Consider the following 243,793-nt stretch of genomic DNA (forward strand, 5'->3'; position numbering starts at 1 on the left):
AATATTCACAAACCGAAATTAGGAATTATTGAATTATTGAAATGGTAAATTATTTTTCACTTCACTTCAAAAATAGGATATTTTTAAGAAATATGTTACAAACCAGTTGTAGTCGTTTGAAAAGTTTTGAGTTCTTTTATAAATTGATACAGATTTTTAATCAGCTTGATGAAGTATTGTCATTTGAGCATTTTGGTTATAAATTGAACATAATTGGAGAACAAAACGTGTCGTAAGCCCGCTACAATCAACCTCTGAAAATATTTCATATTTCTATGCGTCGGTTTTGCACGATACGCTTTGTGCGATAATTCGTTCAATTCATTCGGTTGAAATTTTACACGCCGTACTTTGACACTGAATTTCACCTTAATGCTTGTTCATACCAAACATTGAAGAATGCTTAAATTTTGAGTTATTTGAAGTTATCTCATACTACTGAAAATTGTATCCGTAATTGTTGAACATATTTCCGATGGTATGAAGAAGAAATTATGTTGCTACCGTAAACACAACAAGAGATATTTACGATTAAGTTCTACCCATTCTTGTACAGGATAAATTATAAAAATATCACCAACTGCCTCGAAAGGGTTATCTTTGGTATCTGGAGTGCGATGTTCCCGTCGCTCACATGTCACTGGTTATACCGCAGTCCGCAGTGAGTAGCCACCAGATGACCAATCGCACCCATCCTTATCCGCCCTTCGTTTGCCGAGTAGCCGCAGTGACTTATGTGGAGAGATAAAGAGCGAATGAGGAAGATAGACCGAACTTCACTGCCAATCTCCACCAACCATTCAAACAGCACTACCGATAAATAATGCCATTCCAAGTCGAATCTTAACGCAAAAGCAGGCGGCGAGCCCCTCGCTTGTATGCGCATGCATGCATGCATGCTTACTCCGCACTCGGCACACAGCCAACCCAGCCAGAGGTCATGTTCCCATGCGGACGTTGAGTGTGGCATAAAGCGAGACAGACAACGCTGAGAGGCGCAAACAAAAAAGAGTCACCGCCAACTATGTGTATGCGAGCTCAAATGAAAACAAACAAACATTATATAGAATCGGTAGAATCCCATAAAGTCACTATCGCTGGACTCGGCTGTTGCTGTTGTTGTTGTTGTTGTTATTAGTGTTGCTGGCAGTGGCTGGAACTGACGGCATTTGTTGTCAGAGGCAGAGCAGATCGCAAGTCCCGCGCAAGCTAACCCAAAACCAGTCGCGCACCAGTAGTATCGCGTTACCGCTCGAACGATAAACAGATCTCTCCGAAAGCACCGCGAACCGGGCGTACACACATTTTTTTCAGTTTTGTCGAAGTTGTTTATTTTTCGTTTCAGTTTTCACTATTGTGTAACAAATCGATAAAAACAAATTACTTCATTTGATAGCTAAGTTTTGTTTGTTAGTTTTTTCCCTCTTCCCGTCCATTCCAACCTCCGGTGGTTGGTTGCATCTGGAAACTGATAACATAACCAGCAACCGAGAGAGTGTCCAGTTCTTATCAGTGAACGCTTTCCCAGGCTTTGACAGTACTCTAGTGGTTGCATTAGAGACGCTTATCAGTTACCGTCGCTGCTGTTCCAGAAATTATCAGCATTCCACAAAAACGGTTTTTTTTCTGGTTGTCTTCAATCTCATCAAAAGTGCACACATTTCGATGTGATTTCAAGAGGACGCCACCTCACCTCAACCGGTTGTATGTTTTAAATACCCAATTCATAGTCCATAGTTACCGGACGAAAAACGTGTGGAATAAATTTAAATAAAATCAGTGCGCGCTTTTGTTTATCTAACCCCAATATAACCATAATACTATCCGAGCATGCTTCGAGTGGCAGTTTGACAGTTTGAAAAATTTTGTTTTCGTCTCTGTGAAAATCGTCGTCAATCAAGTTCAATTACGAAAAAAGATCAATATCACTCATTAGAAGGCATAATTCTGGATGATCTACTATTGTGCACCCATTCGACGACGACGACGACTACGAGAACAGCGAAGGCCGAATGCTGCCGTACGGCTCTACGAAGTCTGTAATTAATCGCCAGTAAGATCGTAATCAGTTTGCCACAGCCAGTGCCAACTAGATCCATACAGAGAAGGACGGTTTGTTGTGAGGGAGTGAGCACTGTTTGAAAATTCATGTGACGTCATTGAGTTGCATTAGTGGTTCTCGCGAGTGTAGTACAAGCGGGACAGCTGATTGGTGACAGCCTGAGAACCTGGGAAAAGTGAGTGATTTGTTGTTGTGTGCAAGCACGTGTGTGCGGTGATGTCATTTTGCACCGTTTGAACTCCACAGCGATTTAACAGCGGGTCGACAAACGAAGGAAAGCTTGTGACAACACCGCTAATAATTAGCGAGTTTTTTTTTTGTGATTTACTCTGTGCTTCAGTAATAGTGGAGGTGGTGTTGACTAGAGATAGGATTTCTTACCGTCGTTTCTTGTGTGGCTGGCTGCAAACTCGAACCGAACCGACCGATCAATCGAGAAACCGGTAGAGATCGAGCTTACCGCAACGCAATCACACAATCTCGGCTGGAGTTGATTACGGGGCCTCCCCCCCTCCTTCTGCCTGTGAAGGATTTCGTCCAGCCGGGCGGTTCGTGCAAGTTCGTTCCGCCGAGGGAAAATCGTTCCGTCGCCTGAAGTGAGTAAATTATTTGTAATGATAGGGGGCGTACAAATTATGCACCCTCTTTCGAAGGTTTTACCGGTGGAGTGAAGTTTGACGACGGACGAATTGGAAAATTTATTTGTGGGAAATAAGCTGAGGTGTTGGTATTCAACACGTTGCACATAGGTAGTTGTGACAGTGTTAAACCATTCTATAAAATATATCCGTCCGTGCGCATGGAAATTAGAATTAAGATTTTTGATTGCGTGAAAAAGCCAGACAAATGGTTGATTCCAAATCAGACAGTGATATTGACAAAATAGTACAAATTCTTTTAAAATACAAGACAAATTCATCTAATCAAAACACATTAACTAAGTCATTCGTTTTGAAAGTCATTATTATATCAACAATACATGCGGCATACAAACTCCTTCATCCTCTACGCATTAACACTCCTAATACCAAGCCTACAAAAGTAACTTTGAGCTATCATAGCTCAGTTGTTACTTGACCAATTTCAATAAATTTTACACCCTCGAATTTTGTGAAGTTTGTAGATTATTTTAAGTATATCATTATTGACGATCGTTTAGGAAAGACCAATGAAAATCTGATTTTTCCCGTTCCAAGTTTTTTTTCAAGCTCAAAATGTGCCCTATCTGCATTCATGCGGCACCTGCATCGCGAATCGGATATTGAGAACCTCAACTTTGCCGAGTCATAACTTTGTTGTCAGCCAACCGATCTTCAAAATTTGTTCACCATTGGAAAGGTACTACTTTCAGAAATAAAATGCACTGAAAAAAAACTAAAACTAAGGTTGTCTACTCAAAGTTATAACGAAAACTGTAGATAGATGACCTAAGAAAAGATGAGACTTTTTACAATGATCGTAAATATCTCGAAATTCAAAGCGATGACCTATATATTTTTACACATCATTCGATTGCTAGTGATACCAGCTTCAATTTTCGCTCAACTACCATTCCTGCACAATCAAAAGAAAACATTAAACAATCGATGAATTTATAAATATATATGAATTTTTCATTTTTTTTCACATGTTTGTATATAACTCAAAAATTCAAGCGATGACATGTACAGTTTTTAGACTCAAAATATTGAAATCATTACCAGAAACAATATATTGATGACCAAAATTATATATCCGTTCAAAGAAGCTCAAGAAATTTGGTACAAATACAGAGAATTTCTATTATTGGGAAAATTTTGACAAACAAAATCGAATCAAAACTTTTAAATTTTATGACATATATTTTTTTATTATTTTAGTTGGAAATTTATTATAAACAAAATTTACAAAAAAAAAACTGAAACTTAGATTTCACTGAAAATTTTAAAAATTTTAGTAAATAACCTAAAACTCTAAAAATAGTTATATTTTTGTATTGGGCAAAAGATGTAAACAATTTTTATGCACAACCCAAACGCAATTGATAACTACTAAAATTAGTTTTTTTTTGTTTTAGGCTTTCCGTAAAATCTAAAAAAATCGGTAGAAGATCGGAAATCTGATATATATTGTGTTCCAACGTTTTTGCAAATCAAAGTGAAAACATTGGAATCCGTGTTGGTTTCATCTGTTTGAAATAGACGTAGAATTTGTTTTTTATTGATAAAATAGATTTTATGACAACACAAAAATTTTAAATTATTTCAATGGCTTTGTACAAAAAGAAATAGAACGTGAATTTATATGAATTCCATGGCCAAAGAAACCAACTACAATTTAAAAAAAATTATTGCTTGATTTTTGTTTTACAAGCAATTAAGAACAAAAACATATATCTTAAATTTTCCGCTATCCTAAACGACATCAATTATAATCGATAGAATATTAAAATTTAAATATCACAAACTTAGAATTATTTCGGAATGTATAGAATTCGAAAATTTTTTGAATTTTCTATAAGAAAACAATTCAGAAAAAGTAGAATTCCAAATTTAGCACAAAAAATCACACGAAATTAAGTAAAACCTGTTTTACAGTTTTTGTTTTAGACAGTGCTGGTGGACTCGGTTGTGTTTCCAAACCCAAGCTTAGGTATTGGTTTTGGTTTTGTTTATAGCGTGAATGAAATTTAACAAAGCACACTGAGTGCATCGTTCGAAGCCATGTTGTGTTTTCTTCTTCCGTACCAGCATGTACAGGTTTTGTGTCGTCATTTTAGATCTTAAAGTTTTGACACTCGTCGCCCTGTAATTGCGGAATTCGGAATCAATTATACAGTAATCTTGGAGGCAACGTGAACTCTAATTTAAATAAAAATTTGTGAAAATCGGTTCAAGCATTGCTGAGAAATCAAAGTGAGCTCTCCTTTCGGAATGTTTCTTCACTACTTTCGGTGCTTCCGAATCAGGAGACGGGAGATCAGTAGTACCGAATTAGGTTTATATACCTACAAACTAAAAATTTTGGCAAATTAGAAGAATCTATCAGTCATTTTTAACAATCGGCTGAAAAGTTCGTATAGTTTCTATGAGAGGGCGCCACTAGAATTAAATCCATACCATTTTCAGTTAGTACCAACCTTCAAAAGATACGTGTATAAATTTGACAGCTGTCTGATTATTAGTTTGTGAGATATTGCATTTTGAGTGAAGCTACTTTTGTTATTGTGAAAAAAATGGAAAAAAAGGAATTTCGTGTGTTGATGAAACACTACTTTTTGATGAAAAAAAAGGCCGCCGATACCAAAAAATGGCTTGATGAGTGTTATCCAGACTCTGCACCGGGCGAAGCAACAATTCGTAAGTGGTTTGCAAAATTTCGTACTGGTCATATGAGCACCGAAGACGATGAACGCAGTGGACGTCCAAAAGAGCCTGTTACCGATGAAAACGTGAAAAAAATCCACAAAATGATTTTCAATGACCGTAAAGTGAAGTTGATCGAGATAGCTGACACCCTAAAGATATCTAAGGAACGTGTTGGACATATTATTCACGAATATTTGGATATGAGAAAGCTTTGTGCAAAATGGGTGCCGTGTGAGCTCACAATCGATCAAAAACAACAACGAATTGATGATTCTGAGCAGTGTTTGGAGCTGTTATATCAAAATAAAACCGATTTTTTTCGTCGATATATAACAATGGACGAAACATGGCTCCATCACTTCACTCCGGAGTCCAATCGACAGTCAGCTGAGAGGACTGCACGCGATGAACCGAACCCAAAGCGTGGAAAGACTCAACAGTCGGCCGGTAAGGTTGTGGCGTCTGTATTTTGGGATTCGCATGGTATAATTTTCATCGACTACCTTGAAAAGGGAAAAACCATCAACAGTGACTATTATATAGCGTTATTAGAGCGTTTGAAGGACGAAATTTAAAAAAAAACGGCCTCATTTGAAGAAGAAAAAAGTTTTGTTTCATCAAGACAATGCACCGTGTCACAAGTCGATGAAAACCATGCTGAAATTGAACGAATTGGGCTTTGAATTGCTCCCTCATCCACCGTATTCTCCAGATTTGGCCCCCAGTGACTTTTTCCTGTTCTCAGACCTCAAGAGAATGCTCGCTGGTAAAAAAATTTAAAAGCAATGAAGAGGTAATCGCTGAAACTGAGGCCTATTTTGAGGCAAAGGACGAATCGTACTACAAAAATGGTATCGAAAAGTTGGAAGATCGCTATAATCGCTGTATCGCCTCTGATGGCAATTATGTTGAATAATAAAAACGAATTTTTGCAAAAAAATGTGTGTTTCTATTAAACGATACGAACTTTTCAGCCGAACTGTTATGAGATTTGTACCAGTTTTTGACAATTGTTTGTTAGGAGGCCGGATCCGGATAAAATGTTCTAGAAATTTTCGAAGCACTATAAGACCTTTCATTTGAATCTTAGTTTGCAAAAATCGGTTAAATCGCTTTCGAGAAAATTGAGTAAACATATTTTCTTCAAAATTCGCATATTACCCTGTAACTACGGAACCGAAAATCGGGTCGGAATGAAATTCAATAGCAGACCATAAGACCTTTCATTTGGGTACTATTTTGTGAAAATCGGATCAACCATCTTTGAGAAAAGTGAGTGACTGTTTTTCCCATTGGTTGGTGCATATCACCCTGTAATTTCGGAATCGGAATTCGGATCGGGATAAAATTTAATAGCAGCTTATGGACCTTTATGCCATCTCTGAGAAAATTGAGTGACATTATTTGCTACATACACACATACATAATACTAGTTAGCAGTGTGCGCAGATGAAAGTATTGTGGCCATCATAAATACAGTTCAAGAAAATTTATTGCCGCTGATACAGAATCCGTTTCATTGTTTTGAAAAAAAATAGACAACAATAACATTCTTACCGTTTGCAACAAACGAGATCGACAAAGACGACAAGGCTAATTCTCCCTTGAAAAAGGCTATCTAAAATGGCCGAAACGTCGGGCAAATTTAAAAACAAATCGTCTGCCTCACTTTTTAGACTGAAAAAAAGACATTCATTACAATACAACAATCCAAAACCAGTCGTTAAAGGACTTATACATACACACACAGCCATTTGCTCAGTTCGTCGAGCTGAATCGAGTGGTAAATGACATTCGGCCCTCCGTGCTTCAGTTGGAATGTCGGCAAAAATATCACTATATTATGGTTCCCCAATTAATCAGGTTGGCCTAGCATATTCTTCTAATCGGTTTTGTAAAGGGAAAATAAACGAAAATATTAGCAAACTGGAAACTTTACTTAAAGTTGCTATGGTTATATTAAATTTGTTAATTTCGTTTGTTTACAGCATCATTATGTTAACTGACTGAATCGTCTGTAACATTTATGCGATACGATTTTGTTGGAAAATTTTTAGTAGTTCTTAGTGATACAGATAAAACAAGTTAAGGTCCCAACACACATCCAGTTTCACGAAAAGTTTTTCGAAAAGTATATGTATGGGAGTCTCTAGATGAAAACCGACTTTACAACTGAGGCCCGGAGGACCGAATGTCATATGCCATTCAACTCAGCTCGACGAACTGAGCAAATGTCTGTATGTGTGTATGTATGTAACGAAAATATGCACTCATTTTTCTCGGAGATGGCTAAACCGATTTTCACAAACTAAGATTCGAATGAAAGGTCTCATAGGCCCATAGCCTGCTATTGAATTTCATTCCGATCCGACTTCCGGTTCCGGAGATATATGGTAATATATGAAAATTTGAAAAAAGGTTTGCACTCAATTATCTCTGGAACAGCTCAACCGATTTTCGCAAACAAAGATTCAAAAGAAATTTTAAAGTTTCTTAAAAACATTTTATCTGGATCCAGCTTCCGGTTCCGGAGCTAAAACGTGATAAGTGGAAAATTACCAATATTCATTAGTATTTTTTCATAAACGAAAACAAGTACAAATCCCATAAAACTGTCTGATAAATTTTTCTGCTTTGCAGAGCATTTTGGTTTGTGGGCATAAAAGCTTAATTCGGTCCTACTGGTCCCCCCTTACCCTGTTCCGGAAGCACCGAAAGTGGTGTAGCAAAACATAAAAACCTGTTTTAATCCAGCTAGTGGTGTATTGATGCCTTTCTCATATCAATCATACGATCATATATAATACTGTGGTATTCTTCAAAATAATATTCTTCGATTCTTAAAAGAATAACCGAAATCAGTTTATTTGATCGTCTACTGATAAAAACTATCAACTGGAAAAAATTTGAGGTCGATTTAGAATTTTTTTCAAGGTTTTTCTCCATTTTCATTGATGGAATACAATTTTTAACCCACTTTACTCCCGAACCGGAAGTCGGATCCAAATAATATTCAGGAATTTTTTATGGGACCACAAGACCTTTCATTTGAATCTAAGTTTGTGACACACACACACACACACACACACACACACACACACACACACACACACACACACACACACACACACACACACACACACACAGGTATTTTGCGTACTCGACGAACTGAGTCGAATGGTATATGACACTCGGCCCTCCGTGCCTCGGTTCAAAAGTTGGTTTTCACATTGATTGCATAACCTTTCTATATGAGAAAGGCAAAAAAAGAACTTACTTCGATTTCTCTGCGATGCTTGAGCCGATTTCCACATGTCTTGATTTGACTTAAAGCTCATATTATGTTTAAAGCTACTGTGAAATTTCGTTCGGATCCGACTTCCGGTTCCGCAGTTACAGGGCGATGATTGTCAAAGTTTTCAGATCGCCATATAGAATGACAATATGTACCACACCGAAAGAAAAAGAAAACACAAAACAAACAATGCGTGCTTTGTTCTATTTCGTACACGCTATGAAGAAATCGAAACACAGTGGCGTACCGAGGAAATTTGGCGCCCGGGAAAAATAGCAAAATAAGAGATTTTGCCGCTCTCATCGCTGGTTTTGGGACAGCTGAACTTTATCTTCGAAAAGAAGCTTGGGCGAGCAAAAAAAAAAGGTCCCACGGGTTGATTTTGCTGCTTACGGATGTCTGCTACTAGTGTGTATTATTGGTAAAAGACGGTGCTGCGGTTGAAGGAAAAGTCCTACAGTTTCATACGGAATTCCTAAATTTGTTGTGGATACTACTTCCGGCTCCGGAGCTACAGGGTAAACAGGATTTGTAGAGTTTGTTAGATTAGGTCCAAAGAAACTTTCCTATTTCTATTCAATGAACAGTTGTTTTTTGCCAATTCCACAGTAATATTTTCGATGTTATGAGTAATATGAGAAAGGCATCATTACACCACTAGGTGGATTAAAACAGGTTTTATATATTTTTAGAAAGTATCCAATTAAAACTTGTTATAATTGGCATTTATTATTAGACAAATGATTCAACACGTTTTTGTAAGGGATGTAGAATTCATTCATATTACTGCTTGTGAAACCAACTCAAAAACCTGAATGGATTAAGTACCACATCCGGTGCTTCAACTGACTGTACGACAAGATCATTTGAGCAGTTTCAATTCCGGTTTCCACTTAGCAAATATTACTGTTGTCAAATATTACTATATGCCCAACATGTCCTTCTCAAAGTAAACGCTATATAAAACACAAATGTTCCTCAGTACTTGCGAACAAATTCTTAATTATCTGAAGGATATGAAAAACATGCACAAATTAGTTATATTCGATTTTTCCTGTTGGGTTCAGTCGCAATGACGATGTTCATCTAAGATAAACACTACCTTTTTACTTAGTATTGTTCACTTTCTCTAGGTTTTACGAGCTATTGTTCGAATATTTAACCGTTCATGGTCAATATCTGAAAAAACTATTCTTCGAATTGCAACCAAATTAATTTGATTTATTAATAAACACCGGTTGCTACGGTGAAGGAAACTGTTACTAGAAGCATAGTTGTTTATTTTTGGTTGCCAGTTTTTAATATTTTTCGACAGATTCAATTTTGATACTACGATTTACTGAGAAGTAGTTAAATTTGTGATACAGTTTTGACAGACGAGTGGCAGGTCGTTCTCGTCGATGAAACAGCTCACAAAACTAGCATAGTTGATGTAACGCGATTTTGTTAGAGCGATATTTTTGTGAGGAGATTTCAAATTCAGTAGGAATATAAATCGAAGATTTTACATTCATTCGAGCTATGTGTATAACAGTTCGGCTGAAAAGTTCGTATCGTTTAATAGAAACACACATTTTTTTGCCAAAATTCGTTTTTATTATTCAACATAATTGCCATCCAGAGGCGATACAGCGATTATAGCGATCTTCCAACTTTTCGATGCCATTTTTGTAGTACGATTTGTCCTTTGCCTCAAAATAGGCCTCAGTTTCAGCGATTACCTCTTCATTGCTTCTAAATTTTTTACCAGCGAGCATTCTCTTGAGGTCTGAGAACAGGAACAAGTCACTGGGGGCCAAATCTGGAGAATACGGTGGATGAGGGAGCAATTCGAAGCCCAATTCGTTCAATTTCAGCATGGTTTTCATCGACTTGTGACACGGTGCATTGTCTTGATGAAACAAAACTTTTTTCTTCTTCAAATTTGGCCGTTTTTTGAAATTTCGTCCTTCAAACTCTCTAATAACGCTATATAATAGTCACTGTTGATGGTTTTTCCCTTTTCAAGATAGTCGATGAAAACTATACCATGCGAATCCCAAAATACAGACGCCATAACCTTACCGGCCGATTGTTGAGTCTTTCCACGCTTTGGGTTCGGATCATCGCGTGCAGTCCACTCAGCTGACTGTCGATTGGACTCCAGAGTGAAGTAATGGAGCCATGTTTCGTCCATTGTTATATATCGACGAAAAAAATCGAGTTTATTACGATATAACAGCTCCAAGCACTGCTCAGAATCATCAATTCGTTGTTGTTTTTGATCGATTGTGAGCTCACGCGGCACCCATTTTGCACAAAGCTTTCTCATATCCAAATATTCGTGAATAATATGTCCAACACGTTCCTTTGATATCTTTAGGGTGTCAGCTATCTCGATCAACTTCACTTTACGGTTATTGAAAATCATTTTGTGGATTTTTTTCACGTTTTCATCGGTAACAGCCTCTTTTGGACGTCCACTGCGTTCATCGTCTTCGGTGCTCATATGACCAGTACGAAATTTAGCAAACCACTTACGAATTGTTGCTTCGCCCGGTGCAGAGTCTGGATAACACTCATCAAGCCATTTTTTGGTATCGGGGGCACTTTTTTTCATCAAAAAGTATCAACACACGAAATTCCTTTTTTTTCCATTTTTTTCACAATAACAAAAGTAGCTTCACTCAAAATGCAATATCTCACAAACTAATAATCAGACAGCTGTAAAATTTATACACGTATCTTTTGAAGGTTGGTACTAACTGAAAATGGTATGGATTTAATTCTAGTGGCGCCCTCTCATAGAAACGATACGAACTTTTCAGCCGAACTGTTACACTCGAAATACAAAGAGATCGAAGTATACCGTAATATAATTTGTATTTGATACAACTATGTCGTACGAGACACGAAATCGAACTAAACACTCTACAGTGTTCTAAGTCTTCTAAATAAAAGCACGTATATCGTATATCTGATTGTTAGATATTTACTCAAAAAAATGAGGCACCAAAAGAATCAAAATAGGAAAAATTCAAAACTTGCGGTGGAATCTATTCACGCCATACTTTGTCATTAAAACTAAATCAAAGTAGTCAGGGATTTTTTCAACGGATTACCCAGACCTGACATTTGAAATTGCGCTCGTAGTTGCCATCACAACGATTAGTAAATAACGCCGGGCGGAACTTTCACCCGATTGTTGCTACCAGTAAAGACGTAGAACCGGAGGAAACACAGCATAATCATCGAGAATGAACGAAACAAACCTCGAGTGGCCACCGCTTGCGCTTGTCCGCTTGCACGACAGAACGGTTGATAAGGCAGATATGTATTGTTAATAATTCAAATTTATGGCGAATTAACTGCAACCGGTCGAGAACAGATCCCATGAACTCGCCACAGCGAACGGTCGTCCGGCAGCCGAATGAGCAAGACGGAAGACTTGGTTGGTCGAGTGCAGAAGAAAATCGCTGTCAGGTTTGTTTTTGCTGTTGCATGCAGACGAGACGATTATCGTCGCTCGTAGATTCTCGCGTCATTAAATAATGTATGTGACATCATATCTGACACATTGAGCAGCAAAGCACACACACACACCCACCCGGCTAGTCCACATCAGTGGCGGAGGTGCCACTGAGAATCAGTCGATGAACCGGAGGAAGGCGATCAATTTGCATAAACCGACAATTTGATGTTATATGGAAGTAGAATTTTATGCACGTTCCCTCAACCAATTGCCCCGGTCTTTCGCACGCTCCCTCACTCACTGAGACTGGTTGACTGTACGATGCCGCATGCCGCCGTTTGAGGGCAGACTCGATGATCGGTAATAATGTCTCAGTTCGGCGTTCCGACTGGGACCATCCGAAAGAACCGTTTGCTATGAGACAACACATTTTTTTTGTTGTTGCTACTCTTCTCCCGTCCCATAGTCATTTTCGTTTTCATATCAAATCATCGCGAAATATCTGCTCTGCATGTACTTCACGCATCATGAAACAAATTACCGGGGCTCGGTAAAAGTTTATTTTTTGTTGTTGCGCCGGGTGTTCGTCGCCATGGTAACAATGGACAATAATCAAGGCGAAATTTGGTCATTGGTGTCATACAGCGTACGAAGGTCGAGCGAAACGTGCTCTTGAACGTTCAAAAATTGGTTGATTCTGGGATTAACTTCAACGAGGAACCGCCGTAATAACGATATTATAAACAACGGGTGGCAGAGCATCCGTCATATGGAAATAGTTTATCGCATGATTAAGGCAGAACACTGCGATCTCGTAAGACCTCCGGTTGACCCAATTCCATATCCACTCCTTCCTACGGGCCGGGCGAACATCTCATAATAAAACTGACACAAATAGTTGCAGATGCAGAGTGAGTAGCTTCTTCCTCGGAATTCCAGAGCGAAACAAGTCAACTGCAACTGAAACGAATCAGCGAGGCACTTATGAATGCAAACATTGTCTTCGCGGAAGACGTCGCGCGATGGATAGAGCGGAGTTGTCTGACTGACGAGTAGAGACAGATCGGCTTCGGGGCATTCCGTCTATTGCTGGATTAGTGTTCCTTTTCCTAGCTTTATGCATATTTATATGCGGAACTGATTCTTGCGAAATACACAACAAATGCAGGAATTTGACACGTTTACGTGCTTTGGCAGACTGAACAGCTTACCTTGCCAAATTTCCATTTAATTTCTTGTTTTGGCAATGCTGAAATGGAATTTATTTTAAATGTTGTGCAAATGAACGTTTCGCCTGACATTCTCGTTTCGTATGCACAACAATGCTCTGAACCGATGAATTTCATTAGTTAGTTTTTTTTTTGTGACAGTTGTCAAACACTTTTCCATATTCCATCTCCCATACATGTTCGAGCCAAAACTTGTGATATTTCTCAGTATCATAGTAGGCCACTAGCCATGCCATTTCAAAATGAAGTAATTTTCATCGGAAAAGGTGTGACCATCAACCTGTGTTTGTTTACATTTGTACCTATCATTTCGCTTAGTTAGTTCCATATACTCATCAAACAAATAACGAACGACCAGCAAACACTAGATCCAATCAACCGAGATCACGCTAGTGCACTCCTATTAGCATAAATAGCGTGGAAGAGTTGAAGCACTGGTTGTTTGCTCGGAACACTCACCTCACCGCCGTTAGAGGCCGAGCATGCCACTAATAACGGCTTGTCGCACGCATAAACGGAACGAAAACAATTACCGTGTGGTGGTGGAATTGTGTAGCCCGTTGCATATAGTTAGGCGTTTGATTGATACTAACGGCGACCTCGGGTACCAAAGCATGCCATGAGTGACCTACCCGAGTGAAATCAAACATCAAACTGAGAACTAATTGAAGTCTGATCATGATTATCAATATATTAATTAATTATAAGCAACAATTTATAAATGAATATTACATTTACGCAATGCTTTTTTTTAATATTTCAAAACTCAACAATTGAAAATATTAAAATCAACAATTTTATGTATGCATTGAAATTGAATCCAGTTGTAGAAACCCCAATCAAAATATGGCAATACGTTGTTTCACGCCCGGGTTGTTTCAACTAAAATAATATAAATTTTACTAATATATCTATTGATTTTTTCATTAAACTCAAGGCCAGTGATTCCCAAAGGCCAGTGAGTCACGAATTGTGGGCTATCTATCTGAGAATGGCTCTGAGCAATTTTATTCATGAGAAGTTTATATACGTAGACATGTGAGAAACTATTTAACTAATCAAAGTTATCCAATCAAATAGAAATAATTTTTGAATAAATCATTGCTAAATCCAATCCAGAATCAAACCAAATCTATTAGTTGCAAATATGATGTGAGTAGGGGATCATTCAATTGTTGTGAAATTCAGACGAAAGAAAATAAAAGTGAGTAGATGAAAACTTAAAGGTTGTTACGATCAAAAAAATGCTCAAACATAAATGTGTGAAAATATCAGGTGTACAACTTTGCTTCCGCCGTTTTTTTTTCTTCCAAAATTAAAAGCTTTATTGCGAAAAAATGCTTACAGATGTATTATTCAAAGTATTGTCCGACGCTAGCGACAACTTTCTCCCATCTTTCCGGCAATTTTCGGATCCCGGCTCAAAAAAAGGAGTCCTCTTTTGACGCTATCCATGAAGCAATCCATTTTTCCAACTCTTCGAAGGATTGAAAATGTTGATCTGCCAGGCCGTGTGTCATCGAACGGAATAGGTGGAAGTCAGAAGGGGCGACATCTGGGGAATACGGCGGTTGGGGTAAGACTTCCCATTTCAGCGTTTCCAGGTACTTTCTGACCACTTTTGCGACTTGAGGCCGAGTATTGTCGTGTTGGAGGATGACTTTGTCATGTCGCTCTTGATATTGTGGCCGCGTTTCTTTTGGCGCGCGACTAAGGCGCATCAGTTGCGTTCGGTAGCGATCTCCTGTGATGGTTTCACCCGGTTTTAAGAGCTCGTAGTTAATCACACCGAGTTGATCCCACCTACTACAAATCATAACCTTGGCGCCGTTAATATTCGGTTTTGCCTTCCAAGAAGTAGCATGCCCGGGCTTTCCCCATGATTTTCTGCGTTTAGGATTATCGCATCGAACCCATTTTTCATCACCAGTTACGATACGATGTAAAAACCCCTTTACGATTTTGTCTTTGAAGCAGTTGCTCACATACAAATAGACGGCGCTCGATGTCCCTCGGTTTCAACTCGTGCGGCACCCAGATTCCTTCTTTCTGAATCATGCCCAGGGCCTTGAGACGTTTTGAAATGGCTTGCTGGCTCACTCCCAACGATTCTGCAAGCTCTTCTTGGGTTTGGCACGAATCTTCATCAAGCAATGCTTCTAGTTGTTCATCTTTGAAAGTTTTTTCTCTTCCACCACTATGTTTGTCTTCGACATCGAAATCACCATTTTTAAAACGTTGAAACCACTTGCTTCTTCTTGAGTTTGTGTTTGACAATGTATTTCTATTTGGCGGAGCAATAGCGTTTTGGAAGGGCTCATATCCTAGAATACTTGTACTGGTTAAGAAAAGTAATAGAAATTTTTGGTTGATGATTCCGGTTGCGATTCAAATGTCGCTCTTTAAGTCGCTGTTAAGAAATGGGTCGCCACACAAAATATTTCTGTTTGCGTGAACTTTGACAGCTAAATATGTTTGGAAATTTCTCTTACAGTGCGCGCAGAATATTCCGGTTCAGGAAGTGTGGATGTAGATTTTATCAGGCTGTACCTTGAAATAAAATTTTATTAACTGTTTGCGTGAACGACCGACTTGATTTCTTTATCACATTATTGAGAGGCAACACACTCTCGTAAGTCGTCAGTCTTGTTGGATTTTTAGTTCGATGATAGACGACATTGTAAAACTTTCCAACGTTTTCGCGATATCCGGCTTTTGATTTCCTCCCAATATAGACTTACTGTCTGCCGACGAACGATCTCCGAATACTTTAATTACGTTAGTAACAGTAAGTTTGGTACCATTTATAAATTTCGACATCTTTGCGAGCTAGTAGAATAGATTTTCGCAATGCACAAGCAAAATTACTACATAACGTAATTAACAAATTCGTACTCTAATTTCAATAAAGCCAACTTACAATTGCAAAGCGATCAATTTAGTTAAGGCAAAAACTTTTGAGTTTCGCTTGCAAAATTGTAGAAGCTTCAATGCAATATGCCGATGCCGGAAGTTTGCACATTCGGACATTCTTACCCAACGACAGTCTAAAGATGGTAATGTTTAGGAACACATAAAAAATTGAATTTTACAGGTGACGTAATCCCGATGCAATTTATAAACTTGACAAATAGCTAACGCTCGTATCCGTACTGTATTTTACAGTATTGTACTGTATTTTTACCCAAATACTGCGTAATGTTTTTTACCCTCAAATGTACTGTATTTTTCACATTAAAAACTAATACAGAATTTTAAATCTTTAACTAATCGAATTTCGATTTGTGGTAGTACAAACGTCAGAGAAAAAAAAACAGTGAAAACACGTAGCGAATATGAATGTGAATGTAAGTACATGCAAACAACAATTATTGTGTCAACCAAAAAATACACTGAATCAAAAACATCATCAAAAATATCCGTTTCTCAAAAAATGTTTGATGAATAACTCGTGCATTTTTTTAGTTTTTGTCGAACTTAAAAATTGCCTTTAAAAGGAAATAAAAATATTGAGATTAGAAATTAATCAATTGATTATTTTTTTGTTTTTAACGATTTGTTTAGTCTTAGATCCGCATTAAGCTAGTTTTACATTTGATCAGTCACCCTTATTCTGAATAACGACGTATTGATTTTTCGATCGAATGTGGTTCGATCGAATCCAAGCTACCTTTGATTTTGCTAGCGTTATTGGGAATACAAATGAAATACGATCGAAAAATCATTACGTCGTTATTCAGAATAAGGGTGAGTATCTAACGAGGAAAACAGATTAGAAATGTGATATGCGAATACAACTGTGTGATGAAAACTGCGAAAAAGCTACCCCAGAGACAGGATTCGAACTCGTACCTAGCTCCTAACAGGAAAAAAACGTTCTGCCAATTAAGCTACTCTGCATGTGAAAAACACGAAAACACACTGAAAGAACGGGCGAAGGTGTTTGATATGGCAAAACGATTTACCCGAATAGGAGCTAGCTGTGGGCTCAAGTCCCGTCTCTGCGATGGCTTTTTCGCGGTTTTCATTACATAGTTGTATTCACAAGTCATTTTTCCAATCTGCTTTTCTCGTGAGATGCTGATCAAATTTATTTGCTTTTGTTTTTCATTCACTATTTTAAGAAAAACGCGTACTGTAAAATTTATTGTTTTTTTCAAAGTCGATGTACTGTTTTTCCTTTATTTTTACGTCAAATGTACTGTTTTTGTCAAAAAAAAAGTAAACGAGCGTTACAAATGACAAATTCCATTTGTAATAACTTAGCGATATTCTAAATTTTGATTTTTGTGTTAAGCAGTTCATTGAAAAAAATGTTACAGCGATTCTTTCCTCATAACCTGTCGAGCTAAGATTCAATGTAGTCTTGGTTACAAAACTGATTATTTCTGAGTTTTGGAATCACTGATCTAGGCAAACAAAATTCCTTTTTTTTAATGCTGTCAGTTGATAACTGAAAGTCAGTAACGTATTTGCAATTTCATTTTAGTGAATGTATACAACATCGCGTGAAACAAGCTTTCATTGTGCTGAACAGATATTTTGACGTGAATACGCCTTTTCAAAATTTGCCCTGTGGAAGAATGGGTAGAACTTAATCGAGAATATCTCGAGTTGTACTAAACGCAAACACATAATTCTTTCTCCATGCTATCAGAAATATGATCAGCAATTTAACACATGGATCAATAATTCCCGAGACTAACAATGGAAACAACATTTGTTTTGCAAAAGTTTTTTTATTCATCAACATAATCACCTTTCAGAGTGATACAATGGTTTCAACGTTTTTCCAATTTTTCAATACCATGTTTATAAAAAAATTTATCTTTCGCTTCAAAATAAGCTTCAGTTTCAGCGATGACCTCCTCATTCGAGCCAAATCTTTTTCCCTGGAGCATTTTTTTAAGATCAGCAAAGAGCCAGTAGTCACTGGGGGCTAAATCTGGCGAGTATGGGGGGTGGGGAAGCAGATCAAAGCCCAATTCGTTCAATTTCGCCATTGTTTTCATCGACTTGTGGCAGGGTGCATTTTGTTCCATCGAAAGCAATCGCGGCACCCACTTGGAAAAAACCTTTTTCATTCTCAATTTTTCATGAAGGATAGTAAATACACTTCCATATGATATCTGTGTCATCTCAGCAATCTCACGAAGCTTCACTTTACGATCTTTCATTATAATTTTTGTCACTTCACTTACATTTTCCGGTGTAACGGCTTCCACAGGTCTACCCGAGCCTTCCGCGTCATTTGTGTCGGTACTACCACGTTTAAACTCGGCGAACCACCGACAAATCGTTGCTTTTGATGGACAAGAGTCCGGATAACATTTTTCAATCCATTGTTTCGCTTGCACGGTTTTTTACCCATTAAAAACAATGTTTTATCAAAACACGAAACTCGGTTTTTTTCCATTTTTTAAACAAACTACAAAACGACTTTACTCCAACCTCCATAACTCAGCTGTTTCTGGTCGGATCGACTTAAAATTTAGACCCGTTTCAAGCAAAGGTTAGTACTCTAGAAAGACGTGGTTACTGGTTTACTACGAGCGCCATCTCTGCTTTAGTCTCGGGGCTTATTGATCCATGTGTTATACAACATTGCGTGAAACAAGCTTCAATTGTGCTGAACAGATATTTTGACGTGAATACGCCTTTTCAAAATTTGCCCAGTGGAAGAATGGGTAGAACTTAATCGGGAATATCTCGAGTTGTACTAAACGCAAACACATAATTTTTTCTCCATGCTATCAGAAATATGACCAGCAATTTATGATCAAATTTTCAACAGTGTGAGATAATCATAAATTTAGTTTTTTCAAACAATTAGAAACAACGAGGAAAACTCATGACGCTTGTATGCCTTTTTCGCGTTCGGCGACGATTTTAAGGTAGTCTCAGTTCTCATGCTCATTTGGACGAGTATAAATGGTAAACCATGGTCGAAAATCTATCATTTCTTCTAATGGATTAGACAGGACTGGACTGCAAAAACAGACTTTCTGTGAGGTGTAAAGCCTCATTTGGATTGGATTCTGGAAACTGAAACTGAATTCAGAACCTCGATTCTTAACTTAATTTAAGATCTAGAATTCAACTTTTGATTTCAGTTTTAGAATTTAGTTCTAGAAAACAGGTTCAAAAGTTACTATGAATCTGGAACTAAATCCTAATTGTAGATTAAGGACTTAGATTTTTGAACTGAATTTAGTGTCTCAATTTAAGTTCGGAATTTGCATCTAGCACTCAGATTCAGAAATTCAACTGCAGAATTCTGGAACAAAATTCAAGATATAAATTCTTTATGTGGATTCTAAAACAAAACTTTAGATCTGACCTTTGAAACCAAAATTTTGTACCTGCTTCTGAACCAAAATTTGATTCCTAAATTCAGTTTCAGAATTCAAAACCTTGGATACTTGCTGGTATTGAATTTGGAACTTGGGTTTTGAAACTAGATTTTGGAACTGAATTCAGATTTGTAATTCAGTTTGAATAGATTTTGGCATCGGGGAAATGGGACATAAACGATTTGAAAACTATTTATGTGGTAGATCTCAAAAGACTGTTTTAACGATTTAGTGTTCAGTTCCCTCGGTAATTAACTTGGTGTGCCCCAAGGAAGTGTGATAGGTCCTATACTATTTGTTATGTATATTAATGATATGAAGCGAGTCTTACGTTTCTGTGATATAAATTTGTTTACTGATTACAGTTCATTACAGCTAAAAATTTCAATAAAGCTGGTTAAAATTTAAGCAACTGAAACTAATTATCGCGAAAACTAAATATATGGTTATTTCTTCTGCTAGCACCGGTCATGACACCAATGTTGAAATTGATGGTGAAAGTATTGATCGTGTTAGAGAAATTAAGTGTCTTGGAGTCATAATTGATGAAAAGAGGAACATTCAAATCTCATATTAATAACGTCATCAAGAAGATTGCCAAAAAGTACGATGGATTGTGTCGTTTGAGAAATGACCTATCGATCCATAGTAAGATTCTTCTGTATAAAATAGTCATTTCACCGCACATTGATATTTGTGTGATAGAATTGAAAGAGAAACTGATTTGCATCGGTTTAATACTAGAAACGCATCTGATACTAGAATACCAGGCTTTTTGTTAGCCAGATCGCAAACAAATTCATATCGTGCAAAACCCCCACACATAGAAAAACGAAATATTTTTAGTTATTGAGTGTAGTGGACCTTAGACACGTTTTGTTCGCTAGTAAAACAGACAACACTGTGGATGGTTATAAATCATAAGTATTTTAAATTGACTAATATGAGGGAGACATATCATGACAGTATCATGAAAGATGTAATTATTCCAAATTTGTGCATTTGTGCAATGTTTGTGCATCTTTTGTTATAATAAGAAAGTATAGAGTTCGCTAAACACTAGAGAAAAAGTGTGGAAAACATGTCAGTTTTATTCGTATTCACATCATCCAGTTATATTTCGGACATAACCCACCTGTATTTTTATAGCGTTAAGTTTCGCTTAGGAATGCGTTTTGTAGCGAGTCGAGTTTACGCTATGGCTGTATCAGACTGCGATTTTGATGAAAGCTATAAAATTATTTTCCTAACGTGTTCCGGCAAATAAAAATCGGCAACTAATCTTGAGCATTCAAGAGCTATTTTTAATTCTTCACGGATACAAATCCATTTCCGGTACCAGGATAAAGAAATCATGAAAATCATGAAACATTACTTCTCATGAGACCATGCCTATTACCTATGATTTTATGAGCAAATCCCATAAAAATTTTCATAATTAAAATTATTTTACACATAATATGATTAATAATAGGTATGATATCATGAGAAGACACGTTTCATGATGTTTATAACTTCTAAATTATGGTACCGGCAATGGATTTTTATCCATGTTCTAATTTCTAATTACAGTCAACAAACGAATGTGTGAAAATTACATTTGATCAAAGCAAGCCTGTTTTGTATCGCTTCTCGTGACGTCTGTGGCCTGGTAGCAACCTTCCCCTGGCATGTCGACCGCCAGTAAATCCAGATCGGAAGGGAAATGAGAGCTGTATGTCGCAAACCCAAATTTTCTAGCCAAAAAGTGTCGTCCAAACCCGTGCATCGAAATAAAATTCGGGCAGTTCAGTCGACTTACAGAAATGTGTTGACTCTAAATCGTGCGATAATCAAATCAAGTCGATCGTTCTCACAATAAGCTGATAAAGTTTGAGTACCGGGTGATTAAATCTACATCAAGACTTTCATATTTTAAACTGTTTTTGAAAAGGAACATTCTACGGTTAATGAAGGAGAGATTTGAGCTGTCGGAGTTCGCAATAAGAATATCTCGTGTGGCGAGCTATCTCTTACAATCTACTTGAAGAGTGACTTTGAAATCGAGACTGAAATCTCCTTCTACAAAGCTTTTCACTCTTTATGTTTATATCTGCTGATTCGCAATTCACATCATATTTTTAACTAATAGATTGGCTTGATCCTGGATTATATTTGGCAATGATTTATTGAAAAAATTCTCACATATCTGTATAACCATTTGCTTTGAATTATTCTCAGATAAATTGTTTAAGTGGTGAAGCCCACTATTTGTGACACCGCTTTAAAGACTAATAAGTTTTGTCAAGATTCGAGTTCCTACTCACCAACCTCTGGGCAAAATTTCAATAAATTAAACGCAAAGCCTGCTGTGCAATTTAATCTGGATGCGACTTCCAGTCCCGGATAGACTGGGTAAAGTATGCAAAAGAGTGAGAAAAAGTACACTCAATTTTCTCGATCCGGTTACATTCTCGAACAGAGCAATAATGAATCTTATATTACCAAATTGAATCCTTGTTCGGCACAGCAAATTTCCAAGCGAAGATTTTCAACTCATACGGATGGGAAATGGGTCAGCCCATATGATAAAAAAGCGGGTGGGTAGTGTTAGAAACATAACCGGATGAAGTGAATGCGAATAAAATGGATAATTAAGTTTCGTTGGTGTTAAAAAATCTGAACCTTGGATCTGGAATTCTGGAGCTGATTTTTTGAGCCGAATACTTTAACCGAATTCTGAAACTCAATTTTGATGCTAAGTTCTGGAACTGAATTATGAATCTGAACTCTGGAACTGAGTACTGAAACAGAATTCTAGAACTGAATTCTAGATATGGATTGTAGAACTGATCACTGAATCTGTGTTGTGAAACTAAATTCGAGACAAGGATTTTGGTTCAAGACTGAACTCCAAACCTGAAGCAGAAATTCTGCTGCAAAGCAGGTTGCCGGTTTGCAGCAGAATTTCGGCTCAGGATATAGTTTTCAAATTCGGATCCAGAGTTTAGCTCCGAAACTCAGTTCTACAATCTTGATCCAGAATTTAGTTAAAAAATCTTCAGAATCCTAAATTCAGTTAAGTTTCTAGAATTGTGGAACTGAATTTTGGAACCAAACTCTGGATCAGCATTCTGAAACTGAATTATAAATCTGGATTCTCTCCAGCGAATGACAGCAACTAGGTTAAAGCCGGGTATAAATAAACGATAAAAAAATCTGGATTCTGGAATGCACTTAAATCTGGAATGACTGGAATTTTGGTCTGAGGTTTCTCAACTTCAGGTTCAGAACTCAGTTTTAGAATTCTAGTTCTAAATCTGAATTCCGGTTAGGAATTTTGGAACCAAACTCTGATTAGAACCTCAATTTCGGCTTCAGAATTCTGTTTCATAATTCAAATCCAAGTCTAGAATGTATTTCCGAAACTTCCGGGTCCAGATCTAGAATCAAGATCCTGGCTTAGAATCAGCTCTGAAATTCGGTTCCTGTTCCAGAGCTCTGGAATTCGATTCTGGCCCTAGAATCTGGACGAGATAATGAATTTTAGAGCTGGATCTTGGATTGCAGAACTACATTTTAGAACTGAACACGCAATGAATGTGGCATCCCATTTTTTCTTCTTTAATTATCAAATATATTAGAGAACTTCAATTTCAAGTCAAGTTGTAGTTATGTCGTACTACTGAAAATTATATTCCAAATATAGCGATATTCACGGTCAAAGACTCATCACTCAACCATATGTTGAATTATGAATAGACGCTGAATAGTAAAACGTATTCACGTCAAAACTAGCCGAGAAAAAAATGCGATAATTTTCTAATTAGAATCCATCAGACTAAACACCTTCACTAAACTGATTATATATTAACTTACGATTTGCATATTTCAACAGATAAGTATTTCTAATAGTTCTTTGGATAACATTTTGAGTCATTAAAAGGGCTGACTTTGTATAATGTTCACCATCGTTGTCCACTGTTCGTTATATTTTACTGCAATGCAAACGACTAGCAGCTGGATGACGCAATCGATCTTCTTTGAAGAGGAACTGGCTCTACGAACGTCCCGCAATCGATTCAATACTGAACTGAATTCTTGATACTGGAACTGTAACTGAGCTCTAGAGCTGAACCAACCGGAATGATGCACTTGCTGTACTTCCTGCTCAGTCAATTGCGCAGGCTAGAATGAACAAAATATATCAAGTGTTAACCTTTTACACCCAGCCAGGTACGAGAAAAACGTCACGAGTCTGCTTCTTTGATACTCGTTGATACAAAACATTTCCGAAAACTTTAATTTTGAATTATTTGTGATTATTTCTTACCAATGAAAATGTTATCATAAATTTATGATCATATTTTCGATGGCATGTAGCAAAAATTATTTTGATACGTTAGATACAACAAGAAATATTCACGATCAAAAACTTATCACTCCTCCTTTGAAAAGGCGCCCCATAGTAAAGTAAGTCGTATTCACGACAAAACCAAAATCCGCTATTTACTCCTTAAAAATCGGATTTCATCAACATCGCATCAGTTCTTGCTATCGTGATTTGTGTCAATGCCTTTACAAACATCCTGAAATCCGCCACGCACGCATAAACTGAAACCATACTCGTCATCACATTCCGCATTCGAAGCAAAACATCGAATTCTGCCATTGTCATCTTTTACGAGAATTCCTTCCCCAGCGTCAATCATCCATCCTACCGTTTATCATTGAATTCTTTAGATTTGTAAATTTTTACGACTGTAATACCATTCAGTAGCAGCCCCAACATGTACTCAAAACGGATAACAAGACCCGAAATTGTCGTCGTCGTCGTCGTCAACATCAACATCATCATCAGTCGCAAATGACATTATCGCAATATACTGAAACTGAAGTGTGGCCGCACAGTCGTCGTCGTCGTAGTCATCATTCCGTCCGTCCGTCACCACGGGAAGTAGCGGAAGATTGCCGAAGATTCGTTTCGCCCCTCCCTCAGCCGGCCGGGAACTTTTCAATGCGGATTGTTTGCTGAAAATTTACTTCATTTCCTCCTGGCGGAACCCGTATCTTGGGTTCGGTTTCCGATGGTACTGCAAAACTTTGGTTTTCTCGAAATGAGGATTCCTGTTGCTTTCGCGGAAGATGATTATCGGGGAAATAATCATGCTCGTTGAATTTAATTTGGTTGTCCCGATCGGTAGTGCTGTGGGGAATGGGCGAATGGGGGCTTTACTAGTACTGATGAGTTCACTTGAGTACAGCGTAATTCGCATGTTGCATCGTATTGTTTTTTACTTTACTTTCTACCGTTCTGCTGGTGTACAGAAAACTTTTCCAGATTAGTGTTGATAGTTTGTTCCATCAAACTCGATAAGCCAACATCATAAAAATATTCATTATTACATCAGGATTGAACTGAGTGACTTCGGATTTTCCTCTGCTTTGTTGAGCTAGTAGACAACAGCAGATTCGTTCTTATATTTTTTTGATTTTTGTTATAGAATAAGTGCTAGTTATGAAATGCATAATAACGTTTGCAAAAAAAAACCTGTTTCAATCCACCTAGTGGTGCTATAATGCTTTTCTCATACAACTCTTTGAATATTGAATAAAAAACAAAAAAGTTTATTTGGGCATCTTTTAGGACAACCTTTTCAATTTTGCATTTCCGCTCTAAATGACGATTTGAAAAAAAGGTCCTGCTAACCATCAGTTGGATAAACGTATACTGAAGGCGTTCGAGCAAAAGAAGGAGGTTTCAGTTCGGGATGTGGCCAAAAAAGTGGGCACTTCGAAGTCAAATGTTCGTCGTGCTAAAAAACGTTTGAATCTTCGAACCTATAAGAAGTAGAAACAACCAAAACGTAGTCCGAAACAAGAAGCATCGATCAGACCGAGGGTTCGAAAGCTGTACAATACGATTCTTGCTGCAAATTTGAACTGCATAATCATGGACGACGAAACCTACGTAAAACTCGATTACAAATCCTTGCCGGGACCACAATATTATACAGTGCGAAAAGGGCAAGTGTTAAACCAGTCCGAGACATCGATTGAAGTCGAAAAATTTGGTAAGAAAGCTATGGTCTGGCAAGCAATTTGTAGCTGCGGTAAGATTTCGAAACCCTTCATCACCACTGCTTCAATGAACAGCGAAATATACATCAAGCAATGTTTACAAAAACGAATTCTACCCATGATTCGAAGCCACAATGATCCTGTTGTATTCTGGCCAGATCTTGATTCTTGCCACTACTCGAAATCAACGGTAGAATGGTATACTACCAAAAATGTCACTTTCGTCCCAAAAGACATGAATCCTCCAAATTGCTCACAATTTCGACCAATTGAGGAATTTTGGGCATTAACGCAGGCACATCTTAGGAAACATGTCTCGGTAGCCGAAACCATTCAACAGTTCGAAAAAGATTGGAAAAAAGTGTCAAAACTTGTCGCCAAAATTCTGTACGGAATTCAATGAGGAACGTTCGCAAGAAGGTGCGCCAGCTAGTCTACAATGGCTAAGTAGCGAATGTTTAGAAGAATATTCTGTTGTTGTAGTCTAATATTATCAGTATATCGAAAAAAATTGAATATCTAACACTTTTGGATTGATTACAGCGAAATCAAAGTGCGTCCATAATTTCTGGGACAGTCTTAATAAAAAACCAGACCCCAACGTTTTCCTTTTCGTTGTTTGTTACTTTGGGAAGATTTTACAACTACAAAATGGTGGATTGTTCGTGAAAAATCGTAGTTTTCGCTTTGAATAATTACCAGAAATTAAAAAAAATCAAGCAGAAACGTTGAGGTCTTGAAAAACTTCTACTTTAACTATGCAGATTTGATTTGTTCACTTCCGATTAGTCTGCGCTGAGATACAGTGGGCACCTCAAATTATGATTTTTAAGAAGCGTCTTCAAAAATATCTCTTCACCGACTTATTTCTCAATATTTCTTCACGAAAAAATTACAAAATGTTTTAATTCTGGAAAAATTCTAAAAAAAGGACCATACCCCTTCTTAAAACAGAAATTGCCTTCGATTAATTTTTAATGGAAGATAATTATTTGAGCTAACTTGGCGTTGAGTGGGCTCATCTTGAATACCACATCGATATTCAACCGCTCCTTCTCCTTCAACGATCACTACGAGTAGTGGGACGAAGCCAAATCCGGCCAGAACACCGCACCACCACCCTTGTGGTTTTTCTTGATGAACGACGCAACTTCCCGGCCAGTCCGATGCGAAAGAAGCTTTGACACCCTCTTCTCGCTGAATGTCAGCCACAGCAGCACCTTCTTGGGAAACTTGGTGTGTGAAATGAACTTCACCTCAGAGCTCACACACAAAATGCCCTGCCAGTCGTTGCCATCCAGGGTGAGTTCGCGATTCGCCGGGACAATCGAGTTGGCCATCTTATTCAGCCGCTGCAACATTGCCTGCAACTCCGAAACCAGTGGACGCAACTTCCGCTTCCTGACATGTATGTTCATGTTTGCCTGGCACTTTTCCACTATTTGACCAGTTGCACCGACCTCCTGGCCAAGCGCACTCATCGATGTAGCCAAATTCTCCTCGGTCTTCCTTTTCAACTTCTTTTGAAGGTCAAGGTCGTCGCTAATAGTGCGCCCACAAAATGTCGCACCACGGCGTTTTTTGGATGCACACACTTCTGAACAGAGTTGCTTCACTGCTTTTGCCATCACGGTTAGAGTTCAACTGATAGAGCTGTCAAATTTTGTCTACTGAATCATGGGTGACTATGATTGATGCTACATAGGTAGTTTCGTCAGTTCGGAAGTGTACCCATGAAAAATCGGCAACTTTTGTCCACTTTTTTAATACAAACGTTAAGATCATTTTTGTTAACTGATATGATTCCTGTCGCTTCCATCTTTCATATTATTTCCACTAACACGATTAAAATAACTAATATTTTCCACCCCTGTAAAATCGTAATACTGAACTCCTTATTCTCCAATCAGTTTTAGTTTTGATGTGAACAGTGAAAAAAATTTTGAATGATATTCTATCGCTCTATGAAAACTGAACCCAGCGGACAGGAAACTGAAGCTACGCAAATTGTGTTCGTGTTCCTAATTATTTATTTTACGTGACCAAAAATCATAATTTCGAACCGGTCACTAATCCACTTGGCCGGACCTTTCCCCGATGGGTGGACACAGCGGTAGTGAGGCAGCATGTGCTATGTTCGCGTATAATTCGAAGTTGAAATACCGCAATCAGTTTGCCTAATGTATTCGTAAAATTAAAGTAAATATTCGTAAATACGAGATATCGAGTTCGGGGTGTTGATTTCATGTTCGGAGTTTATTATGGGCAGCTCATTAAAAACATCGGCGTTTATTTGGCCACTTGCGTGATTTTTGGTGAGGATTCGAATTATTACAGCTAAACGGATGCCACACGAACTGAAATGATGTGATTAGAAGTCAATATATTTGCTTATTATATTTTAGTCAAAACTGAATCTAAATGGATATCTAGTTAGCCATGATTTTCACAATGGAGAGAATTTTTTGGATATTGACAATAATCGAAGGATCGAACATGAAATAACAGAATGAGTGTCGTTTAAGGGGCATTTTACAAACACAGAAATGAATTTTTCGTTTATTATGTTATGTATACGTTTTAAGTGATCTTCGATATGTAATGTAATGTAATGTAATCAGTATATTATCAACTGTAACAGAGAACATTGTGGATGTCGGCAGAATTTCTCTATCGTAATTTAATGCCACTATTTCTTTTTTTTTTTTTTTTTTTTTTTTGTAAAATATTTGTGTTTATTGTCAAATCTTAAATTAGGTCAGCATTCATTTTTACAAATTAAGGTGAAACATTGTTTCAGCTACATCTATTCTACCGTTTTTTCCATTTACGAAGCAGATATACTTTATAAATATATTCAAAATTTGCACTCTTTTTCTTTTGTCCAAACCTCTAAGAGTAGGTCTGACAAGATCTTCGAACGATAGGCGTCTCCATCCGTTTGTTATACCTGTTAACCTCTGCTGTAGGGCCGTCCAAGCCGGCGCGACACGAGTACAGGTACTGAATTTGTGGCAGAGGGTCTCTTCCGTTTGATTTCCACAGTGTGTGCAGAATTCATCTGGAGTACGGTGCATAACGAACAATAGTTTGCGGTGTTCGGTCTTCTCGTTTACGAGGAGATACAACTCCGATCGTTGCGATGAGGAGAGCTGTTTCAGTGCTATGTTTCGCCACGTGCGTGGCCAGTCGTTTGTTGGATTTTGCCGTTCCACCCTTGGCAGATCGGTTTGCTTCACAAAATGTCGTTGTATTAGATCGGCGGACGGGTTTTGTTGAAGTTGGTGGGGAATTTGGGATATATTTGAAAGGATTTGTTTGAGGTCAGGAAGATCTGCTGGAATTATTGGGCGAGGATTTTCGTGACGAATTAAGGATTTGTAGTAGGGTATGGAGTCGATCTCACGAAGATGCCGGTTAACTGCTAGCGATTTGCACTTCAGCGCTGGTAGTTGCAGTTTCAGTCCACCTTCCTCTCTGTTGCGGGTCAACTGCATCATTGGGACGCGGGCTATCATTCCTCTCCATAGAAAGGTTCCCATCGTTGATGTAATTTTGGCCGTGTGTACTGCAAGTGGTGGTAGTATCGATGACATGTACCATATCCTTGAGGTTCCGAACGTATTCAGCAGGATAACTTTTTGAAGAAGTGTCAGCTGCCGCGGAGAGTGCAGCCACATAAGTTGAGCGAATTTTCCTGTTATAGCATCCCAGTTTATTTTCGTCATCATCCGTATAGAATTAACAAACACAACACCCAGGATTTTCACGGCATCCGTTGTTTGTATCCACGTAGTTCTGATTTCTTGTCCTTCCCAGTCTCCAACGTTAACAGCAGTTGATTTCCGCTGGTTGAGGTGGGCACCGGCAGCTATCTCGAAACGCGCGAACAACGCTCTCATCGCTTCGATCTGCTCGTTTGATGTTATGATCACGCTGATATCGTCTGCGTAAGCCACCAACAGATCGTTACCGCATACTCGTTCGAGCTCCTTTATCAATGGATGCAACTGCAAAACGAATAGATGCATGGAAATTGGATCTCCTTGACGTACTGAGCGCTGTATTTCAAACGACCGTGAAAGATGCCCATTGATAAGCAAACGCGATGTAGATCGGCTTGCGATTGCAGAAAGTAGATTTATGAGATCTTCATTAATACCGAGTGAGCGCATGGTTCGGAAGAGAAATGAGTGCCGTACTCGATCGAACGCGTGATCCAGATCGAAGCTGATGAGTTTACCGGCGCGACGACGGTGGCGCAAATCAGCTATTCGGTCTTTCAGAGCAAGAGTGGCTTGGAAGATGTTTCGATCAGAATTCGAACATTTCTGTCCGTCACTCAGAATGCGGTGAGCCTTCATCACCTGATCTAGACGGGCTTTCAGAATGCGAGAGAATAATTTGTAATCGCTGTTAAGGAGCGAGATCGGGCGATACGATCGGACTGTGTTGTCTCCTCCTCTCTTTTTGACCAAAACGATGATGCCCTCTACGAAGGTAGCGGGTAGATTTCCAGTGAGCGCTTCGTTCAGCAACAGATTTAACTCTCGGTGGATGACGTCGAACATGCGTTGGTAGAACTCTATCGGGATGCCATCGCTGCCGGGAGATTTTCTGCGTGCACTGGTACGTATTCCGAATAGAATTTCTGCTGTGGTAATCTCGTTCGTACATGCCTCGTTCAGTGGATCGTTCGGTGGAATGACTCTCTCTGAGATAAAGTCATTTAAGCTCTCGTCATTTGTTTCTTCACCGTAGAGACTCGAGAAATAGTCTGTTATGTGCGACTCGATGGCACGTGGATCCTCGACGATCTCTCCCCCCTCTGTCTGTAGTTGCGTGATGATAGTTTTTTTCCTTCGCCTCTCTCCCAATTGGAAAACCGATATCGGTTCCCCCGCGACGTACGTTTCATTGATTCTAATGAACGTGTGTGAGAAATTTCTTTGAAGCTCCAACATTTTGCCTTTCAAACGGTTGATGGAGGGTAGCATTCCAGGGTTTCGAAAGTATCCGTCGTACGCTAACCGTAGCTCAGCATATAGTCGCTGATGTTGACTGTGAAAATCTTCGTAAACTTCACGAGATTTCCATTTAAAGAAACATTTTGTCTTGGGCTTAGCGTATGTCAGCCACCATTCCATCCATGAATGGTAGTTTCTGCGTTGTCGAGTCCAGTACTGCCACTTGTACTGAAACTCCGTGACATTTTCATCGGTTAGTAGATGGGGTCGCAGTGACCAAAAGCCACGACCGTGCTCGCGTCCTAGAGAAGGAAGGCAAAGTCTAAGTGTTAGAGCTTTATGGTCAGTGAATGAACAGACGTGCGTGTGTGCTGTTCGCAGGTTGTCGAGAAGTCCACTGCTGACATACATGCGATCGAGGCGAGAACGGGCATTCCTGTTGACGTAAGTGAAACCATCATCCCGCTGGCATAGCTTCTCCCAAACATCGTGTAGTTGCAGTTGCTGCACGGTGGTCTTCAGAGCAGAACTGAGATTCGGACTGCTCGAGTCGCAGTTTCGAAGCACGCAATTGAAGTCGCCCGCTAAAAAAATGTGTTCTGTGCGATGCCGGAGGTAATACGCCAACGTTCCATTGAAAAATTCCTCCCGTGCCGTGCGTTGTGATGAACCGGAGGGAGCGTAAACATTGCAGATCGTCGTGTCTTGTACTCTCAGTGCGATGAGCCGCCCGTCTAAACTTCTCTCGACGTGAGAGACCTGGATGTGTTCTTTGAGAGCGATAGCGGTGCCTCTTCTCATGTGATCGACATTGCAAAAAACGACGAAACCCGGCAAGGAGAGTTGTTCGTTCTCTACTTCTTGTAAGCACACGATATCGAGGCAGTGGCTGCTGATGAAGGTACGAAGCGCATTTATTTTCGTGGGGTTCGTGATGGTACCGATGTTGATGGAAGCGACGTTATATGACGTTAGAGCCATTTGTTTATTGCTTCTGCTCCATGTCGTCGTCGTCTTCGCTGTCCCGACGTGGTTTTTTACCAGCCGGTCGGCCACGAAGTTTTCGGCTGCCTGTGGATGTAGTCGATTCGTCAGTTTCGTTACCATTGCTACTTTTGTTTTGTGCTCGTGTCTTAATGCAGGGTTTTTTGAACATTTCGGCTGTAGCCCCGCTGGTATTGGGCAATTCGTCGTTTTGCGACAGTTCTTGTTGTACCACCGATCTTTGCGGAAGTACGCATGGCGAAATCACACTTGCTGTAGGTTGGCTGCTGGTAGGCGTTGTTGTACCAGCCGGTTTAGCCAGTTCGGGAAACGATTCAGACGTTAGTGGAGGTGGGGTCGAGTTTCCAGCTACGGCCAGTCGCTTATTGACCGATTTCGTAACATTTTGTTTTTTCGGCTGCTGTCGTGTCACATTTTGGCTTGCAACGTTTGCGTAGCTCTTTTGAACAAGCAGTTTTTTGTTTTGGACACAAGATATGCCTGTGTGTGACTGTTCCTTACAGTGTCGACAGGATTGCAGCTGTCCTTTGTACACAATGTACGCTTGTTCACCATCAATCGTAACCCACGAGTCTATGTTTCGTGTCACGATCATCCGAACAGACCAGATTCCGAGTGGAATTCCCCCGAAATCAAATCCTTCGCCCCATCTCAGTTCACGAATCGTTAATACTTCACCGAACGCGCTCAAAAATTTTACGATGTTCTCCTCGCTTACATCTTCGGGGAGGTCATGTACCTTCACTTCGACACTTCCATCCTCCAATGTTATTCGGAGTTTGTACTTCTTCCCCTCTAACTCTACTTCATGCTTTTCGTCGTGTTCGTCGACCACTTTTTGTGCTAACTCTAGGTCACTGACCTTCACGAAAGCACACGCTCCACCTCGGTGGCACTGCAGTCTCATGACATCTTCCTTCTTCAAGCCAAGCACTGTACGGCAAAACCCATGCACTTTTTCGAAAGATGGCTTGATGGGGAAAGCCGAATAGTCTATTTTGAAGGTATTTTCACGCCTCATCACGGAAACCGCTCACGCGACGCGGCACAATCAAATCGAGTTTGGAAAAAACACACGAGTATAATTTTGGTTTGACTATCGGATAGCGCAATCAGATAAAACGTCCGTTCGGTATCAAGAACAACCGATGTATGTCATAATTAAATTGAACTCATTTTTATTTGCTTTCATCAACAATTCGGCAGCTTAATCGAATCAGCAGTTGAATTACAAAGCGTTAAAATGAAAGTTTAACAAACCGAATAAACAATCCATCTGGTTGCCACCGGTAACAGAGGTCTCAATCGATCAGAACAGCAACCGGACGAATGCAGAGCACTAGACGAAAATGTCATCACGGAAGTGGTATGTATTTTTCCAGCTGACAGCGGACGTGACGGCCTTCCGATTGGCGAATGAATAAACGAATGAACGAATAAATAAACAAGCCAACTGCGAGACTGCGTGGCAGAATAGAAATCAATGAACGAGTACGTAAATCAAATTTTTGCAATGCCCGTTCGGACAGTGATTATATTAATTAAATTTATAATTACGATTTATGCAGTCGTGCTTGTGTTCGTCGCTGCTGGCGAATGTGATTGTGTCGTCTTTTCGGAGGAAGAGGCAAAGTTTCCGACTCATGTCGAGAACGGAAAACGGTAATAAATTACAAATTAAACTGCCATAACTTTGATCGGTAGAATTTTTGTGGGCCGAACTCGAGTGTTTGATTGTCGTTCGATTGGAGAAATTTATGATTGAATTTATGAATGTTGCCCCCCCAGTTGAAAGCTGCGCTTAATCTATGCAAATCAGTAAATAATTTAATAAGTATAGTTTTCAATTTGAAAACACAAATTTCCTCGTTTATGATGAAGAATGTTAAAAATGTACCACTGCTTCCTACAACGACTGTAAAGCGTATTAATTGATGTTATGCTTTCTCCATCCTTCCATTGCAGAACTCACCCCAGTGGAAAACATCTCTCAACGGGAAAGTGTTTACGACGACAGTGGTAAGTAAATCCGGGTTGCTTGGATCGAATATTTGACGTTTTCCTATTCTAACATTTTTCAATACTTGAAAGCTAAACCTTGAAATCTAACAGTTGTACATGAAATTGTCATTATTAAAACAAACCCCAATGTTTTCGGCACTTCAGTAGGATGGTTTATATACTCGTAAGCTACCCCGGTTCAACATTCGACAAAACCAGTTTTAACTCCAATTGAACTGTTATGGTCGATTGTTCTTCGTAATTGACTTTATCTTTCAATATATAATCTGACTAGAAATTAAATCGAAAAAGTACGGGTGTGTAATGTCAGAGACATAACTGGATGTCGTGAATACGAATAAAACTGACACGATTTCTTTACACTTACGAATTCGAATTGATAGTTGATCGATTGTGTGAGTTGCGAAACTTTCCCCCTTTTCATCACTAAAATTTTCAACGATTTTTGACGTCGATTATCTCATTTCGGATTTGCATATTTCATTGAAAGAAACTGTCGAGATGCTGTACAGGATTCATTTCCGCCTTTTAGAAGGACCAAATTGTGGAATTCTCTACGATATATAGCACAGTTCGGAACATTTATCTCGAACGATTTTCGCACAGCGAAAAGTGCACGAAGCAAATGAAATTATTTTGGATTTACACTAAACTGATGATTTTACCTTCGATTTGCAAAGAAGTAATCTTAATAGCTCTTTAGATAACATTTAGAGTCATTAGAACGGCTGATTTTTTTATAATGTTGTCCACTTTTTGTTTTCTTTCTCTCCAATGCAAACGACCAGCAGCTCTGTTGTATGATGCAAACGTTCTGGCTTGAATTGAAACTAGCTTTGCGTACAAACCGCAACACATCCGCTCGCATTGCCCAATGATGCGAAACTGGTTTAATGCGTGTTCTCGCCTTGACGACCGGAAGGCAAATGAGAACTACGACCTGAGCGTTTGAGGTTTTAACCATGCAGAAGGTGCGCTCTCCGATGCCGCTGTTTGAATGCGTCTTCTCGCCCCGACGGCTGCTTCCATCCAACACACAAGAAGAAATGATCGATTTTCGACCACGGTTCCCCTTTTATAACGTTCAGTTGAAGATATGTGCCTGACTACCTCAAAATCGTCGTTCTTGCGCGAAAAACCCAAGCGAAAGTAAAGAGTTCCGCGAGTTGTTTGTGGTTATCTCACACTGTTCAAAATATTATCCTAAATTCCAAATCATATTTTTGATGAAATAGTGAAAGAATTATGTTGCTGCCATTAATACTAGTCGAGCTAGTACTATTGAAACTCTCAAAGTTGCTGTGAATTACTTCAAAAATTAAATATTTTTGGGATGGAATATGCGGGTTATAGGGAAAAATATCTGTAATAAATATTGAAAATTTGTTACAGATACAAACAAATTTTCAATATTTATTACAGTTGCCGAAATATTGGGAGGGCATGGCCCATCAATTTAAATTTTAGGGAGTTTTTTACCCTCCCACGGTAGCCGCACCTGCATATTTATCATAACCAATTCTAGTACAGAACTGTCAGTTGCGAATGTATGGATAAAAAAATACTGATTTTAGTAAAAATATGCAAGTGTGTGGATGTTTATTTTATCGTTATTTTGTAGAATAGTATGAATTGCGACGTAACTCGAAGACTGATTTTGCCAAAAATTAAATACTTCATATTAAAATTGTAATTGTTTATTTTTCAATACATTTAAATTGAGAAATAATAAACCATGCATTTCAAGTAAAATCTCATTAGTTCTTTGTAAAATTCTTTGGATTCTGAAAAGAACCGAAGAATACCATTCCTCAAACTTTCAACACAGTTGGTAATTATTTCCACGAGTAAAATTCCGAACAAATCGGTTACATTTGGCGAACGGCGCACAAAGTGAATCTGCCACCTGCTTGTGTGCCCTTCCCTACAGCGCCAACGTACCGCACCGAGTGCAAATCGCGGCATACATAGTAAAAGTTGGACACTGTATGTATTAGGAACGACACTTATTATGATTGAAAATCGATTTGATAAATATGAAATTAATGAATATGAAATAATCCAACTAACTCTTTGCTTGATTCTATGTGCAGGCACTGAAAATGTTTAAGAACTTGATGGTTTGACCGTAATTGCGGATAAGTTATATAAACTGTTATTTATGGCCCCTAGCACTGTTGATTTGTCTATATAACAGATCGGCTGAAAAGTTCGTATCGTTTCTATGAGAGGGCGCCACTAGAATTAAATCCATACCATTTTCAGTTAGTACCAACCTTCAAAAGATACGTGTATAAATTTGACAGCTTTCTGATTATTAGTTTGTGAGATATTGCATTTTGAGTGAAGCTACTTTTGTTATTGTGAAAAAAATGGAAAAAAAGGAATTTCGTGTGTTGATGAAACACTACTTTTTGATGAAAAAAAGTGCCGCCGATACCAAAAAATGGCTTGATGAGTGTTATCCAGACTCTGCACCGTGCGAAGCAACAATTCTTAAGTGGTTTGCAAAATTTCGTACTGGTCATATGAGCACCGAAGACGATGAACGCAGTGGACGTCCAAAAGAGGCTGTTACCGATGAAAACGTGAAAAAAATCCACAAAATGATTTTCAATGACCGTAAAGTGAAGTTGATCGAGATAGCTGACACCCTAAAGATATCAAAGGATCGTGTTGGACATATTATTCACGAATATTTGGATATGAGAAAGCTTTGTGCAAAATGGGTGCCGCGTGAGCTCACAATCGATCAAAAACAACAACGAATTGATGATTCTGAGCAGTGTTTGGAGCTGTTATATCGAAATAAAATCGATTTTTTCAAAGATATATAACAATGGACGAAACATGGCTCCATCACTTCACTCCGGAGTCCAATCGACAGTCAGCTGAGTGGACTGCACGCGATGAACCGAATCCAAAGCGTGGAAAGACTCAACAAGGTTATGGCGTCTGTATTTTGGGATTCGCATGGTATAATTTTCATCGACTACCTTGAAAAGGGAAAAACCATCAACAGTGACTATTATATAGCGTTATTAGAGCGTTTGAAGGACGAAATTTAAAAAAACGGCCTCATTTGAAAAAGAAAAAAGTTTTGTTTCATCAAGACAATGCACTGTGTCACAAGTCGATGAAAACCATGCTGAAATTGAACGAATTGGGCTTCGAATTGCTCCCTCATCCACCGTATTCTCCAGATTTGGCCCCCAGTGACTTTTTCCTGTTTTCAGACCTCAAGAGAATGCTCGCTGGTAAAAAATTTAGAAGCAATGAAGAGGTAATCGCTGAAACTGAGGCCTATTTTGAGGCACAGGACAAATCGTACTACAAAAATGGTATCGAAAAGTTGGAAGATCGCTATAATCGCTGTATCGTCTCTGATGGCAATTATGTTGAATAATAAAAACGAATTTTGGCAAAAAATGTGTGTTTCTATTAAACGATACGAACTTTTCAGCCGAACTGTTATTCTCTCCGTTGTGTTCATACTTTGATGAATTTTCTGTTCTTGTTTGAAGCGAAAGCCGCATTGCAAACCGAGCGAACGATGAACGTACTAAATCAAAAGATCGAAATCGTTCGCCTTTCCTAGCGCAGAAGGCTTCACTTTTTCCCGTCCGTCCTGCAGCAGAACTGCACACAGTGCGGATCAATTCAATAATGAAGTAATTTTTAATGAAAGTTTTTTGTTACGTGATTTCGTGATTTCGTTGAAAAATGTCGCGGAAATAATTTCAGGCTTTCAGAAGGGGGTATTTTCTACGATATTGAACACTGTTCAGAACATTTTTATCGAACGCGATGCATCCAAATGCTAGCTTTATGTGTGCTCGTTTGATGCGAATTTTACACTGCGAAAATTATTCTACACGGAACGACCGAAATTAGCTCTGCGCCTAATTCGTATTACTGTTTTTGAATTAGTTGATTTTAACAACAAAATTTCCAAAATAACTATGAAATTAGTTAAAACTGAGAATTTACTTTGCTGGAAAAAAACTCTTATTTTTAGAGAATGGGTTTAGTTGGCGAATATCCTGGACACAACCCAGCAATATTTCAATCCAACACGAAATTCTAATTGACAACTAATTTTGTTATTAAAATCAGAAAATTTGTTTCTATTTATCTATCACCATCATTACTGAAGGACAGTACAAAGAAAACAAAATTGAAATGGGTATTATTAACAAGTTTATTAGCCAAAAACTCATGAGAAGTGTCAAAGCAAAACAATCCATTAAAAAGCTAAAAAGGACAGTCTTATTGTAAATGCTTGAAAATTGTTTTGATGTTTTCAGCATGTGTTCGATATATCTTTATTTAAATTTCTAAACCGATATGTAAAAATGTCGTAAACTGTTAGTGGAAATCGTATTTATTCAGAATCTGTGCGCACTTGAAGCGATTGTGCGTAATAATGTTTTTTACGCGGAACAGTGAAGTGAATTTCGAATGTTTCACTCTAATTGTGATGAAGTTTTTTTGTATCTTCAAACCTTCCGAGCTGCGCCGTCCGGTGTACTACTTGTATTCGGTTTTTGTTTTCCGAGTGCTCAAAGTTTTCAGTGAGAATGAAGAAAACAGTGATTTAGAAGAAAAAAATTCAAAAAGATGTTTATGTTTCGTTTATGTCTTTTTCTCCAATACAACATCGTATTTATACCTGCCAATATAGAAAAGACAACCGCGTCTGAAATTTTTTCGGCAGTAGTGTGCCATCTAGTGGCTAGTAGTCATTACGGTGTTACCGTTTCGGTGACAGGGCGCCACATAGCTGCAGATTGCAGAAGCCAATTCAACCATTCATATTGGTTGAAAACAACATTTTATTTCTTTTCTTTACGTTTCGTCTTAGACTCGTCAGTGCAGAGCAGTTCAAATTGAACTGCTTATTGCAAACTTAAACAGTTCAACTTGAACCGCTAAGCAGACGTAAAGTTAATGCTATTTGCAAAACACTTATATATTTGGTACCGAAGTACCACGTCTTTGAACTGCTCTGCACTGACGAGTTTAAGACGAAACGTAAAGAAAAGTAAAAACGGTTATGTGCCCTAAGCACAAACATAGGCTAACCCCTAAATGACCATACCTGCATCGGCCAGAATAAGCCGAAAACAACGTTTTCGTTCGGCACGTCAGGAAAGACGTGGTACTTCGGTACCAAATATATAAGTGTTTTGCAAATAGCATTAACTTTACGTCTGCTTAGCGGTTCAAGTTGAACTGTTTAAGTTTGCAATAAGCAGTTCAATTTGAACTGCTCTGCACTGACGAGTCTAAGACGAAACGTAAAGAGAAGTAAAAACGGTTATGTGCCCTAAGCACAAACATAGGCTAACCCCTAAATGACCATACCTGCATCGGCCAGAATAAGCCGAAAACAACGTTTTCGTTCGGCACGTCAGGAAAGACGTGGTACTTCGGTACCAAATATATAAGTGTTTTGCAAATAGCATTAACTTTACGTCTGCTTAGCGGTTCAAGTTGAACTGTTTAAGTTTGCAATAAGCAGTTCAATTTGAACTGCTCTGCACTGACGAGTTTAAGACGAAACGTAAAGAAAAGTAAAAACGGTTATGTGCCCTAAGCACAAACATAGGCTAACCCCTAAATGACCATACCTGCATCGGCCAGAATAAGCCGAAAACAACGTTTTCGTTCGGCACGTCAGGAAAGACGTGGTACTTCGGTACCAAATATATAAGTGTTTTGCAAATAGCATTAACTTTACGTCTGCTTAGCGGTTCAAGTTGAACTGTTTAAGTTTGCAATAAGCAGTTCAATTTGAACTGCTCTGCACTGACGAGTCTAAGACGAAACGTAAAGAAAAGTAAAAACGGTTATGTGCCCTAAGCACAAACATAGGCTAACCCCTAAATGAACATTTTATTTCTTTAATTCAACTAAAAAATTAGTTGAATGGAAATGAAATGTGCCTTAGCTAAGAAATGTTCCAGAATTCCTGTTCAAAATACATTTCCAGAATCCAAGTACTGGTGCAGAATCTAAGATTTGTGTCCAAAGTTCAGCTCCTGAGTTCATGTCCAGAATCCAGTCCTAAAATACCTTTCCAGAACTCAGGTCTCAATTACAGGTCCAGAAATCAAATGCAGAATCCAGGTCCTGAAGTAAAGCTCTGAATCCAGGTCCAGAATTCATTCCCAGGCACTAGAACCAGAATCAAGGTCTAAAATTCAGTTCCCGATGCAGAATTCATTTACAGAATCCTACTCCAGAATACAGAACTAAAATGCATGTCCTGAATTCAGATACAGAATACAGTCCTAGAATTCAGGCCCAGAACCCAGACGCCCAATTCAGGTCCATAATTCAAGTCCAGAAATAGAATGTGGAATCCAGGTCCTGAATACAAGCTCAGAATTAAGGTCCAGAACTCATTCCCAGAACCAAAATACAGCTTCGGCATACAAATTTATAATTCAGATATAGATTCAAATTGTATAATTCTAGTGCAGAATCTAAAATTCAGATCCAGAATCCAAGTCCAGAATGCAGGAGTAAGTCGGGAGTTCAATATTAGTTTCATAATTCATTTTCAGAATTCAGCTTTCCGTTCGGGATTTCTGATGAAACACTCGAAAGAGTAGCAAGTATTTACTAAAATTGAAAAATGAAATAATGTGTGTTCGTCTTTATGGTGTTTGTTAAAAAATTTTAGGGGGCGATTATTTTTGAGTTCGCCTCGGGCGCCAGAAATGTTCACTACGGCTCTGCACAGTTTGAAAAATTCTTGTGATTTTATATCTTTTAAGATGCACATAAATGAAGCGTCATATTTCACATAAATTTATGTTCAAGAACATGTAAAATTGTGTGATTTGAAAATTACATGGCTTTAAAAGGAATGAAATAAAAATCAAAAGATCGACAGCAACAACGCAACTTGAACCGAAAAACATTAGATCACAAAGCACACCAATTAGTCGACAGAGCCACAGAAGCACATATCTGCTGCTAGGCTGGTAAATCGTGCATATAAATTCATACAGTCTCACTTGCTAGACGAGTGCAAATTACACTCGGAGCCAGTAAATTTCTGTTCGAATGGAATATTGCGTTATTTGAGAAGTTAAGTAGTTATGAATTGTATCGTTTGAAGAATTATGTCACCTATAAAATTCATAATTTCTTTCTGTGTGGTTATAATAATGTGATTTTTTTTAAGATGGGAGCGGAAAATCTAATGTAACGAGATCAAATGGAGAGCTAGGAAAGTGGGTTCTTGAGCAAAATTGTTTAGAATGAAATGACCTACAACACAGAAAGAAAAAATGAAACTTACACGACATGTAAACCGATAGTACGATGAAATAGACATCAGTTGAAACGAAAATCTGATTTAAAACCATGATTGATGTAAAATTACATTTAAAATTCATTTAGTTTTTCATTGGACAAGACTGTATATTTACAAACCGCTTCGTTTTGTAATGTAAATTTCCATTCAATTGCCTGCTCCAAATATGTGCATGAAAATAAATGTAAAATCACAAAATATTTTTATCTGTGAACTTTTATGAAAAATGCAATAATAATGGTCTCATGAAGATGATGCTTCATGCTTTTCATTATTTCTTAGTCGTGATACCGGCTATGGATTTGTATCCGTGTAGGGTGTAGGTTTGAAAAAATGTTCAGTGTAGCACTGCGAAATGAATATGTTTATATTCGTAGTCAAGGGTTACTGTGTGTAGTAGTGTGATAAAACGGCATCTGAAAGCGACCCGTACACTTATATAAAAACTGTCATGTTTTTGTTTTCATTATGTTTAAAACTAAATCAAGTTTTCTGTAAATAACGTAAGGTCATGATGTGAACGAAGTATTATGTTGGGTTTGTTTTTGTGACGTTAAAAGCTGTCACAAACCAGTATACTACGTGAAACCGAAAGACCGAAAAGGAAAGACATATGATTGAAACAGCGAAAGAATGAAAATTTGCGAACACTTCCTATCCAATTTCGATTTAATGATAATAATTACTTCCACATTCTGCCAAATCACACAACCGTTTTAATAACGTTGTCAACGCGTTGCTTAAAAGAAACATTGGTTAACCTCAAAACCAGTCGTGACAAATTTGAAAAAATAGGGAAGCCCTAATTTCGTCGATTGATTTAATGGGGGAAACATACTTCGCCAGAAAAGACAACACGGGAGGACGCAACAAACTTGGTCTTAGTGGTGCCGATTCCCGGCGAAAACCATCCGCCTCCTTCTGGCCCTTGTTCTATCGTGTCAGGCCGCACCGTGACAGAGACGGCAATAATGTGGTGTGTTCGCCATGTACTTTTTGATCACACACGCAAACCGATCGGCTCTTGAACTTGGGACATTGACATTTTTTTTTCGTTTTCTGGCAACGGTGCCACCGTGCGGTCGGGGAAAGAAATTGATACTTTGTTTTTTTTTTGCGACATAGAAAGAACAACAAAGCATGAATGAAACTTGAATGTCACACATATTTCACCGCCAACTGAGTCGGAAAGTGTAAGCTGATAGTGGCGTTTTGCTGGTTCCGTTACGACGCCCAAAATGAGGGAGGATTAGTTTTGAGGGTACGCCTATGTTTAGACTTACAGCCATGACCGAGGGGTGGTTTACTTTATTTTATTGTTGTTCGATTTCTCGATTGGACACGTGGTCTTCGTGGTGGACAGGACCGGCATTAGAATTAGTTAACTGATTGACAGTGTTTTCGGTTGGTTATCTGGGTCGTCGTGTTCGTGTTGGTGTCGAGTGTGAAGGCGCTTTTACGATAGCGGAGTTTAAACAACGGCAAAATCTTATCTGTAAGATAGCGACAACGGTGGCCTACGAAGCGCAAGAAATTGAATCCCTCAGAAGGAAAGGTGTGGCAGCAAGTGCTTCTTTTCTTTACTTTTCCCGTCCAACTTATTAGCAAGAGGGGGTGAAAAAACGAATTAATTCGAAGCCGCACACAGTATTTACGAAGCCGGTAAGAGCTTCGGAGTTGAAGTACGGGCGTCTGTTCTTTTCCAAGTGTTACTCTCGCGACCAGCAGATCTGGACCACATATTTTCAAGTGGCAAATCGTGTGCCGCTCTAATCAAAACGCGACGACGATACTCGTAAAGTGCGCGGAGTGAAATCTGGTTTGCTTGCAGCACGACCGCGACCGAGAGGAAATATTTTTACCGTTGATGTGAGGGCCCCAAAAAATCTGCGAAATTTTACCAGATAACTGCAGTTGCGTCGTGATTCTGGCCGCCGAAGGGTCGTCGGAAAGTGAAAGCGTGTTTCGGGTTTTGCAAAGTTGTGTATCTTGTTTGTCATTGTTTGTGCAAAGTAGCTGTCAGTCGAAGCAAGCGACGTCGAATAAATACCGTGGCGTTGCAATGGCAACTGCGTTTTTTGCGACGGTGCGCAAAGTGACCGGATAGGAACTCGGAATAATAGGCAAATTGCGCATACACTGATGTGTATGAGTGTGTCAAGCAGCCGCCACTGCTAGAGAATATTGTTTTGTTTTATTTGCGCGCCCGTCCGGTGAAGCACAATTTATATTGCATACATATGTTTTCGTAATTTAGCCGCACGTCAAACTCTCTCTATCCCTCTCTCCCTCTCACTCACTCACTCACTCTAACTAACACGCGCGACGCGACGCTATTCTAAGTCGCTACTTTCAATTAGTGTTCGCGTATCAATTGCGAATGGAGGTGCCCCGTTTTACAATCCGGCGACGAGTGGACGACAGTTGCCCAAGACGATTTGCACATTGATTAGGACGGAAATCTTCGAATCGGGAGCGGCGACAACCATGAAATGCTCTTCGTGTGTCAGCAGCAGTCGACCAAAAAGTGACGACGAAGAAGCCAGTCCCAGCGAAGCGATGGACAGGGATAGTGAAGAGTACCGTGTTGAATCCCCACCGGCCATCCCGAAACGTCCCTCCACCACAAATATCACCGCCAAAGTCCAGCCAATGGTAACGATTGTCGAAGTAACATCCGATGAAAATCACAGCCCAAGTCCGAGCAGTAGCGGCCACCATCTACGCCCGTTGGACATAATTACCGAGGAGACCAGTGACGTAAGTGACACGGAAAACCGTCCACCTTCTCCCAAGCCCGACTTGTGCTTCCCGCGGCCCAAACCCCGTTTCAAGAAAAACAACATACCCCGAAAAACGAAACTAGATAACAACTACCTTCAAGGCAAACAGGAACCGACGGTATGTGTGCTGGTCGATGCCAAAATACAGGAAACCTCGCCGATTGATGAGTACCGTAGCATCTGCACCACCGAAACCGTTCCGGAAGAAATTCTCGAAGTTGAAATCATCGATCTTGGTTCGAACTCAAGCAGCCTAGCGGATTTGACAGATGACGGTGCCTTTGATGAACCCGCCTGCTTAGTTTCCAGCAGCAACGACACTCACGATTCTGACACGGACGCGATAAACAACAATGACCAGCAGTTGGGCAGCAGTGACGCCATCCACGACACTCGTGAGCAGCCGCAATCGATTCCGCAGCTTGATAATGGCAATGATAATGAACCGATTGAATCGGCACCGGTGCTTTTTTCCCCTAAACAACAAATACCAGAAGAAGAAGAAGAAGAAGAAGTGCACGATGAAGACGTCTTGAGTGAAGAGGATAACAACGGGTACGGTGAGAGCGACGTCGTCGTGAGTGGAAACAGCAAAACTTTCACGCAGTCGCCGTTGAGCACGAACGCAGCTACGCAAAATCTGAATGATTTTGTTGTTGTTGATGATGATGATGATGATGGCGATGATGATGATGAGCATCCCATCAGCGAACGCACGGAATCGGATCGGGACGACGATGGCCGGAGTAGTCTTCTCGCGGATGTTGATCGTGCTAGCATCGTGACGCAGTGTGACCAACGAAATGTCAGTGAGGTGAAAGGTTGTACCGACAACGAAGAAAACGACGACGACGACGACGTTGACACGAGTACGAGTTCAATTGAGTGTTGTGTGGTGACTCATCAATCGATGATCGGGGATTCCGGGGGCCAATCCGACGAGATGGTAGAACAAAACGTTGAGCAAGTGGTGCGACCTATGGTTCCGATTCCGCTACCACCGCCACCTGCTGCCGAAACGACGACGACGACGACGGCGGCGTCGGTGTCTGTGCGCAGTGAGTTGCATTCAACGCCACCACCACCACCGCCAGTGACTAATCTGGGTCAGGAAGTACACGAAGGCCTACGGTACGAAAATGCTCAAATTTATAGTGGCAGTGATACTGGTCAAATTGATCCTTCAGATGCTGATCAGAATAGTGCGGAAGCTGGTGTCGATGCAGTAGAAAACGTGGATGAGTCAAGTGTTCTGTTGAAAATTTTGAAACCGTCGCCACCACCACCGTCATCAGCGCTTGCGGAGGCCAGTGTGGAAAATCGTCCCACTTTCGCCGGCCAGAGCTGCCCAGCAGTCGAACCAAACGGTCACAGTGCGGTGGGGACAAAAATAGAACGCACGGTAAAAAGTGAACAGTTGAGTTATGAAATCGTTCAAGATCAGCGTGTTTTGAGGAAGGAAACTGTTTTTAGCACTAGCGGCGGCGGCGGCGGCGTTGGAGGTGGGGAGGTGATTTTGCGGCGCAGTGGAAACAACCGGACGGACGAATCCACGGCTGGCAAAGAACCATCACCGGAACAGAAAGCGGCACTGGTGCTTGACCTGCGTAACGAATTGAGTCGCATTAAGGACGCCGAACTGCAGGAAGAATTTCGCAAGCTCGAACTCGAGGCGGCTCGTTTCGGGGAGGAACTTGATAAAATGGCCGTGGTGCAACCGCCGCAAACCGACAACCTAACATATTACGTGTCCAAACAGAATGACTTTGCTGTGGAACGGCCAACTCCTCCCCGACAGAAACCACCTGCCATGGCCAAATCCTCCAACGATCAACTGTACAATGAATGGCAGCAGCGGATGGAAGAACGAGAGGCTCGTCGGTTGCACAAAGTCATCAAAATATCATCCTCAAACGAATATTCTAACGGAACGGACTCCATTGCCCTTCCGGCTGCACCGACGGGGACTGCCACTTGTTCCGATGATCCCGACCTAGGCGATGAATTCCTTCGGAAAGTGAAGGAACGTCGTCGAAAGTTTACGATTCCCGGTGGGGGGGACAGTGACTATGACAGCAGTGCTCCGAACAGTGTTCCCGGAACTCCCGTCGCTAGCCGGAAACCAATTCCGAAACATATCGAAGCAGAATTTGCCGAGTTTGCGGAAATACGAAAACGTCAACAGGCGGCAGGACGCGATGAGGACAACCACCGAGCGCCGATGAAAACGACGACGACGACGCCGACGACGCCACCGGAAGAACCAGAAGCGAAGGGCGGTGAGTTATCTACCGGGTCGAAGGCTGAGCCCGAGAAAAGCGAAATCCGTCACCGATTACCATCCGTATTGGTGCTGGCTAGCGCGATTGGAATCGTTGCTTGGAGTGTTTTTCGTTTGCTGTTCGGACGGAAGTGATACTAGTCTTTGATTTGTGTTTTGTTTGATTGTTTGTTTGTTCATATGTTTTCCCATCCTACAGAAAAAAAAAGATATTATTGTGTAGACTAGACAACGGAAAGGTTGTAGAAAGATAATTCTTAGATTCATAGGACGATTTTCTGTTGATTGTTCTGTTGAGACCGCCCAGTGGAGGCGCATGGTGAATAACAATTAAAGTTTAACCGGTAAAACTAATCCTCTTTTGTTCAATTCTCCGAACAACTTCTAACAATAGGAATTTGTGGGATTTTGTGAAAAATACGACTTAGTTTGATCCATGGAATGCTTTTACGAAATATTTCCATCTTCATCAGACTTTCTGAACTTGATTTCATAACCTTTAGCTAGTTTTGCATGAATCTCAACAAGTGAATATTTGCTCTAGAAGTAAGTTTTTAGAATGAATCCTCTAAAATTCAAGTCTTTGTCGTAGAAAATGGTAACCTATTTGCAAAACAAACCACAATTTTGAATACAAGAGCGCGAGTCAGGCCAGCTTCTTTTTTCTGATCAATAAAAGGACTTCATTCGGGCTATTCTGAACAATAAAATGCTTTCGACTCTTATATACATAATTTTTTTTTCAGACCCCCTATTCAGTGACCGAACGTTGTCTTGATGAAAATTTACAAACTCGTGCCTTGTTTGATATTCCAGTCATTTTTCACTGCGCTATTATCACAACTTTTCGATATATTGGAGAACTTAACGAAAATGCAATTTTAACAATAAAATGCTTAAGTTTAAATTCGAAGTTCATAATTCAAGATTCAACGTTCGAGGTTAAAAATTCTACATTCAGGTGTGTTACGGCCAAAAATTGGGCAAATAAGAATGAGTGAAAAAAGTTTAAATGTATGATTGGAAATTCAAATCATGTCTTTTTTCCAAAATCAATTCATACAAAATACAGAAGGAAAATTCATGTCCAGGTTCAGAATTCAGAATTAGAATCCAGGTTCACATTCGAGATTCAGAGCTATGCCTCGGCTCTCTGTTGAATTTTCAGAATTCGAGTCCAAATTGTTCTGTTCAAATACAGAACTAAGATCCAGATTCAACATTTCTCCAGGAATTCAGATCCAGCATCTAGGTTTGGGATAAGAATTCACGTCCAAAACAGAAGTCCATGTTCAGAATTCAGGTCACGGAAATCTATGAATCCCTGTCGGGAGTTCAAGTCTAGAACCCAGGTACAAAATTCAAGCCCAGAATTGGGATCCCGATTTCAGCTCAGGAATCCAGCTCCATGTTCTGAAACTAGGTCCAGAATTCAGGTGACGAGTCAAGGTTTAGGCTCCAAAACTCTGTCAGGAGTTCCGGACCTGAATCCAGATCCGGGATCAGGATTCTGGTCAAGAACCTAAGTCCAAGTCCAGGATGAGAATTGATTACCACAATCCAGGTTCAGGCAAAACCTTTGTCAAGAATTTCGATCCAGAATCGAGGTCCAAGTTCAGAATTCATACACGGACAACAATCTATTGCCGGAACCATGATTAAAAATCATGAAATCATGAATAATGTCTATCATGAATAATAAGTCATGATTTCATGAGTAAAATGATTGATATCATGAAAAAAAAATACATCTTCCATAAAATTTTTCATGATTTCAATCATTTTGTTCATGAAATCTCATAAGAAGACATGATTAATGATTTCATGAATAAAAACTCATGGTACTGGCGATAGATTTTTATCCGTGTAACCATAGGTCAAGAGTTGAGGTCCAGTATCTCGTTCCAGAATCCAGGGTCAGACTAAGAATTCTGGTAAAGAATCGAAGTCCCGAATTTAGGTTCAGAATTCAGATTCTGCACTCAGATCTCAAATTCATATTCAGAGGCAGTGGCGTACGAGCGCAAAAAAAAATCCCAAGGATAAGTTTGCCGCCCCAACCCCTCTTAAAAAACGTGCGCCCGGGGCGAATGCCCCCTTCGCCACCCCTAGATACGCCACTGTTCAAAGGTTAGGTCAAGTTACTCCATTCAGTTCCAGATTCAAGGTCAGATCCAAGGTCAGAATCTTTATCCAGAATGCAGGTACAGAACTCAGATACAGAATCAAAATCTTTAATCAGGCTACACAATTTGAACTTAGAACCCAGGCCCAGAGTTCTGTTTCTGAATCCAGGTTCAGTTTCGGATTCCAAAATCAGGATCAAGTTCCAGGTACACGATTCCAGATTTAGAATCAAAATCTACGTCAGTAGTTTCAGTCAAAAAACTTGGTTGAGGCCTAGAATCCGAATCCATGCTCAGAATCCAAGGGCAGATTTCTGCTTCAGGCTCAGAATTCTGGTTCAAAATCCTTTTGTCAGTATTAAGAATCCTGTTATAAGTTTGGAATTTCTGTCAATAAATCAGGTTCAAGCTTAGGATTGAGGAATCCTAGAGAACTCATGTCAAGAATCCAGTTCAAATTCACAGCCCAAGAGGAATACACTGGTCAAGAATCACGTCCACAGTCTAGGTTCAAGGTTTAGGTTTAGAAATTCAGGCAAAAGTTTGGAAACAGAATTCTGGCCCAGGATCCAAGTACAAGCCTATGTTTCGAATTCAGGTTCAGAATCTCGGTCCAGGTCTAGAATCCAGATCCATGTTTCGAATCCAAGTACTGAATTCTGCTTCAAGTTCATCCATATCCGGATAAAGAATTTCAATCCAGAATCCAGGTTCAGATACAGTATTCTGATCCATAAACCTTGTTCGATAACCAGAACCAGTGTTCAGGAGCAGAATACAGATCTAGATATCGCTTAATTATTAATTGAGTAAGAGGACTTGCGAGTTTTCCTAACAATCATAGAACCAAATACTAACAAAAGTAATACACACAATCATTCACACCTTTATATCCCAAAAACCGTATTTTTATCTTTATTTTCTCCATGGAACCTTGATTTTAAGTGTTTTCGTTTTTGTCTCTTACCAAAACTAAAAATGACTCGAAAAATTATTTTTGGGCGAGCACCTGAAAAAAAAATTCACAGTGTTGAACGCCACAAGATAATACATCTAAGGCAGATCTGTTCTCCATTGGCCAATGAAATTATGACTGATAAAATCAAAAAAAGAAAAGAAAACGAAATCCATAAACTGATGTCACAAACTTTCAGAGACAGTTACAAATCGAATCGTTCTGCCAACTGAACTACTGTGGATGTGATGAAACACAACTCAGAAGACTACCCGGTAGAAAAGAAAAGGTATTTGATCTGACTGTTCACTGCCGGTTTGGTTCGCATTTTAGTCGATCCCCTGTGGTAGAATTTCGCACACAAAATGTATTGCAAATTTCCTTTTCCAGGTAATCCAGGTAATCTCTTCAATTCGCCGATTGAGAAATTCTACCGCATTAACAGTAAAATGATGTGTTAGATTTTGTTGTGTCTCTATTGACTTTTATTGTTTGCTCGATATGATCTTGAACTAACAATTAATTTCTACCGCGTTAACTGAAAAATGATGATTCGATTGACGGGAAATTTTAATAATTTGTTACTACTTGGTGGGCAGTAGACCGAATGTTATAATCAAAATGGACATTCGACCAGAATAGTTTGTGATCTAGAGTCTAGAGTCAAACTTTTGGAAACAATTAAGAAAACTCATTACGTTTGCTTTACCTTTTTTCGCACTCGACGGTTTTGAGATAGTCTCAAAGCCTGGATGATTATAAAAGGCAAACCATGGCCGATAATCGATCATATCTTCTTGTGCGTTAGACGAGGCTGGTAGTCGTGATTAGAAAGGCTACTGCGATTGGATTCTGGAACTAAATTAATGAATTGAATCTGGATTCTGGTCCACGTGAATTCTGGACTCAATTGAAAATTTACAATCAAGTTTCAGAATTCAGTTTCGTTATTAAGTTCTAGAATACAGATTCAAAAAGTAAAACTACGACTCTGGAACTGAATCCTAATTTTAGATTCTGGAACTAGATTTTTGGAACTGATCTCTTGACTAGATTTCGGAACGAAATTCAGTGCCCTAATTTAAGTTCATAATTTGTATCCAGAATTTTAATTCAGGATTTTAACTTAAGAATTCTGAAACGAAATTCTAGACATGAGTTCAAGATCTAGATTCTGGAACAAGATTTTCGATCTAAAGTCCGATTGACTTCTGAGTCATAATTTAAGCTGAAATGTTGTCCCAAAAAATGCGCGCGAAATTTTAACCGCTTGAGTTGAATGAATCATCGCATAAAGCAGAACTGGCAAAACCGACACATAGAAACCAGGAGTATTTTCAATGGTTAAGCACAGTGGGCTTACCACACGTTTTGTTAGTTTGTAAAAAGATACTCTTATTAATTCGTAACTCAGTTTTCAATGTTATTGATTACTATTACACTAGTATATGCCTGAGCTTAGCAGCAAGTTTAGATTCTGCTTCTAAAAAACGATTGTAAAAAAGAAGAATTATTTTTGGTATCTTTTCCAGTACCAAAAAGTAATTCACCACATGAGAGATCGCGGTCGAATTTCATTATCGATTAAAAAACTGTTGAAACAAGAAATTACTGGACATTCACTAGCAACGAAAATGTACATAATAAGTACATTTTCTATAAACATAAATATTTTTGAATTCTGATTCTGGTAGCAGGTTATATGAATGTTATAAGTTGTCAATGCTTCAAAAGAACGATAATACTTGAGTTGAATTGATTTCATTCAGTAGCCTGTCTTGGTTAAGTTTTTAGTTTTGCTTAAATCTAAAGTAATAGGTATTATATGATAATACACAACAAAGTAACATCAATGCATTGAACTAAACAGAGTTCGACTTTACTAGTATTATAATATTATTATTATTAGCTTAGCAAATGAACAATTTTTTATAATACTCATTTTATTGTAATCAACTCTTTTTTATTCCAAAACAAAATCCAATTCATAAATTCATGTCATTTATTACGTGTAATTTTTACTCACGATATAACGCCACCAAACCCACTGTGAATTTTCCATTCCACTAGCAATACGAAAAAGTTTATGAAATTCTCTTGAAATTTTTCCAAATTTCGGTGGTTTCGGCTAAAGTTTTATAATTTTGAAGTCCTTTTTCAGATTCTTTGTGAAATTTTGCTTCGAACACCAGTTTATACATTTACAAACCAATTACGGCTCGGTAAAGCAAAATTTCAAAATTCTACGAATACTTAGTTTTTTAATTTAACTGGTTTTATTTTTTCGAAATTCTGTATAATTTTTGAATAATTGATCAAAAACGATTGATCAAAAATCAATACATTTCACCTCAATTTCTGAATTCAGTTTCAGATTTTTTTTCCTGAATTTTGTTTAGGAACAACATAATTTATTCAAATTCATAATTCAGTTATAGAATTAAATTCGATACCTTGATCCTGGAAATGAGTTCAGTTTTATAAATATCGAACAAAATTCAAGAACTGAATTCTTGATGTGGATTCCGAACTTAGTTCGGAGCCAATCCCAGACTCCGAATTCGGGAACTGGTGTAAAATCCGACAAATTTCACAAATTGATTCTTTTTAGAAACATTAAAAAATTTCAAAAGAACTGCGGGTAATTTTCCTTCACTGATTATGTAAGTCTACAAAAATAATTATAATATTGTTTCTTGTATTGCTTTACTCTCATTTCTGTAGTTTTTTTTGTGTGGTTGAATGTTTGTCGTCAATAAGTCTAACTTAAGCATCGATGCACCATCAAAATTCCGGAAGTGAAGCATATTAGTATTATTATCGTATTCATGTCCTCCAGTTATGTCTCTGATATTACCCATCTTCTATTTTTACGTAAATCTTGCCTCCAATCACTCTACTAGTACAACTTTTCTGCATATTGGAGAGCTTCTCGTAAATGTTATTTATTTGGCTCTCAATTTGTCAATTTATTTGGCTCTCAATTTGTCAATTTATTTGGCTCTCAATGATGTCTTGAGTCTTGAGTCTTGAGTCTTGAGTCTTGAGTCTTGAGTCTTGAGTCTTGAGTCTTGAGTCTTGAGTCTTGAGTCTTGAGTCTTGAGTCTTGAGTCTTGAGTCTTGAGTCTTGAGTCTTGAGTCTTGAGTCTTGAGTCTTGAGTCTTGAGTCTTGAGTCTTGAGTCTTGAGCCTTGAGTCTTGAGTCTTGAGTCTTGAGTCTTGAGTCTTGAGTCTTGAGTCTTGAGTCTTGAGTCCTGTGTCTTGATTCTTGAGTCTTGAGTCTTGAGTCTTTATTCTAGAGTCTAGAGTCTACCAAAGAAAAAACAAAAACATTAAATAAAACAGGCTTTCTAGACAAAATAAACTACTTGTTTTTTTTTTCGATTATAGAGGTTTTAACATTGTTGTCATTCACCTCTTCGGGCCAGAAAAATTTTCTGACCCTATGTGCGGGGTTGGGAATCGAACCCAGGTGGGTAGCGTGAAACTACTTGTCGTGTTGGTATCAGAATTCGGAAAAGTCAAGTAAACAATGTACTAAAAAATTTATCGCAAATTCGAAACCGTAGAGTTCTAAAAAATACATTCATCAACAGAAAATCACCATGGAGCTGTTAAGGGTTCAAAATCTAGTCATCAGTTAGAGTAACAAATCGAACCCACATAATTAAAATACTCAGCATACTAACTTTATATAAGAAATATTTTGTTTTTGACTGTATTGTTCAGTAATATATAGCAATTAAATTCTTTATAGCCTCCAAAAATAACCGTTTTTTCCTTTGTTTGTTGTATGTTTTATCCATCTAATACATTAAATGATGACATTACTAATTGAGCTCTTCCATCCTACCCTTATTTCTCCCCCTTTGCTATTTTCTCTATATATTTTCGTATTGTCTCGAAATTTATTCACACTATTGCTGAAGTATGCCTAGACTTTTCTTGAATTCAAACATGATCGATTCCTCTCAAGCAGGACCGCCGAGAGCAAATTCGGACCCGAGGGGCAAAATCCTGCCAAATACCAATTTATTCGAATGAAACCTCGAAGTTTTGTTGGAAATTTTAAATATTTAAATACATTCACTTAACAAATAAAAATCACTCGACAAATGGGTTTTTATTTTCCCAAATTGTTTTTCAAGAAGAATAAAAAACAATTTTGAATCTTCGAGTTTCCGGGCCCCCTGAGAGTTCGGTGCCCGGCGGAATTCCCCCATTTTTCTCTTTACTTTTCAGCAGCCATGCACTCAAACACTAAAGAACTGCTAAACTCTTGGCAGTTCTCATTTTCAGTTTGCTTTAAAAGTGTTATGTGAAAAAAAACTTTGTCTCCTTACTCAATTTTCGTAATCAGCTAGAAGCTTTCATGCAAGTTTCTTTGCTGCAGAATATTACAAAATAACGCAGTAGGCCTGTCCGCTCCTGTGTCTAACCGCGCTATAAATTTGCTGGCATACTTCGATTCAACTTTCGGAGATTATTTCCAGCAACGGCCGTATTTCTAAACAAACAGAGCTGTCTAATTGCAATGAAATATGTCCGATTGTAGATTTTTTTTGTTAGAATCCCCAACATGGCAACAGATGGCAGACGCACAGGAAAATCTATTCCTAGACCATTTGTGCAATCTTTTCATGCGTGGGTAACTCCGACATAGAGGCATGATTATTCTACGAACGGAATACCGGACCGGTAATTATGACCAAGCGGTATTGTTCATACGCAATAAATTGTGTTGATTTAATGACCAATAAACAGTTTCCATTATAAGCACAATTAATTGTCATTATTTGCCGCAAATGTGCTATGTTTGGGTTTGAAAATATGGACTGCATATGTACTATTTGTACCTTAATCTTAGTTTGAATGGAACAGCATGCTGCCTTTTGGTTTGGGTTAACTGAGGAGCCGCTCGGAATGTTTTATTAAAGTGTTTATCGAATCGATCGGGTATTTTTGGTAGCTGTTTATGGTTCACGAGAGTTCTTAGTATCCAAGTAGGAAACGATGAAGTCGTGCAATTTTATTGACTTTGCATGTTCTAATCTACGGTATATATTTTTTTTTGCAAGACTTTGTCGCTGATTTCTACCAACAACTTTTTCTAGTCATATGTCTTGTCATGTGGAAGGAGCTAAAGAAGCTTTTTGAGAAAATTTAACAAGTGACTCTGGGCAGAGTTAGGCAGATTTTTTAACAAGTTGTATTTGATTCTATCCTCGTAGTTGTATTGTTACATGACAAGAGTGCAAGTGGTAACTCCACCATAAAAAACGATATATCGTTTATATGCATTTTCGCGACCCGAAGGATCTTCTGTTTCGGAACGCAGTCTGGGTTAACCTTTTTAACGTGTTTGAATATCCAGCAGGTAGAATAGGAGTATTCTTCACTCTCGTTTGTTGTTAGCCATGATCCAAAGAGTTTAGTTATCTACGAACCGACGCCAGTAATTGCTTATGTTATCATCTAATGCCGCTTAGTTTCTCTAACTAACAAAGTTCCGAGGTTTTCATGCAGAAACTCTTTCGGCGTTCAATTCTGAACACTGTTTGTCCAATCACGGTGTCGAGAATCAGGCAAGCCCGAATCGAGTACTGTTTCTCTGGAGGAAGTTCGATATTTCGTGTGACGTCATACAAAATATTGATCCTAATTATATTCCACTTACAATCAACCCCTTAAAAAAGTTGGACAGAGAGATAACTCCAAGTGCGCTACGGTCTTGCTAGCTGCCGATATGGAACTCTTGTCATTGAAAGGGCAATTTACCTTCTCAGGAAAACTGCTATTTTTGCAAAATCAGTTCTCTTCGCTGTCTTTGAGTGGAAATTCAAAAGAGAAATAGCAGTTTGTTTTGGCAGATTATTTCTAAATAAACTGATGTTTTTTCTTGACGATTCATCAACCAATAGTGGAGAAAATTGCTTTTGCGTTTTTGTTTTTTTTTGTTATGCAGAAATTCATAAAATTTTATGCGAATCGATAAGACCATAGATAAATTTTTCAATTCGATTGAAATCGAATGTGTGCATACACTGACGATTATTGTACTGCAGTAAACTTCACATTCTAACACACAACCTTCGCTGTCTAACCGAATGGGTATCATACCGTCCTTCTTTCGTTTCTCTTTCAACGGAAGCTCAGTTTAACCACCGTCAGTTTATCTCTTGAAGTAACAAAATATCTTACAATTTAGAGAGAGAACGACCTTGAAGTGAAGTTCATGTAAACATTCGAATTGGTTAGAGATAATAACTGAAATATAAATTACAAAATAAACATAATTTAATTGTTCCCAGTTTCGGTCTTTATTTTTAATGTTTCGTAACACATCTCGATACACCTCGAACAGTCGAAATTATCGATTTTAACTTGCCACCGCCACCCTCTATTTATCATTAAGGTCGGTGAAAGTTTTGGTTATCGAGTTGATGTTTATGCCTATTTATTCGCACTTGCTCACTACCCACAGTGAAGATAATGAAGCAGGTAGACTACTTCGCACTACAAACTGAGCAAGCAAAACTTCAAGTGACTAGGTACGGTTATTCAAATGACGATGAATTCTGGGAGCTTCGATAACAAAAGTAAAATGAATAAGAAAGGATATGCTGACAGTCAACGGCCATAAATTTCATTTTCATATAATAATATTCGATTGAAATGAAGTTTTACCGCACTGGTAGTGAGTGCCTTTCAGTAAGTGCCTATTAAGCACACAGGTAATTCTCTCTCTTCAGACATGGTTATAAAACATTTTTGGGAGAAGAGTGTGTATCAAGTGTCCTGTAAAACAAAGAACCAATCCTTTACCTCGATCGACAAACAGTAGCCATCGAAGATTATGATCGCTGAAAGGAGGGGTCCATTCGCAGTCAACTGCTTCTAATGCGTTTTTACTATAGTCATGAAATCTGACAAAAAAACTTAGATGTCCTAGTCCAGAAGGTTTTCGTTTCGGTGTTTTGACACCACATTTCGAACTGTAATGGCCCTGGAGATCCATGACAACACTAGAGAGCTAATGAGAGGATTACGTTTTTCCTCACCCTACAATTATGGGCGTCTCCGAAACAAATAATCTTGTTATATCCCTGGAGATCGATACTGAACATCGCTTGTATTTCAGTATATTGGCATTCTTAATGTGAGAGGTCTTTAAAACAGCCTTCCCTGTACGGGAGAGTCGGCAGCCCTGAGCCACTGATGTTTTATCGAAAAGTATTGAAGGAATTTATTTGAACTTTTTATTGTAAGTAAAGTGACTAATTTATGTGACCCCCATCACAATTGCATAAAAAATAATTGTTAACTTGAAAAGAAAAAAAAATGAACTCATTTTTGAGCTGAGCAAAGTAAATTTTTGATTTCAAGATTTTTTGTCATTCAATTGACAAAATGTAATTTTTTTCCTTAGTTTGGCAGACAGGAAAGAAATTGAGTATCAGAGCATATGATTTTATAGATTTCATTACTATTCGAATGATCGCTCAAAATTTTTCGTGAAAAAAATATCTCAGAATGCACATCCGGTGGGAAGTTCTCAACACACAGATAATCAGTAAAAAGAAACGATAGCTAAATGTATTGCGTCAAGTATAATAACCACAATTTTTTGACTGAGTGGAAACCTATATAAAAAAGAAGGCAAACGAATAAGAAACTCAAAGAAAAGATGATTTTTGAGATTCAGAGGCAGGACTCGAACCTGCGGTCTTATGCAATCCGTGCAAAGGCGTTTTACCATTTCCGCCACCCTGAGCTGTCAGTAGCCAAATGCTTCAATATATGTTTTCACTCAGTCATTACTATTGACACCAATTTCGCTTCAAATAAATATATTTTCATTTTCATTTACATCATAATTTACTATATTTCTAGTAAAAATATTAATTCGTTAGCAAATACCTACAAGAAACAGTAGATTAAAACCGGGGGTAAATAAACGATATAAAAAAAAGAAACAGTAGGGGAGAGTGTTCGGTTACCGGCACCCTTTTCTTTTAAGCTTATAACTTCTGTCTAAGTGCACATTATGCGGACATACATACATCAATGGAAAGCTGAAGTACCTAGCTAACAACTGAATAAGAAACTAAGTTGATTCAATCGATTGAAAAAAACTTCATTATCAATTTAGTAGAGTGATAAATTTTGGCCATTTCAAAAAAGGTGTTCGGTTACCGGCACCCCAAGAAATTTCGCTAAAAATGAAAAAAATATAAGTAAAAACTGCAATTATTCAAAGAAAAAACGGAATTTAATCTCTTCGGAGGCTTTTTGAACAAAAGTCTTCATTGTCTGATGGTGACTTCGCCTTCGCTCTCTTGACCAATGATTTGGATGGTGACGCCTTTGATGTTGATTAGGCCGGTTCTCCACCGGCTTCGCGGGATTGAATACGTTGCTGCAGTCGAATTTATTGGCTTCTTATTCACTAAGAAACGTTTAACAGCATTAATCAGTGCATTAAAGTTCATTTTTCTTGACTTGGACGATATGTTTAAAGTCGCCATGGCTAAGAGAACCAGAGAACCAAAGTTTTTACTTTTATGACGGATGTATTGAAGCCGTCAAGTTATCCACGTGTTGCATATCACTCGAGATGCCAGGTAAACAATAAGTTTAACTACACAGAAAGAAAAGATGAGACTTACACGACATGTAAACCGATAGTACTATGAAATAGACATAAGTTGAAACGGAAATCTGATTGAAAACCATGATTGATGTAAAATTACATAAGGATTAATTTAGTTTTTCATTGAACAAGACTATATATTTACAAACCGCTTAGTTTTGTAATGTATCTTTCCATTCAATTGCCTGCTCCAAATATGTGCATAAAAATAAATGTAAATTCACAAAATATTTTTATCTGTGTAGCAAAAATAAAAAGATCGCTAATATTCAAAAGTCTGTAAATCGAAATAATCAAAGTTTCAAAAGTCTGTAAAAAGTTGCAAGGGAATTACGAAATTTGATAATTTACAGATAAATTTGCAGATTTTTCATCTCTGCATGTCACTGACAATTTTCACGATTGTCGAAAAAAATGAGGTGCCGGTCACCGAAATCGTTTGACATTTTGAAAATTACTACAAAAAACTTTGGTTGCGAAAATTTTAATAGCATCCGGTATTAAATCACGAAATAGATCGATTCCACCTCATAAATATTCAATCCACTCACCCTTTCGATTGATGCTTTTCAATTTATGATACTATATAAAAAGTCATAAAAACTTTTGCGTTGATTTTCACGCAATTAAAACAGTTTTAAGCGCTGCAAAAAGTACAAGCGTCTGTTTGCTTTGGTATTCGGCACAAAAAGAACGTGCTGCTATCACACACACACATGACATTTGTCGGAATGACGCTATCTGCTTTCTGTCAAAAGTTACGGTTGGATGTCGGCAACCGAACATCTTTCCCTATTATTCAAAATTTTATCAATCGAAACAATTAAATATTCAATCATGATAGTTGTGACCCAAGGCACACTCCATGAAGCCAAATGTCAAGAAATTTTCGAGTTAAATTTTTATGTATGAATAATAAAAAAATCTATTTACAAAAAAAATCACAACGAAGGTTAGGAGGTATACTAAAATGCCTGATTGCGAAATTTTCAAATGTCCTCCATTTACAATTAAAAAACAATGTCAAGCGAAAAATAGCCCAAGGCTGCCAACTCCCCCCTACTTAAGAATGTCTTCGCAATTCAGGCTCGGAAAACACACATAGTCCATAAAAAAAACCTTGTGATTTTACATCTTTTTAGATGGAACACATGTAAAATTATGTGATTTGAACCTAGAATCACAAATAATATTCGTTAATCAACTGAGTTACAGAGGCAGAGGCGGCAAGTTCCATGAAATATTGGGGAGGCACAAAAATTATTAGTTCAGATCATTGAACTTTGCAATATATAAAGCATTTTTATAATAGAAGCCAAGTAAAAATCACAAACATTATCCCTACTATTCCAGTATTCGAAAGTGGTAAAGTATAGCACATTTCACATTGTTGTAAATTAATTTAAGCATTTTAGTAACATAGTTAAGAAATATGACGAATTACGGAGACGAACTACGAAGATAACAGAAAAAAGTGTCATATCTTCATTAATCATAAGATATTTCCAACAAATTTTCTAATATTTATTCTAGTTGCCAAAATATTGGAGGGGCATGATCACTCCAATGAATCTTTTTGAGGGGTGGGGGGCACATATCATCTGTACGATAACCAATTAGTAGGGGAGACCGGGGTTGGTTAACCGAGTTTTACTTTCAGAGTTTCCGTATTCTTTCTGGTTAGATTTTTCACAACTGATTTTTTGCCATGTGCAATCAGTTTCAGTAAGAACCGCGTATGCAAAAAATCGGTACTGAACTTTTCTGCGGTGAATTTTCTGATCGATGATATTTTTTTCTGAAAATCACATGTGAAAATTTTCGAGGCTCTCTTGCTACGAACTCCACTCTTTTGTTCATCTCTGCAATGAATATCTAGGCTCGTCAAGAATCATTAAAAAAACCATAACAACCAACTCTGAGTAACAAAAAGTACCTGTTGTAAGTTTGCTAATAATTTACTGAGTTTTTATCAAACTATGCCTGTAGATAAATGTCGATTTTTGCAAAATTCGAAACATTTTGCTTCAAATACTACCTTGTACAGACTCAGAATACCGTTTAAAAAAACAGGTTTCGAATCAGTCCATGTTCGTTCCTTTTCGTCACATCAAATACAAAAAGCACAAATTGGCACAACACTCGATAAAACTGCTCAGAATTCTCGCGGTAGCCAGCTACCCAGAGATTCTATATTCTCCAAATCGATTTGTACTGTTATTGATTGTAATTGATAAGATTCAGGAACTGAATTTAAAAAGTAAATTCGGAAACTTGTACAGACTCAGAATACCGTTTAAAAAAACAGGTTTCGAATCAGGATCAAGAAGTCAGTTCATAAAGTTAGTTCTGAAAATCTAGAACTGAACTCATTTTCAGGATCCTGATTCCAAATTTAGTTCTAGAACTGAATTTTGAACTTGAATTATGGAACTAAACTCAGTTCCAAAATCGAGTTTTAGAATCCAAGTTTCGAATTTAGTTTGCAGGCTCTGAATTTTGAAACCGAATTTAGGTTTAAAATTTTTGTTCAGACGTCAGTTCTCAAAATTCAAGTTCGGAGTTCCAGAATCCAGATCCAAAATATAAATCCTGAATTTTATTCCAGAACTTGAGATAGAACATCTGGATCAGAGTTCTGAATTCGATTTCCAAACATAAACATGAAACATAAAACTAAATTCAGTTCCAAAATCTAGTCAAAAATGCAGTTCCACAAATCAAATGCAGTTCCACAAACGGTTCGAAACTATTCACGCATTTTCAGTGAGAGGCCCGTAACTTTTCATTCCATGTAGGAATGTTATTTTTTTCATTAAGAAACAGGAATGTAATTTCTGATTTTTTACTATTACAATTTGAGATAGTTTTAGTTTTCTATTCATGTAGATAAATAGTTACAATGATTACATTATGTTGAGATCAACTATATTCAATCTTTTCTTGTGAATAAAAAAGGCGGGTGGGTAATGTCAGAGACATAACTGGATGTCGTGAATACGAAAACAACTGACATGTTCCTGAACACTTCCGAATATCAATTAGTTGATCAATTGTATGAATTATGCAAGCATTCCCCTTTTTCACATTTTTTCGCAAAAACAAAAAGCCGATCTCGATCACTGTGAATTTCACACAGCGAAAAGTGCACAAATCTAATCAAATAGTTCTAGATTTGCACAAAACTGAGGATATTTACCTTCGACTTGCGAGCAAGAAATCCTAATAGTTCTTTAGAAAACTTTCAGGCCCATTAGATAGGCTGATTTTGTGTGATGCTCTCCACCGTTGTCCACTTTTCGTTGTTTTTTCATCAATGCAAATGACTGGCAGCTGTGACGTAATCGCTCTTGTCGGAAGCGAAACTAGCTTTGCAAACGACACACAATACATCTGCTTGCTGTGGCGATAGAATCCATGATTTCTTTTGTAGCCTTTTCACTAATGGGCGGTCCTAACGGCTATAAAAATAGCCGCATACAGAATTCTAATGTCGATTATTTTATTTCGGATTTGCATAATTTATTGAAAGAAACTATAAATATGCTGTAGGGACTCGTTTCTAGCATTCAGATGGACCGAATTGAGGAACTCACTACGATATTCATCACTTTTCGGAACATTTTTCTTGAACGATTTGTTGTACAGCAGCAGATATTTTGTTCTCTTCCTCAGAACGCGTTCTGATTGGCTGGTGTTGACATGGGTCAAATGAGACAGATTTTTCAATAGTGTACTATTGAAATACTTAAATGTTTTTGCTATACACGTTTATATTTGAAAAATTTCGATTCTATTGGTAGTTAGATTATATAAATCCTTTCACATATCACTGAGCTATGAGCTTTGAAAATACGAGAAAGGCAAACGCACCTTATGAATTATCCTCTTTGACACTCGTTTATACCAAACATTTCAGAAAAGTTTAATTTTGAATTATTTGAGATTATGTCATAAAACTGAAAATTTTATCATTAAATTGTGATCATACTTCCGATGGCATGTAGCAAAAATTATGTTGATTCGTTAGATACAACAACGATCGAAAACTTATCACTCTCTCAGGTGGTAAATTTTGAAAAGGCGCCCCATAATAAAGTAAGTCGTATTCACGACAAAAAACCTATTTTCGCTTTGTGTTCAAAGTAAGAACGTATAATTCACAAACTAAATGTGTTTTTATTTTTAATATATTTTTATGATAACGAATGAAACAGTAATTTAAATTTTTAAACTTACGGGTCCTGAAAAAGTACGGGCCCAAGGGTATTCCTCCTTTTCTGTGTTATTTCTGGGCATAAATCTCTAATGTTATGGTTTTATTACTGGGTTTTTGTTCCTTTTCGCCACATTAAAAACAAAAAAGCACAATTTGGCACAACACTCGATAAAACTGCATAGCATTCTCTCGGTAGCCAGCTACCCAGAGATCCGAAATACTTCAAGTCGATTTGTACTGTTATTGATTTTTATTATTGTGTTTATGTTTTGTTTCTTCGCATTTTGAATGAAACAACAAAAACCCGTGCAAAACAATTGAAAGCTCAACAAAAGCCACTCTGCGGAACAAGGAATTTTATTTACTGCTACTAATTTGAAACAACGACAGTTTAACCGAGCAAAGCAACTAACTTCGTGTAACGCCCCTTCCATTTACGCCCGAATGAACCCACAAAAGTTTATCGAAATGGCAACAAACAACCTTTTAACAGCCCAAAAGGGGCAAACTATTCTGTCTCTTGTAGAGTTTGGCCATCGTGTCGTTCCGGTTATTTGCCCCATTGCTTTCGGCAGAGTGGTACTGCATTATTGGCCAGGAGTTTCCCACATTTTCCCTGATATATTTTCCCATTTATTTTTCCATCCCATCAAAAGCGTCTTCCTAAGCAACATTTCTGTACCTCCCCCCTCCCGAAGATACACGTCCGGCTACAAGTTTCTCATCACCCCCACGATATTATTGAGTCCGGAAGAGTCAGACAAGATTCCGACAGCTGTCCGATTTCTGTTATGCTAATGCCAATTCACCGGTCCGCCGGCTCGCTCATGATTCATATTTTGATATTATATTTCACAGTACAGGGTAAACCAAAAATATATAAGCATGTTGTTTGATAATGTCTTAGATGTAAGAATGAGCATCGTCAAAATATCCGCACACATTCGGACGGCAGTGTCCGTGTAAGTTGCAATTGACACCGAAACTAGAACGGAAAAGAAAAGTGTGGCGTTCCTGTCCGTTGATGATTTCCGCTTGCTTGTCTGCTTCTGCATCTGCTTGCTTTCGTGTACTAGTTTACTCGGTTGCCGACGCCACTGGCCAACTGTTTACTTAAATAACTTTTCCATTTTTTCTTTCGTTTTCTTTTTTATTTGTCGTTCACGTTTTGCCACTATCAGTTGAGAGTCATCAGCTTCGTTCGCGTCAGAACATAAATCATGCGGAAAACTTCCGCCGGCAGCATCAGCAGACGCCGGTAGCAGAGCAGACCCCACCAACCAGTGCTCCCAGTGATAACGGGGAAAGTGTCAAAGTGAGTGCTCTGATTGAAGTTCATCAGCAGAAACAGCGTGAACTATTGCGTCAAGACAGCTATAAAGCGGCTATCCGCAGTGGTCCCAGTTCGGTGGAAAATTTAGGTGTTGATAGCGGAACCGAACCGGATGCCGCCCCGGTCAGTGTCAGTGCCAAGTGTCAAGAGTTCGAACGTAGACTTCAACGTAGTGCTAGTAGCGATGGTCGCAAGCCGATCAAACCTACAACATCAGCCTCAACCCCATCGGTGTCTTCGTCGACCAGCTTCAAAGTCAGTGTTGCCAGCAATGTGCCTCCCTCGCCTCCACCTCCGGCGACGGTTTCCGTAACATCCGCCAGCAATCGCATCGGTAGCTATTCTGATAATGCGTGTGTTGTTGGTGACCGTAACCTTGACCGTAACGTCGCGGTAATGCCGTGTAACGCTGATAACACTAGTAACACCTGCAACCCATTGACCGACAGTAACCACCGTAACCACCAACGGCGAAGCTTCTCCGAGGCTGGCCTGCTGCATGAGATTGACCGGGCGCTAGTGCTTGCTAAAGATTTCTTGTTTTCGAGGGGTAACGTAGCGTGTCTCTGTCTGTCTGTGTGTGTGTGTGTGTGCTTGATGTTGTTTGTCTCCTACTTGTTTGTGCCGCGTGTATTGTGTGACACTAATTTTTATGTCATTTGATCACTTGATTTGTCGAAAAAATTACCCACTAATAATATCAAAAGACGTAAGTTATTACATCATAAATAACAAAAATTGTCTCAAAATTTCAGGTGAATTTCCCTAAATTACCAACAATAAATACTACTCCCGCCATTGAAGCAGGCCATGAATCATCTGGCACGTTACCCAAAATGATTAGAAAAGAGCAAAAACTCGTCACCAAAAGTTGAGACCGCAGCCAATTTAAATCACGTCTGAGTTTGCCATTTCATTTTATTTTTCGCTTTTTCTCGGCTTTTTTGACCCTCCATTGACGGTAACAGGGCCGGGTCCGGGAGGTGGTATCTTCAAAGATCGTCGTGTGCCGTGGTGTGTACCTTCGCGTTCTAGGATAGTCGTATTTTTCTTTTGTGGGTGGGAAAAATAATTTATAAATATCCTACCAGTCTTACTTGTGAAACCAAGGGTGGGGGAAACGATGGTGGTTGGCGCTTGGGACAGTCGCCACGGCCTCGACTACGGCTCACTGCTTACTCGATTCGGCGATGTAGGCGACGACGAATCAGTCTCGGCGCGCCGCCTTCTTTGATCTATGGGTCAAGTAGGTGTTTACCTTCGTTCGTTGTCGACGCGAAAATACGGATGCGTTTGTTCTGCGGTGCGGTCGCAATTGATTGCTCGGCTGGGTTTCGATCGGTAATTTGAATCAAATTGAATGTTTTGATTGACAGAAAGGACTTTTCGTCAGTGTAAGTGATCCGACGTCTGTTCATCGAACATTCAGCTTTCACAAATCAAGTCAAATTACGGATTTCATTTGGATGTAATCGCATGAATATAGATCTGAGCTGTTATATGATTACTTGAGTTCGTTCACGAGAATTGAATTTTCCTACTCCGTTTCATGTATTTACTCAAATTGTAGCATGGAAAATGGTGCGTTCGACTCGATTTTTCTTTTCAACAAAGCATAATTAATCCACACTATTCACACCAATTTCATTATAATACTGTATTTAGAACAGATGGAAGTATACTGAGGTCTCTTTTTACGCGGGGGATACGTAAAGCGTTAAAAAAGCCGCTCAAAAAAGACCATGTAACCACGGAAATTCGCGTAAATTAAAACTACAAAATTAAAAAAAGAATCTTTTTTAACGCGAATATCTTATAGAAGCGTTTGGATTGGGTTTAAAACCGGGTGAAACAATCACAGGAGATCGCTACCGAATGCAACTGATGCGCCTTAGTCGCGCGCTAAAAGAAAAGCGGCCACAATATCAAGAGCGATATGACAAAGTCATCCTCCAACACAACAATGCTCGGCCTCACATCGCAAAAGTGGTCAAAAAGTATCTGGAAACGCTGAAATGGGAAGTCTTGCCCCACCCGCCGTGTTCCGCAGATGTCGCCCCTTCTGCAGAATTCATTCCATTCGAATAAATGTAATGTTGATCATAAAGCTGGTTTCAAAATTTTCTTAAATTTGGATTCGTTTTAAAAAAGATTTCACGGAGGTTAATGCTTACTCTTCACTTTGCTTTATGAACTTTTTGGATAATGGTCCTCGTGACAGGAATATGCTCTTATAGAGGTTTTCAGTAGGCTTTCGTGGAGTTTAAAGTTTTAATGCAAGATGTATTATGTAGTATTGAAGACAAGAGAAGAACGAAAATACAATCTCCAACTTTGGAATTCCCGGGCCCCCTGAAAAAGTCCGGACCCGGGGATATTCCTCACAGTGATGCCAGATCGTGCTTGCTGAATTTCGCGGTCGTAGAGGAAAAAAATAATTATAAATCAGTATAACTTATTTTACATTGATTCAGTTATTGCATAATTATGTAAGGGATTTTTTTTAGTTTTAATGAATTTTTCTTTAATACAAAATAAAGGTAGTTTCATCCAGACGCTGGTCTTACAAGCCAGTTGTCGTATGTTCGAGCCCCGACCTGGAAGGGTTCTTAGTGTCAGTAGAATCCATAGTACTAGCCATGCAATGATTCTGTACGCTAAGAATCGGCTGGGAAGTCTGTTGAAACAGAAAGGCCAAATTCCTCAAAAGAAATGTAATGCCAAGACTTTGCTTCATCCAGAGTAAATTATCTCTATACTGCACTCATTGAAGTGCCTCAATACATCCAGGAGAAAACATTCGGGTCGAAAAAAGAAGTTTCATCATTGTCATAAATGAAATTCTGATGAAAATTTTTCTCTCATTGGTCGTAGAAAAATTCTGACGCAATTTTCAGTGTAATAACATAATCAATATATAGAAACTTCAAGAATCTATCGAGAGAAGAAGGCAACTGATGGAAAGTAAGGCGCATGAGCGTATTGAATGCACATAATTTGTACATGTACTACAAACTTTGGGTGCGTTGTGAAAGTTCAACGGTTAGTTCAACTTGCAGGTTTTCAATATTAACTCAGTAAAATTTGTCGGCTGGAATCGTTCCGGTTGTCTAACCGATGATCACGTTCCTCTGTTATGATATGACAGGAAAAACTTTCAGTTAAATTATATTGAGTGAATAAACCTAACTTTCTAAAAAAAACTGTATAAAATCGGCAATTTTTTTTAAAAATCCGTATAATATTCAGTAAATTTTACTAAAATCTGTAGATAATCAAACATCCGTATATCTGGTAACCCTGATTCCTCCCTTTCACCCTCCCCTCTCGCGGCCTTGTACGGAATGTCGAATAAAAGTTTATTGAGAAAGCTAACGAACATAAGTGAAGAGTGCTCCGATACAGAACAAATTGTTGGCAAAACAAAACAACTCTCGTTGAACCATTAGAGGTAACAAAAAATGAATTACCAAAACCAGCCAAACAAACAAAATATTGCTATATGAATCAAAGAATTGTGTTCTCGCAATACATAATAACAAATCTAATAAAAATGTAGCTGTTCTAAGTTCCAAGCATAAAGCTTGCTTCATTTAGAATAGGAACAAACTTTTGCTCATATTGTGGTGCTCCTTGTGGACGGATTTGGAAGTTCTTGGCACCCACGTGTCGGGAATTTTGTCAGCTTCACGTATGATTTTTGACATTCCGCAAATCGACTGTACTTTGTAAACAATCAACATGGAAGCCGAAAGAAGGGAAAAAATTGTGCACAGTTTTTTGGAAAATCCATTGTGGTCTGTATCTAGGCTAGCTAAACAACTGAAATTGCCCAGAAATACCGTATGGTGCGTTATCAAACGGTATAAGGAAACATTGACGACGATTCGGAAGCCTCAAGCCAAACGTCGGAATGAAACTGTCGACCGGAAACTGCGTGGTAAGATTTTGAAGACGATTAAGAGGAATCCTAATCTGTCGTACCGTGATTTGGCCAGAAAATTCGGTGCTGCCCATAGTACCATGACGAGAACTCGACTCCGGGAAGGAATCAAGTCGTATCGAGCTAGCAAACAGCCAAATCGGACCATAAAACAGAATAGTGTGGTCAAAATTCGTGCTCGGAAACTATATGACCAGGTTCTGACCAAGTTCGACGGGTGTCTTCGGATGGACGATGAAACCTATGTCAAGGCTGACTTCGGGCAAATCCCAGGTCAAAAATTTTACTTGGCAACGGCTCGGAGGGATGTTTCAGCTAAATTTAATTTTTTTTTTGCCGACAAATTTGCAAGAAACTTTATGATTTGGCAGGGTATTTGCAGCTGTGCAAAAAAACAAAAGTTTTCGTTACAAATAAGACAATGACATCGGAACTATACCAAAAAGAGTGTCTCCAAAAACGAATTTCATTCGATCCCACGACCATCCCGTAATGTTTTGGCCATATTTGGAAAGCTGTCATTACAGCAAAGTCGTTCAAGAATGGTATGCAGAGAAAGGGGTCCAGTTTGTTCCGACAAACCTTAATCCACCCAACTGCTCCCATTGAGAAATACTGGGCAATCATGAAGAGGAGACTCAAGGCAAAGGGAAAGGTTGTCAAAGACATCAATCAGATGACGACCTGGTGGAATAAGATAGCTAAAACGATGGACGAAGAAGGTGTGCGCCGCCTAATGAGCCGTGCTACAGGGAAAAATCAAGAATTCCTTCAAATCCGTGACGAATAATTTTATCCGTATTTTTTCTCAAAAGTATGAAGAAAACGCTACATTTGTATAAAAAAAGATCTTGAATTCAATAATCTATATATATAAAAATGCAGAGATTATTCTTTGTAATCGCATCACGTAACAACGGATGGACGGATTTACATGATTCTTTTTTTGTTTGATCAGTTTTTACTCCCACCGGGTTCGTACATCAAAAAAATTAGGAAAACTTGCCGGAAAGTGGGAAAAATCCATAAAGTTGTTTTGTATGGACAATGGAATTTTCCACTGAAAAAGTCGCCAATGATTGCTAGATCTACGATTGATGTTTGGCGCGCAACGAGTTGCATAAGTGGTTGGTCGTCGAAGAAAAGAATACTACATCGTAGAAAAAATCGTTTGGCGCGCAACGAATAGTGTTATGTGGAGATTTCACATGCATACTTGATTCATGTTATTTATCATTTCGAGTCACGTGCTTAATTGGATTATCACAATCATTGCTTACTAATGTCGTTTTCACTTGGTAAAACTGGAACTGATACAGGGTAATTTCATTAGGCAAATACTTTTCACGAAACTGAGCTGGATTCGCACTTAGCAACGGGGGTGTGAGCAAACCCGATATAAAAATCAGACTCGAAACTGACTCGATTTTCAGTTCAATTACATTGAAACTAGGTTCCAAACTGGTTTCAAACAAACGATTTCACAGCACTTAGGGTGAAAACTGGGTTAGGTTTGGCATCAAGCGAAACGACATAAATGACTGCCGGAATGCATATCACTGTTCTAGAATTACCGCTGTAGGCAGAAAAAAACGTTCTCATACCGTTCACCAGTTGGATTGTATGTAATGGAGTCTAATGAATAATATTGGTCATTGTGAATCAATGAATAGAATAGCGCTAAGGTCAAGGTGCTAACTCGCTGCCTTCTAATGCATGAACCGTGAGAGAATTTTTTACATTTCTTCGCTCCACCTCATACTCAGAGTATTTCACGGCCCTTACTAAAATAGACACAGTTTTGCAATGATCGGCGCTGTGTGGAATTTACCAAGAGAGAATAGCAAGTTGACAATTATCGCAGAATATCGAATCGATTATTCGACCTGATGATTCTAACTCTAGGTCAGAATATTTCAAAACCCTTGTGTGGAGCATTCACAGACATTTTCATAGGCACAACTTATAAGTAGTTAGAATAAGCGGCAATGGTAAAATGATTTTATCTCAATTATCCACTGACCTTATAGAATCGGATCGGAAAACGGAAATGAGCGGCTGTTTGTTGCTTCAGAGCGAATCTCCACAGCAGCGTGCTAATCCGTGATGCTCAGACGAGTTATCGACAGAAATACGTTCTCGCACTGGTGTTCACTCTATGCTAAATGAACCAACCGGTTTTTTGTTGCTGAGTTGATATCCGTCTCTCTTTGATGGCACTGATTGAATCGTGTGAAGAGTTGCTAGAGAGCGTTTTTTAATATGATAAAAGCCATCCTTACTGAGAAGAATATTTAAATTGGTAAGATCAATATCAACTTTAAATGTAAGTCGTCTCTCCAAGTCACCAAAAGTTTTTTAGTACCTAGAAACATACACTTTATTATAGCTCTAAAGTACGCGTGGCACTTTTTGGAAGCTTGAACGTACAGAACAAGAGAAAACTTTCTCACTTCTTAAAAGCTGTAAAAGCTTCAAAGTTTGTTCTGTTGCGTCGGGTGAACATTCAAGTATGAGTAATTCTTTAAAAACGTATTGTTCAGAATGCTGCTTAAATCAAATCTTTTTTTACGAACTTTTAATTGCTTGGGCTAAATACAATCTATAAACATATCCTACTCTACCGAATGAACAACTCTAGAAGAGAAACTCTTCAACATTGTGTTAGGTTTATCAATACAACATTCTGATAAGTGAACTTTTTTTCTCGATTAACGAAAGCAAGAATCACATCTGGAAGAGAAAATGTGGCGGAAACGGTAACATAAATTCGAACAAATAATCTTTAGGCGAGACGAAGTTCGACGGGTCAGCTAGTAAATAACTAAAATACGGGCAATTGTCTTTGTTTCAATTCTATCTGAAGCAAGCTTTACTCTACTATAAGTTGCCTGATACACATTGGAATTAAACTTTTTTTTAGATCAACACATAGGCACCGCAGCGCACTCCCAGTGATGCCAACTCTCACCTTCGTAACTGAATACAATTTTTAGGCAAAAAAGTGGATCTTCCTCCAACTTTTGCCAGCACTCACAAAATTTTGGACGTTGTAAATTATAGACCAAACTGAACAAGTTTGACAATGACATAACACACGATTCACGCGTGATTTGTCGAAAACAGTGTTACCAAAAAGATACCAGCAAAAATACCACCCTTTATAAGAGCAGTTTCCAAATACTTCGGCAATCCTGATAACGCCATTTCGAAATCATCGAAACTCATCGGCAGCTATTGTTGAACTAACGTTCTTTTTCTTTCTAAAGTAACCTGTATGGATATGATCATCGATCGTAAAGTTTACTACGTGCGTTAAGGTTGAACGTCGAGCATGATCCCAAGATTCATGCAATTGGCTTAATACAGAATTTCATTTGGTTTAAGCAAAACGAAACAGACAATCCTATTTGTAGATTAAACCATTTTTATGTACCAAAATTTGAAAATATTCTCTAATTTATTTCCCTATTTGTTTTGTTTTTATTGTGATTAATCTTCTGCTTTCGTCAATTACCTTGTGCAACCGTAATTCAAATTTACCGAGTGTAAACCATTACAGAGCAAACATCTTTCGTTCAAACTCGTATGGCCGTTTGTCGTAGCCGGGGTACTCGCCAAATCCCGAGACCACACAAACCTCTAATTAGCTAGTTTCCGTATCGACATGTCTCTCACAATCTGTCACTTTGCGGTTGATATATTCTGGTTCTCGAGTGTTGCAAAAAACCAGTCTATTTTGAACGCACACACGCACACACACTCTCCGAATCAAACTCATCGCCTACTGCGTGCTCGCGTGTGCTCCGTGCGGTAGACTTGCAACCCACAGGCGTATGGAGTTTTTTTCGGTGCAGGCAGATCGAATCGTCAGTCAGTCAGTGAAATTGATGATGATGGTTTGAACACTGACGACGTCGATCGCCGTCTTCCCGCGGGATGCACACATAAATACCTGTTGACTGTTTTCCCCCAATGATCCGACGATCATCACTTCACTCTCGCGGTTTTTCCCTGCTCCGGTCATGAGTGTGTGTGTGTGTGTGTGTGAGTGCACATTTTTCGGCTGATCGACGTCGGTGTGGGATGATGAAAATTTTCGCGCGCCCTGCGCTCATTTTCAGTTTCCACTCGAGAGCTGGTCCGTGTCGATCGCGTCCCGGGAAGATCACGTGTGTTTTTTCCGTCAGTTCGAGAGTACGGGCAGCTCGGCTTGTGCCCAAGTGGTTGGTGAAAAGAAAAAGTTCGAAAACTTAAGCCGCGACGAACAGGCAACAAATTTGTTGTGCGATAAAACTTTTTTTTTTTGTTCTTCTCTGGTCGTTCTGGTCGCTGTTTGCTAGCATTATGTGCACTCTGTTATGCGATAGTGAAAATTGCTGGGGGGAGGGAAACGATTAATTGAAACAATTTTCCTACCCAGTCAAGCACGGTGACCTGAAAAAAAAGGAAAAGTGAGAGGAAAAACAATTACTCCGGAAGAACGACGTTCGACGGCCCTTGGTTTTTTGAGGGCTCGGGAGGAAATCCGCGAGAATCAACAACAAAACTTATCTGCAGTACTGTGCAAGTGCATTTCGTTCCTCCAACAAGTTCACGTAGTGGCTAACTGGGCCGGTACAAGAGAGCAAATAAAACGTGACGCCCGATTCTGCACAGAGAAGAACATGAAAAACTTCACGTATTTCAGTAGGGCAAAAGCGAAGGAAATAAAACCAGCATCGTGGAATGGAATTTTCTTTTTAATTTTGTTTTTCTATCATCGTTTGAAACATGTTGCAAACGTTGGTAGCACTGCAAACAAGAGCGAAGATAATACAAATATTTTAATTAAATTTTGCTAGTAGCTCATGTTTCCAGTTCCCAGTGCCGATCCTGGTCAGCACTGGGAAATGTATCGAAAAATTGCAATTAGCCTGTCACAGGGAAATAAATAGTAACAAAACTACAAAACTATTGAACTGTTCTTGTTCTTGTAATCATGAGCCAGCACAGCTTGAAGTATTGAATTCGCATGAGACGGGATTCAATTTAAAAATAAATTATCCAGTTTAGCTGCGTGTTAAACTCAAGAAATGTATGTCTGGTCGTGTAAACCAGTCAAATTACCGACCAGCAGCAGCCCGTCGCTGGTCAACCAAACCAAAGCAAAGTTTATAATCCATAATTTATGTATTTCTGGTGTCCTGTCCTGAGCGCTGTGACGCCACCAGCGTAACGTAGAAGAAAGACAAAAAAAACTCTGACTCTGAAAAACAGACCAAAAAATTTCCCAAAACAAACAACCGACCCGAGAAAAAACAGTTCTCTGCTACAATAGAAGAATAAAATTATGAAACATACTTCGTCCTCCCTTGCCATCAGAGCGCGAAACCAAGCAGTAGAAGAATGCTTTAGCCTCGAAGCCACATGGCATAAAATCTTCCGGATGTTTGTTTTTCTTCTCACCCTGGGGTCGAACCGCGCGGGGCAACTACTGGATCGAAAGGAGGGTGGGGGTGGACTAATAATCGCACTAACAAACACCGCGGGTAATTCGGAAACTGCCGCGCGGGTTTGGCGGGACGTTAAAAGCGTGGCTGTTTGTTGTTATTAATTAGCAATTGGCTTCTTGGAATTTGGCCGGAACAGAAAATCGCCCCCCCCCCCCCCCCCTTTTGCCGTACCCGAGGCGTACCGTACCGAAAATCAATCGATGCTAAATGGTGTTTTCTTTTCGGTATTTAACTGAATAATGATGCGGCTGATTTTAGCCCACGCAGCAAAACGGAGCTCGGGAACAGTGCGTGACATCAGCGGTGGAGGAAGTTCTCCCGCCAAACCGAAACTTACAGCCGTGAAAATGCGTTGGTGAAAAAATCAAGTGAAAAACCAGTTGGCACATTGAATTGGATGAAATTAGTGTTGGAAAAGTGACGATCGACGACGACGACGACGACATCCGAACGTGCGTTTGTGTGATTCCTTCTCATCGGTAGTTAGCAGTGTCAGTGGTGGAAAATCGTACATAAAGTGTGAACACAGCCAAGTGGCAACGGAATCGAAGCGGAAAAATATGGGTCAGGGTTAGTGATTTCCCAGCATTTTCTTCGTACAGATTCGCTTTTCGTCGGTTTGGGTTGTGTTTTGTTTACGCGTTAGAAAATTTCCTCCTCCCACACAGACGTAGATCACTCGAGAGAGATAGTAGATGAAGACCTACCTACCTCACGAAGATCCCACTTAGACCGTGTGACCGTTGAATGGGAAATACGCGAGACAGAATATACAAATTTTGAGCTCAAAATTATTACAGAGACCGTGACTTACCGATGCAAAAGTGACGTAAAAAGAGTAAACACGTACATTGGATTGGTTTTGAAGAGAATATCTTAAACGTCGTAGACAAACACCATCATCTTCAACTACAATTCAATGATGATGGCTATTGCCGAGGATCTATACCTAAATCAACAGAAAACCGTTACCGATATTATGATTGAAGAGTTAGGGATCCTATCGTTTGCGCATATCATGAAATCATGATTAAGGAGTGTATCGAAAATAAGCTATCCACATTTTTTTCTTTCAAATTATGATAAAAGACGATATTTTATTCAAACGTAAAATTGATCCTTTATTGTACGAGGAAAACCGGATGAAATTTCAGTAATTCCTTCACGAATTTTCGAACATTTGATCGAACGCTCTTCATCAAGCTCCGGACAAAACACTTGTCGCATTTTTTGGACGCTTGAATTTTTTCTGAACTCCTGCATGTTCCCAGCTGCCCTCTTCACGATTGCCCAGTAACGTTCGATGAGTCGAAGCTGAGGGCAATTTGGTGGATTGATATTTTTCTCAACGAAATTTATACCCTTTTCCGTAAGCCAATAAGAGTGGTTTTGGCATAGTGAGCCGACGCTAAATCCGGCTAAAACAGTGGAGGTGTACTATGCTTCTTATATAAAGGCGGCAATCTCTTCTGGAGATACTCAGATCGATAGATTTCTGCATTTATAGTTCCGGTAGTGTAAAAAATGGTTGACTTCAAACCACAGGAACATATTACTTGCCATATCAGTACCTTTCGACCAAATTTCTCCACTTGAATGGACCTGATGGCATCGCCAACATCCTCCCCAACGACGACAGTTAAGTATTGTGGACCTGGAAGGGTTTTTGAGCCCTTCTTTACATAAGTCTCATCGTCCATCAAACCGCATGCATCCGGACGCTGCTAAATACGCGAATACAATTTCCGAGCCGATGTTGCTGCTCGCTTCTTCTATTCTACACTTTGTTTCGAGATTTTCTGCTTCTTTGTAGGTCTTTAGGTGATTTCGTCTCTTGATAGGCTGGATCATTCCGACACTCGTTTCTGCTTTTTTGGCCAAATCACCTATTGACATTGATTTGTTCTTAACGATTAGAGATTCCACTTTCTGGTCCAGTTTCGGGTTGGAAGAACCGGGTTTTCCGCCTCTTCCTAGTAGCTCATCCAAAGAATAGTGTTCCCCAAACTTATTAATGATGCTTTTAACACTGGCATTATGAATTCCAAACCGCTTCGCCAATTTTCGCATAGAAATACCCTTCTCACATAGCCATGTGTCCGAAAACTTTCTTTTCAATATGCGACATTTTTAAAAAGGCAGAATTTCAATCGCACAAGCAAGTAAACAAATGGAAGCTGACAGCCAAACGCACAGCATGCTGTGATCTGAGCATAAAAACCATCACAAATACACGCGTACAACACAAATGTATGTGGATAGCTTATTTTCAGTACACTGCTTACGATTCATGATGTCATGATAAAATTGAATCCAATTTGCACGTCAAGTGTCCTCTATTTTTATACTGATCACACAACTTATAAAGTTAGATCATCAACTCATCTTATATTATGGAAATAATAAAATTGATATATTTTTTTCACATCTCTGAATAGAGATAATCGCACTAAATAGTTGACGGTATGAATTTTGCAAACTTTCAATGCTTCACTTGCAGAATTGTAACGGTGCAAATATAAAACGGAACACACGAAAGTAAAAAAGTGGTGGGTTGTGTAGAGGACAAGGCCGAGTACGATGACATTAATAATGCATTGTTCATATTCAACCATAACAGTTCGGCTGAAAAGTTCGTATCGTTTAATAGAAACACACATTTTTTTGCCAAAATTCGTTTTTATTATTCAACATAATTGCCATCAGAGGCGATACAGCGATTATAGCGATCTTTCAATTTTTCGATACCATTTTTGTAGTACGATTTGTCCTTTGCCTCAAAATAGGCCTCAGTTTCAGCGATTACCTCTTCATTGCTTCTTAATTTTTTACCAGCGAGCATTCTCTTGTCTTGTCTGAGAACAGGAAAAAGTCACTGGGGGCCAAATCTGGAGAATACGGTGGATGAGGGAGCAATTCGAAGCCCAATTCGTTCAATTTCAGCATGGTTTTCATCGACTTGTGACACGGTGCATTGTCTTGATGAAACAAAACTTTTTTCTTCTTCGAATGAGGCCGTTTTTTTTAAATTTCGTCCTTCAAACGCTCTAATAACGCAATATAATAGTCACTGTTAATGGTTTTTCCCTTTTCAAGGTAGTCGATCAAAAATTCTACCATGCGAATCCCAAAATACAGACGCCATAACCTTACCGGCCGATTGTTGAGTCTTTCCACGCTTTGGGTTCGGTTCATCGCGTGCAGTCCACTCAGCTGACTGTTGATTGGACTCCGGAGTGAAGTGATGGAGCCATGTTTCGTCCATTGTTATATATCGGCGAAAAAATTCGGTTTTATTTCGATATAACAGCTCCAAACACTGCTCAGAATCATCAATTCGTTGTTGTTTTTGATCGATTGTGAGCTCACGCGGCACCCATTTTACACAAAGCTTTCTCATATCCAAATATTCGTGAATAATATGTCCAACACGTTCCTTTGATATCTTCAGGGTGTCAGCTATCTCGATCAACTTCACTTTACGGTCATTGAAAATCATTTTGTGGATTTTTTTCACGTTTTCATCGGTAACAGCCTCTTTTGGACGTCCACTGCGTTCATCGTCTTCGGTGCTCATATGACCAGTACGAAATTTTGCAAACCACTTACGAATTGTTGCTTCGCCCGGTGCAGAGTCTGGATAACACTCATCAAGCCATTATTTGGTATCGGCGGCACTTTTTTTCATCAAAAAGTAGTGTTTCATCAACACACGAAATTCCTTTTTTTTCATTTTTTCCACAATAACAAAAGTAGCTTCACCCAAAATGCAATATCTCACAAACTAATAATCAGACAGCTGTCAAATTTATACACGTATCTTTTGAAGGTTGGTACTAACTGAAAATGGTATGGATTTAATTCTAGTGGCGCCCTCTCATAGAAACGATGCGAACTTTTCAGCCGATCTGTTACATTCTTTTACAGTTGAAAAATCCGCAACAAATCGTTTGTGACCATCCAGGATTTCTAATTTGAGGTTAGGAATCAATATAACAATAATTTTAATAACTTTCTCGCCAAACGCGATTTGAATGAGGCGAAAGCTACCATCTTGGATTTCATTAAATCTAAGGTATTTGTACCCGAAACCCGACCCGAACCCGTCTGGTACGGGTCGGTTTCAGGCTCAGAAAAAAATGTTTGCCGGGTCCGGGTCAGATACGGGTAGCGAATATTTCATATTAAACAGATACGGATCGGGTTCAAAAATTTGATTATGTCTCGGATTTTCGAACCCGGCAATCAAGGTTTTTTCGGAATCCGGTCGATCAAACCGTTATTTAGAGCGACGATGCAAATATAGGATAAAATGTTCCTATTTTGACAAGATAGTTTACAAATTGTAAATGTTGTATATGTTTATTAAGATAACGCCAGATCTCGTAGTTTCGCGGATTTCTTAAAATATTTTTCGATTTTCCAAAGTCATTGTTTCTGGATAACACCAGATCTGTATGCTTCATGAATTTTCGAAAATAAAAAAGATTTGAACGTATTTCCCTAACATAACCAACCTGGATATTTTGACGTAAAGCAGCGTCTTTGGTTTCTTTGTAGGAGTGCAAACTTCAAATTCGATAGTTAAAACCATACGAATACTAGTAGTTTCGAACAGGTTTCCAATATAGTTACAAACATATCAGATCAGGAATCAGAACAAATTGGCTCAAATGGCACGTTCCCCTTGATATTTGGAGATCATCCACGATCATCGAGTGCTGTATGAGCTTGGAGAGCACCTCTCATCATCAACACTTACCAAGTTTGACAATAATTGTGCAGTCCTACGTCAATAATTCGAACGATCCCATATCTCTCTACCTTATAGTTTTTGTATGAGGAACGCGTTTTATCCTCCTAGCAGGAAGATGATACATTTTGTTAACGATCCACATGTTTTCTGCATGAATATTCATTTGTCTCTCGAAGAAATTAAAAGATTATCTCCAGAAAGAATGGTAATCGATTTCTTTATTAAAAAAGTACGGGTGTGTATTGTCTGAGACATAACTGGATGTCGTGAATACGAATAAAACTGACTCTTTCTTTATACTTCCGGATATCAATTAGTTGATCGATGGTGTGAATTGTGCAAGTTTTCCCCTATTTCACTACCAGAATTTGGAACGATGCATCTAAACTAAAGTGCAGATTAATTACATTAAGCATTCCGACATTAAATTGAATATTACGAAATGACCCAAAAAATAATAAAATAATGGTGGTTCTGAAAAGAACCTTTACGAAGGCGTTTGTGATCGAGAGTGACGAGTAGAGTTCGAATATATTCTGAGTCGGTGCTATGCATTTGATATCAAATCAGCAGGAAGTTTTATTACAAACTACAACTGGTTGAAAAATGGGCCGTATACAATATAGTGAAGGAAAATTTCGCATAACTCTTTGGGTATACAATTATGTTTCTAAATAACAACATACAGAATTTTTATTGAATTTTTATTTTATTGGATTGGAATGAAATATTTCAGTGGAAGAAACTATCAAAAGGCTGTACGGGATTAGAAGGGCCAAATTATGTAATTCTCTAAGATATTAAACACTGTTGCGAATTTCGCACTGCGAAAATTACAGAGAGCTAATAAAATTATCCTAAATTAGCACTACACTGATGGTTTTAATTTCCGATCTGCAAAGCAATCTTTGCATAATGTTCCCCATTGTTGTTCATTTTTCGTTGTATTTTGCTCCAATGCAAACGACCAGCAGCGAAATGTTGCAATCGATCTTATTTGAAGGGAAACTGGCTCTGCGGCCTGTGCGTTTGAGGTTTTGTATCACGCAAAAGGTCTGCTCACATTACTGACGACTGTCGCTCCTGACGTTCGAAGTATAAATGAAAGCCCTTTTTTTACATTACATGTTTTATTTATTATCCATTTTTTGTCAACATTTATATGCAGTGACTACAATATTTTAGTGATGCAGTTTATAGATTTACATCTATGATATTTACTATTCAGTCTAAATTTAGTTGTTTTTCTTATTGTTTCCGTTCTACATTGGTAGTGACTTTTATTTCATGTTTGGATTTATATCCTTGAAATTGTATATTTTTATCTACTTAACCTAAACTAACTCTAGCTGTAAAGCGCTCTAATAATGGCATGTTCAGAAGTTTAGTTTTATTGTTTTTAAAAATTTAAATTAAAAACGACTTGGACCTTGTTTTTGTGGTGAAAGCACGATCGGAGCGTTTGAGGCTTCATACCACGCCAAAGGTCTGCTTTCATTACCGACTGCTTCTCCTGACGGTCGAAGTCCAAATTAGAGCACGCTTTATACTTGGTTTGTTCTTACTGATGTTGGTTGGAGAACCTCACCTCGGTATCCAGTTCCGTCTGAAGCACTAGAAGAAATCGACAGTCCCACGACAAAAGGGTCTAACTGCAAATGACAGTTTCTCTTTGTTTAACTTTTTTTCCACGATTTACCGGATTAATTTTATATTCGATGCCATACTCTTCGCAAAACTTTCAAGTTAATTCAAGAAATTGCAGTAATGGCTCCGTAATAATCAAAAAAGAAAGTAAACAAAGAGAGGCTCTCATTTCCAGTTAGACCATTTTGTCGTGGGACTGTCGCAATGAACAATTTTCAATCTAAGTTTACCTTTTTGCCTTTCTCCTATAGAAAGATTATGCAATCACTGTGAAAACCGACTTTTGAACCGAGGCTCGGAGGGCCGAGTGTCATATACCATTCGACTCAGTTCGTCGAGTACGCAAAATGTCTGTGTGTGTATGTGTGTATGTAACGGTTTTTTGCACTAACTTTTCTCGGAGATGGCTGAGCCGTTTTCACAAACTTATATTCAAATGAAAGGTATTGTGATCCCGTGCAAAATTCCTGAATATTATTTGGATCCGACTTCCGGTTCCGGAATTATGGGGTACTATGTGCAAAAAATTGAAAAAATAAGTGCATTAACTTTTCTCATAGATGGCGCGACCGATTTTCACAAACTTAGGTTCAAATGAAAGGTCCTGTGGTCCCATACGTAGTTGCAGAATTTCATCCGGATCCGGAAATATAGGGTAAAGTGTGTTAAAAATTTTATACCATCACTGAAAAGGACGAAAACCCGTGAAAAGTTTTCTAAATCGGTCTCAAATCTTCTTCTATTGATAGTTTTTATCAGTAGACGGTCGAACAAACCGATTTTGGTTATTCTTTCAATAATCAAAGAAAATTAGTTTGAAGAATACCACAGTATTATATATGATAGTATGATTGATATGGCATCAATACACCACTAGGTGGATTAAAACTGGTTTTACTTGTCCTGTAGATAATCGGAACTGATATGTGACTGACTACCTCAAAACCATCGTCCGGGTGCGAAAAAGGCAAGCAAGCGTGATTAATTTTCCTCTTTATTTCAAAACGTTTTAGAAAACTTTATTTTTCAGTTATTTATGGTTATCTCACGCTGTTGAAAATTCAATCACAAATTATTGATCATATTTCCGATAGTTTGTTGAAAAAAATATGTTGTTGGGTTAAGTACATCTAGAGATATTCGCTAAAAAGTTCTGCCCATTCTTGTACAGGGTGAATTTTGAAAAGGCGCCCCATACTAAAGTAAGTCGTATTCACGACAAAAATAAGGAATAAAATATTTGTTAAAATAAACTGAAGAATTTCAATTAAAATACATATTTTCTTGAACATGTTTGAGTAATATGAAAATTTCGTAACCTTCAAATCACTCGCCTCTTCGGACCAGGGAAACTTTCTCACCCTATGTGCGGGGCTGGGAATCGAATTCAAGTGGGCTGCGTAAAAGGCATCGACATAGCCATCACGCTGTAACCGTCCCCGAGTCGAACAATTATGTTGCCAAAAAGGAACCGTGCTAAAAATAAATCGAGTCAAAATACTACTCTGAAGAGTACTGCAGTCAATCTTTCGATTACTCAGGAACGATTGTCTTGAAAATAGTGTCTATTTTCGATTTCATCGCGCTCTATACTTAAACGTTGAACGGCAAAAGGTCGAATGACAAAACGTCGAACGATAAAAAGTCGAATGATGAAATATCGAAGATCACAAATCGTCGAATGTATCAAAAGGTCGACTGCGACAGAAGGTCGAATATAGCAAAATGTCGAAGTACCGGATAGTCAAGATACCAAAACGTCTAATACGACAAATTGTATATTCGACGAAAGCTCGAAAACGTATGAAGGACCTTTGCCACTTAAGGTTGAATACGACGAAATGTCGATTACTAAAAAAGGGTGAATGGTGCGAAAGTCGATAGCGGAAACACTATCATGAAATACCGACCTGGAAGAGTTCTTAGTGTCAGTAGGATCCATAGCACTAGCCATGCAATGATTCTGTACACTAAGAATCGGCTGCGAAGTCTGTTGATACAGAAGGTCAAATTCCACTACAGGAATGTAATACAAAGGCTTTGCTTTTATAATAGTGCTTTTCTACGAAGGAGATATTTTTAGCAGTGTAGCACCATTCAATACGTTCAAGTACACAGCACGAAGAGTGAATATTTCCAAAAAAGAGCTTACCTATAGTGATTTATATTATAACAATTGAAGACTGACACCAATTATTTTAACAAATAATGGTGAAATGATATTACGTAAAATGGTAGCGATGACAGTTTAAAATTTGAGAGCAAACACCTTGCATTATTCTGCTCTTACATTCAATTTTTATACCCGTATACTTTACTTCAGCTTAGCTCTTAAACTGTGTTTAACCCTAGAGATTAATGTAGTTTAACAGTTGATTTTAGCAAATATGCGCAATGCTACACACCCAGAATCCGTCATACCGTCGTATCCGTCTTTCTGTCGCATTCGACTTTATGGTGTATTCGACCTTTCGTTATATTCGACCTTTCGTTCTTCGACGTTTTGTCATTCGATATTTTAGTATATATTCCTATTGGGATATGGCGGAAAAATCGACTACACAAAATTACCAATATCTCCGTGAATAGTTACGATAAGGTATCTAAATTTGAAACCATATTTAATTAAAATTGTTTTAAAACAAAAACAATTACTAGTTTGGTCAAAATCAGTCCAGCCATCTCTGAGATCCACGTCTCTTTATTTTGCACACCCATACAATCCCGCATACATACACATAGGCATTTACCCAGTTAGTCAAGCTAAAGCGATTAGTTTATGACACTCAACCTTCCGGGCCTCGGAAAAGGTTTCCAAAGTTTGAGCGAATTCTTTACCTTTTTTTAAAGAGGCTAGCAATCAACGCTTCTCGTATGAAATAATCAAAGCTAGCCGTGATTTAGCTCGAAAATTATAATTAAGAGCAAATTCAGCAGCTAGAAGTTCTATATGGAGGTCCATAATAGAGCACAAACTGGAACAAACGTATCTCCAGCAAGCCGTTCTAGTTTTATTTATTCGACCAGTTCTTCTGTCAAATTTAAAACTGTTCAATTTTTTGTATATTTGAAACACGAGTAAAACACTGCTGGGGCTGCCAGTTTTTCTTGTTATAAAATCCAGATTTATATTTTGTAACTGACATAAATTATACATCTAGAACTAGAACACTTCTGAACACGCCCTAAGTTGGTTCCCCGTCAACTACAGTTCCATTATTTTTCGAAGTCGAACAGTAGGCGTCTGATCGTTGTATGCGCCGTAGTTATGACAATCTTTCGCAATTCCTCAGTAACAAATTGGGTTAATTCATGAGCGGTAAACAATCTCGTTATAAAACCAGAGACTCTTGGAACTTAGGGGCTGTCCATAAAAGACGTCACGCCGCAAGGGGAAGGGGGGTGTTTCATAAAACGTGACCTTTTGTGACAGGGGGGAGGGGGGGAGGTTTTGGAATGTGACGTCCAATATTTTCAATGAGCGCATTTTTGAAATACCTAATTATATTACTGCTTTGCCCTATTTCCTGAAAAAATCTCCACAATAAACTTTTACATTCTATAGGAAAACGTGTATTTGTTGATATAAAAGCTTCTTCTTGTAAATTCGGAAATGAGTGATGCAGGAAATCATTTCTGTTGTGATTAGCAAAAGTGCACAGAGAAGTGAGTAAATTAGCGAAATTAATAAATTTTGCCTAATAGGAGTAAAAAAGAAAAAAATGCCTTCCCCAGGGGACGGGTATAGCGTTATGGGTAAGCCGATGCCTTTCACGCAGCCCGCCTGGGTTTGATTCCCAACCCCGCACATAGGGTCAGAAAGTTTTTCTGGCCCGAAGAGGCGAATGACATTAATGTTAAAACCTCTATAATTGAAACAAAAAAAAAATAGATGCCTTCAAACGGTTTAACTTAAGTTATGCACTGACAATTTTTTCAGTAATTTGATTTTCTAGCATTGATAATAGTATATCATAACAATTTCTCTTATCTGATTCTGATGCAGTTTATTCAATTATACTCCATTTAAAAAAGGGCGGGAGATCAACGATTTCAGACGTAGATCATGTCATGTCTTATCTTGATCATATGTTAATTTCCTCCACCAACATCAAAGCTTATCGAATCATCCAATGATTGAACTTACATACATCAAGAATCATTTTAGCTGAAAATCACTACTCATTGTATGACGGAAGATCAGTACCGATATTGATGGATGTGATTTAAAGTTCACTGATCAACTGATCATGAAAAGATTCTCCGGCAGTGAACTCGTTTTGATGAGGTTTTGATCTTTATTTTCTCAGCCCTGTATGCTACACTAAGGAAATATTATTCTTTACCTAAAACAATAATATACGAGGTCTGTTCAAAAAGTACCCGGAATTCTCATTTTTCTAAAAAAATATTTATTTATTCGTCTACATCTATATGGTCCCCTTCAAAGTAATCCCCCCTAGATATAATACACTTATGCCAGCGTTTTTTCCAGTCTTCGAAACACCCCTGATAGTCACTTTTTGTAATGCTCTGTAGCACTCTCAGCGATTCTGCTTTTATCTCTTCAATCGATGAAAAACGCTGTCCTTTCATGGGTCTCTTCAACTTTGGGAACAGAAAAAAATCACACGGAGCGATATGTGGTGAATAAGGAGGTTGGGGCATGATTAAAGTCTTGTTTTTAGCCAAAAAATCACGAATAAGCAACGATGAATGAGCAGGTGCGTTATCGTGGTGCAAAATCCATGAATTGTTTTTCCATAAATCGGGGCGTTTTTTTCGCTTCACGCAAACGTCCCATTACTATTATTATTCAAGGTAATACTCCTTATTGACGGTTTGACCTTTTGGCAAGAATTCTTTATCGAAGAAAACAGTAAGCTGGGTCGACCGGAGCGTTCGTCGTCTTAAACGTCTTCGCGGCCATCTTGGAAATGCTTATACCACTCGTAAACACTTGTTTTTTTCATAGCAGACTCACCGTAGGCTCTCTGTAACATTTCGCACACTTGGTTACACTTTATTTCATTTTTCACGCAAAATTTAATACAAATTCTTTGAATCTTCAATTCTTCCATTGTTTAAACTAACAAAAATCGCCGAGCTCAAAAAACACGTCTACACCAGCCGCTACAAGACAGAATGTAAACAATGAATACAGCTGAAAATTTCACCATACATTAGGGACATATGTACCAACACAATAAAAAAAATTTTGACCACCGGACTCTCCAGACGCGCGCAATTAAAAAATTCCGGGAACTTTTTGAACAGACCTCGTATCTGTGTACTCCTAGGAGGAATAAAACAGATGATTTAATTGTTTCATCAATTCCAACCAAATACTTTTGGTAATTTATATAATTGATATTAATAAAATAATTCTGACGATTTTGTAGTTCTAGGGATATTTTTTAATCTAATGACAGCATGTCATAAATCGATTTTTCCCTCATATTTGTATGGTTTGTCATACATATTGAAAATGTATTGAGATGAATTTTATTTATTTTGAATTCGTAACATGTGACATAGGGGGGTGGGGGGTCTTTGCTTCTGTGACAATTTGTGACAAAGGGGGGATGGGGAGTCAAAAATCGTCAAAAAAAGCGTGACGTCTTTTATGCAACACAGAGCAAATTCACTTCTAGAATCAATAGCGCAACAATGAGTTGTGCAGTTGATGTTGAAAATTGGAGCGATGTGATTTCAATTTATAAGTTTTATGAACACTTTTGTGGTCAAATCGATTTCAAACGTACAATCAATGAAAACTAACAATTGGAAACCATTTTAATATACACTAAGGTCTTTTTTATGCGGTTTTTTATGCGACTTTTTATGCGAATTTTCAGAGTTATGCGGTTTTTTATGCTATACGTAAACTCGCATAAAAAAGACTTCAGTGTATATTGCTAGTTTTTCAGTACCATTATTTATAAAGCCGATTTGAATGAAATGGTTTTTACAAAACATTTTCTACTGTGTTAGTGAAATCAATTCACAACCGACGAATCGTCACTTTTGCATCAGTAACGAAATAGTCCTTTTTCGAACGAGTTTTACCCTAACGCAAACACAGAACACTTGTCGGACTGACCCCATCCAAAATTTGTTGTTGTGCGCGGACCAAGGAACCCCGCCGCAGTTCGTGTCACATACCGTATCAATTCAACCATGCAGTGAACCGTGTAATAACCGTGTGTCATCTCTAATTTCGCAGAATCCCAGCAGCAGTCGTTCAAGATTGCACCCAAATTCAAGGCCCGTGCCACCGGATCAGGTAACTTGTGCTAAAGTTTAGTTTACTGCCACTAACAAGAAGATTGAATCACGTACCGTAGCAAGTCTTTTTTTTTTGTTCCACACCGTTATATCTCAGCACGAGCTTTTCCTAATGAGAACAGCACCCAAAAGTGGGAGAGGGATCTGGCGAGACAAATTAACTGACATGTTTCATCATTTGCCGTCGTTTGTTCTCATTAGTGTCCTCACGCGTGGATCGACCTTTTCGGTGAAATGTGGGGTCCAAGTAACAGACAATCTGACTATCTAGCGTTGCTCAGCAGATCCGTAGTTTACCTGTCTAAGCTAATATTTCAATTAAGCTGATGGACGGTTAATCGCCGGACAGAAGAGAGTTAGACAGAGATTTATAGTCTGTACCGAATTGAGTTCGCTAGTGCGAATGTGATACTAGTTCTTCGACACCACAACCTCGGCCCGTTAGGTCACAGGCGATGGCATTTGCTCATTATCCTTCGAAATCCATCTGCATTACATTCAATTTAAATGAAGCATATAAATAACCGAGATAAGGTAACAGAACAGACACCAAATGTGCCAGCGAAGGGTTTAAAATAGCTTTTCTGTCGAATCAACGCCGACTATTTTTGGCCACTTCTGTCGGAATCAATCAAAATAATCCGGCCACCGACTTGTTCCAGTGAAACACTGCCGACTGCTGTACTCGTCGTTTTCCGCATCATCGCCATTACCATCGTGGTTGGAGCAGAGTTGCCAGTACATTATCCAAGCAAGCTGGAAAATTGCGATACCGTTTTAGGACGATCTATTTTTTTTAAACCAAGGATGCCGCGACATTGGCAGCCATCAACTCGTCGAGAAAGAGTTTCCATCAGGAAAACAAACGCGAAAGTAACGAACTCATTTCAGTCACGGCTTTCCTCTGGCGTGCAGTTCTCGGATAAACAACCGCTCAGACGGATTGCGATATCCGTGAAGTCTATGACCGTCTTATTCTTAGTCTTCGGATGACGCCTTTCTTCTGCTGCTCCCCTTGGGTCCCACAGTTCATCCCATCGTCGTCCTGACTAATCATTGGCCGTTTGCCAAAGTGGATCGTTTACTTGGAAAATGCCGTAAGACCAACGATTCAGTTTCATGTAGATGTGGAAAAAAAACTACAGAAATAAATTTTAAAAATGCATCAATTAGTCTACCGAAACTGAGAGTAAGCACTTTATTAGAACTACCTAGAATATTTGCGACATTCGAAGAAACACAACATTTGACACCTCGTCAGATTGCTGCCTGACTTCCTCGGTTCCACTAGGAACCATGGTACAACCGTGAAAACACTACCCGATCCGATCTGGGATGGGACGATTGCATAAGATTTGTATACACAGTCGACAGCAAACAACAGTCTGATGGAACGGAACGAATGAACGAGATGTTTTGTGTCTAAAATTAGAGGTCGCAAGATGCGGGTAGTAGCGATTTCAGTATGATAGTAATATTAAAGGGAACTGCACGAAACACGAACACCCGGCTGAAATTCGAGCAACGCACGTAGAAATAAAATTGTTTTGGAAAACAGTGACTAACGGCATGATTTACGCATTTAAACAAGTGAAAGCGCAAAAGAATTTATTGTTGGTGCGTGGTGCGTGGTTCGTGTTTTCTATCCTGGTATTTGATATTTTGAACAATCGGATCGCTTCTGAATCTGCCTGCACCTGCAGTTGAGAAACCTGCTCTGGTGGCGCTCACATCGGACTTGTCGATCGCGACATGTGTGACTGAACGGACACAGTAGATTTGTTAGACATGTTTATGCTAATCCATCTAGTGGAATAACAATTCTTATCTCCTGTCAATTAAATTTGTTTTGTCTTGAGATTGTCGAAATCAGTTGGGTTACTATTCATTTGTCGCTTACGTCACTTATACGATTATTCCACTGAAACGAACTAGTTCAACGTGTTCTGTGATCTTATCATAACTTTCACACGATCTCTAGTTTGCCGAAACAGGATATCTCTGAAAAAATAGTGGATTTTGTCGGATACGTCACTTATACGATTATATATTCAAAACCGGAAGCAATCCCAAAATCGATTCTGGCATGGCTTTAAAAATCGAAAACACATAGCAAAATTGCAGCTAGTCGGTACGTCACTTACGTGATTATTTACCCAGAATCGTAATTGCTTGTCATAATTCATGTGAGTCAAACCCTGATAATTCAGATCAAATTGAACATATCATGTCAATTGTATGGGTGCATAGTACTTCTATTTAAGAGCTCACGAATTTTACATTTCTCTCACCTACTTGTATGTACGAGATTCGTTGCGGACTCACCTGAGGTCGCCATGCTTGCATAAAAGTATGTCGCTTACCATTTGTTCATAAAATGTGCGAGCTGAATATCTTGATAATATGCTGTATTTGTCTGAATGTGACCACTCTGCCAAATCAACAAAAAAAAATTCGGTTTGTAGATTTCATCTCTTTTACTCGTTTGCAATATCTTCGAATACAAAGCTTTTCATCGTGAGCCTTCCGAACTTCATTTAGGGTTTTTGGTACCTCGTGGGAGACTAGTTTGCAAAGTGCACATGACTAATTTCAAAAATTTCAAGTTTCATCTTCGACTCATCCGTGCGTTAGCAGTTTATATCGACCTTCAACTTCAACTAAGATTATCAAAATTTGTTCAGTTATCTCCAAAAATAATCTTGGGATGGAAAAGAGCTCGTTTCGTTGATTAAATAACATACACTGAGGTCTTTTCTACGTGGGAATACGCTAAAAAATCCGAATAACTTCATGAAACGCCCAGTTCTGGTGTAATCTCAAAAAAAATGTTTAACATTTGGCACTTTTGAGATTTCTAAAGAAACCGTGCAACTTCGGAAACCTGCATAGAAAAAACAACGCAGAACTAAACCAATCTTTTTTGTTACCAAATGTCTTGAATACTTTTTTTGAAGCCAAATGTCTCAGAAATGTATAAAACGTCGACATCTGGTGTATGTATTTAAAAAAAAACGTGCTTAATCCACCTAGCAGTGAAATGATACCTTTTTTTATCAATCCGCATGTGTTTTTTGCATGAATATTCTTCGGTGTTTCAGTTCTCATGAGATTATTTCAATGACCGTCGTTTTAAGCGGCAATTTGAGATTTTATTAACTCATTACTCTGTAATATCGAAACTGCAAATCGGATCGAATTTGAATCTAAAAGTGTGACAATCGATTGAACATTCCATGATACATCGGAGTAAGTTCCACTTAGGGTTTACGGTAATTTAAGGTACTTCCAGGGCCGGTATTCAGGAACCAGCATAACCCAAATCGATTCGTATGGCCATATGACGAATGAATTGCAATACACAGAAAAAAATTATGAATTTTACAGGTGATGTTATTCTGCAACCGACACAATTCATAACAATTTAACTTGTCAAAAGACTAAATATTCCATTCCCACAGAATTTTACAGGCTCCGAGTGTAATTTGAATTCGGCTACTGTTAGTCACTATGTGGATTTATATGCATCAATAATCCATTGACCAGATATGTGCTTCTATGGCACAGTCGAGAACTGCCGTGCTTAGCGAGTTAATGTTTCTCGGTTCAAGTCGCGCTGTTTCTGTAAATCTTTTGTTTTTTATTTCATTCGATTTCAAGCCATGTGATTTTCAAATCACAGAATTTTACATGTTCTTGAATGTAAATTTGAGTGAAATACGACGCTCTATTTATGTGCATGTTATAAGATGTAAAATCACTAGATTTTTTCGAACTGTGTAGTTTTGAGTCCAACTTTTAAGCTTTTCGGGATTGTCATTTTCTATACCGGTTTGAATTTAAAAAAATCATCCTGTAATTCCAGAACCGGAAGTCAGAATTGGATAATATTAATTAATTTTGTCTCTGTAGATCTGGCTTTTCTTTTAGAAAACGATTGCGCTTTGAGAAACGATTCGATACTGGAACCGGAATTCGAAAATCGGTGTAGCTGAAGTCAGATAAATTCACCTGAGTAGCTGTTTAGTTTACATTTGTTTCAAAATGTTTGAAAATCAGTGCAGAAATCTTTGAGAAATCGTAGTGCGTATCAAACCTTTGGGTACTTTCCGAATCGAAAAACGAATACAACCAAAAATGAAATAAGTTTATTTGGTTATTGACTATCCAAATCTGCTAACCCGATAAACCTGTTTAATTTATGTGAAATAGACATTTTTATACTAATCATCCTGTATCCCCTAAACCGGAAGTTGGATCTGACAGAAAAGCAAGATGTTTTACAGGATCATAAAACTTTTCATTTGAATTTTAGATCGCTTCAGCCATCTACGAGAAAAATGGGTCCACAATTTTAAATTCGGTTCACATATCATCCTGTAGTTCCAGAACCAGAAATCGGATCCAAACATAATTCAGGAACATTGTTTATGAGCATACGATTTTTCATATGAATCTGAGTATCTAGAAAACGGTTGAGTCATCTCCGAAAAAAAATTGAGTGAAATTATTTGTCACACACGCATTTGCCGATCTCGACGAACTGATTCAAATGGTATATGGGTGTTATATTCTTCCAGCATTTATTGCTGTAAGTAGTTTAAATCAATATAATTACGGAATTGCTTTCAACTGGAAAATGTTGCCATCATTTGGTTTACATATGTCAAATTTTAACAATTATGTTGCCAAAAACGAACCGTGCTAAAATCTGTCCGAGGTAAAATATCATGCTGTACACAGTCTTTTGGGTACTTAGAAACAATTGTATGTAACAGTATAAAAAATCGTGTTTTATGTTGCTCCAAAGCATTTCTTTGACAGACAGCGCTCAAAGCTTCTACTACTGGAATAGGGGAAAAAGTCGCTTACACAAAAATTCCGATATCTCCGTTAAAAATGGACGGATTTTGACAATCTATGGCTTGTTGGATAGGTATTACCGTGATTTCTCGGTATTTATACAGATTTTTGACCTCTATACCACAATACAGATATGTTCTCCCAGAATACCGATAATTCACGGATCACACAGATAAGTACCGATTTTGGTTTTTAGCTTGAATAGACATGAGAAAAGCTTGTCGTGGGACCTTTTTTTTTCGCTCACCTTTTCTACTACTTATGTAGAAGAGATATTGATACCGATATGATACAGATAGATTTTTGCGCCGAAAACATATTTTTGGAAAAATGACCTGGCAACGCAGATAGGTACAACCATTTTTCTTAGTGTGAACAGTGCGGTTTTAACTTTATATTACTATCGTTAAAACATGTTGTTTTCGGCCAGTGTGAACATAGTATTAATGTTATTGAATAGACAATAACACTGACGGACGTTCAAATCCATACAGACCCAATTATTTGACTGACTATCATTTCGATTAGAGTAATGATTCTGCGGAAGTTGTATAGAAATTTTAATTTTCTACATTCATTGGGTGACTAAAATCTCTTTGAACAATTGAACATTCAAAAGACAAAAAAGAATACTGAGAAAAGTGCGAGTAGATATTGGCAGATTTAAAGTGATTTGCTGTACTTTTTCTTACTATTTTACAACGTCGAATTAAAAACTTCGATGATTAACTAAAATTGATACAGATTCAGATCAAACTAGTGTCATTTTCGTTTTTACCAATTGCACTACACCAGTGCTACACTTTTTCTGCACCGACACCACTGGTGTAGCACTCATCAAAAGTTTGGTGTAGCTCTGTGCAATGGAATCGTTAATTGTAGTCAATGGTTACTGTTTATGTTTTCGTCATTTTTGTTCGTTTATTCATGCCTCAGTGTAGCACTGCACCGGTGTAGTGCAAATTAAAAACGAAAACGCCATAAGTAACATAAATCTTGCGAACAAGTTTTATTGTCCCTTCACAACATATATTTTGTCGATCTCAATGAAAAAACTTAAAATAACGTGTGGGTAAAACTCGGAATGATTGACGCTTATACAACTTTGATGAGAGCTTCATGCACTAATTTTAGAACAGCAGTTAATCGAATTGAAACATTTCCCGTACGAGTTGAACGCCAATAATGGCCCGTAATGGCAGTTGATCTCGATCAGACCACTTGCCCATCAATTCGAAAATGATAGATCTAACTTCAGTCCGGTAATCCAGGCAGGCGGTGACGATGGCGATGACAGAAATGACGCCGACGGTCATCCGTCAGTCGGTGCAGTGTTGCAGTGTTTTATCTTTTTCATCAAGAGGCACACTTCCACTGACAGAAAAAAAATCAGCAAAAAAGATGACGCTTTGTCTGGTAAGTCTATCAGTCAGGGAATCGTTCGTTCTGCCATCAGGTCTGACAGTAAGAGAGGTCTTCAGAGATCATCCTTCCGTGAAAGTGAACGCAAGCTGACTGGTAAAACCTTGCTGGCTTCGAGCTCCGACCGAGTGCATCAAGTGGCAATAGAAAACAAAATCCGAGTCTCCCTTGACTGAGGAGCCTGACTCCGTCCGTCGAGTGAATGGAACCGAAGCTAATTTGAGTGTGTTTACCAGTGCGCGACTGCATCCGAGCAAAGCCAGACCAAAGCCCTCGGGATGTCGAACTATCTGATCCGGACAAACACAACTGATCCTGGAGGAATTCAATTCAGGATAAAATGAAATGTTCGGCACTTCAAAATCTTGTATAAGGAATGATGAAAATTGAAATTTGTTCCCCGGTCCGCTCGAATCAGCTCGCTGGCAGTGCACTGTTGCTGTCGGCTATAAACGATTCCCGTACAAATGTCACTTTTTTGATGGATTTATAGTCCTCTAACTGTAATGAAAGGCTGATTGAAATGTCGCCTGTAGGCGGGACTGGTGGCTGGGTGTTTGTGTGTTTCGCAAATTGAAAATCCCTGTTCACGAACTACGGATGGAATGATTTAATCGCAAACGGATGGGAACAAGAAGAAGAAGAAGAAGAAGCGAACAGATGTCGGTGAATGGAGGCGCCCGGTCGTCATTCGAATGATGACGCATGTGTCATCGAACATAGAAACTGATTTGAGATGATTCTATGATGGGGGTAGGAAAAACGCGCATGGTTTTTTTTTCAGACTACGGTAAGATACGAAAGGATCGTCATAAAATTACTACCCTTTTTGTGATGAACGAAACCTTTGTGATTGATGTTCATTAATGCTGCAAATGAAAATGTCGGTTTGGTTCACTTTCGTATCTGATCATAATACATAAGTCATGTGAGTGACACACAGATGGCGCTATTATTGTCTAATCTACATGACGTTTACGAAGTACCAACTTTAAAAAGACTGTAGGAAATTTCATAACATTTGGATTAATCAGATAGAAGTGATAGCCATCTAATCATTTTCAGAACAAGAGACTCAAAACAATTTTGTGTGTTAATTTATCATTGATTCTTAATTAATAATGTTATCCGCACTTTACTCCATCAAAAAAGAATGTTTTGGTCGTCCAATTGAAGCAGTAACTTCAGAAAACATCAATAAAGTCCACAAATTAATTATGTATAATCGTAAATTCAAATTGTGTGAGATAGCTGGCTGTAAACCAGGCTGTATGTCTACAATTGTGCATGATAATTTGACCATGAGGAAACTCTTGCTCACAGTCGATCGAAAACAACAAATGCGTTGATGATTTCGAGCAGTGTTGGGTTATGTTTACAAGTAATTCATCAGATTTTTTTAGTCGATATGTACAATGGATGAGGCATGGATCCATCACTTCACCCCGGAATTAAAACGATTATTCGAAATGTAAAAAGTGAACAACTATCAGCTGGGAAAATCGGGGATTCAGTATTTTAGGATGTACATGATGTAATCCTCATCGGCTATCTTAAGTAAGAAAAAATAATCAATAACAAATACTAAATAACAGATCGGCTGAAAAGTTCGTATCGTTTCTATGAGAGGGCGCCACTAGAATTAAATCCATACCATTTTCAGTTAGTACCAACCTTCAAAAGATACGTGTATAAATTTGACAGCTGTCTGATTATTAGTTTGTGAGATATTGCATTTTGAGTGAAGCTACTTTTGTTATTGTGAAAAAAATGGAAAAAAGGAATTTCGTGTGTTGATGAAACACTACTTTTCGATGAAAAAAAGTGCCGCCGATACAAAAAAATGGCTTGATGAGTGTTATCCAGACTCTGCACCGGGCGAAGCAACAATTCGTAAGTGGTTTGCAAAATTTCGTACTGGTCATATGAGCACCGAAGACGATGAACGCAGTGGACGTCCAAAAGAGGCTGTTACCGATGAAAACGTGAAAAAAATCCACAAAATGATTTTCAATGACCGTAAAGTGAAGTTGATCGAGATAGCTGACACCCTGAAGATATCAAAGGAACGTGTTGGACATATTATTCACGAATATTTGGATATGAGAAAGCTTTGTGTAAAATGGGTGCCGCGTGAGCTCACAATCGATCAAAAACAACAACGAATTGATGATTCTGAGCAGTGTTTGGAGCTGTTATATCGAAATAAAACCCATTTTTTTCGTCGATATATAACAATGGACGAAACATGGCTCCATCACTTCACTCCGAAGTCCAATCGACAGTCAGCTGAGTGGACTGCACGCGATGAACCGAACCCAAAGCGTGGAAAGACTCAACAATCGGCCGGTAAGGTTGTGGCGTCTGTATTTTGGGATTCGCATGGTATAATTTTCATCGGCTGCCTTGAAAAGAGGAAAAACCATCAACAGTGACTATTATATAGCGTTATTAGAGCGTTTGAAGGACGAAATTTCAAAAAAACAGTCTCATTTGAAGAAGAAAAAAATTTGTTACATCCAGACATTTCACCGTGTCACAAGTCGATGAAAACCATGCTGAAATTGAACGAATTGGGCTTTGAATTGCTCCCTCATCCACCGTATTCTCCAGATTTGGCCCCTAGTGACTTTTTCCTGTTCTCAGACCTCAAGAGAATGCTCGCTGGTGAAAAATTTAGAAGCAATGAAGAGGTAATCACTGAAACTGAGGCCTATTTAGAGGCAAAGGACAAATCGTACAACGAAAATGGTATCGAAAAGTTGAAAGACGCTGTATCGCCTTTGATGGCAATTATGTTGAATAATAAAAACGAGTTTTGACAAAAAAATGTGTGTTTCTATTAAACGATACGAACTTTTCAGCCGAACTGTTACATAGCGTTGTTGAAACGTTTGAATGCAATAGGAACGAATTAAAAAATACAATTACGGAAATTACAAAAATTACAAAAATTACAAAAATTACAAAAATTACAAAAATTACAAAAATTACAAAAATTACAAAAATTACAAAAATTACAAAAATTACAAAAATTACAAAAATTACAAAAATTACAAAAATTACAAAAATTACAAAAATTACAAAAATTACAAAAATTACAAAAATTACAAAAATTACAAAAATTACAAAAATTACAAAAATTACAAAAATTACAAAAATTACAAAAATTACAAAAATTACAAAAATTACAAAAATTACAAAAATTACAAAAATTACAAAAATTACAAAAATTACAAAAATTACAAAAATTACAAAAATTACAAAAATTACAAAAATTACAAAAATTACAAAAATTACAAAAATTACAAAAATTACAAAAATTACAAAAATTACAAAAATTACAAAAATTACAAAAATTACAAAAATTACAAAAATTACAAAAATTACAAAAATTACAAAAATTACAAAAATTACAAAAATTACAAAAATTACAAAAATTACAAAAATTACAAAAATTACAAAAATTACAAAAATTACAAAAATTACAAAAATTACAAAAATTACAAAAATTACAAAAATTACAAAAATTACAAAAATTACAAAAATTACAAAAATTACAAAAATTACAAAAATTACAAAAATTACAAAAATTACAAAAATTACAAAAATTACAAAAATTACAAAAATTACAAAAATTACAAAAATTACAAAAATTACAAAAATTACAAAGATTACAAAAAATTACAGAAAATTACAGAAAGTTACAGAAAATTACAGAAAATTACAGAAAATTACAGAAAATTACAGAAAATTACAGAAAATTACAGAAAATTACAGAAAATTACAGAAAATTACAAAAATTACAAAAATTACAAAAATTACAAAAATTACAAAAATTACAAAAATTACAAAAATTACAAAAATTACAAAAATTACAAAAATTACAAAAATTACAAAAATTACAAAAATTACAAAAATTACAAAGATTACAAAAAATTACAGAAAATTACAGAAAGTTACAGAAAATTACAGAAAATTACAGAAAATTACAGAAAATTACAGAAAATTACAGAAAATTACAGAAAATTACAGAAAATTACAGAAAATTACAGAAAATTACAGAAAATTACAGAAAATTACAGAAAATTACAGAAAATTACAGAAAATTACAGAAAATTACAGAAAATTACAGAAAATTACAGAAAATTACAGAAAATTACAAAAAATTACAGAAAATTACAGAAAATTACAGAAAATTACAGAAAATTACAGAAAATTACAGAAAATTACAGAAAATTACAGAAAATTACAGAAAATTACAGAAAATTACAGAAAATTACATAAAATTACAGAAAATTACAGAAAATTACAGAAAATTACAGAAAATTACAGAAAATTACAGAAAATTACAGAAAATTACAGAAAATTACAGAAAATTACAAAAGATTACAGAAAATTACAGAAAATTACAGAAAATTACAGAAAATTACAGAAAATTACAGAAAATTACAGAAAATTACAGAAAATTACAGAAAATTACAGAAAATTACAGAAAATTACAGAAAATTACAGAAAATTACAGAAAATTACAGAAAATTACAGAGAATAACAGAAAATTACAGAAAATTACAGAGAATAACAGAAAATTACAGAAAATTACAGAAAATTACAGAAAATTACAGAAAATTACAGAAAATTACAGAAAATTACAGAAAATTACAGAAAATTACAGAAAATTACAGAAAATTACAGAAAATTACAGAAAATTACAGAAAATTACAGAAAATTACACAAAAGTACACAAAATTACAGAAAATTACAGAAAATTACAGAAAATTACAGAAAATTACAGAAAATTACAGAAAATTACAGAAAATTACAGAAAATTGCAGAAAATTACAAAAATTACCAAAATTACAAAAATTACAGAAAATTACAGAAAATTACAGAGAATAACAGAAAATTACAGAAAATTACAGAGAATATCAGAAAATTACAGAAAATTACAGAAAATTACAGAAAATTACAGAAAATTACAGAAAATTACAGAAAATTACAGAAAATTACAGAAAATTACAGAAAATTACAGAAAATTACAGAAAATTACAGAAAATTACAGAAAATTACAGAAAATTACAGAAAATTACAGAAAATTACAGAAAATTACAGAAAATTACAGAGAATAACAGAAAATTGCAGAGAATAACAGAAAATTACAGAAAATTACAGAAAATTACAGAAAATTACAGAAAATTACAGAAAATTACAGAAAATTACAGAAAATTACAGAAAATTACAGAAAATTACAGAAAATTACAGAAAATTACAGAAAATTACAGAAAATTACAGAAAATTACAGAAAATTACAGAAAATTACAGAAAATTACAGAAAATAACAGAAAATTACAGAAAATTACAGAAAATTACAGAGAATAACAGAAAATTGCAGAGAATAACAGAGAATAACAGAAAATTACAGAAAATTACAGAAAATTACAGAAAATTACAGAAAATTACAGAAAATTACAGAAAATTACAGAAAATTACAGAAAATCACAGAAAATTACAGAAAATTACAGAAAATTACAGAAAATTACAGAAAATTACAGAAAATTACAGAAAATTACAGAAAATTACAGAAAATTACAGAAAATTACAGAAAATTACAGAAAATTACAGAAAATTACAGAAAATTACAGAAAATTACAGAAAATTACAGAAAATTACATAAAATTACAGAAAATTACAGAAAATTACAGAAAATTACAGAAAATTACAGAAAATTACAGAAAATTACAGAAAATTGCAGAAAATTACAAAAATTACAAAAATTACAAAAATTACAAAAATTACAAAAATTACAAAAATTACAAAAATTACAAAAATTACAAAAATTACAAAAATTACAAAAATTACAAAAATTACAAAAATTACAAAAATTACAAAAATTACAAAAATTACAAAAATTACAAAAATTACAAAAATTACAAAAATTACAAAAATTACAAAAATTACAAAAATTACAAAAATTACAAAAATTACAAAAATTACAAAAATTACAAAAATTACAAAAATTACAAAAATTACAGAAAATTACATAAGTGACAAACAATGCTTAAAATGTCTAAAATGTCTAAAATGTCTAAAATGTCTTAAATGTCTTAAATGACAATGACTAACTATGACAAAAATGATTAAATTGGAAAATGACAAAAAGTACAATTTTACCAATTTTTCCATTGAACTATTTTCCTGGGCTGTCTCTAAAAATGTCCAATTATCTTCCTCAGTTTGGTCATATCATATGTCACATCCTATCATATTCTATGCCACACTTTAAAGCAAATGGACCACCCTTTTAAATACATTTGATTTCCATCATGAAAAACAATCTCGAATAATGGCAAGCAATTCAAATAATAATTGAACGAACAAGTTCAATTCGAGGAGATTGGATTTGCCGTGCATCAACAATTTCCCAACTGTGGGAGGCCCCATTAGAATTTTACCACATCCCAGGTCCATCCCAGGTCTGTTGGTGTCCATGGCCAACGTAGAACCGAAAACTGTGCATCAAGCTGCCGAGATTTTCGCCCCCTTCCGAACTAATAAACATGAATAAAATTGGAAAAGTTTTTTCCATAATTGAACTATTTCATTGTTTGCTTCTCTGTTACGGGTCGTTCCTTATCGGCTGTTTGGATCCAGTCCGGTATGGCAGGAACAAGCTGTGATGGAGCAATTTTCTGGGTCCCCTCGGTCAAATAACCTGGCTCTTGACATGCAGACAAAATTTCTAATAGAACGGAGAGCAGCCATTTGATTATTATTGATTCCGAATTTATCGCCGAGGCCGCTGGCTATGTCCGATTTACCTCCTGAAAATTGAACCGGTAAAGAGGTCTACGATGCCGAAGTGCTCTTCTAATTTCAATGAAAACTCATAAGAGGTAATAACAAAATTTTCCCGCCGGAAATGACCTTGCCCCGCACCGAGGTCCGGTAGGAAGAAAATGATTGGAAAGAGGTTCGGTACAGAACTGGAATGTGCTTTATCTCAAACTTCTCAGTTCGGTATTCGTACCCATGCTCCGTTTCTGGGCGAGGAAAGACCATTGACTAGCTATAGTAGCATTATTAATAGCTGACAGGAGAAGGTTTGACCCGCTTCTACCGGATCCGTAGCTGATAGGCTTTGGTAATAAATTTTGAATGAAATTATATGGCAGCAACTCTTCGGAATTTATTTTAATAGCTCAGAGTCTAACCGGTAGCAATGAATCAGAGGCAATTCAGTCAGAAAATTAGTTCATGTGGAAGGATTTATTCTATTCTGTGTATTATTTATTTACTCGATCTTTTTTGGTAGAACATCTTACTAACTTCAGAAACTTCGTCAACCAACTCACCAATCATCGAATTCAAATAACAGTCTCTCGAATGTTCTGAGGTAAACAATAGGTAGCAGCCTAATGCGAGGTCACGAGTCAAAATTCACCAACTCCATAGAAAAAATCCGCCACGCCTGCTGTCTGAAAATTTATCGCCTCATTCGCCAGATGTTTGAATGTACCGGAGCACGTAATCGGTCCCAGAATAACATGCCTTATGTTGTTGTTGTTGTTTTTTTCCTAATCCGACAGTCCTTCAGCTGTCAACAAACGCGAACCTGACCCCCCCGTGCCATTCTGGTCAGCATTCCGAAATTCCCATTTCCATTAATCGATCTGTAGCACGATGATGGAAACAAAACCCCAAAAGAATAGTAGCCGTCGGTTTATTTAGCATCTAGCAGGACTATGGCACGGAAACATGCGGGGTGTGAAGTTATTGGCAGCAATTACATCAACGTCTGCCAACGAGAAGCCTGGATGTTTGCTATGAATATTCAATTATTATTATTCACAAACCTGTGAACAGTGGAACAAATTTCTCCAGTAATTTCTCAGTATGTGGATTACAGTGAATACAAATTAGCTTTTAAGCAAGATGAATTTTCTTCGAATGCACAATTAGAATAAGTTTTCACAACAACCGATTATAAATACACTCTCCTACTCAGTGCTTGAGCGGAAAATAGGTATAGAGCAAGAAGACTAGTGTTTGATGAACAGATAAGATGTTTGGATGTATGGTACAAGGTTCAGGGTGGCGAAATGGTAGCCACGCTCTTGAATGTGAAGAAATTTTTTTTTTTGGAAAAATACATATATACATTCCCAATCGAACTCCTACGATTTATTCTAGAACACCATTTCTGTACATTTAATAGTTCCGAGCAGCAACGATTTGAAGAAATACGGTAAAATTCAACAAAAACCTTGTTCTACAACTGCTACGAGAGTGTTTCAGCTATAGCTATAGCAGCCATTAATCAAATCGTCATTCAGTAATAGCCGTTCAACCGAGAAGGTTGTGTATAGAAGCGTACAGTTTAATAACGCTGGTTGGTTTACACGCGTTAAATACGACAACGGTTGAACTACAGGTAGAAACCTGTTGGCAGCAGCCGTTAAAACGTATAGTCGTGCTGCATAAGAGAGCCCTAGTGCTGGGCCAAGCTGGTGAAGGAAACAACAAAGGGCGTTTCCCAAACTCTACCCAGGCCGCAATATACAGCCACAAGTGCTGAGCAGGAGAGTGCAAAGGCACATCGAAGAGGAAGAGTGCAAAGGCACATAGAAGCAGGAGAGTGCAAAGGCACACCGGTGCGAAGGCACTTCGGTGCAGAAGCATATCGGTGCGGAGCACTAGGAAGAAGGAGACAAGACAACTCGGTCTTTCCACTGCCATACAACACGCAGGTATACACCGGTGACCTGCGCTGGTTACAGCTGGCGAAGACGAAAGCAAATCGGAATTCGAGTGGTGCTGGATGTCAGGTAGCAGTAGCATCACATCCAACAAGAACATCTAGATCAACGAGGATCTACACGGCAGTGCAACGGAGATAGACAACAATTTCAAGGTAGAAGTTTTTTCTTTTCCTTTTGATTGAGTACTGTGTAGTGTTGGTTTCATTTTTTATTTTAAAGTTTGATTAAAAATTTTAATGTGATGGATGAATCCATGGACGTAAATCCTAGCATGAATCCTATACCCCCACGAACGAAAAAATATCAGGAGAGCTCTTCTGGGCCTTGGATAGTCTTTTTTAGACGTATATCAAAGCCATTAAACATTTTTCAAATTAATAAAGGTTTGACATCACGATACTCTTCAAACAAAGAGATCATAAAAGTAAATAACGATAAAATTCGTGTTGTGGTAAATAATTTGAAACACGCGAATGATATTGTCTCTTCGGAACATTTCAATAAAGAGTATAAAGTTTACATACCCTCCAAAGATGTCGAAATTGACGGTGTTGTTACCGAAGCGAGTCTTTCGGTAGATGATTTACTCAAGCATGGTGTTGGTCGTTTCAAGAACTCTATGCTTGAGGGTGTGAAAATACTGGAGTGCAAACAACTGTACTCAGTAGTTCATGAAGAGGAAAAAAAAGTTTATCGCCCATCAGACTCGTTTCGAGTGACATTTGCCGGGTCTGCGTTGCCGTCCCATGTCTATGTCGATAAAATTCGCCTCCCTGTTCGGCTTTTTGTTCCAAATGTAATGAATTGTACGAACTGCAAAAAATTCGGCCACACAGCTACTTACTGTAGTAATAAACCAAAATGTATTAAGTGTGAAGGGCCTCACAAAGATAATGATTGCAACAAGGAAATTGAAAAATGTATTTATTGTGGGAATAGTCCTCATGATGATATTTCAGTATGCACTGCATTTAAAGTGCACAAAGACAAAATTAAGCTTTCTTTAAAAGCACGGTCTAAGCGCACATATGCAGAAATGCTTAAAACGGTCATTGATGTCCCCCCTTTGGAAACCGAAAACGGGTTTTCAAATCTAGAGGAACCAGAGGACTCTGACTCTGACGAAAATAGTGAAGGTAATTCGTTTATCACTACCCAAGGGTCAGTTAAGAGAAAGAAGTCTTCCTCCAAATTACCAAAAAAGACACCTAAAATTTCATCTTCAAAAAAAGATCCCCGTGTTAAACAAAAAAAGTCAAAACCAAAGACTGTGCCTCCTGGTTTGTCAAATTCACAAACAAATCCAGGATCTAGTACAGAAAAAGATAATAATCCAGTGGGCTCCATTTCACAGCCACCAACAGGATTACTGAAGTTTTCGGAAATTGTTGAATGGATTTTCTCAGCATTCAATATATCTGAACCCTTAAAGACCCTCATAATGGCATTCCTTCCAATAGCTAGAACCTTTTTGAAGCAGTTATCAGCTCAATGGCCAATTGTCTCAGGTTTTGTATCTTTTGATGGATAATTTATCACCCGTCACAAATGATACAATCACTGTCCTGCAGTGGAATTGTCGAAGCATCATGCCAAAACTTGATTCATTTAAAATATTATTGCATAGTCAAAAATGTGATGTATTTGCTTTATGCGAAACATGGCTTACTTCAAACATAGCTTTAAATTTTAATGATTTTAACATTATACGTCTCGATAGAGACTCTCCGTATGGTGGAGTGCTTTTGGGAATTAAGAAATGCTATTCCTTTTATAGATTAAACATCCCTTCAACTTCTAGTATAGAAGTTGTTGCTTGCCAAATAAACATTAAAGGCAAAGATATTTGCATAGCTTCGGTTTATATTCCTCCAAAAGCACAAGTTGGACAGCAACAGCTTAATGAAATGGTTGAAGCCCTTCCTGCACCACGATTGATTCTGGGGGATTTAAATTCGCACGGTATTATGTGGGGTTCCGTTTACAATGATAGCAGATCATCTTTAATACAAAACATTTGTGACAATTTTAGCATGACGGTATTAAATATGGGTAGCATTACACGGATCCCAAGACCTCCTGCACGCCCAAGTGCATTAGATCTATCTCTTTGCTCAACATCAATTCGACTAGATTGCACCTGGAAAATACTGCCTGATTTACACGGTAGCGATCATTTACCAATCATCATCTCAATTAGCAGTAGCAATTGCATTGCTACTTCCGCTAGTATTCCATATGATTTGACAAAAAATATCGACTGGATTAAATACCAAAGTAGTATCTCTAGTATTTTGAATTCAATGGAAGAGCTTCCTCCACTTGAAGAATATGACTTCCTCATTTGTTCGATTCTGGAGGCAGCAGAACAATCCCAAACTATACGCTTTCCTGGGCCAACGACTAACAGAAGGCCTCCCAACCCCTGGTGGGACAAAGAGTGCTCAGAGGCTAAACTCGCAAAACAAAATGCTTGCAAGACGTTTCTAAAACGGGGAGGAGGAACTCCTCAGAATTTTGAAAAACTTATGGTTTTAGAAACCAAGTACAAGAGCATACTTCGAGCCAAAAAATGTAGCTATTGGAGACATTTTGTCGAAGGTTTGTCAAGAGATACCTCAATGAGAACTCTTTGGAACACGGCCAGACGAATGAGGAATCGTACCGTGGGCAATGAGAGTGATGAATACTCGAACCGATGGATATTTGACTTTGCTAGGAAAGTTTGCCCAGATTCTGTTCCTACGCAGAGCATTATACGGGAATCTCCTCCAAATAATGGTTTTATTAATAACCCATTTTCAATGATGGAATTTTCTATAGCACTCTTGTCTTGTAACAATAACGCTCCAGGGTTGGACAGAATTAAATTCAACTTGGTGAAGAATCTGCCCAACCTCGCAAAAAGACGTTTGTTGGAATTGTTCAACAAGTTTCTTGAGCAAAATATTGTTCCACCTGACTGGAGACAAGTGAAAGTTATCGCCATTCAAAAACCGGGGAAACCAGCTTCCAATCACAACTCATATAGACCCATTGCGATGTTGTCCTGCATCAGAAAATTGTTCGAAAAAATTATTCTACGACGTCTCGACACTTGGGTCGAGACGAACGGTTTGTTGTCAGATACTCAGTTTGGCTTCCGTAGAAATAAAGGGACGAATGATTGCCTTGCATTACTTTCGTCTGACATCCAAATTGCCTTCGCTCAAAAGCAACAAATGGCATCTGTATTTTTAGACATTAAAGGAGCATTTGATTCAGTTTCCATTGATGTTCTTTCAGACAAGCTTCACCAAAATGGACTCCCAGCGGTTATAAATAATTATTTGCACAACCTTTTGTCAGAGAAACACATGCATTTTTCACATGGCGATTTGGCAACACTCAGAAATAGTTACATGGGTCTCCCGCAAGGCTCATGCCTCAGTCCGCTCCTCTATAATTTTTACGTAAATGACATTGACAGCTGTCTAGTAACCCCATGTACACTAAGACAATTGGCAGATGATGGCGTGGTTTCAGTTACTGGACCCAAAGCTATTGATCTGCATAAACCATTGCAAGACACCTTAGATAACTTGTCCGATTGGGCTGTTCATCTTGGTATCGAATTCTCTGCGGAGAAAACAGAGTTAGTCGTCTTTTCAAGAAAGCATGATCCCGCGCAGCTTCAGCTCCATATGATGGGAAGAATGATCCAACAGGTTTTAACTTTTAAATACCTCGGGGTGTGGTTCGATTCCAAATGCACGTGGGGAGGACACATTAGGTTTCTGATAACAAAATGCCAACAAAGAGTAAATTTTCTTCGAACAATAACAGGATCTTGGTGGGGTGCTCATCCGGAAGATCTAATAAAATTGTATCAGACAACGATACTTTCAGTGATGGAATATGGATGCGTTTGCTTTCGTTCCGCTGCAAACTCTCATATTATCAAACTGGAGCGAATTCAGTATCGTTGTTTGCGAATTGCTTTAGGGTGCATGCATTCGACACATACAATGAGTCTTGAAGTTCTGGCGGGAGTTCTTCCATTAAAAGATCGATTTTGGGAGCTTTCATCACGCCTGCTAATAAGATGTGAGGTGCTGAATCCCATGGTAATTAATAATTTCGAACGACTAGTCGAGCTTCGATCTCAAACAAAATTCATGACAGTATATTTTAACCATATGTCACAGGAAATCAACCCTTCAAGATATATTCCTATCTGTGTCAGCCTCCTAAATGTCCCTGACTCAACTTTATTTTTCGATACATCCATGCAGCGCGAAGTGTGTGGAATCCCGGATCATCTACGTTCGACGGAAATCCCAAAAATATTTTCAAGTAAGTTCAGGCATATTGACTCTGAGAAAATGTTTTACACGGACGGATCGCGAATTGAAGAAGCGGCAGGGTTTGGTATGTTCAACAATAATGTTTCGGCCTCATTTAGGCTTCAAGAACCTGCATCTGTTTATATAGCAGAGCTAGCAGCAGTTCAATATAGTTTAAGTGTAATCGTCACATTAATTCCAAACCATTATTTCCTCTTCACAGATAGTCTGAGTGCAATTGAAGCCATTCGCTCAAACATGACTGGCAAGACTGAACCGTTTTTCCTGGGCAAAATAAAACAGTGCCTGAACGACATATTGAACAATAATTATCTAATCACTATAGTCTGGGTCCCGGCTCATTGCTCCATTCCTGGCAATGAAAGAGCCGATATTTTAGCCAAACGTGGTGCTATTGAGGGTGAAATTTATGAGAGACCAATTGCTTTCAACGAATTCTATAGCTCGTCTCGCCAAAGAACACTTGCCAGCTGGCAAGCTTCTTGGGATAAAGATGATCTGGGTCGGTGGATGCACTCAATTATTCCGAAAATATCGACAAAGGCATGGTTCAGGGGCCTGGATGTGAGTAGAGATTTCATTCGTGTGATGTCTAGACTCATGTCCAATCACTACACGTTAGATGCACATCTCCTTCGAATTGGGCTCTCCGAGACTAATCATTGTGCTTGTGGCGAAGGTTATCGAGATATTGATCATGTCGTTTGGACATGCGTGGAGTATCGTGATGTCAGATCTCAACTAATAAATTCTTTGCGTACACAAGGTAGACTATCCAATATCCCAGTTCGAGACATTCTTGCTTGTCGTGACCTTTCATACATGAAACTTATTTATCATTTCATAAAGAAAACTGGAGTTTCAATTTAATAAAGGCCCCTTTCAAGACTTAGTTCTGATCCCAGCTGCGTCCATGAGTTCAACCAATAGCTAAATTAGAATAAAAATAATGTAATGATACAAACAAACTCGAAACAGTTTATGAAATTATTAACAAAATGTCTGAAAATAACAGCTTATTTTATAATTTATAGAAGTTAATCGTTTGGTGTAAATAATATTTCCGAGTAGATTTCATAATTAATGACGAGTTACCTAAGATGATATTTAAGTAATAAGAGAATATGTTTTAATAAATGCAAAACGTTGTGACTATGTTAGAATTAAATTAGGATAAGAATATTATGTAAAAGTGATGCTACGGCGAAGAAAAACTTATGTAAACTGCCTTAAGAAATAAACGTATTTATGAAAAAAAAAAATTAATCAAATCGACGTTAAATGTTGATTCTAATAAAATTTTCGAAGCGGCGCAATTCAGCGAAAATTTTAACTCCTCGAGTTTCATGACTGAATATTTAAAAAATGGTTACTTCTAGGAGTAAAGGCACTAGGAGAAAACTAATTCCTTTTACACTATAAAATCATATTCTGGTGTTTAATTGTCTTTTTTGTCGTGAATACGTCTTACTTTTCTATGAGGCACTTTTTCAAAACTCACTATATATATATTCTTGTACGTATATGTTTGTGATGGTTTTTATGCTCAGATCACAGCATGCTGTGCTTTTGGCTGTTAGCTTTCGTTTGTTTACTTGTTTGTGCGGTTGAAATTCTGCGTTTTCAAAATGTCACGTATTGAAAAGGAAGTGAAAATTAAGGTTCTGTACACACGGCTAAACGAGAAGGGTATTACTATGCGGAAATTGGTGACGCGGTGTGGAATTTATCATGCCAGTGGTAAAACCATCATTAATAAGTTTGGGGAACGCTATTCTTTGAAAGAGCTACCAGGAAGAGGCGGAAAACCCGGTTCTTCCAACCCGAAACTAATGAGTAATCGAAACTAATGACTAATCATGAAGAACAAATCACTGTCAATACGTGATTTGGCCAAAAAAGCAGGAACGAGTGTCGGAATGATCCAGCCTATCAAGAGTCGAAATCATCTGAAGAAGTAGAAAATCTTGAAACAAAGTGTAGAACAGAAGAAGCGAGCAGCAACAAGGGCCCGGAAATTGTATTCGCGTCTTTTGCAGTATCCGAATGCATGCGTTTGGGTGGACGATGAGATTTATGTAAAGGAGAACTCAAAAACCCTTCCAAGTCCACAATACTTTACTGTCGTCGTTGGGGAGGATGTGAGCGATGCGGACAGGTCGATTCAAGTGAAGAAATCCGGTCGAAAGGTACTGGTATGGCAAGCAATATGTTCCTGTGGTTTGAAGTCAACCATTTTTTACACTACCGGAACTATGAATGCAGAAATCTATCGATCAGAGTGTTTTCAGAAGGGATTGCTTCCTTTATATAAGAAGCATAGTACACCTCCACTGTTTTGGTCGGCTCACTAAACCGAAACCTCTTTCAATTGACTTGCGGAAAAGAGTATGAATTTCGTTGAGAAAAATATCAATTCACCAAATTGCCCTCAGCTTCGACCCATCAAACGTTATCGGTCATTCGCGAAGAGGGTCTTCAAGAAGGCAGCTGGAAACATGCAGAGTTAAAAAAACTTTGGGTCAAGCGTCCAAAAAATGCGACGCCACATTTGTCCGGAACTTGGGAAATTCGTGAAGGAATAACTTAAATTTCATCCGGTTTCCATTATGCTCAAGTTTAACCTCGTACATTAAAGCATACATTTTTAGTTTGAATAAAATATCCTTTTTCATCATAATTTGAAAGAAAAATTTGTGGATAGCTTATTTTCGATACACTCCTTATTGATATAATTTTTTTTTAATGCAAAAAGAAGGTAGACACTATCTACTTTTATGTTTCATTTTCAGAACGTCCACAGTTTTGACGCAACGCTGAAACTGAAATAAATGTGCTCTTTGCAAAAGCGATCAGGGTCATTTCGCCGAATGTCATTTCGCCAAAAGCCGTTTCGCCGAAATCCGTTTCTTCTAAAGCCATTTCGCCGAAAACCGTTTCGCCGAAAGCCATTTCGCCAGAAGGGTTATTTCGCCAAAAGGGAAATTTCGCCGAATGTCATTTCGCCAAAATCTTCAATAGTCTTCTTATCCTGATTGGAATTGTTTATAAATAAAGACAAACGAAAAATGATGATGTTTACTAGCGTTTTGTTGAACTACAATCGCTATCGCTCGTTCGGACCTAACTAAAGTAAAGAAGTAGCTTTGAATAGACCGGGTAAACGAGGCGGTTAGAAGTTTGTATACAAGAGGCCGCCGCTTCCGTTCGACGAAATGACTTTCCAAGTTGGCCACTTGACTGGAATATAATCTGGAAATGGTTTTCAGTAGGCTTCTGTGGAGTTTACAGTTCGTTGCGAGATTTATGATGTAATACTCAAGATTGCTTGAAATATTTAATAAAATTAAAAATGTTACTTGAAATAACCTTACAGGAAAAAGTAGTGTAAGATCGTCTTCGAGGTGTTGGTTAAAAAATTGGTTGAAACGAATATTTTTGAATACGCCTCGGGTGTCATAAACGCTCACTAAGGCTCTGAGTGAATGCAAAAACTAAGGTCTGGATTCGAATTGGTCTCTCCTTTGGTACCCTTTTCTAGAATTGCTCCACAGTATATTCTATTGAAATCAAAACAACCGTTTATAACGAAAAGACATTTTCAGGAACCAGACGGTAGGAACCATCCAACTGTTCCTTACCGATTGTATGAAAATCGATTCACTTCCGCAACGATGTTTCGATGTTTCCATCTTACCGTGCCAATTTGATTGATGTCTTCTCAGTACTCCTTGCCAGTCTGATGAATCTATTTTCATCGGAATTTTCCCCGCGAAACCCTACCGATGACGATTTGTCGGGACGGTCGGGTTTTCTCAGTTCCGTTTGATTGTTTTCCGCTTTATCACGACACTTGAAATTTCACTTTGATCTTCAGTTTGGTTTATTTATCGCTCGATTCACGGAAGAATCCATTAATTCAACAGTCTTTTGATATAACTGTAGAAAAAGGTACAGCCGAAATCGGGGAAAAATAAACATGATCGAGATAAAACAAAAGCGAATAATACAGGGTGATTTTTTAAGAGCTTGAGAACTTTTTTAAACAATAAAACGCATAAAATTTGCAAAATCTCATCGGTTCTTTATTTTAAACGTTAGATTGGTACATGACATTTACTTTTTGAAGATAATTTCATTTAAATGTAGACCGCGGCTGCGTCTTAGGTGGTCCATTCGGAAAGTCCGCTTTTTTATCGACAAATTTTGTTCAGCGATGAGGCTCATTTCTGGTTGAATGGCTACGTAAATAAGCAAAATTGCCGCATTTGGAGTGAAGAGCAACCAGAAGCCGTTCAAGAACTGCCCATGCATCCCGAAAAATGCACTGTTTGGTGTGGTTTGTACGCTGGTGGAATCATTGGACCGTATTTTTTCAAAGATGCTGTTGGACGCAACGTTACAGTGAATGGCGATCGCTATCGTTCGATGCTAACAAACTTTTTGTTGCCAAAAATGGAAGAACTGAACTTGGTTGACATGTGGTTTCAACAAGATGGCGCTACATGCCACACAGCTCGCGATTCTATGGCCATTTTGAGGGAAAACTTCGGAGAACAATTCATCTCAAGAAATGGACCGGTAAGTTGGCCACCAAGATCATGCGATTTGACGCCTTTAGACTATTTTTTGTGGGGCTACGTCAAGTCTAAAGTCTACAGAAATAAGCCAGTAACTATTCCAGCTTTGGAAGACAACATTTCCGAAGAAATTCGGGCTATTCCGGCCGAAATGCTCGAAAAAGTTGCCCAAAATTGGACTTTCCGAATGGACCACCTAAGACGCAGCCGCGGTCAACATTTAAATGAAATTATCTTCAAAAAGTAAATGTCATGTACCAATCTAACGTTTAAAATAAAGAACCGATGAGATTTTGCAAATTTTATGCGTTTTATTGTTTAAAAAAGTTCTCAAGCTCTTAAAAAATCACCCTATATAACCATTTTCTACCAATTCCGTTTGGTCGAATGTAGCTTTTTGTATACAAAATTACGTGCTGCCAGACAACAATAACATAAAGTTTTCGAAAAAAAACACTGTCAGCGCAACTAGTCGAATTTACGGATTTATGTAACGTGTTTAAAAATAGATAAATAACGAATCAGAATACTGCTTTGATAGGTTGCCGTCGTCGTTTGTTGCAGCCTGGATGAATGGATTGAGATTTGTTACTCAGGTAGGCGTCAACCGGTTCACTTTCATCTGTTCACCAGAATCAACCAGCAAAAAAGCGATGAATCACATTCTCTCTGTTTATTATTAGACTGTTGGTCGATTTACTTACCCTTCTGCTGTGGTTGAAGCGTACGTCAGTTGTTGAGTTCAAGATGGTAAGTCATGACATACTACCGTGCGAACGATATGTCGTGTGATTTTGCACGCGATTGCTAGGATCATCGTTGACAATGATGACAACCCAAAGTTTCAATCGAAGAAGGCCGCTTCTGCAGTCGGTCGTCCTCAGCTCTTCGACAGTGATTTAATTGCACCTATTACGAAAATCGGTATTAAGCATGGCTGTTTTGCAATTTTCCCATTCATTTGCCTGGGTAAACTCGTCACTATCGGCTATGAATACCGTAATCTTGTTTCGCCCATTCACCCTGATAGATGCTTGTCATAGCGACAGTCGAAAATCAAGGCCTTTAAAGCAAGAACCCTTTAGCAGGAGAAGAACAAAAAAAACAAACTGCTTTCGAACTAAACCCTTTTGTCCGTCGTTGAAAAAAGATTGGGTACGGATCGGACAAATTCAAATCATCGAATAAACACATTTTCAGTGCGGGTTGGGGCGTAATCCAAACGTCTCCAGGACCATAGAATAGAATCACATCGTGAGGTTTTTGAAGAAGGGTCAGTTCCCTAAAATGTTATCACAATTCATGATATATGATTGTCCAAAATAGCTTGCATTGGGGTAGGGTTTTCAAGGGTTGAGTGAAGATGATAAGGAAAAAAGGGTTATAACGTAGTTGACAATAGACAGTACTTATAAGGAAATTACTCACGAAGGAGTAATATTCGGTTCAGCTTTAAGATATATTTCAAAAAGGATGAAATTTTCGGAAAGCACGCTTGAGTTGGTCAACACGGAACCTCACTTTGTGTTTCCGGGTGGGTTACGAAATTACTGATTGGAAAAGGGTTTAGAAGGGTCTGGGGAGCTTTGAACGGACGGCTGGTCCGGGATGAAATAATTTAATGCTTCTATGATTTTCTCTGCTAGTGCCATAAGTTTACCAATTTATTAGAACAAATTTCTTGAAATAACACCATAAGACTTACCGTGCTATCCGCAGTAACCGCAGCCATCACTGATTCTTATCAGTTCGAAGCCCATTCCATCGCATCATGAGTAGAAAAATTTATTTCATTGGTTGGATTGTAGTAGCCATGGAGGCGAATTCAAATTTTTTCGCAATGTGATCAAACACAATACGATTGCCCCGTATCTTTTAAGATTTCCTGTGAAACAGAATCTTTTAGAGCCCCGTTTTTTTAAATACAATTATTTTGAATTTAATTTATGGAAATTAAATTGTTGTTCCTAACAGTTCCATTCATTTTAACACGTTATTTTTTTCCAAAATTTGGTTATATAGTTTTTATTCAAAACTCAATAACATATGGTCCCATCGTTCAGGCAAGCTATAAAAAAATTTTTGGAGCCCATTCTAATTAGAAAATGAGAAAACGTTTTTAGAGTTGGGCACTGTATCAATCAAAACAAGCAGTAGTCGGGCGACGCTAATTCCGAAAAATTTGGCGGGTGAAGTAGCATTTTTCATTTACTATTAATCATCTCATTTTTCACCAAAGCCGAATCGTGGGTTGTCGTGATGAAAACCTTACAACAGGTTCACCTAATGGTGTAATGATGCCTTTCTCAAATTACTAATAAACCCAAACCTCCGTTTACGTAAACTTTTTTTACGTTACCTCTTTTTACGCAACTCTTTTTACGAACAAAATCCTGAATAACGTAAACTTTTTTAGCGAAACTACTTCGTAAAAAGAGGTTTTTGCATACAATGGAAATCATTTCCGGCTTATCTATATTCCATGTAAATTACTACAATATGGATATCTTCAAGGAATATCAATAAACCGGAAGTCGCCATCTTGGAATTCAGAACCACCTCAAACAGCGTTTTCCAACATCTACTCTTCAAATCCGTTCCGAAAATACTCATATCGTAAGTGTTTTAAAGGAATATCAATAAACCGGAAGTCGCCATCTTGGAATTCGGATCCATGGTTCGTATGGTTAGCAACAAACATGACCTACAAATTGAACCAGTTTCGAACCTAGCTCAAAACTTTTCCCTCTTTCACTTCGTCGGTTTCAGGAATTTTATTTGGGATTATAAGACCTTTTTCTTAAACCTAAATTCGTGCAAATCGGCCAAACCATTCCTGAGAAAGTAGTCTGAGCTTTATTTTGGAATATTTAAGGGCTGAGGCCAGTAGGTCGCGTATAACCACGTGTCCCGTGTCTGCGTATTACATTTCTCTCCATGCTCTCTCGCATCTGTACAAAATGACTCTCGATTGGCCGGGTGGTCAAGAAAGTTTCGATATTTTCGGTTACAAGTTTGCATAAAAGGTGTCTGCATCCAATAAAGCAACCGCTCGTTTGGCAGCCTTGCTGAGCCGATTTTATTTCTCTCATGTTTCATTACGTTACCAGGAAATTGGAGCAGAAAAAATGGCGCCGCCGTAGAAATCGACTTACCTTCAAAAAAAAAATAACATTCACTTCATTTTTATCACGACAATATAAATGTTTTTATGAATAAATCGCTTCTAAATTAAATTATCTAGACATATGAATTGGATAGATTTTTTATCCATGGCGAGATATTTGATGAATAAGTTAAAAGACGGCGTTTTCAGCTATGCAATTCTTCCTTCAGAAAAAAGACTTTCCCGACCGCTAAAGTCAATGAATAATTCTGAAATTTCCATAGAATAATCTAAACTAATTTTCTAAGATGTTGTCAGTTGGGTTTTACTCATATTCGTCACAAACTTTTGTTTATTTGATTAGAGTAAGTCAAAAGGTAAAAACCTATTTTAATCCATCTAGTAGTGTAATGACACCTTTCTCATATTATCATATTTATTTTTATTACAGCAACAAATTGTAATATTTCGGGCATATTACAATTTAAAAAAAGATTAGCTAAGAGTCCTGAAAAATTTTTGTTGCAATACTACTACTACTACATTGACATACTACATTAGAATTTAAGTTAGTGAAAATCTATTTAATCATATGTGAGAAAGTGAAGTGAGCTCAATTTTATCACAGTTGACTATTATTTAAATTTATGGCCACTGACAGTCAGCATATCGGTACAAATTCATTTGACTTTTGCTGCCATTTTTGAGTGAAGCTCCCAGAATTCATCGTCAGTTGAATAATCGTACCTAGTAATTTGAAGTTGTGCTCGCTCAGTTTCAAGTGTCAAGTAGTCTAGCCGCTTCATTGTCTTCGCTGTTGGTAGTGAGCAGGTTCGAGTGAATGAAATTATAAGTGGAGTAAAGTATTAAAAAAGAAAACTGAAGGAGGAAACTATTAATTTATGTGTATTATGTAATTGATATTTCAACTATCTGGTTTGTCTTTCATCGATTATCTTGAACCAGTTCGACTTTTTACATGAACCTATTGAAAGAGATATTTTGTTACACCAAGAGATCAACTGGTTAAACTGAGCTTTGATTTGAAGAGAATCGATTGAAAAACTGAATGCTGCTCGTTCGGTACGTCAGTGAACTTTGTGTGTGTCAGAGTGTGAAGTTTACTGCAGTAGAGAGATCGTTAGTGTGTTTCACGTTCGGTTTCAATTGAATTGAATGAAGTTTTACTGCACTGATTGTCGGTACTTCCGGAACCGAAAGCTGAATAATGACATAGTGACCTTCCGTTCATTGAACCATACACTAATATGACCTACAAATTCTTTACAAATCGAATTTTGAAATGCAAGAGTCTTGGAAAAAATTCAGAAAATCATTTATGGGACGATCAATCCTTTATTTGGTTACAGACTATCATGGTCTGCAAACTAGAGAAATTCACTAGCCAATATAAAGAGAAGGCTTATGAAAAAAATATACATTCTTGAAATTGACATTTTTACACTAATCGCCCTACCTCCGGAACCAGGAGTTTGATCCAAATGGAAATTGGGATACTCGTATGGTATCTTAAGACCTTTCATTTGAATCTAAGTTTGTGAAAATCGGTTCAGCCATCTCCGAGAAAAAGGTGTGACCAAATTTTTCACACACACAGACAGACATTTGCTCAGTTCGTCGAGCTGAGTCGAATTGCATATGACATTCGGTTTTCCGGGCCTTGGTTCAAAAGTCAAATTTCTGCTGAAAAATAATCCTTTGAACAACAGAGTATGATTTTATTCATAAAAAGCAATGATTTACTCAAAGTGACCCTCAGACCTTCTAGATGTTTAGAAATGAAATCAGATTCTTAACGAATAACGCCGTTTCAAAAAGTTACAAGTATTTTTGCCACATACAGAAAGTTTGTGCAATCACTGTGAAAACCGACTTTTGAACCGAGGCTCGGAGAGCCGAGTGTCATATACCGTTCGACTCAGCTCGACGAACTGAGCAAATGTCGGTGTGTGTATGTATTTATTTTCACAAACTTAGATTCAAATGAAAGGTCTCACGGTCTCATAGATCGCTATTGAATTTTACCCCGATCCGACTTCCTAATCTATGAGCCTCGGTTCCGGCTTCAGAAAGCACCGATAATAGTGAAGAAAATCTCCAAAAACGGAACTCACTTCGATTTCTCAGCAACGCACACAGCATGCTTTGTTCAATTTTGTATAGCGTGCAGGGTTGCCACATTTAAATCTATATCAACTTAACATAACTGTTTACAAATTTTAAAGGTTATGGAAGTTTATACCCAAAGAAAGTTTTTGATTTTATTCAAGTTAAAAAAAAGAAACTTGACATAATTTTCTAGTTATGTTTTTGAAAATATAAGTAATATAGGAAAGGCATCATTACACCACTAGGTGGATTAAAAAAGGTTTTTTTTTTAATTTTTGAAAAAGTGTTCTAGCAGTTTTCAGTGTATATCTGTTTTTAAGAGCTCAATCGATTTCTTAAAACTTTTTCGTCATTCTTTTTGTATACCCCCTTTTGAAAAATCTCTCCAACCGTGGAAACAAATCGAATATCGAAACAAATATATTTGCCAACAAACTTTTGTACCCGTGCATTTTCGAATTCGATGAAACTCCAGAATATGATAATCTTAACCAAAACAAGATGTTTGGTGTACTTGCGATTAAAGTGTAGATCAAAAAAAATAAACCTAAAGTCTGAGGCCAGTAGGTCGCGTATAGCCACGTGGCTCACTCTGCGTATTACATTTCCCTCCATGCTCTCTCGCAAATGTGCAAAATGGCTCTCGTTGTGGCCGGGTGGCCAAGAAAGTTTTGATATTTTCGATTACAAGTTTGACTACATCACATAAAATCCAATAAAGGTACCGCTTGTTTGGCAGCCTTGCTGAGCCGATTTTATTTCTCTCTCATGTTTCGTTACGTTACCAGGAAACTGGAGCAGAAAAAATGGTGCGTGCTTAGAAATCGACTTACCTTCACAAAAATAACTTTCACATCATTTTTATCGCGACAACACCTAAGTTTTTATGCACTAATCGCATCTAAATTGAATTATCTAGACATTGTAAGGATAGATTTTTGATCCATGCTTTTGAAGGCGAGATATTTAATGAAAAAGTTGAATGACAGCGTTTTCAGCTATGCAATTCTTCCTTCAGAAAAAAGACTTTCCCGACCGCTAAAGTCAATGAATCGTTCTGAAATTTTCACAGAATAATCTAAACTAATTTCTAAGAGATTGTCAGTTGGGTGTTTTGATATTCGTCACCGTTTCTGAGAAAATCAGATTTGAAGCGTGAAAATAGCCCCCTAAATAACCCGAAAACACACTGATCTCAACCCTTAATTCGATTTAATTCCACCATGAAATGGAATGCAAAATTCTTATAAAAATGTCTTACCTTTTTGATAAAAATATTTTGAAAATTGAAAAACAATGATAAAATGCTCACATCCCACAATTTTTCAAAAAATTCCACTTTTTCTGTTTTTCCACCAACTTTATTTATTGGAATCCTTGTTTCTTTTTACATAAGCATTGTTGTGCGACCCCTCAAATCGCACGCACCTTCACACTGATTATCATACTGAACGGTGGCGCTAAGGTTAATGAGATCTGACAGCGGTAGATGAATTGGGACTAAATTTCTATCAGCACATCTAAAACGCTGGAGTGTACTTGTACTAACTTGGAGTTATCTTGTACTTCAATTTATTGCTACAAGTTAGGTAACTATTCTATAAGTTACTTTGGTGAATTAATCTCCCCATTGTGAAATAATACTATTTAGGTTAGTATAACCTCAATCTTGCTTTACTTGGAAAACAACGATATTTAACTTGATTGGACTGAATGTACTAAATGAAAGAATCAAAATCAGTTATTGAATTATATGTAATGCATTTAGTTTTAGGGTTTTGTAACCGATATCGGCAATAAAGGTTCACGGATCCAGAAAAAAAACTCATTCAGTTCAGTTGCAAGTGCAACAAGCATCAATCTTGAAAACTATAGAACTCTTTTTGTAACAAGAGCAGTTGAAACGCAAAAAAACGAAGTAGCCATATCAGTAGCATTTAAAATTTGAGTTCGGTGAAAATTATTTTTTCACGGTCTTTACAATGCCTACTGTGGTACTTTATTTTGCATAATGCTGAAGTTTACTACGACTTTAACTGTGTCGAAAATGTATTTCGCGATTATATTGTAATTAACTTGGGGGAATGTTTGTTTTCTGACATTTTCAATTTTTTCTCAAACAAATATTGACACTAATGCGAACCACATTGGCTACGAAGCATCACAATTTGTGACTATGTTTCGAGTTTGAATAAATAAGTTTGCTTAAACCCAACCAAACCGAAAGTCAGATTTCTATTTACCCCGACACCAAATGCACTGACCGAACCGCTGTCCTTTCGTTCGTGTACCATCTGGTGGTGAATGCGAGTGTGTTTACTGTGTCAACAACCGACTAATCCAGCCTCCCACACCCCCATGAATGCGTCACCGATAATTCGGTCATCATCATCATCATCTGCCGGTTGCCTACCACAAGCCAGCAGTTGTATGTACTGTTTATACCGGGGATTAATTGAATTTTTGTTTTCCATCCTTCTCCGGTTGTTTTGCAGGCGTCTGGTCACCGCATAATCGGTCCACGGAAATTCTCACCAAAGCAGAACTAGCTGAGCGAAGTAAAGACAGCAGCAAATCGACGGAACCACTGCAACCCGTTTGGACACCCCGCAGCGCACCGCCATCCCCCGTCAGCGAACGGCGAGAATTCCGTCCGATCGGGTTCGAATCTCCCACACCGCAACGTCGGAATCTATCGGCAACTCCATCGTCACGAGCCGAAACACCGCAAATATCGGCACCCTGGACCACTGCTCCCGGCTACGATAAACCGGTACAATTTACTAGCAATCCACCGACCACTCGACCGGAACCGGCCACATTCGCAGAACCACGGCGGCATCTGCAGAATTCCAACTCACTGCCAACCATCGGATCGACGACGACGACGACGACAACGACGAGGGACGGTGGCAACACTCCAACTCATTCGGTCCGTTTTGCCCCGGAACCACGGCAAACAACGGATAGTCCAACCATCAATACGCTGCTCAAGAGCAAAGGTAAGCTATTTGGTGCAGGATTTTTTTTTCTATCCGTCAGTTTTTTTGCTCACGTTTTTCTCTACGATGCAAAATATGTTGCGTGTGATGCACTGAGTTTTTGTACGACGTTGGTGGATTGTGGAAAGGATAAATTTCACTTACCCTCGGCAGTATCTATGTTATCACCTTCACCCGTGTGTTTTTGATTAGGATAGACTCGTTTTTACACCACCTGAGCGCACTTGGGAAATTTTATTCGATGGCTGGCACAGTGCTGCGTTTAATAAACATTTCGCTCGGCTGTTTTCTACATGGACGCAATTTCAATATTTCGGAAAACTCTCAACGTTCATCAATTAAATGGGTTCATGAGAAGGGATTTTTTAACAGTATCAGGGAAAAAAACCATTATTAAACAAACTGTGAAATATAATCATGAATTCATAGTTATCACTATGCCATTTTCCATTGAAATGTACACTTTTGTTTCAATACTTCAAGGTCAAAAAAAGAAGTGTTTTGCACAATTTAACAGAACGATGAAAAATGAAAGTTTTCGTTACAAATAAGACAATGCATCGGAACTATACCAAAAAGAGTGTCCCCAAAAACGAATTTAGCCGTTCATTCGATCCCACGACCATCCCGTAATGTTTTGGGCAGATTTGGCAAGCTGTCACTACAGCAAAGTCGTTCAAGAATGGTATGCACCACCCTATTGAGAAATACTGGGCAATCATGAAGAGGAGACTCAAGGCAAAGAAAAACGTTGTCAAAGACATGAATCAGCTGACGACCTGGTGGAATAAGATAACTAAAACGATGGACGAAGAAGGTGTGTGCCGCCTAATGAGCCGTGTTACAGGAAAAATTCGAGAATTCCTTCGAAACCGTGACGAATAATTTTATCCGTATTTTTTCTTAAAAGTATGAAGAAAACGCTACATTTGTATGAAAAAAGATCTTGAATTAAATAATGAATAACTGAAATACAGGCAATTGTCTTTGTTCCATTTCTATCTGAAGCAAGCTTTAGTGCTCAAGATGACGTAGCCCGAGCAAAACATAACATAAAATAACAAGAAGCCACAGAGGAACCGCCTACTACGACTATTCTACACAAACTGTGAAGAATCTTAATTTCTTAATCCAAAACTATGTTTTGAACTAATATAAGCCTACCTTTCTTTTTGTTTCGATAAATCATTCAGCTGGAAAAACTGCAACCAGTTGCAGTATTGGCTGAAAGATACAACGAACTTCGTTTGAAATATGCAATTAGAGTGCAACATTCAAAACTCACTTCACTGTTCCACGTAAAAACATTATTATGCACAATAAATCTGAACAAATACATTTTCCACTAAGAGTTTACGGCATTTTTACTTATCGGTTTAGAAATTTATCCAAGTAGCAAACATTGTTCTAGTACTGAATTTATTAACTTATCTCGCAACGATTCTGCGATTAGAAAAGCGCACTTTTCATGTATGATGTGCAACAAGTTTCTTCATATGTTTCACAACAGTAATATTTGCTATGTGGAAATCGGAATTGAAACTGCTTAAATGATTTTTTCGTACAGTCAGTTGAAAAACCGGATGTGGAAATTAATCCCTTCCGGTTTTTGAGTTGGTTTCACAAGCAGTAATGTGCATGAATTTTACATCCCTTACAAAAACGTGTTGAATCAATTGTCTAGCATATCTAACAAAAATAACCGATCTGAAACAATTATGAAACATGCCAATTATCACAAGTTTTAATTGCTACTTGGGTAAATATATATATATATATATATATATATATATATATATATATATATATATATATATATATATATATATATATATATATATATATATATATATATATATATATATATATATATATATATATATATATATATATATATATATATATATATATATATATATATATATATCGTAACACATGCTAAAATATCAAATCCTTTTTAGCTTTTTACTGGATTGTTTTGCTTTGATACTTCTCATGAGTTTTTGGCTAATAAAGATGTTAATGAAACCAATCTCATTTTGTTTTCTTTGTGCTGTCTTTCAGCAATGATGGTGATAGATAAATAGAGTCAAATTTTTTGATTTTAATCACAAAATTAGTTGTCAATGAGAATTTCGTTTTGGATTGAAATTTTGCTGGTTTGTGTCCAGGATATTCGCCACCTAAACACATTCTATAGAAACAAGAATTTTTTTCAGCAAAGTAAATTCTGAATTTAAACTAACTTAATATTTATTTTGGAAATTTAAAATCAAATAATTCAAAAACAGTAATACGAATTAGGCGTAGAGCTATTTTCGGTCGTTCCTTGTGCTTAGGTTCATTCGAGATGTTGCTAAAAAGTCCAATGGTGTCTCCCTCTCAGCAGGCCGTTCAATTTTGTTGATTTTTGAGCGCTTGTTGAACGATATATTGCACGAAAGATTCGTTCAATTTGCTGGAACGGTTTGTTGTTGTTTTTTCTCTTGCAAAAATAGTGTGAAAATTAAGTGTTACCTTAACATAGATAGGAAATTTGTTGTTATTCTACGTGAAGTAGAAGTATTGTGCAGGTATGTATTGTTTGTTTAAACAAATAAGTGAGAAAAACTTCAGAAATTCTGCAGTATAACTAGTCCAACGGGGCTCCAACTCCTCATTTTAAAAATGGCTCAACAATGGACCTCTGTCTGCCGGGTTTGTTGAACGAAAAAAATGGCATTCGGTTCAACGGTCTGTTTCAAAATCGGCAAACGAAGGTCCCGTGTTGGCCTCCCGTTGAACGATTGATTGGACTTTCATTGGACCAATGATTCAACGTATTGGACCAATGAAGGACCAGCGTTGAACGTTTTTTTCTAAGTGGGCTGTCAGTTTTGTACAGAAAGCCGGAAGACATGTTTATAAGGAGAAAAAATCCCTGGAGTCGGATGAAAAGTAAAATATCACTGAAAAATCCCGCGAAGTTGCTCACAATATCGTGTTGCAAGATGATGGAAGACGAAACTTATGTCAAGGATTTATCTTTACCAAGTCAAAGTTCAACGTTTCGGAGAAAAATGTTTTGAGAATAAATTGTCTAAATGATTAAATAAACGAACTCTTTTTGATTTCCGATACAATCAACGGCGCGGTTTACAGGGAAGAAGCTTCAAGAATGCTTATTGTGCCATTCTTAACTAGGCACCAAGCATCAACTGTATGTTGGCTTGATCTAGCATCCTACCACATACTACGCTCGAAAAGTGTTGGCGTACTACGGAGCCAAGATACCAAACTCACCGGGACTTTGCCGAATCCGGCAAATTGTAAAGAGCTAGAGTTATGTTGCGTTGTGACGATGTTCTTGACGAATTTCACACTGATATCATCATGATTTCTGCTGATTGACAAATAAGAGTTACTTAGAAAATAGTTCACCGAATTGGTACCATTCCAAATCAAGCCATCTCTGCCGACCACCCCCGTATCCTTCGTTCACAGAGAAGGATAAAGTATAAGGAGGAGAAGGAATGTTGATGCTTTACCTAATTTCCGAAAGGATGACGACTGATCATTCTCGTCCCTAGGTGTCGCGGAGTTGGAGGTTTGAGTAGATATGACGTCTAGAATTCGCTCTAAGCTAGTGACACGAATATAGGATAATATTGGTTTCTGGTTTCATTATAGAGTGCAGAAAATTAGATGAAAATTATAAGTTCAACCTTCATGATCACAAGTTCCATGTTATTGTTAATTTAACACACAGAGATCGGTAATGATAAAAACACTTCATGAGCCAGTTTATATGAATAAGTTTCGTAATTCGAACCACATGTCTCCACACAAATAATAAACTTAGATCCCCCTTAGCATAGATTCTTAATCATCAAAACTTTGTTCATTGCATTTTCTATTAAAATGAGAATAAGCTAATTTTCAAAACAAAAAATTAACAAGAGTGAAAATTTTAAACGACCGACCTAATGCGATTATCCTACCGGCAATTATGAACAGCCAGAGTTGCAGATAAATTTGGTGATGGCAGCAGCACTGGGCAAATCGGTTCTACCAAACTTGACGGGTTGATGGGTTAAATTGAAAAAGACAAATTTTGAGTAACATAATTTATTATTATTATTATTATTATTATTATTATTATTATTATTATTATTATTATTATTATTATTATTATTATTATTATTATTATTGCCAGTGCATTATTTATCTCTACCAAACAAGATAAATGAACAGCATTAAGGAAAAATGAAACATTTTCTGACATTCACCGATATTTTTTACATTTCCTCACAGTTTTTATATTTTATGTCTTCTGTCATTTTCTGTCATATTTCTAGCAATTCTTGACCATTTCTGACAGTTAAGAATTACCATACTTACCCACCGAATCATCCGTTAAAGAAAATTAGAGTGTAAAGTATACCCTGTAACCCCAGTTGAAGTTAATTCTCACACTTTCGTTACAAACTACTACTACCGTGATTTACTGCTGGGGTGAAGCAGAAAGCTAGTAGAGTAAACTTATTATAGTTTGACCATCAATGAATCGCTGCAAATAAAAGTGTCTGTAAAATTATTTAATTCATCTTTCTGAGCATCGAAAAGTCCGCTACGAGTGAAGGTGCGCTATTTTTATAGAATCAACTATACCAGAAACAACAATGACATTTTCTGTCATTTTGTAATATTTTCAAACATTGTAAAAAATTTTCGTCCTTTTCTCCTTCTTTTCTCTTCCGAGATTTTCTAACAATCTCGGATATTTTCTAACATTTTCTGACATTTTCTGATATTTTCTGAAATTTATTTGAAATCTTCTGAAATCTTCTGAAATCTTCTGAAATCTTCTGAAATCTTCTGAAATCTTCTGAAATCTTCTGAAATCTTCTGAAATCTTCTGAAATCTTCTGAAATCTTCTGAAATCTTCTGAAATCTTCTGAAATCTTCTGAAATCTTCTGAAATCTTCTGAAATCTTCTGAAATCTTCTGAAATCTTCTGAAATCTTCTGAAACCTTCTGAAATCTTCTGAAATCTTCTGAAATCTTCTGAAATTTTCTGAAATCTTCTGAAATCTTCTGAAATCTTCTGAAATTTTCTGAAATCTTCTGAAATCTTCTGAAATCTTCTGAAATCTTCTGAAATCTTCTGAAATCTTCTGAAATCTTCTGAAATCTTCTGAAATCTTCTGAAATCTTCTGAAATCTTCTGAAATCTTCTGAAATCTTCTGAAATCTTCTGAAATCTTCTGAAATTTTCTGAAATCTTCTGAAATCTTCTGAAATCTTCTGAAATCTTCTGAAATCTTCTGAAATCTTCTGAAATCTTCTGAAATCTTCTGAAATCTTCTGAAATCTTCTGAAATCTTCTGAAATCTTCTGAAATCTTCTGAAATCTTCTGAAATCTTCTGAAATCTTCTGAAATCTTCTGAAATCTTCTGAAATCTTCTGAAATCTTTTGAAATCTTCTGAAATTTTCTGAAATCTTCTGAAATCTTCTGATATCTTCTGAAATCTTCTGAAATCTTCTGAAATCTTCTGAAATCTTCTGAAATCTTCTGAAATCTTCTGAAATCTTCTGAAATCTTCTGAAATCTTCTAAAATCTTCTGAAATCTTCTGAAATCTTCTGAAATCTTCTGAAATCTTCTGAAATCTTCTGAAATCTTCTGAAATCTTCTGAAATCTTCTGAAATCTTCTGAAATCTTCTGAAATCTTCTGAAATCTTCTGAAATCTTCTGAAATCTTCTGAAATCTTCTAAAATCTTCTGAAATCTTCTGAAATCTTTTGAAATCTTTTGAAATCTTCTGAAATCTTCTGAAATCTTCTGAAATCTTCTGAAATCTTCTGAAATCTTCTGAAATCTTCTGAAATCTTCTGAAATCTTCTGAAATCTTCTGAAATCTTCTGAAATCTTCTGAAATCTTCTGAAATCTTCTGAAATCTTCTGAAATCTTCTGAAATCTTCTGAAATCTTCTGAAATCTTCTGAAATCTTCTGAAATCTTCTGAAATCTTCTGAAATCTTCTGAAATCTTCTGAAATCTTCTGAAATCTTCTGAAATCTTCTGAAATCTTCTGAAATCTTCTGAAATCTTCTGAAATCTTCTGAAATCTTCTGAAATCTTCTGAAATCTTCTGAAATCTTCTGAAATCTTCTGAAATCTTCTGAAATCTTCTGAAATCTTCTGAAATCTTCTGAAATCTTCTGAAATCTTCTGAAATCTTCTGAAATCTTCTGAAATCTTCTGAAATCTTTTGAAATCTTCTGAAATTTTCTGAAATTTTCTGAAATCTTCTGAAATCTTCTGAAATCTTCTGAAATCTTCTGAAATCTTCTGAAATCTTCTGAAATCTTCTGAAATCTTCTAAAATCTTCTGAAATCTTCTGAAATCTTCTGAAATCTTCTGAAATCTTCTGAAATCTTCTGAAATCTTCTGAAATCTTCTGAAATCTTCTGAAATCTTCTGAAATATTCTGAAATCTTCTGAAATCTTCTGAAATCGACGCAAAGTTCACTCTATTTAAGTGATGAGTTCCAGACTAACGCGCCAGAGCGCAATGTCTTCTCTGATTCTGATGCTAAGTTTTCAAAAGTTGCCAATCCTTTAAGTCCAATACATCAGAAAAGACATTGCGCTTCGGCGCAGTAGTCTAAAAATCGTCACTTAAATAAAAGGAACTTTGCGTCTGCTAAGTGATTTAAATTTAACTAGCAGGTGGAGATAGCAGTTTGAGATAAACTGCTACAGCACTGATGAGTCGAAGACGAAACGCGAAAGAAAATGAAACTAATCATGTGCACTTCGCACAAACCACCACAAGCAGAAGCCGACAACTTGGCTGTAAAACTATCGACTAGTTGACATCCGCGACGTTAGATGAAGTGAAGCAGGGCGACGCGCTCTCAAACACTCGAAAGTGTGACTCTCACATGATACATTCTTCTGTGGACATCATTATTGGTGTTGATTTTAAGGCTGTGGAAGAGGTTTTGAAACTATTTGAGATAGATCTCACAAAAAATATCAGATTTTGATGACCTATGAGAAATTTTGAAGTGCAATGTATCCTAAGACCCTTTAATAAATAAATGTTGCTCAGTTCTTCCTTCATGCAGAGTGGTTTACTTTCGCAGCAGCTAATTTTAATAAAATCGTTAATATTCTTCATCAATAGAAAGCATCTGTTTTAACAATAGAATCCTCAATTTTCACAAAGTAAGCTGATTACGTTGAAGTTTAAAGAAAGAAAAAACACAGCTAAATTACTTTAGTTAAATGATTCCCTCGGAATGAAAGGAATAATTCAATCCACTACTGATTTCTTCATTCACGAACTCCTTCCTACAACTTAATTAGTTAAGTTCAATCGGTTCAACTACTTGATTGCCTCAGAAACTTTTCCAGCGCAGAAATGCACTTTATTTTGTTTTCAGTTTCATCGGGTAAAAACAAACCGAATAAAACTAGTAGAAAAACTTCGCTTCGCCCGGGAAACGAACGGCAAGCCGAAATACAGCGGGAGAACTTTTTCCATCAACAACCCGTCGAGAAGGAGATAAAACATGTGACAACCTTCAATGGAAACTAGCAGTAATGGATTCTCGATATCGTTTTGATGAGGGTGCGCTGACACATCCTGTCACTGTCCGGGCGCGTGACAGTTCTGCATGCTGCCAGCTTAGATTCTGTGGGTGAGCAGTTTTTGCGTTTGCCGAACCAAGCGGAAATATTTGAACATTCTTGAAATAGATTTGTTCGAAAGCTGTATTTCCATTTACCGTCCGGGTCGAAGTTTTACGATGAGAAACTTCAATCGCACCGCACGTTCAACTAGAAATATAAGATTTACCTTTTCCTGTTCCGTTTTTCTACTCCTCTTCCTTCTCTTTCACCACAACATCTTCACTGTAGTTTGCGAACCAGATGTTCTCTGTAGGAAAAGTGGGCAACGTGAAAGTTGGAAAACTTTGCCGTTGAGATTTCGATAAACTTTCTCGTTCGGTTGCAATCAGGATATCAACCGGAAACTGACAACAAATTTTAAAATGCTTCGTTGTTGAATGCAGCAACTTATTGAAGAGCAATCGAATAATTGGAAGATAAACTGTAAAATTTTGCCGTTTCTCCGAGACGAAGAAAAACAAAATCTCCTAACTTTCATCCGTAATCGCTTGGATTGGTAAGCATCTCACGAATTTTCGCCAGAACGCAGAAATAAAACTTACCTTCTAGCCCCCCCAACCAACTTTTCGGTTTTCCGTGACGAAAGCAACTTTTCCAACGTTTACATCGCAAAACTTGTGCGCTTACAAAGACATTATTCATCCAAACCCGAACCACCGGAGGGAATTTTCGTCCCGGAGAAGTTGGTCTTTCCTGGATGCCTGAAAGACCTCCACAGAAAAGTAGATAAATTTTCACCTTTCGTTTGCTCCGTCCGAAATTCGAGTAGAATTCGATTTGCCATTTCTGATACGGACAGGAAAAGAAAATTCCACCCATTCGCTGCAAGTTTTTCCACCAACGGAAAGTTATCAAGCATTTCCCCTAATGCTCTGTGGCCTGGAACAAAGAGGAACTATAACTGCAGTAAGTGAAATTTATTGTCTATCCTTCCGCATCTATTCGAGAGAGAGAAAGAGAGAGAGAGAAAAACGTGTAAGCTCTGTCAAAACTCCAGTCATAAATTGCGGTTCTTGAATGTGGATGCGGGTAATTAATTTTCGATTACTTTCCCCCCCATTCTGCCTGTCATTCGAATCTTTTCATGCGAAATGTAACTCTTAGATGGTAGAATCAGCCAGCAGCTGGTGAACACCTACGAATCCAGCAACCAGTCCAATGTCTACCAGTCATCGGCCAGTCGAACAACCGGCAGTACGGCAAGAAACCAACAAACATACCAACGGAGCAGCAGCGGAACCCGGCTGGGACGGGGTCCTGAAATAAGTAAACTTGTACACAACTAGGCACAAACTTACCATACTACACACCTCTTTCTCTGTATACTTCATAGGTCAGCAGCCCGTTCGGGTCGACTATTACAGTGAACCGGAGGTGGACATCCCAGTAACGGTGCGGCGACCGGCCGCCATGGCACAGTTGTCTCCGAAGAAGATCGACGGGATCGGTCCGACGACGCGGGAAGGAATGCCACTGACACTGAGATCGGTAAGAGTAAATTTATTTTACTTTTAGAAATTCTATCTCTATCTACAGGGTAGGAAAAACGCAACTTTCTTGGTGCATCCAAAATCTTTGAATTTGTTTACTTCTTGTCAGTTCAATAATACAATCCGTAACTATAATTATCAATGGCCTATTACGATTTCCGATTGTGTGCTGATGGTAATATTCAACCGTTTTGAACTGACATTTGACTATTAGTCACCAGATTGTTTGACTTTTTAAATAAACATAGCGTCTTCTACCAATTTCAATACGGTTTTAGAGAAGGTTTTGTCACACAAACTGTTATTATAGAACTAGTTGACAAGATAATGAGTGAAAGTGCCTTATTTCTTGACCTTAAAAAAGCTTTTGACACGTTAAACAACACGATTTTACTCGAAAAGCTTGAATGTTATGGTATCAGAGGCATTGCCAACAGCCTTATTCGTAGTTACTTGACAAATAGGCATCCATTGATGGGGAACGTAGCAACCTCGCTCCTACGAAAATTGGTGTACCACAAGGTAGTAATATAGGACTTTTATTATTTCTCTTATACATAAATGATTTAGGCAACTTGAATCTTAACGGTACTCCAAGACTCTTTGCCGATGATACAGCCTTATTTTACCCCCATCATAATATCAGTAGCTCAATGAACAGTCCTTGACAAATATTTCAACGTTAATTTATTGTCATTGAATTTACTTAAAACGAAATATATGACTTCTCGTTCCATGCGAAAATTGTTACCAATTCATGACAACTCGAAGCTAACAGATTACGTGATTGAAAATGTAAAATGCTTTAAATGCCTGGGCATACATCTTGACCCTACGTTATCTTGGACTCATCATATAAGTTTAGCTGAAAATCGTATCGCATTCTCCTGTGGTATCATGTGGAGAGTGCGATCATATGTTCCTCGGCGTGCACTTTTGAGCTACTACTATGCTTATATTCACTCACAACTTTGTATCGGTCTGGGGCTGTGCAGCTAGCTCTCATCTGAACTCTTCAGAATAGGTGTCTTAAAACCATTTTTAATACAACTCTGCTGTTCTCTACGTTTTCATTGTACTCCGACCAAGCTCATAATGCTCTACCAATAGCTTACTTATGTGACATCGTTCACCTTGTTGTTCGTTCATGACACCTTGCATACCACGACACAGTATTCTATTATTCAATTTTAGATATTAAACGTGGATCCCTTAAAAGGAAACTTATTTCCACTACACAGTGGTCCGGATACACAATTTAGGGGGACAAAAACATTTGTGGTTTAGCCTTATACTTTAGAGCTATGATGTCTTCAGAACAAACGATCAGTGACAGATAAACCATACTTTGATGCATACGATATATAACGCTACCTGAATGCGCTAGTCATCAAAAATTTGGTTTCACTTTCACTCTAAAAGATATTTGGGGGTTTTTTGTTTTGTGCAAAAAGCACATATTTTGTTTCAATTTTCTTCGCGTTTCGCCTTCGGCTCGTCAGTGCTTAAAGCAGTTCAAATTGAACTGCCATCTCGTGCCTAGTAGTTCAACTTAAACCGCTAAGCAGACGCAAAGCTTACACAACTTATGTAACGCTTTTGGATATTACACAGAAGTGCAATATCCTTTCTGACGTCTCGGGCGTAAACGACGAGCCGAAGGCGAAAGCACTGACGAGCCGAAGGCGAAACGCAAAGAAAATTGAAACAAAATATGTGCTTTTTGCACAAAACAAAAAACCCCCAAATGTTCAAATCTCTGCGGCGACCAGTAGCCAGTCGTCATTCGTTTACGCCCGAGACGTCAGAAAGGATATTGCACTTCTGTGTAATATCCAAAAGCGTTACATAATTTGTGTAAGCTTTGCGTCTGCTTAGCGGTTTAAGTTGAACTGCTAGGCACGAGATGGCAGTTCAATTTGAACTGCTTTAAGCACTGACGAGCCGAAGGCGAAACGCAAAGAAAATTGAGACTCTAAAAGATATTCAAAGACACCAAAAACGAGAAGTGAAAAATAAGAAAGCTAGAGCAAAAAATCTTTTTTTTAGGAACACCCTAAGTTGCTCTATTAAAATAGCTGTAACACAAAAACTGTTAGAGATACTACAATAATGTCCTCAGCAAAGTTGCTTGATATAAGTTTTCCTACAATTTTGCCGAAGGGTGCAGCCCTCTATCTCAACACATACGGAAAATAATTTTTGCATCACCCTAATAATAAGAACCATCCTAATACCATATGCTTCAAAATATGGCTTATCATTCACTGATCATTTGTTCTGAAGACATCATAGCTCTAAAGTATAAGGCTAAGCCACAAATGTTTTTGTCCCCCTAAATTGTGGATCCGGACCACTGTGCATTGTAAAGTGTGAATAGATTTTCAATGTCCCGTTGCTTAGTGATAATACCGAGAGATGCAATAGTGTTTCGGGTGAATGTTACAAAAAACCATAGAATCAAAACAAATGTAAAACTTACGATGCCTATTGTATGTGAGGTTTGCAAAAAAAATGCTGGAACCACAAAATTAAACACCATTGGGTCGAATAATAATGAATACTTCCCACGCATTTATAAATGTCAACAAAAGGGCACAAATTCTACTCAAATTTTGCGTAAAGCATATTTACCCAAAATGACATAATACCCATTATATTCCATTTTGGGTAGGTATAGTTTTTTTTCGAAATTGGGTGACTTTTTACCCAATTTTGGGTAGCCACAAGTAAGCGTGTACTCAATATAAAAATTCACACTGAAAATAATTTGCTCGCTAGTAATTGAACTATTACCAAATACAAATAATAATACGCCTAAGTCTCATACCAACGTATGGTCAATTTTTGGTTCACCAAATGATCAAATTTGCCTAGGCCCTTTTTACCTTTTTTTATATATATAAAAAATAGGTATAGAATTCGCTCAAACTTTAGAAAAATTTTCCGAGGCCCGGAGGGCCGAATATTATATACCTATCGATTCAGCTCGACGAACTGAACAAATGTCCGTGTGTGTGTGTGTGTGTATGTGTGTTGTCAACTAAGAGGTCGAGATCTCAGAGATGGCTGGACCGATTTTGATCAAACTAGTCGCAAATGAAAGGTCTCCCCATCACCCAGAACGCTATTGAATGGTTTTGAGATCGAATGTTTACTTTTTGAGTTCTACGAAGTTTTATGTCAAAATTTTTAGTTTTTTGACAGTATCTGTCACACTTGACCTTGAAAACAGAATATGTTTCTATACTTAGATTCCACAAGGTAATAGCTATCCAACAAGCCATAGATTGTTAAAATCCATCCATTTTCAACGGAGATATCGACATTTTTGTATAAGCGACTTTTCCCCCTATTCCAGCAGTAGGAGTTTTTTTTTGCTGTATGACAAAGCAATGTTTGGGAGCAACGTGAAACACGATTTTTTTGTACTGTTACATACAATTGTTTCTAAGTACCAAGAAGACTGCGTACAGCATCCTTTTTCATGACAATTTGCCTCGGACCGATTTTAGCACGGTTCGTTTTTGGCAACATAATCATTCGAATATGACATATGTAAACCAAATGATGACGGGGAAACCTTTCATTTGCGACTAGTTTGATCAGAACCGGTCCAGCCATCTCCGAGATCTCAAACTCAACACACAACAGACCTCAACAGATCTCAACACACATACAGACACACACATAAAAACACACACACACTCTCTCTTTCTCTCACACACACACACACACGCACACACACGCACACACACACACACACACACACACACACACACACACACACACACACACACACACACACACACACACACACACACACACACACACACACACACACACACACACACACACACACACACACACACACACACACACACACAGACATTTGCTCAGTTCGTCGAGTTGAATCGATTGGTATATGAATTTACACAGTAAATCTTTAAACAAATAGCTTTCGTTACGTATGCTGGTGCTGGAACATATTAAAAATGACTTCCAAACAATTCAATGTTCATGGATATTTGTTAAATAGTTCAACGTAACCATACCACCATGACCATCTGCTATGTAAATGAGTTTTTAAATGGTGTTAAGTTTTGCAGTCATTCAATCCGTCATTGCGAAACTTTTTATCAGTCTGATCATCAGAATTTAGTATTGAAAGCATATTTGCTATTTTCTAATGACTTTCTAAAGTAAAACCATTTCAATTCTACTCTCAGTGATTTGAGGTCTTTGAAAAGTGCGTATACTTTGAAGAATATGGAAGGCATTTGAACAGCACGGGAATCAAATTTCTCAGTATATTAGATTTGATCGAAATTATAGGCTTTGAAGTGCACATCGAAAGCCTCCAGTGCAAACAGGTCTCCTTCAAATAATTTGATTTGTACCAGATTTGGTTATTGTACTATTGTGATCGGCGCAAATCTAAAAAGAACGTTGAAACAAAATTTAAATTTATACAAAAGTTTCACATCTTTCTCAAATGATTTGTTTATTTATTATAACGCTCCTTGGTAACTAGTTCATAGCAACTTAAACAGTGTTGCTCAAGAAGATTATTTTCATGATTATCGAGGGGTCGCTATATTTATGGTAACTGGCGGTAAATCACTCACGAACACTTTTTGTTCAGATTTTTCTTCGGAGTGTCTGGTCGTGTCGTCGGTCAAACAATACTCTTAAAACAAGCTCTTGAGAATGAAATGCTTAGTAGGTTTTCATACTTTCCGCAAGGAAAATCTCACATGAAATCAATTTCCTACCCATCGCCATCGGAGCAAAAAAAACATCCCCACTGATCAGGTCTCTAATGGTATTTCTTTTTTCTATTCCCGCCAGGAAGTGGACGAAAACAATCAAGCCAAATGGTACAAAAAGATGTACCAAACTCTGCACAAAGCACAGAATGACGGTAAATATTGGAATCAATCAATCAATTGAATACATAGCGTAACTGTAAGCTCCCTCATTCCCTTGTTAATTCCCGGGCCAATAACTGTTCTTCTATCCGGTCGATAAATTTATCTCTATTGCTGTTCCAAACTCGGGTTCAGGCTTTTTCCAGATGTTGAACCAACAATTCCCAAGAATTTGTCAAAACTTCATTCAAGCTTAGCCCCACCGATCCAAACAATGGGAAATCACGAGAGCCCTTTCCGAACACGCTCGAACTAATCGTCATCATCGTCATCATCATCATCATCATTAGCTTATCATTAGCCGATGGTGCAGCGGTCAAGGGTTAAGAATGGGAGTGGTTCTCCGAAGAGTGGCTCTCGACCGAAGAAAGTCACGTCAAAGCGGTGGAAAAGTTAAAATTTAATTACGGAATATCGAATCTCGGGTGGGGAAAGCTTTCCTTCATCTGTTGGAGACTGCAGAGATTTTCCTCAAGTCAACGAACACCCACGAGAATAAACCAAAGCCAATTGACCGTGAAGTGGTAGGTGGTGGTGATGATGGTATCAGTTTTCGAAAACTTTTCGCTCCAGTTCCCGAGTATTGACGAAGGATGTTGGCCGGAAACAGTACGCCTTGGCGGAACCAGCGACCGTGCGTTCGCATTTAAGAGCTCACATAAAGTACCATGCGTTTGAAAGAGAGCTGCACCAAAATTGACACGGTTATGAATTCGGTTCACCACCAGCAACGGTATCAAAGTGAAAGAACATTTCAACAGGATTCTTCTGGGAATAGAAACATTTATCAGTATGTCTTTCTCGATTGAACGCAGTACAAGAAAAGATTAAACCCGTAACTCGGTGTGTGCATGATAATGAAGATGTTGATGATGATCTGCTTCGGTAACCTACTCCGTACTCTCCAAAAGCTAATGCAATTTATTTTTATCCATTTTTATTTTGCAAGAGAGAAGCAGATTGAAGATCGTTATCATGGAATGCACACAAATCACTGAAGCCAACAAAAAGATTATCTTCGAGAAGATGCAAATTTTCCTTTTTTCTAGATGCTGATGCATGGAATTGCAGGATAAAAGTGGTTCAGTATCAGTTTCAGCATCGGTAGAATCGAATCCCAAGTCATGCCACGGTCCAGTACTGATTTCGGCCGAACAGACAGTCAAGTTCCGCATGGAAATGAAACACCAGAATATTGCAAAGAGCCGGTTCGGAAAGGTCTCGTGATCTGTCTCCTATTAATTCACACTACATAATCCAGGCACGTAGGTGAAACTTTTTCCTAGTACGACATACGAACGGGGGAATTCGAAACTTCTGCGCTTAGCACTCAACACATGTTTCTTGCACTAAATTTCTTTTTCTTCATTCAAACTTTTCCAGATGACTTCGTGACCGTACGATACAAAACACGTCGAGGTGATAAATTACTCTTACCGCACTCATCCACACTCATTCATTCGCATATGCTTCCATTCGCTTACTTTTGCTTTCGATAGCCCTCATAAATAGTATTAACAATCCGATTATTTATTTTTCAGGCTAACGCAATCAAGCATGCTAACATTATAAGTTTTTGAAATTATATTTTTTTAGGTTGCTATATATTTTAGGAATACCAGTTTTTTTTACATTTTTTGTAACAAAATCGAATTTAAAAAAAGTACGAGTGGGTAATGTCAGAGGCATAGCTGGATAACGTGAATACGATTGAATCTGAAATGCTCTCTTGACACGTCCGAAAATCAGTTAGTCGATCGAATGTGTGAATTGTTCAAGCTTTCCCTTCATCGCTACTAGATTTTGAAGCGGAGCACCTAAACTAAAGTACGACTTATTTACATCAAACATTTTGACACGTATTCAAATAATTCGAAAAAATAGGTACACACCCAAACCTCCATTAACCAAGACGTAAAAAAAGTTTACGTTATTTGATATTTTTAACGTAAAAAATGTTTTTCTTATGTATATGTATTATAGGATGTGCAAACTTTTGGAACAAAATCATCAGTATTTGCCGGAAAGGCTACCCTAAATGGCTTTTAAATCCAAGATGGCGACTTCCTGTATATCGACGTTCGTTACAAACCATTAAAATAGGAGTTTTTGTCGCAACGGGTTTGATGAGTAGACGTCGGAAAGCGACGAGTTTTGACCATTTGCCCTCACCCTTTGTCTAACTTAAAATGTCTTAATAATTTGAAACAGATTTAATTGGTATATCAGTATTTTTTAAAAATTTCAGCTATAATTTATATATACCGCAGATATTGTACTACTGTTTCAAAAATTAAATCGCATACTCATGAAAACCCTTCCGAAAATATGCATATTTCCGAGTAATATCGCATTCGAGAAATTCGAGTAATATCGGCACAAATTATGAAGGTGTTCAAGAAATAGCAATTAACCAGAAACTACCATTTTGGATTTCGGAACAAACTAAAACGTCGTTTTCCGACATCTACTCATCAAACTTGTTCCGAAAATACTCATATTGTAATGGAGTTAACAACTAAACGCCAAAAGTCGCCATTTTGAAATTCCAAAATACCTCAAACATCATTTTCCGGACTCTACTTATTAAACTCGTTCCAAAAATACTTATATTGTAGTAAAAATTTCTTTTTACGAAGTAGGTTTGTAAAAACAGTTTGCGCTATTTGGGATTTGGTTCGTAATAAGAGTAACATAAAAAAAAGTTTTCGTAAACGAAGGTTTGAGTGTAGATCCTTGTGATTCAGAAAAGGATTTTTCATGAAGGAGATACATTAAGCAATGTTATACACTGATGTCTTTTTAAAGCGGTTTTTATGCGTTTTTTCACACGGACACTTTCTTACACAGACTTCCGAAGCAACACGGTTTATTTATGCGAAGTTACGAAGCTATTCGATTTTCTTTACGCGGACTTGCGAAGTTAGGCCGTTTTTTGTTACACGGACTTCCGAAGTCGATTTTTTTTTCAAAAAAATCAAATCCACATTTCATGAATTTTTGACATTTGAGTCAACAAAAAAATTTCTTTAGTTTTGCGGTTTTTTCACGCGGATTTCCAAAGCTACGCAGTTTTCTTGTTTTGTCTTAAAAATGCACGAAGCGTCGAAACCTGTAGTGGCATTATGTATCTCGATTCGACTAAAATTTTATCGAATCAATTATGTTTTGTATTATGGTTCTCGATCGTCGAGTTCCGTTCGAAATCACTCGAAGCAGGAATATGTCAATACAGCAAGGTGTTCACGTTATTTGTTTTTATCCTTGATATCCTTTGAATTATTGATCGTCTAGCGGTAAAAACTACTAAACTCGTGAAGTGTGTATCATTTTGTTCGTGCGCATCTGATCAGTTCCAGCTTATTCATCGCGATAAATCGCGTTCAATATTTCAGTTTCGCTACGTCCGGTGAACAAAGGCTATGGCAAGCAGTGCAGCTGCTTTATCGGTACCATCATCTCAAAACTTCAACCAATCATTTAATGAGGCAAAGTTTCCTTAAATTCGGAAACAATCCTACATATTTCCAGTGTTTAAAAAAGGAGATACGTGAACATGTATCGAGCAAATGGCGAATAAATTACAGGTAGATGTTATATACACCGACCTGAAAGCACAAATTCAGTCTGCTCGGAGCCAGACACAAGCTAACTACTTGGCAACGGTCTTACCTTACCCACAGAATCATTCGTGTAAAACTGGGTTCTTGCGAATCATCCGTATTTTCCAATGGATCAGGAGACCACAGGGTAGTAATCTGGGTCCCCTGCTTTTCATACTCTTTTATAATGATGTAGCTTCCGTTTTGAGTACTGGATGTAAACTAATATTTCCTGACGATCTCAAACTCTATTTAGCAGTGAATTCGACCGAAGACTGCGTTCGATTGCAAACACTATTGAATAGCTTCGTGGATTGGTGTCGAACAAATCAGCTGACCATTGGCATCGCTAAATGTGCCGTAACGATTTTTCATAGGAAGAGCGATCTGATCATCTTCAGTTACAGCATTGATGGTATACCGTTACGTAGAGTCAATGAAATCAGTGATCTTGGCATTATATTGGACCACAAACTGAGCTTTAGCTCCCACATGGCTCATATAACTAAAGAAGCGAGTCGACAACTGGGCTTCATATCTAAAATATCCCGTGACTTTACTGATCCATATAGCTTAAAATCTCTTTTTTGCTCCTTGGTTCGGCCTAACCAGTTTTCATCGCCAGGTTGGAATCTGTATCAGTTAACTTGGTGCCTAAAACTGAAAAAAGTTCAGAAAAGATTCATACAATTAGCTCTCAGGAATCTACCATAGCGTGACCCGTGATATTTATGTATACTATTTATAGGTGTTTGTATGATTAACGTATGATGTTTGTTTAGTTTTGTTTATTAACAAAGACAATTTTGTATGTACTATGTGTAAATTTTAGAGTATTGGAAAAGATAGTCGTTTTTATGTCTCTTTGAGAATGGTGCCATTGAAATGTTTTGGTACACTCAAAAGGGCTTTTCCCCACACATATCATTTAGACTGTAATGTCCGGTGATAATAGATAAATAAATAAATAAATAAATAAATAAATAAATAAATAAATAAATAAATAAATAAATAAATAAATAAATAAATAAATAAATAAATAAATAAATAAATAAATAAATAAATAAATGAATAAATAAATAATTAAATAAATAAATAAATAATATCGAGAAGCTTTGGCATTATGAAAACAAAACAATCGAGCTCATAAACGATGAAACTCGATAAGAAATGGTCGAAAGCTGCTATCGACTTTGAATTTCTGAATACGTTTCTTTTTATTTAAAGATAGTTATATATAGCGTCATAGATTTTTATAAATACATTAGTATTGATAATCTTTATTCTGTGGTATTGTTTCTCATATCATGATATTTTGTGTGTGTTTAGCATATTATATGTAAGCCGGACTGCCTAAAAATCATGTCAATTAAAAGATGCATGGTATTCAATTAATATGACAAAAGTAAAACGAAAATAAACTATGTCCAGCTGTAGTTTGTAATCAAATTTTTGGAACCGATGGACGAAAACGTTTCTTAACGGGGGAGTAAGGGATAATTTAAATCAAAAACACTGTTTAAGTATTTTTTTACGCAGAAACAGCTTAAGCAAACTTATTCAAACTTCTTTTACGTTATAAAGCATTATTTAAAGAATATTTAGTTTAATTCACGTATATAAATATTGAAAAATAAGGCGGAAACAGAGAATTCTCCAAAACCACTCTTGAGACTAGATTTCCTTTTGAAAATCACGTTTCGTGGTGAACACCATAACTCAGCGTAGCGTATTATCTGAAATCAAAAATGTTCTTGAATTTACTTGAAGTACGAGTAATTTCTCCTCCCTCAGTCGTTCTCAAGTTATTATTTTTATTTTTTAATAGTTCGTGGCACCTGAGTGTATGAATTTAAAAGAATTGAGATTGGGTATTATTTACACATCCGGAAAATACTTAGTTTTTATGGTTGGATTTTTTTACGAAAAACGGTGCATTTTGCGGTACATATAAAAAATACAGCTCATAGACATTGAAAAAACAGTACATTTTTCGTAGAACACATTTTATCGAACACAAGTGAATAAAAACAAAAGCGAATAGTTATCGGATGATTTATTTCAGTGATTTCAATAGTTTATCATTTCCCATTTATAAGGTAATTTTTAGTTCAATATAAACTAAAACAGTGCACAAATTAATCATTTAAAACATTTTTTGTAAGAAACCTCAGTTTGTTTTTGAGCTTTGACATTTTTCTTCTGTTTTAAGTCAACAAAATTCATAATGATTTATTTTCAAATCAGATAATTGATTGTCATAATGTCTATGGTTTTTAATTATTTTTCTTTTTAAAGGTATTTTTTAATTCTATATAGGGGAGAGTGTTCGGTTACCGGCTAACTTTTCTTTTAAGCTTATAACTTTTGACTAAGTGCACATTGTGCGGACATACATACATCAATGGAAAGCTAAAGTCCCTAACTAACAACTGAATAAGAAATTAAGTTGATTCAACCGATTAAAGAAATTTTATTATCAATTTAGTAAAGTGATTAATTATGGCTATTTCAAAAAAAGTGTTCGATTACCGGCACCCCAAGTAATTTCGCTAAAAATGGAAGAATATAAGTAAAAACTGCAATTATTCAAAGAAAAAAAGGAATTTATGCTTTTCGGAGACGTTTTGAACAGTAAAAATTTTGGTTCTCTGGTTCTGGTTCGCGCTAGAGGCGAAGTCACCATCAGACTATGAAGACTGTGACTTCGATTTCGAAAATTTTAAAAATTTTGTAATTCCCGAAGCAGATTTTTTCAAACCAATTCTTGTCGAGATTATACCAGATGTCCATGTTTCATGAATTAAAAAATATTAGGAACAACAAAAATTTCTCCGTTGAAAATATTTGGCTATACTCAAACCTCCGTTCACGTACACTTTTTTTACGTTACCTCTTTTTACATAACTCTTTTTATAATCGTTCTCCACGCAGTTTATTCTTCACGGAAGGGAACAAAACAGAAGTCTTTAGGTGTCAAGTCGAGAATATAGGGCGGGTGGTCCATCACTTCGACGTTTTGGGTGCTCAAATATTCGGTTGTTTGAACCGATGTGTGAGAGCTTGCATGACGAATGATTTTGCGTCTTGCGTGTGTTTTCCTTATTTCACGGAAAACTTTGTCAACAGTATTGACGATCTTGCAATCCTCTAAAGCAGGGGTCCCCAAACTATTTTGGGTCATGGATCCCTTAACTAAAATTTACTAAGGCCTCAGACCCCCATTCACAAATTCCTTTAAAATTAAATTTCTTGCTTTTTTAATATTGATGTAAAATACTTACCAATTTTCGCGAATGGTCAAATAAACACTACTTTTTTAGCATGAATATTTCAAATAACAACTTATATCAAACAATAGGGAGTCGATTTCTAGACATCGTTGACCCCCATAGTCAGTTTTCGTTTACGTCGACCCCCGCAAAAAGGATATCGACCCCAAGGGGTCTATATCGACCACTTTGGGAGCCCCTGGTTTAAATGATGGCGACATAAATACATGCATTTCCTATACTTCCGAAGCCAGAAACCGGAGAACTGAATAGTCGAAGTCAACTCGTTTGACCAAACGATTGTGAATCTATAAATCGAATAGTTATGAGCAAAATTTTGAGAATTTTGGCGTATTTTACTTCCTCTCGTTGAGCCCTACAATTCCGGAACCGACTCATGACTTTTGTGACTTTTAACTTCTGGACTTTTGGCTTCTGTGATTTTTGGCTTCTGTGATTTTTGACTTCTGAGACTTTTGTGACTTTTAAGACGTTTGCGACTTTTGTGACCTTTGTGACTTTTGTGACTTTTGTGACTTTTGTGACTTTTGTGACTTTTGTGACTTTTGTGACTTTTGTGACTTTTGTGACTTTTGTGACTTTTGTGACTTTTGTGACTTTTGTGACTTTTGTGACTTTTGTGACTTTTGTGACTTTTGTGACTTTTGTGACTTTTATGACTTTTGTGACTTTTGTGACTTTTGTGACTTTTGTGACTTTTGTGATTGTTGTGACTTTTGTGACTTTTGTGACTTTTGTGACTTTTGTGACTTTTGTGACTTTTGTGACTTTTGTGACTTTTGTGACTTTTGTGACTTTTGTGACTTTTGTGACTTTTGTGACTTTTGTGACTTTTGTGACTTTTGTGACTTTTGTGACTTTTGTGACTTTTATGACTTTTGTGACTTTTGTGACTTTTGTGACTTTTGTGACTTTTGTGACTTTTGTGATTGTTGTGACTTTTGTGACTTGTGACTTTTGTGATTGTTGTGGCTTTTGTGACTTTTGTGACTTTTGTGACTTTTGTGACTTTTGTGATTGTTGTGACTTTTGTGACTTGTGACTTTTGTGATTGTTGTGGCTTTTGTGACTTTTGTGACTTTTGTGACTTTTGTGACTCTTGACTTTTGACTTTCGACTTTTTTTTTTTTTTAAATAAAATTTTTATTAGGCTCATTTGCTTTAGCTTAACGTGGCCGATTGTCTTGTTGTTAGGGAGAGAGAAAGGGATGCCGTATTACGGGGCGGCATACTCCCCAGTTAGTAAGGGGACATAGGGAGGGTGGGACCTACACAGTATTGAATTGAAATTTGAATACATCATTGGTTTGTGGCATACATCTTTTAGACACATTTTGCGTTCGATGAATCTTCATGGGGAACGTGCCATTTGAGCCAATTTGTTCTGGTGTGTTCTGACGTTGATGTGACGTTTTTGGGTAGCTTCCAGCAACTCAGTCAGTTCAAGGCAGGTGCATGCTCCGAAGCATCGTTTACAGAGGCCATACTTCCAGCAACGTAAAGAAGAGTGCGGTAGAGCTGTAGACGAGAAAGAGATAGGGAGAGCACTAAATTTGAGCATTGATAGTTTTCAAGAAGTTATAGATGAGAGTCATATAAGGAAGATTTCGAGTTGCCAAGACGTCGCGGACTGGTACGAAGGGTGGTATACCTCGGGCCCGAAGGGAACCTATGAGTTGGGACCTGGCATCACAATACTCGACACATGTCCAAACAACATGTTCGATGTCATGATAACCCTCACCGCAAACGCAGACACCACTCTCGGCGAGCCCCACACGACGGAGATGCGCGCTGAACATATAATGATTAGACATGAGCCTTGACATTACACGAATAAAGTCTCGGCTCACGTCTAACCCCCGGAACCAAGCTTTCGTCGATACCTGTGGGATTATTGAGTGTAACCATCGTCCCAGAGTTCCACTATTCCATGTATTCTGCCAGCTAGCTAGAGTTTTCTGACGACAGCAACTGAAAAATTCATTGAAGCAGATTGGTCTTTCATAGATATCACCTTCTAGTGCGCCCACCTTGGCTAACGAGTCCGCCCTCTCATTGCCCCGTATGGAACAATGTGAGGGGACCCAAACCAAGGTAATCTGGTATGATTTTGCAGATAAAGCACTCAATTGTTCCCGTACTTTCCCCAGGAAATACGGTGAGTGCTTTCCAGGCTTCACTGAACGGAGAGCCTCAATGGAACTGAGACTGTCCGATACAATGAAGTAGTGATCTGTGGGCAGAGTGTCAATGATCTCAAGGGTATACTGAATTGCAGCTAGTTCTGCGACGTAAACTGAAGCTGGATCACTGAGTTTATAGGAAGCGGTGAAATTTACATTGAATATACCGAAGCCAGTGGACCCGTCTAGATATGATCCGTCAGTGTAAAACATTTTATTACAGTCGACTTCTTTAAATTTATTATTAAAAATTTTTAGGATCTCTTGAGGGCGTACAGGATCCGGGATTTCACGAATTTCTTCTTTCATGGATGTGTCAAAAAACACAGTAGAATTAGAAGTATCCACAAAATGAACACGATTGGGAACAAACGAAGAAGGTTTTATATTCTGAGCCATGTAGTCAAAATACAAGGACATAAAACGGGTTTGTGAATTAAGCTCGACGAGCTTTTCAAAGTTTTCTATCACCATCGGATTCAAAATGTCGCATCGGATTAGCAGTCGATATGAGAGATCCCAGAACCTGTTTTTCAACGGTAAGACGCCCGCCAGCACTTCAAGACTCATCGTATGGGTTGATTGCATGCAACCCAAGGCAATACGTAAACAACGATACTGAATTCTTTCCAGTTTAATGAAATGAATATTCGTAGCGGAGCGGAAACAGAAACATCCATATTCCATTACTGACAATATCGTCGTTTTGTACAACCTGATCAGGTCTCCTGGGTGAGAGCCCCACCAAGTTCCGGTTATTGTACGAAGGAAATTGATTCTCTGTAGGCATTTTCGTTTCAAATACCTAATGTGACATCCCCAGGTACCTTTGGAATCGAACCAGACCCCGAGATATTTAAATGTGAAAACCTGAGCTATGGTTTCACCCCCTAGTTGAAGCTGTAATTGCGCAGGTTCTCGCTTCCTTGAAAATACAACCAGCTCAGTTTTCTCCGTAGAGAACTCGATACCCATTTGAAAAGCCCATGTCGACAAGTTATCGAGGGTATCTTGCAATGGTCCTTGGAGATCGGCAGCTTTGGGTCCTATAATGGACACAACGCTGTCGTCGGCAAGTTGTCTTAGCGTGCAAGATGTGTTGATACATTCATCAATGTTATTTACGTAAAAGTTGTATAAAAGGGGGCTTAAGCATGAGCCCTGAGGAAGACCCATGTAACTGAATCGCTTTGTCGTCAAATCACCATGCTCAAAATGCATGTGTTTCTCGGACAATAGATTATATAAAAAGTTGTTCAAAACTGGTGAAAGACCATGCTGATGCAACTTCTCAGATAGAACGTTAATGGAAACTGAATCGAATGCCCCCTTGATGTCGAGGAAAACTGATGCCATTTGTTCTTTACGAGCAAATGCCATTTGAATTTCTGTTGAGAGCAACGCTAGACAATCGTTCGTTCCTTTGCCCCTGCGGAACCCAAATTGTGTACCTGAAAGCAATCCATTTGTTTCGACCCAATTGTCTAGACGGAAGAGAATCATTTTTTCCAACAATTTCCGAATACAGGAAAGCATAGCAATCGGCCGATACGAATTGTGATCGGAGGCTGGTTTTCCAGGTTTTTGAATAGTAATAACTCTCACTTCTCTCCATTCGTGTGGGACAGTATTACCCTCGAGGAACTTGTTGAATAAATTCAACAAGCGCCTTTTGGCAGAGTCGGGCAGATTTTTCAACAAGTTGAATTTAATTCTGTCTAACCCCGGGGCTCTATTGTTACACGACAAGAGCGCAAGTGAGAACTCTACCATCGAAAACGGTGTTTCGTTTGTATTCAATGTCGCGACGCGGGATATCTTCTGTTCCGGAACAGAATCAGGACATACTTTCTTAGCGAAATCAAATATCCAGCGGTTAGAATATTCCTCGCTTTCGTTCGCGTGATTTCGATTGCGCATGCGACGGGCCGTATTCCAAAGAGTGCTCATTGCTGTTTCTCTCGTTAATCCGTCAACAAACCTTCGCCAGTACCCGCTTTTCTTAGCTTTAATCAGACTTTTCATTTGAAATTCTAACGCCGCGTATTTCCGATAATTATCTGGAGTTCCGTTCCTTCTAAACGAGATGAAGGCTGAAGCTTTTTTCGTTTTCAGCTCTGAGCACTCTTTGTCCCACCATGGGTTGGGAGAACGTATACTAGTTTGCGCGCTAGGTAGTCGTTTCGTCTGAGCTTGAATTGCGGTGTCAAGAATCAAGCCAGCCAAAAATGTATACTCTTCCTCCGGAGGAAGCTCCTGTGATGTTTCTAGTTTCTCAGATATCGAGCTCGCGTAACGTTTCCAATCAATGTTTCGTGTGAAATCGTACGAAACATTGATTGTTTCCGATGGTCTTCCACGGTTGGTGATAGAAACTATGATCGGCAAGTGATCGCTACCGTGAGGATCACAGATTACCTTCCACTTGCAATCTAACTGTAGCGAAGTCGAGCAAAGGGATAAATCCAGCGCACTTGGTTGTGCTGGCGGTCTAGGGTTCCGTGTCATTTCTCCCGTGTTTAGAATTGTCAAATTGAAGTTGTCACACAGATCTTGGATTAACGAAGAACGATTATCATCATATAAGCAGCCCCATCCTGTACCATGCGAGTTAAAGTCCCCTAAAACCAGCCGCGGTGAAGGAAGAAGTTCTATGATGTCTGCAAGCCGACGATGCCCTATCGAGACTCTGGGAGGAATGTAGATAGAAGCTATACATAGATCTTTGCCTTTAATATTAATTTGGCAAGCAACAACTTCAATTCCCGGTGTCGAGGGGAGGTTAATACGATAAAATGAATAGCACTTTTTAATCCCTAAAAGTACCCCTCCATAAGAGTCTTCTCGGTCCAGGCGGATTATGTTAAAATTATGGAAGTCGAGGTTGATGTTAGAAGTAAGCCAAGTTTCACTCAAGGAGAATACATCGCAATTATGAGTATGTATTAAGTGTTTGAAAGAATCAAGTTTTGGGATGATACTTCTGCAATTCCACTGAAGCACAATGATCATATCTTCGATTCTCAGTGGTAAATTATCCATCAAAAGATACGATCGCTGCAAGGAGGGGCCATTGTTCAGTCAACTGTTTTAAAAATATCCTTACTGTTGGCAGTAGAGCAGTTAGGAAGCTTTTCAGAGGATCAGTAATATTGAAGGCTGTTAATATCCAGTCCACGATATCAGAAAATTTCAATAATCCAGCGTTTGTTGGATTTTCTGGTGGTGCTTTGGGGTCATTCGGGTTTTTTTATGCCCCAGGAAGTGCTGGGTACTCCTTATCATCCCTAAGTTTTTTGAACCCAGGAGGTGTTTGCTTCGGTTTTGAGTCAGCACTTTTTGTTTCCGTTTGGTTCTTTTGTGACGAAGAGGACAGTCTGAGGCCTTTACGAGGAAGCTTGGGAGAAGCCAGATTTTGTCTTTTCCTGCTTCCTTCAACCTGTGTGTAGGAAGGTCCTTCGCCTGGGTCGTCAGAGTTATCCTCTTCAACTGGCAAGATTGCAAACGGGTTCTCAGGGGTCGATGGAGTGGTTCTTTTTAAGATTTCCGCATAAGAACGTTTGGAACGTTCTTTCACGGATCGCTTCAATTTCTCCGCACGTTGTATGTACGTAGGGCACACCGAAAGATCATGAGGATTCTCCCCGCAGTAGCAACACTTTTCCACTGCTCTTCTGCAGAGATCGTCCTCATGGGCCTCTCCGCATTTGCCGCATCGCAGTTTGTTGCAACAATAGGTTGCCGTATGACCTAGCTGTTTGCAGCTTGTACAATGCATTACCCGCGGTACATACAGCCGAACAGGTAGACGAACTCCACTCACTACCAAATAATTTGGAAGTGCAGATCCGGCAAAAGTCACGCGAAATGAGTCCGATTGGTAAAATTTACCATCTATCGATTTGGAGTGCAATTGCTTGCACTCCAAAATTTTCACTGGTTGAAGGTCGGGGTTTTTGAAACGGCCTACCCCGTCCTTCATCAGATCTTCGATTGTCAGACTTTCGTCACGGACCACACCGTCGATCTCCACCACATGAGACGGGACGTACACGCGGTACTCCTTCGTGAACAACTCGCTGGTAGCAATCTCGTTTGCTTGCTTCAGGTCGGACACAACAACGCGTAACTTGTTTGGCGAAACCTTATCTATTGTTTTTATTGCCGAGTAATGTTTTTCCAGGTCCCGAGCAATATTTAAAACTCTGAGAGACTTTAATTTGGGCCGGAAGTATACCACCCACGGACCCCCCGAGCCATCGTCTTGGTAAACTTTTTGGCGAGCAGGCAATATCTTAGAGGGAAATGGAGGCATCGGAGAGGGAGATGGCATCGGAGAGGGAGATGGTATCGGAGGGGGAGATGGTATCGGAGGGGGAGATGGTATAGGAGGGGTAGATGGCATCTCGGAAGCAAACTCAGCCTCTAAATGTTCTTCGTTCATTCGTTCAGCTTCGCCCTCCTCCGAGACACCCCCACTGTCATCAATATTCATATTTAAAGTGCGGGAGTAAAGAAGTCTCCCGCACTTGAAATGAGAAAGAAAGAAATAAAATGAAAAGAAAATATATGAATAGTAAAAGTTGAAAGAAAAAGTTTGAGAAAATACTTAACAGTATGTCACGGTAAGCTGTTAGGTGAGTTGCTCCTTCACTCCTTCGTTGTGCTTCAGCGTGACCTTGACTCAGGATTTGGCTGCTGCGATGCGGGTAGCAAACAATAGAAATAACTGCTGCCCGAGGATAGCACAATAGCGTCTACTGTTGATACCGATACAAAACCGGTGCACAGACAGAACTCACTTGCGGGGATGCTACTTTTTATCACATTTATTTAATGCCTATACTACAGCCTCTGCTGTGATAGGCACCTTCGTCTTACCGATGTCGATTGTTAAAAAAACGCGTGTGCTCACTTCGAACATTACGAATGACTTTCGACTTTGTTGTGTTGTTTGAAAATTCCATGGCCTGATATTCAATGAAATAAAATACACTAAAAACTGATAACGAGAGCGGCGACTTGAACCGAGAATTACAGGATCATAAAGTACGTCCCTTAATCGACTGAGCCATACAAGCACACATTTGCTTGACAGGTAAATGGAGCATATTAATTCATACAGTCGCACTTGCTAGCAAATGCAATTTACAGTCGGAATAAGTAAATGAAAGCAGTATTATACTTAGGAGGAAACAGTTTTATTGCATTTCAAAATATTCTCCTAGATGATCAACACACTTTTGCAATACGCTTGGGACAGTTTTCATTACAAGAAGAGTGGAACTTCTTGAGATACCCCCAAAACATGGTTTTCGCACTCTTCAACAGCTTCTTCAGGAGTATTGAATCGTTCTCCACGCAGTGAGTGGAGTTATATCCATTCGCTCGCTTGATAGTTGCGTTTGTGTGCGTAGATGTCTTTCTCCGTCTACTACACACCGTGTTCGCTTGAGTATATTGAATACCCATCAGTTGTTGGTTCTACGGGAACTAGCAGGCCAATTCAGAAGTACCGGCAATAGATTTTTCGGACCTGATTTGAGGCGCTTGTATCTCAGTGGTTTGTTAATGGATTAATTATTTAATTAATAATTACATTAAAAAAATGATTTATCGACGGTGACGGTGACTTGCAAACGGATTCAGTTCAAAGTTGTGTTAAGAAGATAGTCATAGATACTTCTTTTTCATTAAATGTGGTTAACCACAATGAACTATCGTTCAGCGTAAGCCCTACTATTTTGAACCGAACAATAATTATGTAATCTAATTAAATGGTTAGAAATTGATTTAGTCTTACGATGCTACTATATAAAAAAGCCATTGTGTATCCACGTCGACCCTGCACTATTGTTTCTGACATTTCCCACCGTTAGTTTGGCTATTAAAAGTGTATGGAATGAAACGACTCGTTATATATTTCGTTCAAACAAATCAGAGTAGCTTAAATATCGCTTCGAATATCATACAGCATCAGTGAATGCAGTAAAAGAAAATAGTTCTAACTGATCGGCTGAAAAGTTCGTATCGTTTCTATGAGAGGGCGCCACTAGAATTAAATCCATGCCATTTTCAGTTAGTACCAACCTTCAAAAGATACGTGTAGAAACGGCCTCAATGAAGAAGAAAAAAGTTTTGTTTCATCAAGACAATGCACCGTGTCACAAGTCGATGAAAACCATGCTGAATTTTTTTTTTTTTTATTAACCCTCCACTCTCCCCCACACCAAAAGGCTCGCATTTGAGCCCCCTGGTAATGGGCACCATTTTCAGCCATTGGCAACAACAATTATAAAACAAATATTGAATTACTACTATACTATATCTAAAATGGCTGAAAATATTAAAGTTCTTGAAGTAACATTAATGATTAGAGAGATATACTAAATATGACAAAAACGAAAAGTGTGCTTCTAGTGGATTATTTGTCCTTTTAAAGAAGCACATATATTAACAAGAATAGTTACAATTTAGGTGATTCTAACGCGTTGAATTAATAATTACATTTAGCTGTTTGTAGACGGTTTACATATAACACATAGGAATAAAAGACACAAATACATAATTAATAACTTAGATTAGTAATTGGCGTATACGAGTTCTTAAGTAGTTTTTGATGCTGGATTTGAACAAGTGACGATGTGTAATGTTCTGTATCTCTCTGGGCAGTTTATTATATATTGCTGGACCAATGAATGTAATTCGTTTCTGACCAAAATTTGAAAATGCACGAGATTGCGAAAGATGATTAACTTGCCTTGTGTTGTGAATTCGAGGTGTTGTATTTATTGTTATATTGTGAAAAGTCTCCGAACGAATTGGCCTTCGAATTGCTCCCTCATCCACCGTATTCTCCAGATTTGGCCCCCAGTGACTTTTTCCTGTTCTCAGACCTCAAGAGAATGATCGCTGGTAAAAAATTTAGAAGCAATGAAGAGGTAATCGTTGAAACTGAGGCCTATTCTGAGGCAAAGGACAAATCGTACTACAAAAATGGTATCGAAAAGCTGGAAGATCGCTATAATCGCTGTATCGCCTCTGATCGCAATTATGTTGAATAATAAAAACGAATTTTGGCAAAAAAATGTGTTTCTATTAAACGATACGAACTTTTCAGCCGAACTGTTACTTATTTCTAAGGGGCAATTGCAGTTTATCAAAAATTTTATATTGGTTTCATTTAGATTGTAGATTTATGATATGGAAAACCAGACAGACATAATTTGCTAGTTCCGTAGAGAGAGTAAAAATCCGTAGATATGCATCTGCGTTGAACATTTTCTCATTAGACTTGTTATGGACCTCTATGTTCTTGTGTTCGGTTGCAGAATGGTGAAATTCCTCGCAAAAGGAATTGTAATACCGTGACTTTTCTCCGACTTTGTGGGAAATCGAACTCCCGCAGCATCGGGAGAATCGACAATCAACACTTGTACTGCAAACACGATTGAGAAAACTTTTCACATTATAGCACTGCGTGACTAACAAAAGCCTAGCAAATTCACCCATCTAACCGCCGCTTGTTGCTTTAAAAGCCGCCCACCTAGTCAGCGTCATTAATCTTGATTTCGGCTGTCAGGTTTCTTCTTTAAGAAAAAAAAGTAGCTTTTCTATTTGGAAGATTGTGACACTCCATCAAAGCACACACACACTCAAATGTATTCTTTCTGGGAAAAATACTGGCGCAAAATCATCTCACTCACCCCCGCATAGCTTTGTTGTGTCATCACCAATCAACTCACTGTTGCATGACTGGTTATGGGAAGGGAACAGAAAAGCTCTTAGCTGACGTTTCAATTGTTTTTGTTTCCTTCTTCTCTTTCTCGCCCAAATAAACCAGGCAACTACCCGTACAAATCTGCCGGCTATCAATCGGAACCGGAACCGAACTACGACTCAGACTACACGATCAAATATAGCACCCTGGATCGGAGACGAACCCCGACCTCGTTGAATCCCAACAGTTACTCACGGTAACTATTTGGCCAAATCTGAAAATCAAAACTGATTTAAACTATCGTAAATTCTGCTTTTAATTTTAGATTCAACACACTACAAGGAGCTGCCATCCGATCCGGTGCTTCGCAGTACAAAAATCAACCCGGCCGGATAGAAAATTACGTTCCCGGCCGTTCGTCAATCTCGGAGAAAGAATCCAAAGAGGTACGTGGGTAGATCGTTGTAACTAGCTTTTGATTGATTGACTTTGACAGCTACGTATCACGCTGCATTAGCCGCACCGTCACTTGTGCAGTCACTTATGGGGACTTTTGAACTAATTCCGGTACAACGATCGTAACATCACCTCTCTCCCTCTCATGCATCGAACCCCACCGAATATATTGGAAAACATGCATCAATTTTACTTCGGGTTAAATTGGAGCCCATTCTCAAAAAAAAAGGTTAAGTGTTAATAGAACTTGATTGGTAGATTTTTGAAATAGATTCTATACGTTTCGACTTTGATTCTTCTGTGTGTAGCAGTTCTATTTGGAATCAACCGGACGTAACGCAGCAAAACTAGAAGTTGGTAATGTCACAGGGATGACTTAGAACTTTCATTGCAGGCCTTGATATTCATCACCTACCTGCAGTAGATAATTTCCATTTGATGCTTCATGATTTCCCAAAAAAAAACTATTTCTTTAGAATCGATTCATTGGTTCTTAAAAGTACCGAATAATTTTATTATATGTACTCTAGGATGTATATGTACTCGGAAAGTCAAAAATCAGGACGATTCATGCGTCTCTAAGACATTTGAATGAAAAAATTTGCATAAAAAAAATTTCAGTTTTGTAGTTTTTTTTCTGCGTGGATTTCCGAAATTACGCGGTTTCAAATTCTCGATGACCAAAAGTCGTTCTTTACCAAAAAAAATATTTTTCTCTAGTTACACCATATCTCTACATTTCATGCATTTCTGAGACATTTGACATAAAAAATATTTTCAATTTCGGAAATCTCAAAATGTTTTTTAAGTCCTGAAGTCGATATTTTTCAAAAAAAAAATGTTTCTGGTTTTAAGGTTTTTAAGCGTTTTTTTACTTATCCCCCGCGTAAAAAGAGACCTAAGTGTACATATAAAGGTAAAAAATTCATTCAAACTTTTCCTAACCATGTTTACGGCATTTTCCTTGGACATAAAGTATAAAACGAGTATTGATTAAAATAATAAAAGTTGTCCTTTCAATAAGAGATACACGCTTTATACCCGGTGAACGACCGCAACTAGGTTAAAACCGGGTATAAATAAACGATATAAAAAAAAAAAAAAAAGATACACGCTTCGATAGCAATCTTACAACTATCTTACCTCTGGAGTAGAGATGGAGAATTCGTTTGCGAACGGTTCAAAAGAACTAGTTCTTTTGAAAGAATGAACGAGCTATAGTTCTTTTTTCGAGAACGGTAGTTCCTCAGTTCAAAGTCGAGGGATCTTTTTTCCTCGCTTAAGCTTACAAAAGTAAGTTCTCGTTTAGTGTTTGAACAAACAAACCAACTATGAATAGAACGAACGAACGGCTCTGGAGAACTAGTTCTTTCAATAGAACTCTGCATCACTGAATGGTTCTTAGAAATGAACTGTTTTGTCCATCTCTACTCTGGAGCAAATAGACTTTTTCTAGAAATGTACCCTGAAGAGTACGAGTACGAGAAAACGTAGTCCCATGTCAAAAATTGTGTCACCAAAGTAAAGTTGAATCGTTCAACCAACAAGTAAAATGGCAGCAATCAAAACAATCAAAGACTAACAGAGTGATGAATCAAAATTTGGTTGCATGCTTTTAGCACAAAGTTGGACTTCTCCCAACGAAATAATTCCTTTTTTTATCGAATCAATTGAACTAATTTCCACACAAATTTCTAACATATTCCGAAAATAGGAATGAAGTGAATTTTTAAAGAAATTGAATTAAAAATTGAAATTTTCGAGATGCATGAAGAACAGATTTGGGCAGTTTGTGAAAAATACTGAAAACAAGTTGAAGATTCCAAGTATTTTTTTTTTTAATTTGTGCCTGTTTTGGATATATTTTGGATATATATCTGACACTTGGGAGCAGAATATTGATTAACATTCCGAATATCAACGGGGTAAATAAGTTGGATCGCTAACTTTGACTGACGATATCTCTGCTACTATTGGACCGATTTCAAAAGTTTCATCACCACTAGAAAGATAAATTTATTTGTAATAAAACCTATCAAAGCACAATGAGTAAAAATGTGGCTACTCAAAGTTATTATAAAAAGTTCCAATCAAAGTCTTTTTTTAAAAGAAGTTCTGATGAAAAATGTGGGAGCGGGCCATTTCTTCGAAAGCCATTTTACCGAAAGTCATTTCACTGAAAGTCATTTTACCGAATGGGTCATTTCGCTGAAATGGTTATCCATTTGAAATTATGAAGATTGGTGAATGGCTGGGAGATTAGGATTCTGAAAAAATAACATGAAAAAGAAAATTAAAAAATCATTCAAGTCTTTCTGGATTATTTCAGAAGAAGGAGTGTATCGACACTAAGCTATCCACAAGTTTTTCTTTCAAATTATGATAAAAAACGATATTTTATTTAAACGTAAAATTGATCCTTTATTGTACGAGGTTAAACTTGAGCATAATGAAAACTGGATGAAATTTAAGTTAATCCTTCACGAATTTTCGAACTTTTGATCGAAAGCTCTTCATCAAGTTCCGGACAAGTGTTGCATCGCATTTTTTGGAAGCTTGAGCCCAAAATTTTTTGAACTCCTGCATATTCCTAACTGCCTTACCAGTCTTCTTGAAGATCCTCTTCATGATTGCCCAGTAACGTTCGATGGGTCGAAGCTGAGGGCAATTTGGTGGATTGAGATTTTTCTCAACGAAATTTATACCTTTTTCCGCAAGCCAATTGAGAATGGCTGCTCACTTCTTCTGTTCTACACTTTGTTTCGAGATTTTCTGCTTCTTGTAGGTCTTCAGGTGATTTCGCTTCTTGATTCGCTGAATCATTCCGACACTCGTTTCTGCTATTCTGCCAAATCACGTATTGTCATTGATTTTTTCTTCATGATTAGAGATACCACTTTCTGGTCCAGTTTCGGGTTGGAAGAACCGGGTTTTCGGCCTCTTCCTGGTAGCTCATCCAAAGAATAGTGTTCCCCAAACTTTAACCCCAAACTGGTTTTAACACTGGCATGATAAATTCCAAACCGCTTCGCCAATTTTCGCATAGTAATACTCCTTTCACTTAGCCACGTGTCAGAACCTTAATTTTCACTTTCTTTTCAATACGCGACATTTTGAAAACGCAGATTTCAACCGCACAAGTAAACAAGCGAGAGCGCTGACAGCTAAACGCACAGCATGCTGTGATCTGAGCATAAAAAGCCATCACAAATGTATGTGAATAGCCTATTTTCGATACACTCTTTACTATTGTAGTTCAACAAAACTGGAGGAAACATTATCATTTTTCATTTGTCTTTCAGCGAAATGACCATGATCCGAAAAATGAAAGCAAAAATCCAGGCATGAATTATGGAAAACTTTTTGTTTGTTACATTTCTTTAAAATCAAAGCGATGACATGTGTTTTATACACCAATAACAGTTCGGCTGAAAAGTTCGTATCGTTTAATAGAAACACACATTTTTTGCCAAAATTCGTTTTTATTATTCAACATAATTGCCATCAGAGGCGATACAGCGATTATAGCGATCTTCCAACTTTTCGATACCATTTTTGTAGTACGATTTGTCCTTTGCCTCAAAATAGGCCTCAGTTTCAGCGATTACCTCTTCATTGCTTCTAATTTTTTCACCAGCGAGCATTCTCTTGAGGTCTGAGAACAGGAAAAAGTCACTGGGGGCCAAATCTGGAGAATACGGTGGATGAGGGAGCAATTCGAAGCCCAATTCGTTCAATTTCAGCATGGTTTTCATCGACTTGTGACACGGTGCATTGTGGACTCCGGAGTGAAGTGATGGAGACATGTTTCGTCCATTGTTATATATCGACGAAAAAAATCGGTTTTATTTCGATACAACAACTCCAAACACTGCTCAGAATCATCAATTCGTTGTTGTTTTTGATCGATTGTGAGCTCACGCGGCACCCATTTTGCACAAAGCTTTCTCATATTCAAATATTCGTGAATAATATGTCCAACACGTCCCTTTGATATCTTTAAGGTGTCAGCTATCTCGATCAACTTCACTTTACGGTCATTGAAAATCATTTTGTGGATTTTTTTCACGTTTTCATCTGTAACAGCCTCTTTTGGACGTCCACTGCGTTCATCGTCTTCGGTGCTCATATGACCAGTACGAAATTTTGCAAACCACTTAAGAATTGTTGCTTCGCCCGGTGCAGAGTCCGGATAACACTCATCAAGCCATTTTTTGGTATCGGCGGCACTTTTTTTCATCAAAAAGTAGTGTTTCATCAACACACGAAATTCCTTTTTTTCCATTTTTTTCACAATAACAAAAGTAGCTTCACTCAAAATGCAATATCTCACAAACTAATAATCAGACAGCTGTCAAATTTATACACGTATCTTTTGAAGGTTGGTACTAACTGAAAATGGTATGGATTTAATTCTAGTGGCGCCCTCTCATAGAAACGATACGAACTTTTCAGCCGATCTGTTAGATTGCATATGATTTCAGCTACATATTTTAGAAGCAGTTTCAATTTGCTGAAAAACTTTACAAAAAGGATTATTTTTTCACGGAACTTTTTTTAATTCGGTATTCGGTAGTTCGTGAGGAATGCTAAGCCAAAAGCTGAACATTTATGTACATCAAGAAATTATTTCAATACTAAAAAATAATCGCAACTCACTTCGGCTGTGTTGGACACCTGTTTTTTAATGGTTGAAAACTCCAAACGAAAAATCGCTTAGATTTCTCCCACAATCGTTTGATGAGACAGATGTCATTACACTATTAGGTGTGTGAGATAGGTTTTTTCATCGTCATTTCAAATTATTCAAGCATACAGATTTCATAATCATCACCCTGTACTTCCCAAACAAGAAATCCGATCCAGATGAATTTGAATAGCCGCTTTTGGGACCTCGAAGTCTTTCTTTTAATTCTAATCTTATGAAAATCGGTTCAATTACCTCTGAGATATAGAAATTATTTCCATTTGGGAGTTTTTAATCAATATTTCCATACAACTACATCTGAATGCAATCCTGCGCTTGTATCATCACTTGTTTAAAGTTGGGACTACGATTGAACTATCGCTTTGTTTTTTTACATGTCACTAATAATTAACATTTCTCGCGTAATACCGAATAACCTGACACTCCAAATTTTGAAAATATTCGATTCTTTTTATGTTTTCGAAAATATGCAACTATTTACTGATCGCTTTAGCTAATGCCAAAATTCAATGGCTTACAAAATTGCATATATGTTCACTATAATTTCACTTCACAGTGTCGAAAATCTGTAATATTTAAAAATTGCTATAAAAATATCGATATTTTTGAGAATAATACAGTTAATGTGAGATTATTTTCTTCAAATTATAACTGGTATCAGATTATGTCTTCCAAAAATGCTAAGTGCCGAAAACCTTTAAGATTCTAAAATTTCCGTAAACATGTCGAATTATTTGATTTTTTTTTGGTAAATTTGAAGTCTGTGTTTATGATTGCCGATAATTTGACAGAGGCTGCTCGATATTTCTCTATATTGTATACAACATTTTCAATCCGGTAGAGAGATGCTACTCTGAGTAATTCACGGCCCTTGAAAAGAAAATTTTTTTATATCGTTTATTTATACCCGGCTATAACCTAATTTTGGTAGTTCGCTGGATAAATTTACAAATGATTCTCATACTAGGTTGCATTATTTCAAAACCCTTGTGTGGAGCATTCACATACATTTTCATAGACACAACTTATACAAAGGTTATATGCACATAGTTAGAATAAGCGGCAATAGTAAAATGATTTTATCGCAATTATCAACTGCCCATACAGAATCGGATCGCGAAACGAGAATAAGCGAACGTTTGGTGCTTCAGAGAGAATCCCCACAGCAGCGTGCTAACTCGTGATGCTCAGACAGGTCATCGAGAGAAATTCGCTTTCGCACTGGTGTTAAATTAACCATGTCGAATTTTGTTGCTGCGATGATATCCGTCTCTCTTTGATGGCACTGATTGAATCGTGTGAAGAGTTGTTAGTGAGCGTTCTTAGATACGATAAAAGCCATCCTTGTTTGAAGTTCTTTTCATCTGAAAGTTATTGCAATCTATTGGTATATACGAATATGTAAGTCATCGCTTTGAGTTTGATGATATGTCAAAATTACGAAATTCCTTATTTTTTATTTCTGAACTTTTGGTAACGTTTTTGATAAAAAACTTTTGTTTGATTCGTTAAAGCGGGAAATATTTCACTCCCATTGTTTTGTGAGAGATGTATTTGTCTAATGATAACAAACTTTTTTAAAATCGGACTACTAATGGCTGAGATATAGCCACCAAAGTAAGCGTATCAACTTTTTTCCAAACAAGTTTTGTTTGCACTTTTTTGGATAATTTTGGACATACAACTCTACTATGCATCACCTTTAGTATATTTTATTCCGAATGGATTTACCTTTCTATACTCTACTAAAGGTGAGATATCGTTGTCAGCCAAAATCAGCGTTCCAACTTTTTTTACCCCACGTAACTTTTTCCTCCCTTGGTAAAATATAACTATTTGCATAATCATCAATTGTCTGTTTATTGCAAGCTAGTCGCAATAGTTATAGGAAATCAATTGGGCACTCTAGAACAATTTCAGTCAACTTTACAATTCTTGGAAAAGCAGTCAATTTGGTTCAATACATATCGTCTCTCCATCCATGCAAAAGAAATGGTTTGCCATACTGAAGACGTGTTCAAAGTGATGATGGGAACTCACTGATTGATTTATTTCCTAGAATTGGTCATACCGACTGTCTTCCCTTTCACTACCAGAGGCAATTGTTATATAATTTGGTAGTTTGACTTGAAGTCACAATAACCAGCGGTACTTGCAGTGCGAAAGCGGAAAGAATGGAGGGTGGGTAATGTCAAAGGAATAATTGGAATACTTGAATACGAATAAAAATTGACATGTTTCTTTTACACTTACAAATGTATTAAATCGTTCGTTCGAGTGGATTGTGTGAATTTTGCATGTTTTATTGTTTCGCTACCAGAATTGTAACTAAAGAATGACTTATTGACGACAAACATAATCTACCGTATAATTAAATAACACAAAACAAACAGTTATTTGTTAGTTGTAGACTAGAATAGTAGAGGTAAACTTTGCAAAACTTTTTGGAAATATTTCAATGGCTCTAAAGAGTACCGATTTGCGAACTCATTTTCAAAATCCAGGTTTCGAACTAAATTCTAAACTTCAATTTCGACCTTCAATAAAAAAAAACTGTATTCAGTTCCAAAATCTAACTGCAAAACTCATATTCCGAATATAGTTCTAGTATGCATGTTCTGTAATATAGAAATGAATTCAGAAACTTGTGAGTGTAGTTGAAAAAATTTATTGATTTAACTGCATTGTCGTCATCAGAGCAAAATGCGGAGTACTGGTGAAAGGCTGCAGAGACTAGCGTTCTCACCTTTGTTTTGATCATTCTTTTTGGAGTTGTGTTTACGTGGTCTTCTTGTTTTTTTTTTCACACACTAAATCAGGCTTTTTCTTCTTTTTGCTGGAAAAAATTGATAAAAATTAGGCAAAGCACACTTCTAGTCTTTCTTAAAAGGCTTATCATTAAATAGCTATTAAATTTTGCTCCTTATGGTCGAAGTTATTATAGCTACTGCAGCAACCTCGAAAAAAATTAGATCTCTGATGTACAAATAATGCTAACTGCACTGACGCTGTCAAACGGAAACTCTTATGATATTTTTTTCATTTTGGAAATCTCAAAATTTTGAGTGCAACAGAGCCGATATTTTTCCATCCTCGAGATCTCGACGTTTCTAAGACATTTGACATCAGAAAAAATGTTCGATTTCGGAAATTTCATGAAAGGTGAACAAGAAGGCAGTAAATGAAAATTGAATCCGCAGTAATTTTGCTACACTCTAGCTGTGTGAAATGTTTTTTTTTAATGCGCACTGAAGAGTCCGAGTACGAGAAAACGTAGTCCTATGTCAAAAATTGTGTCACCAAAGTAAAGTTGAACCATTCATCAACAGGTGGATTTTGTAGAATTACCGCAATCAAAACAATCAAAGACTAAGCGGGATGAATCAAACTTTAGTTGTACACTGAGGTGTTTTTTTACGCGGAGGATACGTACCGCGTAAAAAAACAGCGTAACTTCGGAAATCCGCGTAAAAAAATCTCCAAACTAAAAAAAATGGTTGATGCCAAATATCTTAGAAATGCATGAAACGTCCAGATCTGATGTAATCTAAAAAAAAATTTTTTTGTGAAAATCGACTTTGGGACAAGAAAAATTTTGAGACTTCCAAAATTTCGAAAGTTTTTTTTTGATGCCGAAAAAACCGCGTAACTTTGAAATCCGCGTAAAAAACCGCTTAGCTTCGGAAATCCGCGTAAAAAGAAACCGCATAAATAAAAACCGCGTAAAAAGATACCCCAGCGTATGCTTTTAGAACAAAGTTGGGCTTCTTGCAACGGCATAATTCCATTTTCCATCGGATCTCTAAGCCCTCTTACAAAACTTACAAAATCCATTGAACAAATTTCACACAAATCTCTAACGAAATGAACGTTTAAATCATTTGAAATAGAATTTCTAATAACTATGGAAAAACAAAAAAGATTTTGAATCACACAGCCCGAAAAATTCTTGTGATTTTCTTAATCACTCATACGATGTAATTCGTAAAAACCTGATTTGTCAAATGACGGTAAATCGGATTAGCATGATTTGCATTCTGCGAGCAGGTACGACTGTGTGCATTAAAATTCATCCTTTATCAGTCAAGCAGATGTGTGCCGCTGTGGCTCAACCGATTAACAGACGTACGTTGCGATCCAATGATTCTCGGTTCAAGTCGCGTTAAGGTCGCTATTAGGATACATTTTTAATTTAATTCCTGATTCCAGTTTTTGAATTCCACTCCAAAATTCAGATTAAGAATGCTGGAATTAAATTCGAAGCTTAGGTTCTGGAACTAGATTTTGGAACTGGATTCAGTTGCTTCGGATTTCAAGTTCAGTATTTAGTTCTAGAATTAAATGTAGACCTAAATTAAGGAACTGAATTCTTTGGAACCTGAATTTTTTTGTCCCGAAATCAATTCCAGTCATACTTCAATATAAATGCTTTGTTACAATTAGTAAAAATTGTAAAATTCACACAATCAGCCAACTAATATGTACTATTATTGACATTTAGAGGTGTGGAATATAGCATGTCAATTTTGTTCGTTTTCGTTTGTCCTCCAGTTATGTCTCAGACATTACCCACCCGCCTATTTTTATTGCTATGCATTTCATGTATATATTCCCGCACGTAAATTTACGTGATATGCGACGCTCCATTTATGTGCATCTTGTAAGATGTAACGTCACAAAGTTTTTTCGAAATGTAAATAATCATTTTTTTTATCCTATTCTGGATATATTTTAGGTAGCACCGGTAGGACTGGTCTAGCAAATTAGTTGTCTCTTTTTTTTTTTTTTCATAAATACGTTTATTTCATAGGCAATATACATAAGTTTTTCTTCGCCGTGGCATCTACAATACATAGTACTTTAAACCTAATACATTTCGAATATCCTATTAGTATGTTGGTATTCATTAGTTAATCTAAACACTGTTTTTATCAAGCGAGTTGCTATTATAAATTACATTAAATGAAATACATTTATTTTGTACATGATCTTATAACTATTTCAGGTTTGTTTGTATCAGTTCATCACTTTTATTTAATATAAGATAGCTGGCTATTGGTTGAGCTCATGGAAGAGAAAACAATCTAACATAAAATAAAATTTAAATTGGAACTCCAATGGACTTAATGAAATAATAAAGAAGTTTCATGTAAGGAACGTCACGACAAGCAAGAATGTCGCGAACTGGGACATTGGATAGTCTACCTTGGGTACGCAAGGAATTTATTAGTTGAGATCTGACATCACGATACTCCACGCATGTCCAAACAACATGGTCAATATCGCGGTAACCTTCGCCACAAGCACAATGATTAGTCTCGGAAAGTCCAATTCGAAGGAGATGTGCATCTAACGTGTAGTGATTGGACATGAGTCTGGACATCACACGAATGAAATCTCTACTCACATCCAGTCCCCTGAACCATGCCTTTGTCGATATTTTAGGAATAATTGAGTGCATCCACCGACCCAGATCATCTTTATCCCAAGAAGCTTGCCAGCTGGCAAGTGTTCTTTGGCGAGACGCGCTATAGAATTCATTGAAAGCAATTGGTCTCTCATAAATTTCACCCTCAATAGCACCACGTTTGGCTAAAATATCGGCTCTTTCATTGCCTGGAATGGAGCAATGAGCCGGAACCCAAACTATTGTGATTTGATAATTATTATTCAATATGACGTTCAGGCACTGTTTTATTTTGCCCAAGAAAAAAGGTTCATTTTTGCCAGCAGCCTTTGAGCGAATGGCTTCAATTGCACTCAGACTATCTGTGAAAAGAAAATAATGGTTTGGAGATAATGTGACGATTATACTCAAACTATAATGAACTGCTGCTAACTCTGCTATATAAACAGATGCAGGTTCTTGAAGCCTAAAGGAGACCGAAACATTATTGTTGAACATACCAAACCCTGTCGCTTCTTCAATTCGCGATCCGTCCGTGTAAAACATTTTCTCAGAGTCGATATGCCTGAACTTACTTGTAAATATTTTTGGGATTTCCAACGAGCGTAGGTGTTCCGGAATTCCACGCACTTCGCGCTGCATGGATGTGTCGAAAAATAAAGTTGAGTCAGGGACATTTAGGAGGCTGACACGGATAGGAATATATCTTGAAGGGTTGATTTCCTGTGACATATGGTTAAAATATACAGTCATGAATCTTGTTTGAGATTGAAGCTCAACTAGCCTTTCGAAGTTATTAATAACTAGGGGATTCAGTACCTCGCATCTTATTAGCAGTCGCGACGAAAGCTCCCAAAAACGATCCTTCAATGGAAGAACTCCCGCCAGAACTTCAAGACTCATTGTATGTGTCGAATGCATGCAGCCTAAAGCAATTCGCAAACAACGATATTGAATTCGCTCTAATTTGATAATATGAGAGTTTGCAGCGGAACGAAAGCAAACGCATCCATATTCCATCACTGAAAGTATCGTTGTCTGATACAATTTTATTAGATCTTCCGGATGAGCACCCCACCAAGATCCGGTTATTGTTCGAAGAAAATTTACTCTTTGTTGGCATTTTGTTATCAGAAACCTAATGTGTCCTCCCCACGTGCATTTGGAATCAAACCACACCCCGAGGTATTTGAAAGTCAAAACCTGTTGGATCATTCTTCCCATCATATGGAGCTGAAGCTGCGCGGGATCATGCTTTCTTGAAAAGACGACTAACTCTGTTTTCTCCGGAGAGAATTCGATACCAAGATGAACAGCCCAATCGGACAAGTTATCTAAGGTATCTTGCAATGGTTTATGCAGATCAATAGCTTTGGGTCCAGTAACTGAAACTACGCCATCATCTGCCAATTGTCTTAGTGTACATGGGGATACTAGACAGCTGTCAATGTCATTTACGTAAAAATTATAGAGGAGCGGACTGAGGCAAGAGCCTTGCGGTAGACCCATGTAGCTAATTCTGAATGTTACCAAATCGCCATGTGAAAAATGCATGCGTTTCTCTGACAAAAGGTTGTGCAAATAATTATTTATAACCGCTGGGAGTCCATGTTGGTGAAGCTTGTCTGAAAGAACATCAATGGAAACTGAATCAAATGCTCCTTTAATGTCTAAAAATACAGATGCCATTTGTTGCTTTTGAGCGAAGGCAATTTGGATGTCAGACGAAAGTAATGCAAGGCAATCATTCGTCCCTTTATTTCTACGGAAGCCAAACTGAGTATATGACAACAAACCGTTCGTCTCGACCCAAGTGTCGAGACGTCGTAGAATAATTTTTTCGAACAATTTTCTGATGCAGGACAACATCGCGATGGGTCTATATGAGTTGTGATTGGAAGCTGGTTTCCCCGGCTTTTGAATGGCGATAACTTTCACTTGCCTCCAGTCAGGTGGAACAATATTTTGCTCAAGAAGCTTGTTGAACAATTCCAACAAACGTCTTTTTGCGAGGTCGGGCAGATTCTTCACCAAGTTGAATTTAATTCTGTCCAACCCAGGAGCGTTATTGTTACAAGACATGAGTGCTATGGAAAATTCCATCATAGAAAAGGGGCTATCAATGGAACCATTATTTGAAAAAGATTCCCTAATAATGCTATGCGTAGGAACAGAATCTGGACAAACTTTCCTCGCAAAATCAAATATCCATCGGTTCGAGTATTCCTCACTCTCATTTCCTACGTTACGATTCCTCATTCGTCTGGCCGTATTCCAAAGAGTGCTCATTGAGGTTTCTCTTGACAAACCTTCGACAAAATGTCTCCAATAGCTACATTTCTTGGCCCGAAGTATGCTCTTGTACTTGGTTTCTAAAGTCAAGAATTTTTCAAAATTCTGAGGAGTTCCTCCTCCTCGTTTTAAAAACGTCTTGAAGGCATTTTGTTTCGCGTGCTTAGCATCTGAGCACTCTTTGTCCCACCAAGGGTTTGGAGGCCTTCTGTTAGACGATGGACCAAGAAATCGTTTGGTTTGGGCTTGTTCTGCGGCCTCCAGAATCGAACAAACGAGGAAGTCATATTCTTCAAGTGGGGGGAGCTCTTCCATTGAAGTTAAGGCACTTGAAATATTACTTTGGTATTTAATCCAGTCAATATTTTTTGTCAAATCATATGGAATATTAACTGAATTAGCAATGCCTTTGTTACTGCTAATTGAGATGATGATTGGTAAATGATCGCTACCGTGTAAATCAGGAAATACTTTCCAGGTGCAATCTAGTCGAATTGAAGTCGAGCAAAGAGATAAATCTAATGCACTTGGACGTGCAGGAGGTCTTGGGATCCGTGTCATGCTACCCATATTTAGTACCGTCATGCTAAAATTGTCGCAAATATTATATATTAAGGATGATCTGCTATCATTGTAAACGGAACCCCACATCATTCCGTGCGAATTGAAATCTCCTAAAATCAAACGTGGAGCAGGAAGGGCTTCGACAATTTCATTAAGCTGTCGTTGTCCAACTTGAGCTCTTGGAGGAATATATACTGAAGCAATGCAAATGTCCTTTCCTTTAATGTTTATTTGACAAGCAACAACTTCTATACTAGAAGTCGAAGGAATATTTAATCTATAAAAGGAATAACATTTCTTAATTCCTAAAAGCACTCCACCATACGGAGAGTCTCTATCGAGACGTATAATGTTAAAGTCATTAAAACTTAAGGCTATGTTTGATGTAAGCCATGTTTCGCACAAAGTAAATACATCACATTTTTGACTATGCAACAAAACTTTAAATGAATCAAGTTTTGGCATGATGCTTCGACAATTCCACTGCAGGACAGTGATTGAATCATTTGCGGCGGATGATAAATTATCCATCAAATGATACAAAACCTGAAAGAACTGGCCATTGAGCTGATAACTGTTTCAAAAAAGTTCTAGCTATTGGAAGGAATGCCGTTATGATAGTCTTTAGAGGTTCAGAAATATTGAATGCTGCGAAAATCCGTTCTACAATTTCCGAAAACTTAAGTAATCCTGTTGGTGAATGTGAAACGGAGCCCACTGGATTATTGTCTTTCCTTGAGCTAGTTTCTGGATTGGTTTGTGAATTTGACAAACCAGGAGGCACAGTTTTTGGTTTTAAATTTGGCTTTTTAGCTTTAACACGGGGATCTTTTTTTGAAGATGTAATTTTAGGTGTCTTTTTAGGTATTTTGTGGTTTGTTAATCTCCTCTTAACAGACCCTTGAGGAGTGACAAACGAGGTATCTTCACTATTTCCGTCGGAGTCAGATTCCTCTGGCTCCATAAGATTTGAAAAACCGTTTTCGGTTTCCAAGGGGGAGACATGTATGACCGTTTTAAGCATTTCTGCATATGTGCGCTTAGACCGTGCTTTTAAAGAAAGCTTCATTTTGTCTTTACGCAACTTAAATGCAGCGCATACTGAAAGATCATCATGAGGTCTCTCCCCACAATAAACACATTTTTGAAATTAGTTGTCTCTGTTGATTAATATATGATCATTTACATTATTATCATTTGCGTTTTTTTTTATTATAAGCCAGTCCCGCAGTCCAGTTTTGCACGGACGGGGGTTACGAGTCAAGACCGGTACATGAACTTTCTTCAAATCGTAACTCTGAAACTTGTACTTGTTCCAAAAATGAGTCTACTACAAAGTAAATTCAGGCACAAATCTTCAAATATCAAGGGGAACGTGTCATTTGAGCCAATTTGTTCTGATTCCAAAATTGTAAGAAAACTTTAAATTTTTTAGATATTTATGGTTATCTCAAACTGTTGAAACTTTAATTACAAATTGCTGATCATATTTCTGATGGCACGTAGAAAGAATTATGTCGCAACGTTTAGCCCAACTCGAGATATTCATGATTAAGTTCTACCCATAGTAAAGTGGGACATATTCACGTCAAACATTTTCTGCGTTTCTAGAAACTGAACCCAGGTAAGATGGCTGAAGTGTATTTCTACTTTTACGGACAACTCTTTTGTTTGAAACCTAATTTCGGAGTGTAACAAAAATGCGTTCTTCATACAAGTTTGAAAAACATTGCAAATTGTAATGTAACCAACAATGTTTTGGAAAATTTTCGAACTTAATTCAATTGTATTCCGAAGTACTGTTGAACTCATTATTCTAGAATATTGAATGAGCTTTTGATTAAGCCATCGTCTCAATTAGTTTTGTTTCGAAAATCAGCCATCAGATACCAGATTAAACAAACCCATTCCACAGATCATCAATCAATTTTACAGTTGATTGTTTGGAAAACCCTCTATAGAATAGAACCAACTTATCATCACAAGTAGTAGTAGTCGAAGGAGATACAAAGTTTATGAAGCCATGGGCCGTCAATCAATTATGGTTATTTTCTCATGCAGAAAACTCAACAAATTTGCGCTCATTGCAGTGCGAAGAGCTCATCACTACCAAATCGATTAATCTAAATGCATAAAGTAGCGAGAAATACGGATAACCAACACACCCTATTTTCTATGAAATGACTAGTCGGAAATACAGTCATGCTGGTGAGTTTGCACATTCTCGAGAGCGATGCCAATAAATCATTCCAGCGGGAACTGGTTGCCAGATTTGCGGCTATTGCGTCCGCCGTCGATTTGTTCGCTGTGGAAGTACATACTCTGTACTCTAAACAGTAGCAAAGTAGGCTATGGACTCTCTGAAAACAGATGAAAACAGAGAATGGGATGACGGTTCTCCGACGTTACTCCGGTGCCTGGTGCCTGCCCCGATTCACTTGAGCTCGTAATTAATCTTACTCGAACAATGCTGATGACGGTGAAAACGAGAACTAGGACGGCAAGGACAATGATCTTGTTGTTGTTTTGTAGATACCTTCCTTCTTGTGCTGATGTACTTCCAGCACTCTTAGATACATACACTTGAAATAACACTCACAATAATGTGTCACTATCTCACAGGACTGCCTTCTTCTCCGCAACGTCATACCGACGAAAGCTCCCCCGGTGATGAGTGCAGTAAGTTTGAGTTTATGGCGAAGTGGGAGAGTGGGAATTATCTGGCAAATGCTTTCTACTCGGGAATGTGCAACCGGAAAATGGTTCAGGGAATGAAGGCTTCAAAGATTAATGATGTGTTTACTAGCTGTAAAGCTGATAGATTTGAGGAGTTTACACGCAATACAAGCTCATATCGTCCCGGTTTCCAAAGTTGCAAGAATCACAATTTATCAACTTCCATGAAATCCATATCATGTACGAATTGAGTTGAAAATCGTAAACTAGATTTGAATGATTTCACGAAAGCTCAGAAACAATTACCAAAACTAGTTAAAATTACTGCAGGCTAGCAAAATTATCATTCGCCTAGGCAACAACGACGTTTTCTTTCAACAGCACAGAGACGTTGAACCAATGGTCGAAGGCGCGAATAGTGAACCATTGCCCCCCTTTGCATTATTTTGTCGAGAAACTGTGAAACTGATCACAACAATACACATTTTTCAGAGAAATAGCTCCGATAACACTGGGAAAATCTCTTGGAATTCGAAAATTTCTTAATCATCACTGCAGAATTTTCAAAAAATCGGAATCTTAAAAATAATATTCCGAAAGATGAAAAGCTGGAAAAATTTCTAGATGTCCTAATTTCGAGTTTTACCGCGAGACTCCAGCCATTATACTCCGAGCGCCATTAGTGTCTCAGAACCACGTTTTTTGAGCTGGTCGGAAACATGAGTCAAGTAAATCTTGATCAATCGATTCAAAAATTTCACAGAATATTCTCGATAGTTATCTCCATAGAGGTACGTAGGGGTTTTTGAAAGTTGTGAATTTTTTTTTACGAACACGGATTACTCCATTTTTTTTATCCATGTAGCACTAAACATGTTTTTATGTAAGCGAGCACGTAAAGTCTACGGCAAATGATCCAAAATAAAACCCTAATTTAAAAAATGCACTTTCCAATAATTCAGTAGTCTCATCTAATTCTTTGAAGTATTCTGAAAAATATTCGAAAATCTTTCAAAATCACAAAAGATCTTCTCAAGTATTCTAGAATCTTTACCAATCTTTTGAAAATTTCAAACATTTTCTAGGTTTCAGATATATCCTTACTAGAATTATCTTCTGGATTATCTCTTCTAGAATCATGAGAGTTGAAAAATAGAATTAAAAGCACTTATTTGAAATTCTCTCTTCATCTTTTTAAATCTTCTGGAATCTTTAGATTATCCACCGAAACCTTAAAGTCTTCCCAAGTCTTTTAAAATTCTCTGAATTTCAAATCTATCAGTCTTCGTATATTTTTTAACATATTCTTAGTTTGGGTGTTGATTAGTAAGACTAACACTCGTATCCTATCTAATAGATAGAATCAGAAAGATGACTAAAATGACGAATGATGCAAAAATCCGCAAATTGAAACCTTTTGCATTTTTGCTCTGCAAAATTTTCTACTGCTCAACAAGAAAACTTTTCGTTGAAATCATTCAAATACTTGTTATTTTCTGAATTCTTTGGCAACTTTCTAAATGTTTCTGAAATCTAATTAATGTTTTTGGATTTCTATGGATATTTTAGAACCTTTATCAACTAGGACACATTATAAATCTCAAAATCAACAGTTCGGCCTTCTGTTAAGTTCTGAGATTAAATTTGGTCTTCAGGAAATTTCAGCAATCAGCTGAATATCTTCAGATCCTTTAGAAATTAACTTTTAAAATCTAGTCTTCCGAATTATTCTAGTCTTCCGAATTATTCTAAAAAAAGCAAATACATTAAACTGAATTGCTTCAAAAACAGTAACATCTTTTGTGATAATATAACGAAAAGCTTTCAAAGTGTTTAAAACCAGACATTTTCTAAATCTTTGAGTTTACGGGATCGTTCTCATGCACTCGAAAATATAAGCGTCAGAGACGTTTGGAAATCTCCTTGCAACTTCTGTAATCGCCAAGTCTTCAAAAATCCACAAATCTTTTCAGATAGTTAAAAACATGCTTCATAAATCCCATTCCGGGGTTAGCCAAATTTTGTGCTAGGGCACATAACCGTTTTCGAAGTGTCTTTGATTCATCGAAGAAAAATCTTCTGAAATCTTCTGAAAATCTTCTGAAATCTTCTGAAATCTTCTGAAATCTTCTGAAATCTTCTGAAATCTTCTGAAATCTTCTGAAATCTTCTGAAATCTTCTGAAATCTTCTGAAATCTTCTGAAATTTCCTGAAATCTTCTGAAATCTTCTGAAATCTTCTGAAATCTTCTGAAATCTTCTGAAATCTTCTGAAATCTTCTGAAATCTTCTGAAATCTTCTGAAATCTTCTGAAATCTTCTGAAATCTTCTGAAATCTTCTGAAATCTTCTGAAATCTTCTGAAATCTTCTGAAATCTTCTGATATCTTCTGAAATCTTCTGAAATCTTCTGAAATCTTCTGAAATCTTCTGATATCTTCTGAAATCTTCCGAAATCTTCTGAAATCTTCTGAAATCTTCTGAAATCTTCTGAAATCTTCTGAAATCTTCTGAAATCTTCTGAAATCTTCTGAAATCTTCTGAAATCTTCTGAAATCTTCTGAAATCTTCTGAAATCTTCTGAAATCTTCTGAAATCTTCTGAAATCTTCTGAAATCTTCTGAAATCTTCTGAAATCTTCTGAAATCTTCTGAAATCTTCTGAAATCTTCTGAAATCTTCTGAAATCTTCTGAAATCTTCTGAAATCTTCTGAAATCTTCTGAAATCTTCTGAAATCTTCTGAAATCTTCTGAAATCTTCTGAAATCTTCTGAAATCTTCTGAAATCTTCTGAAATCTTCTGAAATTTTCTGAAATCTTCTGAAATCTTCTGAAATCTTCTGAAATCTTCTGAAATCTTCTGAAATCTTCTGAAATCTTCTGAAATCTTCTGAAATCTTCTGAAATCTTCTGAAATCTTCTGAAATCTTCTGAAATCTTCTGAAATCTTCTGAAATCTTCTGAAATCTTCTGAAATCTTCTGAAATCTTCTGAAATCTTCTGAAATCTTCTGAAATCTTCTGAAATCTTCTGAAATCTTCTGAAATCTTCTGAAATCTTCTGAAATCTTCTGAAATCTTCTGAAATCTTCTGAAATCTTCTGAAATTTCCTGAAATCTTCTGAAATCTTCTGAAATCTTCTGAAATCTTCTGAAATCTTCTGAAATCTTCTGAAATCTTCTGAAATCTTCTGAAATCTTCTGAAATCTTCTGAAATCTTCTGAAATCTTCTGAAATCTTCTGAAATCTTCTGAAATCTTCTGAAATCTTCTGAAATCTTCTGATATCTTCTGAAATCTTCTGAAATCTTCTGAAATCTTCTGAAATCTTCTGATATCTTCTGAAATCTTCCGAAATCTTCTGAAATCTTCTGAAATCTTCTGAAATCTTCTGAAATCTTCTGAAATCTTCTGAAATCTTCTGAAATCTTCTGAAATCTTCTGAAATCTTCTGAAATCTTCTGAAATCTTCTGAAATCTTCTGAAATCTTCTGAAATCTTCTGAAATCTTCTGAAATCTTCTGAAATCTTCTGAAATCTTCTGAAATCTTCTGAAATCTTCTGAAATCTTCTGAAATCTTCTGAAATCTTCTGAAATCTTCTGAAATCTTCTGAAATCTTCTGAAATCTTCTGAAATCTTCTGAAATCTTCTGAAATCTTCTGAAATCTTCTGAAATCTTCTGAAATCTTCTGAAATCTTCTGAAATCTTCTGAAATCTTCTGAAATCTTCTGAAATCTTCTGAAATCTTCTGAAATCTTCTGAAATCTTCTGAAATTTTCTGAAATCTTCTGAAATCTTCTGAAATCTTCTGAAATCTTCTGAAATCTTCTGAAATCTTCTGAAATCTTCTGAAATCTTCTGAAATCTTCTGAAATCTTCTGAAATCTTCTGAAATCTTCTGAAATCTTCTGAAATCTTCTGAAATCTTCTGAAATCTTCTGAAATCTTCTGAAATCTTCTGAAATCTTCTGAAATCTTCTGAAATCTTCTGAAATCTTCTGAAATCTTCTGAAATCTTCTGAAATTTTCTGAAATCTTCTGAAATCTTCTGAAATCTTCTGAAATCTTCTGAAATATTCCGAAATTCGAAGTGACTTTGCAAAAAATGGCAACACTGAAGCTACCGGGCATGGAAATCATTTTTTTGCCATAAAACTAACGTCTTGTCATCCATTGAGAATATCAAACACTCTAACTTGATTTACGGACTCAATCTCGGCAATCCCCAGACCAAGGATAGCTATTGTTGACACAACCGGATCTTAGCATTTATGTGACTAAAATGCAAATTTTCCCATTTCATATCATTCTCCTGACATCAGGAAACACAACCGGGTGAACACCCGGTGGAATACATCTGCTCTGCATGCTTCGTCAGCAAGGTGCTCATGAATCATTTATTAGACTAATTGCAGGCGTTTATCGAGAGGCATCCGATCTTCGCATTTCGAATCAATTATGGTTTTCTGTTTTTTTTTCTACACGAAACATCGACATCCATATCCACTTACACTTTGATCAACCAATTGTGTTTGTCTTTCTTTAGCAAACGAAAAAAAAAAACTGCATTAACGAGGATTCTTTTGTTTCTTTCTCTTTCTTCCACTAATTCAAAATCAATGTCTTACTCGATTACGGTTACGATTCTTTCTCGTAAATGCACTGCATAACCCGCGCGCTGACTGACCAAGTGGTGGGACGAAGTAATGGAAATCTTCAACGGGGTACGGTATAAAATTCTATTATTTTCTGTTCTCTATTCTATCCTGTCGGTTTACCGCACTGTTGTTGTTGTTGTTATTCCTAATCCCCGTCATAACCTCCCAAACAGTGAGCAGTAGCAGCAGTATGTGCTAGCACGGAACGAATCCGTCACTGTCTATTTGCTTTCTTTTACTTCTTTTTGTAATGCAATATTTATCTACAAACGGCTAAGAACTGAACGCTGAAGTCACTAACCCAAGCTAACACACCAAACTAATATGGTTCGCATGTGCATGTGCAGATGACTGAAACAATCTTCGACTTCGAAAGGGGCTAAGGGTAATTGTTCTTATGCAACATCCTATCAGTTTACTAACTATTCTGTTGCAAAGCTGATCAAAAACCGATGTACAAAAATATCGATTGCATCATTCAACATCATTTCAACTTGAGGGGACAAAAGAAGGAGCTAAACCGAATATGGTTACAATTACCCTATCTACTACTGGCGGAAAAGTTTCAATTTAATTATATCATTTCTTCCCTTTTTCGGAAGTACAAACATCCAAGCTCAGCAGAAAACAATTGCAAAACAACGGAACGTTATCTGTAGTGTAAAATTAGTTCAGTTTCATATTTGAGCTTGCTTTAGTATTTGCGAAGTTTTTTGACAGAAGTTTTCCAATGGTTTGAGTATTCCATTTTATTTCCTTTGTACCTTTTTTGTTGCGTTAGCTTCCAGTAGTTTGCTGTCGTACATAAGATCATCACCAAAATTAGATTCCATTTCTCTCTCTCTCTCTCTCGGGTCAAATGTTGTTTCATCTTGGAAAATATGGAAACTTGAAATTAAACTTTCGAAGAGTTTTTCAAAAAGTTTCAAAATAGTAATAGAACAAAGAGTAGAAAATAAATATTTTCATCTGTACAGACATTAAAGTGAACATGCCACACAGAACGGAACGCAAATGTTTAAATGTACAAAAAAAATTTAAGTTTAATCAGTTCACTTTCGGGTCTCATTCGATACAGCCATAAATCGCTAATGGCCGATGAATTTGGAATGAGTTGTTTTTTCGAACGAGTCATACCTTTGGATTGAATTAAGACGATTCATAGACGATACCTTCGGATTCGATGATTCAGGGTTCACTGAGCACATTTCTCAAATACGCCGGATACTTACAACCAACTCAAAACCAAACATCGTTGCGAGTAGTTTAATACCCAATTAAATTAGAACAGAATACGTTTGTCCAGGACATGTACATAAGATTATTATAAAATATCGTATTGTCCATCATTAGGGCAAAGTCTACTGAAATACAATCAGTTCGCTTTCGTGTCTTTTTCGATACAGTCATCAACCGTATATGATCGATGAATTTGGAATGAGCAAACCTAACGAAAAAAAAACTGTTTCACTAAATGAATCATTCCATTGGAAAGAATTATTTTGCCGAAACATATTTCGTCGGATTAGGGAGAAACAGCCATAGATGATGGGTTTATATTTGATTCCTCATAGATGATTCAGGCCTAAAAAACTTCATACTGCGAAAGATATTCGGCATCCGAGTTGAGATGCTTTTCCAATGAAAGGGAATTTTTCTGAATTATTGCAAAAAAAAACTCAGAAAACTGTTTTAAATTGTCTCAAAGCCCCGGAATTTAATCAACATCGATGAACCTGGGTTTCATAGAACTTGTCGATCGGTGTTTTTGCTTGTGAACAGCGGTTCCTAATGTGAAATCGTAATGATATTTTGCACTGCGTCGGAATGTCATAGGAATAACAAAAAGAATCCTAAATGCTGTCCATTAATATTTAGCTTCATTTTGACGTTAGCTCATGAAGTCCATTCAAAAAGTGACTCCTATGTCATTTTTCATTCAAAACACTCGTGCAGTCGACCAATCAAAACAGTTGCACTGTGTTTCATTGATTTGCACTTTCGGGGCTATCCGCGGGCAACTATTTTGCAGCCCATTTTCTTTTCCGAGCAGCAAGCGTGCAAAACAAAGTTTACAAAACCGTTTCATCGATTGACTTTCAGTGCAAAACACTGGCGCCGAGCGAGTGGAATCACTTGAAAAACGACACTACAAAGACACCCTTCGAGCATAACTGCGTTAACCGTAGCCTACTGTGATGATATTGAGTCGCAAGCTACTCAATGACAGTTGGGGCAAATACAAATTATAATACGTAATACTCCGTTGAATTTTCCGGGACACGTTTTAAGCTACACTGATACAAATTTGCACGATCGATTTATATGTAAACAACAACTATGAAGAAGACTGTCGGAGTGACTGTGGACAGTGGGGTCTCGTATAACACCGGGTTCACCGGAGGCGTGAAAAGCGAATCCGCGTCTTCGGATAATTTAGAGTCATTCGGCTGACAATTAGTTGAAAACTACTCCATCAGGGGCGCTTCGAAAAGAGAATGAAATAATTCACCTATCGCGAATATTTTAGCATCTGGAATCTTCAATCATCAAGCTCATCAACAAGTGAAAATTATATTTCAGATGGAATTAGTGTGCTTGCAATGGTAAATATTTCAAATCCAAAATTATGCTCTAATTCTAAAACTAAAAGATTTGGAGAGATTTTGTCTTCTGCTAAAGTGTTCGGAATGTAGTAGCCTACAATTCTATAACTGAGCCCAGCACTTGAGAACAAGAAAGTCAGTTTAAAAATAATAGGGAGCCATGCATAAAAAAACTGCTACGCGAACGACACGATTTTTTTGGTTCAAAATGAACTTTATTCACCAACGTAATCTCCAGCAAGAGCAACGCAATCATTCCAGTGCCGCTCTAACATTTCAATACCACTTTTGTAGAACGATTTATCTTTCGATTAAAAATAGGCCTCAGTTTCAGCCATTACCTCTTCATTCGTGCGAAATTTCTTACCGGTGAGCATATTTTTCAGTTCTGTGGACAACCAGTAATCACTGTGAGCCAAATCTGGCAAATACGGTGGATCATGTAGTACAATTCATGAAGTTTTGTCATTGCTTTGATTGACTTGTGATACGGTGCGTTGTCTTGATCAAACCAAATTTGCAATTTCTGCCTTAAAACGCTCCAAAATTGCTATACAATATTCACTGTTAATGGTATTTCCTTTCTGTAGATAGTCGATAAATATTACACCACGCACATCCCAAAATCCCGAGGCCATAACCTTTCCAGCCGATTGTTCACAGGACGAGCTGCTGTCCACTCAGATGACGATTGTTTTGATTCCGGAGTGGATTTATGTTTCATTCATTGTCACATATCGACGCAAAAATCCGGTTTGTTACGTTTAAACATGGTCAAACACTGCTCAAAATCATCAACACGTTCTCGTTTTTGGTCAACAGTGAGCAAACGCGGCACCCACTTTGAACAGAGCTCTCTCATAGTCAAATGCTCATGCAGTATAAAGCCAACACGTTCTTCTGATATCCTTACGATGTCAGATAACTCATGCAACTTCACTTTTTGATCATTCAAAACGAATTTGTGGATTTTTTTAATGTTTTCGTGTATTCGTCTTCATCATTATTATCCTTCCGGATAGTGCGCAAGTAGTTTCTGGTACTAAAAAAATGGAAGAATGTTCAAAATTTACTAATTTATTTGCTAACAACTGAAGCAAAATACTTGGACGTCCAAATAACAGCACACATTTCTGGTGTTGAATTTCCAGATTGTTTGTATAAAAATACCAAGGCTCATATAACCATGGCAACATTGAGCTATGTTGCCAGTTAGAAATGTTTTCGGTAACACTTACTTGTTCAAGCTGAATAAAACAGTAGGCTAGGCTAACTCATTCGATTCGGTGAACAAAATAATAACGATTTGTTTATATGGGACCTAGCGGTATTGTTATTTGTATTTGGTTGCGGTGCGTTCCGTCGCTGTATAGGAACTCTCTGTGAAAATTAGGATTCATCATAAATCGGAAATGAAAGGAAGAAAACCCCAATGAGTGTAAATGCAAAGGGTTGACGCTAAGTATGCCTTGTAAAAATACTATACAAACAATGCTATTCATGAACAGTAGAATTAATAGGAAAGATTTTTCAGTTTTTGCTCATTTTCTATAAACTTTTGTAGTCCCACGTCAACAACCAGTATCTGAAGAACTATTTCATTCAAGTTTTTAGATGCTTGGAATAAGGTTGTGAGAGATTTATGTTCAAGATTTTTTGAATGGATCAACTAAATTTATCTACACCCTCATAGAATATAAATCTAAATATGAATGACACACCACTCAAATTCATAAAAAGTGGACGTACTCTAACCATGATAACTCAACCTATCTACTCATTTTTGAGTTAAGGAACGAAAAAAATTTTTTTTTTCAAAATTTAAGTGAGTTGACCTCAACATTTGAGCTCCTTGCACTCAAAACAAAGTCATTCTTCGATTCTTTTAAATGCGCTAAAAGGTGATTCGAACCCGTTTCATTTTGACCGGTTTGAAGTCAAAACTGAACGTTTTTCACTCAGAAAATAATTCACGTTACTTCTATCCGAAAGCATATGATTCTCATCCACAGAACTTTTCACGTACATTCTATTGGGTAGGTAGATAGAATGAACCGGACTATTCATATATCATGTATCTTATTCAATACGTAAATTAAATATTACTTGTAAGGTAGAGGGTACGAGCGTTCGTGTAATTTTCAACTGATTCTGATTTCAATATGAATAGAAAGAGCTATTCATTGGTAATTTATTTCCTTAGACGGTCTCCCAACACAATTGAACATAATCTAAGGTCGGCATTTCTGGTTGGGTTTATTCCTAATAACGTCTGAATCGTCATCCTTTTGATAATCATAAATTTTTTCTTAGCCTTGGTCGATTTGCTGAGCTCGATGTTTGATTAATGGTGATCCTCGTCCATGCCATCTTCTGCTTTTTTTCTATTTATTTAATTCCTGAAAGTGCTCTGAATTGTCCAGAAAATATCCTGTAGCAAACATTAGGAGTTTAAATTAGCTAATGTTCTTTCACTAAAAAGAGAAACGTAAATTGTAAACAATACATGGATCAATAAGTCCCGAGACTAACAATGGAAACAACATTTTTTTTGCAAATTTTTTTTTATTCATCCACATAATCTCCTTTTAGGATGAAACAATGGTTCCAACGTTTTTCCAATTTTTCAATACCATGTTTATAAAAAAAATTATCTTTCGCTTCAAAATAAGCTTCAGTTTCAGCGATGACCTCCTCATTTGAGCAAAACCTTTTCCCTTGGAGCATTTTTTTAAGATCAGCAAAGAGCCAGTAGTCACTGGGGGCTAAATCTGGCGAGTATGGGGGGTGGGGAAGCAGATCAAAGCCCAATTCGTTCAATTTCGCCATTGTTTTTCATCGACTTGTGGCAGGGTGCATTGTCTTCATGAAAAAAGATTTTTTTTCTCTGCATGTGCGGTCGTTTTTTTTTGCGATTTCCTCCTTCAAACGCACCAGTATGTCAATATAATAATCACTGTTCGAGGTAGTCAATGAAAATCACGGCTTTCGCCAGCTGTGCGCCACTCAGATGACTGCCGCTTCGACTCTGGAGTGTAGTGATGTATCCATGTTTCGTCCATGGTCACGTAACGACGCAAGAAATCTTTTTTGTTGCGAGTAAATAGCGATAAACTGCTTTCTGAATCATTGACTCGTTGCTGTATTTGTTCCATCGAAAGCAATCGCGGCATCCACCTGGAAAAAACCTTTTTCATGCTCAATTTCTCATGAAGGATAGTAAATACACTTCCATATGATATCTGTGTCATCTCAGCAATCTCACGGAGCTTCACTTTACGATCTTTCATTATAATTTTGGTCCCTTGACTCACATTTTCCGGTGTAACGGCTTCCACAGGTCTACCCGAGCGTTCCGCGTCATTTGGGTACGACCACGTTTTTTTTTTTTTTGTTTCAATTATAGAGGCTTTAACATCTTAGGTCATTCGCCTCTTCGGACCAGAAAATCCCTATGTGCGGGGTTGGGAATCGAACCCAGGCGGGCTGCGTGAAAGGCATCGACTATCCCATCACGCTATACCCTTCCCCGTCGACCACGTTTAAACTCGGCGAACCACCGACAAATCATTGTTTTTGATGGACAAGAGTCCGGATAACATTTTTCAATCCATTGTTTCGCTTGCACGGTGTTTTTACCCATTAAAAAACAATGTTTTATCAAAACACGAAACTCGGTTTTTTCCATTTTTTAAACAAACTACAAAACGACTTTACTCCAACCTCGATAACTCAGCTGTTTCTGGTCGGATCGACTTAAAATTTTGACCCGTTTCAAGCAAAGGTTAGTACTCTAGAAAGACGTGGTTACTGGTTTACTAAGAGCGCCATCTCTGCTTTAGTTCGGGACTTATTGATCCATGTGTTATATTTAAATGTTCTACTTTCGTTTATAATCTTCCAACAAGAGAAGCAGAATATCCAATTCTGCAATCAGAATGTCAGCCATTTTGATTTTGATTTTTTTTTTCATACGGGAAATTATCTTAACTTCCCAGTATGTGTTTCGTCTAATTAAAATGATGGAATCCCATTTGTTATATATAGGAATCACGTAAAGTAGCAAAAATAAGTCGAACAATGCATTCACGTGAATAATCCCATGAAACTCAAGTGATTTATTTTTTGAGTGTTGATATTCTTATGGCGGGCTTCTCACTTAGCACTATTGAAAACATTGTCACGGAAAGACCGAAATCAGCATTTTGGCGAATAAATTAATTGATTTTCTGATTTTAGTTAGTTAGACAACTAGAAATGTCTTAATTTTTTTAATTTGGATTTTTTAAATTATCATCCCTTTAATAATGATAAAATATTAGTTGAAATAGCTATTTTTTAGTTGAATTCACAAATACACTTTCCATTTAGATTTTACGGAATTTTTGCATATCAATTTAAAAATTTAAATATGGATATATCGTAACACTTGCGAAAAACACCACAACAATTGCAACCAGTTTCAACAAGACTATCCTTTTTAGCTTTTTAATGGATTGTTTTGCTTTGACACTTCAAATGAGTTTTTGACCATGAGTGATAGTAATTGGTGACAGATAGATAGAGTCAAATTTTCTGATTTTAATCACAAAATTAGTTGCCGATTTCGTGTTGGATTGAAATTTTGCTGGTTTGTGTCCACGATATTCGCCAACTAAAAAAAATCTCCGAAAACAAGAGTTTTTTCTGCAAAATATATTCTGAACTACAACTAATTTAATAATTATTTTATTTAATTTTTTTTTTGTTAGAACCAACTAATTCAAAAACAGTACTATAAATTATGCACTGAGCTAATTTCGGTGGTTCCGTGTATGATTGATGCTGCATGGTTTCAAAGCTAGGATCTAAAAACGACGTATTTTTGCATTCTTAAAATCGATAAGAATATTCCGAGAATGAAAACGCTCTGAACTGCAAGAAGTATTTTTTTTTCACTCGAATGTTTGAAAACTCAACGCTTACTCTCATGTATGAAAAATGCGAGAGAACTCATTGCCTAAGTAAATTTTACGCAAATCCATACTCAAATTTTGACATATTTTTATTTTTGTTCCGATTATAGAGGTTTTAACCTTAAGGTCATTCGCCTCTTCGGACCAGAAAATTTTCTGACCCTATGTGCGGGGTTGAGAATCGAACCCAGGTGGGCTGCGTGAAAGGGCATCAACTTACCCATCACGCTATCCAGTTTATGAATTTGAGTAATCGCAACTCAAACCATGAGTTATTTTCAAAGAGCGTGTACTAAACAACAGTAATTCGACAGTCCCACGACAAAAGGGGCTAACTGCAAACCTCTCTTTGTTTATTTTCTCTTTTGATTATCATGGAGTCATTACTGCAACTTCATGACAGTTTCCGATATAAATCGAAAGCTTGTAGTTTAAACTTGAAAGTTTTGCGAAGGCGAAGGCGTCAAATATAAAATCAATCCGGAAAACCGTGAAAGAAAAAGTAAATAAAGAGAAACTGTAATTTTCAGTTAGGCCATTTTCTCGTGGGACTGTCGAATTGTTTATTTCGCAGAAAAAAACGATCGCAGTAGACGTGGCCGTCAGACGTGAACAATTTTCGCTCCAAACAAAATAAAGGGTGATTTTTTAAGAGCTTGAGAACTTTTTTAAACAATAAAACGCATAAAATTTGCAAAATCTCATCGGTTCTTTATTTTAAACGTTAGATTGGTACATGACATTTACTTTTTGAAGATAATTTCATTTAAATGTTGACCGCGGCTGCGTCTTAGGTGGTCCATTCGGAAAGTCCAATTTTGGGCAACTTTTTCGAGCATTTCGGCCGGAATAGCCCGAATTTCTTCGGAAATGTTGTCTTCCAAAGCTGGAATAGTTACTGGCTTATTTCTGTAGACTTTAGACTTGACGTAGCCCCACAAAAAATAGTCTAAAGGCGTCAAATCGCATGATCCGCATGGTGTCCAACTTACCGGTCCATTTCTTGAGATGAATTGTTCTCCGAAGTTTTCCCTCAAAATGGCCATAGAATCGCGAGCTGTGTGGCATGTAGCGCCATCTTGTTGAAACCACATGTCAACCAAGTTCAGTTCTTCCATTTTTGGCAACAAAAAGTTTGTTAGCATCGAACGATAGCGATCGCCATTCACTGTAACGTTGCGTCCAACAGCATCTTTGAAAAAATACGGTCCAATGATTCCACCAGCGTACAAAGTTACAATTTCATGTAACTAATGATCATGAATATTGGGCTCCCGATTTGACCGGAATGGTGTAGTCGGTGAGCTTGTTCTAATTTTCAATTAATTTGTTTGCACTTTATGATGAGAACCAACTTTTCATTCTTGTTTCCAACTTATACCGTGGTCGCATCGCTAGTTTAGAGTCCAGAGCCTAGACCAAAGATAAACTTAAGATTACAATGTCCCATACGATCCATTGAAAAATGCTAAGAGTTGGCGCAGTAATAATGTAATTTTATTATTTGTTGGAGCTCCGAAGAAGATCGCGTACTCAAACTTCTACGGAACAATCTTCCTAATCTTGGAATCCTATATTTGGTGTTTTTTTTTTTTTGTTCAGCTTTATTCACTGTATTGTTTCCAGTAGTCGTCAAACTGTTGGCTTCACGTTGCTGATGGAACGATATATAAACCGAAGCATTAGTTTTGTTTAATCAAGCTTCTCCAATTTTTCTTGGTCGTAAATGTTTTTGTGTCGGCACGATTTGTTGTTGTTTTGATTTGTTCATTACAGAAACACAATTGTCAAATCGATTAAAATTGGATTAAGATTGAATCAAAAGCGAATTTAGATGAAATAAAATAATACATTTAATAACGGAAAAAACACTTTTAACATGAGCTCATGGAATTTGGAAATTTGACCTATCTGGAAGTAAAAATCTGCTAATGGCAATTGAATCAAGCTGTCACAAGCAAATCTAATTAACTGGTCTAGTCTATCTTCCCAGCTATAAATTCATCAGATCTCTTTCTTCCTCCAACAGAAGAATAGCAAACGCAGATACGCCCTTGTTTATACCGATTCGATTAAGGGGCTGTCCATAAAAGACGTCACGCCGCAAGGGGGAGGGGGGTGTTTCATAAAACGTGACCTTTTGTAACAGGGGGGAGGGGGGGAGGTTTTTGGAATGTGACGTCCAATATTTTCAATGAGCGCATTTTTGAAATACCTAATTATATTACTGCTTTGCCCTATTTCCTGAAAAAATCTCCACAATAAACTTTTACATTCTATAGGAAAACGTGTATTTGTTGATATAAAAGCTTCTTCTTGTAAATTCGGAAATGAGTGATGCAGGAAATCATTTCTGTTGTGATCAGCAAAAGTGCACGGAGGAGCGAGTAAATTAGCGAAATTCATAAATTTTGCCTAATAGGAGTAAAAAAGAAAAAGATGCCTTCCCCAGGGGACGGGTATAGCGTGATGGGTAAGCCGATGCCTTTCACGCAGCCCGCCTGGGTTTGATTCCCAACCCCAAACCCCGCACATAGGGTCAGAAAGTTTTTCTGGCCCGAAGAGGCGAATGACATTAATGTTAAAACCTCTATAATTGAAACAAAAAAAAAAAGATGCCTTCAAACGGTTTAACTTAAGTTATGCACTGACAATTTTTTCAGTAATTTGATTTTCTAGCATTGATAATAGTATATCATAAGAATTTCTCTTATCTGATTCTGATGCAGTTTATTCAATTGTACTCCATTTAAAAAAAGGGCGGGAGATCAACGATTTCAGACGTAGATCATGTCATGTCTTATCTTGATCATATGTGATTTTCCTCCACCAACATCAAAGCTTATCGAATCATCCAATGATTGAACTTACATACATCAAAAATCATTTTAGCTGAAAATCACTACTCATTGTATGACGGAAGATCAGTACCGATATTGATGGATGTGATTTAAAGTTCACTGATCAACTGATCATGAAAAGATTCTCCGGCAGTGAACTCGTTTTGATGAGGTTTTGATCTTTATTTTCTCAGCCCTGTATGTTACACTAAGGAAATATTATTCTTTACCTAAAACAATAATATACGAGGTCTGTTCAAAAAGTACCCGGAATTCTCATTTTTCTAAAAAAATATTTATTTATTCGTCTACATCTATATGGTCCCCTTCAAAGTAATCCCCCCTAGATATAATACACTTATGCCAGCGTTTTTTTTCCAGTCTTCGAAACACCCCTGATAGTCACTTTTTGTAATGCTTTGTAGCACTCTCAGCGATTCTGCCTTTATCTCTTCAATCGATGAAAAACGCTGTCCTTTCATGGGTCTCTTCAACTTTGGGAACAGAAAAAAATCACACGGAGCGATATCTGGTGAATAAGGAGGTTGGGGCATGATTAAAGTCTTGTTTTTAGCCAAAAAATCACGAATAAGCAACGATGAATGAGCAGGTGCGTTATCGTGGTGCAAAATCCATGAATTGTTTTTCCATAAATCGGGGCGTTTTTTTCGCTTCACGCAAACGTCCCATTACTTCAAGGTAATACTCCTTATTGACGGTTTGACCTTTTGGCAAGAATTCTTTATCGAAGAAAACAGTAAGCTGGGTCGACCGGAGCGTTCGTCGTCTTAAACGTCTTCGCGGCCATCTTGGAAATGCTTATACCACTCGTAAACACTTGTTTTTTTCATAGCAGACTCACCGTAGGCTCTCTGTAACATTTCGCACACTTGGTTACACTTTATTTCATTTTTCACGCAAAATTTAATACAAATTCTTTGAATCTTCAATTCTTCCATTGTTTAAACTAACAAAAATCGCCGAGCTCAAAAAACACGTCTACACCAGCCGCTACAAGACAGAATGTAAACAATGAATACAGCTGAAAATTTCACCATACATTAGGGACATATGTACCAACACAATAAAAAAAAATTTTGACCACCGGACTCTCCAGACGCGCACAATTAAAAAATTCCGGGAACTTTTTGAACAGACCTCGTATCTGTGTACTCCTAGGAGGAATAAAACAGATGATTTAATTGTTTCATCAATTTTAACCAAATACTTTTGATAATTTATATAATTGATATTAATAAAATAATTCTGACGATTTTGTAGTTTTAGGGATATTTTTTAATCTAATGACAGCATGTCATAAATCGATTTTTCCCTCATATTTGTATGGTTTGTCATACATATTGAAAATGTATTGAGATGAATTTTATTTATTTTGAATTCGTAACATGTGACATAGGGGGGGTGGGGGGTCTTTGCTTCTGTGACAATTTGTGACAAAGGGGGGATGGGGAGTCAAAAATCGTCAAAAAAAGCGTGACGTCTTTTATGGACAGCCCCTAATACGTATGGGTTTAGCAGCGTTCCGACGGTGCACCAAATTTGCACAGAAACGCATAAATCTCGCCTATCGGACAGTATAGTAGGTATTAAATCAAAAAGCTTGGCTTAGATGGCAGCAAATGGTTTCCACTGCTAGTCCGATCCTACCAACAGTTGACCAGCTGATTTGTGACAGTCCAAGTATTAGGTCAACACCAGGAAATCAATTTATTATAGATGGTATGGCCGACCCTTTGGTGGACCGGGTAAAACTACGTTCAGAACTGGCTTCAAACAAACAGTTTGACAGCAGTTAGGAAGAAAACTGGGTTAGGTTTGGTTAGGCCACAAGCGAAAACGACATTAACTCACAGTTCGTTCAAATGGCATGGCACACTGAGATTTCTACCACAACACAATCAGAATGCTGTTGGTGGCGACCCTGCACATAGTTTGATTTGTTATTGATGGTAATGATTCGGTTGTTATTTCTACTTGTCTCCGATACATTTATGTGGAACTGTTACCTAAAAAAAAAAAAGTGAAATTTTCTACGTATAAAGATATCATGAATTATTTAACGATCTCCGATAGTAAATGGTCGTGACTAGAATTCTTTCAATTAAATCATCCCTTTTCATATTATGCTACATCACTCATGGAAAGAGGAATGTATCTTTTGTTACATTGTTCTTCCCGAAAGCCCCATTGAACAGCCCTACAGTAGGGGATAATAAATCTGCCATTCGGACAAGGATTTCAAATCAATCGATATTCGAGATGCTTCGTTCGTGTCTCTTTGTCCTCATCAACCGCATGTTGTAGAATTCAGATGTTTAACTAGATAAATTACTATTCTTTAGTCCCAATCCAAATCCCACATGTTCGTATCCTTTTTCGGAATGATAACCCTATTCCTTCACGAATTACTGCTCGGACAGATAACTTTTGCGAAGTCTAATCTATTATTTCCTTGTTTCTTTCACGCTTCCACTTCCATTCTGTATGGCGGTTCTTGCCACGATAATTGGATCGAATGTACTCTGTACTAAATTTTTCACGAACAACAAATCGCCTCATCAAACTAACTCTGATCAACAATAATTTGCAAAAAACATCGCATGCAACAATGCTTAACCCTTAATCCGTACGGTATGTAGTAGCTAGATGAGCACTCTTCTATGCCTCTGTTCTGCATTGTATTTGCTCGTGAAGTACAAAAGTTTGTAAGTGTTTTTTTACTGATCTACTAATGATACGCCGGGATGAAGGGTCGAAAAAAAACCAGTCAGATTTTACATGAAAACACTTATTTGAGTATGGATAAAATAACATATTTCTGGATTGATGGATAAATGTTAGAAGCTAAACGAAATACAGAAAATGTTAAGTGATAATGACTTCACAGTAGGAAGTTTTCAACCTTTATTCATCATCCTAGACATAACCGACATTCATCAACGCCAGGAAAATAGACAAACCCATTATATGATGGATGGCAATTTTTTACTCTACCAAATGCACCGTACAAGCAGAGACAAACAGACAAAACACACTCTCTTTCACTCTTTCACAGACTTTTTTCCCAATGTCTAATCTTTAGGTTCACGTCATCGTCAGAATGACGATGTATAAAAGTCATACCGGTTTGAATGTACTGAGAAACAGTGACAGATTTTTACCCTGATTGGACGATCTTCCTGGGTACAAATTTACACTGGTTTACGCGAAGCATAACTAACAGATTTTTACCCCAATCGGGTAAAATTTTACCGCATTTAATTTGGGTAAAAATTTATACTATTTTTCTCTCTAACCCGTACGTAAACTACAGCGAAATACTAGCATCTGCAACTGTTACTATTTCGAGGCATTAGAAAAGAAATAGTAAAGAAATTAAATAGAGGAATTTAAGGGATTCGTTAAAAAAAATCAATGTTTTGTATAATACAAAACAGGGGCGGGTCATTTCACCAAAAACCTTTTCGCCGAAAGTCGTTTCGCCGAAAGCCATTTCGCTGAAAGCCAAATCGATTGCCCGGTAACGTTCGATGGGTCGAAGCTGAGGGCAATTTGATGGATTGATATTTTTCTCAACGAAATTTATACCCTTTTCCGCAAACCAATTGAGAGTAGTTTTGACATAGTGAGCCGACGCTAAATCCTGCCAAAACAGTGAAGGTGTACTATGCTTCTTATATAAAGGCAGCAATCTCTTCTAGAGACACTCAGATCGATATATTTCTGCATTTATAGTTCCGGCAGTGTAAAAAATGGTTGACTTCAAACCACAGGAACATATTGCTTGCCATACCAGTACCTTTCGACCGAATTTCTCCACTTGAATCGACCTGTCCGCATCGCCCACATCCTCCCCAACGACGACAGTGAAGTATTGTGGACCTGGAAGGGTTTTTGAGTCCTCCTTTACATAAGTCTCATCGTCCATCAAAACGCATGCATTCGAAAAATGCAAAAGACGCGAATACAATTTCCGGGCCCTTGTTGTTGCTCGCTTCTTCTGTTCTACACTTTGTTTCAAGATTTTCTACTTCTTCAGATGATTTCGTCTCTTGATAGGCTGGATTATTCCGACACTCGTTCCTACATTATTGCCCAAATCACGTATTGACATTGATTTGTTCTTCATGATTAAAGATACCACTTTCTGGTCCAGTTTCGGGTTGAAAGAACCGGGTTTTTTGCCTCTTCCTGGAAGCTTATCCAAAGAATAGTGTTCCCCAAACTTATTAGTGATGGTTTTTACACTGGCGTGATGAATTCCAAACCGCTTCGCCAATTTTCGCTTAGTAATACCCTTCTCACTTAGCCATGTGTCCAGAACCTTAATTTTCACTTCCTTTTCAATACGCGACATTTTGAAAACGCAGAATTTCAACCGCACAAACAAGTAAACAAACGAAAGCGCTGACAGCCAAACGCACAGCATGCTGTGATCTGAGCATAAAAACCTTCACAAATACATGCATACAACACAAATGTATGTGGATAGCTTGTTTTCGATACACTCCTTACTTACTTACTAATTCTTATTTTAATCATTCTTACTATGGAATTCACCCGAGTAATTCAAATGAACTTCCATGAATTTTGAATCATTTCAAGACAGATTTAACGATTTATGATGCTGGTACTTCATTTCGATTAATAAATCTTATGAAGACTGTTCACTTGGCGGAAATATGATCTTATAATGGTCTTCAGAAGGCTTTTGTGGAGTTTCTAGTTTCAATGCGAGATTTATGATGTAACACTCAAGAGAGCTCAAGATAACCTTACAGAAAAATGGAATAATGCGAGTTGTTCTTTATAATGTTTGTTAAAAAATTTGTTAATTTTAAGGTCACCTAGGGTGCCAGAAAAGCTCACTACGGCTCTGGGCCAGTGCAACGATTTGAAAAAAAGAGAAACTGATCGAATTAAAAATAAAATTTTATTTGTTTAATAAAATGCTAATTTTCTCCAGTGGCAATACATTTCAGTAGGCCATGTTTCGTGTACCAAACAGAACATTCAAACCGAACCAAATGACGTTTTTATAAACAAATCGGATTATTAAGTTGGCCCTTTGTTCTATCTGTTAAATCTGTTTGTCTGTGCCACAAGTACCAAATAAAGCTACACTTTTCCACTTGACTCTGTGTGTTCCGCTCTCTGTTCGTGTACACTTTATGGTTGTTGTTGTTGTTGTTTTTGTTGTAACACTCGTGTTTTTTTCTGTTTAAAGTTTGTACACTTTGATCTCTAACCAACTTTCCGAGGCAAAGACTGGAAACAAGTCCTCTGTTTTGCTTCGAACACAATACTCTGCCAAGGAACAAAACTGTTGACACTTTGATTCACCGGCAAATGTTCTGCTTCCAAGCCGCTGGTCGATCCAAGCATAATCATTTTCTTATGTGTAAAAATGAGAACTAAAAGTTTCATTCTGTTTCATTTATTCCCGGTCACTGATTTTCCTCGTTCCATTCCGGTAGCAATTGGAACAACAGAAGCTGAGCACGAGTAAAACCTACACCGAAGGAAATTTGTCCAGGTAATTGAATCGTTCGCAGATAATTCAATGTTTGTATAGGTGTTTGTTTGTGTGTAACTACTAAATCAAACCCCACCCATTCCAGAGCCCTCAAGGATCAAGGCTACGACAGCGATACGACGCTAATCTTCCGCAAGAAAGAACCCCCGAGCAGTTCCGCTCTCAGTCCAATCGAGCAGAAGCAGTTCTACAAGAATATGCAGGCAGGCGGGGAAATACCGGTACAAGGATTCCGTAAACCTGCACCCGAAAAGCCCAAAGGTAAGAGTGAGTGGCTTGTGTGTTTACATTCGACAGGAGTTCTATTCCTTCCGGGGATAAGGTGGGAACGAATGAATCGGAACTTACCTGCGTTCTCATCTTTCACCCAAGGTGCTAGGAATGTGTGCTGCTTTGCTCTGCAGTAGTAGACCAGCCAAGGCCTACTGCTGTAACCTTGTTTTTGTTTTGTTTTCTATTCTGTCAAAGGTGGAGGATTTACACTTTTCGCAATGACTCTCTAATCTGTTTTCGAAGCCCCTTCGAAGCAAAACGCAATCAAGCGCTCGTTATTTATTTATTTATCAAATCTACTCAAACCGCATTTTATTGCTAATAATTCCACAAATTATAAACATTTCAATATATCAGTGAACATCTGGTTGTGGTTGTTATATGCAAATATTGCATCTCTACTAAATCTTCTCTTGTTGGTCAAATGCACCGGCCAGGTGAAACTCTGACTTTATATGGATACTGGTGCATATGACCAACCGCTCAAATAGTCGTGTCGGCACAAATATACTGCAACTAATTCACATTGTACATTGGGATTATCACTCCTTTCTTACACGGCATGATTGCCTCGGCTAAATATACTAACGAGAATGCATGCATGCATGCTTTTGCTAGGTGCATAGAAGTTTCAGATAAGAAGATTTAATCACCATGCTATAATTAGTAGAAATGTTTGTAATTTATCACTCGACACCCACGTGTGTGTGTGATGCGTTTTTTGGCACCGGAGTTGAATCACACGACCAGCAGCAACCGATCTAACCCCGGCAATGAGTGAGTCACGCGATGAGCCAAACATAAAGGTTAAGGTAGTACCACTGCACATTACCTACAAATGCTTTGCGGGCATTCAATGTTCTTGGTACTGCTTCTATTTCCCAACAGATGGCGACACCGAGCTGCAGGTTCAAATTCAAGAAGTGATACAAGAGGCACTTCCTACGCTGGTGACAAACCCATTCCTAATTCCACCGCAGAAGATCACCTGTTATCCCATTACCAGTATCACACGCCCTTTGGATATGTTCGGTTCGTTCCCGAAAGAACCTAAATCGTTTGTTCCGGTGGCGCCACCTGCTCCACCCAATAGGAAATCCTCTCGTAGCAACTCGACACTACGCATCATGTCCCAGATCAAAACGAAAAATTATGACAAGAAAACCGTAGTGGAAGCAAGCAGTTGTAGCAGTTCTGGAAGCCGAACTCTTCGGAAGATCGATCAGTACCGATCCAAATCAGCCGGTCCGGTCTTCGCCACATCCTACGTAGCTTCTTCCATCAAGGAGGAAAAGAACTTGGAGAACAGCACACGAGTGGCGAAACGGTACACTTACCGAGCTAACTCTAGCAGTCCGGTTCGCAAGTCAACTCCCAGTCCGGTCGCTTTTGGCAGAGGAATATCCAAAGAAAGAACGTTTGCGGAGGAAAAGAAACGACTCGAGGAAAAGCTACCCAAAGTGTGCCGCAAAGATGTAACCGTTTCCACGAGCATCCTTCGCAATCCGGACCTTAAATCACCGAACGAAGTGAAGAAAGCTCTACGCAGCTCGTACCTTCCGATGGTTATCGACAAACCGGAAAAACTTTCCACCACTTCAAGAGCACTGCGTAAAATATCGTCCAATTTTAAAAGCGCCTCAAGCGTATACTCCTCCAAACAGAGTCTAAACAAAGCCAGCACGTTTTCCACTGCCCCGAAGAAAGAAGACAAAGCACTAAAAGTCACCGTTGCCATATCGTCTCGTGGGAAAGAACTACTGCGAACCTCTGCGACCACTGCAAAACCTCAAAAAACAAAAGGCAAATCTTCCCCAACCGTAACGATCAAATCCAACATTCAGAAAGTGACCAAAAGCCTCGGTCTCCGTTCGAAAGCGCCCTCGACTCAAAGCCTAGCCCGTACCAGTTCGACCTATTCGATCGATTCCACCAACTCCAAACGGAAATCCCGCGCAACATTCATACCGGCAACTATCAGCTCTAGGAAATCAACCAATCCCACCAAAACTAGCCGAAAATCCAACATCCGGGATCCGGGTACACTCGTAGAAAGCTACAACGAGCACATTGTCCAACAGAACGATATTGTCCGTACGAGTTCTTTTTTCCAGAATCTATTCCTGAGGAATGCCTCACCGACTCCTCCAATGGGCGGCTCAGGACCGGATCCACCTCAAGCTTGCAGTGTGCGCGAAAAGGCTCGCTTGTGGAACAACTTCTCGGCCAAATCCGAACCCTTGCTGAAACAACCGAACTACTATCTTACCCAGGTGAAACCCGTATCGTTGTCGAAGTTCAAAACCATGGACTCCGAGTACGGCACGTACCATCATCGTACAGGCGAAGTGATCGAACAGATCCAACGATATGAATCGTTATTGCAGCTGACCGATGAGGAAGAAGAATTTGGCTATCTCCGAGGTCGTAGCAGCATGAAGATAGACTACAGCTATCACGAACGCAGCAAGAGTGAACCCCCGGTGCAAACCGTTATGGCCGAGGTTGTCACTCAGGATGCCCCACGCACTATTCTCGGTCGGAAGTCGATCGAGTATTCGCACGCGACTAAGCGGTCATCTCGCTCGCCTTCCTGTAGAAGAATTCAACAGTTCAAAGGGGAAGGCAACGTGAAGAAGATCGTTCGAGCACGTAGTCTGAGTACGACAGATCGGTGCGTATCCCCATCGGATGCGTTAGTACGAAGCCGATCGTTGAACCTCACCAGCTACGAAAGACATATTCCCATCTGTAGACATAGGCGGTCCGACCGGTTTCAAGATTTGAACGATTTCTACAGTAGCCTAGAGCGGTTGGGTCAGCTGGAGAAAGCTACCTCATCGACCGATCTTCGGCCGCGTCGTCGCGATGAAGATATCATTGATTTTGACTTGTGGAAAAAGGTGCGCAATCACGAGAAGGCGGAGCGCGAGATGAATCAACTGCTGCACAAGCTGAAGCAAGATCAGAGGGAGAAGGATTTACTCTTCCTACCGCACGATCCAGATGAGGTACGCTGGAACAGTGATCTCGATCCGGGATTACGGAATAAGGAAAAATCGGTGGAAGATTTGAAAGGGGAGCTTAGCAAGAAGGTACTACATTTCGAGGAATTCACTAAGCGAGAATTGGATACCCGAAAGGATCACTACAAACCTCTGTGGCGAGGATCATCGGTGATTGATGTGGCAACTCAGATGGCCGAGAAGTACTCGGGCGATGTGGGAAGAAAGAATGAATTTCTGTCGTTAGATACGGAGAAGTCCTACGGAATCAGTACCAATTTGCTAAGCACTTTGTCCAGTGATCAAATGAAAAGACTAAAAAGTCAACTTAGCGAGATCTACAGCAACCGAGAGGAACTAACAACGGTGACGGGTGCGGAGAAGTATGTTATCAACGTACCACCGGATCGTACTAAATCAGTGCCGAGTACGCTGAAGGTTCGTAGCCACTCGGTACTGACTAAGGAACAGGTGAATGAAGCACAGTTCAAGCCTACATTGGAGAAGGAAAGTAAAGTTGCTCAGCTTCAAAAAACGTTTGAACAGAAGAACAGACAAGATGCTCTCTGTGAAGAGTTGAAAAACAAAATAAAAGAAAAACACGCCAGTCACACCCTACCGAGCATGAAGAAAAAGGAACGGCCGACAATTTTGTCACCCAAGGCGGAATATTTTTCGCTAGAAACTGAGTACCGAAAATTTCCCGGTGGAGAGAAATCCGAACAGATTAGAGAGGAAATTGTTATGAGGAAAACAAAACCAGCAGTAGACAGAGAAAGACCGCACTCGTACTGCGAAACGGAGAGTGTCTCTTCGGAAACTTCCAATAGAACAGTTATCTATCGAAACACGAGTGATGACGTTAAAACCAAGATCAAATATTTCGAAGAAAGACGTAAAGAGGAAGTGCCGCCGGTTACCGTCTATCATGCGAGAGAATCCTCTACGGACGAAGATGATGCATCCAAAATGTTGGAAGAAAGAACCTCACAAAAAGTATCTCCTCTGCCAAACTCACAATCCTACACCGATTTGAAGGATTTGTTCGGTGAAAAATCAACCGCAAGTTACTCCTACAGTTATCAGGAGGATAAACGATTGCCAAAAAACTTCATACTCCGTTCCCGTAGTTCCACTCCGGAGTACGCGACCTGCATCCAAACGGGAGAGGTTAAAAAGATCAAGGATAAGTTTGAGAGCTTGGATGTGAACATTTGGAAACAATCGGTTGGAGACACCAGCCCGCGTCAGTACCAAAGCGATTCCGAATTGAACAGACCGTTCGGAGAGTGTCAGAAGATGAAAGGTGGGAAAAAAATTAAAGTAAAACATCACGAAACGGGAGACGTATCGAGAATGACCCACAAGTACGAGGTGCAATCGCGAGCACGAAGCCGAAAACGAAAGGAACGAGCTAATTCACCGATCCCAAAAAATCCATTTCGCAAAGATGACCGATTTATGCCGCATATCAACGTGATTAGCAAGACGGCAGCCTTGAAACAGGAAATCAAAAGTACTCCGCAGCGGGAGCGATCGGCCAGTGGCTACAGTAGCGGAGCAGAGGTCGAGAAAATCAAAAGTAAGTTCGAAACAGCTGAGAATCTGTCGATTTTGGGTAAGATGTACACTTCCGTACCGGACATACGTGAGCTTAAAGATATCTCAAACTACCTTTCCGGTTCCTGGGTAGCCCACCAGTTTCCCAAGCCCACGGACAATGCACGCTCGATAACTGCACCAGACCAGTCACCTCCGGGACAGAAACCAGGTCGTCGGGGTAACAAACTGAGGTCTAGTTCAACCTCACCGCCACGACATAAGGGCAAGCAGGAGGGCACTGCTTTCCTGAAACAGTTCTACGACATCTTCGCAGACCAGAAGTTCGATCCGAGCATCCACCGACCAAAGTACCGTTACGTTCCTGACCGCCAGCTAGACGCGGAATATCTCTGGAAGAAGATCCAGAAAATGACCAACGGAAGTTGCACCAAGGCTTCCGTCACCTTTGAAGGTTTCCTAATTTTGTATTCTACAGATTTTGCACCCTACATTTCCATACGTAGAAATCACGTTCTTCATCATCCGGACTTGACCACGGACGGAATCGGAACATGCTTCCTTGCTTCCTTACTGACAAAGACTACTCGTGGAATGGAAACTAATCGTAACACCTAACGAGACCCGCTACCGAAAAACCTATTCTGTTCTCCCTTTTATTTTTTTATCTGTCCTCTTTTCTCAATCTCTCTCTCTGTAGTACTTAAGTTTTGACCAAATTAGTTCATCATTCTCATTATTTTATCGATTACTACCGATATCCGATTCCATCATTTAGAATATAGTAGCGTGCCTCCACCGCCTCCCCCGAAAGGAACTCAACTGCCCAACTCCTACTCCCCGTATTCGAAGAGCTCGAACGAACCAGGTGAGTGAACCTCGTGTTTTCAGCAACAACCAAAATAAACGAGAATATTCAACGATTTTAGAACTGACGAGAATTTCACTCATTTTGCATGCAGGATGAATTTCGTAAATCTAGTTGGCATGCGAAATGACGTGCATGCGTACATATATCCCAGTAGGCTACTTAGCATTCGAATCTTTGCTGTGACTGCCGATTTCAGGTTATTCAGGTTAGATTCTCAGCTACGTTTAGGTTGTTTGTATTTTCAGTGCCGTTTTTCCTACTGGTTTAACCATTTCAAATGACGATACTGTAAAACATGGTTATAATTTAGTACCTACTTGTTTGTCAGAATACGATTGTTTAGGTTTTTGGGCAACTTAAAAGTCTTGATATGCGTATATAGAATTTGCGTAGAAGTTTATAAAAATGGCTTGAACTTATCTGACTTTCAACGATATGAGAATCATCAACAAGTTTCATTGAGTACGATACTATTGCTTGTTCAATTAAAGATTATAACAAGGCTTGGTGGTTTAAATTTATGCTAATTATTAAAAAAAAAATGAATAACATAAAATGAAGAGCTAGTTTCTAGATGATTTCTCTATGTAATATCATTCGCAGTTTGCATGAAGTGTAACTAAATATATTACTAGAAAATTTGCTATGTGTGGGAGATGCGCATTGTTTATTTTTTAAGTGAGCTGATCTTTTTATTAACAACAATGTTTCAACCTATGAATAATCAGCATATTTAAAGAACCAGAGCTATTGAATTGTGGGATCTGTGAAACGAAAGCTTTACATCAGTGATTCCCAAACTGGTCCCTACAGCCCACTAGTGGTCACTAGCTCATTTTCAGTAAATAGTAAACTCAAAATTGTTAACATGTGGGCAAAATTGTTAACAAGTGGACAAATAGCAGACTTCGATACATAAAAAAAACTTTCTGAGAAAGGCCCGGGGTAAAAAGTATTCATGACCAGGGCCGGTGAAACATGTTAAACCAAGGTGGGTAATTTTCCTACCGGGGAGAAAGACCCACTATTTTGAAGTATGTATTCCTCTATTCTAATGGAAATGATATTTATCCCTAAAAAGTGCAAAGTCGTTTTTTAAATAAAATATTGTTTCTAAAAAAACTTTTCATGAAACGCGTAAATTAGAAGTTTGAAGAGTTTTCGGCACAAAGTTTTGAAACAAAATTTCGAATCTAAGGTTTAAGCTGGTTCCTTCTTCTCACTTCTAATGTTTGTTTTCAATATTGAGGCAGCAGTCTTTTGTGATCCGTTTTAACTTATTTGTGTCTGCGAATTTTCAAAATTATTTCTTTGAGAAATCGTTTAGTTTGTTTATGGAAAGTGCTGAATTCGTTCATCCAGTACTCCATGATCATCGAGGTCATCCTGCATATCCTCGTCTCACCAAATGCATAAACAGTCTAACCACTGATGTGCATAACACATTATTTAAAAAGTCCCGGGACTGACTCGGAGATCACGTTCAAAGAACATATGTAAAAATTTAACATCAAATAGCACCACGAACACTGAATCTACCGACATATAAGTGACGAATTTATGAAAAATGATAAGTGTGTTCTCCACTAGGATCCAAATGAAACAGTCAATCGGATAAAAATAAGCAAGTTTTGATAATCGTGATGTATGAAGTCCCGGGGTGGCGTTTCAATGCATAAGGCACTGGTTTTACAAACCAGCTGTCGTATGTTCGAGCCTCGTCCTGGAAGGATTCGTAGTGTCAATAGAATCGTAGCACCAGCCATGCAATGGTTCTGTACACTCTGAATCGGCTGCGAAGTCTGGTGAAACAGAAGGTCAAATTCCACTACAGAAATGTAATACCAAGGCTTTGCTTTTGATGTATGAACGCAAAATCAAAATTTGTGACATTAGACAAACAGTGCTCAGGTTTTGAACATCTAGATCTCAATCATTTTTAATTGATTTTCCATATCATTACATAAAATGCATTAGAAATATTGCTACATTTTGATTGGAGTAGATGAATCTATATCTAAAAAATCATATTTCAGATAATTGGTAATCGAAACTTCAGTTAGTAACGAAAATCTTTATTATGGTTTTCTTTAATAAATACGACAGTTTTGTATACATAAGTTCGCTTTTAAGAAAATCACTCATTCAAACCAAGATTCTGTATCGAATAGACTTGTACACTTTGTGGTTCAGAAAAGAGGAAAAAGTTGCTAACACATCGTTCAAAAAGTCCAGGAACTAACCAGGAAAACATAATTTCGTGTGCAGGAGTATTTTTTATTCATCAAAATTATCATTTTCAAATGACATACAATCGTTCTAGCACTGGCGTGTCTTTTTCTGATCAGCAAAGGACAAGCAATCGCTGGGGGCTAGGTAATTGGGAATAACGCGGGTGAGGAAAAAGATCGCAGCCCAATTCGTTTAATTTCTTTATTGTTTTCATCAACTTATGGCACGGTGCATTGCCTTGGTTAACGGTGATTTCTTTGTTATTCTTATGAGGCCGTTTTTTACGACTTCGTTCTTCAATCGCATCACTAACTCAATGTAATAATCACTTTTGATGGACCTTCCTGTTCAAGATAGTTGATGTTAGTTATACATTGAACATCTTAAAAACTGATGCCATCAGATGGCTTTCTCAGTCCCGGTTGAAAATAGTGGATCCATGTTTCGTCCACTGTTTAATACCAACGCGTTCCATTTTATTGCGGTACACTTTTGTTGATGAGCGAACACGGCACCCATTTGGAAAAGATGTTTTTTGTGCCCAGATTGTCGTACAAGATCGTAAAAGAATTTCCAGTTCATGTGCTAACCATCTCAGTTTTCAGTATTTTGAATTTGCACACTAGTATAAAAAATCAAACTGTAGTCCTACGTCAAAACATTTCGAGTGATTTTATTTATGTGAAGATATAGAAGGTGAGACGTGACAAGGTTCATTTGATCATGTAGAAATATTCTAGTAACTTAACTTTCACTTTCTACCAGAGGAGTTGACCATAAACATCTGCCGAAAAATTCCGATAAAGGTCATCTACCATTTACTATTAGGTCCGGCAAAGCTACCAGAAGTTACTTTCTACTTGCTACTGCATTCTTTTTTTGCCAGTTCGGAATGTAAAGAGTAAAAGACCTTTATCGGTGTTTTTCGGTATATCAGAGACTCGAATGATTCGCATTGATGAGATGCTTAAACTCGGCTCCTCTGCTGGAAGGGAAAAGTTAAGTTACTAAAAGATTTCTGCTTGCTCAAATGACCCTTGTCACGGCTCACCTTTCTGCGGTATATCTTTACATCCTTACTCTACCTTGAGAACTAGCATTCTATAATTTTGAAATTATTTATTATTCCGAATTACAATAAAAGTATTCTTATTATTAAAACAATACTAATAATACAATTGTTTTTTGCTCGAAATTTCAAGTGGGTAATTACCCAGCTTTGGAATTTTCGGGTGGTTGGTGCTACCCACCGTACCCACCTCTTTCACCGGGACAGTCAATTCTTATAAGATTAGTGAGAAAAAAAACGGAAGTAAGAAGATAAAAATTTAAGTGCTGTTACGAACAAGAATTGGTCAAATAAGAATGAGTCTAAATAGTTTCAATGTTTCATTAGAATTATAGTCCAAATTCAATCCATATAAAATGCAGAAAAAAATTCAGAATCCTGAGGTCAAATCCAGAATTCAGATTCAAGGTTCGGAATTCAGGTCCAGAATTCTGTTTCCCGGTTCAGAAAATAAGAACGGATCCATAATTTCTGTCTGGAAATCAGACTCAGAATCTAGGCCTGGGATCCGAACTCATGTCCAAAACACACGAAAACCTGTTCCTGCCTGGAGTTCAGGTCTATAAGTTAGGTCCAAAATGCAGGCCTAGAATTCGGATCCCAATTTTCGTTCTATAATCCAGGTCCATGTTCTGAAACGAGGTCCAGAATTCAGGTGAAGAGTCAAGATTCATGATTTGGTTTCAGGTTCAAAAACTCTGTCAGGAGCTGATCTGGGGTCAGATTTTTGGCCCAGAACCAGTCCAGATTGGAAATTAAATTCCAGAATCAAGATTCAGAATTCAGGTTCAGGTAAAAAATCTCTGTCAAGAGTTTGGGTCCAGAATCTGAGTACAATTCCAGAATTCAGATCCAGACTAATAATTCCGGGCTAGAATCGAAGCCTCGATTTTAGGCTCAGAGTTCAGATGCTGCCCTCAGATCATAAATTTATGTTCAAAGTTTAGGTCAAGTTACTCAATTGCGGTTCAGGTTCTGAGTTCCAATTATAGTGCGGAATCATGGTCGGGAATTCAGATCTTCTCTTAGAATCCACGTGCAGAATCCAATTCCACATTCAGAATCCAAATAAAGAATTGTGTATCAAGTTCAGAATACATAATCACTATCCAAGGTCAGAATGCAGGTCCTGGTCTCAGATCCAGAAACCAGGTCCTTAATCATGGTTCAAAATTTTGGCCCAGAATCCAAGTCCAGAGTTATGTTTTTGAATTCAGTTTCAGGTTCAGAATTCTAAATCCGGATCAAGTTCCAGGTTCACGAGTGTCTGTCAAATATTTTGAGTGAAAATCTTGTTTGGAATTCTGAATCCAGCTCCAGAATCCTGCTCCAGATCTAGATCCAAAACCTTCATCGAGAGCTCAAGCCAAGAAATCAGGTTCAGGTCAAGAATCCAAATCCATGCTCAGTTCACAAGTGTAGATTTCTGTCTCAGGTTCAGAATCTCAGTAAGAATTCTGGTTCAAAAATCATGTCCAGATTCAGTATTTAGATCCAGAAGCCTTGTCGGATATCCAAATCCAGGGTCCGGGTTCAGAATCCGGATCTAGGTTTAGAATCTCTGTTAATAATCTAGGTTTTTCTATCCAAATTCATCGTCCTATGTTTTTCGCGATAGTTAAGCGCCTCTCGATGAAACGATATTAATCTTTAAAAGTTGTCGATTATTATGCTCGATACAGTAATACAGATATGCTCTCTTGAAATACCGATAAATAAATTTTCTCTTGTTGTGTTTGATTGCATTATTTTTAATCAGGTGGTACGTTTTTTTTTGTTTACCCTCTAAATACTTTTTTTCATTACATACAGATTAATTGTTTCCGACTAATACAGAATAGTTGGCAGCTCTGATTGGTAGTGAAGGAACATCGGTAGTCAAGGGATACTGTTTATGTTTATGTACATCATTTTCGTTCGTTTTTTGCAAACCTTACTGTAACACTGCTTCGATGTTGTGCAATTGAAAAACGAATAGCAGTTATTAGATTTCCACATTTCTGTATTTCTAGACTGTTAGATTTTTTGAATTAGATCCTTACATTGTATTGTTTAAGGAGTGTATCAAAAATAAGCTATCTAGAAATTTTTCTTTCAAATTATGATAAAAAAACGATATTTTATTCAAACTAAAAATTGATCCTTTATTATACGAGGTTAAACTTGAGCATAAAGAAAACCGGATGAAATTTAAGTTATTCCTTCACGAGTTTTCGAACTTTTTATCGAACGATCTTCATCAAGTTCCGGACAAGTGTTGCATCGCTTTTTTTGGACGCTTGAGCCCAAATTTTTTCAACTTCTGCATGTTCCCAGCTGCCTTACCAGTCTTCTTGAAGACCCTCTTCACGATTGCCCAGTAACGTTCGATGGGTCGAAGCTGAGGGCAATTTGGTGGATTGATATTTTTCTCAACGAATTGTATACCCTTTTCCGCAAGCCAATTGAGAGTGGTTTTGGCATAGTGAGCCGACGCCAAATCCAGCCAAAACAGTGGAGGTGTACTATGCTTCTTATATAAAAGCAGCAATCTCTTCTGGAAACACTAAGATCGATAAATTTCTGCATTTATAGTTCCGGCAGTGTAAAAAATGGTTGACTTCAAACCACAGGAACATATTGCTTGCCATACCAGTACTTTTCGACCGAATTTCTCCACTTGAATCTACCTGTCCGCATCGCTCACATCCTCCTCAACGACGACAGTAAAGTATTGTGGACCTGGGAGGGTTTTTGAGTCCTCCTTTACATAAGTCTCATCGTCCATCAAAACGCATGCATCCGGACACTGCAAAAAACGCGAATACAATGTCCAGGTCCTTGTTGCTGCTCGCTTCTTCTGTTCTACACTTTGTTTCGAGATTTTCTGCTTCTTGTAGGTCTTCAGGTGATTTCGCCTCTTGATACGCTGGATCATTCCGGCACTCGTTCCTGCTTTTTTGGCCAAATCACGTATTGACATTGATATGTTCTTCATGATTAGAGATACCACTTTCTGGTCCAGTTTCGGATTGGAAGAACCGGGTTTTCTGCCTCTTCCTGGTAGCTCATCCTAAGAATAATGTTCCCCAAACTTATTAGTTATGTTTTTAACACTGGCATGATGAATTCTAAACCGCTTCGCCAATTTTCGCATAGTAATACCCTTCTCACTTAGCCATGTGTCCAGAACTTTAATTTCCACTTCCTTCTCAATACTCGACATTTTGAAAACGCAGAATTTCAACCGCACAAACAAGTGAAGAATCGAAAGCTGACAGCCAAACGCACAGCATGCTGCGATCTGAGCATAAAAAACCATCACAAACACATGCGTACAACACAACTGTATGTGGATAGCTTATTTTCGATACACTCCTTACAACTAACTTTACTATGGGCGCCTTTTCAAAAATTACCCTCTGAGAGAGAGATAAGTTTTGATCGTGAATATCTCTTGTTGTATCTAACGTATCAACATGGCTACATGCCATTGGAAATATGATCACAATTTTATGATAAAATTTTCAGTTGAACCTTATGATAAAAAAAGAACCGGAATTTTCATTTTAAAATTCCCGCGCTTGTACAATCGGTAAACTTAAACTTCTCTCAACGTTGGCAACACTTTTATACACATTCTGTCAAATTTTGACGCATATCGTACGATTAGTTTTTGTTTGGCGTCTATACAAAGAAGTTGAAAAATTTTCGTGTGGCGATTTTTATAATGGATTTAGAAAATCTAGAACAACGTGCGTGCATCAAATTTTGTGTTGCAAATGGATTTAAGTGTTCCGGAACGTTGAAAACGTTAGAAAAGGCCTTTGGTGAATCGTGTCTAGGAAAAACATAGACATACGAGTGGTATAAATGCTTCAAAGGTGGTCGTACAAGCTTGGATCATGATGAGATCCCTGGCCACCCAACAACATCTGTTACTGAAGAAAACATTGAATCGGCGAAGCAAATCGTGTTGCAAAATCGTTCTGTACCGATTAGAGAGATTGCTGTGTTGTTGGGCATCTCTTATGGATCAGCCAAACACATTTTAACTGATGTTTTGGGTTTGAAACGCGTCGCTTCTCGGCTGATGCCAAAAAAGCTGAATTTCACGATAATGCCCCGGCTCACACAGCGTTGGTTGTGTCGCAGTTTTTGGCCAAAAACTCAACCAATATCATCAACCAAGCACCGTACTCTCCAGATATGGCCCCGTGTGACTTTATCCTCTTCCCCAGACTCAAATTGCCATTGCGGGTAACGCGTTTTGAGACCATAGAGACCATAAAAGAGAATTCGCTGCGTGAACTAAAGGCCATACCTTCGGCGGCCTATAAAACTTGTATGGAAAATTGGATCAAGCGTTGGCATGCATGTATTGCCGCAGGAGGAGAGTACTTTGAAGGCGATAATGAAGAAATTTATTAAAAATTGAAATTTTGCGTTTTGCCTTTCTCATATAGAAAGGTTATGCAATCACTGTGAAAACCGACTTTTGAACCGAGGCCCGAAGGGCCGAGTGTCATATACCATTCGACTCAGTTCGTCGAGTACGCAGAATGTCTCTGTGTGTGTATGTGCGCATGTGTGTATGTAACGTTTTTTTGCACTAACTTTTCTCAGAAATGGCTGAACCGATTTTCACAAACTTAGATTCAAATGAAAGGTCTTGAGGTTCCATACGAAATTCCTGAATATTATTTGGATCCGACTTCCGGGTCGGAAGTTATGGGGTAAAATGTGCAAAAAAAGATAATATATGTTCTAACTTTTCTCATAGATGGCGCGACCGATTTTCACAAACTTAGGTTCAAATGAAAGGTCCTGTGGTCCCATACGTAATTCCTGAATTTCATGCGGATACGACTTCCAGATCCGGAAATATAGGGTAAAGTGGGTTAAAAATTGTATACTATCATGAAAAATGGGGAAAAACCTTAAAAAAATTTCTACATCGACCTCAAATGTTTTCCAATTGATAGTTTTTATCAGTAGACGGTCAAACAAACCGATTTCGGCTATTCTTTTAAGAATCGAAGAAAATTATTTTGAAGTATACCACAGTATTGTATATGATAGTATGATTGATATGAGAAAGGTATCATTGCATCACTAGGTGGATTAAAACAGGTTTTTTAATAAAATTCCGGTTCTTTTTCGATCATAAGGTAATTAAACTTTTCTCAAATGTTTGGTATCAACGAGTATCAAAGAGGAAAACACATGACGCTTGTTTGCCTTTCTCGTATTTTGAAAGCTCATAGCTCAGTGATCTGTAGAAGGATTTATATAATCTAACTACCCGTAAATTCGTTGCAATAGCATTGAAGTTTTTCAATAGTATACAGATTATCCTGTATTTTTTCAATTGTTGTTCAGAATGTTCAATGTAACTAATCTAAACTTTAGCTTAGGTGCTTCGTTACAAATTCTAGTGGTGAAAAAGGGGAATGCTTGCATAATTCATACAATTGATCAACTAATTGATATTCGGAAGTGTTAGGGAACATGCCAGTTGTTTTCGCATTCACGACATCCAGTAATGTCTCTGACATTACCCACCCACCTTTTTTTTTGTACAACGTTGTAATCAGAGATGTCGAATCAAAATTTAAAATGTCTTTCCGATCGAACTACTATAAGTTTGGTGAGAAAACAAAAATGGTCAACATTCAATTAATCTACGAATTTTATGATTATGTTTACACTTATCTGAAAAAATATCTGAAGAAACTCGATGGTTTGTGAAAAATCTCCGACTAACGCAATTCTAAAAATGCAACTAGCGATTCTACGATGAAACGCAAAGAAAAAGTAACAATTCTTGTTCAATTGCCTAAGCCTGAAATTGAAACAGTTTATTATGGGTAATTTCGACGAATAAGCCATTCATCGGAATTTATTATTTCGCTGAAGACATGGATCACAAAACAAATTCCTCATATAAATTTGACGACCAAAGCCAAAAAAAGACGTATATGTCTAAGTTAACTCATCTTTATAGGTTCACCCAAATCATTAGTGCCACTAAATGTTCGAAATGTTGGGATGAACTGTAACTTTATTGTGAACAATGAATCCCCATCTTCCTGGTATAACTTGAATACTTGAATATATGTTTTTTCGCGACGAATCATACCAGTTGGTGATATCGTCCTATGAGCGCCACAAGTAATAATCGGACGGTTCAACAGCTAGAGATTTCGACGGGTGAGAAAGGACTTTCCAATTGGATATTCTCTAGAGAGTTTTTTTACGGGCTTGAAATCGTTTTTAGAAATACTCGATTGAGCTCGCTAACATTACCAGTCTTTTTTTTTTCGATTATAGAGGTTTTAACCTTAAGGTCATTCGCCTCTTCGGGCCAGAAAATTTTTCTGATCCTATGTGCGGGGTTGGGAATCGAACCCAGGCAGGCTGCGTGAAAGGCATCGACTTATCCATCACGCTGTACCCGTCCCCAACATTACCAGTCTTGGTTTTGGTTGGTATCAACTTGCAAAAACTAAGAAAAAACTCCTGATGAATATCTAACTATGAAAAGAACTCCATTTCAATACAACAAGAAAAAAAATCGCATAAAAATCAGTGACTGAACAAAAACCGGAACAGGTTCCCTCAATGACTGCCGTTTTGGTTTCAACGGCAAAACAAAACCTGCCAACCTGCAATAAACAACTTGCGATATCCCGGGGGTGAAGAAAATCAATTTCAAAGCGCACCAAAAAAACAAAACACACGACACGACAAATTGCGCTAATCATGTGGGAACGAGAAACAAAATTGACACTAATGGTCGATAATCTGCACCGTTGCAATGCAATTCAACTCCAGTTGGGAAAGACAGCAAAGAAAAGCTAGAGAGAGAGAGAGAAGGTACGATAGCGCTGCATCCATAATAATACAAACCACTGACTAAAACAAGGAAGTCACTGTCACTTTCACCGAGCATTTTTTTTCCCGCCGTCGTCTTCTTCTTACGATTGCGCTCTGTCTCCTTCGCTCGAATATTGACCCAAGCAAATCGGGCGGAAGAAGGTGGTAAGTGGACACTGCAAGTAAACTCCTTTTGTTGAATGTGACGATTTCGAAAAGTGATTTCATTGTGAACAGCTAATTGAATTAACTAAGAAATTAGATACTCCAATCGGTGGTGGTGCACTTTGACGAAATGTAAACGTGTAAGTGAGATTACGTCTTCAGGAAAAAAAGGTAAAAAGCCAAGAAAGGCAGGTACACGGTCAACACTTTTACGGACTCCGGTTTGCAATCTACAATCACGCAGAATAGGCGCAAAGCCAGGTCCAAGAGGGCAGCGAGACAGGACCGAACCGGTTGTCCAGTTCCAAGAGTTATAAAATCACACTTCGCAGCAAAAGGAAAGTGTTTACGATGAAAGCTCAATGACTGCCCCGTCTCGGTACGTCTTGCCATGTTGGATCGTATCTTACATCTCACCACATGGTTTGCTTATCTCGCCACGTGACCGCAGACTTGGCCACCGAGCTCAGCAGCAGTTGGGCGCTCATATCACCCAGCCCTGCAGCCTAATCCGAACCGAACCGCAACGAGATGAGTGATTCTTTGTTTTTTCTTCGATGGATGGTGAGTTACATAGCCTACTTGGCATCAAACTCTGCACTGCTGAATGCTAACCTGGGTCAGCTAACCTGTGATTTTTTTTTCGCGTGAGAATGAAATTGGCGAAACGAACACCGAAATAGGCGATGATAACACCGTTCCCTTCAGTTTGTTGTTGCACGCGATTTGATTTGCAAGAGAGCTTCCATGCTCGTGATCGATGTTATTGATGTTATCGATGTGTGAACAAATTACCAGCGATAAACTGTGGCAATTTACGTGTTGATTGATGAATTTAGTGTGAGCACGGTTTACTAAGATTCTGTGTGATTCGAAATCTATTGTTGTATCATAACAATGAAAGATATGAAAACACAACTGTCACGGTGACAATAAAAATACATTTTTTCACTGGTGACAATAAAAATACATTCAATATTTTGCTGGATAATTGAAATAGTTCTAAATTTTTGGAAAACATTCTGCGTTGCATTCATAAAAAAACATTAGAATTCTATTAAGGGGCGAGTAGGGTCTAACACTTTTGAAAAATCATTTATTATTATCTTTATACTGTCTTATAGTAGGAAATTTCAAGAATATTTTGTGAAATTTTCAAGCCTATTGGAATGAAACTCTGGAAGTTATGGACCTTTATCTATGGCTATCTCATTTTGCGAAGAATCATGAGCTCGTCGCACAGGTTCAAGATTTCTAATTCGATTAACTTTAAAACTTGGCAAAACATTCTTGAAATGTTTCGTTATAATAAATTATGAAAAAAAATATGATACGGGCTCCCTGAAGTCAATAATTATTACCATTAATTTTATAGCCAAAAAACTTTAAACGCATTTTTCTCGAAAGCAGGTTTTGAAAGATTGTCATTCAAAAAATACTGCACCAATTTTTTTCAAATTCTGCACACATTTTCTACATATAATAAACCAGACCCCAAAGTTTTCACTTTCGTTGTTTGTTACTTTGGGGAGGTTTAACAGCTACAAAAAAGAGGGGTTCTTCGTGAAAAATCGTAGTTTCTAGTTTAAACAACCACCAAAAATTTGAAAAACTAAAAAAAAAAATTAAACAGAAACTTTGGGGTCTAGGAAAATTTCTTCTCTAACTATGCTGCATTCATTTGTTCACTTCTGATTAGTCTGCGCTGAGATACAGTGGACACCGGCAATCATGATTTTTAAAAAGCGTCCTCAAAAATATCTCTTCACCGACTTATTTCTCCATATTTTTCCACGAAAAAATTACAAAATGTTGTTCGAATGATGCTTTTTATCATTCAAAACATTTATTTTGTTGAACGATAGCTCGCAAAACCCGTTTCGACCCCTTTAGCACTTAATTTTCTTCGCAACGGCTCAACCGATTTTCACAAACTAAGATTCAAATGAAATGGTCAAAAACAAGTACTAATCCCATAAAACTATCTGATAAATTCTTCTAGTTTGCAGAGCTTGTTAGTTTGTGGGCATAACAACTTAATTCCGCACTACTGGTCCCCACTTTTCTTGTTTCGGAAGCTCGGAAAGTAGAGAAGAAAAACATCAAAAATAGAGTTTTCTTCGATTTCTCTGCGATGCTTAAACCAATTTTTACAAATCGTGAACTCAATTAATGCTCATATTATCTTTAAAGCTACTGTGAAATTTCATCCAGATCCGACTTTCGGTTCCGCAGTTACAGGGCGATGAGTGTCAAAGTTTTCAAATCGCCATATAGATTGACAATATACACCCAAACTTCGGTTTACGTAAACTTTTTTTACGTTAGCTCTTTTCTCACGAACAAAATCCCAAATAACGAAAATTTCTCACGAACCTACTTCGTAAAAAGAAGGTTTTTGCATACAATGAAAATCATTTCCGGCTCATTTATATTCCATGGAAATTACTACAATATGGGTATTTTCGGAACGGGTTTGATGAGTAGATGTCAGAAAACGATGTTTGAGATGGTTCTGAATTCCAAGATGGCGACTTCCGGTTTATTGATATTCCTTGAAAACCCTTACAATATGAGTATTTTTGAAATGGGTTTGATGAGTAGATATCAGAAAACGATGTTTGAGGTGGTTCTGAATTCCAAGATGGCATAGCATATTTTCAACAGTCTTAATAATCTGAAACTGATTTTTCCGGTATTTTAATCTTTTTTCTACTAAATCCGGCTATAATTCAGATCTCCCGCAGATATTAGGCTACTGCTTCAAAAATGTAAGCTCCTACTAATGGAAACCGTTCCGAAAATATGCATATTGTGAAGGTTCGACTCTTTCAAGAAATATCGACACAAATTGTAAGGGTTATCAAGGAATAACCGAAAGCCGCCATTTTGGATTTCATAACGACCTCAAACATCGTCTTCCTACATTTACTCATCAAACCTGTTTCGAAAATACTCATATTGTTAGGGTTTTCATGGAATATCAATAAACCGGAAGTCATCCTTTTCCTGCAAATACAAATAATTTTTGTTCCATAGTTACCCATTATTTTATTCATATCCAATAATATACATACATAGGGAAAACTTTTTTTACGTTGAAAATTCCAAATAACGTAAACTTGTTTTACGTTGAAAATTCCAAATAACCTAAACTTTTTTTACGTCATATGTCGATTTACGAAGTCCCGATTTTTACGTAAATGGAGGTTTGGGTGTATACAACATCGGTACGTGGTGGTACGTTGGAAGAAGAAGACACAAAACGAACCGTTCGTGCTTTGTTCTATTTCGTACACGCTATAAAGAAAACGAAACGATTACGGATGTCTGCTACTAGTGTGTGATATTGGTAAAAGAGGGTGCTGCGGTTGATAGAAAATTTGATCTATTTTATGATAAGTGCTACCGAGAGAATAAAGAATGTAATGGTAAAATAATCGATAAAAAAAAAGAATGTCAATGAATTGAAATTTATTTTAAAAAAAATGCACTTTTCACAGCCGGTAGTGCAGTAATATCATGCCGGTGGTGTAGTGATGTCAATAATAATAATAATAATAATAGTAATAATAACAATCCTACTACATGTTTTATGCTACTGATTCATGCTGTTTAGCTTGACTTACATATGCAGAAGTAACAGAAATGTAGAGTCGCTTCGTTTATTAGATTTCGTTTAATTGGTTCAATAAAAATAGAGCATGAGATAGTAAGTCTAGGTTTGACTAGGTTCAAAACTATTCCAATTTTTAGATCATATTTGTTGCTGGCAAACGAACCAACTTCGACTATTCCGTTCATCTGAATCCGGTTTCGGGAGTATTGGAAATGGTGATTAAAACTGCAAAAAGGAGCAGTTCTTACTTCTCACAAAATCAAATTTTCGAGTAAAAATACTGAAAAAAATCTTATCGTGTCCTACACCGATAGAAATGGACTTTAAAAATTAAAAAACGATTCACACATAAAAAAATTATTTTGATTTTGTCATTATCATCCAAGATTCCAATTAAACTCCATTTGTGAGAAAAGTACACCGAATACCCGATTGTTAGTTACCCGATATTAGTAAAAAGTATTATATCAAAGATGGATAAAAAAAAGTTTTCGTTAGAAGTTGACAGGGAAAATAATTATCTATGCTGGGATAATTTCATTGAACTAAAGAATTCGACGACAATTGAAGATCAGAGTGAACTGAACTAAAGAATGGTGTTCTTTTGTAATTAGGTTTGAAATTGTTTAGATCGATTTTTTAAGTGTAGGATTTTTTTTTTTTTTTATTCGATAGTAACATATTTGAAGACACACTGCTTAAGCTCTTAGATGCCAAGGGCATTTTAGTGTAGGATTTGGTAAGTATTGTTTAAGTATTTTCATTCGAAAATTTAACTAGTTTGGTTAATGTCACTAGCCCTTTTCGTAGGATTTGTCAGTTTTCGATTATATTTTTGCCTTTCTCATATAGGAAGATCATGCAATCACTGTGAAAACCGACTTTTGAACCGAGGCCTGGAGGGCCGAGTGTCATATACCATTCGACTCAGTTCGTCGAATACGTTTTTCGCACTAACTTTTCTCGGAGATGGCTGAACCGATTTTCACAAACTTAGATTCAAATGAAAGGTCTTGTGATCCCATACAAAATTCCTGAATATTTTTTGGATCTGACTTCCGGTTCTGGAGTTATGGGGTAAAATGCGCAAAAAAATGAAAATATGTGTTGTAACTTTTCTCAGAGATGGTTGAACCGATTTTCACAAACTTAGGTTCAAATAAAAGGTCTTCTGGTTTTATACGTAATTCATGAATTTCATCCGGATCCGACTTCCTGATCCGGAAATATGGGGTAAAATGTGTTAAAAAATTTATACCATCACTGAAAAGGGCGAAAAACCGCAAAAAAATTCTAAATCGACCTCAAATTTTCTTCACTTAATAGTTTAGCAATTTGTCGTTAAAAAAATAGCCCTTCTTGATAGTATGGGTATTTTTGACAATTCGATAGTTATTTAATAATGTTGAAAAAAAAATTCCAAAACAACTATAATTTCGAATCTTGAGCAAAAATTACTTCTGTGTAAGTTGTTTCATATTTACAGTAAAAGAAAATACCCCAATAAGATGTTTCAATACATTGTCAAACTCGAAATTCTTACGTTCTTTGTATTGCAATCAATATTCCACTTGTTATCATTACATTTTGAGTGCAAAATAAATCCAAATAATTTTCCATCCGCCAAACTTTGAATTGGGTGGTGGTTTTAGTTAAACTTGACTAATCGATAAAAATAATTCGATTGTTATGTCAAGTTTTAGGCAAAAGTTAAAGTTATTCGCAAAATCGTTCACAGCACAAGTGCACAAATATTAAATTCCGAATTTTGGTTTAGGTGGGTTATGTCCCGGGTTGGCGGTTCAATGCGTAGGACGCTGGTCTTACAAGCCAGTTATTGTATGTTCGAGCTCCGACCTGAAAGGATTCCTAATGTCAGTAGGATCCATAGTAGTAACCATGCAATGATTCTGTACACTAAGAATCGGCTGCGAAGTCTGTTGAAACAGAAAGGCCAAATTCCACAAAAGGACTTTGCTTTGCTTGGTTTATGAACAGTCCCTTACCGGCTTTGAAAATTGTAATTAGATCGTGAAGCTTGAAATTCCGATGTATGTTTGTTTTATCAAATACATTTCAATTCATTGACGTTCTTTCATTCTTTCGGTCGCACTTTTAATAAAATAGCTAAAAATTTTATCAACTGCAGCACCGTTTTTTACCAATATCACACACCAGTAGCAGACATCCGTAACCGTTTCATTTTCTTTATAGCGTGTCGTTCGTTTCGTGTTTCTTCTACCACCGTACCGGTGTTGTACATATTTTCATTCTATATGGCGGTTTGAAAGCAACAACACTCATCGCCATATAACTGAGGAAACGGAGGAATTAGATATGGTTCGGACCTTGTGCCGGTTTTCCTTTAATAACTTGTTCTACAAACGTCGGATTGTTTTGCGGTCTTCTAAAGTTTTCTTCCTTGTTAAATTTCCTACGAAAATAACACACGCGCTGATTTTTTAATTTCATAGGTTGTTCTCCAGCCATATTTTTTGTAAAAAGTGAATTCCTCCATATTAAATCCCATACAAACTTTAAACCTCGGGCGCGAAAATATAGCTTCTCCGATCGAGCTAAAATTTTGAATGGTGCTTATGGGATCCAAAAGGAACAGGAAAAGTTTAGTGAAGCTGTAATCAATATTTCGTCCCACCCTATTGTAACAGATCGGCTGAAAAAGTTCGTATCGTTTCTATGAGAGGGCGCCACTACAATTAAATCCATACCATTTTCAGTTAGTACCAACCTTCAATGTTACGTGTATAAATTTGACAGCTGTCTGATTATTAGTTTGTGAGATATTGCATTTTGAGTGAAGCTACTCTTGTTATTGTGAAGAAAAAAATGGAAAAAAAGGAATTTCGTGTGTTGATGAAACACTACTTTTTGATGAAAAAAAGTGCCGCCAATACCAAAAAATGGCTTGATGAATGTTATCCAGACTCTGCACCGGGCGAAGCAACAATTCGTAAGTGGTTTGCAAAATTTCGTACTGGTCATATGAGCACCGAAGACGATGAACGCAGTGGACGTCCAAAAGAGACTGTTACCGATGAAAACGTGAAAAAAATCCACAAAATGATTTTCAATGACCGTAAAGTGAAGTTCATCGAGATAGCTGACACCCTAAAGATATCAAAGGAACGTGTTGGACATATTATCAAAGATAAATAATAAAGACATGTATGTGCTTACAAGTATTTTAAAAAATCTGGTCCTTTGCCGGTACCTTCTAAAATGACCGCACTCACCGCTTGGTGGACCGCGAGATTACTTACATTGTTATCATTTCGACCAAAGCGTGCCATGAAATCTCAATATATACACGCAGAGAAAAAAATCGTAAAAATAACCAAATTTGGGTTTCACCCAACAAATATTTTTGTTGAAATAGTGACAAAAGAAAATCTGGTTTGATATTGTAAATATTGCTAATTGAAACTACAAAACATGATCGTTTATATATCTCGGTGGATTAGTTTGTTTCAATAAACAGTTTGATAAAAATAACAAATATTTTACTTGCGCGTTCCTGTCAATCTCTTGACAAACAATTTCACAGTAAATTCAACTTAAAATATAGTTTTAAATGAAACGAACTCTAGGTGAAGTCAATAATTGTAACGCTTTAAATTCACGAAACCTTTTAGTTGAAATAAATTTCCTTGAAATTAGTTATTTCAACTAACGCTTTTGATTGTTGAAACCATACATTTTTGTTTGATTTCAGGAATAAAATAATTTCTTTCATACTAATTTAACGAAGTAATTTTTGATACTACTTTTATTTGTTTCCAGTTTCCTAATATACAATTTTTTTAAATTTTGCATTTTTTCAAGACTTCGGTGCTTCATCAGTCAAAATAGAGATCCTGCATGAAATATTTTTTGCAAAGGAAATGTGTTATGTAATGTTATGTAATTTTCAAAATCTTTCCAATTATCGATACATACGCTTGAATTATTGAAAATCCCTTAGTTAATTGAAGAAGCAGATAAACTTTTTCTATAAAACTTGTAAAAAACTTCATCCGCGGGAGATACAAAAATGCCCTGGATTATTATCGCGGGAAAAATGCTCTATTACGGTTCATTTGAACAGTAAACTATTACGGTTCATTTGAACAGTAAACTTAGTTATATCAGTACACAAATAAGATCATAGATAAATTAAACCTATTTTTTTTCTTGAAATAAAGATACAGCAGGATTGAGTCAACTCGGATATTTCGATAACGTCAATTCAACTTTGGTTGACATGTAATAAATAGTTAATTTATTTCAACAACAAAATTCATTGGGAGCAAATAAATTTTTCGTTTGGTTAAACCAAAGTTTAGATTCAAATCAAGCAGTGAACATTTTTTATATTTAAGGGAGAAATTGGTTCAAAACAATCATATTCTAGCTTGAAATGAACATAAATCATATTAAAAATTCTACTAACTGTTTTGTTATTTTAAACATGCTCCATTTCTCTGCGTGTACAAATGAGCTAACGTATCGAAAGGGTTCTCACGGTTTGACATTTGCATTATGAATGCGATTATGGGAACTCAGCAGTGCAACCAATATATCACAATTGGTGCCAGTTTCACGGAGGACCGTAGATGTGTGCCAAAAAAAGATCGTGACTGTTATGTCTGGAAAATCGTTTGTGATATTATTCACGAATATTTGAATATGAGAAAGCTTTGTGCAAAATAGGTGCCGCGTGAGCTCACAATCGATAAAAAACAACAACGAAAAACCATGCTGAAATTGAACGAATTGGGCTTCGAATTGCTTCCTCATCCACCGTATTCTCCAGATTTGGCCCCCAGTGACTTTTTCCTGTTCTCAGACCTCAAGAGAATGCTCGTTGATAAAAAATTAAGAAGCAATGAAGAGGTAATCGCTGAAACTGATGCCTATTTTGAGGCAAAGAACAAATCGTACTATCGCCTCTGATGGCAATTATGTTGAATAATAAAAACTGTATCGCCTCTGATGGCAATTATGTTGAATAATAAAAACGAATTTTGGCAAATGTGTGTTTCTATTAAACGATACGAACTTTTCAGCCGAACTGTTATAGCCTTTCAATATGAGAAAGGCAAAAATTGTCTTAATCATCACCACCAACTTAGGACTGAAAACGCATAGAAAAAGACTTCAATGTACGCTAGATGTCGTAGAACGTTGTGGCGCGTGTCGTGATTTTCACGCGATGTCGCTCCAAGAGACTCCATGGCACTGATTTGATCGCAACGTCTGAATATCGAAATGGAATAACAGCCTGAGCGTTTGAGACTTTATAGTCACGCAGAAGGCTTGCTACTATTGCTGTTGCTGGGAGAGAACTGCTCACCACCACGTCCGAATATCGAATCGAAGTATAGCCTGAGCGTTTGAGACTTTATAGTCACGCAGAAGGTTTGCTGCTGTTGCTGTTGCTGGGAGAGAACTGCTCACCACCACGTCCGAATATCGAATGAACTAATAGTCTGAGCGTTTAAGATTTTTATAGCGACGTTGGGTAATACTACTTTGTTTACTATATAGGGGGAGCAGTGCTGCTGGAGAAGAAAAAGAAAGGTTTCTTTTCTATTTGAGTAAGGAACGCGTGTGCCTATATTTTTGTTCAATGGTATTTTATTTTATATTATTTTTTTGCTTTTGTTACATAACTTGATATTATTATTTGACTCTGAACTCTACAGCGCGATAAATTGAATGCCGACTTTTTCAAAACACCTTTTTCACACGATCTGTGACAAAAATTACGCAAAAACATTACCGAAAGACACCCAGAAGCGAGCGCGAACTTTGATGCAAAAAGTACATCACCGGATAAAAAAATTATACTGCGCAGTATGTCATGAACCTGTTTTTATTGTACATTATGTACAAACAAAATGTGGCAGTAACATGTGTATGACACAGCAGAAAAGAACTCGAATCTCCTGTTATCTACACAAGCCGTTTGTTATTCCTCGGGCGCGATGCATCGCTGATCACCCTCTCTCCCGAAAAAAATATGCATGCAAAACAACTTCACTTTATCAGTCCTTTCGCTCTTCACCCAACCACGCTTTATCGAAAAACCTAAACAGTCGCAATAATAGCAACGCTTATGACACGAGAGTGAGACCCGACCCAACCGATGTACTCTCTCTCTCTCTCGGTCACCCATGGGGAGAGCCGTACGCGCGAATCCCTCCGGCAACCGATGTTAGTCGCCAACTAGGTTTAGTTGACAGTAGTCGCGGTGTTTAAGAGTTGCGCTAAAATTTACGCGGCGTTTGCGCGCGATCGACATCCACCCGTTTCTCGACTCGCTGCCGGTTCGCCTGGACACAAGTTTATGATTGATTGATGATTGCGGAGCGTTGATTGAGACAATCTCGGTCGGTGCTTCTGGGGTTGCTTTAGTACTAGTACCGGCAAACCGAGCTGGCGATTTCCCGCGGTCTATTCTGTTACTGTGAATTGAGGTCCGGACCAACCGGCCAGGCTCTTTCAAGAGTGGCCAAGTGAGAGTGTAATAGATTACGGTGAAACGAAAGTGATTTTTCTTCACTGGCAGGAACAGTGCACACGTGTGCTGATTGGTGGCTTAATGGCACTTTGAGAACTGCAGCTGTGCCACAAAGAAATGAAGGCATAAAACGGTGGCAAACTGTACATACGGAAGCCAACGCACCCGGACTCGAGGGTAGCAACGTAAAATTGATTAAACAACCAGCTGTCAGCACGATTGTCCTGTTCCTTTTCACCCGGCGAAAGATTGCTTAGCGTAACTTAGCGACCAGAACTTCAAAAAGCGGCTATTGAAAATTTTATTAAATGGGTAAATAATCAAAACAGATTAATCATAATTCGACTCCGGCTTTCGAACACTAACCACTTTCTGGAACATCAGATCAAGCAACTCTTTTCAGTGTAGAAGTTTTAGCAGATGCGAAATAATTGGGTCAATAAAATCATTCGCTTTCGCAAACGTGGAGAAAAAATAATCTATTTTTATCGAACGTTTCTGTTTTCGGGGAAAAAAACATAGAAGATCGCAGATTGAGCCAGAGCAAGTAGAAGAAGAAAAAAATCGATACAATTTCTAGCGTGTCGACGTGTCAACGTTATTCTTTCAAACTTTCAAACATCGATGAGTCATGCCTTCAAGTCTGTTTGCGAAACGAATCGGAAAGCGATAAGGAAAACGCTGTTCTAAGAAAGCCATACCTGATATCGGTGTTGTCACTTACATGGGAACCGGAAAAATGTACGATGTTTAAGAATCTATTTGAGTTGTTTGTGTTTCGAATGAAATCCTGTTGCTTTCGGTTTGAATCATTCTAGCGGTTGGAAATAAAATGCACCAAATCAGAACTAATTGGCTCAAGTGGCACGTTTTCCTAGTTATTTGTAGATTTGTGCCTTGTCATGGCTTCTCATCATTTTCCTGATGGGAAGGGAAGGATAAAAGAAACATGGAAGGGAACTGAGAAGTGGGTGAAGTGGGAAAACAGCACAAGAAATCATTCTGCGTCCTCGGAAATCCTGTGCCAAAATGCACATTCATTAAAAACCTACAACCCGCGAGAGATTTTACAAAACGACGTTAATTTGAGTTCGACCTGCGATCACCAGATTCGACCGTGAATCATTCGAACTGAGTGCTTTTAAAGCAGCCGAAAACTGTTCGAAACAAAAAATAATGCCGATTATCACAGATTCTCTGCTGAAGTACCGATTGTATTCCACACAGAATCGCGTAGATTTCTGCTTGGAACACAGTACAGTATTTATCAAGTGAATGAAACTGCTCTAGCCTCATTTTACGATAGTAGACACCAGCACCAGCACGACCATCCCTCAGAGAACCGTTCGTATAACAAACTATGTGTGCATTGAGTTGTAGTTCCAAATAACCAGACAAACATTCCTCACGAAGAGGATATTTTACATTGAATGTTTTGAACAGAAAACTACATGTGAGAGTTACGTCACTAGGAGTGAGTAAATACTCATCCCAAGTAGCCACACGCGAGTGTGGCTAGTAGCATAGTCTATGGGGTTACTGTTCCAAAGCCCTGTAATCTTAAGACGGTATGCACAAGATAATGCTTCTTGTTTTAGGAACACATGTAGTGGTTTAATGCACAATAGCGCCTTTAGAGCAGCAGTAGGAGTTGTGGTGAATGCTCCTGTCATCGCCATTAGGACTATCCTTTGGAGATGGTTTAGCTTTGACTCAACTGTCAAAACTTCTCCTTTCTGACACCTTGCAAGACATTCTTATGCTAAAATTGGTCTAACAATAGTTGTGTAGCACATCTGCATTGGCAATGGAAGCTCTCTCAATCCTGAAATCAATGTGAGCGGACCGATTCAGTTTTGAAAGTTTTAACTATCCGTTTTATCGATGGAGAGGCGTTCTCATCCACGTTCACGAGGATTTTGTATTCAACTTTATCATACTCGACACTGTGCACGCTGTTACTTATCGAAGCAAGTGTTATTGCATCGCGTTCACGTGAAAGCTGGATAAAGACAGAGTCACAAGTTTTGTTGAATTGTATCTCAAATACATCCTTAGTGTCTTTACGCTTTTGTTTTTTTAGCAATATTTCAATCTCGTTTACTGTGGATCTAACTTTGCATCATTTAAAATCTTTGGAGGTTGAATTCAGTTGCGAACGGCCAAGATTCCAGCTTTTGTTGATCGGATTCGCTCATTTCTAGAACGTTTTGTTCACTTGTGCACTTAATTATCTCAGTTTCTGTCGTCTTTTTCAAAGACAGTTTTTGACTGTAGCTAATCAAATGCGAAAATGGAACATTTCAACTGATTTTGTTTCAAATTTCACGAGCCACCTTGGTTACATACTGATGGACGCCATAACGCATGTTAAGTTGAACTTTGAACAACTTTTCGGGACAAATATTTTATATGTAGTCCGCTTGTAAAGTTATTCCCTACAAATGCAAAAGTATGCTTGAAAATTTGCGATTTGGAACTCAAATTTCTGTTACAACTCAAAGCGTCAGAGTCAACCAACAAGCCAGATTGGCTAGAAAAACACATTCTATCATATCTCAAAGCACACCTTAAATTAAAAAGTATAGATACCACCTGACGAATGATTCGTATGTGTCTGGGAATAAACTCGGCTATACTTAATTTTCTTAAAGATGAACATTTAGGTTTTTTTGGTTTGTACGGAGCTATTCGGAAGCTTGTGACTAAATTTCGATCCCAGTTTACACTATTGGACATTAAACTACAAACACGCATACGTAGAGTGAGGACGGAAGAAAATGTTGCGACTGTATTCGCCAGTGTTACAGCGATGACCGGATATGTCGATTCGCCATCGTTCGCAGCAATTGGGCCTCTGTTACTCCAGAACGTGGAAAATTTTGCGAAGATACAGCTGGTGCAAGCCTTGAAACCACACGACGTTACTGCGAATGGTGAGCGCTACGTGTGATGATTGACGATTTTTTTTTTGCACAAAATGGAAGAAATGGGCGTGCTTTTGGACGTGTGGTTTCAACAAGACGGTACCACATCCCACACGGCACGCGAAACAATGACCAAATTGAGAGCCGCCTTCACGTTTTGGGCCCGTCAATTGGCCGCCTATTGATTTAACGACTTTTAACTCTTTATTGTGGGTCCATGTTAAGGTTCATGTCTACAAGGATAAACTATCAACGATTGACACACTGGAAGCCAATATTGAAATATTTATTCGTAAAATACTGGTCGATATGTTGGAGAGAGTGTGCCAAAATAGGACCTTGCGCATGGGCCATCTAAAGCGGAGCCGCGACCAACATTTGCATGAAATCATCTTCAAACAATAAATAATTTTGATCGTTCTATCGATAGCAATGAAGATTTTATCTATTTTCTCAATTTTTTTAATCAAATCCTATACCTCCTCAAAAATTGCTCTTTATAAACATTTCCAGTCATTTTTACCTTCGTACGATGAAAATGGGAACGAATAATGAAAAAGAATATGTTTTTTACGGGCTTTTTCACTCAGGTATCGGACTATTTGATACTTGTGCTTTATCAACACTTATTTGATACTAGCGTTAATTATAGCTAGGTTCGCCATAGTCCAGCGGTTTAGTAAGATAAAATCCAAAAATTTCATCTTTTAAATTTTACTCTTTATCTCACATGTTCGGGTCACCTAAGTATTTCATATACTGCTGCTGTTTCTGATACTGAACAAAGAACCTTCGAGTATGCAACCAAATGAAACAGTGCACAGCAAAAGTAGGGGAAGATGTTCGGTTGCCGGTACCCCACCATAACTTTTGACAGAAAACAAATAGCGTCATTCGGACAAATTTCATGTGAGTATGTGTAATAGCAGCACGTTCTTTTTGTGCCGAATACCGAAGCAAACAGACGCTTGTATTTTTTGCTGTGTTCAAAACAAATTTTATATGCGCGAAAATCAACACAAAAGTTTTTTCTGACTTTTTTGTAGTATCATAACTCGAAGAGCATCACTCGGAAAGGTGAGTGGGTTTATGAGATGAAATCGATCTATTTCGTGATTTAATACCGGATGCTATCAAAATTTTCGCAACCAAAGATTTGTTTTGTATTTTTCAAAATGTCAACCGATTTCGGTTACCGGCACCCCATTTTTTTTCGTCAAATCGTGTAAAATTGTCAGAGATATGCAGGCTGCTATCGAGACAAAGCAAGTCAAAGTTTAGACGAAACATCTAGCTGCTCATTCAGCAGATGGTCCACCATCCAAATCATCGGCCGAGAGAGCCAAGGCGAAGTCACCATCGGGCAATGAAGACTTTTGTCCAAAACGTCTCCGAAAATAATAAATTCCGTTTTTTCTTTGAATAATAGCAGTCTTCACTTATATTTTTACATTTTTAGCGGAATTTCTTGGGGTGCCGCTAACCGAACACCTTTTTTGGAATTGCCAAATTTATCACTTTACTAAATTTATAATAAAGTTCTTTCAATTAAATGAATCAACTTAGTTTACTAATCAGTTGTTAGCTAAGGACTTTAGCTTTCCATTGATGTGTATGTGTCCGCATGATATGCACTTAGTCAGAAGAAGTTATAGGCTTAAAATAGAAGGGTGCCGGTAACCGAACACTCTCCCTTACACTGTGTACAGTACAAATTAGGCACACTCGGATATACCCACGAGATTTTGAATCATTCAATAGGATCCGAAAGGTAGCTCAAATAGATAACGCAAATAATTTGTCGTTTTGATTATCAGAATCAATATTTGACGAAAACAAAGGCAAATGAAGATGATACACGTTTGGGTTCCGAGGTTTTTCGTCCGGTCACGCTCACTGGAAGCAATCGGTAGTCCTGGTCTGCTCGTTTCTATCGTCATCACCTAACCTAAAAATTACATGACGTTGTGTATATGTGTTTTTTTCTTTATCTAAGGCTCATTTATGCGCTCGATTCTCTCGCAGATGGATCGATTTCAACAATATCAGACTCATTTGAAAGATACTGATCAAATGGCTGACACTTCCACATTTTTATAAAAGTATAAGTGACGTATCCGACATATCGCCATCTCAGATAAGGCTAAACCGATCTAGGCAAACTTGGGCTCCTTTGGTAACTGCAGTTTGGCCATAGACCACGGGTAAATTGATTATGCAGAACGCTTCCGATTCTGTATACTAAGTAGTAAAAATGACTTAGCCGACAAACGTCAATTTTCTCGAAGAGGGCTCATCCGATTTCGATGGACTTGGACTGTGAAGGAGTCAATGATTAAGTTCAAATGTATTATTACTGATACTTTCGGTTTCGAACGTGTCAGTAGGATCCATAGTACTAGCCATGCAATGATTCTGTACACTAAGAATCGGCTGCGAAGTCTGTTGAAACAGAAAGGCCAAATTCCACAAAAGGAATGTAATGCCAGGACTTTTTCGGTTTCGAAAATGCTACCGAACAAGTGACGTATGCGTTGAAGCATTCTTTTGTGAATAACCCAAATCAATCTGAAATTTATTCTATCTGCAATGACTGAGCGGAAACATATATTGGAGAAGCCAAATGAATGAAAAACTAACAGAAAAGATGAATTTTTGGAAAAAGATACGCTCTCTGAGACAGGACTCGAACCTGCGTTCTTATGCATTCCGTGCATACGCGCTACTATTTCGCCACTCTGAATTTTGTTTTAGTCACTCTAAAACGCCAAACAGACACAATAGCGCGTACATCGAAAATGGTCTACATCCTGGCCGTCACCTGGCCGATACCTTATATCCAAACATCTTCTCTGTCCATCAAACACGCGTTCGCGCTATTGTGTCTGTTTGGCGTTTTAGAGTGACTAAAACAAGATTCAGAGTGGCGAAATGGTAGCGCGTATGCACGGAATGCATAAGAACGCAGGTTCGAGTCCTGTCTCTGAGCGTATCTTTTTCCAAAAATTCATCTTTTCTGTTCGTTTTTCATTCATTTGGCTTCTCCAATATATGTTTCTGCTCAGTCATTGCAAAAACTGAACTTAGTTATGGCGGCTTTACGTCAAACAACTAAAATAATAAATCGTTATTCTATCTGGTTTAGTGACAAGCGAACGGCATTATCGCATCACTAGGAGGATTGCTACTCGTTTGGTCGTTCTCTACAAAAATGTAACAGAATTACGGTTTTGAACGCTTCAACAGATTCTTCAGGAGTATTGAATCGTCGTATTCCGTGCCGTTTATTCTTCATTTAGAAGTCGTTAGGTGTCAATTCAGTAAAATACGGCGGGTGGTTCATCAGTTCGACGTTTCGGGTGCTCAAATATTAGGTTGTTTGAGCCGATGTGTGAGAGCTTGCATTATCGTGATGAAGAATGAAAAATGGTGGTATACCAGTCCGAATTGACGTCTAAATCATCGGTAGCGATATGTCCGTTTATACCGAAAAAACAAGCCATCATTTTCTTTGAAGTGCTTCGAGAACGAACAACTTTCGTTGGGTTCGGTTCTTCTTGGAACAGACTTGTCTATACAGTCTGTTGTTTAGTTTCGGGCTCATATGAGTAAATCCATGTTTTGTCACCTCTGTAGATGTTATAAACCCAATTTGAAGAACCACGATTGATTTTTTCCAGCATTTATTTGCACCAATCGACACGAGTCTTTTTTATTTAGGAATTGTCAAATTATGTGGGGTCCAACGTGAACAAATTTTTTTCACGTTCATGCAAAATAACATATAATCTTTTCACACTATTGCCCAAGGCTACCTTCACTTCACGGTATGTCACATGGCGATCTTCCATTATCAGATTTTTCACAGCATCGATGTTTTCTAGCAAAACAACTGATTTTGGACGACCTTCTTTGAATCCATCGGTTAGTGAACTACGACCACGATTGAGTGTTGCCAAGGCTAAATACATAATTAACAACCTACGTATAAGGGAACATATACGGGAACAAATCGTATTTATTTGATTAGACGGCTTAACCGATTTCAACAAATTTAGGCTCGTTTGAAAGCCTATACTATTGGGTTGGCAATCAAGTTCGGAGATGATTTGTCTATCGATTTCTGTACCGGAAATATAATGGTATAAGTGACGTAACCGACAAATTCCGCACTTTTTTCTAGCCGCACTTCCTTTCGAAAAAAATGTTTTCATGAGACCTAATTCATTCCCTTCAGTATTGAACAGATTCTAGCTGTGTACAACTGATCGCTGAAGAAATTTACTTTAACTTTAGCTGAGCGGTCCTTTTCCAGCAAGAATTTCCACTTAAAGAAATATTGTTTTGTTCTCAACACCTATATTCGACCCGTAAGTCAAAAAATTCTATACGAGTTGATGATAACATGTTAATTCGTATCGTATTCTCGTCAGCTCAGTTAAGACTCTAACATTACCCACCCTTGTTTTGTTTACTTCGATCGCCGAATTTCTAAGTGAAAATATCACAAAAACTTACTGTTTCATTAGCCGCATTATCACATGCGATAGTCCAACATCAGTGCATTTACCTACTGTTAGCAACACAACCGGGTACGCATCTTATAACTTAGTTGCAAACGAGCATTTTTCTCGAAAACCGAGCCTCCAAATGCTACATGAATTAAACCCACCGACTGGTAGTCGGACATGAGCACCTACTTGACTCTGCTCACACCGGCAAAGAGCACTGGAACTGGATGAGAAACACTTCATAGGTCGTGGGAAAATGGCCGCACGTTTTCACAGGATATTATGCACCAATCCTCTTTCATATTGCATTTTCAATTATGATGCGTCTGAGTATTCTTTTTTTTGCTGTCGGCAACGAACTGACTTCAATGACGATATCGACCTTTGTTGATTCTCTCGCGCACCAGTAATGAATACACGTTTATGCTCTCGTTACATCGATGGTAACGGATTGTTGTCTATTATTTACGGTGCCGAAGCCGATTGTTATCAAGCGCTTGAGATCACAATCTTTTAAACGAGCAGATACCATCTTTCCGGCTGGTGTGATCAATTTAACAGCTTAAAATCCAACCAACAAAACAACGTGACTTTGCACATGACTCACAACCAGAAAATGACGAACATGTTACGTATATTTGTATGACTCGTAATTTCTACTAACGTAATTGTGTGCCCTGGAAGGAGGAGGGGTGTAAAAACGCCATCAAGCTAAGCCCTGTCAGCAAACCGCAACCGCTCTCCCTCGCAGTACCGCCACTCAGCGAAAAGTTTCACGATCGAACATCTATCAATTTGCAAAACCCGAAAAGCAAGCTGATTGTGGCTGTTTACACTGTACTATTATTAAATATTGATCGCACCTGGCAGTCATTCTCTTGTATGTACCGTGTTTTGGAACGCTTTCAATTTCAACGCCTCTTCATCTTCAACCAGACCCGCGCACCCGCGGTACCGAAATAGAAGCCCTATCCTATTTCTACTATTTTATCTCACACAACCGCCGCCTCCACCAGACACAATGAACAATAGAAGTCGGGCTCCGCGTGCGTGTCGAGTTGTACACCTTTCCGTTGGCCCATCAGTCGCACACGCACACAAATCCGCTTATTACTTTGTTACCGTGCGCTTTCCAGGTACGGTTTTCAAACGAAAAATGAGAAATTGTTTCCCTATTAAATAAAGAGCTCACGCCGGAGGGTGCCAAAATGACGATTTATCAATTTGTATGCAAATGTGTTGATTTTATGTTGAGTTTATTGTTGAATTGTCGAATAAAATTTGGCTGTTTATTATCAGTCTAGCAAAAGGTTTCTAGACTCTTTAGAATCTCGCAACTCTGTCCAACATCCAGTCGATTGTTTTACGCAACATTAATCATAACGAATGAGTTCACTTAGGATCCCAAGCAAATTTTGGTTTCTTTGCGCTTGGTAGTAAGATTTTACGAGTTCACAGAGCAGGACAATTTAGTGAGGCATGACATATCAAAGCAGGCATTGAGATTGACACCTGAAAGCATCGTCAGTCTATTGTCGCACATTTAGAGCAAATTCAGCAGCTAGAAGTTTTAATAGAACTGAAACTAGAGCAAACGTATCCCCAGCAAGTCGTTCTAGTTTCATTTATTCGAACAGTTCTTCTGTCAAATTTAAAACTGGCATACGATGTCGTACTATTTTTTCTATATATCTCTTAGAAAAAACGTTCAACGGTGGTCCTTCATTGGTCCAATACGTTGAATCATTGGTCCAATGAACGTCCAATCAATCGTTCAACGGGAGGCCAACACGGGACCTTCGTTTGCCGATTTTGAAACAGACAGTTGAACCGAATTTTTTGGGTTTAATAAACCCGGCAGACAGAGGTCCATTGTTGAGCCATTTTTAACATGAGGAGTTGGAGCCCTGTTGGACTAGTTTTGCTGCGAAATTTCTGAAGTTTTTTCCACTTATTTTTTTTTTAACTAACACTACATACACAGATAAAAATATTTTGTGAATTTACATCTATTTTCATGCACATATTTAGAGCAGGTAATTAAACATAAAGTTACTTTACAATTCTGTAGGTTTCAATAGAATTTAATTGCAAACTAAGCGTTAATTGAAAGATACAGTTATATTCATTGAAAATTCAATGCAATCCAATTTAGTTTTGCATCAATGAAGGTTTTCAATCAAAATCTCGATTCAACCCATGTCTATTACATTTTACTTTCGATTTACATGTCGTGTAAATTTCATTATTTCTTTCTGTGTACCTGCACAATACTTCTACTTGACGTAGAATAACAACAAATTTTCTTTCTATGTAAAAGTAACACTCATCTAGCATCTAGAGCAAGAACACTGCTGAACATGCCCTAGTCAGTTTCTCTTTTTTTAATGTATTATTTATTGCAATATGATTTAGATTGAAATTGTTAAGTTTTAAGAAGGGTGTTTAGTTACAAGTGGTGACTTTTCAGCCCTATTATATACATGATTTTTTTATTACCATTAACACGCCATTTTCTTCCGCAATTCTATGTTTTTTGTAGGGATAATTGTGAGCATACTCATAATGTGTAATGGGAAAAAGAAACTTGTATACTAACTCATTAACTAATACAGAAAGTGAATCGATTCGAATCGATTTTGGTTGGAATTTTGTACTCATTTGTACTAAACCAGGAAGGGCGCTTCAAAATCATATTCAAAAATTTACTCTGAATCCTTTGAACAACAACTTGACCATATTGGTTTGTCTGAAAATTTGTTTATAAATTAATATTTATTCCTTAAGAAAGAGCTTAGAATTTCTATTTATAAAAAGGATATAATCATTTAATATATTTATTAGATTTTGCTGGACTCCTTCAATCTGATCCTTGAAAGTAAGTTTTTTGTCATACGTTGAACGTTAAGTATTTTGCTTGATCAGACCATGTCAATTCCAAGCCATTCAATTTGATAATGTGATTATCGTTTGGTTTAAGAAAAGAAGCTATTGGCTTATGAGGAAAAATAAATAATTGTGTTTTTACTGCATTTGATGCAGTTTGCCATTTTGACAGATAATCACAGAAAATATTTAAGCTTCTTCGTAGGTGACTCCGTAGCCAGTGTTGGGAAAATCATGATCAGACAATTAAAGTGATTTTCTAAAAAAAAATCAGTGATTGAAAAAATCACTTCCGAGATTTTAATTCATGATACTAGCATCCTCAATTTCCACTACGCTTCAGTTTGACACTTGCAAGATTTAATTATTATATTTTAATCAATAAAAAAAATCTCAGCTGAATAAATCCGCAACTGAGAAATAATAACTGCGATATTTTCGATGCACGTACTTTTTTCCACATTCCAAACAGTGATTATAGCGACAAAAGGCTGCTTTAATTCCAGCTGGTTGATTACACTGCACTATTCAGATTAAACCGAAAAAACTAAACCACTATTGATTCACTTATCAGCCAGCCTACGCGCACTGAACATTTTCAGAAAGGTTCAGTTTTTATTCATCAGCGAATTTATTCATCATGTAGCCATTTCCATTAATCTTCTGCTCGAGAATCATATCTGATATATTCAATGTGCGATCTTTTTTCTTAAATATCATCGTGACGAATATTCGCTAGTGAGCTTTTTTTTGCCATGTGAAATCAGTATCAATGGGATTCGCGTTTGCAAAAAATTGTACTGAACTGTTTTGAAGTGAGTTTTCAGATCGATGATTTTTTTGTCAGAAAATCACTTGTGAAAAAATTCAGTCGTGATTTTCGAAATTTTTATTTTTTCCAGCACTGCCTGTGACTAACAGACTTGTACCGTCACAGAATAGCGATTTCTGACAACCAACGAGTAGATTTGGAAGATCAGAAGTGAAAATTTTATACAAGATTTGAACTACGCTCGAGCTTCGAAAAACATCTGCTCGTACGAATAACAATTTAGATTTACAATTCTGATAGCTAACCTGAAGAGTACGATCAGTTAAATAATTTTGAGTCATTTTGATCGAATAGGAAACTGGAAGTCGGACATTTTTGCTATTGAACCTTCGTGCAAAACACTGTCGAATGCTTTTTCTATGTCTAGAAGAGTAACTCCAGTGGATAACCGAGAAGCTTTATTTGCTACTATCGTGTTCGTGAATCTAACAAGTTAATGAGTAGTTGAATGTTCTTGACGAAACCCAAACTGCTTTGGTAAAAAAATTGAATTATCATTTACATGAGACATCATTCTCAACAAGAATTTTTTTTTTCAAAAAGTTTACTGATAGAAGAAAGTAAACTAATTAATCGTAAACTGGATGTTTCTGTCGGGTTTGAGGATATGAATTACCCCAAGTAACCACCAAGTCTTATGTATGCTTCGTATGTGCATATAGAGCAGATTAAAGACAGCAGAGTTTTAAATCTACGTTACAAATGCATGCAAAGCAAATTGAGAATTTGGAGGTTACCTGGGACTGTAGCGTTTTTCTATCTCTTAGGGAAGTAAGCTAATGAAAAACAGATTTTTAATAACAATATTAACGACTCCGTCATTACCAGTAGCCTTCATGTTTTTAAGTTTCGTAATGATCATCAAAATTCGTCAAAATTCATCAAAGTTAGTCTCAGTAGTGTCATCTTGTAGCAATACTTAAGTTGAAATATAACCATATTTCAGTGAGACTTCATTTTCAATAGAACTCACAACGTTCAAATTAAAATTGTGCACACTCGAACTGCTGGCTGAGCAAGTTTTTGAGCTTTTTCGTCATTTGTAAGAAGTATTTGATTTCTGTTTTTGAGAGCAGGATTGTTTTTAGTTTCTTAAGAACCTTAGAAAGTTTTCAGAAAGGTTTAGAACATGGTTTAATTTGTTCAACATTCATCCCGCGAAAGATTAAACCTACCTTATCTAAGTAAAAGTCAGAATCAGTCATCAGTTCACTACAAATGTGACTTTGATCTGAAGGAACCAGATCAATTGTAGATGGGTTTCTCATGAAAGAGAAACAAGTCGGATTACTGGGAAAAAGAACCGTAAAGTTACCAGTAGAAAGTTGATTATGAAGTATTTTTCCATTACGATTATTTTGTCTACAATTCCACTGGACATACTTTGCATTTAAGTCCCCTATTACGAAAAATTTCGGTCGATATCTTGTGAGTTTTTGTAAATCGCCTTTAAAGAAATTTAATTGTTTACCGGTGCTTTAGAATGGCAAATATGCTCCAACGATAAAATGAGACTCTCTTTTAAATTAGTTAATATGACGTCTAAACGAAATTTGCAATCGATCTGTCAAAATTGTATTACGGGAGTTGATTGATATTTTTGAATATGTCGTAGCCTGCTATAGCTCAACAACGTTCATCCTTTTTCGCCACGAAAACTTGATTATTTTTATAATACCGACGAACTTATCGTAGAGTGAATGAGACATACTCAGTAATGAAAAAATAACTGTTGTGGCGTAGAAAAATAAAGTGAATAAACAAAGCTTTAGTGAGCAAACGTCGACGACGACGACGAGACGGTGCGCTGTTGAATGCATGCGAGGTGTTGTCTCGAGAAGTCCTACGAAGGTGTGAATAACAAGCGGCAACGTGCCTAAGATTAGAGACACAAGAGCCACCGGTAACGGTCTGAAAGGATACGTTCCGAAGCCGAAGATAAGCTTCACCAGGACAGGATGAGAATAACCTTCCGCATCACTAATGCCAGATCGAAGAGGCGGGGTGAGTCGTATGCTTTTCCAGCACACACCGATGTTTAGCTGCTGTCACAGTTGCTAGTGCCGACTATTATGCTTCGATTTTGTTTGTAGTAATTGAAATCACCTTGCGATCAGGTTGGATTGTTCATTTTAATTGAATTTTAGTAGGTAGTTAATGTTTCCTTTGCCGAACGCTAGCTTTGTTCATCACAGCACATTCTTTTATATTTTAAATAATCTTAAAGTTCCATTCATTTTCCGAAGTAGTAAAAACCCATGCATTTATTAATTGAGAGATTTAATTGGTTGTGCGCAACCACCAACCATCAATGGTAGTAAATAGCGTTTAGTGTGCGCTGTCAATCGATTGCCACGACACAGTAGGCCTCGATTCCTATGTAACCTGCGCGACTGAAGTAAACTATGAATGAAAAGAGACAATCGATTGAAAAAAAATCAATCTGTTCCGAATCATAATTTAAAAACACATTCATTTGCTTCTCTTATCAAACAGCATCAAACATTGCATTCTCATGCAATTGAATTAACATAAAACACGTCCCCAGCAACGAGCATAATTCACTACACAATCGTACCCAAATAACAATCGGCCCCCGGAGACATTGGGCATCCATGAAATCCATGTAAATTTCCAAATCATTTTCCCGCCGTCACCTGTTTACTTCCTGTTATACGCAAATTAATCGGTTTTATGTTGAATTACATTATTCAATGACACGCGGTTCTCACATCGAAAAAAAATCATCGGAGATTCCTCGAACATCCAAACAGGCAAACATATCCACGTTTGGGTGGGGTAGAAAGTCACCGTAAATCCGGGCCGGGTTGTTTGCTGCAATGTACGAGAACCATTAAATTTATGAAAGCGCTGCGATTAACGTGTTCACCGTGTATCATTAGCGAGTGTTGTCATTAAACTTATTATCGCGAGGAACTGCTGCCCTCTTTGTGTGTATAAATATTATTATGTTATGGCCAAGGGCTTGGTGATTTTACGGCTGAAGAGCTAATCACTACCTTACCCGTACGTGACTACATACAGAGTCCAATCCAATTGACACTCGCTTGGTTTACTAGAGTAAAAGTTTAACTCGATGAACGCATCAGTACAATAATGTAACATAACCATAAAAGTTTTTTTTTCTGACCGAAACACGTGAGTGTTTTCGACACGAGATGATTGGCCTGCTTAGATTGCATCATCTTTATTTGACATTTAGCAAACAGATGGACAACATGGACGGTTACCGAGGGGAAGTTTGTCATAGCTGTTAGATGTTTATTCTGCATTTTTTAGGGTTTTTTTATCATGTTGTTTTGGTGCTAACCGCAAATAAGAAAAGCAAAACTATTGAACATAAAAACAGTGAATTTTTTGTTGGTGTATTTGGAAATCTCTTCTTGAGGAAACTGGAATTTTGAGGACTCGCACCCGAAATTTTTCCTTGGCCTTGTTTCTATATATTTACAAGTATTTAACTTAGAAACACTCCAAGTCATAAACTATTTGTTTACAGTTCTTATCTATCACCACATCATATGAATACAAAACTTACAGATAAGATTGGACAGCAATCATTGAACGCACCGTTATCACTCTCAACTAGAAATCCTTTCTTAGCCCCCAGGTAGAAGCGCTTAATTTCCTTGGATTCGGTTAAGCGAATCATCAGTCTGTGTCAGCGACCGACCACCGGTGAATGCATTACCTTCCGTTACATCAGAGAAAACCTTGAAAACCGGATAGTAATCTAAAACAGTTGCAGTTACGTAACCGTTACGTTTGCACAGGTAGCCAATTAGCGAATTGGAGCCTAACCTCGGCCCCTGAAGCGTTTATGGGTACGGTGTTCCGGTGTCAGTCTGATAACTTGCCCGAAAAAAAACGAAACACCGTAACACAACACAGCTGAACTTGAGTTAAGCATGGTTGGCTGACCATGGACTCTCAAACCGTCTTGAATAGAAGAAATCTGACGGAGAGAGGTTCCTATGAAAAATGAATTTGTTATCGTTTTCGGTTAAAATTTCAACTCGGCATTCTAACTGTAATGTAGTTTGCTATTTTTTATCAAAACCGAACATAAAATAAATTATTTGCTCAACTTGGAACAGTAAAGCAACGAAAATCATTTTACTTACGATTTATTTGAAAAGTTTTTGCATAATGAAGGCAATTTTTATAGGTATATATACAAAACAATCCAACAAGCTTCAGTGAATTAAATATTATAAGATGTTCATTACGGAATTGTTTGGTATCATAGCATCTAGTTAAGATCGTGGGTATCCAAAAATTTCCTGGAAAAAAAATTGTAGAAGTTCTTGTTCATTCGAAACCTTCTTAGAATATGAAATCCTAAGATCTACCAGCGCAACCAAATGAACTAACAAAATATTTGTACAAGGTCCATGCTCGTGATACCACATCCAAATCATTGACTTATTGTGAATGTTCTGAGTCATCCAAAAACTAACTGGTACTCAGACCTTAAGATCTATCAGTATAAGAAACTGCATTAATGAACTTACTGTCCTTGGCCCATACCATATGCAAGAAATAGGCTTAAAGTGAATGATCTACGCCATCCAAAACCTACCTGGAGTTCAGACCTTAAGATTTACCAGAATAACGAAGTGCATTACCGAACTTAATCTTCGCGCTCCATACTCGTGCTTCACTGAAGTCCTTGCATGACTGAAAACATTCCTGAAACAGATCAGAACAGACGAATAAGCAATAAGGAGTGTATCGAAAAGTAGTTAGCAACATTGATTATTGAATAAAAAAGCGAAAAAAAAAACATATTTTGACATCAGTTTTCGATATATTGTAGAAAAATTACATTTTTATGCATTTCACTGAATATAGTGAAGAAAATCTTAGTTTCTGTGAAACGCTCGCACTTTGGACTTGACATTCTTCATTAAATTCTGCACAGTTACTTTTGTGACTTTCCTGGTGCCAGCTGTCCAGTTTTTTTTAACTCCTGCATGTTTTGGGACACTGTACCTTCCTTCCGGAAGTGCCGCTTGACAATTGCCCAATATCTTTCAATTGGCCGAAGATCCGGGCAGTTCGGTGGGTTGATGTCCTTTTCCACGAATTGTACATTATTTTTTGACAACCACTGTAGAACGGAGTTGGCGTAGTGGGCTGAAGCTAATTTCGGCCAGAAGAGAGGAGAAGCCTTATGCTTTCTGTACAGTGGCAGCATTCTCTTCTTCAAACATTCTTCCTCGTACACCTTGGCGTTAATTGTGCCCTTCGTGAAGAAAATCAACGACCGCAAACCACAGGTGCAAATTGCTTGCCAGAGCAACACCTTCTGCCCAAACTTTTCCATCGCTACCGTGGTGTCAGCGTCGTCCAGGTCCTGGTACACCGATTTCGTAGGTTTCGTCGTCGATCAGGATGCATCCGTCTTTATTCTGTAGAATCCGGTTATACGCGCTGTACCAGGGACTTTTTCGGCACCTTCTGTTTCTTGTACGTTTTCAGGGAGTTCCGAACTTTGATCCGTTGAATCATCCCGATGCTGGTGTTGAACTGCTTGGCCAAATCCCGCGTCGACGCCGATGGGTTTTTTCTGATGTACTCAACCACCTTTAACCACCGGGCTGGCTGGGACCCGTTTTCCTACTGGATCGGGGCAAATCCTTCATGGAAAGGGTCTTACCGTACTTCTCGATAATATTTTTGACACTGGTGTGGTGCACTTTCACCCGTTTTGCAATTTCGTTGTACGTGACACCACTTTCTGAGCAACAAGTGTGCAAAATTTTCTTTCGCGTTTTCCGGATCAATTCGACTCATCATTGAAACGATAAACCGTACCGAAACCAATCGATTGCGCAGCTGTTATTGCTATGTAAACAAACATGTCACCGTAAAACACGCTGCAAAAAATTAAGCCATTTCCGAGTAATAACTGTTTGAATGTTGCTAACTACGTATCGATACACATAAACATGGCACACACAGACATTTTCCGATCTCGTCGAACTGAGTCGAATGGTATATAACACTATGGGTCTCCGAGGCTCCGTTCGAAAGTCGGTGGGAACACGCAGATTTTTTGGTAACATACCTAAAGATTAGTATCTATATTTCTATGCCGTTTTTATATCACTTATTAAAACTTGATTTACTAAAAACTTAAGCAAAACGTTCATTATATGTAGCGACACAATCGATTAGGTTTCAATAAAGAAAATGAAGTATACATTATTTGATACAGCGGGGCGTCAAGTTTCGACACAGTCCTCTATTTTCGACGAGCAGGATTTTGTCTCACAGAATGCTGGAACCAAAAGAGAGCATGGCTCTATTTTCTTCGTGATCATTAAGGTGTCTTGAGATTTGGTAATCGTTCTTCATTTTTTGTGTGTAACTTTATAGTACGGCTTAGCCCCATAAAGAGTCTGATTTGGCCCCACGGTTCCTGAAATATTAGATTTTGGGCTGGTCATTTCATCGCGACTTGGAGCGAAAACTAATACATATATTTCCACATAACAATTTCGGAATTGTAGCTGAAGGTTGAAGCTACACAACGGTATAGATAACTTGGGTAAAAATCTAGTTGTAATGCATGTTTTTCTTAATTTTCGAAAAGGGTCCGGCTTAGCCCTGGTTTCCCCTACATTATAAGTCCAGATGAAGAAATAATGGACAAAAAAGTTCAAATCTTGTAGAAAAGGTGGATGTTTTGTTTTGCTGAAATATTTTTTTAACTTTTCGACTTTTTGAACATAAAACGGTCTCCATTCTATTACGAGCTACCGTTTACGAGCTACGAAATTTTCTCTCGAATCAGAATGTTTTTGGAAAAAACCTTCCCAATTTTAATGAACACTAATATATGAATATATAAAAGTAGAATGAACTTTTCAAGTTTTAGCCAATATAAAATTAATCATGACATAAGGCAGGAGGTTTCAGAATCGCTTTAATGTTATTACATCTTGCACTTAGTACTTCGACTGAAATGGTGTAGAAGTCTTCAAGGGCTGAGGACAGTACCGTAAAGTGGTAGGTTTTTTGCTATTTTCCCGTTTCAAATTAAATTTTCTTGGAAACGGTGCAGAATATAGAAAAACCCACCAGACAATGTCTTCGAAATTTAGTTGAGAATATTCTGTGAAATTTTCAGAATGATTCATTGAGTTTAGCGGTCGTGTTGTATTTTTTTCTGACTGAAGAATTACTGAAAATTGGAACGCTCGGAAATGCATACCTCTACTTGTTCATCGAATATCTCGGCTTTGAAGGCTTGTATCATAAATATACCGTGACAAAGTCTAGATAATGTAGTTTAAATGCGATTAGTGCATAAATGTTATAAAAATCCGTTAAAAATAAAGTCTTGTACGGTAACGGCTCCCTATTTCATCTGTGCTCCTATTTCCATCTCATCCCTTCACCTCATAACTTTGAACATGAGTAATATTTTTCAACCTACCGGAAGCAAACTGTGAAATGTTTTAAAATGAATTGAAAAGCTATTTTCACACTTTCCTATTGAAAGAAATGATTTTAAATTCTTCGGCGATCGTTTTCTTCATTTAAAATAAACTCACTTTTCAATTTAGGACCCATTTTCGTCTCAAGATTTACAGTTCGTCATGTTTCTGATTATCTACTAATCGATTCGTCTTCAAACATGATCACTATTTCGCACAATTACACTACCATTGAATGCTGGATGACTTCATAATTAGTTATGTTCACTTGCTAGTTGTTTAGTTAAAGATTAAAAACTTAAAACATTACCCGACAAGCAATAAAAGTCTTCAAAAATATGAGATGAAAGTTTTTCACTTAGTTCACTTGATTGCGGTTTGTTTTCATCTCATTTGGTTTCGCAAAGTTGCCAAGACATCTCATAATGTTACAAAACAAAAAACTCTCTCAGCGATTTAGCAGGATAAAACCAGGGTGAAAATTAGTAAAACATTAGTCGAACTAACTGACATATCGCCCACGTGCTACTCTGTCAAAATTCCTCTGCACTCATACATCCAAGTAGCCTAAGTGTTCATATGTAAAAAAAAACAATTGACACTTTGAGTTGCGCTTTCTACGGGACATGTGCCACCTGTGACTGAACCTCATCGCTCATAATCGGGATCAATTTCACCTGCCCATCTAAAGTGAAAGTGTAATCACTTGTTTCCGTTGTTGTTCACAACCCGCTTGGCACAAACGTCAACAGCGTCGAAAATGAGATAACAAAGCAACATTACTTGCATACTAATAAACACATGGAAAGTAAACATGCAAGAGTACGTATTCTGCGATTGGCTTACGAATGAACTCGGTGCGTTCATCAGACGACGAGCAAAACAAACCACAGGAAAGTCAAAACAGAGTGTAAAAAGTTGTTCGAAACCAAAACATCAAACATAATAGTGCCGGCGGCCAGAGATTATCCAAGCTGGACCGGTTATTTTTATGCTGGCTGTGCGAGCTAAGCGGCACTAAAAAAGTACATCAAAACGCACAATGTCGAACAAATCTCGAATAGGTTGCAGAACTAATCAACGAAAACAGTTTGCAGTTGTACCTACCTTGTATAATTTGACCGATTGAAGGCGCATGGGGCTAACATGCTCTGCTCATTTACAGGAGGAACGACTGCAATTAGTCTTCTTTTTTCAATTCCAAATATGTCCATGTTTGTGTGGGAAATTCGCACTCCGTCAGTGTTCATGGAAAAAAAACTCATGTTCCGTGAGTTGAAGCCGTCACGACATTTCTCTTCCACCTGTCGAATCCGCGTCCGGTCTTAAAAAAAATCGATTGAAATTCACCTCATCTTCGATCGATTGGTAACAGAATCGATTATAATTTATCCGTCAAATACACACTTCCAGTAATATGAGGTTGCAAACATGCCACAACTCATTTCAACCTTGCTCGCTCGTCGTAGCCTGCTGCGTCTGTGACAATGCGTCACTCTCGCTTTATGTAATCTATAACCAACCATAGATTGCTATCCGATTTAATACTTGCAACCATTTCGATCCAACAGTTTTGAAACTTCTCAGTTTTCGATGTCTCTTCGTTACGCATAAATTGGGTTAGGTATTTTTTTTGCTTTCCCGATTAGTTTAAAGCAATATCAAGAATTTCAGTGAATATTCAGTGAGGATTAAAAAACACAAAAATTGCAGGTATCAGTTTCTAAACAATAATTATGTAATCGGTAGAATAATTAACAAATTAGTAAAAATTATTTTAAAAATGTACTTGTTTTCATTTGAAGTTTTTTATTAATTTTATTGAGTAACATCGAAAACTAGAGAAACAACAGCCCTATATTATATCCATAGTCCATAGTCCGAATTCGATCTCCGCTTTCGGATTTACAGAGTGATGAGTGATAAAAACTTCAAACCTGTCGGACGAGATGGGTGAACCGATTTTTAAAAACTAATATTTCAAAGAAGTGTCCTGTAATCGCATGTGATCATATTTAATTCCATCATCCGGATCTGTAAATACAGAGTGTTGAAAATTTCAATTGATCATTAGAAGTGACGATAGCGGGTCATTTCGCCGAAAGAGTAATTTCTTCGAAAAGATTTTTCAACTGGAAATATCGTACAGAACATTAATGTTGCTTTATAATTAATATTTTTCAATGCCTAAGTATAGTAGTCAATATTTATTTTTTCTTATTGCGATATTCACCTAACTAGAGACCATTTTGTAGAAACAGGAAATGAAAACTATAAAATGATAGTACTCAAGGGAGAGCAAGGATGTGAATATATAGAACGGAAAGGTGAGACGTGACAGAGGGACATTCAAGCAAGCAGGAATCTTCTAGTAACTTAACTTTTACCTTCTACCAGAGGAGTCGGGCTTAGGCATCTGAACAATGCGAATCACACGAATCTCTGGTACGTCGGAAAGTAGTGATAAAGGTCTTTTACCATTTATAATTTTCATTTCCTGTTTCTATGAAATGGTTAGGTGGATATCGCAATAAGAAAAAAGAAATATTGACTACTACACTTAGTCATTAAATAAAGAAAAAGTAACATTATGGGTTTTTGTCTGGATCCGGTTCTGGAGTTATGCAAATAAAAAATGCAAAAATATGGAAAAAAATTAAAATATGTGTACAAATTTTTCTCAGAGATAGCGTGAACGATTTTTACAAACCTAAATTCTTTTGGTCCTTTACATAACTTCTAAATTTCATTTGGATCCAACTTTCAGTTCCGGAATTATAGGGTAACTACTGTAAAAACTCAAATTTCACTGTTTTCATAGATGGCGTTACCGATTTTCACAATTTTAGATTCAAATGAATGGTTTTGTAATCCTGTACAAACTACACCAATCGGTATGAAAGACCAATCTGCTTCAATGAATTTTTCAGTATTTCTCGTCAGAAAACTCTCGAAAGTTGGCAAACTTCATGGACGAATGACGAACTGGGACGATGGTGGGACGATGGCTACACTCCATTATTCCTAAGGTATCAACGAAACCGTGGTTCAAGGGGATGAACGTGAGTCGTGATTTCATTCGCGTTATGTCACGGCTCATGTCAAATCACTATACATTCAACGCACATCTCCGGCGTATCGGGATCGTGGAGAACGGGCTCTGCACCTGTGGCGACGGTTATCAGGACATCGAGCATGTCGTGTGGTCGTGCGTAGAGTATCGTGACGCCAGGTCGAAGCTACTGGAATCCCTCAGGGCCCGAGGTAGACCGCCTGAAGTTCCGGTTCGGGATGTGTTGGCGAGTCGGGATAGCTCATATATGCTTCTGATATACGAGTTTCTCAAACACATTAATATACAAGTGTAATCTGTTACATCTGGCTTAGAAAGTTCCTCCTATTTATCGACGTTGTTTCAACTGTGGCTAAGAATAATCTTCACCTGCAGGTTCGACACTAACTTCCGCCGATTATCCCGATTCCTCATCTGTCCGCCATCTTCATCGGAACTAACAAGATCTTTGTGCTGTCACTAACCTTTTCGCTTCCCCCCTCCCCGTCTCTTCACCATCTCGATGTCAACTAATTAGATCTCTGTCGTTTTAGTCAATTCATCCCCATATCCCCTTTTTACTCCGTTTTCCGCAATATTTACTTCGCTATTTTTTTTTTCTCATTTTCTTCTGTAACAACACCATCATCGCCCACGGAAACTTACCAACAGCATGCGGGCCACCCGCCGGGTATTCGTAACCTGGGGGTGTTTCCCGCGGACCCACACGGACCGAAGAATGCGGCCAACATGGATATTCACCAACGCCGTATGGAAAACTGCAATATTCAATTCACCGGCCACTGCGACCCAAATATGACATTACCCAATGATACAACCCTAGTTTTAAGTTAGTCGTTAATTGAAATTAGTAAAAGCCCTTGGCATCTTAGAGCTTAAACAGTGTGCCTTAAACATTATATTCTTGAATAAAAAAAAATACACCAATCGGTAACTATTATCAGTAAGCAGCCAAACAAACTAATTCTAACTATTCTAATGCCAGATTTTCGATTGACGATGGAAGATAATATACTCAAAAATGGATCTCACTCACTTTTCTCAGAGATAGCAGAACCGATATAATTTTCAATTTCTTTGGTTCATTTTAAGAATCGAAAAGAAATATTTTGAATACAATACCACAGTATTGTGTATGAGAATATGATTAATATGAGAAAGGCATCATTACACCATTAGGTGGATTAAAACAGTTTTTGATATATAAGACCTATTCAATGTCCATATGTAGAGATCAGTTTGCATACATCACTTCAAATGACATCTATTAACTGCACCAGAGCTAATAAAAGTCATTTTCATTGACTGAAAAATAGACGAAAATGACAAGAAATTACTGTCACTCTCAGCTTCGCTTGCAAACTTTGAGAACGAAATCTATGTCTAGTCAATGACATAAGCGGGACAGTAGTTTCAAAATTGTGTTTTTTCTTTCATTTACCCTTTCAGTCATTTGCAGGTTTCAGTGAAAATCCTATAGTATGCAGTGTCGATATTCAACCAAAGCTGCGAGAATTGAAAACGACAGAAAAAGGTTTCACAATAAGTTTTAACTGTTGGTGCTCGAATTTGTAGTAGTTTTGGTTTCCAAAGAAGTTCTGGGATGTAATTACTTCGATTTGCCATATTTTAGTCAATTTTCATTGCCAAGCTTCACATATTTTCAATACATCGATGAAAGAATGAGAATTAAAATTCTGCTGTTGCTACCTGAAGACGTTAGTTTGGTTTCGTCTTGTCACAGAGGAAAGAGTGACGTTGGCAATCATGCTCTCTCATTTTTTCGATGAGCAACGAAAATGCTTCGTCTCTCTTCGTTTGTTCTGGTGTCGGTCATTTACGAATGATGCAGTAAAACATTGAAAATGAGACTGCTGGAATGGTTTCTTTCATTGAGAATGCGTGACAATTTTTAGCTCTGCTGCATTAATCATGCACGAATAGCATGGGAAGGTGTTGTCCGAGGTGACTCCCTTGTTTCGACTCGTGAAGATCAGAATAAATCTTCTTAACGTGTATCAAAACTATTTCAATTTGCTGATCATATTAGTTGATGACCATACGAACTATATAAATATTATCCAAGTAGCAAACATTGTTCTAGTACTGAATTTATGGCCTCTCTGTATGATGTTTTAATTTTAAATTTCTTGTTTCATATGTTTCACAACAGTACTATTTGCTAAGTGGAAACCGGAATTGAAACTGCTCAAATGATCTTGTCGTACAGTCAGTCCATTCACGTTTTTGAGTTGGTTTCACAAGCAGTAATATGAAAGAATTTTAGATCCTCTACAAAAACGTGTGGAATCAATTGTCCAACATATCTAACAAAAATGACTGATCTAAAGCAATTGTGAAACATGCCAATTATAACAAGTTTTAATTGCTACTTGGGTATTATTATTATGCTTGTTTATCTGATTAAAATTCTGTGCGACAATACAAACCTTATTTGGCGGTTCCCGGATTCAAGTTCCAGAGGTAGCGGCTAAGAACTCGAGAAAACATTTTTTCGATCTTCAGTCACTTAAAAAATGCACACTAATACTGGCAGTCGATGGTTGTTTTTTTTTCCTTTTTCGAGGTAGTCCACGAAAAGTATACCATGATCATGTCGGGAAGATTCTTACGTATAATAATGGATCCAAGTGTCGTCAATAGTTACCAACCGACGACAAAAGTCTAACCCAATCGCCCATCGCACAGAGGAATATTTGGGTAATCAAGGCCAATTTTTTTTTACATATCTAGCTGCTCCATTATAAGTAATTATAAGTATTATAAGAGATGTTTCTGGGCTTCGGATCAATATTATTCTTTTAATTCTTAACCGAAAGAGAATTTTTCTACATTTCTTCGCTCCACTTCATACTCTGAGTAAGTCACGGCTTTTAAAAAAATTACAGTCTGATAATGATTAATGCTGTGTGGAATTTACCAAGAGAGAATCGCAAGTTGACAATTATCGAATCGATGATTCGACTGGATGATTCTCATATTACTAGATTGCAATATTTCAAAACCTTTGTGTGGAGCATTTACAGACATTCTCATAGGCACAACTTGTACAAAAGTTATATGCACATAGTTAGAATAAGCGGCAATAGTGAAATAATTCTATCGCATTTATCAACTGCCCGTATAGAATCGGATCACAAAACGAGAATAAGCGACCGTTTGTTGCTTCAGAGAGAAACCCCACAGTAGCGTGCTAACCCGTGATGCTCAGACAGGTCATCGAGAGAAATTCGCTCTCGCACTGGTGTCTTTTTTATGTTAAATGAACCATGCCGGTTTTTTGTTGCTGCGATGATATCCGTCTCTCTTGGATGGCACTGATTGAATCGTGTGAAGAGTTGCTAGTGAGCGTTCTTTGATACGATAAAAGCCATCCTTGGTTGTACGTATAGTTCGGCTGTTTCATCATTGAATTTTCCGAATTTTTCTGTGTCAACTAGCTAAAGTCTCAAGTATTATCTTGAAACGATAGATCAGGTTAATATCAACACCTGTTATCTCAGCACTAATTTCCGGTTCTACAGAGAATCTCCGACTCTAGCAAAAGACCCATTTGTCTTTTTAATTTTTCTCGAATTTGTGCTTTTCTGGACTTAACAAGTTCTTTTTCATTCCCAGATAGACACCATTTTTTAACAGGGAGTTAGTAAGAGAGCTGCAAAATTGTTTCAAAAAGACGAATCCTGGCATGTAGAATTGATAAACTATATTATAGATGTTCAGGCTTGGCTTCTTTTTCATTAATGACTTCTGATTATTCGAATCGAGCGACAATAACGAGTGGAAGATGAGGTTGGATTTGACCAAATCTGGCATAAAATTTTCTTTTTTTTTTTCAAAAAAAAATTTTAGGTTACACCAGATCTGCATCTGCATTCTAAGACATTTGTCATAGAACAAAAAATTTCGATTTCGGAAATCTCAAAAAATTTTCAAGTCCAACAGTTGATTATTCTTCATAAGATTTTATCATTTTTCCGCTTTCCTATGAAATGCATGCTTGTATCTAGGGGCCCGCTTTGGTGAAGCCGTTCACTTCTATACAATTTTGGTAGTATCCCGTTTACCAGACTCCGTAAATACTCTGTTTTCCTCTCTTGCTACGCTCACTAAATTTATCAAAAAATACTGCTGGTCTACCCGGTTGCTTCGAACCTTAGAATCTCGAATGTTCTCTGAAGCCAATTATCGCTATCTATCTGGAACTTATCAACCTTCAACCTCCATCTTTGCTTAAAAATTAATTTGAGCTTGGCAATTTTCGATTTACGTATTTGTTTTTCTTGTTTCGAATAGTCATACATATTGAAGAGAAAATATTCAAAATATTGTAATATCTTATCGAAATTCACATTTTACTGTTTCCTTCTTTCAAATATCTCGAGTCGAGTCGTTATTTTAACTCATGATGCTCCTGTGCATGACAAAATAAAATAATATTAAATACTTTGGATTTTTTCATGTTTTATATATTTCGTGTTATAACACTCACAAACTTTTTCATGTCGATATATCATATATTTTAGATTTTTTTCTAAATGAAAGAAAACGGACCAATATTAAAAATAGTTTAATTTAGCGCTAACTTAGTCTATCAATGATATACAAAATTAGTTGGTCAATACCTGCTTGCAAGGATGGCTTTTATCGTATCAAAGAACGCTCACTAGCAACTCTTAACACGATTCAATCAATGCCATCAAAGAGAGACGGATATCATCGCAGCAACAAAAAATCGGCATGGTTCATTTAACATAGAATAGAAACCAGTGCGAGAGCGAATTTCTCTCGATGACCTGTCTGAGAATCAAAGTTAGCACGCTGCTGTGGAGATTCTCTCTGAAGCAAAAAACGGTCGCTTATTCTCGTTTCGCGATCCGATTCTGTATGGGCAGTGGATAATTGCGATAGAATCATTTCACTATTGCCTCTTATTCTAACTATGTGCATATCACCTTTGTATAAGTTGTGCCTATGAGAATGTCTGTGAATACTCGATGTCGATTTTCTGCGATAAATGTCAACTTGCGATTCTCTCTTGATCAATTCCACACAGCACCAATCATTGTCAGACTGTAAATTTGTTTTAAGGGACGTGAAATACTCAGAGTATGAAGTGGAGCGAAGAATCTACTACCGGATTGAAAATTGTGTGTACAATATAGAGAAATATCGAGCAGCTTCTGTCAAAATTATCGGCAATCATCAACACTACCTGCTTGATCACACTCCATTTTTCACGATACACTCGAACTGTTTAGATACTGAACTGAGCTACGCAAATATTAAAGACTGTCCCAGAAAGTATGGACGCACTTTGATTTCGCTGTAAATAATTCACAAGTGTTAGATATTCAAATTTTATTCGATATACTGATAATATTGAACTACAACAACAGAATATTATTCTCAACATTTGCTACTTAGCCATTGTAGACTAGCTAGCGCACCTTCTTGCGAACATTCTTCATTAAATTCAGTACAGACTTCTTGAGGACAAGTTTTTACACTTTTTTCCAATTGTTTTTCGAACTGTTGAATGGTTTCGGCTGCCGAGACATGTTTCCTAAGATGTGCCTTCGTTAATGCCCAAAATTCCTCAATTGGTCGAAGTTGTGAGCAATTTGGTGGATTCATGTCTTTTGGGTCGAAAATGACATTTTTGGTAGTGTACCATTCTACTGTTGATTTCGAGTAGTGGCAAGAAGCAAGATCTGGCCAGAAGACAACAAGATCCTTGTGGCTTCGAATCATGGGTAGAAGTTGTTTTTGTAAACATTCCTTGATGTATATTTCGCTGTTCATTGAAGCAGTGGTGATGAAGGGTTTCGAAATCTTAACGCAGCTACAAATTGCTTGCCAGACCATAGCTTTCTTACCAAACTTTTCGACTTCAATCGATGTCTCGGACTGGTTTAACACTTGCCGAGTTTCACGTAGGTTTCGTCGTCCATGATTATGCATCTCAAATTTCCAGCAAGAATCGTAAGAACATTTGACTTCGAAGTGCCCACTTTTTTGGCCACATCCCGAACTGAAACCTCCTTCTTTTGCTCGAACGCCTTCAGTTTATCCAACTGAGGGTTAGCAGGACCTTTTTTTCGACCCGTTTTCGGTTTATTCTCAAACGTGTTAACCTCACCGAACTTCCTGATTGCATTTCGCACGGCTTTTTCACTTACTCTTTCCATTTTTGCTATCTTTCTCAGTGACAGTCCGCGTTCTGTGCATCATTTGTATACAATTTTTCGACGTTGTTCTGCTGAATGTCCACGCATTTCGAAACAAACTAATGAAAACGAATAAACAACTGCACAAGTGGTTAGAGAAGAGTGGTAATAACAGGACGAAGGTATAAAAGATTCTGATCCATTGCGAAATGGCAGCTGTTTTTGGTTGCGTCCATACTTTCTGGGACAGTCTTTAGCACTAGAAAAAAAAACTTATCTTGGCAAACACCGACACCAAGATAACAGACAGACGGCGATTACTATCACGGCGACGCTAGCGAAAGAAATGAAAAAAAGGACTTTTTGCAGCATTAAAATTCACCAGTTTGTAAGCGCCTTTTGACGGCCCAAATCTGTGCATCGGCATAGCCAAACATGCTTCCGAATTGTACTCGCGTTCGTCTTTCTAGTCCTTTGTAAGCATGCAGGATACTTACTAGTACTAATCCTTGTGGTATCTGTTACCTCGCGCACCTCCACTTTCCGGCCATCCCGCATTATTTCATTTTGTTTTGACATTGTCCTTTGTAATCGCATCGGAAGGCTGACCGCCTGTGGGCTTCATTGATAGTGGAGTTTCGAGCACCACGCAACTCTCGAAATCACTATTTCACGGTGTAATCAGAAAGAGCACTAGTTCCTTAGTGCTTATCCGATTTTTGTCTTCCAAAACTGTTTTCCAAAGAACGAAAATCTTTCTTTTTTTGAAGTTTTAAAATATGCATAAAAATGAATGTGTCTCAGACCAATCATTGAAAGTTTCCGAAACTTGCATAAACGAAAACGCATAGATTTGAGAATACGGTTTTCCTGTATAAAACATGCCGATGATATCCGGGGTTCAAATTCCATTAGCGAGAGCACACTTAAATCAGTTAAACACCCTCTCACGCCTCGTTGATCTTCTGGCAGTAAGGTACCTTCTTTGACACAAATTAGTGCGCTTTTAATACCAGGTGTCTAATCATTCATATGAGACACTGACTCAGATTGATCTAGTAGTCAGTGATGATCATGTCATTACTTATAAACTTATATTGACCGTGTAGCATTGTTCGAACCTTGCCCAACTGTACTAAACTGTCTTTCATCATCCGACAGAGTCTCCACGTCGCTACGTCGAGAGCGATGTAAACATCCACTACAAAACCCCGATCCGATACGAGTACAAGGAAGCCATTCCGGACGATGAGCTGGCGTACCGACAGGCGGAACACATGCGTCGTGTTTACCAGGAGGAACGCCGGCGAAAGTACATGCACGAACTGGAGGACCTCCAGAGCCGTCGGCACACGGACAACTTTGCACCGTCTCAGAAATCACCGATCCCGCTGAACCGCTACGATGACTTTGATGCCGATCTGTCGCCGAAACCACCCAACACGCTACCCCGGACGATCGCCCGGGCACTGTACAACTTTCAAGGACAGACTGCCAGGTTTCACCGAAGAAAATTTCGGCAACTTTAGGCGATTACATTTTTTTGTTATTTCCGCAGAGAACTCTCCTTCAAGAAAGGTGATATCATCTATCTGCGGCGTCAGATCGACAAGAATTGGTATGAAGGCGAACACAACGCGATGGTTGGGTTATTGCCAGCGAACTACATTGAAGTAGGTTCCGGTACTCGCTCATTCGGTAACTCAGTGAACAAATTCGTTTTTTTTTCATACGCTTCCAGATCCTCCCCAGGGACGGTGCCAAACCCTTACCGAAGAAACCCCAACGAGAAGGCAAAGCCCGGGCAAAGTTCAACTTTACTGCGCAAACCTCGGTCGAATTGTCGCTGATGAAAGGGGAACTTGTCACGTTAACTCGGCGCGTCGATGATAACTGGTTTGAAGGACGGATCGGCAACAAAAAAGGAATTTTCCCTGTTTCGTATGTTGAGGTAAAATTTTTAACGCTGTTTCGGTCATTAGCATTGACGAACGCTCCCTCTTCAGGTTCTAACCGATATTGGCGGCGAGGAAAGTTACGAAATTGAACCGATCGTGAAACCAGCTTTGCAGACCATGCACTCACATGCGTTGACAACCGGGTACGATAATTCGTTAAGTAATGGAAGGATTTCTCCTGGCATTATTCGAGAAACAAAAACGGTCCAAAAGACGGAAGTACTGCACGTGGACACCACCAACGAACCGATCTCGTAGGTTTATTTTTTGTTCCTTTTCTTCAAGATATTATTTCATCATGATCTTTTCCAGCTATCGTGCCCTGTATAACTACAAACCACAAAACTCCGACGAACTGGAACTGCTCGAGGGAGACGTCGTGTACGTGCTGGAGAAATGTGATGACGGATGGTACGTGGGAACTTCGGCCCGGACGGGCTGCTTCGGTACCTTTCCGGGTAATTACGTGAAAAAATTATGAGACCAACCGAAACCAGCCGGCCGAAAACCACCGCCTCCCCGTGCGATATCGGACTCGTCAACAACACGGCAGCACCGTCAGCAACAACAACAACAACAACTGCAACAACCGAGAAGACCCGGACCGGACACGACGAATGCCGCCAAACGCAAGGTAGAATTTCTGGGCGTTTTCTAAAACCGTCCAAATGTTGCCTTACTACTTAGTGTGTATGAAAAAATTTTGTTGACGAACAAAGCCGGCAGCGCATGTTTTCTTTCCGAGTACCAAAAAGTAATTTTAGAACAATGAATGGCATGCCGAGATTTAGAAGAGAAATAAAAAACCGCCATTATATTGCCAATCAGGGTGGGAAGTTCGGTGATAGCAAATCTAGAAACCAAAAAGAAACAAATAAACAAACAAACAAAAACAACAAGAAAAGTAATTGTTTGCTAGTCATAATCCTTCCAAAAACAAATGTAAACAAACGGAGATAAAGGGAAAACATATTTCAACTAAAACTGTCATTCAACAAAATATACTACTTTAAGCGTTGCGTTACTTGAAAAGTATACAATTAGTTTACCTTAACCTAACAACAATCAAGCGTAGAACAGAAACCCAAAACCGTACTAAAAGTAGGAAAAACGCGTTGATTTTTATTTGATGATTTTATTTACCAATTCAAAACAGATATTTCTTCAATATAGTCGTTTTTCGTGTTGCGTTTCATATTTTTATTTACAATAGCAAAACAAAAATAAAAGGGGAAGTTAGATTTACTTAATTTATCGTAGAATTGAGAAACATCACACGAATCTTTTCAATATTGTACTAAACACAATAACCGTCAATCGAGAGCCTGTCGAATGGCAGCTGTAACATATTTCAATAATCGAAACGTTCAGCTCTAATCAAATTAAAATACCCGAGAGACAACAACAACAAAAAAGTAGTGCTTTTGACTAGAATTTTAGACTGTACTGTGTAGACATGTGCCTTTGATTTTGGATCGTTTTTTTTTTTCATTTTTTGAAGTAAAACCAGCAAATATTCAGCTTCTGGATGTTACTTCTGTCGGTGTCTTTTGAAGCTAACTAGAAGTTGTCAATACACATTCGAAAGTCGATTTAACACGCCTCACTCGTATACTATCTAGCTACTATTAAAATAAAAGATTTCAAGTTGAAGATTGTACTAAACAACTAACTCGGCAAGTCAAACGTAAATTGTGCCTCACTCGATCACAAAAAAAAATATACAAAAATAGAAACTTTTATTAATGAGGAATATGGTACTTCAAATCAATAGCCGAACGTTCCGTCCCCGGACGGTTGCGGTAATCGGATACATTTTAATAACTATCCCACTAAGGAAAAGATAAACTTACACATAACCACTTCGTCACACACACACATCGGTTTGCAAACTTGTAGAACTCAAAAATACTTAACTACTGCAGGCACGTTTTTAGAGCAGAATAGTTTCACGACCACAAACGTTTTACACATTTTATACACCAAAATACACTACGTACTCATCGTTTAGTTTTCGTAGGGAAATGACCACACTTACATGGTAATATGGTTCTGTTGATGAAATAAAATAGCAACAAAATGTTACAACCAAAACGATAGCCAGAAGTGACTGATGACCGCCCATGATTGAAACGTACCCCGTCTAAAAAAAAGCACAATTGTCATTCGTGTAATTCAAATGATTGTGCCAAATATCATTCACATTAGTCGAGCCATTGTCATTTTAAACTTGTCATTTTAAATTCTACAACAAACATATCAACTACTGTAAGATGATAATAGGCAGTGGCGTACGTAGGGCAATTTTCGCCCGGAGCAAAACTTGATTTGTC

The 243,793-nt window shown here is 37.8% G+C and overlaps 1 protein-coding gene across 6 annotated transcripts; it reads left to right on the top strand.

The window, feature by feature from the left end:
* Positions 1 to 42,617: 42,617 nt before the first annotated feature.
* Positions 42,618 to 243,554, top strand: LOC131435823 (sorbin and SH3 domain-containing protein 1). Of its 6 annotated transcripts, XM_058604038.1 has the most exons (21): positions 42,618 to 46,183; positions 63,319 to 63,804; positions 85,538 to 85,597; positions 117,301 to 117,807; positions 126,600 to 126,761; positions 126,829 to 126,983; positions 131,837 to 131,909; positions 133,300 to 133,335; positions 148,841 to 148,973; positions 149,043 to 149,163; positions 169,514 to 169,546; positions 185,380 to 185,438; positions 185,524 to 185,699; positions 186,600 to 190,334; positions 190,410 to 190,730; positions 191,055 to 191,144; positions 240,664 to 241,000; positions 241,061 to 241,175; positions 241,244 to 241,453; positions 241,509 to 241,714; positions 241,773 to 243,554. In XM_058604038.1, the coding sequence occupies exons 1-21, from the start codon at positions 43,609 to 43,611 to the stop codon at positions 241,939 to 241,941; spliced, it is 9,759 nt and encodes a 3,252-aa protein (XP_058460021.1). In that variant the 5' UTR covers positions 42,618 to 43,608; the 3' UTR covers positions 241,942 to 243,554. The 6 variants fall into 6 exon arrangements, with proteins under 6 accessions (XP_058460021.1, XP_058460022.1, XP_058460023.1 ...); XM_058604039.1 differs by lacking the exon at positions 169,514 to 169,546; XM_058604040.1 differs by lacking the exons at positions 42,618 to 46,183; positions 63,319 to 63,804; positions 85,538 to 85,597; ... (5 more) ...; positions 148,841 to 148,973; positions 149,043 to 149,163 and adding an exon at positions 182,542 to 182,607.
* Positions 243,555 to 243,793: the final 239 nt, after the last annotated feature.

This window comes from Malaya genurostris, chromosome 3 (assembly GCF_030247185.1).
Source record: "Malaya genurostris strain Urasoe2022 chromosome 3, Malgen_1.1, whole genome shotgun sequence".
NCBI classification, from domain to species: Eukaryota; Metazoa; Arthropoda; class Insecta; order Diptera; family Culicidae; genus Malaya; species Malaya genurostris.

Excerpts from the sequence above, each read along its gene's own strand:
- LOC131435823 (XM_058604038.1), top strand. The coding sequence starts at position 43,609 with ATGAAATGCTCTTCGTGTGTCAGCAGCAGTCGACCAAAAAGTGACGAC. Across the intron at positions 149,164-169,513 it reads CGGAGAAAGAATCCAAAGAG|TGGTGGGACGAAGTAATGGA; the intron begins GTACGTGGGTAG and ends TGACTGACCAAG. Across the intron at positions 185,439-185,523 it reads ACCGAAGGAAATTTGTCCAG|AGCCCTCAAGGATCAAGGCT; the intron begins GTAATTGAATCG and ends CACCCATTCCAG.